The 277,056-nt window shown below is 46.9% G+C and overlaps 6 protein-coding genes and 1 long non-coding RNA gene across 23 annotated transcripts; 5 read left to right on the forward strand and 2 right to left on the reverse strand.

Annotated features, from left to right (window-relative positions):
• Positions 1–8,223: 8,223 nt before the first annotated feature.
• On the reverse strand, positions 8,224–22,400 carry NECAP2 (NECAP endocytosis associated 2). 3 transcript variants are annotated; one of them, XM_082416606.1, is made up of 8 exons: positions 22,245–22,400; positions 19,562–19,662; positions 17,185–17,289; positions 17,018–17,099; positions 15,955–16,063; positions 13,552–13,729; positions 10,303–10,387; positions 8,224–8,473 (listed from the first exon to the last, which is right to left on the reverse strand). In XM_082416606.1, the coding sequence occupies exons 1-8, from the start codon at positions 22,334–22,336 to the stop codon at positions 8,461–8,463; spliced, it is 765 nt and encodes a 254-aa protein (XP_082272732.1). In that variant the 5' UTR covers positions 22,337–22,400; the 3' UTR covers positions 8,224–8,460. The 3 variants fall into 3 exon arrangements, with proteins under 3 accessions (XP_082272732.1, XP_082272731.1, XP_082272733.1); XM_082416605.1 differs by having other exon boundaries at positions 8,224–9,488; XM_082416607.1 differs by lacking the exon at positions 10,303–10,387.
• Positions 22,401–26,197: 3,797 nt separating this feature from the next.
• SPATA21 (spermatogenesis associated 21) lies at positions 26,198–67,166 on the forward strand (the record flags this gene model as incomplete). Its single annotated transcript, XM_082457765.1, is given in 15 exon segments — positions 26,198–26,336; positions 26,339–26,382; positions 32,554–32,705; positions 32,783–32,826; positions 34,280–34,524; positions 38,522–38,817; positions 39,203–39,251; positions 41,426–41,892; positions 42,631–42,719; positions 45,748–45,885; positions 48,100–48,171; positions 48,290–48,407; positions 62,049–62,224; positions 63,041–63,218; positions 63,735–67,166. Coding segments are annotated over 15 exon segments (2,265 nt in total), but the record flags the coding sequence as incomplete, so codon positions are not given.
• Positions 64,498–91,483, reverse strand: SZRD1 (SUZ RNA binding domain containing 1). Of its 6 annotated transcripts, none has more exons than XM_082416635.1 (5): positions 91,349–91,426; positions 83,141–83,198; positions 71,340–71,389; positions 69,338–69,589; positions 64,498–67,701 (listed from the first exon to the last, which is right to left on the reverse strand). In XM_082416635.1, exons 2-5 carry the CDS (start codon positions 83,141–83,143, stop codon positions 67,599–67,601), a joined length of 408 nt encoding a protein of 135 aa, XP_082272761.1. In that variant the 5' UTR covers positions 83,144–83,198; positions 91,349–91,426; the 3' UTR covers positions 64,498–67,598. The 6 variants fall into 6 exon arrangements, with proteins under 6 accessions (XP_082272761.1, XP_082272760.1, XP_082272759.1 ...); XM_082416634.1 differs by having other exon boundaries at positions 69,338–69,592; positions 91,349–91,425; XM_082416633.1 differs by lacking the exon at positions 83,141–83,198 and having other exon boundaries at positions 91,349–91,483.
• Positions 91,484–93,229: 1,746 nt separating this feature from the next.
• On the forward strand, positions 93,230–99,528 carry LOC309639431. 2 transcript variants are annotated; one of them, XR_014251636.1, is made up of 2 exons: positions 93,230–94,737; positions 96,748–99,528. It is a non-coding gene; the product is annotated as an uncharacterized lncRNA (long non-coding RNA). The 2 variants fall into 2 exon arrangements; XR_014251637.1 differs by having other exon boundaries at positions 96,764–99,528.
• Positions 99,529–107,318: 7,790 nt separating this feature from the next.
• On the forward strand, positions 107,319–196,116 carry FBXO42 (F-box protein 42). Of its 5 annotated transcripts, none has more exons than XM_082416558.1 (11): positions 107,325–107,891; positions 108,848–108,958; positions 149,336–149,602; positions 153,359–153,475; positions 163,377–163,511; positions 186,231–186,384; positions 187,168–187,278; positions 188,626–188,722; positions 189,204–189,260; positions 189,921–190,037; positions 190,553–196,116. In XM_082416558.1, the coding sequence occupies exons 3-11, from the start codon at positions 149,353–149,355 to the stop codon at positions 191,666–191,668; spliced, it is 2,154 nt and encodes a 717-aa protein (XP_082272684.1). In that variant the 5' UTR covers positions 107,325–107,891; positions 108,848–108,958; positions 149,336–149,352; the 3' UTR covers positions 191,669–196,116. The 5 variants fall into 5 exon arrangements, with proteins under 5 accessions (XP_082272686.1, XP_082272684.1, XP_082272682.1 ...); XM_082416556.1 differs by lacking the exon at positions 108,848–108,958 and adding an exon at positions 118,034–118,113 and having other exon boundaries at positions 107,327–107,891; XM_082416560.1 differs by lacking the exons at positions 108,848–108,958; positions 189,921–190,037 and adding an exon at positions 118,034–118,113 and having other exon boundaries at positions 107,319–107,891.
• A 2,237-nt stretch (positions 196,117–198,353) lies between these two features.
• CPLANE2 (ciliogenesis and planar polarity effector complex subunit 2) lies at positions 198,354–223,498 on the forward strand. 2 transcript variants are annotated; one of them, XM_082423509.1, is made up of 11 exons: positions 198,354–203,773; positions 208,657–208,779; positions 210,112–210,264; positions 210,867–210,991; positions 211,293–211,429; positions 211,669–215,738; positions 216,543–216,659; positions 219,135–219,334; positions 219,458–222,389; positions 222,499–222,597; positions 223,217–223,498. In XM_082423509.1, the coding sequence occupies exons 1-6, from the start codon at positions 203,539–203,541 to the stop codon at positions 211,916–211,918; spliced, it is 1,023 nt and encodes a 340-aa protein (XP_082279635.1). In that variant the 5' UTR covers positions 198,354–203,538; the 3' UTR covers positions 211,919–215,738; positions 216,543–216,659; positions 219,135–219,334; positions 219,458–222,389; positions 222,499–222,597; positions 223,217–223,498. The 2 variants fall into 2 exon arrangements, with proteins under 2 accessions (XP_082279635.1, XP_082279636.1); XM_082423510.1 differs by lacking the exons at positions 198,354–203,773; positions 216,543–216,659; positions 219,135–219,334; ... (1 more) ...; positions 222,499–222,597; positions 223,217–223,498 and adding an exon at positions 207,341–208,276 and having other exon boundaries at positions 211,669–213,016.
• Positions 223,499–225,382: 1,884 nt separating this feature from the next.
• On the forward strand, positions 225,383–243,373 carry ARHGEF19 (Rho guanine nucleotide exchange factor 19). Of its 4 annotated transcripts, XM_082423469.1 has the most exons (19): positions 225,383–225,568; positions 225,800–225,956; positions 226,274–226,364; positions 226,866–226,997; positions 233,546–233,989; positions 234,411–234,692; positions 234,867–234,975; positions 235,051–235,127; positions 235,446–235,708; positions 236,533–236,693; positions 236,801–236,953; positions 237,199–237,328; positions 237,474–237,548; positions 237,723–237,812; positions 237,989–238,149; positions 240,091–240,249; positions 240,568–240,647; positions 242,243–242,347; positions 242,764–243,373. In XM_082423469.1, exons 5-19 carry the CDS (start codon positions 233,575–233,577, stop codon positions 242,919–242,921), a joined length of 2,418 nt encoding a protein of 805 aa, XP_082279595.1. In that variant the 5' UTR covers positions 225,383–225,568; positions 225,800–225,956; positions 226,274–226,364; positions 226,866–226,997; positions 233,546–233,574; the 3' UTR covers positions 242,922–243,373. The 4 variants fall into 4 exon arrangements, with proteins under 4 accessions (XP_082279595.1, XP_082279594.1, XP_082279596.1 ...); XM_082423468.1 differs by lacking the exons at positions 225,383–225,568; positions 225,800–225,956 and adding an exon at positions 232,418–232,490; XM_082423471.1 differs by lacking the exons at positions 225,383–225,568; positions 225,800–225,956; positions 226,274–226,364; positions 226,866–226,997 and adding exons at positions 229,768–229,804; positions 232,418–232,490.
• The last annotated feature ends 33,683 nt before the right edge of the window (positions 243,374–277,056 follow it).

The following is a 277,056-nucleotide window of genomic DNA, read 5'->3' on the forward strand; positions in this document are numbered from 1 at the left end:
AGATGATACAAACAGATGGAGAGATATACCATGTTCTTGGATTGGAAGAATCAACATTGTGAAAATGACTCTACTACCCAAAGCAATCTACAGATTCAAGGCAATCCCTATCAAACTACCACAGGCATTTTTCACAGAACTAGAACAAAAAATTTCACAATTTGTATGGAAACAAAAAAGACCCTGAATAGCCAAAGCAATGTTGAGAAAGAAAAATGGAGCTGGAGGAATCAGGCTCCTGGACTTCAGACTACACTACAAAGCTACAGTAATCAAGACAGTATGGTACTGGCACCAAAATAGAAATATAGATCAATGAAACAGGATAGAAAGCCCAGAGATAAACCCATGCATATATGGTCACCTCATCTTTGATGAAGGAGGTGAGAATATACAATACAATGGAGAAAAGACAGCCTCTTCAATAAGTGGTGCTGGGAAAACTGGACAGCTACATGTAAAAGAATGAAATCAGAGCACTTCCTAACACCATACACAAAAATAAACTCAAAATGGATTAAAGACCTAAATGTAAGGCCAGACACTATCAAACTCTTAGAGGAAAACATAGGCAGAACAGTCTATGACAGAAATCACAGCAAGATTCTTTTTGACCCACCTCCTAGAGAAATGGAAATAAAAACAAAAATAAACAAATGGGACCTAATGAAACTTAAAAGCTTTTGCACAGCAAAGGAAACCATAAACAAGGCGAAAAGACAACCCTCAGAATGGGAGAAAATATTTGCAAATGAAGCAACTGACAAAGGATTAATCTCTAAAACATACAAGCAACTCATGCAGCTCAATGTCAAAGAAACAAACAACCCAATCCAAAAATGGGTGGAAGACCTTAATAGACATTTCTCCAAAGAAGATATATGGATTGCCAACAAACACATGAAAGGATGCTCAACATCACTAATCATGAGAGAAATGCACATCAAAACCACAATGAGGTATCACCTCATATTGGTCAGAGTGGCCATCATCAAAAAATCTACAAACAATAAACACTGGAGAGGGTGTGGAGAAAAGGGAACCTTCTTGCACTGTTGGTGGGAATGTAAATTAATACAGCCACTATGGAGAACAGTATGGAGGTTCATTAAAAAACTAAAAATAGAATTACCATATGACCCAGAAATCCCACTACTGGGCATATACCCTGAGAAAACCATAATTCAAAAAGAGACATGTACCACAATGTTCATTGCAGCACTATTTACAATAGCCAGGACATGGAAGCAACCTAAGTGTCCATCGACAGATGAATGGATAAAGAAGATGTGGCACATACATACAATGGAATTTTACTCAGCCATAAAAAGAAACAAAATTGAGTTATCTGTAGTGAGGTGGATGGACCTAGAGTCTGTCATACAGAGTGAAGCAAGTCAGAAAGAGAAAAACAAATACTGTATGCTAACACATATATATAGACTCAAAAAAAAAATGGTTCTGATGAACCTAGGGGCAAGACAGGAATAAAGACATAGATGTAGAGAATGGACATGAGGACACGGGGAGGGGAAGGGTAACCTGGGATAAAGTGAGAGTAGCAATGACATATATACACTACCAAATGTAAAATAGATAGCTAGTGGGAAGCAGCCGCACAGCATAGGGAGATCAGCTGGGTGCTTTGTGACTACCTAGAGGGGTAGGATATGGAGGATGGGAGGGAGACGCAAGAGGGAGGGTGTAAGGGGATATATGTATACATACAGCTGATTCACTTTGTTGTACAGCAGAAACTAATACAACATTGTAAAGCAATTATACTCCAATAAAAATGTTAAAAAAAAAAAAAAGGCCTTAAACTCCTAAGCTCTGGCCTTGACCCGTCGCCCAACCAGACTGAGGGGGCATGCCTGCCCTGTTTCAGAGCCCAAGCCATGTGAGACCTCAATGACTTGACCTGTAGGAAGAATGTCTTTGTTTTCCTGATTGTCCTGCAACCTTGGTTGAGGCACTCTGGCCTCAGTTTGTTCATCGGTAAAATGGTGGAGCTGCCCATTCCTTCTCACAAGCTCAGGTGCCTTCTCCACATGGGATGGGGATGAGACCATAGAGAAAACCATGCTTTTGAAACTAAACAGATGTGTCCTGTCTATTCTAACAATAGGTTAGATGTCCATCCTCTCACCTGGCCTCAACTTCCCTGCATTCTTTTTTTTTAAAATAAATTTATTTATTTATTTATTGGCTGCATTGGGTCTTAGTTGCTGCGCGTGGGCTTTCTCTAGTTGCAGTGAGCGGGGGCCACTCTTTGTTGCAGTGCACGGGCTTCTCATTGCAGTGGCCTCTCTTGTTGTGGAGCACAGGCTCTAGGCGTGCGGGCGTCAGTAGTTGTGTCTTGCGGGCTCTAGAGCGCAGGCTCAGCAGTTGTGGCACACTGGCTTAGTTGCTCCGCGGCCTGTGGGATCTTCCTGGACCAGGGCTCGAACCTGTGTCCCCTGCATTGGCAGGCGATTCTTAACCACTGCGCCACCAGGGAAGTCCATTCCCTGCATTCTTGAAGGCATTAGATCCATCTCAAAAGGGGGATGCAGGTCTGAATCTCTAGGGCTTAGGGAGGGGGGTTTTGTCTATAAAAGCATATTTAATTTTATGATTTTACATTTGAAAAAAAGTAAATATCCAGAAAGAAAAGCAGCAGGCCTACAGCCAATGGTTTCCCCATCAGTCAGAGGGGATAAGTGGGAGTTTTATCTTTGTCAAAGAGGAGCCTGGGCTTTTGGGGGGTTTTTTAAAAAACTTTTTTTTTTTTAAATTTATTTATTTTATTTATTTATTTTTGGCTATTGTTGCTGCGCGCGGGCTTTCTCTAGTTGTGGCGAGCGGGGACTACTCTTCGTTGCGGTGCACGGGGTTCTCGTTGTGGTGGCTTCTCTTGTTGCAGAGCACGGGCTCTAGGCACACGGGCTTCAGTAGTTGTGGCTCATGGCCTAAGTAGTTGTGGCTCGCAAGCTCAGTAGTTGTGGCTCACGGGCTCTAGAGCACAGGCTCAGTAGTTGTGGCGCACGGCCTTAGCTGCTCCGTGGCATGTGGGATCTTCCCGGACCAGGGCTCGAAACCCGTGTCCCCTGCACTGGCAGGCAGATTCTTAACCACTGCACCACCAGGGAAGTCCCCAAACCCATGCTCTTTCCTCTACACCATGCTGCCTAATGTGAGATTTTGGGAGGGACAGCAAACACAGTTCCTCTCTCCTTGACCCTACCCCCGGGGGCCCCAGGATCCTGCTGCAGGGAGGCACATACTTACACCAACCCTCCTCCAGAGGCCTTGAGCTCCCCTGCTGTGCTGACTCAGTGACTCTGCTCAGCTCAGCCTGGCCTATAGGCATTTGAATCCCCAGGGCTGCTGCCCACTGGTCACTGCTCCATAACCAGGTGGTGCGCAGCCCAGGGCCCCAGGGTCCAGCCACCAGAAGGGAGTTGTGTTGGATGCTCACCTGCTCACTGTGGAGGGTCCTAAATCTGCGACTCAGGTAACTGGGAGACAAGTGACTGGGACTTAACAACCCCAGGTTGCTGGGGCCAAGTGCCTGCCGAACCCGGGTGCTAGGCTGGGTTGGACTCTGCCCACCATCGGCAAAACCACATTACCCGGGAGGCTTAGAGGACAGATGTTCTGGTTAACTGCATTTGCCAGATATCTTAAGGCTAATTTGCAATGCCTTTTAATGCCTGGCTTTAATAGCAAAAAATTAGAAAGACCAAAATGTCCCGCAACGTAAGTTGTTCATTTAATGGAATACTATGAAGTCATTCCAAATGTTACAAAAAACGTTCAGCAACTGGAGAAATTGTTATATATATATATATATATATTTAATTTTATGTATGTATGTATGTATTTATTTATTTGGCTGTGTTGGGTCTTCATGGCTGCTTGCTGGCTTTCTCTAGTTGCGGCGAGCGGGGGCTACTCTTTGTTGCGGTGCGCGGGCTTCTCACTGCAGTGGCTTCTCTTGTTGTGGAGCACGGGCTCTAGGTGCACGGGCTTCAGTAGTTGTGGCACACGGGCTCAGTAGTTGTGGCTCGTGGGCTCCAGAGCGCAGGCTCAGTATTTGTGGCGCACGGGCTTAGTTGCTCCCTGGCATGTGGGATCTTCCCGGACCAGGGCTTGAACCCGTGTCCCCTGCACTGGCAGGCAGATTCTCAACCACTGCGCCACCAGGAAGTCCAGAAATTGTTATATTAAGTGAAAAGTTTCAGAACAGTAGGACAGAATTAGCCCGTGTTTGTAAAATAATTGTTTTTTTTTTTTTTTGGCGGGATCTTAGTTCCCTGACCAGGGATTGATCCTGGGCCACAGCAGTGAAAGTGCCGAGTCCTAACCACTGGACCACCAGGGCATTCCCGAAAAATATTTCTTGTATATAGATATAATAGGAAAAACATGAGAAGACACTAAAACGTTAACCGTGCTATCTTTGGGTGTTAGGATGACAGACGACCTCTTCAACATAGATTTTCTTTTGTCGAAAAGATGGTACATTTACATGGTTCAAATTCAAATAGTACAGAACGTTATAAAGTAAAAGTAAGTATCCCTCCCATCCCTGTCTCCTAGTCACCCAGTCTCTCCCTGCAGGCAACCTGTGGGGTGCTGTTTCCTATATATCTTTCCAGATATTTTATGCACATAAAGTATATTTCCCCCTTCCCATTTTATGCAAAAGAGAGCACGTCTACACCTTACCCCCAATACTTAGCAGCTGAACACATTTATTGTCTCAGTTTCTGTGGGCGGGAAATCCAGGTGCAGCTTAGCTGGGTACTCTGTCTCCACACCCCTCACAGGCTGCAGTCCAGGTGTCAGACAAGAAATGTGTTCAGCTAAGTTTTGGGGTGATTGTTACCCAGCAATAGATAACTAATATAGACATGTAGGCTATTTCCAGTCTTTTGCTATGATAATATTACATTTGCTTCTTAATATTGTGTTTTTCTGTTTTCTTATTGCATTACACACCCATAATCAGGTCTACTCTGCCCACAGAGGATGGTATCTTCCTGTCATCCCTTGCTCAGAGAAATCAACAGATATTGAGCACCTACTGTGTGTCTATGATGCATTTCAGTGGTTTCCAATTACCTATGGAATAAAGCCCCACCGCTTGGCCTGTCATTGAATACCTGCCATATTAGGGCTTTCTTAATCCACATGAGGGAATGGGAACTTCCATGTATTAGGCAGCCCTGTCAGCAGCACTACTCAAGATCAACCTGATTAAAAGCATGGATGCTAGAGCCAGGCTGCCTGGGTTCCAACCCCAGCTCTGCCACTTAGCAGCTATGTGACTTTGGGCAAATTACATAATCTCACTGTGCTTCAGTCTCATCACTTGTAAAACAGGGATGAGTACCTATCTCATAGGGCTGTTGTGACAATGAAATGAATCTTTAAAAATTTATTTATTTATTTATTTTGGCCGCACGGCATGCAGGATCTTAGTTCTCTGACCAGGGATCGAACCCGTGCCACCTGTGGTGGGGACGAGGAGTCTTAACCACTGGACCGCCTGAAATGAATTTTATGTTAAGTGCATAGAACAGTGCCTTGCGCAGAGTAAGCAGTACATAAGCAATAGCTGCCGTCCACATACAGGGAAAGTGAGGCCCCCAAGGAGCAGGTTAAGTGACCTCCCAAGGCCATACAGCCATTAAATCTGTCCACTTTTTTTTTTTTTTTAATTTTTGGCTGCATTGTGTCTTCGTTGCTGTTCCCGGGCTTTCTCTAGTTGCAGCGAGTGGGGGCTACTCTTCGTTGCGGCGCGCGGGCTTCTCATTGCAGTGGCTTCTCTTGTTGTGGAGCACGGGCTCTAGGCGCTCGGGCTTCAGTAGTTGTGGTGCTCAGGCTCAGTAGCTGTGGTGCAGGGGCTTAGTTGCTCCATCGCATGTTGGATCTTCCCAGACCAGGGCTCGAACCCGTGTCCTCTGCATTGGCAGGAGGATTCTTTTTATTTTTTTTAATTTTTTGCTGCGTTGGGTCTTCGTTGCTGCGCGCGGGCTTTTCTCTGGTTGCAGTGAACAGGGGCTACTCTTTGTTGTGGTGCGCAGGCTTCTCATTGTGGTGGTTTCTCTTGTCGCAGAGCACGGGCTCTAGGCGCGCGGGCTTCAGTAGTTGTGGCACATGGGCTCAGTAGTCGTGGCTCACAGGCTCTAGAGTGCAGGCTCAGTAGTTGTGGTGCTCAGGCTTAGTTGCTCCACAGCACGTGGGATCTTCCCGGACCAGGGCTCGAACCCGAGTCCCCTGCACTGGCAGGCGGATTCTTAACCACTGCGCAACCAGGGAGGTCCCTGTCCAGACTCTTCTCTCACACTGACTCCCATCTCCAATGCCCTTCACTCACCTCTTGTATTAGTTATCTATTGCTGCCTAATGATATTACCACCATCTTGGCAGCTTGAAACACATTTACTTACTCAGTTTCCAGGGGTTAGGAGTCTGGGCCCAGCTTGGCTGGGTCCTCTGTAAGGCTGCACTCACAGTGTTGGCAGGCGGGGCTCACCTGAGGATCAACTGAGGAAGGCTCTGCTTCCCAGCTCAGGTGGTTTTGGCAGCATCCGGTTCCGTGCAGACCGCTGCCCTAAGAGCTTCAGCTTTTTGTTGGCTGTCGGCAGAGGCTACTTTTGCCACCTTGACACTGTGACCCTCGGATTAGGGCAACTCATACATGGCAGCTGGTTTCTTTAAAGCCAGAAAGACAGATGTTGCAGTTATGTCATTTAATCATGGAAACATCTTGTAGTCTGCCTGCCACCTCAATATGTCCAAGTCCTCCTCTCCTGCTATAGAGCAGCTCAGGTCTCAAAATCCCCAAACCCAACACCCATCTCTTACCCACACCCCACCAATTTGGAAGCTCCAGTCAAGGGTGTTAAGTGAAGAGATGCCTGGTTTGGTACTGGGAGTTTTCCTGGGGACCCAGGTCCCATAGCTGGGATTCCAGTTGGTGATGGAGAGCACCAGACTATTCCCTGCCCCCAGAGACCCCTCAAAGTGCTTTTCAGGTTAGTTTTTTTTTTTATTTTTTATTTATTTATTATTTTTATTTTTGGCTGTGTTGGGTCTTCGTTTCCGTGCGAGGGCTTTCTCTAGTTGCGGCAAGCGGGGGCCACTCTTCATCGCGATGCGCAGGCCTCTCACTATCGTGGCCTCTCTTGTTGCGGAGCACAGGCTCCAGATGCACAGGCTCAGTAGTTGTGGCTCACGGGCCTAGTTGCTCCGCGGCATGTGGGATCTTCCCAGACCAGGGCTCGAACCCGTGTCCCCTGCATTGGCAGGCAGATTCTCAACCACTGCGCCACCAGGGAAGCCCCAGGTTAGATTTTTTTGACTGCTGTTTCTTCATCAGCTGCCTTATCAGCACCATTATGAGTAATGGTTCTGGATGTGTTACCTGATTCTACATCAAGGTGATTAAGGTCAAATTACAGGATGGGCACCTGCTAGTGCTTTATATGCCTCATCTGAGTGACATTTGGCTTAAGGAGCCCGTGGTCACACATTTACCAGTAGACAACCTAGATCAAAGCCCAGGTCTGTCTGCAGGACCCAAGGGCTTACCTTCAATGGTATATGCTTCTGGTTAAGGGTCTCCTCTAACTCTAAGCTTCCTCTTTTCTAGCCTCTAAGCACTTATAAAGAAGATGGGGAGTAACGGGAAGCAGACACAAAGAAGTTTACTACTCCTGAGAATCCCCTGTTGCAATTTCCTTTTCCTTATTCAAAGGACATGAGGATCCTCAATTCCAATTTTCTTTGTCCTCCCTTACACAGTTTATTAGCCAGAGCGGCCATTTCTATAACCAACAGCAAAAATGCATCTTTCTTACAGAACCCACAGACATGACAAGCACCGAGGCCTTTATCTTATTTTTTGGCCTCTGTGTGCCCGGACACTCTTACTATTTAGGAAGATGCTTCTATGGGGAAGTCTTGGTGGGAGGCAGGACTCTCCTCCCACATTAGAAGGCAAGGAGCCCAGAATGTCCCAGAATGGCAGAAAGACTGTCTCTTCTATGCAGAAGGGAAATTGCTGGTTGCCTTAGGGCAACAGGGCCAAATTCCCCTACTGTGGCCAATCTGTCGCCGTGGCCCCAGACTTTTAAGTCTGGACAAACGCTCAGTGGCGAGAGGTGGCTGAGGCATCCTGGAGGGTTTGGCAGCCATGCCGCCAAAAACACTTCCATCTCTGACGTACACTGACAGAGTAGAAATATTTATTTTTTATCTTAGAAATCTGGTCCCACAAAGAGGCCAACACTTTTTTTCAGTTCATCATCTTGACTCTTCAAAAAGGAAATCTTTCAATTAAGAGGTAACGTATGTCGATAAAAGCAATTTTAGAGGTGTGCTCAGATAAAATTATTTCTTATAAAATTATTTCTTATAAACCAGGCAACCCTAGACTTCCAGTTGCTTCAGAACTCCTTCTGTCTGTCATGTACAGTCCCTGAAGGAGAAAAGAAAGTAAGAGGTTGTCTGCAGACAAGGCACTTCAGAAACCACCCAGGAGAAAACCCAAGTCCGCCAGGAACTGCACTGTGAGCCCAGAGAGCTGCCAGCGAACGGGAAGGCCAAAGCCCCACCTACGTGAGAACAGCTGCCACTTTCCAGCCCAAACACTGTCACACCTGGTTTCCAGCGCCTGCCCGGCCTGGCAAACACGGAAACCAGGCCCCATAGCCGAGATGAACACTGCTTCCTGGGGCTCGGAGCAGCTCCTGCGACTGACAGTGAGGAATGCTTTCAGAGGCCCCTGCGGGCGCAGACTACAGGAGCAAGCCTTTTGCAAAGACAATGAGTTAGTGCAGATCAGCATGTCAGCAAAGCAAGTATCAAAAAAATCTTAAAAGTCTGGTTAATACTCTTGATTTCCCTCCTGATTATCTGTTCAAGCTGCAGCCTATAACCTGCTAGAAATCAGGAAGGAATCCCTCCTCTTAAGGCACCTGACTGGAATGGCGACAGCCAATGGGAGTGAGGAAAGCCCCCCTCCAGACAGTGATCACGTGACACCTGTAACACCCCCCCCCCCCCCCCGAGAAGGGCTGATCTGAATCCAGGCAGCACACTCGACCCCTTCTTTTGCTTCAGGGGCTTGTGTTTAATACGAGTCTTCGTGATGGAAGAAGTCTCAGAGTCTCTCTCATGTCAAGAGGACAGACAGGGATAGGGATCCTGGAACTCATCTCCTGTGTTCTGGCTGCACACTCGAATCCCAGGAAACAGTGTGACATGGTGCCAATTTACTGCCTAACACGCCCAGTCTGTCAGGAGAGTCCAGGCAAGGAAGAGGAGAGGAGAGAGTCACGCTCCAAACAGAGGCTGGCCAGGGAGTGCTTCATCCTCCTTCCTTCCGCCCAGACGAGGCAGCTCCTTTCCAGAAGTTGTATGAGGAAAAAGAGTTGCGCTCAGGTCAGAACTGGACCCAGCCTGTGCCTGGCTGAGTCTGGCTGGAGGTCGACCTGGAAAGGTTAGATAGGGAGGGGTGGGAGATTTCAGATATCTGAAAATACAAAGCAGATAAAATGTGACTTCTTTCTGGGCAGAAGGAGCTCCAAAAGGCCAGTCCCCGAATATTCTAGAACAGGGGTCAGCAAACTACAGCCCAGGACTAGACCAAATCTAGTCCTCTGCCTGTTTTAGTAGGTAAAGTTTCATTGGTACAGAGCCATGCTCATTCATTTATATACTGTCGGTGGCTGCTTTTGAGCTACAAGAACAGTGCTGAGTAGCTGGAACAGAGACCACGTGGTCTGCACAGTCTGAACTATTTGCGTCCTGGTCCTTTATAGAAAATGCGTGCTGACTCCTGTCCTAGAGCTTGTCCACATAAACAACTGTGTGACTAGTATTTAGCATCTCTTCACCCTGACGCCAAGTAAAGGCTTGAAATTTTAAGGAAGCAGAAAAGGCAAGAGACCCTGCCTCAGAGGTCCCATGACAATGGGCCAAGGCCAGAACCCAGGTTAACTCTCAGCCCAGTATCCTAGAGTAGCTGCAGGGGAGGAGGGGAAGAGGGAGGTACTGGTGACAAGCCAAAGCACTTGGTGAGGTGGTTTAAAGACCAGAAAGAGTTGCAGAAGGTGGCTCCAGGCCACCCAGCAGTGGACACCAGCAAAAAGCCTTCCCGGAGAGAAATATGCCTCCCAAAGTGGGCACTCTGGGGCTCTGTCCTCTGGCTGGCCGGAAAATGTCTGAATCAGAGCTGTTGCTCCCAGGTTTTTGAGAGAAACAGCCTTGGCCCCAGTCCCCCACAGAGAACGTGACCCTCCTCACCCTGTGGATTTGGTAAAGTCTCCCCAGATGTCGGCGGTGGCAGTAGCGGCAGGCTTGGGCTGCGGCCAGGACACAGTGGCACCTCCTATTGATGTCCCCAAGTCCGAAGGGAAGGGAGAGAAGAGAAGGAGACAGAGGAGTCAGAGGCCTCCCCACCTGGTTGTCTCAGTGACCCCGAAATCAGACTCAAGATTCCAGGTGGCTGAGAAAGACACACACAGAGAGACGTGCTTTGGGGCAACAAAACACCTACAAGCAGCCACATTTCCACTGTCTTCTTACGAGCCCTTGAGGGGCTCCTGGAGACAGAGCAGAAGGCCACATACCCGGTGGAGGGGAGGGGTACCAGCAAGGGCGAGTCACACACCATCACCCGTACCTGAGGCTGACCTCGTTTCAACCGTTTACGTTGGAAATCTGTTTAAAATTTACTGTCTCCTGCCCTGACCTCTTGGATGGAGAATGCCCACCAAAACCACAAGGTCGTCTTCATATAAAATCCTCAGTCCAGAGTCTGCATCAACAAGCTGAGACAATTCTGTGCCAGACAAGTACCAAGTCCTGGGAGCCAAACTGGTTAGGGGCTGGGGAGAGCCTTCCAGAAGTAACAAAGAAGTGGGCATCTGTGTGTATCTCTTTTTTTTTTTTAAACAAGTGTGTGTGTGTGCAGTATTTTGGGGAGCTGAGGGCTGCACTGTAGGCTTTTGGCCTTTGGACCTCTCCCACTATTATACTTGATCCCTCAATTTCTCTTGTTATATTGCCAGTTTATACTTTTTACTGAATATGTGAACTAGTTTCTACCATTTTACTTTGTATTTTCTGTTTACCTCGCTTAATTTCTTTTCTAATTTACCTACTTTTCATAAGAATGATAAAGTTTAATTTATTCCTTTCAGCTTTTTTTTTTTTAATCCCTGGGCTGTTCTGGAAGCTATAGATAGCATTATCAGTCTTTCCATATCTACTGCTTAGAATGCCTAGAGTTCTACCATTTTTAGTTATATAGCTGTGTGTATCTCTTCACTGGGGTGGGTGGCATGATGGGGCAGCAGTGCCTGCTTTTCTGTCTTTCTGGCACCTCCCCCAGTGCCGCCAGCTGTCTTTTCTGAAGGCCCTGTGCCTGCCACCCTCTGCCTTCCCACCAATTTGCTATGTCTAGGGACTTCCCTGGCGGTCCAGTGGTTAAGACTCCACGCTTCCACTGCAGGGCGCGCAGGTTCGATCCTCGTCAGGGAACTAAGATCCTGCATGCCGCGTGGTGTGGCAAAAAAAAAAAAAAAAATTTTTTTTTTTTTTTTTTTGCTATGTCTAATGTGCTCTGGGCTGGGAAACCAGATAAAACTAGGGCCCCCTCCACAGTTTAGTTCTGCAGTTCACCAAGTGCTCAACGGACATTATCTCATTTGAACCTCATCACAGTCACTGGAGGGAGACAGGCCAGGACCAGCTGTTTGACTTTATGCAAGTTACTTAAGTCTCAGTTTCCTTATCTCTAAAATAAACAGTAACAGTGACTACTTCATAAGACTGACTGGTCTGAGGATTAAATAAGTTAATATACGTGGAAGGCTGAGAACAGGCCCAGCAAGCAGTGATGATAATGATGACAACCTCACTAAAATGAGAGCTGACATTCAGTGAGTGCTTACAACGTTCCAGGCGTTGTTCTGAGTGCTGTACGTGGATTGGCTCATCTGATCCGCACAAGAAACCTGTACCGTAGGGATCATTACTACCCCCATCCTACAGATAAGAAAACTGAGGAACAAAGTAGTAGGCAATTTTCTGAATTTGAACTCAGCCAGTCTGATTTTGGAACATAGAGTAAGTGCTCAAAAAATGTTAGCTATTCACAACTCTCATTACCTGACACCATTTTGTTTGTAAACATGCCAACTGCCTGTCTCACACATTAAAACATAAGGCCTTCAGAGCAGGGACTTGGGCTGTACCTGTAGTATCAAAAGGGCCTCAAACACTACCTGGCACATAGCAGGAACTCCATACTGGCCATTAAAAATGCACCAGCAACGGAGGGATGGCCTAAGACAGTGGCTCTCAGACCTCAGTGAGCACACAAATAACGTTACGTATGCAGAGTCCCGCCCCTGTCCCTGGTGATGCCAAGGCAAGTGGTCCTCTGCCCTCACTCTGAGAGCAACTCCTGGGGTGCTCCCTGACTGCTACCCCTGCCACTCTCCGAGATGAAGCTATCCCCCACAGGGCGCGGTCGGAAGCCTGACCTCCAGATAGGGGAGCCAGCGCCCAGGACCCTCAAGGGGGAGACAGCAGGCTTCTTGTCTGGATCCTGCCCCCCATGCCCCCAAGACGCCGGCAAGAGCTGTGTGGAGACAGTGGGCTGGTGACGGTCACCCAGCCTGGGGAAGGCCAGGAGCATCAAGCCGGGCTGGGCAGGCAGGGTGGGGACGTTGAAGGACTGGGCTGGCATCCCAGCACTGCCAGAGGCTGGCACTAGGCACTAACTTCTGGAATCCCAGTGTCTCCAAAAGGCATTGCCTACACCCTGGAACAAGCACCAGTGCAGCCTGCTGGGGGAGCTGCCTCTCAGCTTTCCAGCACCCAACAGCCTCACTGAGGAGCTTGCTCCAAACTAAATCTCCTATTTTAATTCCCAGCACTCACTTTGGAATACTTATGCTGCCTTCATCTCCCTAAACACACCCAGTGTTTAAAAATTAAAAGTCTAAGCCTTATTCATGCTCTTCTTCTGTCTGGAATGGCAAGTGTCCCCTGCCCCAATCTTCTTCCTTCAAGGTCCAGTTCAATGCCACCTCTTCCATGAAGCCTCCCCAGATCATGCTGGCTGGTAGTTAGTCTGGTCCCCACACGTCTGGTCTCTGTGCCCATGACTCCTCTCTCCTATTATACTGAGCTCCCTGTGAGCAGAGACCATGTCTCCGTCACTTACTCACTCACTCAATGAGCAGCCTCTGAGAACCAGGAACCCACATGCTGATGATTTCACAGCAACAAATGAGCTGTAGCCCCTGCCCATCAGGGGGGACAGACGCCCTGAAGGAGTAAGTGGTGGGAAGAGAGGAAGCCCTTACCCAGTGTGGACAGGACCAGCTTTGTGGCACCCACCTTCCAGTTTGTCACACACGGGTACTAAGTGTGACAACTGTGAGCGAAGGAGGGAAAGCCATGGGGCCCCAACTGCCAGAGAGGAAGAAGAACCCAAGGGTGCAGATTTAGCACCAAGAATAGTCACCCTCGAGCACTGACCTGAACTGGGAGCAACTGCTGGCTGGACGATGGACGCCCCCACAGACAACTGCTCCCCAGGGGGAGGGATCAGGGTGGAGGTTTTCCCCCCTGGGGGAGGGGGAAGCAGGCTCAGTCCTCCTGTGCTGGCGGGCCGGGCTCGGGGAGTCCCAGCTGCTCCTTCCTTCTTCTTCATGTTCTAAAGAGAGGGGAGGAATGCGAATCAGTCAGTTCTGCTGGAGTGCCTCTGCGATCAGAAAACTTCAAGAGGAGGCCCAAGGTGACCCCTGGGCCCCAAACGTCGGTATCACCAAAAGATGGTCAAGAGCCATCCATCCAGCACTTCCACTGTTATGGGGCGTATTCAATGCATCACAATTCTAAAGCTATCACAAATGCTTTTAGTTTAAAAACTCAGCACCCGACTTCATTAATCATCAGGGAAATGCAAATCAAACTGCAATGATATACCATCACACACCCACCAGGACGGCTAAGACGTAGCATATCAAGCACTGACAAGGGTATGGAGCAACCAGAACACGCATATTCTGCTGGTGGAAGTGGAAACAGAGAAAAGCACGTTGAAAAACTGAAAGGATCTTTAAAGCTGAACGTACGAACTGACGCCCCTGCCATTCCACTCCTACATGGACCCAACAGAAATGCATACATATGTGCACCAAGAGACACACATTTGAACATTCACAGCAGCACTACTTGCAATAGCCCCAAACTGGAAACTACCTAAATGTCCACCATCAGTTAAATGGGTAGATACTGGGATACATTCTCATAACGGAGCATGCCACAACGAGAATAAAGCAACTACACAAAACAATATGGATGCTCTCACAAATACTACACTGAGTAAAGGAAAGGAGTCATACACAAAAGGGTATGAAGTGTATGAGTCAATTAATAAAACACTGAAAACAAAACCTAGGGTGTTCAAAGTCAGCATAGTGGCCACTCCATCCTGTGGGAGAGAGCAGGAGAGGGGCTTCCAGAGTGCTGATAATCGTCCACTTCTTGGTCTGGGGGCTAGTTTGTAGGAGTAAACCTGGTTTTTAAAAATTCACTGAGTTCTACATTTATAATGTGTGCACTTTTCTGTACGCATATTATACTTCGACAAAACATTTAAAAAAGAAAAACAAAAACCTGAACACCCAGGTGAACCAGAAACCAGAGCAGCTCAAAGGTGAAGACGACGTGGTTCCCACCTGTCAGGAGAGCAGCAGCTTAATCATGTGCTGAGACTACAGCCTGAAGGCAAAAGCCCTCAAAGACCTGGGCCTGAGGCCAGCTGTGCCAGTTATTTCTAGCTCTACGACCCTGGGCAAGACCCTCAAGCTCTCTAAACCTCAATTTCCCCACCTATAAAAGGGGAGGATGTTTAATTCGCATGAGAAGTACCTAAAAAAAAAAAACACTACCTGGCACACAGCTGATGCTCATTAAATGTTAGTTTCCTCCCAGCAAGATAGAGATTCACATCCCCAACAGTTCACTTGACATGACCTGGATTTTCTCTTAAGGGCCAGCTGGCCAACTTCAAGGGTCCCAAACCATCACCAGCATGAAGCAGAAAAGAGGAGAAAGAGATAGTAAGTAAAGAGGAAGAGCGTTATTTTAGGGTTACAGACTTTCTTCAGAAAACAAATCCAGTGGGTCCTTGGTTCCCCCGAATCACTCATCTCCACCCCCATAGCCAGGTAAAGGCCAAGTCTTGGCTGTCCAGCCCAGCTCGACCTTTTCCTCTTCTCAACAGGAGCTAACGGGGGAAAGCCAGATGTAGGGAAGCTCAGGACAAGACACAGGGAGCCAGGACAACACCACCAGCAGAAGCTGCCCATGACTCCCAGTGCCCACTCTTGAGGCTTTCCTGCCCAGAGTGCTGCCAAATCTTCTATTCCTCAAGGCTCAGACCAAGACACAGCTTGGGATGAGCACACTGACCCCACACCCCACCCCGGCCCCCAAAAGCCAGGACAGAAACACCAGCTCTGGCAGCAAGTGACTGATGTTCCTCAAAGCAGAGGCGTGGCACATGCCGTTCCCTCTGCTTGAACCACCCTTTGACCCCTCTTCCCTTGCTTACAGGTCGCTTCTGCCAGGAAGCCTTCCTTGGTTCCCCCTAACTCTGGACTGCACGCTCCTCCTCTAGGAGCTCATGGCACTGAAGACATCCATCCCTAGGTCGTAGAACCATCCCGCCATGTTGTAATCACACCCAGACTACCCCCATCTCAGCTCAACTCTGAGCTCTATGACAGCAGAGCCCTTTCGTTTGCCCCCAGCACAGTACCTGGCACCGGGCAGCTGCTCAATAAACATGTGCTGAACTGTGAGAAAAGAGTGATGGGCTCTGTACTGGGCTTGGTGTGGTGGCCGTGACAGCCAAGTGAGGGTGGGACTCACTGCAATGTTGAGCTTGATGGTCTGGCCCTCCTTGAAGCTTAGGTCCAATTTGGGACCTTGATCTGGGTTCTCGGCTTGTTTTGCAAATTCACACTGCTGTTTCACCCACCTGGGGAGAGAACAGGAAGGAAAAGGTGAGGAAGAGGCGAGCTGCCCTGCATTCATGCACTCACTTCATTCATACCTGCCACCAGTCCAGGACGAGGCTTTTACTGCAGCAGCGGGGTAGAAACTGAGAGCAGCTTGGGAGTTAGGTGTGAATTTAAATCCTAGTTCTGACGCATAAGCAGCTGCATGCACGTCAGTTTCCTCATCAGCAAAATGGGATGACAACTCTCTATGCCTTAAAGACTGCTATGAAAATCATGAGGTCACTTACGTAGAGAGTCCTAACACTGGTCTTTAGTCCTCAGCATGTGGCATGAAGACTAAGACAAGTTCTCCACACACCTCCCAGGGGCTTAAAAAGTAGATGGCTGAGACAGGACAAGTGCCCAGAAAGTACTGAAAGCAACAAAAAAGGTCTCCTACCCTCCATACAGCACCCCTCTTAGCAGCCGCCCGGAGCAGAGGAGCTAGAGGGGCCACGAGAGCAGCTGCACACTCCCCGCAGCCAGAGGTGGAAGCCTGCAGATGGCAGGGGAGAAGTCTTTCCTGCCCACTTAGCTTCAGAAAGGACCACGAGGGTGTGTGCTGAGTGGCCTGGGAATCCGAGCATCGCTTATCACAGCATGGAGGGACAGGCCCAGAAAGGCCAAAGGAGCCTGACAAGGACTCTGGCCGCTCAGAGGCCTGATGAGGGAAGAGATGTGACACCTCAAAGGCTGGGCCAGCTGACTGGGGTGGCAGAGATGCGCCTCGGGTAAAGGAAATGACTTCAAAGCAGAGATGAGGACTGGCAGGGCGCAGAGAAGGTGACCTGCCTCGAAGGAGAAGTGAGTTTTCCTGAGGCTCTGCTGGCAGACATACCACACACAACCACTTGGGTATCCTAACCTGGGAGACCATTCTGTCCGGGGAAAGAGGGAGGAGGCATGAATATGTGTCTCCTGGAACCACTCACTTGAAATGGTCCTGCAAGGCAACATTGAAGTCAAAGGCATCACCTCGGTCCCCGAAGCCAATTCCAATAAACGCCCGTCGCCCTGGGGGACAACACACGATCAATCCCACTTCCCAGAGGCAGAGAAAACCCTTCTCAGAGGAGGAAGCTCCAAGTCCCATGCGTACCGTTTCCATCTTCGATGCGGATAACGAAGTACCTGCTGGAATCCATCACGCTCTCCACAGCTGTGCCTGGAAACTGATCCACCGGGGCCTGAGCAAAGAGCTCCCCTGAAAGCATAAGGGAGGGTGAGCCTTGAACACCCCCCAGACTATTTCTATCACATGACTGGGGCCTTTTCCTGAGAGGCAGATGGGCAAACCTGACTCTGGGTTTCAAGTCAAATCCACTTTGGCCGAAGGGAAAACAGAGGAATATAACCAAGGAGAGGTTTAAGTCAGAGGTGGCTTACAGGTCAGATCCAGCTCACAGTTTCAGCATTTTCAATTTAACTGCCAAACACTTCAAAATCAGATTACTTGTAAAATAATCCACATGTCTGGCTTCTCTTAAAATCAAAAGCTCTAGCAACGCTGGGCCTCCATTTCTACATGAGAACGATGGGCTGGAGCTGCTGGCCACTCATTCCCACTGCCTCAGCCATTCACATCCATGGCCCGCACCCCCAGGGCCCTGGCTCAGGTAGATCACACCTTCCAAAAAAACCTGGTGCCTGAGGCGGGCCTTTAGAGGAGCAGGTGAACCCAGTGGAAAGGGGGGAGGGTTTTTGCACTCACAGAAGAATCTGAAGCCAGTGGATTTAAACTAATCTCAGGCCAAAAGAGCAATTGCTTTTAAAAGGAGCTCTTGTGAAATGCATCCCCTTATTAACTACGGCTCTTCAGGGTGCAGTGCAGCACACACCTTCTGTGAACATTTACGACTGGCATCATTTTTTGCGTGTGCTGATCTCAGTTGATGTTTTAAGTATTTAACCAATAGTTTCTACTGAATCCTATGGTTCAGAGGTGACTGTGCAATTAAGGTTGAACTGAATCCAAATCGGTGGGCTGAGTTTGTAGCTTCTTGTTAGTTTCTCTGCCCTCTCTAGTTTGGTACCTGGGGACTGGGATTCACCTGGATGCCTTCAGCCTAGAGCAGTGGTTCTCCACCATGGCTGATTTGTCCCTCCCTTCCACCAAGGGACATCTGGCAATATGTGGTGACATTTTTGTTTGCCACAACTTAGGGGGTGCTACTGGCATCTAGTAGGTAGAGGCCAGGGATGGTGCTAAATATCTTAAATGTGACTTAGACCACAACACTCAGCTGGCCCCAAATGTCACTAGTGCTGAGGCTGAGACACTCCGGCCTGGAGTGATTGGAAAGTGAGAGACGAACACGACCCAGTGGGCATGACCTCGAGCTAAGAGCATCCTGGGGTGGGTCCTGCAGGTGAGGCTCAGCTTTGAGCAGTGGCTGGTACACCAGGTGTGTACCTTAAAGTCAGTTCCCAAGGCCCCTAGAGAACAGGTGTTGCCATTCCCTTGTGACACCACCTGGGACATCCCAGCAACTCTGACAGCCAGAGTTCTCTGGCCTAGCCACAGCAGCTGTCCCTTCAAACTCCTCTGCCACCAATGCTCAGTCATGCTCAAAACAAATCAATGCTTTGGGTCACCTTGCAGTTCACAAAGCATTCGGATAAATATGTGCTCACTTCGTATTTCCAACAACCTTGTGAAGTAGGAGCTAATGTGATCCCCATTTCACCAAAAAGGAGGCCAAGGTGCCAAAGGTCACGTGGCTTGCCCAAGGTCCCACAGTTCAGACAAAAGCGATGCAGATCTGAGAAGAGGCAGCCAGTTTTGCCTATGAATCTTTGCATTTTATTTGCCCCACAAGGAAAATCTCTACATGTTAGAAAAAATAAATGACCGAATGCCGGGGCATCTGACTGAGCCCGATTCCGGCTCTGGGTGCGTGGGCTGGCACTATTCCAGGCCACACTGCCCTCCACAGCTCACCCAGAGGCCCCGGTGGTGCAGGACTTCCAGAGAGATTTCACCAAAGGTGACAACTGCCAGCTGACCCCAGCACAGCCCAGCTTGGCTTGTACTCTCACCACAGAAAGAGCTGAAAAGGACAGTTTCCAGTTCTTTCAGTTAATGGGTGTGGTCAGTCTGGGAGGTTACCATTTGGTCGATAAGCAGAATTCCTGATTAAGAACCTGAGCTCAGCAGCAGAGGGCTATGCTTCTTCACTTGGCTTATCTTCCAGGCAAGCTCCGAAGCTTCCTACTTGGGACCAACCTGCAGGTCTTCTCTCCCTGGGCTCCAAAATTAGTATTTTCTTAAGGACGCCCAAAAGAACAGGTGCTTGACAGGAAATACTTCCTTTTAAAATAAAGGCTGGGGGAATGGAAGCGGCTTGTAAGTATACCCGGGCCTTTGATTTCCAGGACAGGGTCCCACGATCCCTGAGTGGCTTGGCCAGGCCCAGGCCGCCCGTCCCTTCACAAAGTGGGAGGTATGGTACCACGCAGACCTCCCTTGCCTTTACCTGAGGTCCTGTCCTCCAGCTTGATGTAGGCCACCTGCCCTTTTGCAGTGATCCGCAGCCGGCCACTCCATGATGGCTGGTCCAGCTGCCATTCCGCAGCCCTAAAGGGACAAAAACCATTGCGCCTCTGCCAGAGGTTCCTGCTCCACTACTCCAATGCTGGGGGTGGGAATGGGAAGGGCATGTGGGCTGCCTGCTCCAGACCAAGGGTTGGCAAACCTTTTGAGAGAAGAGCCATACGATCTCTGTCCCAACTACTCACTCTGCTGCTGCAGAGGGAAAGTAGTCATGGTGCATGAGCATGTGGGTGCTTTAATTATTTTAACCAAATATTTTCTACTGAGCATGGCTGTATTTCAATGAAACTTTATGGACAATCTGAATTTCATATAATTTTCACATTATGGAAATATTCTTTCAAATTTTCCCCAATCACTTAAAAATGTAAAAACCATTCTTAGCTTATGAGCCAAACAAAAACACAGTGGGTCGTAGTTGGCCAACCCCAGTTCCAGATTATAGAGACTGTCTCTGAAGTAGGATTCCAGTTTTCTTTCTGTAGAGAAAGCAGCTACCAGGGCCCATGGTTTGTTTATGACACTGCTAGGCTGCAGTGGTCAGAGCAATCATTTGGGACCGCTGAGACCACCTTGAAGGAAAAGGAGAGAGGGGAGCAATCATCAGTAGAAGAGAAAAGGAGAGCAACAGGACATGTGGGATAAGTGAATGAGCATTCAAGAAATATATTCTCAAAGGTATCCTAAGAAGAAATAAACCCAGGAAACCCCAGACCTATCACAATGGCCTCTTTTGGCTCTTTTAAAGTATTAACTTCATATTTTAGTTCTAAGAAGCAGCTCAGTAAAACCCCCCAAAAGCAAAAACCTTGGGTGTTTCCAAGAGGCTTTTCTTGGAAGTCCCTTTGCATATGCCAGGACTTGGAGAGACACCATTAACTGTGGACGCAGATTGTTTTGAAGGCCACACAAATGCAGACTCTCGATTCACAAGTCAGCTGACTCAGTTTCAGTTCCTCTTATCCTGGGAGGAGGCCTTAGACTCAAGATAAGCAGAGTTCTGAGGCTGAAGTGCAGGGGTTGGCAGTTTCCTCTATGCCAACCTAGCAAGCCCTAACACTTGGTAACCTCGATCTCTTGGGACCAAGAGGGACCAAACTCATCCTACTGAAGGGGATGGGGGCAGATGATCACCTCTGGTTTGATGGCCCATCTCCAGTTTGACGATAGAAAGTAGAATGTTTTTTTTGTTATTATTACTATTGTTGCTTTCATATTATTTTAAAATTATGTCATGGATGTAGTAGGTGTTCAATAAAATATTTTTTCACTAGAGAATCAGCTATAAGGGCTTCCCTGGTGGCACAGTGGTTGAGAACCCGCCTGCCAAGGCAAGGGACACGGGTTCGACCCCTGGTCCGGGAAGATCCCACATGCCGCAGAGCAACTAAGCCCGTGCGCCACAACTACTGAGCCTGTGCTCTAGAGCCTGCGAGCCACAACTACTGAGCCTGCAAGTGACAACTACCAAGCCCACGTGCCACAACTACTGAAGCCCGCATGCCTAGAGCCTGTGCTCCGCAACAAGAGAAGTCACTGCAATGAGAGGTCCGCTCGCCACAACTAGAGAAAGCCCGCGTGCAGCAACGAAGACCCAACGGAGCCAAAAATTAACTAATGAATTTAAAAAAAAGAAAAGAAAAGAAAAGAAAATCAGCTATAAGCCCACATTAACACAATTGGAAAGTAACAAGAGGCCCGGTATGTGGACACTCCACCATTCTTGTGGCGCAGGCCAATCCTGTATTTCCAACTAACTTGGACAAACATGGCTTTCAAGAGCCCCCCCACCCCCGGTGGCACAAATGGCCATAGGCCAGGTTGTCTGTGTCAGGTACATCTTATTTTCTTTTAATATTTTTCTTCTTTGATACATGATGACAAAATGCAAACAGTACAAGGAGATATCAAGTCAAAGGAAGTCTCCTTCCAACCCCCATTTTCCTCTGGTGGGGTAGTTTCCTGCGTTCCCTTCTACACACTCTACGTTTACAAACACGGGTATTTACTCCTCTCAGGTGAACATTTCACCAGCGAAGTACGGATGGATGCTTCCCAACTGCCACAGGCTGTGATAAGGACTGCAGTTCGTGCCAAGGAAGCTGGGCAGGGAGGGGTCCCTGGCCTTTCAACATCAGCTTAAAACTCCCCGGGGCGGGTTCTTTTGACCGATTCTGGGCTCCCTTTCTGCCCCTCGGGGATTTCTGCCAGTGACAGAGTGCCTTTCCCGAAGGCTTTTCAAGGATCCCTTCAAGGCCATCGGTTCGCTCTGAAAAATACAGGTCTGTGACACCACCACTCCTGACCACGTTTAGGCTCCCTGGCAGCCCACCTGGGTCCCCGGCAGCCCGCTCGGCGCTAGATTCGGCTTTCACGCCTTCCCCGCTGCCGGGAGCCCCATGCGTCAGACTGAGAAAGGCGAAAAGTCTGGGTCCCCCTCCCTGCTCTGGCCTCGAACTGGAAGAAACCGCAGCATTACCTCCCCCCGCTCCCTGCCCCTCGCCCGTCAACTGGCGGGGCCGTCCTCAGCTCCCACAGTGGGCGTGTCGGGGGCGACAGGGAAGGGGTTAGGTGGTGGCTAGCCTGGCCCGGCGGCGGGTGGTCACCTGTAACCACGGTTGGTGGCCCGCGGCGGGATGCGGTAGACGTGGACCTCTGGCTTGACACACAGAACAGACTCGTACTCGCCTTCCTCCATCTCGACGTCCGGAGCCCGCCGGACTTCCGGCTCCTTCCCCGACGCGGGGCGGAAGCCGCGCGACTCTATGACCCATGTCAGGCTAGAGCGGCATCTCGCGGGCTTCAGCCGCTCATCGCCCACGCGCCCTCTGCTGGAGGCTCTGGCTCAAGACATGCGGCGGACGGACCCAGGAGCCAATTCGATGCGGACTGGGGTTGTCTGGAGGCTTTCTCTTCCACAAGGTCTCGCGGGCCGCAAAGAAAACTTTATTTAATACAGATCCCACTGCAATCCATTGTCTGGTTGTGGGTCATCCGCATCGCCTCAACACTTACACCTGGTGTCCAGTTGGCTGAGATTCAAAGCTGTAGCTACTTAGCTCAGCCTGACGCCTCTCTCTCCTCCAGCCTCCGCTTCCCTCCGCTTTTCCTGAATGTCCTGCCATCTCCTGACTCGTAAGACGCGACTGAGGCTTTTCCTCCTAGAGAAATCCTTACCTGTCCCACTAGCTAAATGCGATGTCCTTACCCTGCCACCCTTATCCTTACCCATTGTGGGTCCAGGGCCCCTGTTGCCTAGACTCAGCAAAAGGTTGTATTCAAAGAAGCAAAGTTTAGTAATAACGTAAATAATTTTAAAAGTATCCCAGTCTTAACTTGGATTTCTCACAGACTCTTATAGGAGTTAAAAATGTCTAACCAGAGTCAAATTCTCAAAATCTCTTCTCCTCCTCTACCATTCTCTCATTCATTACACAAATATTTAATTAAGTGCTTACAATGTGCCAGGTCCTCTGTGGGGCACAGCTGATCCCAAATTCACTAATTCACTGAATGCTCCCAAACTTTCTCCACCTCCTTCTTCCCTCTTCTCTCTCTCTCTCCTTTCACTCACTCTTCATAAGCTCTTTATTATAGGATTGATCTACCCTCTTAAATTAAAAAAAAAATTATTGTGGTAAAATATACATAACATAAACTTTACCATTTTAACCATTTTAAGTGTACAATTCAGTGACATGAACTACATTCACCACTATCTATTTCTAGAACTTTTCATCATCCCAGACCCTATACCCATTAAGCAATAACACTCCATTTCCTGCTACCCACCCCCCACCCCTGGTAATCTCTATTCTACTTTCTGTATATGAATTTACCTATTCCAGATACCTCATATAAGTGGAATCATACAGAATTTGTCTCTGTGTCTGCTTATTTCACTTAGTATAATGTTTTCAAGGTTCATCCATGTCATAGCCTGTATCAGAATTTCATTCCTTTTAATGGCTAAATGATATTCCATTGTATGGTGTAAAAAAATTAATAAACAGAAACCGCAATTAAATAAGAGACCAGAATGGGGAGCTCTTACACCTTGGGATGATAGCAGAGCCCAACAGGAAGAAGAAAGACTCCTCTTCTTTCCTGGCAAGAATTCAGCCAATGAAAAGCCATGAACTCTTTGTTTACTGTATCCTTCTTTTTCCCAACTTCCTTTCCCCCTCTATAAAAGAGTTCTGCTTCCCTTGCCCTGAGAGAACTTGAATATGGCGGGCCATTGTTGCAGACTCTGAGTTGCAATTCTCTGCTGATCTCATGTAAACCCATCTTTGCTGGAGAAATTCTGGCGGTCTATTTATTTCAGGTCAACAATGGATACACCACATTTTGTTTATCCATTCATCTGCTGATGGACATTTGGGTTGTTTCCACCTTTTGGCTATTGTGAATAACGCTGCTGTGAATTATTGGTGAATAATACCTGTTCAAGTCCTTGTTTTCAATTCTCTTGAGTATATATCTAGAAGTGGACTTGCTGGCCCATATGGTAATTCTCTGTGTAGCTTTTTGAGGAACTACCAAACTGTTTTCCACAGCAGCTGCATTTTCCATTTCCACCATCAAGAGTCCCAGTTTTCCACATCCTTGCCAATACTTATATTCCATTTCCTTTGATAATAGCCATCCCAGTGGACATGAAGTTAACCTCTCTTTACGTGAATTGATTTAACTTCTAATTTCAACTTTGCTCATTACCCTGATTCTGCACAGCAAAGAAGAAATTGAGAAGTGAGCTTTCTTCCTCCTAGTTCTTTGTTCCTATCTCATTTTCCTAAAGTCCTGGAGTGGCAGAGACAGAAGTCCCCTTAGAAGCTGGAGGGCAGAGATGTTGAGATGGGAGGGGAGGGCACACTCTCACACTGACAATCTTGTCCCCTCACATTCTCATCATTCTGTTTACATGTCTGCTCTCCCACTAGACTGCAAGCTTCTTCTTTTTTTTTTAAAGGTTTTTTTAAAAATTTTATGTGGACCATTTTAAAAGTTTTTATTGAACTTGTTACAACATTGCTTCTGTTTTACGTCTTGGTCTTTTGGCCACGAGGCATGTGGGATCCTAGCTCCCCGACCAGGGATCGAACCTACACCCCCTGCATTGAAAGGCAAAGTCCCAACCACTGGACCGCCAGGGAAGTGCCTAGACTGCAAGCTTCTTGGATGCAGGACCCTGTCTCTGCCTTTGTGAACCCCTGTATTCAGCAGCACAGGGTCTGGTACAGAGTAAGTGCTCAGTGAATGAATGGGTAAATGAGTGTGTGTGTGTGTGTGTGTGTGTGTGTGTGTGTGTGTGTGTGTGTGTGTTCATTTGCTTACATCCCAAAGCCAAGGGGCAATTTGGGGATGAGGCACCGTGTTTCCTCTTTCACACTGTCTTTGCATCAGTATGTGCTGCACAACAGCAGGGGAAAATAGGGTATCCCAGGAGTAAAGCACCTGGACCCTTTGAGTTGGAGAAACTTTCAGCTGGGAGAGCATCTAGGACCAGCTCTTAAGAGCTAAACTTTGGGATAGCATCCACCATCAGCACCAAGTTCCATCACTTCCTCTCTGGAAGCCAAGCAGTGTGAAAGTGGCCCACGGTGACTGTTTTTTTTTAAAATTAATTAATTAATTAATTTATTTATTTATTTATTTACTTACTTATTTATGGCAGCATTGGGTCTTCGTTGCTGCGCACGGGCTTTCTCTAGTTGTGGCGAGCGGGGGCTGCTCTTCGTTGCAGAAGCCCGGTGTGCGGGCTTCTCATTGCCATGGCTTCTCTTGTTGCGGAGCACCGGCTCTAGGTGCGTGGGCTTCAGTAGTTGTGGCACGTGGGCTCAGTAGTTGTGGCTCGCAGGCTCCAGGGCGCAGGCTCAGTAGTTGTGATGCACGGGCTTAGTTGCTCCATGGCATGTGGGATCTTCCCGGACCAGGGCTCGAATCTGTGTCCCCTGTCTTGGCAGGCGGATTCTCAACCACTGTGTCACCAGGGAAGCCCACGGTGACTGTTTTGGGCCTCCCCATGAAGCTGCCCCTGGTAGGACACCTTCCTGTCATGAATCTGGAAGGGAATGCTCACTCTGTGCCAGGGGGCAGCCAGGTTTTACAATGTGTTCAGAGCACTTCCCGTTCAGTTCAGTCTAACAAAGATGGGCATTGAACATCGACTATAGGCCAGGTGCTGGGTGATGGGACCACAGAGATGAGGCCCACCCAGCTCCTGCCTTCATGGAGCTACAGAGAGGAGGAGACAGAGAGAAATGTGGAGTGAAAAGTGCTATGATAGAAGAAACTCATAGGGGGGTGTGGGAGCGAAGAGAAGAGAGACCCCACTCAGCCTGGGGGCAGTCAGGGAAGGCTCTCTGGAAGAGGTTACCTTGACACAATAATCCCTGTGAGGTAGGCGGAGCAAGGATTGTTATCCTCATTGTGTAGTGGAGCCACTGAAACAGTGACCAGCCCAGGGAGACCACACTGTCCTCTAGCTGCAGGAGGTCAGACGGTCCCTTGCCTTATCCTCAAATCCCAGCCATGTGGCTAAACATGCCTGAAATGCATTTCTAAGGCTCTGCTGCCAAGAATAATTGGGCCTACTGGCTACTCGCAGGTTAAAGACATTGTTTGCCGAACGAATTCAATTCAACCCAACAGGCAGAGTATAGGCTCAGACAGAGCCCATCTCATGTGGCAGGAGGCGACAGCGGTGCAAAATCTCGCTGTGATTCATCCCGGTGCTTTCTGGTAGGTCCAGGGCCAAGGTGGGGGTTTGAGATGAGCAGTTTCCTGGGTGGCTTCGTGAAATATATATGATAGGTCACTTATCATCTTTCCCTGCTGTATTTTCCTGCCATCATAGATATTTCTAAGCGAAATTCCCCCATTTCTCAGATGGGGAAACCACTTATAAAAGGGCACTCGATAACAAAACAATCTTGAAAAAGAAAAAAGTTGGGAGATTCACACGTCCCAATTTCAATACTTACTACAAAGGGACAGTAATCAAGACAGTATAGTACTGGTACAAGGATAGACCATAGATCAATAGACTAGAATTGAGAATAAACCCTTACATTTACAGCCACTTGACTTTCCATAAGTGTGCCAAGACAATTTGATTGAGAAAGAATTGTCTTTTCAACAAATGGTGCTGGAATGAGATATCCACATTCCACATGCAAAAGAATGAAGTTGGAACCCTATCTCACACCATGTACAAAAATTCATTCAAAATGGCTATAGACCTAAATGTATGAGCTAAAACTATACAACTCTTAGAAGAAAACATAGAGAAAAATCTTTATGACCTTGGATTTATGTTATAATAAAAAGAATCTAATAGATTCTTAGATATGACACTAAAAGCACAAGCAACAAAAGAGAAAAATAGATAAATGGGACTTTAACAAAATTAAAAGCTTTGTGCTTCAAAGGACAAAAAAGTGAAAGTACAATTCACATAATGTGAGAAAAATTTTGCAAATTACATATCTGAAAAGAGACTTGCATCTAGAATATACAAAGAGTTCTTACCATTCAATAAAAAAAGACAAATGACACAATTTATAAATGGACAATGAACCTGAATAGACATTTTTCCAAAGAATCTACACAAATAGCCAATAAGCACATGAAAAGATGCCCAGCATCATTAGCCATCAGGGAAATGCAAATGAAAACCACAATGAGATACCACTTTATACCCACACCCACTAGAATGACTAGAATAAAAAAAAAAAAAGACATAGTAAGTGTTGGTGAGGATGTGGAAAAATTGGAACCCTCATACATTGCTGGTGGGAATGTAAAATGATGCAGCCACTTCAGAAAACAGTATGGCAATTACTCAGGGGACTAAACACAGGGTTACCATATAACCCAGCAATTCCATTCCTACACCCAAGAGAAATGAATATATATCTTCACACAAAAATTTGTACACAAACGTTCATAACAGCATTATTCATAATCCAAAAAAGTGGAAACAACCCAAATGTTTATCAAACTGATGAATGGATGTACAAAACGGGGAATTCCCTGGTTGCCTAGTGGTTAGGATTCTGGGCTTTCACTGCCATGGCTCAGGTTTAATCCCTGGTTGGGGAACCGAGACCCCTCCAGGTGCATGGTGCGGCCAAAAAAAAAAAAAAGTAGTATATTGGCCATAAAAAGAATGAAGGGCTGATACAAGCTACAACACAGATGAACCTTGAAAACATCTGCTAAGTGAAAGCCAGTCACCAAGGACCACATATTGTATGATTCCATTTAAATGAAATGTCCAGAATAGGCAAGTCTATAGGGACAGAAAGATTAGTGGTTGCCTACAGCTAGGGGTGGGAGGACTGAGGTGATGGCTAAGGGGTATGGGGCTTCTTTTGGGGGTGATGAAAATATTCTAAAATTGGAGTGAGGATTGTCCAATTCTGTGAATATAATAAAAGCTATTGAATTGTACACTTTAAGTGGATGAGTGGTACAATACGTGAATTAAATCTCAATGAGGTTGTGAGGAAGAAAGTGCCCTGAAAGGGGGACAGAGTCTCTATTGGCCACCCACCCACCTCAGTTCTATCCTCAGATCCCATGCCTTTCTGCTAGGGTTGGGGCTTCCCCTTCTCATCTAGATTCTCACGGAGGTTGTAAGCTCCAGATGGGGATGGAGAGGGGGCTGGATCCCCTCTGGAGCCTCTGCCCCCTTAAAACTCCAGCTTGTGGAATACTGGGGTCTGAGAATTCTGAGGTTGAGACTGCGCTTTCTGAGGTGGAGACAATGGGGGGCATGTTTGAGGGGTCTGGGAGGGGGGCAGATTTCCCCCAGATGGGTCATCTACCCCTGGGGCAGGAAGGCTCAGAGGAAAGGAGAAGGTTTAGGGAGCCCTAATGGGAGAGAAGGGAGGAACTCCAAGGAAAGAGAGAGGGGCTCGGTCACAGCGCTGACCTCTCTGTGCCAGGTGAGAGCCTAGGTCCTTTGGGAGCCTGGAGCTGCACCTGGAGTGGGGGTCACCTGGGAGCGGAGGCTTGTTTGCATTGTGGGGATACAGGCCCAGAGGGTAGGACTGGAGGGTAGGCAAGGTTGGGAGGAAAGGAGAAGGGAGAGGGTATTTCGGGTCAGCAGCTGTTAAGGGCACCTCCCCTGTGCCCCTGGTAAACTGTGAGAGCCACCAGACCCCCAGTGTATCCCCAAGGCCTGATGTCACGTGTCTGTTAAACAATTGGTGATTGCATGGGTGAGTGAGGGAATGAATTAAGCTTCTTTGGAGGCAAGATAATATGGTGAGATAAGCAATCTTGGGAGTCACACAGGCCTGGGTTTGAAGCTGGTTCCTCTGCAGATTTGCTGTGTGGTATTGGACAAGACTCTGGGCTACCCTGAGCCTCAGTTTCCGTATCTTTAAAACAGGGCTGAACCCACTGACCTCAAGGACAGAGTGGTTAGAATACCGTTGGCAAACGTGCCCAGCAAATAGAAGGTTCCTCCGTGGATGGTGGCCGGCCTGTCATGATTTAAAGTGGAAGAAGCAACATCAAGATCCTCAAGGTCTCACTGAGGGGGTAGGATTTACCCTTAGAAACCAGTTAACAGTGAAGAGAGGTCCATGGCGTCTCCGTAGAAAGGGTGTTGATGTTGCCTCAAAGGAATTCAGAGGCCAGAGAGAGGGCTAAGGTGGTTGGAAGCTTGGAGAAGAGGTGGGAGCTTGAAGGATGGGGTGGGAGGTGCTGGAGAAAGAGAGAGAAGTGGGAAAGGAGCAGAGAGGCTGGGGAATCTGCAGGGTTAGGATCGCAGGAGTCTGCCCAGATTAAAACAGAATGTTTGTGTAGGGTATGGCAGTACAGCCAAATAGGAGGTTGGATAGGAGAAGCAAAAGCAGAGACTCTAGGGCTTCCCTGGTGGCTCAGTGGTTGAGAATCCGCCTGCCAATGCAGGGGACACGGGTTCGATCCCTGGTCCGGGAAGATCCCACATGCCGCAGAGCAACTAAGCCCGTGCACCACAACTACTGAGCCTGTGCTCTAGAGCCCGTGAGCCACAACTACTGAGCCCGCGTGCTGCAACTACTGAAGCCCGCGCGCCTAGAGCCCCTGCTCTGCAAAAAGAAAAGCAACCACAATGAGAAGCCCGCGCACCGCAACGAAGAGTAGCCCCCACTCACCGCAACTAGACAAAGCCTGCGCGCAGCAGCGAAGACCCAACACAGCCAAAAATAAATAAATAAAATAAATAAATTTATATATATGAAAAAAAAAGTAGAGACCCTAAGAAAGGCTTTAGAAAGGGATGTGTCCAGGGCGGGGGTTGGGGTGCTTTGGTGAACTACCTATTGCCATTGGCGACTTTAGGGCCCCCAAGACAGACGTTCCCCACTCCTACTCCTTAGCTCCAAGAAGAACGGGATTTTCCTCTATATCAGCAGCAGCCGTGACACTCTTGGGCTCTCTTTATTTTTGTTTTGTTTTGTTTTTGGCTGCGCCGTGCAGCATGCAGGATCTTACTTCCCCGACCAGGGATTGAACCCGTGCCCCCTGCAGTGGAATCGCAGAGTCCTAACCACTGGACCGCCAGGGAATTCCCTCTTGAGCTCTCTTTAAAATTCACCTTAGGATATTAAGGGCTCTGAGAAATCCTGCAGGAAAGAGCCTATTTCATTTTAACTCAGCACTTTCCAGACACATTTGGCCTCAGAACCCTTTTTTTTGTGGTGTACCTCATGGGACCAATATCCCCAAGAACACCTGTTAGGAAATGCTGCTGTAGGGAAAAGTGCGTGGGTTTTGGGACCCAGTAGGCCATGGTTTGATTCCTGCTCTGTGACCTATTTGGTGTTGGACCTCGGGCAAGTCACTTTGTCTCCCAGAGCCTCCTTTTCCCCAGAGTCATTGTGAGAATTGGGGAAAATATGTGGGTAAAGCATGTGGCTAGCTCTCTGGTCTTGCTGCATGCCTCTCCTGTGCCAGGCCTGGCCCTGCCTCTTCCCCTGAGCCAGGCTCTCTGCATGACAGACTCCACGTGGGCTGCTGAACAGGCAGTTAGGTAATGGGCTTGGTGGAACTTTGATTGGATTTCTTTTCTGGGAACACAGCATTTGATGCTCCTCACTTGGTACCCTCATTGGCCCTGGCACAATGGACAACAGAAACACCCAGATGTACGTGGAGTGTAGGATCAAGGCTCCAGAGGCCCAGCCAAGTCCTGGCCTGAGGACTGCCAGCAACAGGGCTGGTGTTGAGCCCACCATATCAGAAGTCAGACAGGTAGGGACGTGCATCTCTACTCCCAGCAGCCACCTTTCCTTTCCCCTGCCCAGGTTTCCTTCCCTCCCCAACTGCTTTAATTAAGCCTCTATTACAAGTGGCACAAAACTCAGTTCAAACTGGATTAGGCAGGAATGAGAACACATCAGCCTGCATAACTGACAAATCTACCTGTAGACTTCAGGTATGGCTGGATCAAGGTGCTAAATGAGTGTCTCTTGGCTCTGCCTTCCTCTGTGGCATTCCCAGGCAGGCTCTCTCTGCAAAATGGCAAGAATTGCCCTGGCCACTCCAGGCTTAAATCTTCCCATCTTACATCCTCTGGCTTAGCATTCCCAACAGGAGGAGAGCCGCTTTGCAATAGTTGAAGAAAGTCTCTGGTATCAGTGTCATTGGCCCAGGTTGTAGTCATATGTTTATCCCTGAACCAGTCACCATGGCAGGGCAGAGTGGCCTGGATCTCTTGGTATAATGGAACCAGAGGTGGTACTCAACTGGCTCCGCTGAGCCGCATGGGCTGAATGGAGACAGGAATTTTCCCATAAAAGAATGTTGGCTTTGTTACCAGAAGAGATGCTGGCTGGGTGAGCAAAACAAGAATTGCCTACTTACTTCCATGGCCTTTAGCCTCCCTGTCCCTTATATCCTTTATTCCCCTGACAGCTGCTCAAAGCTTCCATCCATGACCCTCCTCATCCCCTAGCCTGCAACCTAAGCTCTCATTGCTCTTCTTGGCCTATTTCCATCAAAAAAAAAAAAATTTTTTTTTAAGTGCCAAGTGGCATGAATTGAAGAGCACAGAGAAAATCTTCCTTTCTGTGTCCCCAGAGCCAAAAATGTCACCATAAAAAAAGTCAACATTCCCTTGGATTAAGTATCACCCTCTCAGTGTAGCCTCTGTTATAAATCATGGCTTCTCCTAGGCCCCCGGAGAGGGCCTGAAATGGGGGTCTTGGAAGGAGGCTGGGGTAAACATTCAGGGCTTCCTTTACCTGCCCATTTATTTTTTCAATGCACATAGTCATGGGGTCTCAGTGCCACCACTTAACCAGCTGTATGACCTTGGGCATGTCACTGCAGCCCTTTGAGCCTCATGGGCTCATGTGTGTCATGTCGAGGATTAACTGGGTTAAGTCCCTGGAGGCACCTGACACTGGCCCTGCCCCGTGGTAGATGCCCTTAGTGTTGGCTCACAGTGCAATCTTGTTTTATCAACCGATTGAGCCAGGTTGCCTGGAGTTTGCTGACTCAGGCGAGGCTTGGAGCTGCCTCTAAGTCACTGACTCAAGGTCACCCAACTAGGGAGTGATGGGCATCAAAACCCAGCTCCAGAGCCTGAGCTCTGAAGTAGCGGAAATTGTGGAAGCCTCTCTCGGAACTTGTGAGGGTCTTGAAGTCCCCCAGGGCACTCTGTCTAGTTGTCCTCAGTGGCATCTCCTTGGCCCAGGTACTGCTCTGGACTCCAGGTTCGCGCTGTTGCCATCGGTGCTGACCGAGCCTCTCTCCCCCTGCCCCTTGTCTCCTCCTTGCCTCTCGCCAATGTCTTCCCCAGTTAGGCACGGGATCTCCCCGCCCCTGAGGCCAGGATGATGCCAGAGAGTGGGAGAATCCCTCCAGAATGGGCCAACGCTTGAGCCAGTGCCATGGGCATCTTCGTTCTAGGTTGTGTTTCCAGATGCTGAAGAGATAGACAGTGGGAAGCAGCCCTCATCAGCACCAGGAGGGCCAGAGGACGGGCCCAGACACAGAGAGGCATCAGAGGAGGGGTCTCCGGAGCTCAGCACCCAGGAGCAGATGCCTCCGGCGGGGCCAAGGTGAGCCGGGGGCTTCCCAGAGAGCAGCTCCAGGAGAGAATCCCCTGTGACTCACCTGGTGGTGGGGGGGGGGGAAGGGGCAGCTTCCAGGCTAAGGTGGATCCACCCAGTCACAGCCCCTGTACTTCTCTTTCATAGCGCGAATCACACTAAATAATTACTCATGTTGACCTTTTGTCTGAGCTCCCCCACTAGACCACAAACTTCTGTGATGTGTCTTGTTCAAGAGGCATTTATGTCTTGTTTAACCTCACATCCCTCATGCCGGGGACTCTGCCTGTAGTAGATGCGCAATAAATACGTATTCACTGAATTCATAGAAGAATGAACAAAAGAGAGGCTGAGAGACACAGAAACACACATTTAGGTGGAATTATTGTTATTACTTCCTAAATATTGTATATATCTTTAAGCTTGTCTACAGTGAGAATGTTTTCTTCTTAAAAAGAGAAAATGGAGAGAGAGCCAGAGAGAGGCAAAGTGAAAGACTTGGGAGACTGGTCAGCTCATCATTTAAATTTGATTATAACCAAAAACCTCTAAATAATCTCTTCTACACGATAAGTTAGGGGAATCAATCAAAGCCAGGTGTCAGCACCCCTGAGACAGGCGCTGCGCACCGTGCTGGCGGAAATAGAAACTATTTCCACACATCTGCTTACACAACTTGGCAATTTGTTTAAACTGCTTTAAAACTGTCTTTACCCTCATCTATTTCTAGAAATATCTAGGAAATAAGGGCATATTCAGGCAAAGTTTTATGCACAAAGATTTCCACATTATTTTAAATGCTAAAAAATTGGAAATGCCAGTGTGCACTAAATGCTCACAATAGGGGGATGGTTAAGTAAATTACGATTATCTATAAAATAGAGAATTTTAGGGGACTTCCCTGGCGGTCCAGCGGTTAAGACTCCACGCTTCCACTGCAGGGGGTGCAGGTTCAATCCCTGGTCAGGGAACTAAGATCCCACATGCCACACAGTGCAGCCAAAAAGTGAAAAAAAAAGAGAGAGAGAGAATTTTATACTTTCATTAAAAAGCATGGTTATGAAAGATTTTTGGCATGGGAAAAATTTAGATTATACTGTTAATTGAAAAAAGATTGCAAAATTGTATTCACAATATAACTAGGTAAAATTATGTAATTATTGAAGATGGTATTTAAATTAATCCCCATTAAAAATATGTATGTATATCCTTAGGAAGAAGCCTGCAGGAAATACTCCAGAATATTAAAGTGAGATCAGATAGGTGCAGATTCAAATCCGGACCTGTCAACTTCAGCTTAATGACCCGAGGCTCAAGTCTTCCGACCTCTCTGAATCTCAGTTCTCCCTGATTTTTCTTTTTTTTTTTTCTAAAAAGCAATAAGTAATAATAAAAATATTAAATCCTAACTCTCTTAAACATTGACATCAAAGTGTCTGTGATTGGGGGAATTCACGTCAGTCCTTTATTCTTTCTCCTAGGCATTAAGTATGCACCTATGGTGTGCCGAGCCCTGTGCAGGTGCTCTGGGAACTATGAAGAAATATAAGAATGTAAAACTCTGCCCCAGTTTGGGAGCTGAGGTGTCCCTTTGTCTGTTCTCCCCAGGATGAAGCAGTCATCTTTGGCCCCCCAGGAAGGACCCGGGGAGCTGCAAGCAGGCCAGGATCAGGCCACGCCAGGAAGTGAGCTGGAGGTGCTGCCCTCCAGGGTCCCTGCAGCACAGGAACGGCTGCAGCAGCAGAGCTCATGGAAGGAGACCGAGGACCAGCAGCGGAGCCAGCAGAACCTAGGGACCATGGAGGGTCAGTTCCCCGAGAGCCTCCAGGTAATGTCCATGGAGACCTGGGCAGGAGGGTATGGAATGACTGACCCACAGGGGAGGTGAGGGAGCAGGGAATTGTTGGAGGAGATGGGGGGTTCTCTGTAAAATTAAAATCGGGACATGCTGGGTTTAACAAAGCTCAGACAGCTTTTCACGAAGATGGCGCCGAAGGCAAAGAAGGAAGCCCCTGCCCCTCCCGAAGCCAAAGCCAAAGCAAAGGCTTTGAAGGCCAAGAAAGCAGTGTGGAAAGGCGTCCATAGCCACACACACACAAAAAAGAAGATCCGGACGTCACTCACCTTCCGATGACCCAAAACACTGCGGCTCAGGAGGCAGCCCAAATATCCTCAGAAGAGCCCCCTAGGAGAAACAAGCTTGACCACTGTGCCACCATCAAGTTCCCCTCACCACCGAGTCAGACATGAAGAAAATAGAAGACGACAAGGGACTTGCCTTCCTTGTCGGAGTGGCGGAGTGGTTAAGAATCCGCCTGCCAGTGCAGGGGACACGGGTTCGAGCCCTGGTCCCACATGCCTTGGAGCTACTAAGCCTGTGCGCCACAACTACTGAAGCCCACGTGCCTAGAGCCCGAGCTCTGCTACAAGAGAAGCCACTGCAATGAAAAGCCCGCACACCGCAACGAAGAGTAGCCCCTGCTCACCACAAGTAGAGAAAGCCTGCACACAGCAACGAAGACCCAACGCAGCCAAAAATAAATAAATAAAAAGAAAACAAAAGAAAAGAATATCGAAGACGACAACACACTGGTGTTCATTGCAGATGTCAAGGCCAACAAGAACCGGTTTAAACAGGCTGTGAAAAAGCTCCATGACATTGACGTGGCTAAGGTCCACACCCTGATCAGGCCTGATGGAGAGAAGAAGGCATATGTTTGACTGGCTCCTGACTATGATGCTTTAGATGTTGCCAACAAAATTGGGATCATCTATACTGAGTCCAGCTGGCCAATTCTCAATATAAAAGTTTTCACTATAGAACAACAAAAACAACAAAAACAAAGCTCAATTTTTTTTTTTTTTTTTAATGCTAGGATATTCTAGCATCTGTTTCTTAGCTGCTGAGCACTATGGGACCCTGCAAGACGTCGTTAGAGTATGGTGCCTTTTCCAAACTTATTTGACTATAAAATATCTTTTGATTTATTTTTATTTTAAGATTTAAGTTTTTTTTTTTTAAAAAAAACAGCTTCAGTGAGGTATAATTGACATACACTTGCGCATACTTCAAGTGTACAATTTGATGTTTTGGACACATGTGTATACCCACGAAACCGTCACCACAATCAAGAAAACAAACACATCTGTCACCCCCCCAAATTTTCTGTGCCCCTTTGTCATCTCTCTTCCCATTCACCCCCAGCCTCAGGCAACCACTGATCTGCATTCTGTCGCTATAAATTTGTTTGTATTTCCCAAAATTTTCCATAAATAGAAGCATACAGTATCCACTCTTTTAGTCTGGCTCCTTTAAATTATCATGATTATTTTGAGAGCCAGCTATGCTATTGTGTGGATGAATGCTTTATTCTTTTTATTGCTGAGTAATATTCCATTGTATGGATATGTCACAATTTCTTGTCCTACTGTATAGCACAGGGAACTATATTCAGTATCTTGTGATAAACCATATAGGAAAAGAATATGAAAAGGAATGTTTATATATGTATAACTGAATCACTTTGCTGTACAGTGGAAATAAACAAAAACCAGTTTCTTCATTCTTTCATCTATTGATGGACGTTTGGTTTGTTTCAACTTTTTTTTTTTTAATAAATTTATTTATTTATTTTTATTTTTTGGCTGTGTTGGGTCTTCGTTGCTGCACGCGGGCTTTCTCTAGTTGCGGTGAACGGGGGCTACTCTTCGTTGTGGTACGCGGGCTTCTCATTGCGGTGGCTTCTCTTGTTGCGGAGCACGGGCTCTAGGCACGCAGGCTTCAGTAGTTGTGGCACGTGGGCTCAGTAGTTGTGACTCACAGGCTCTAGAGCGCAGGCTCCGTAGTTGTGGCGCACGGGCTTAGTTGCTCCGTGGCATGTGGGATCCTCCCAGACCAGGGCTCGAACCTGTGTGCCCTGCATTGGCAGGCGGATTCTTAACCACTGCGCCACCAGGGAAGCCCTGTTTCAACTTTTTGACTACTACAAATAAGACTTGTAGAAACATTCATGTCTATATGTACATGTACTTTCATTTCTCTTGGGCAAATAAATACCTAGGAGTAGAATGGACCGTATGGCATTTGTATGTTTAACTTATTAAGAAACTGCCAAACTTTTCTCTAAGATGGTTGTACCATTTTACATTCCCATCAGCAATGTATGAGAATTCCACTTGTTCCACATTCTCCCGGAAACTTGGTATGGTCAGTTTTTAATTCTAAGCATTCTAATAGGTGTATAGTTGAATCTCACTGTGGTCTTTATTTTCATTTTCCTAATGACTAATCATGTCAAGCATCTTTTCATGTGCTTATGGGCCATTTGTATATCTTTGGAGAAATGTCTATTCAAATACTTTGCCCATCATTTTAATTGAATTAGTCAATTTATTGTTGAGTTGTAAGAGCACTTTATATATTCTGGATACGAGACTGTTATCAGATCTACGATTTACAGATTTTTTCTTACATTCTATGGATTGTCGTTTCACTTTCTGACCTTTTTTTTACAAAACTGGGTTGTTTTTTTATTCTTGAGTTTTGAGAATTCTTATATATTCTGAATACAAGTCCTTTATAATATATGTTAATATGTAAATGTTTTCTCCCAGTCTGGGAGCTGTCTTTTCCATTCTCTTAACAGTGACTTTCTTTTTTTTTTTTTAATAAATTTATTTATTTATTTATTTATTTTTGGCTGCCTTGGGTCTTCGTTGCTGCACATGGGCTTTCTCTAGTTTCAGTGAGTGGGGGCTACTCTTCGTTGCAGTGCATGGGCTTCTTAGTGCAGTGGCTTCTCTTGTTGTGGAGCACAGGCTCTAGGTGCACGGGCTTCAGTAGTTGTGGCACACGGGCTTCAGTTGTTGTGGCTCGTGGGCTCTAGAGTGCAGGCTCAGTAGTTGTGGCGCACGGGCTTAGTTGCTCTGCGGCATGTGGGATCTTCCCAGGCCAGGGCTAGAACCCGTGTGCCCTGCATTGGCAGGCGGATTCTTAAACACTGCGCCACCAGGGAAGTCCTTAACAGTGACTTTCAAAGAACAGAAGTTCTTAATTTTGATGAAGTCTAATTGATCAGCTTTTTCTTTATGTCTGTGCTTTTGGTATTATTTCTTAGAAATCTTTACTCAACCTGAAGTCACATAGGATTTTCTCCTATGTTTTCTTTGAGAAGTTTTATTGTTTTAGGTTTAACATTTAGGTTTATGATCCACCTTGAGTTAATTTTTTGCATATGGTCTGAGTGGTGGGTTGAGGTTCATTTTTTTGCATATGGCTGTCCAACCATCCCGGCACCATTTGTTGAAGACTATCCTTTCTCTGCTGAGTGTGCACCTTTGTCGAAAATCACTTGACCACATATGTGTGAGTCTATCTCTCTACTTTTTTTCATTCATCTATTTGTCTATCCTTATTCCAACACCACACTGTCTTGATTATAGCAACTTACTAAAGTCTTGAAATCAGTTAGTGTAAAAGTCCCCTTTGTAGGGAGTGCCGTGAAGGACTCTTGTTCTTTGAAACATCCCTTGGGAAATCCCATTTAAAGAGGATCATCTCACTTTCTCCAGGCTCCCATTCTACCTGCACAGAGAAGCCTGGATTATGACTTTGGGCAGGCCCTGCCTCCTCTGGGCCTCAGTGTCCTCATCCCTCAAAATGAGGGAAAGTGGGCAACCTTCTAGGGGTGCTGGGAGAACTCAGTAAGATAATGCTTGCAGTGCTTGCTTGAGTAAGGGTTTGACAGCTGGTCTCTGGGTGAGTGTTGAGGGTCACCTGAGAGCCAGGATGGGGCTCCCCATCTTGATGTCCTTGTCCTTGGCAGGACCCAGAGTGTCAGCCCCTCCCAGGTTACCTGGCCGCCAATGAGTCAGACATAGTGCAGCCAACAGAGCCTTGTTGCACCTTGGACAGCCGTGGACAGCAACTGGGGGACAAGCCCCCCAAGGAAGTGGACACCCCACCCATCAGGCCACAGGGGGCTCTGCCAGAGCCTGGCTCAGGGGGACATGAGGACAGTTCCCAGGAAGCAATGTCCCTAATGCCCACGGCAACTCTGGAGGAAAAGACGGCCCACTCTTCCCCACCATCTATGCCAAGACCTAACACACCCAAAGAAAGGTAAGGCATCCTCTGATGGCCCCCCACCCCGCTCCCTGACCCCAACAAGACTGCTCTTCTGCTAAGCTACAGGGGAGGTGAATTCTAGTCCTGACAGCTCCTGATATGATGTAGAACTTGGTCAAGTCATGCCCTGCTGGGCCTCCATTTCCCCATCTGTATAGTAGCTCTAATACCAGAATTCTTTGTTCCATGGGCCTATTCTTCAAGAGCCACGTCCCCACAGGGGATGTGAGGGTATGAGGAGCCCGTCTGGGATTAGAAGGCCAGGGGAACTAAGCTGGGGTGGTGGACCTGAGTGTCCTGGGGGCTGAGAGAAGGAGTGTGCGAGGGGCAAGCCTTGAGCCGAGCCCCTCCCTCACCTGGGAGTTCCTCCCTTGTTTAGGGACAAGGCTGTGGAGATCCAGGCAGCACTGGGGCCTGTTCCTCCACCTGTAAGTAGACCCACAGCGGGGATGGGGACAGGGTGGGGTGGGGTCAGGAGGATGAAGGGGGCAGAGGCAGAAATGGGACAGTATTTGGGGTCAAACTGGGGAAGGTGTGAGCGTGTGCCTGTGTGTTTGCATGAGTGTGCACATGTATGTGCATGCATGTATGTGTGTGTTTGCACATGTGCATGTGTGTACCCATGTGTGTGCATCTTGGGTGGGTGTCAAGGATGCTCTTACACTCTGGAGTCCTTGGATTCACCCCAGGTCATGGCTTTTTCCACATCAGCACAGATTTCTTCCACCCATTTGCTCTCAGTCACAGCACACAACCCAAAGCTTCCCTGAACACCTGGGAGGCTCCCATCCCCCTCCCAGCCACTTCCTGGTTCTTTGATTTGACTGGGCAACCTGTGAATATACAGTCATCGTCTGCCTGGTGGAAAGGTAGGTTGGAAAAAGAGGAATCAAAAGAGCCTTTAGGGAGTATAATCTACAAAAATATTGAACCACTATGTTGTACACTTGAAACTAATATAATATTGTAAATCAACTATACTTCAATTTAAAAAAAGAGGCTTTAGGTTTGGGGCCTGAGCAACAAGTGGTGTCATTAACCAAGGTGGTGACACTGGGGAAGGAGCAGACAGGAAGAACCTAAGGTTCTGCTTTGGTCATGTTCTAGACACCCAAAAAGAAATGCCAGGAGGACGTCTGGAGTTAGGAAGGACAGAGAAGTCAGGATGGGAGATGTAAACGTGAAAAAAATGGGGATAACATCTAGGAGAGTGAATATAGAGCAGGAAGGCATCTGAGGACAAATCACTGGGTCTCTACCACATTTAGAAATGGAGGGACTTCCCTGGTGGCGCAGTGGTTAAGAATCTGCCTGCCAATGCAGGGGACACGGGTTCAAGCCCTGGTCCAGGAAGATCCCACATGCTGCAGAGCAACTAAGCCCACGAGCCACAACTACTGAAGCCCCTGTGCCACAACTACTGAAGCCTGTGCGCCTAGAGCCTGTGCTCCACAATAAGAGAAGCCACCGCAATGAGAAGGCTGTGCATGGCAACGAAGAGTAGCCCCCGCTCGCCGCAACTAGACAAAGCCCACGTGCAGCAACAAAGACCCAACGCGGCCAAAAATAAATAAATAAATAAATACATTAAAAAAAAAAAAAGAAATGGAGCAAGAGCAAGGAATAGCCAGCAAAGGAGGCTGATGAATACTCAGGGAGGGAGCCAGCCGGTGATTGAGTGGGAGTCTGGAGAAGAAGGCATTTCCAGAGGGATGGAGTGGTCATGTGGGTCTATCACCGCTCAGTGGTAGGCTCTGAGGAGGGCAGAGATCTGACCACCGCCTTGCAAGAGTCTGGTTGGGGCGTGGTGGCAGAAGCCGGACTGGAGATAGGAGGAAAGTGGAGACGGAGTACAGCCAAATCTTTCAAGGAATTTTGCTCTAAAGGAAGAGCAGAGACCTGGGATGGTAGTTGGAAGGCTTTGTACTGTCGGGAGAGTTTTTTCTTTTAAAGAAGGAAGATAATACAGCATGTTTTCATGCTGACGGGAGTAATCTGGCGGAGAGGGTAGTGCTGATACTTTAGGAAGAGCGGGTGTGTGGTGAGAGCTACATCTTTGAACGAGAGAAAGGGCTGGGCTGGAGCCTGCGTGGCGTGTGGCCTGGTTGGAGGTAGGCAGGGGACAGCTCATCCCTCTAAAGGGACGGATGCAGGAGGTGCTGCATTTGCTGAATGAACGAGTGGGAATTTATCGAGTGCCTACCACAAGCTGGCTGCTGGGTCAATATGGATAAAAGAGGCAGACGAGGTCCTGCCCTCCGGAAACTTACTTCTGGTCAGACAGGCAAACAACAGGCACGGACAGGGCCATTGCAAATTGTGTTGATTGCAGTGAAGCAAATAAACAAGTGGTGAGACGGGGAGTAACTCACTCAAGACCACAGCTCAGACAGCCAGGAGGGGGCAGAGCCCAGGTCAGGGGTGGGGGAGGACATGGGGTGGGAGCCTAGTAGGTTGCAGGAGAGAGGTGGGCCTCCCCAGGGGCCCAGAGAGGGAGGGGCAGGGTGAGGATCCGCTGCAGAGTGGGTGGCTGGGAGAAGTTTTGTGGGACAATCTGGCTGGCTGGAGGCCTCCCAAATCCCCTCCGCGGTCCTGTTCCCAGGAGGCGAGGGACATCGGAGAGAGGAGGGAGATGGACCATACTCAGAAGCAGCCTCAGGAGCCTGCGGGGGCCACGGGGGCCCAGAACCTTGGCAACCCCCGGCCGGGCTTCATGAAGTGCTTGCTGGAGGTGGAAGAGGAGGAGGCCACGTGTTGGAGGGTCACCAAGGCCCGCGCGCTGCCAAACAGGAAGTCCCCCAGGACCCTGGCCCCCGTGCCTGTCTCTGCCCCGGTTGGCAACTCAGCCACAACCCTGCCTCTGACCCTGCCTCAGACCCCTGCCTCGGCTCCTGCCATGGCCCCATGCTGGGCCCGACCGCCAGCCCCTGGGCCACTTCCTGCCCCCATGGGAGCCCCAGCTTCAGTGCCCGTCACGGTCCTGCCGGTCCCTGCATCAGACCTGGGCTGGAGAAGGACAGAACTTTTGCACCACAGCGGGGAGAGGAGCCTGAATTACCCCAAGGCACGGTAGGAGCCATCCCAGAAAGGGTGTCTGGGATCAGGGCCTGGTCCCAGGGCCCCTGGCTACTCTCTTCCAGATTCTTGTCCCTGTCACTGCACCTGTCTGTTCCCTCCCATGTGTCCCCCCTCCATTTCCCCTCACTTCTGTCTCCTCTCTGTCTTTCCCAGCTCTTGATCTTTCATATCTAGGCCCCTTTTTCTTTTTTTAAAAAAAAATTTATTTATTTATTTATTTATTTATGGCTGTGTTGGGTCTTCGTTTCTGTGCGCGGGCTCTCTCCAGTTGCGGCAAGCGGGGGCCACTCTTCATCGCGGTGCGCGGGCCTCTCACTATCGCGGCCTCTCTTGTTGCGGAGCACAGGCTCCAGACGCACAGGCTCAGTAGTTGTGACTCACGGGCCTAGTTGCTCCGCGGCATGTGGGATCTTCCCAGACCAGGGCTCGAACCCGTGTCCCCTGCGTTGGCAGGCAGATTCTCAACCACTGTGCCACCGGGGAAGCCCCTAGGCCCCTTTTTCATTGCCAACCCCCTTTTTCTTTCTAACCCCCTTTAGACTCCCCATACCTCTGCCTTGCTCCTCCTCTGGGTCACTCGTAGACTCTCCTGACCTCTTAAAGCCTCCCCCAGGGTTCCTCCCATGACCCCCTCTGCCCCGGCTCCCCCTCACCCGCCCCTAGCTTTTGGTGCAGGGCCGGGGTGGGTGGCCAGATGTGTGCCCTTTGCCCGGGCTCTGTCCTCTGCAGGCAGGAGCTGGAAGAACACTGCCTCCTGAAGGTGCGTCAGACCTGGGAGGAGAGGTCGGAAGAGCACCTCACACTGAAGCAAGAGGAAGGTGAGGGCGGGCCTGGCCAGGGGAGCCCCTTGCGGGGCAGGCAGAACGCTCAGTCCTTGGGTTTATAAGCCCGGGGTGGGAGATGGGGTTGCTGATCATGCTGCTGCCCTGGTACCCACCCCAGCCCTGCACTTGGCTAGTGGGGTAGGAGGCTGACCCAAACTCTCACACACCACTGGGTCGGGGAGCCAGAATCCTGCTGGGTCCTCTCACTTGGGGTCCAGTTCTCTTCCCTGTTCCAGAGCCACCTGTCTGAATGAATGGAGCAAGCCCTGCAAAGCTCTTTCGTTTTTGGAGACGTTTGTGCCTACCCCAACCCAAGCCCACGCTATTGGTCCTTTGCAGAGGCCACCTGGATGGGACGCAGGGCTCCAGAGCCTCCACCTGTCCTAGACCATCCCTCACCATTTAACAAGACCACCCGCCCTGGACATGTTACTGAACCAAACTGGGGTCTGCTTGCCCACGCGCAGTAAAGTCAGTCTACTGACACCGGGTTGTGGTGAAGGAAAGGGCAGCATTTATTGCAGGCTCCAAGCAAGGAGTCCAGGCAGCCAGCGCTTAAAAGGCCCAAACTCCCTGATGGCTTTCAGGGAAAGGTGTTTAAAGAGAGGGTGAGAGAGAGGGTTGTGGGGTGCGTGATCAGCTCACGGACATTCTTCTGATTGGTTGGTGGTGAGGTAATTGAGAGTTGACATTATCAACCTGGTTCCAACCAGCCTGGGGTCTACGTGCTTTTGGTCAGCATACAGTTAACTTCTTCCACTTGGTAGGGGTTTCAGTATCTGCAAAACAGCTCGAAGGACATGGCTCAGAATATTATCTATAGCCCTTGAGGAGGAACTAAATGTCCTTGACTTTGTTTAATGTCTGAACTATTATTATTTTGTTTAACTTTGTTTAATGTCTGAACTATTATTATTTTGTCTTGTTTGACTGTTTTCCTTTCTTTCTGCATTTTCTCACTTCCCTGATTAAATCCATTCTTTGGAACTCGGGGAAGGCCTAGGAGGCTAAAGTTTTTCTACAAACAAGAAGAGGCAGGCAGAGGACATGGGAGGTGGCGGGGGGTCTGTCCCAGGAAGACCCCATAGGGTCCTGCTCAGTTACACACAGGTCCCCATTTTCCACCACATCCCACCTCCACCAAAAAATTTAAAAGTTCTGAACATCCATCCTGGGCGAGGCACTGTGCCCTTTGCTCCCCATCGTCCTTGGGGTTGGGCCCTGTGATTCCACTTACCTGCGCTTTGAGGAGGAGTGATTGCCACTTCCTCTGGGCTCTGGAGGTGGCCTAATCAGCCATCCACATCCACTGCCAACCCAGCCACACCTGGCTCTGGCCCTGGATGAGGAGGTGTGTGCCCTCCTTCCACCCTCCGCTCTTCCCCAAAGTCTGGGCCCCAGGAAGGGCCAGAGCGGCCCCTTCTTCTGCCTTCCCTGAATGCGCTCTCTGGCTCCCTAGACCCCATCCTTGAAGTTCACTCCTTTTAGCATTAAAAGTCTCTAGTTATTTTTGGAGGGGCTTTTCTAGGTCCCGCGCCCACTGCCCCATCTTCTTGAGCTGAGTTCATGGACAATGTGCCACTTTGGCTTAGAGACTCAGCATTGTCCCCAAGACTCAGCCCTGTCTGGTGAGGAAAGAGCTGGCTACCTGCTCTGATGGTCCAAACCACCCTGCATTTGGGATGATCTTACCACCTTTGAGAGCTGTTCAGTTTTCCTTTTTCAGCGTGCCTGCCTGTGGCAGCTCACCACTTAGTCCAACCCTAATCCCAGCCCTACCTCTTCCCCGCATTTCAGTTCTGTTCATCAGAGACTTACTGAGTCTATGATGTGCCAAGCAATGAATTAATACAACCTCTCTGGGAGGGTGTACTGTTGTTCTGTCCATCTTACAGATAAGAAAATTGAGGCTCAGAGAAGTACAGTGACTTGCCCATGGCAACTATATTAGCTTGCTCAGGCTGCCATAATGAAGTACCGCAAAATGAGTGGCTTAAAATTTATTTTCTCATAGTTCTGGAGGCTAGAAGTCCAAGATCAGGGTGTTGGTATGTTTGGTTTCTTCTGAGGCCTCTCTCCTTGGCTTGCAGACGTCTGCCTTCTCCCTGTATCCTCACATGGTCTTTCCTCTGTGCACACACATCCCTGGTGTCTCTTGTGTGCCCAAGTTTCCTCTTCTCTTAAGGACACCAGTTAGGTTGGACTAGGGGCCACCCCAATGGCCTCATTTTAACTTAATCACCTCTTTAAAGGTCCTATCTCCAAACATCATCACATTCTAAGATATGGGGGTGGGGTGGTATTAGGGTTTCAACATATGAGTTTAGGCAGCGGGCACAATTTAGCTCGTAACAGCAACCTAGCTTCTTAGTAAATGGCAGAGCCCATCTTATCACTAGGTCTGTTGATTCTAACCTGGATTTTGCTGTGGGCTGTGAAACCAGACACCACACACGTTATGACCAGGACACGACTTTTCTATCAATTGGTGCTGTTCTGGGACTTTCTCAGCATTTTTCCTGGTCCTCTGCTCTGGTCCAGACAAATGAAGCTGTCTTAGAGGCTATGTGTATCCAGATAAGTAACTGCAGAGCCCCAAAGCCAAGGCACAGACTCAGAGTCAGAAAGATCTATCTGGTCCTCTAACCTCTGAGCCTCAGTTTCCCCATCTTTACAAGGGAATAAGCATTCTACTCGTACCAGGCTGTTGTAAGAATTAAATGAGAACATGGCTATAAAGAGCTTAGCACAGTGCCTGGCACACAGCAGGGGTGCCCTAAAGTGGGCATGTTCTGATGCAAGGTGAAGGCGGCTAACTAGCTTAGCTTTTGCCACACCAGCTGAGCCCTTGGTCTGACCTTGTACTAGAGAGTGAAGTGAGTCAATGGGTCCACACCCCTCCGCTTTCACTCTTAGTTAAGTTTGTCCCTCCACCCAGCCATGGTGATAGAGAAGGCTGGACAGGGGCTGGTTGGAGCGGATGGGATGGATGGTAGAAACATAACCCCACTGCCCACCCCAGCCTTCCGCAGCTACTTTGAGGTCTTCAGTGGTCATGGCGAGGTGGATGCACAGAGCCTGGAGAACATCCTGCTCCTCGTGGGCATCTCCCTGACGCCGGCCCAGGTGGAGGATGCCCTGAGCAGTGCTGACATCGATGGTGAGTTGGGGGGAGGCTTCATCCTGAACCCCAGGCAGGGTCAGGTTCATGGGCAGCATGAGACCTGTGCAGTCACACAGGGCTCTGCGCTTACAGGGTCCTGACTTTGGTTTAATGCTCTGCTGCTGTTACAGTCTAGAAATTCTTGATAATTTTTCAAAGAGGTGCCCTATTCTGCATTTTCATTTTGAACTGGGCCCCACAAATGATGTAGCTGGTCCTGGCCCCAAAGTTAGGGCTCCCTGAGTACCTAATCAGTGCCAGGTTCTGGGGACCCAGAGATGACCAAGACCTATTTCCTGACCTAAGATGTAGGTGATCTCTGAGATCACTCCCTCCGGAGCTTTACGTGTGCTTCATCTGACATTCCTCCATGGCTTGGTCACTCATTTTACCAGCTGTATGACCTTGGACAAATCACTGAAGTTCACCAAGTCTCAGTTTCCCCACCTGTAAAACGGGGCTTACAGCAATACACATCTCACTGGGCTGCTATAATAATTAAATGAGATAATCCAGGCAAAGCATGGAGCACAACACTTGGTGCACAGCATGCATCCGGGAGACATTAACTGCTGGTATTATTCATTCACTAAATATTTATTAACTGCCTACTGTGTGTCCATTCCTGTGCTGGGCACTGGGAATAAAGACATGTGTAAGACCTATGAGACCTGCCCTCGAGGTGCTCACACAGTCAATGACACAGAAGGAAGAGTTGCCAAAGGAAGCAGCGCTTAAGGTGGCTTGGAGGAAGGGATCAGGAAGGAAGGCTTCCTGGAGGAGGTGATGCCTGAGCCAAATTGTGAAAGATGAAGCAGGAGTTAGGCAGGGAGAGAGGAAGGAAGAAGGGCATTGCTGGTGACAGAAATAACCTGGACAAAGGGAATAGGGCACAGGGTGAGAAGCATCACATGTGGTTTGGTTGGCTAGATGCAGGGAACACAGCGGAGCTGTAGGAGGCCTGGGCTCCTGACCTCTGAGTGTCAGCTCTGCTTCCTCCATCACTGCCTGAGCTCGAATCCTCAGGCACAAGCTAAGAATTCACCTCAGCTCGGCCCCTACATGACCCCAGGCAACAGCCTACTTTTGTCTATGCCTCAGGCCTCATCTGTGACATGGGGATAAGAGTATTAGGTGCTCCCCCCACCGCAAGGGTGGCTTTAAGAATTAGAGACCACTCATTAATTTGTCAAGTAGTTCAGAGAACATTTGCCAAGCACCTCTCTGTCTTAAGCCCTGAAGACACAGTGCAGAACAAAACAGCCAGTTCCTGTCTCCCAGAGCTTCAGTTAAATCCCAGATCTTATGAGTGTGTGGTTCAAGTACTAGGGTTCTATGAGAGTGTCCAACAGGGGGTCTGACCTGCACTGGTCTGACTTCCCTAAGGAAGTGATGGTCAAGGGGGAGCATTAAGTGAATGAATTGGAGGGAATTCCTTGGCAGTCCAGTGGTTAGGACTCCGCGTTTTCGACTCTGCGTTTTCACTGCCGGGGCCCGGGTTCAATCCATGGTTGGGGAACTAAGATCCTGCACGGCCACAACAAACAAACAAAAAACAAACAAACAAACAAAAAGAGTTGGAGGGTGGTGGAGAGAATTCTAGGAAGAGGAAGCAGCACGCGCAAAGGCCCGCAACAGGGAAGAATGTGGCCCCTGGTGGGAGAGCAGGTTAGCGTTAAGGAGTTTGGTACCAGGTGAGGCTGGAGACAGGTAACAGGCAGGTCTAGCAGGGCTTTGAAGGCCGAAGTGGGAAAATTGTAGGTACAAATATGTTCTCATGCAGAGACTAGCACACTGTAATAAGAGTTGCTGACATTTAATGAGCGTATATTATATGCATGGCCCTATTCTGAGCACGTTGCCTCAATTTCTCTCCCATGAGAAAGGTGTTATGGTCATCCTCACCCTATAGATGAGAAAACTAGGGCTTAGTGGGGTTAAGAGACTTTGCCAAGGTCACAAAGATAGTAAGTGGTACACCTATGACATGAACCCAGTCTGCTGCTTCCAGGAACTTCTGGGAGCTTCTAACCCAGGAGATTTTAATTTTCACCTTCTACTTTCCTGTGTGCACCACGCTCTCTGCATTGAATATGCGTTACTTTTATAATCAAACCCAATGAGTAAATGCTAATAACCGTGCCTGGGTTGCAATGCCCGAGCCTGCTCTGAAAGGCCCCTGGCCACCCTGTATTCTTCTGGCCTCCACAGGAGACGGCCACGTGAACTTCAAAGACTTCTTGGCTGTGATGACAGACACCAAGCGCTTCTTCTGCTCTGTGGGTGAGCAGGGGTGAGCCCAGGGCACTCAGAGCTGGGGGGAGGGGCCAGGTGGCTGCTGGGGCCGTTAGGCATCCAGGGCTGTTAAGTGGTAACAGCAGCCACCATCCCACGTCCCCAGAAGAGAAGGCCCTGACGGACACGTCTCCCCCAAACCCCCGCACTCTGCTCTTTGAGATCCTGTCCCTGCTGGTGGAGATGCTGGCCTTACCTGAGGCAGCCTTAGAGGAGATCACCAGGTGAGTAGGACTGGCTGTTGGGAGTGGAGGGTTGCGGACACAGAAATGGCACCTAGCGTTTTGGCAGCTGAGGACTTTCGATAATTAGGACTCTCAGTTGCCAGTGAAACCCACATAAAACTGGCTTACACAACAGAGGAATGTACTGGCTCGCATCACTTCTCAGGGCCTCAGGAATGGCTGGATCTAGGAGACCAGATGATACCATTCAGGCTTTATCTCTCCCGCTCATCTCTGCATTAGCTTCAAGCTCAGCGAGGCTCCTCCCACAGTGGGAAGGATGGCAACCGGCAGCCTCTACTCTACTCATACCCTCCTTGTTTTGCAACCTCAGCAGCAAGAGGAATACCTTCTTGCAGTACTCATACAGCAGTCCCAGAAAGGGAATGTGATAGGGCCTGTCTAGGGCTAGAGAACACGAGGTGGAAGCCTCCCCGTGTTGCCAGAGTGGGCTAGTGGGTGGTTAGTGGTTCACCTAAGGAAGAGACGGCTGTGTACAAAAACAACATGAACATTCGAGGGCTAGAAGCAGAGGGTCAAGGCAGAATGGCCCACCTGGTCTCACTTGCAGCACACAGAAGCTTGTCCCTATCGCTCAGAAAGTTGGATCATTTTTTCCTGCAACAGACCAGGCTTTTTCGGCAGGGGCTGGAGGAGGGAGAATGACTGCAGGCTGTTCCACTAATACCAACTTAGCAAACCCCAAAGACAAGAGATCTTTCTTCCTCCCGGCATCTAAAAATCACTAAACATATATAACTCTGAAGACGACAAATGTATAATTTTAAAAGCAATAAAACAAATTCTCAGCTATCAATTTCTCCAGTTTAAAAATAGATAATTCCAGTAATCTTGAAGCCCTTGTGTGCCCTACCCCAATCACAAAGTACTTTCTCCCTAACAAGAACCAACCCTTATTCCTTTGCTTTTTGTTTTAAAATTTCACTGCTTATTTCTTCCCTTATCGTTTATTGAAAATTTCATACATATGGCAAAGTTAAAAGAACTTTACAGTGAACATTTATATACCCACCACCTAGATTCTACTGTTGCCATTTTACCATACTTCTTTTGCCATGCTTCTATCCCTCTATCTGTTCATTGATCTGTATTATTTTTTTATTCATTTCAAAGTAAATGATAGTTATTTCCCTCTAAATACTTCAGCATACATGGCATTAGCTAATGATCAATATTTGCATAGAGTTCCCACCCCCCCCCCCCCCCGCATATTGTGAGGTATAATGTACATTCAGTGAAATGCACAGATCTTAAGTGTATCATTGAATGGGTCTCAACACATGCCCACACCCCAGCAACCTGAACCCCTTTCAAGATATACAGAACTTTACCATCATTCCAGAAAGTGCCCTCATGACCCTTCCCAGTTGGTCCCTGAACCGCCCCCCCGCCCAGAGGCAATCACTCTTCTAATTTTTTTTTTCCATTACAGATTGGTTTTGCCTGTCTGACAACTTCATATAAATGGAAACAAACCGTATATGTCATTAGTGTCTAGCTTCTTTCACTCAGCATAATGCTTTTGAGATTCATCCATGTTGCTGTGGGCAGCAACGGTTCACTCCTTCTTATTATTGTATCCCATTGGATGAATATACCACAGTTCATTCATCCATCCTTTCATGGGTAGATTTCTGAGCTGTTTTCAGTTTTGGGTTATAATGAGTAAAGCTGCTATTAACATTTTTGTACAAGTCTTTGTGTGGACATATATTTTGTTACTTGGGTAAATACCCAGAAATGGAATTGCTGGGTCATAGGATAGGTGTATTTTACTTACAAGAAACAGCCAGACTTTTTTATCTAAGTGATTCTACCATTTTACACTCACATCAACAATGTACCAGAGTTCCAGTTGCTCCACATCTTGTGCAAATCCATACTGTCAGTCTTGCTAGTTTCAGTCAGTCTGGTGGATATGCAGTGGCACTTTTTTTTTTTTTAATAAATTTTATTTACATATTTATTTATTTATTTATTTATTTTGGCTGCGTTGGGTCTTTGTTGCTGCGCGCGGGCTTTCTCTAGTTGTGGTGAACGGGAGCTACTCTTCGTTGCGGTGTGCGGGCTACTCATTGCAGTGGCTTCTCTTGTTGCGGAGCACGGGCTCTAGGCACATGGGCTTCAGTAGCTGTGGCACGTGGCCTCAGTAGTTGTGGCACACGGGCCCTAGAGCACAGGCTCAGTAGTTGTGGCTCATGGGCTTAGTTGCTCCGCGGCATGTGGGATCTTCCCGGACCAGGGCTCGAACCCGTGTCCCCTGCATTGGCAGGCGGATTCTTAACCACTGTGCCACCAGGAAAGCCCTGCAGTGGCACTTTTAAATTTTGACTCACACTTGTTTGTATTCCTGAATACTTTATTGTTTAGCTTTCCATATTTTTTACCTCTATCGGAGTGGACTCATAAGTCCTCTGTTACTTGCTTTTTCTTCTCAGTGTTATGTATTTGTGACTCATCCATGTTCTTATGCATAGCTGTAGATCATTTATCATTTTCACTGCTACATACTATTATCTGGTATGACTACATCACAATATATGTATTTGTTCTGCAGATGGACATTAGGTCTATGTTCAGTTTCCAGCCATGGTAGAAACAGTGTTAATATTTTGTATATGTCTCCAGGATACCTGGGCAAGAGTTTCTCCAGAGCAGCAGTTTTAAAACTTTTTGGTCTAGGAAACAGTCAATATTTTCTATATATGAACTTAAAACTGAGAGATCTAAAAAATATCTATTAATTTATTTAACAAAGATAATCCCATTACATGTTAATGTTAATTTTAAATGAAAAAATAACAATATTTTCCAAAACAAACAAACAAGAAAGTTAATGAGAAGAATGGCATTGCTTTACAATATTGAGAATCTCTTCAGTGTCTGGAACAAAAGAAGTTGGCTGGATTTTCCTATATGCTTCTGCATTCAATCTGTTGCAATCTGTCGTTTTGGTTGAAGTATATGAAGAAATCCGGCCTCACACAAATATGTAATTGGAAAAAGTATTTTAATAGCCTTTTCACTTAATATCCCACATATCATGGAGGTATTTTTCTTTGATAGTACACCAAACTTGACGAGCAGTAGTGTCTTAAAAGTTGGTTGCAATATGGAATCTGAAGCCATATCTGTGAACTGTTCGTTGTACTCTTTTTTTAAAAAAAATATTTATTTATTTATTTGGTTGCGTGGGGTCTTAGTTGCGGCCAGCAGGCTCCTCAGTTGCAGCTCCAGGGCTCCTTAGTTGTGGCAGGAGAACTCTTAGTTGCAGCATGCATGTGGGATCTAGTTCCCTGACCAGGGATCGAACCCAGGTCCCCTACATTGGGAGCACAGAGTCCTATCCACTGCACTGCCAGGGAAGTACCCTCGTACTCTTTTAAATAAAAATCTATTGGTCTGTTTTGTAGTTTAAATGGATCTTTTCCCATGAATGGCTTTTGTAACATGCATTGTTCATTTAGAACATATTGCGTATCTTCTAAATGTTGACACATTTCATTGTAGTTATTCTATATATTATACGTATAATTATTAATATCACCCCTAATGTCAGAAAAGTCTTTATGGAATTCCCTGACGGTCCAGTGGTTAGGACTTGGCACTCTCACAGCTGGGGCCCAAGTTGGATCCTTGGTTGAGGAACTAAGATTCCACAAGCCACGTGGCACGGCCAAAAATAAATAAATAAATAAAATAAAGTCATCCTTGCTTTAAAAAAATTTTTTTTTAAATATTAGAAGTGTTGTGTGAGGCTACAGTTCACTCATTTGACTGTTATAAACTATTCTGTGTATGAACATGCATATGATGCATGCTTATTATAATGGATTTTTTTAAATTTTATTTTTATTTATTATTTATATTATTTTGGCTGCACTGGGTCTTCATTGTGGCACGTGGGCACTCAGGCTCTTCGTGGCGGTGCACGGGCTCTCTAGTTGCAGTGTGTGGGCTCTAGAGCACTTGGGCTTAGTTGCAGTATGTGGGGATCTGAGTTCCCTGACCAGGTATCAAACCCGGGACCCCTACATGGGGAGCTCGGAGTCTTAACCACTGGACCACCAGGGAAGTCCCATGATAATGGATTTGTTTTCCCAAATTCTAATTTTTTACTTGAAAGCTTTAATTTTGTCATAGGTAACAAATGCTGTCAGTTGTTTTCCTTGAAAGGATGGGCTAACTTCATCCATTTTCAAGAAAATATCCGCCAAAATACACAAGGCTGCATAACCATAGTTTGTCCTTTTTTCAAGTAAAAAATGACATTTAGTGTGTAAGGGAGGTAAAATTTTCCTTTACCCTCTTAGAGCTTCCAGCTGGGACTTATGTAAGACAGACTAACAGGAGAAAAGCATACAAGTTTAACTTACACGCACATGGGAGCCCTGACAAGAATAATGAAGACCCAAAGAACTGACAAGGCCAAGGGGCTTGCATACAAGGTTAAAAAAAGAGCAGCAACTGTAGAAAAGTAACTAAAATATATGGGCAGGGGCTTCCCTGGTGACGCAGTGGTTAAGATTCCGCCTGCCAATGCAGGGGACATGGGTTCGAGCCCTGGTCCAGGAAGATCCCACATGCCGCGTAGCAACTAAGCCCGTGTGGCACAACTACTGAACCTGTGCTCTAGAGCCCACGAGCCACAACTACTGAGCCTGTGTGCCACAACTACTGAAGCCCGCGCACCCAGGGCCTGTGCTGTGCAACAAGAGAAGCCACCGCAATAAGAAGCCCGCGCACCGCAACGAGGCGTAGCCCCCGCTCACTGCAACTAGAGAAAGCCCGCACGCAGCAACGAAGACCCAGCGCAGCCCAAAAAAAAAAAAACAATATATATATATATATATATATATATGCAGAATGAGGAAGATAAGAGTTATTTTAACCATGTCTGTTTGTAGAGTTCTCTTGGCCTGGACTCTTCTTTTTTTTGTTTTTTTCTTTGGCCACACCACACGTATACACTGGCCCGCAGCAGTGAAAGCGCGGAGTCCTAACCACTGGACCACCGCGAAATTCCCTCTTCCTCTCTTGTGATAAGAATGTTTCTTCCTCCTGGTTCAGGGAGGGCAGCTTTCACCTGGGAATTTTGTCTCCTGCTTTTAGAAAGAAAAAGTCAGTGGACCCTTCTTGCATCTACTGTTTTTCAAGTGCCTTTAACTCAAAATAACCAACATGCCGAAGTGGCACATATTGGGGTGGCATGTCCTAAACGCCTTCATTTCCTCCATCTGGCACTTCCCTAGAAGTTTCATCTATAAAAAGCTGAGTTGGTGGCCGTGGAGAAAAAGTTGGGTTAGAAGTTGCAAAGAGATCTGTGAAAGGGGGAGGAAAACATAGATCGGAACAAGCAGAAAAGAACAAATCTAAGCACATGATCCTGTATTTGCCTGGATCCATCGCTTAGTCCTGAGAACAGGTCAGTTCAGTGACAGTCAGAGCTCATTTTAGGAGGCGATGGTATAGGTGGGAGTAGGGCACCCACCTAACTTAGGCCTTTATATGGTGAGCTGCTAGCAAGCATTTAATGAGGGACATTTCTTTGGAAACAAAAGAGAAACAGAGGTTAATGGTTAGAATAAATTGTAAACTCAGTTTTTGAGGCCAGAGGGCAGTTAATTGTGAGATTCTTACATGTCAGGTTCAAAGCATCTTTAGATGGTGGATTGAGGGACTTCCCTGGCGGTCCAGTGGTTGAAACTCTGCGCTTCCACTGCAGGGGGCACGTGTTCGATCCCTGGTTGGGGAACTCGGATCCTGCATGCCGCACAGTGGCCAAAAAAAGATGGTGGAGTGAGGCTATCTGGTGGCTCTCTGATGAATTTTCTGGCTTGCTGTTTGAATGTCTTTGGTGACGGCATTGGGTGTTCCAGTGAACTAACAGCAGCAGCAGGCATACAGGGTTGTTATACATGATCTGCTGCAGTGATTTTTTCTTTTTGAAGTTTACATTAAGTCGCTTTAGCTTGCAGGGCATTGGGAAAAGGGCAGTTCTAGTTTTCAGTGATGCCAGGTCAGGAGGGTGGGGGGAAACTAGAAATGTTGATTACTAGAAATGTTGATTACTAGAAACGTTGATTCACTTTGTGAATACACAAAGTGGCAGGAGCCAGTTTATAAAGAGGACAAAAAGCTCAAAGTAAGTGAACTGTTCAACAGCCTACAAAGGTGTGTTATAGTTTTTATTGAAACATAGAATTTTTCTCTCCACAATCAGTTCCATTTTTATCGGATAATCAGAGTAAGACTAATTTGTTTGTAAAACTTTTTTTGTTATTGAAGTGTAGTTGATTTACAATGTTGTGTTAGTGTCAGGTGTACAGCAAAGTGATTCAGATCTATACACATACTAATATATATAATAATGTGTGTATATATATATATTAGTGTGTGTGTGTGTGTATATATATATATATATATATATATATATATATATATATATATATATATACATTAGTTTCTTTGTGGACAAATCAGTAAAGTATCAGAAATCACAAAGAGTTCCCTGGTGGCCTAGTGGTTAGGATTTGGCGCTTTCACTGTGGAGGCTTGGGTTCGATTCCTGGTCCAGGAACCATCCCACAAGCTGCACAGCGTGGACAAAATACAAAAAGAAATAAAAATTAAAAAAGAAAAAAAGAAATCACAGAGACAAAGAACCTAGAAAGTTAAACATATGGCTCTCTCCATTCTTTTTTACTTTTAATTTACTGTCATGGTTGACATACATCAAACAATGCACTTTAATTGTACATTTTGTTCTTAGGTTGAATTCATAGCATTATAATATTAAACATCTGGTAGAGATAACATATGCTTGTTTAACTAGTCTTAATTTATATAAGCTTTTTTTCCCTTTCTTTAAGCCAATTAAATACAGCTCTCTTACAAGTTAATTTTTATCAATACCATCTGGAGTAGAAAAACATTACATACATATTTTTATATATATATATATATATATGCATACGTAAACATGAAAGACCCAATGCAGCAAAAATAAATAAATAAATAAATAAAATAAATCTATTAAAAAAAGGAACTCGTTTCATTTCTGGTGGGAATGCAAAATGGTACAGCCACTTTGGAAGACAGTTTGGTGTTTTTGTTTTTTTTTAAATTAATTAATTAATTATTTTTTGTCTGCATTGGGTCTTCGTCGTTGGGACTTCGTTGCTGCACATGGGCTTTCTCTAGTTGCGGTGTGCGGGCTTCTCATTGTGGTGGCTTCTCTTGTTGTGGAGCTTGGGCTCTAGGTGCGTGGGTTTCAGTAGCTGTGGCATGCGGGCTCTAGAGCACAGGTTCAGTAGTTGTGGGGCACAGGCTTAGTTGCTCTGCGGCATGTGGGATCTTCCCGGACCAGGGATCGAACCCGTGTCCCCTGCACTGGCAGGCAGATTCTTAACCACTGTATCATCAGGGAAGTTCCAGTTTGGTGGTTTCTTACAAAACTAAACAAACTCTTACAATATGATCCAGCAATTGTGCTCCTTGGTATTTACCCAAATGAATTGAAAACTTAGTCCACACAAAATTAACTGTGCTACACCTATACAGTGGAATATTCAGCACTAATAAGGGCCATCAAACCATGAAAAGACAGAGGAAACTTAAATGCATATTGCTACATGAAAAAAACTGATCTCAAAAGGCTACATACTTTACAGTTCCAACTATGTGACATTCTGGAAAAGACAAAACAATGGAGACAGTAAAAAGATCAGTGCTTACTGGAGTGAGGGGAGAGGGAGGGAAGTGGAGCACAGATTTTTAGAGCAATGGAACTATTCTGTATTACCATAATGGTAGATACATGTCGTTTCACATTTGTCACAACTCATACAATGTACAACACTATGAGCGAACCCTAAGGTAAACTATGGCCTTATGGTAATAATGATATGTCAGTGTAAGTTCATCAGTTGTAACAAATGTACCACTCTGGTGGGAGATGTTGATCATGGGGGAGTCTGTGGGTGTGGGGGGGGGAAGGGCAGCGGGTATATGGGAACTCTCTGCACTTTCTACTCAATTTTCTGTGAATCTAAAAAAGTCTATCAAAAAAAACTTAGTTAAGAAAAAAAAATACACTATAAATAGAAGGTACCCCCCCCCAAATTAATTGACCATATACACTTGGGTTTACCTCTGGATTCTTTATTCTCGTCCTGTGTCTATATTTCTGCAAATACCACATAGGTCTTGATTACTGCAGCTTTATAGTAAGTATTCAAATCAGGTAGAGTAAGTCCTCCAAGTTGTTCTTTTTCAAAGAGTTCTAGATCCTGTTCTATTCTAGGTCCTTTGCATTTCTATATAAATTTTAGAATCAGTTTGTCAATCTCTATAAAAGAGCCTGCTGGTATTTTGTTGGGATTGCATTGAATCTATATGTTCATTTTGGGAGAAATGACATCTTAATAATAACAAGTCTTTCAGTCCATGAACATGGTATAACTCTTCACTTATTTAAGTCTCTAATTTCAGCAGGATTTTGTAGTTTTCAAGATGTAGATCTTTTACATGTTTTGTTGAATATATCCACGAGTAGTGATAAGGTGCTGAGAGTTAAGACCTCTGCAAAGCATGAGAGTTCATGGTTAAGAAGCTTTAAAATATATATATATATATATATATCCATAAGTATTTCATATTTTATACTGTTGTAGATGTTTCCATTTTCCAATTGCTCATTGCTGGTATTACAGAAGTATAGTTTATTGTTGTATATTGATCTTGTATCCTATGACCTTGCTAAACTCACTTACTAGTGCTGGTAGCTTTTTATAATAGATTTCTTAAGATTTTTACACACACAATGATGTCATCTGTGAAAAAAGCTCTACTTCTTCCTTTCCAATCCATTAGCATTTATTCCTTTTTCTTGTTTTTTATTTTTTTTACAGCCAAAGCTGCTGAAACCCCTTCTTTAACCAAATTCTCATTATAAAGGCTATTTTAAAAAAATTTTTATTTATTTATTTATTTATGGCTGTGTTGGGTCTTCGTTTCTGTGCGAGGGCTTTCTCTAGTTGCGGCAAGTGGGGGCCACTCTTCATCGTGGTACGCGGGCCTCTCACTATCTCGGCCTCTCTTGTTGTGGAGCACAGGCTCCAGACGCACAGGCTCAGTAATTGTGGCTCACAGGCCTAGTTGCTCCGCGGCATGTGGGATCTTCCCAGACCAGGGCTCGAACCCGTGTCCCCTGCATTGGCAGGCAGATTCTCAACCACTGCGCCACCAGGGAAGCCCCCTTTTTCTTGTTTTATTACACCGGCTAAGACCTTAAGTAAAACAAAAGTGATGACAGCAAACATTTTTGCCTTGTTCCTGATCATGGGGGAAGCAATCAATCTTTCACCATTAAGCTTGACTTTAGCTATAGGATTTTTGTAGATACTTTTATCATGTTGAGGAAGTTCCTTTCTATTTCTAGTTTGCTGTGAGTTTTTATTATGAATGGGAGTTGAATTTTGTCAAATGCTTTTTCTGCATCTTGAGATGATTACAAGGTTTTTCTCTTACATTCTGTTAATATAGTAGATAAAACTGATTTTTCAATGTAAAATGTATTCTTTGGAAAAACTCCACTTAGTTGTAATGTATTACCCTTTTAATATATTATTGGATTCAACCTGCTATTTTGTTAAGAATTTTGGCACCTATGTTCAAAGGAGATATTGGTCGTTAACTTACTTTTTGGGTGATATCTAGCGTTCCTGTTAGTATAATGCTGGCATCATAAAATGAGTTACGTGTTCTCATATCCTGAAAGAGTTCATGAAATCTTGGTATTCAGTCTCCTCTAAAGGTTTGATAGAACTTACAGTGAAGCCGCATGGACCTTGTTTTCTTTGTGGGGAGGTTTTTTTGTTTGTTTTGTTTTAATTGAAGTATAGTTGATTTACAATGTTTCAGGTGTATAGCAAAGTGATTCAGTTACATATATACATGTATTCTTTTTCAGATTCTTTTCCACTATAGGTTATTACAAGGTATTGAATATATTTCCCTGTGCTATACAGTAGGTCCTTGTTCTTTATCTGTTTTCTATATAGTAGTGTGTATATTTTAACCCAAACTCCTAATTTATCACCCCCCCTTACCCCTTTGGTACCAGTTAGTTTGTGTTCTATGTGAGTTTATTTCTGTTTTGTAAATAAGTTCATTTATATCATTTTTTAATATTCTACATATAGGTGGTATCATATGATATTTGTCTTTTCTCTGACTTACTTCACTTGGTATGATTATCTCTAGGTCCACCCATGTTGCTGCAAAAGGCATTATTTCATTCTTTTTTAATTCCATTTTATATTTTATCATCTTTATCCAGTCCTCTGTTGATGGACATTTGGGTTGCTTCCATGTCTTGGCTATTGTAAATAGTTCTGCTATGAACATTGGAGTGCATGTATCTTTTTAAATTAGAACTTTCATCTTTTCCAGATATATGCCCAGGATTGGGATTGCTAGTTCATATGGTAACTCTATTTTTAGTTTTTAAAAGAACCTCCATACTGTCTTTCATAGTGGCTGCACCAATTTACGTTCCCACCAATAACGTAGGAGGGTTCCCTTTTCTCCACACCCTCTCCAGGCTTTCTCTTTCTTCTTGGGTATTTTTGGCAGTTACTTCTACATAATATGGATGTACTACAATATTTTGGTTAATGATTTTTAGACTTGTATCTACTGACTTCTTGTTATGGTAAGAATTTAGCTGTCTGATACAACTATCCCCTCAGCTCCTCCTTCCCCATTCAAATATATTATCAATTTTACTAAATGTTTGGGGTTTCTAATATTATGGCTACACAATTATTCATAGCTGAGCATTTTTTATATAATGATTTCATTTCCTTTCTTGTTTTTTTTTATTTCCTAAAAGTTGACAATTGCCTTGATTTTTTTTTTTCTTTGTATTCATTGACAATTCTTATACCTTCCTAGAGCTTTGTTTTCCTTGGAGGCATTTTCTAAGTAATTCCATTCTTCTCATTTTTGGATTAATTTCTTCTTAGGCATGCTACAGAGCCGTCATCTTGGGAGTTTGTTGTCATCCTAGGAATTCTTTCTTCCTTTCCTCTGGAATTCTGTCTACTGGATCACATGTCTTACTTTTTCTTGGTTTGCTTACTCTTTCTTGGTTTGATTTGCTTTAAAAAAAAAAAAAAATAATGGGAGCATGTTTCACCAGTAGCTTTTTGGGGTTAGAAAGGCAGTAATTCAGCGACAGGTATGGGAATGCCAGCCCTTGAAATTTCTGTCTTTTAAGCTATAGTGATCCAATCTAAACTGGTTGTCCTCTATGGCAGTTGCACTGCCATTGTGGGATCTCCCTTCACCATCTTCCTTTAACTTTTGTCTTTCTCCTGTGTTAGATCTCTTATTTTCTGTATGTATATCTTCCTTTTCTTTTTTGGTTTATGCCCTCATTTTGGAAGAACATGCCCTCCAGTACCTTCTTGAGAAAGGATGCATGGAAGGCAAGAGTTCTGAGATTTTGTATGTCTACAAAAGTGTTTGATTCTACCATCACACTTACTGAATAGTTTAGCTAGGTATAGAATTCTAGATTAGTGTATTCATTAAGGAATAGACCCCAATGTACTATAGTTAAAACAATATAGTTTATTTCTCTCATATTGATGGCTTGGAGGAAGCAGGCAGGAAGGCAAGGTTGCTCAAGCACCCAGTTTCTTTCCCACTTATTCTTCCACCATTCCCTAGGTCAATCCTAAGCCAATTTACCAGCAACACATCTAAATTCAAGCCCACAAGAAGGGGAAGGAGAGGAAGTAGAGAGCAAGCAATTTCCTTTAAAATTGTGACCAAGAAAGTTACACACACTCTGCTCATGTCCTGTTGGCACCTGTGGGGTGAAGTTATTTTCTAGTCCATCTTTTTACTCAGGATGGTGCCTTTTCAGGTTCTAATTTTACACAGGGGTCTAGAGCCAATCTCCATTTGAGGGCTCTGGTATTCATTTTCTATTTTCTCTGTGTGAAGCTCATTAAAACCCAAAATTCCAGGCTTCAGGGATAGGCAGAGGCCCTAGCAGAGCCCCCCGCTTAAGCCCTAAGGGCTTCCTGACACTCTGAGTAGCATGCCTACCCTTCATCACTGCCTACAAAGTCCCAGGTAGTCTGGCCCTCCCATCTTGCTGCCCATTTCTACCCCCTTCTCCCTCACACACAAGCTCTAGCCCCTCTGTTCCTAGAGCTCACCAAGCTCTTTCGCACCTCCTGGCCTTTTCGCAAGCCATTCCCTCTGCCTGAAAGAGGCTTCTTCCCAATATCCACTTAGCTTGCTTCCTCCCCTCATTTTGCTCAAATGCCACCACCTCGAGACTTTCACCGACTACTGTGGACAAAATAGCTCATCACTACCTCCTACTCAGCTTTTACTTTCTCTCAGAACACCCATCACTCCTCACATGGTACCATAATTTATTTACTTGTTCATGGTCTGACTCTCCTACTAGATATGTGCCTAGGTAGTTGATTTAGAAAGTGATACCAGGGAGCAGAAGTGAGGGAAGGGACATGAACACAGAAGGAGGATAAGCCAGTACAATGATGTACTACTGAGTCAACCATCCCCAGGCTCTTCTGAGGAGACTATGAATGGTGGCTCAGAACCGTCAGGGGAAGAGAGAGGAGCCTGTATACCTCAGCTGCTGCTTCCTTTGTCAAGGGTGCCCCACACAGGTGTTTAACTCCCCTGCACTTCTGGGGCGCATATGTGTCAGAGAGGCTCTGGAGCAAGCAGCAGGAGGTAAGACCTGAGGTGAGACTGTGCCAGGTTGTCCCTGTGCAGAGCTGGTTGAGGCCCACGTAGAAGTGGTTGCTGTGACAGTGGCTGGAGTAAGAGGTGGGGCTGAGAGATGACACAAGGACCTTATATGAATATCTCCTGCACTGCTCTTTCCCAAGCATTTAGGTGAGTGGCCAGCATACAGTAAACACTCAATAAATATTTGAATGAATGAATGAATGGTGCTGCTGTCTAGTGGGGAAAAGGCAAGTAGTGATGAGTTAAGAATATTAAGTGGGCTGTGATAGGGTTAAGTACAAGTTGTCAGGGGGCCTATAGTGGGAGCCTAACTCGTCTATTGGAGGAGAGAGGACTTTCTGGAAGAGATGGCCCTTAAGCTGCAATCTGGAAGATGAGGAGGAGTTAACTGCACAGCTGGCTTACAAAGCACTTGCACATCTAAGTAAAAATACCAGTGACAGAAATCATGGGCAACATTTACCATGCTCTTTCCTTGAGTCAATCTGCTGAATGCTTAATGGGTCTTGTTATTTAAGCTTTGTTTTTAACCTTATAAAAACGTTGACTGATCTGTTTAGAGAAGTCAAGTGACTTCCAGTGACCGGTAGAGATAACCATTTCCCCCCACTTTACATAGGGGTGACTGAGGCCCAGAGCAGGGCAGTGACTCGCCCACAGTCACAGGAAGTTAATGGTTGAGCCAAGACTAAAACCCAGATCTCTTGTGGCCCTGCTCTTGAGCTGGCCAGACAGAACAGGGGCTCAGGAAGAGTAAGGGAGGAGGAGGGTGAATTAAACACGGCCGGGCTGAGCTGGGTGGCACTGCCTCCCCAGCTATTACCAGAAGAAGCTGAAGGAAGGCACCTGTAAGGCCCAAGAGATGGAACCGGCCATTGGCCGGCTGCGGTCCCGGAAGAAGCTTCCCTACAACCCGCAGCAGGCAGACACCTTGGAAGTCCCAGAACGAAGAGCCCTCAGGATCCTGAGCCAGCTGAAGCAGCAGAACTATGGTGAGGGCCCTGGGTGCCCACACAGCCAGGCCCAGGAGCTGAGACATGGTTTCCCACTTTGGGCTTAACTGTGTGCCATCAGCCAGCTGGCTGATAATCACCACCCATCTCCAGCCTTTCGCACGCTCTTTCCCCTGAGCCTTAGCCCTGAGCACAGGTTGGTCCCAAGAGCCTGGACTGAGAAGGAAGAGTGCTTAGCAATCCCACCTCATCATTTATTGAGCACCCTCTGGGGTCACTCACTGTGCTAAGCCCTTTGCAGACGTGCTAGAATTTAATCCTCATAATCACATATTTACCCCACGTATTCACGATGAGGAAGCTGAAGTTTAAGCAACTTGCCCAAGGCCCCACAGCTAGCATGTGTCAGAAAGGGGAGTTTATACCCAGGTCTGACTCCAAAACCTGTGCCCTTTTCTCTGGGCAAGGTTGCCTCCCCATAATAGTAGACTTCTACTGTGTGCCAAGTGATGGGCTAGAAGCTTTCCAGAGTCTTTAGAGTGTGCCTATCAGACTCTGCCAGGACTCATCCCAAAGACATGTGCTCCTTTTTAAGCAGGTATTAGCCCTTACACTGTTCTCAGCATTTAGCTGAGTGCTTTGCATATATTATCCCTTTAATCCTCATCATCAACTCTGAGGTGGATACCACCATCAGCTCTAGCTTATGCAGAAGCTCAGAGAGGTTAAGTGACTTGCCCAAACCCACCCAGGTCGTTATGTGGCAAAGCTGGGATTTCACATGGGTCTGCGTGCCTCCCAGGGCTGGACGTGCTCTGAAACATTCCCCTCTCCTGCCTCTTCCACCTTTGCCAGCTGCCAACCTGCAAAGCCCCTATGCCCAGGTGCCTTGCATCCCGCTCTGCCCGCGGCTGGACAAGAATACGGTCCGCCGGAAGCAAGGCAGCCACTATGTGCTGGAGCTGTGTACCCCCACCAGCCTGGGCCCTGACACCCGTAGCCTCTTCTTCCAGACTGGATCTCAAAGAAGCAGGTGGGTACCCAGAGGGCAGGGACCCCAGCCCAGGCCCATCCACCTCCTTCCTTATGAAGTCCCTGGCCTAACCCAAGGGGAATCCATCCTTCCAAGAGATGCCTCAGAGACTGTTGTTCCAGGGAGGAAAAAGGGGAAAGGATGGAAGGGGGAAGAAACTAACCTTTGAGAGTCTGTGTACCAGGTAGACTGTTCCTAAGTCAGGGTACTTACGCCTTTCTGTGCCCGGGACTCGGTAGCACTACCTGCCTTTCTCATGCAGGGGGTTTAAGTCCTTTGCCCGAGTCTGATTCCATGTTAGGAGTAGTAGGAAACAGGCTTAGCAGCTGGGTGGAGGGAAGCTTCCCCTGCAGCAGTCCTCTTCCAGGCATCCTGGGATAAAAGAACACTGGACTTGGAATCAGGCCTCTGAGCCCGACTGCTGGCCCCATCACCTCCCTGGGAAGGACTCCTCTCCCCTTGGGCACATGGGGTGGCTCACTTCCTCCCACCCTTCTCTTCCACCTCTCTCCCTAGGGAACCCAGCTCTGACAGCCGAAAGTGGCTCAGTTCTGTGCCGGCTCGAACCCACTGACCCTGCGGAATCCTGACTCTGGGCAGCTGTTCAGGGCCTGCAGACGGACGGGTCATCAGGCAGGGACTGCTGCTGGATTTTGCTTTTGTGGCCTGGTAAGCCAATAAACAACAAGAACCTCAGCCTCTGTGCCTGGTGCCAGGGAAGGCCCCAGGCTTTCTCCCTTCCACTCGGCTCTCAGAGCGGAGGGTCTCAGCCTCCCTCAGGCTTCAGCGCCTCTGAAGCAAGACTCGCCTCAAAACCCTGCCGAGGGTCAGGAGTCCTGCTAGAGGTGGCCCTGGGTTCAAAGTCTTGACCTCCTGTGCACTCTCAAAGCACAGAACTGGGACTGTCCTCAGATGGGTGTCTCCATGCCTTGGACTAGGAGCCCCATAAGGGCAGGAATTATCTTTCCCACTTGCTTGAAGGGAATGGTGAACATAAGGGAAGTACCTGGGAAAGACCCTGGCCCCTAAAACAGACAGACCCTGTGGAAGGGTGGGAGGGGCCTCAGCCATACTCTCACCAACAGAGTGCCAGGACCCAGGGGTGCCCTTCCCTTGGAGCCTAAGCATGTGGGTCTGTGGCCCCAATCCATACACCACCCCAGTCCTATTACTCAAAGAGAGAGCCCCTCCCTAGGACTGAGCAGAGATAGCTTCCCAGTGGTTAAACAAGCAGCCAGAGCAAGAGGTTAGGAGGCCAGAAACTGAAATGAGGACAAGGTTCTGACAAGTTTAAAACATGTATTTAAAATACAATTTATAAAATGCTTAATCTGCCGACTCAGGAGCCCGCGATGCGGGGTGGGGTAGGGTGGGCAGCTACCCGCTAGACCAGCAGAGCAGGACTGCAGGGGTGTGGCCCTCCCTCCCATGCCCTTCTGTTCAGATACCCAAGGGGCCCATATGCACCCCTGGGATCACATGGCCGAAAACAGGACCCCAGAGGTTTCCAGAGTCTCTGCCTACCAGGGAGGCTGGGGCAGCCCTGCCGGCCCATCCCTGAGCAGAGCATCCCCAGATGGGGCAGAGCAGGGTATGGCTGGGCTAGCCAGGGCGGGGTGGGGCAGTGGGCTCTGGAAGGGGCTGCTGGTAGCAGATAGGGTGTTGCCTCCTGCCTGCAGGTGGGGAGCACCCTGACTGAGCGGGCGGAGGAGGGTTGGGCACCAGGCCCAGACCCCCAGCTCCTTTGGTTATAGGCTGACATCAGAGTAGTGGCTCATGGGAAGCGGTTAGCTGGAAGGTCTGAGGCCTGGCTCACAGAGTCAGGGAGGAGCTGGGGGAAGGGGACAGTACCATGAAGGCAGATAAACGGGCAGCAGCCTCAGGTTTCTGCCCCCCACTCCCCTGGGGTTTTCCAAGCCAAAGCCTGCAGCTTACTTTTAAAAACTTTAAAAAAAAAAAAAAAAAAAAAAAAAGCACTTAAGGAAAGTTACAGACAACTACCCCCCCACAAAAAAAACCCAAAACACCCACAAACACACACACAAAATCCAAACCGTTCTCTCATCTCCCCTCCCACCTCCCCCCAACACAACAGTTTCCTGTTTTCATTTCTTTCTCTTTAAAATTTTGCCTGTCACATCTCCATCTGGGAAGCCAGGACATGACCGCTGATGGGTGGTGGCAGGCACACAGCGGGCAGAGCCCCATCTTTGGCCAGAGGGAGGTGGGGGCATCAGTCCCCACTACATCCTCGATCCACAGACACCCATCAGCCAGCCTCCCCTTGGATCCCACTAGAGGAGGGGAGCAAGAACAGGTGGTCCCGACGGCTGAGCAATCAGCACTCTGGCCTTCCCACCTGGCCCACCTCTGTACCTTCTCCAGCTGAAAAGGAGAGTCTCATCTTGGGCCAGAAACCACTATTACATGAGGGACGGACACTATCCGTTTAGAATGCGGAAACTTGGTCAGGGCAGTGGAACTGTAAAGACAGCAGCAACCTTCTCCCTTGCCCACTCCTGGAGGTCATTTCCCCTCAGAACAGCATGTGGGCACCATTCAACGTTCTGCGGGTTCTTACTGACTGAAGCTTTGTTCCAGCTCTGCTCACGGACAATATCCTGGCTTCACACAGTTATAAGCCTGTGCTATGGACTAATTACTGACTTAACCGACAGCTGACCTTTCCTCCTAATGGGAAGATGTAGTGGGCCAAGGCTTGCTGGGCCCGGCTGACATCCCCACAGGGCAAGGCTGAGAGCCAGCAAACCAAAGGCGGAGTGAGCCTGCAAGACCTAGCTTGCCACCTTGGCCACCGCGAGCTGCCCTAATCACAAATGTCACACCAACCACTCCAAAACTCATCTGCTGAGCAAGGAGGCCGTCTGGCTGGCTGAGGGACATAAGGCGAAGTGCAACGGAAGAGATCGGAAAGCCTGAGAGGGGCCAGATTGTACACACACAGCTGCTCTGGGCTGGGCCCCCTAAGCCTCTTCCACCTCAAAGAGCCAGCGCAAATCTCCAGGCTCCAAAGACAGAGGGGAAACTGCCTTCATTCCAGGCCCTTGCTCTGGAAAAAGGGGTCGAGGGTAACCTAGGCCTACGGGGAACCAGTCTGTCATTACCAATCTTTACAATGCACAGCTTGTCTTTCCCCAAATGTTATTCAGAATGGTCTGCTCCCAAGGCAGTGATTTCACAAGGGAAATGTACCGGGTAGAGTTACTGAGCTGATGCCATCAACAGAGATGGCGCTCCACAGACCCTTGAGAGTTCTAAGCCTTGCTGGAGTGGGAAGACCCACCTACCTTCTGACCACACTCGGCAGGAGGCTCAGAGTCCTGGAGTCAGACTCTCTCCTGGCTTTCCTTGTGCTGACAGCAAAATACTGAGCAAGGCTCGCAGCCTCACTCCTAAAGCCCGGGAGTGCAGCCTCACTCCCTGCCCTCTTCTAGAAGTAGTAAGCCCAGCTGGTAGGGAACCACCCTGAGGGGTTTTGGAAGGGAAAGTCTGTTCACTTTCCCTATCTCCCAAAATACTAAAGGTGAGGGGTTGGCACCCTCCCCAGGCTCTCTGAGCCTACAGAGCTAGCCCAGTCTCCAGGTAGGGCCCAGATGCTCTGGGACTTAGCTGGGGGGAGGGAGGTATAGGCATGGGGTGCTCATCTGTCCTGGGCTGCAGAGCCCTGCCCCTTTTCTCGGCGGCAGTAGGAATACAGAAGCTAAGCTCACCAAAATCCTATTGGTTAATGTTTCTAGTGGATTGCCCAGAAACATTTTTAAGTAGACTACCAAACTACCCTTTCTCAATTAAAAATTCATTAAACTGCTAAAACCCCTCACATGTACTTTTTTTTGCAAATCAAATATTTGTATAAACAAACAAAAATAGGAAGGAAAGAAAAAAAAAAAAAAGAAAGGATATTTTCAAAATGGAACTTGCTTTTAAGTGATGAAGACATGCACTTGAGGGTGGGTGGATGGGAGTTCTCATTTGTGGTTTGAAATACCAAATTAATGAGCATGATAAACTGTTATTGCTGGCACTGGCTTCACCCCAAGCGGCCAAGTGGCACTGTCTGACTCTACTCTGAGTACTTGGTGGGTCCCCCCAACCCTCCTCTAACCCCCACCCTTTCCCTTTCCCTTGACTTGGGACAGCCCTTGTAGACGTGCCAATCACAGTGGGAAGGGGGGGGAAGGGAGGTCACAGTGCATGGGGTTCAAGGTCACAGTGGGCGGAGCAAAGGGGATCACAGTGCAAGTAAGTCAGGTCGTTCCCTCTGCTCAAGTCCAGCTGTCTGCCACGGCAGTGCGACCCGCAGCGGACGACCCAGGAGGTGGTGACGGCGGTGGCGGCGGCATCCTTCCCTGCCCACGTTTATCTGCGCTGTTTGAAGCCTTGTGACCCATCAGGACCCAAAGGCTGTCTGATCACATTGTTAGGCTGCCTGCTGTCTTCGGGTTGGGAGATCCTGGTTGGCCTGAAGGGAAGAAGATCAGAGTGAGGCCTGAAAAAGGGTATAAAGGAGGCCCACAAATCTTAAAATCAACCAATTCTGCACCTGCGGCAGAAGTCACAGTGGCTATTAGCCAACTCTGGCTCTCTGAGCCTGCTTCTTTGGCAAGCAGACTCAGTGCAGCTCCAAGCTGGGAAGCCCCTGAGAGCAGGTGGGGTGGACGGTCCATGTTCACCTCTAGTGCCTGCAGCACTCTTCCCCACAGGCTGGTTCGCCATCATTCACCCGGAGGCAGAGGAAGTGCTCAAGGGCCCATCCTGTACAGAGGCAGTGACCGTGGATAGCATATCTTCCACAGAACTCCATGGCACAGACTCCCCAGAGGTCGGGCCAAGGTAAAGACCTCTAACCAAGAGCTCATCAGAGTGACCTGGCACCCGCCACTGCTGCTCTCCTGCTTCTCTCCAAATCATGGGATTAATGGTTGACTCATATTACTATGGAAAACTAAAAGAAAATGGACTTTTTCTACTTTGCCAAACGAAGGCTTACAAGAGAGATAACAGAAGTCCATCAAAATAATGAAGGCGTAGAAATAAGGTACAGATTAGCACTTCAAGTCCCAGAATATACCGAGGCTGAGAATCCTCCAAGGAGGATTCTCAAAGTTAGAAAGAGGCTGTTTCAACAAATACTACTTTACCAGGAGGTGACAAACTTACATAATACAACCTCTAGGACTGCAAAGATAAAAAAATGCCAGGAATAAAAAAGAATTTAGAAAATTCACAGAAACATCACAGTGGGCCACTGTAAGACCCAAAAGATAACATCCAGAACCCACTTATTTAATTGCACAACAAATGGACGAGGCAGGTACGATCATTATCCCATTTTTCAGACTAGGCTACAAGGGCACAGAGGGGTTAAGTAGGTCTAAGTTAAGCAGAAGTTAAGTGGCAGAGAGGGACTTTCCCTCTGTGGCGCAGTGGTTAAGAATCCACCTGTCAATGCAGGGGACACAGGTTCGAGCCCTGGTCTGGGAAGATCCCACATGCCGCGGAGCAACTAAGCCTGTGCACCACAACTACTGAGCCTGCGCTCTAGAGCCCTCGAGCCACAACTACTGAGCCCGCGTGCCACAACTACTGAAGCCCACATGCCTAGAGTCCGTGCTCCGCAACAAAGAGAAGCCGCTGAAATGAGAAGCCCGCACACTGCAATTAAGAGTGGCCCCCACTCACCACAACTAGAGAAAGCCCGCACGCGGCAACGAAGACCCAACGCAGCCAATAAATGAATAAATAAATAAATAAATTTATATTTAAAAAAAAAAAAAGAAGTTAAGTGGCAGAGATGGGCTCAAACTGGCTGATTTTGACTCAAAGTCCATGCCTTTACCCTGTATGCCACACTGCCCCCTGGTGCCTGTAGAGGCAGCATGCCAGCAAAGCTTTCAGAGCAGTCCCCGAGCCAGTGCAGACAACAAACCAGCCCTACCAGCCGGGGTGGGCAGCTGCAGCCACGATGGTTCCAGCCCTGATTCTGCCTGCTTCTCACTACTCTGCAGGCAGCCAGGCCACTCTCCTCCTCCTCCTCAAGGTGGCCTGATGGAGTGGTCAGGTCTGGCTGGCAGGTCACCCCTGCCAGCTACACTCACCGGTCGAGGATGGGTTTCTCTTGCTCCTCCTCGGGGCTGGCGCTGCCCAGGATCCGCTTCCGGGCCTCCGCGTACTCTGCCTCCCGCTGCGCTAGGGACTTGACGGGAAGGGCTGGCCTGCTGGTGGAGTTGGGGCTGCTGACCACACCGTTGCTGGTGGGCCTCTTGAGGATGCGAATCTGTGGAGGGGGCCCCGTGGGAAGGCTATCGTCCTGAATCACAATGGGCACTTTGGGAGGAGATTTGGATTTCCTGCTGACAAAGAGCAAACACAGCTTCACAAGTCCTACCCTTGACTACAGAGGCCCCATCCATGTCCCACACCCACCCCTCACCACTTTTCTCTCCCTCCCCCTCCGAATTCTATTCGTTATTCTCTGGCCTCTGACCAGACATCAAAATTCTCACTCTTCAAGAAGGGTTTCTCAAAAGAGCAACCTTGCCTATTAAGCTCACGCAGCCCACAGGTCTGCTCCTCAGACCGAACCCCAGGCAAGGGGGGCAGGAACACCACCTCATTCTGGGACTTCTATCCCCGTGTTCGTCAAAGTCACATCAACCACTGTCGGGCCCCTGTGGCAAAACACTTCTTGTCCAGAATCCAATGGCTTCAGTTAAAACCCCAGCTTCCCTACACAGACCCGCGTGTAACAGGCCGGTGCGGTGGGAGCCCCTTAGCTTGGGGATCAGCAAAGTGTTCACTCCCAGTCAAGGTCCCACAACATGCGCTCAGACCGAACACTCAAAGGAGCCAGCTCCGCCGTCCCTGCCTGGCATCAAGACAGGATTTACCAAACTGCCTCAGCCTCTGGTGAGTGTCCTGTGCCTCCCGGAGACAAGCTACTCCAGACGCTGGATGGTCTCTTCAGAAGAGCTTCTGAGCAGAGACCCCTCCCTCACCAGGGCTCTCCGGTCTGCTGGACGCGGCGGGGCTGGGGTCAAGGACGACCCTGGAAACAGTGCTTGGCAGTGCTCAAAGGAAAAGCACTGTCCAAGGCTGGTAGATGTGCACATCGGGCAATGTGTCCACAAGGGGAGGAGGAAAACGACACAGGAAGGGAAAGAAACAAAAGCCACAGGAGAACAAGGGATCCAGGCAGGAACGGCCACCCCTCAACAGCCACAAAGACCCTCCCCAGAGCAGTCAACTAGCTTCTCTTCAAAACCAAACAGCGCTCAGGGGCCTGTTTTCAGAGCCGTGGTTGTCAGGAGGAGTAGGTACTGGAGGGCTGCTGCCACAGGAGCTGGAACAGGTCTTGGGTGGGACAGGACAGCATGGCCAGGGGGCTGCAACCAGGCGCTAGTGTGGTTGCTGAGATAAGCAGACACATAAGGAGCCAGCACTCGGATCACAGAGGCAGGGAGCCAGGAAAGTCAGCGGACGGGCAGGGCACCCCCAGTTCCCTGGGGATGGCTGTGCAGCCCATCAGGCAAGTCCAGAGAGGCCCTCCCCTCCTCCTCCTCCCTGCCGCCTGTCCCTGCGGGAAGCTGACAGGTTACCAGGGCAAAGACAGACTGCTGAAGTCAACTTTCACCTGCTTCGGAAACCCACTTCCTCTGCTGCCTGGGTGGGGGAAAAAAGCTATCCTTAAAGGTCTTGAAGAATTCCCAAGAATCTTTTCTTCCAGGATACCCTCGTAATGCCCCAAGCCACCAAGTCACGGAGGGCCCAGGGAAATCTTCTGTCCAACCTCCTCGTGTCACAGAGAGAGAAAGTGATGTCCAAAAAGGGAAACAACTTGCTCCAAACCTCAGAGTCAGGCCTCAAGCCCAAGCCTTCTGACTTGTCACCCCCCACCTCACACAGGGTGCCCACTAAGGCAGGAGGCAGGTGCAACACTCCAGCCTCACTGCCAAAGCCGCAGCCACCGTGTCCCTAAGGGAAGGGTTCGCTGCCCAGGAGCCTGACCTGCCGGTATCTAACGGCCAGCTGGAGAACACCACTGACTGCCCAGCTCTCACGGCAGAGAGCATGAGCCCTCAGACCAGACAGCAGCCTTACCTCTCCTTTTGTGTGATCTTCAGTTTTTTTTCCAACCGTCTGTCTATTTCCTAGAGGAAAAAAATGTATATAAAAAGTGGAAAAAAATCTCTCTCAAATAAAAACTTACGTCTTTATTTTCAGAGCTAAGGGCAGTGTCCTTTCTGACCAGGGACATTACTGTGTCCTTTGAAGTAAGGGATGCAGCCCTCCCTTTATGAGACTCTGGGATTTGGGGCCCTGACTCCCTGCAGGTTCATCTCCCTCCATCCCCGTGGCTGCGGTGAGAGTTCTAGACCTCATCATACAGCTGGGTTCTTTGCATGGCCTCCAACTAGTCTCCTGGTCACCAATCAGTCCTTCACAGAGCCACCTGTATCAACTTTCCAAACATTAAGTCTGACTGTGTCACTTCCCCACTTAAAACACTTCAACTGTTTGCCGGATCCAGTCCAAGCTCCTAAGCATGCCTCGCTCACACATTCCCTGTTCCTGTGCTACAGCACAGCAAAACCGAACTGTGGCAACCCCCAGAACCCAGCGTGCTGATCCGCCTGCCTGCAATCTCCGCCCCCTTGCAAACTCCCATTTATCCTGCAAAACCCAGCTTGAATGTCCACCTCTTCTTTCTGAAGTCTTCTTTGATCCCATACAGTTAATCACCTGCTCCTCAGACATAAGCTCTCCCTTTTACATTCCTTCATGATCATATGTGTCACATATTTTATGATCTATTTTTCTTACTCGTATGGACTTGAACTCTGTGAGTAGCACCTAGCAAAAGGCCTAGAACAAAACAGAAGGCTAACATCTGTGGAAGTGAATGGAAGTCAGAGTCCTCAGGCCCTCAGCACCAGGAACTCCTCCACAGCCTCGTGTACGAGCCTCCATGCACAGGACAGGGAAGCTGTGCACAGAGCACAGCCCAAACCTCCAGGCTCCTTGGCTGTCCCACTGCTTTTTCTTAAAAAACGTTCCACCAACCAGCAAGGGCAAGACCACCCAGCTACTGGATTATGCAAAATTATGTATTTCTCTGGAGAGTAGATCTATAACAGTGGTTCTCAACCAGGGGTGACTTTGCCCATCAGTACGTGTGGCAACGTCTGGAGACATTTTTAGTTGTCATTACTGGAGGGGAGCTGCTACTGGCACCTAGTGGGTTGAGTCCAGGGATGCCACTAAAATCCTACAATGCACAGAATAGCCCCACAGCAAAGAATTATCTAGCCCCAAATGTCAACAGTGACAAGGCTGAGAAACCCTGACTTATAAGATGGATGGGATTTTCAAAGGAGTCTGTTACTTGCAAAATGTTAAGAATGACTACCTTAGTAAAAAGTTTTTGAAATTTGCTGAGTTCCATCTCAGAGCCCAGCGTGTAGCTAGTTTTCACAAATGCTCTGTATTTCCTGTGCAGTTCAAGCTGGTTAACCATATTATTCAAATCTTCTACATTCTTACTGATTGGTTTGACCTATGGACTACAGAAAGAATCAAGAATTATTCCTTCTAATACATTAAAGTTTATCATTGTGAAGTCATTTTCTTTGCCTTAAACTCTATTATTTCACATTAATAAAGCTATGCCAGTTTTTTTTTTTTTTTGGTTAGTATCCCCTGGAATATGTTTTCCTCTCTTACTTCTTGTCTCTCCATGTCCTTATTTTTGTTTCCTGTAAGCAAGATGAAGCTAGCCTAACCATATGAAGCTGAATTTAAATCGAGTCTGACACTGACACTCATTATGATTGATGGTGAGTTGTGTTTAAAATTTTTTGTTTTTATGAAAGACCCAAAGTATATTTAGGCAAGCACAACAAACTGTATTCTGAGGGCACCATCAACTCTAGGGAGGGGGTAGGAAGCCACAAGAACAAAAACCTCTCACTCAAGCATGGAACACAAGTTGGCACCCAATGGCTGTTTAATGACTGAATAGAAATGGTGCACGGAGGGTAAGAGAATGACCTAGATGTTTTCTGTGAACAGACAGACATGCACTCAAAGAGAATCTATGCCCACAGCACAGTCAGTAATGTAATTCTTCTAAATTTTTGTATTAATAACAGTGTTACTGCCTGAGGAAATACTATGTTTCACATTAGTCTAATGCCCACTACCTTTTACGGGCTTTTCACAAATAACTTGCAGTTTTAAAATTCCACACTATCATTTTGCTCCAATCTGAAGATGAGACTTCCTATTCAAGTTTCTCCATCATAAGTGCAAGGTTTCACATCTGTGGGATTTAGGTGTCTTCAAACAGGGTCAAAATCAAATGCTTCCACAGGCGGGCAAGGAACCAAACTCCATATGCAGGGAGCACAGTGAGGAGGTGAGGGGGCTATGAGGTACCAAAGAACACTCGTTCCCCCTACAGACAGGCAGCCAAGCCCTGGATGACAGGGCCAGAGCTGCTATTTTAGGAGATTTTTATAGGAAAACTCTAAATTTTTAAACGTCATTACATGAACTCTGGCTTTCATATCTCCCTGAGGGCCAAATAAGACATAAGAGGCAAATGGGCCTAATACGTTAGCTGATTTTTTAAAACACTGTGGAAAAATACACATTACAGTGGCTGAATTTGAGAGGTCCCATCCGGGTTTCCTCTCAGGAAGGCAAACCGCTTCCTTCTTTCTCTAGGGTCTTAGGGAAGACGGGGAATCTGCCCAAGCCTAGCAAATACAGCTTGGGTGGAAAGAAGCCCTTCAAGAGGGCATATGGGCTATAATGCTTAATGGCTGTCAATACACTCCCAAACACTCATTTTCTGGCATACCAACTGTGTTCGATAAACAAAGTAGCTTGTATCCCTCTCTGTCAGATGAGGGCAAGTTGCTCAGGGAGGTTAAGGAACTTAGCCAAGGTCACAAGGTAGTACATCATGGAGGCAGCCCTAGAACTATGGCCTCTGGAGGCCCTGTCCCGTGCTGCCACACCGCCACGAGTGCTCAAACCCTTGGAAATGCTGCTAAAGCCATTAGATATTGATCCCCTCTTCCATATAGCCCCTGAATCCTACACTGCTCCCTGGCACTCCAATAACTAATACTCCCATGAATCTCCATCGCGTCAGACAGGATGGTTTATCAGAGTTGAGGAATTCTTCCATCAGATGAGAGGACAAGATATAAGCCCAACAGCTCTCTGGCGGAGCGCGGATCCTGGCCATCTCCAGATGGCCAGCTGTACACCAGCACGCTCAGAGCCGTCCAAGCAGGAGAGGGGTGCACTGCCAGCAGCTGGAGAGGGCACTGCATCTCACTATGGAGTCTGTCCAGGTATCATGAGTCAGTCCATTCTCTCCTTGGACAACGCTTTGCAATCAATCTGCTCTCAGACTCATGCTCTGAAGAGCTGGACCAAGTGGAAACTTTCCTACAGGGTGCACTACAAGGAGAATGCTTGTCTCCTCCAGAGATGCAATAGCCCAAAGGAATTAAACAGGCCTCAGAATGTGTGAGGAAGCATCTAGGTGTGGGCCCCAACGAAGAGTCTAGTTATCTAAGGGCACCTTCTCTTTTTAAAAGGATGCACAGAGGCCCGGCCCAAGGTCAAGGCTCCTGTGTTAGAGGACCAAGGACTTCTGTGTTAGTGAAAGAAACCCATAAGCTCATCACTTCATAACTCAGCTCTGAGTGAGGAAGTGTCACCGGGGCACAAGGCAAGTTTTAGGGCATAAGCAATCAGAGGGGAGGTGCTAAGAAAGTTTGATTTCCTATGGCTTCTCCTTCCAGAAAAGCTCTTTATTTTTTGTCAAGTAGCAGTGAAGAGACTCCAGAAGATGATGTTCTCTGCTAAGTGGGGTGGCCTCCTCTCTTTGGGTCAAAATCCTAAACAAAAGATCTCTTGTTACCAAGCACAGGTATCACTTCTCCTGTGGAACTACCCCTCTACAAAAATAAGGTACATGCTTCTTGGTCTGAGAGAACAAGCGAAACCATAAAGAAAGCAAGCATGGGGGTAGGAGGTCATGAAGAGCCACAGTGGGGAGCAAGGTGGTTCTGGATGGGCTGGTCCTCATGGGAGGCAGAGGGGAGGCCACAGCCACAGCCACAGCCACCGGGTGAGCGACACAAGACATCAACATCTGCAAATTCAGCTCACCCAGGGAAGCAGCACAGCTTCACTGGCTGCCGAGGCCCTTAATCTTGTAATGGTTATGCTCACGTGAACCTCCAGCAGAGAGCTGGGAATGGAAGCATGGGAGGGGAGGAGACGCCTCACACAGCCTAAGCCGTGACCCAGCCACAACCTTCAAAAGGAGCAGAGGCAACAAAGAGGACCAGGATGTATGTGCAAGGGCAGGCAGACTACAGTGAGAGCCTCACTCCTGTAACACTAAGAGGCGGATGAGAAAGGAAAAAAGAAAAGTGAGAAGGTAAGAGGTGAGGAAAAAAAGGCAGAAGAGAGAAACAGGTTATTCTGGGCCTTGGTGCGAAGTACAGCAAGTACAGCACCATTACAGCTTACTGTCTCAAAAAACAGACTTTATCAGCTCACCTAGGGATGGTGAAGCTGATTCATACTAGCCACACTCGCAGGAGAGAGTGAACAAACCCAAATCCTGATCTGTTACACTGGGGGGCGGGGGGAGGTGTCTTGTCCTTTCCGGAGCCTGACCTCCTGCTACCAGCTCCCCAGGGCCCCCGCCGCACCGTGTCCTGCTCCACCACAGCACCCCTCTCTCTTATAACCCAGATCCTCTGGTCACCAATGCAGCCAACACAACTCCAAAGAATCCAAGTAATCTTGTATTGAATGGAGGTCTAAGACATCTTGGCTCTGAGTTAGGAAATAACATCTTTTTATCAGCAACAGTTACTATTTAAGTGACTTTTCCCGGACAGTTTGTCTCTCTTTGTCAGTTTCCATTTCAGAAGAGGATCTTTTCTGATTTTCCTCTCAGATTCAAGGAATAATGACTGGTCTTGGGCTCCCTGTGAACCACTATGCCCCACAGGCTCATCTGGTCTCGTCCAGCTGTCCCAAATTGGGGAGCACGTATCTACAAGCAGACTACTGGGGGGATCTGAAGAGACAGGAGTCCTGAAAGTACAAGTGTTTCTCTCAGAACCAGAGCCTGACAGGTCCTGATGAAAAGCAAAGAGAAGACGCTGTCAAGGAGTAGATGGTGAGACCACCTTCCAAGTACGTTCTGGCTCCCAAACTCCAACCATAGCAGGAAGTGCCCAAGCGGGGCCTAATCTCTTTTAAGTTTGGGGCAGGTTATCAGCGCCCATTCCCCTGGCTAAAAGACTGCCTGTGTCAGGGCCTCCTGGAGAGCAGTCTCCCCAGAAAGGCACCGGTGTCTCCATACCACATACAAGGATGGAATTCTGGCTCCTTCCATGAGGACCTCAATTTCATTCAGGAATAAAGCAAAAAGAATTCATGGGGACAACCAGCAAAATCTGGTCTAAAACCGGATAAAAAGGTCTCTGTAACTTTTAAAGTGCACCACTGGTCATTTCAAGTCCAGATGTGCAATCCATAGAGACTTTTCCAAACAACCTTCATATCGACTTGTGTAACTCTGTGCTTCATCCCTGCCTTGTTTCTCTACATCAGTGGCATGGCAGTGACACTGTCCTGCCCCAGTGGGGCTGGCCGTCTCCAATGCTTCTGCTTATTCTACCTCTCCCGACTAACAACAGGGAGGAAAGCACCCAAAGTCATACCACCCCAGGTTTGATTTTACAGTGATGCTTCAGGATCACTGTCAAGTTCAAAAAATCAACTCAACTCCTGAGCAAACATGATCGGGTAATTCAGAAAAAGCAAAAGGCAGAAATTAGAAGTTGAGAGACAAAGACCTGTGGGGGCACAGCTAGGCCATCAGCTGCCGTTTTAATACAGATGCAGGTTAGTCTGTTTGAAGGTTCCATTTCCCACAAAACATTCCTCCTTCCTCTGTTACTCCCAAAGCAAGGAAAACATTCCACTTTAATTACGTGGGCCACTGTAGGGCACAGGATATAGTTCTAAAGCTCCCTCCCTACCTAAGGAAGTCTACGCTTTGTTAATGTATCTCAAGGCCATTTTCCTTTTGCTTTACTGTGATAAAAAAAGCTGGAGACGAGCATTTATGGAAAACCTACTATAAAGTAGGAGATGTGCTAGAAGCTGGAAACCCAGAGATGAGTAAGGCAATCCCCGCTGATGAGGAGAGCCTAGCCAGGTGGGAGAAGACAGATAAACCACAGTTGCCATGTTGGTTGTATCAACAGTGTTTTGAAAAGAGAAATGAAGGGGGGACGAGCCTGCCATGAGAAGTCAGGGAAAGCTGCAGAAACTTAAAGGACTAGAGTTTTAAGGAGAAGAGAAGGGGCATAAAAAAGTTGGGGAGAAAGAATGAAAACATGAATAGAGGGAAAGAAAAAAGGAACCCCAAATAAGATACTACTTAAATGGAGATATTCAAATCTAGAAAGGTATTTGATAATGGATCCATCTCTCTTTTAAAAAATCTAGGTTTGGAAAACCATCTGAGATTACTTTAGCTGCAGTCAGCAATGGTTCTTATTATTTGGGGACTTCCCTGGTGGCACAGTGGTTAAGAACCCACCTGCCAACGTAGGGTACATGGGTTCAAGCCCTGGTCCAGGAAGATCCCACATGCTGCGGAGCAACTAAGTCCATGAGCCACAACTACTGAGCCTGTGCTGTAGAGCCCTCAAGCCACAACTATTGAGCCCACGTGCCACAACTACTGAAGCCCGTGTGCCTAGAGCCTGTGCTCCGCAACAAGAGAAGCCACTGCAATGAGAAGCCCGTGCACCACAACGAAGAATAGCCCCCGCTCGCCACAACTAGAGAAAGCCCACGTGCAGCAACGAAGACCCAAAGCAGCCAAAAAAAAAAAACCCCAGAAAAACAAAAAAACAAAACATATTTGGTATCAACACTACTCAAAAAGCTACTGCATAAAATTAGTTGTAACTCCTAGGGCCAGCAAGATATGAACTGGAAGAACTTAGGCACACCAGAAAACCACAAAGGGCTTTGGGGTGGTACACTGTAAAGACCAAACAATTCATATTTGCTCATAAGGAACAACCAGTTCCTGCTTTCTTTTCCAAGTTCGCTACAGCTTTCTGGACCTCTCTGCGCCTGCCCAGGAAGAGGGAATCCTTTGGGCACACTCTCTTCTGCACTAGATCCAGCTATACCACTCAGTGCAGTGGTGACCGCCACGTGTGGCTGGTAAGCACCTGACATGTGGCCAATCCAAACTGAGACGTGCTTTAAGTGCCAAATACACAGCAGACTTCCCAGACTTAGTACAAAAAAAGAGTGTAAAATAGCTCATTAATATATTTTCAATATTTATATGTTGACATGATACTACTTTGTATATTGGATTAAATTAAAAATATTAAAATTAACCTCACTTCTTTCTTTACTTTTCAAATGTGGCTTCTAGAAAATTTTACATTACCTATGTGGCTTGCATGATACTTCTGTTGGACAACACTGCTTTAGATCTAACCTTAGAATAAGATGTGCCTCTGTTGTACATTTCATCTGTCAGCAACTATTGACTGAGTGCCTTAAGGACCCAAGAGGCATGGTGTGTATTGATGTGCAAGACCTACTTTGGTGGATCCTATTTGTCATGTTGGCATAACAGCAACTAGCACTCATCCAGCGCCCAATGTTTGGCTCAGGCCCTGCTCTGGGTAACATTCACCACCTCACTTCAATCCAGCTCTCTAAGCCCCACTGTCCCACTGAAACTGTTCTTGTCGAAGTTGCCAAAGACATGCAGTCATTGGCCAAAATCACTGGTAAATTCCAAATCTTCACCCAACCTCTCAGCAGCATTCAGCACTGCTCAATGCTCCTTCCTTAAAGCATTTTTTTTAAAAATTGAAGTAAGCTTGCTTGCTTATTTATTTATTTATGGCTGCGTTGGGTCTTCGTTGCTGCACGCGGGTTTTCTCTGAATGCGGCGAGAGGGGGCTACTCTTCGTTGCAGTGCGCGGGCTTCTCATTGCAGTGGCTTCTCTTGTTGTGGAGCACGGGCTCTAGTCACACGGGCTTCAGTAGTTGCGGCACGTGGACTCACTAGTTGTGGCTCACAGGCTCTAGAGCCAATCGTTGTGGCACACGGGCTTAGTTGCTCTGCGGCATGTGGGATCTTCCCAGACCAGGGCTCAAACCCGTTTCCCCTGCATTGGCAGGCGGATTCTTAACCACTGTGCCACCAGGGAAGTCCATTAATTGAAGTAATCTTTTATATATAGAATGCATAAAGCATTTTCTTTATTCAGCCTCCAGACACTACTCTCCTGGTAGTTCCCTCTCACATTCCATATTTGATTTCTCCTATAACAAGATAGGTTCCTTTTCCTCTCCTGATCCCTTGAGGTTGGAGAGTTTGCCCTTCTGTATCCAAGCTGGCTTATTAACTGATCTCATCTAGTTCCACAGCTTTAAAACCATTGATACACAACTGTCAACTTGACATTCCCACTTGGATTTCAAAAGGTACCTCAACCTTTTGTGTCCAAAACCCAACTCTTGATTTTACCCAATCACCCAAACCTGCTCCTCCCACAGTCCCTTTACCCACCCCGTTTCAGCAATTCCAGTCTTCTAGGGATCAGGCCAAAGACTCTGCACTCATCTCGATGCCTCCTTCACACCCACATCAGCAAATCTCGTTGGTTCTACTTTCAAAATGTACCCTGAATTTTCTCAACACTTCTGCTTCTGTGACCACCCTGGTCCAAATTACCAACAGCCCCTGAATGGTCATTTGTAATAGTATCCTAATTAGTCTCTGTGCTTCCATTCTTGCCCCTGCAGTTTATTTTACACACAGCAGCCAAAACTACCTTTTTAAAAACCAAGTTAACTTCTGTTTAACACCCTCACATGGCTTCCTATTTCAAGGCGATCTCCACCATGGCCTCCTAGTCTCTACTGGATCTGGCTCCCTGCTACCTCTGACCTCATCTCTTGCCACTTTCTCTTTCACCCATTCCTACTAGATAAAACAGGCACAATTTAGCCTTAGAGCCTTTGCACTTGCGTTCCCTCTGCCTGCAATGTACTTCTGCAGCTTCTACATGGCTTGCTCTCTCAGCCTATCTTTATTTGAGAGGCCTTCTCTGACCGTTTTTAAGAAAAGGTACTCCTGGGGAATTCCCTGGTGGTCCCGTGGTTAGGACTCCACGCTTTCACTGCCGAGGGTCCGGTTTCAATCCCTGGTTTGGGAACTAAGATCCCGCAAGCCGCACAGCACAGCCAAATTAAAAAAAAATTTTTAAATAAATAAATAATAAAAAACAAAAAAGGTACTCCTGCCAGTCACTTTCTATGCTCCTTTATTTGTTTTATTTTTCTTCATTGTGTGTGAGTATAAAATATTATTTACTATTTATTGTCCATCTTTCTGCACTAGAAAGTAAGCTTTATGAGAGTAGAAACTTCATTCACTGCAGTTGTCCGGGGTGCCTAAAACAGTACCCAACACATAAATCAAGGAACAATCCTATGAAACAAGATTTTAGCGATATATCCCCATTTTACAAATGATTTACAAACCAATTCAGAGGCGGTTATGTAACCTGACCATGGTTCCACAGCTACTATGGGGTGGAGCCAGAATATGAACTGGGTCTATCTGGATCCAAAGGCAGTGACACTCTCCATGTTTCAAATAAAATCTAAGGCTGCCTTAAGCACTTCACAGTAGTGGTGGTGGGAGCGCACTCTCCAAACACTTGCCACAGGTATGTGTAAGGAAGGCACCAGGTCCTTCCTTCACCACCCTAATCCTCACCACAACTCAAGCGATGTACAGCACCCCTGCTGCATGCTCAGAGGTTAACTGACTTGCCTAAGGTTACTCAACTAGTAAGTGAGCGAACTGAACCCTAAACCTCAAGAGGAGGAAGCAAAAAGGTTCAGGAGTGTGGCTGGTGTGTGGCCGCAGGAACTAAGAAGCAGAATAAAGACTGACAGGGATCACCAACCCGCCTGCCTGTGCACCCCAAGCCAGGTGAGTGCAAGCCCACAGTGCCTGAGGAAGGACTACAGCAGAGCTCAATTCCAAAGTCCAGATCTTAAATCTAAGAAGTGCCCCAAAGGAACAAATTTCCAGAACAGGCCTAGCAATTTATACTTATTTATTTATTTATTTATTTATGGCTGTGCTGGGTCTTCGTTTCTGTGCGAGGGCTTTCTCCAGTTGCAGCAAGCGGGGGCCACTCTTCATCGCAGTGCGCGGGCCTCTCACTGTCGCGGCCTCTCTTGTTGCGGAGCACAGGCTCCAGACGCGCGGGCTCAGTAGTTGTGGCTCACGGGCCCAGTTGCTCCGTGGCATGTGGGATCTTCCCAGACCAGGGCTCAAACCCGTGTCCCCTGCATTGGCAGGCAGATTCTCAACCACTGCACCACCAGGGAAGCCCCAGGCCTAGCAATTTAGATGTATCCCTCAGAAACTCTGTAACTTGCCATCTTGAGACAATGTATTATTCTGCTTCCAGTGCCTCTTCAGAGGGTCTCCATGGGGGAGGGAATCCACACAGTCCCTTACCTTAAAGGAGTGGAACAGGCAGGGGTGGGAGTAGCAGTGGTGAGCCCAACCCCTGGAATAAAACAGGAAGCAGAGTCTAATGGGGGTCCCCTTTCTCTATGTTTATTATTGCTTTCTCCTTTCCCTTTTCATACAACACTAAGCAATACAACTCTTAGAGTAAACAATATACATATTAGTCCTCTGGGGCACCAAGAAAGGGACCCCTCAGCCAGTCCTGTTGCACCCTAATGGGACAGAGGCCACACTGTCAATGGCTGGAGAGCAGCCCTCACACTCAGAGCAACAACACGCTCTGCTCCAGCATTGTCTTTGAATGATGCTTTATTTACTCAATGCTTTATTTAACTCTCATCACCAGGCAAGGCAGATTTTATTAATCTAATTTTACAAATGAGAAAAATGAAGCTGAAAGGTAGTGATGAAATAAAAATTATTTTAAGACAAAACAGGAAAAATTTAAACACAAAAGATTCCTCTGCCCATTTGGGCCTCCTCCCTCCCCTTCTAGTGTGCATTGTGCACCTGTATTATGCATTAACCACACATTCCCAACTGCAGAAATACCTGCTCAACCGTAAAGATCCACTTTTCTTCTGCTACGCCCCTCCTTAGTAGATAACATTCCTTTCTCAATCCTGTAAGGAGTCAGAATGACCTACCACTTGCCTTGTACATGCAGACACCTTCGGTGAACTTTATGTACAATGCCAATATATCAGTTTCCTTAAACACAGTGATTGGTGCAGAACAGACTGGTCGGACAACCTGGGGAGATACTGGGCTGCACCTAATGCAAGTTCTCAGCTTAAATACTTACTTATGACCTTATTAACGTTACTAGCTCTATTACTTGTATTCTACCTGTTTTACAAGATTATAATTTTTTGCACTACCAAATGTATGACTGAGCCTCCAACAAAATTCATGATGACTAGGTCACCTGAAACAACTGACCAGATATACAGTTCTGTAAGATCAATGACCATAATAGTCTGACCCTAGATATAGGAAGAAGCAACAAGAGGGAAACATTTCCTGGACCATAACAGGCTAGTAAGTCAGGTGGTCCAGAAGCTTTTGGTTACTGTTAACAGGGCCTAGTCGAATAATAGCACATTAAGTGGCCTATCAACAAAATCCTCACCTGACCTGGGAATGAGCATTCCTAGCGCCATGGGGCAAATTGGTCAGGAAATGCCTCCCAAACCTTGGTTGAAATGAAGACCGAAAGGGAAGGGATTATACAATAAAGAATGTTACCTACCATCCAGTTCTGCAAGAATCAAGCCATTAGCCACTGCAGTCACTGACCTACAATACACCTGAAAAGAATTCAGGGTGAAGATCAGGATGAGGTATTTTGTGCTCTGGGAAAACTGGCAGAAATGGCCCTCAGATATTTTCAGGAGAAAATTTTATGGACCCAGTTTCTCACATCTCCCCATACTTAGAAAGCACTAAAACCATTAACTAAGATTACCTGTTTCTCGTGAACAGCAGTAACCTTCTACCAAGATGTGTGGTTGAAGTACATGCACCCCTTCGCCAAAATCACACATCTACTGGCCTCTCCCTTTACCTCTTCATAACTGTTCTCAGAGCTCTCTGAGAGACTGTCTCCGGGTTATAATCATCAGGTTGGCTAGAGTAAAATTTTCCATTTCTTTTTTAGACTGACTATTGATTAATTTTTTCGTTGACAGTAGGTAGTGACTTGCCCAAAACTCAGACATGGCACTTGAACCCTTAGCCTAGACTTCTGACTTCTCCTGCCATGGAGAGTGGAAGTGCATCATTGACTGGCAGAGGCAACCTATTCTTTCTTGCTGCCTTTTAGAATGAAGACAGCAAGTCTCCTCTCCCAAAGGAAACATTAGGCATACAGACTGGGGGACAGAGCAAAGTCACTATTACCACCCCCCAACACCGGGTTTTATTCAAACACCCAAGGGCGCCTTCACCAAAGGCTAGTTAGAATCACACACTCAGGAGGGGCAGCAAACAATGCCTCCAGGGCCAAGTCAATCAATAAAGCAGGCAGGACAAAACACAGCAGGTAACACAATATGTAGGTAGGTAATATGCGGTGGGGACTATGGAAGAGAGGAGACTGAGAGGAATCAAGACCCAGGTAAAGGCATTCAGATTCAATATTTAAAAAACAATGTGCACCCCAAAAAGTGTATAGGTCGAATACCCGAGGGCTGGCAGTGTGAAGTACAGATAAAGGGATCCTAAGATAGCAGAGCTGTTCAATCTTCTCAAGAGATCTGAGCAAAAATTAAGCAGAGATGTTCAATCTTCTCAAGAGATCTGAGCAAAAATTATTTACATTCTCTCTCTCCGCTTGGCTAGATGTTAAAAAGTTATTTCCCATTTATAATCAAGATTTCAGGGAATTCCCTGGCGGTCCAGTGGTTAGGACATCGCACTTTCACTGCCAAGGGCCCGGGTTCAATCCGTGGTTCAGGAACTAAGATCCTGCAAGCTGCGTAGTAGGCCAGAAAAAAAAAAAAAAAGATTAAATAAAGATTTCAACCAGCATATCACTTGCAGTCACTGTTCTTAGTATTAACAGCTAACAGCAGCACTGTCCTTCTGGCTCTTGAGCACCGAGTTCAAGTTTCTCAGATACACAAAATTTATTAGCTCGTCATCCAGGTTACAGAAGCAGGAGGTCAATCCCAGGCAAAACAAACACAATACTTCAAAGGAACTAGCAACTAAGCACCCTAAAGCACTTAACTAGTTAAATATCTGCCAAGAAGCAAAGGTAAACAAACTGTCCAAAAAGATCCCTAAGTGTAGGCTCAGGATGCCAAAAGCCTCGGCTGAGACCGACCATGTGATTTCCTCTCCTGGACACTAGGAATAATAGTACCTACACTTCACTAGGTCACTGAAACAGAATGGGATAATGAACGTAAAAAGGCACTCCACTTGCCCAGTAACAAGCCCTCAAGATGCTGTCTAAGAAGCCCTTTCAGAAAGGCCAGTGGGATCTGGGAGTTCACAGGTTTATAGGCAGTATTCATTCACCACCGAGATGTGCAACTAGGTAGCAGAAACAGAACTGACAGCTGAAGGGTCGCAAATGCTTTTAATAAGCCAAGAAGGCCAGAGCATGAGGGCTGGTAATTTGGCTCTCAACGTCTATGAAGAGTAACGACAGTCCTGATCTTTCCAGACACGAGTCATAACTGTCCTGTACAATCTCATCTAAGGATCACACCCCTGAAGAATGCAACTTTTTTTTTTAATCTTTTTTTTGGCCACGCCACACGGCACGCAGGATCATAGTTCCTCGACCAGGGATCAAACCCACATCCTCTGTGTTGGAAGCATGGAGTCAACCACTGGACCGCCAGGGAAGTTCCAAAGAATGCAATTTTATCTGTACATATTTATTATTCCTTTTAGAAAGGAATGACTATTTCCTGTGTTCATTTTATAAGGAAAAGAGTTTTGCGTGTGGGGAGTGGATAACTTACTGTGAGGGACATTTTAAAATCTCTTACCCTCAGGGATAAGACTCTTTATGTACACACAGACCTTTGTTAGGATTTGTTGCTAATTTCTGTGGTGGCTGGTTTTAACCTTTATCTTGCATAGAGCTGAGCTGGATGTTAAGGAGAAGGATGCTTGGCGGAGGCTAGCATAGTTTAAAAAACCCTTGGGAAGAGAAATCTCTATAACTACCACTTAAAAAAAAAACCCATTTCATTCTGCATTTTGGCCACAGATAAAAGTAGCTAAACTCAATCTTCTCCTAGGAAACCAACAAGTCAGTAGTTGTCATGACAGGAAAAAATTTCTATTTCCGTGGAAAGTGTGCAGGAAAGAACCCACTCCACCTTGTGAAGGCTAGCTAACTGATACAGCCAGAAACTGACATTAACTGTGGGAGGCCCACTACAGTGTAAAGGGGGAAACTGGAAAGAAAGGGCTGGCCCCAAGAATACTTTTGAGTCACCAGATCTAGACAACAGTGCCTTTTCTCTTGGAGGATTTTACCAAAAGCTTTAGAAAGACACACAATTCTGTCCTGTTGTAGAAGGAAAAGCAACTTTCCGAATTCCAACCCACAGCACCATGGCAGTTCTCTTGTATACCCAGAGCATGCTGGGAACAAGACCCCCATGCAGCCTCAAAGAAAAGAGCGGAGCAGTTACGAGTGAAAAGCTTTCTCCAGAGTCCCAGGGACAGACTGCTCAGCACAATCATGTCTAAACTAACTGCTTTATAGAAAGTCCCTTCTGAAGACATCAGTGCCTAGAACTCAATCTTTCCAAAAGGACCAGAAATAGCTTAGAAATGGTTCCTTTGGGCATGGTACACCTAGATTTGTGCTGATACCACAAATCTTAAATGCCTTCTTTACTGTAAGGACAGACATAAGGAAATCAGCACCAGGTAGCCCCAAAATAGCTAGTATTTGCCCACTATCCACAGCCACTGTACACCTTCTGTGATGACAGCAATTACAGGTAGCACTGAAGACCCCAAAGTGAGGTGGCAGCCACACTTCAGGGAGAATGGCCTCTTCTCTAAAGAAAGATAAGCAAATCAAAGCTCTTAATTCTTAAATTAAAAACTATGTCACTACTCTGCTAAAAAAAAAAAAAAAAAAAGCCTCCGAAGCTCTTTTCTGCTTTCAGGACAAAGTCCAAGCTCCCCAGAACCAAGTACAAGGAGGCTCTTCCTGATCTGGCCCCTGCATACCTCTCCGCATACCTCTCGGGCCTCATCTCTTTCCACTCAGTCCTGCCAACACCCTACCCTCTCCAGCCAGAAGGAAATACTTGTAGCTCTCCCAAAGCTACATTCTCTTCTCTCACTGCCTCCTTGCCTATGTGTGCATTTGTCCTACATTCTACCTGCCCCTCCCAAACCTACTACTGCTTAATTCAACTGGTCCTTCAAATCTTATCACCTTCTCTACAAGACTGTCTCTGATCCCAGCCACGGTACCCTGTCTGTGCCAAAGAAAGTGCTGCCTCACTTGTCTCCTCCACTGGACTGTGCTGTGCCTAGTACCTGGAATACAGCAGGTATTCCATGTTTACTGACACCTTACTAGAGACTTATATACCATGCAGTACTGCTGAAGGGCTAACGTTTAGATGACTAGCTCAATGAGGGTAGAAAGTAAACATAATTTAAATTCTTAATCCAGAAGACCAGTATCCTTTAACTTACACAAGATGCATTTCTTTCCAATTAGCTACATGACTTGCCCTTGCGAAAAAGAATAAAACGCAACTTTTGAGATGCAAGGGAATTAGAAAGGTTGCCAACGCTTTATAATAAATACCAGTCCAATTCCATTTATGTACCATCTGTCTTCCCCTAGGACTGGGTTAGCTCATTACCGACAAGATGGACTAGGTCATATCTTTTTTGTGTGTCTAAACAACAAGTGAATATAAAGCTTCAAACTATCAGAAATTTGAACCTGAGTCCATTAACCAGCTTTTAAGAAAGCTTTGATTTTAAACTTTTTCCCTTCTCCCTTTTCTTTTTCCTCCTCTAAATTCTACCCCATACTTGCACAGTAATAATTAACCAGTACCAGATATCTGAAGACTGTAACCTCTGATAACATCACTGATGCACAAGTCTAAGTTGTTTTCAGAACAAGATGACCTTTGCAGGCTCCACGTCCAGACCACCAGGTCACAGACCACCGGGCAGGAGGCACATAGACCACAGACAGCCTGGCTCCTGGAACTATGATTAAGAAATGTCACAAGGGCTTCCCTGGTGGCGCAGTGGTTGAGAGTCTGCCTGCCAATGCAGGGGACACGGGTTTGAGCCCTGGTCTGGGAAGATCCCACATGCCGCGGAGCAACTAGGCCCGTGAGCCACAACTACTGAGCCTGCGCGTCTGGAGCCTGTGCCCCGCAACGGGAGGGGCCGCGATAGTGAGAGGCCCGCGCAGCGCGATGAAGAGTGGCCCAAGCTTGCTGCAACTAGAGAAAGCCCTCGCACGAAACGAAGACCCAACACAGCTATAAATAAATAAATAAAGTAGCTATAAAGTAGTTCTTGTGTAACTGATTGGAAAATAATCTTTTAAAAAAAAAAAAAGTCACAAAAGCATGATTAACCACCAGCTTCCCCTCTCTTTTTTTCCCCTTTAAAAACTCCTAACTAGGGAATTCCCTGGCGGTCCAGTGGTTAGGGTGGTTAGGGCTCCATGCTCTCAAGCTGAGAGCCTGGGTTCAATCCCTGGTCAGGGAACTAAGATCCCACAAGCCGTGCGGCTCAGCTAAAAACCGCCCAAAAACAAAAAACCAACAAAAACAGAAACAAAACAAAACAGAAAACCAACTCTTAACTAAAAGACCAAGTTGGAGTGGATCTGAGACTTATCTCCCACTTCCTTGCTTGGCACCTTGCAATAAAATCCTTACTCTGCTGCAAACACCTTACTTTGCTGTGCCCTGGGCACCTGAGCCCTTTTCGCCTTTTCAACTTGAGCAAACTGCTGATCTGATTTCGGGGGGAGTGAGGATTACAAAATACTGTACGCTATTTGTCCCTTGAGATGTGCTTAAGACAAGGACACAATTTAGAGTTTGAATCAACATTAACTCAATTCTACATTTTCATTTCTCCCAAAGGCAGCATATTTTTAAAGAAGCATTTCCTCAATGGAATGTAAGTTACATTTTTTGAATTGTCCTTTTTTTGAGGATGTAACTCCTTGGGAGAACAGGTAAAGGGACAATTTTATATCAGATAAGTGTTCACCATATTAACTAAAAGCAAAAAGCAGTGTATTTACAGAATATCTGAGGTGTTTCTCAAAGTCAGTCTTCCCCTGAAGGACACAACAGAACTTGATATTGAGTGTTCTGAAAATACAAAGGAAACAATGACCTCACATGTACTGACAAATAAGAAAAAAATTCTAGCATGATGGCAAAATTCTTTTGTGGTGTTGGAGGACAGGGATCACCAAAAGCCTCTACTTTCAAGGATTAGAACTGCCTCAAAATTATATAAAGTTTAAATGCTCACTTTTAGAATTAGTCAACCCCATTTGCTAGTCTTGCCATCCCGGTGTTTCATTTTTTTGCAAGGGGTTGTGTATGTGTAATTTAACACTCATTACCATATATCAGCTGAGAGACAGGGTAACCTGAAGCTAAGACTTTTACATATGCAACCGGGTACGTCTGAAAGACGCTGTATAGTTAGTTGGTTTCCCAGTGATACAGACACTATGCTTCATCCCCTCCTTCTAAAGTGCACATTTACAAGACCCTTTGTGAAATTTGCAAAGGGAATCAAATTCAAGAGAACCTTCAAGTATAAGCCCAAAACAAACATGAAAAATGAAAGTTAATGCCCAACTCCCAGATTTTCCATAGGTTCCCAGGTGGGAGACAGCAAAATGCTAGAGAAAGAATCCAGCTTTGGAGTCAGGTCAAATCCCAGCTTCCCAATTACTATCTGTGTGCCCTTGAGCAAGAGAGGTTACTCCCTAAGCCTCAGTTTCCTTATTTACTAAAGGAAGGTAATACCTCTACGGGTTATTTCAATTAAATAAAAGCTATATAAGGGAACTTGCATTTTGGCAGTACTGCTCATGATGTCAATGAAACAAGGTTTGGGTTCTATTTCTGTACCTGGCACTTATAAAGGGTTTTAGTAAAAGTACAGTACAAAGAATACTGGACGAGCACCAGAATGATCTAAGTTAAATCTTACATCTCTGGTGTTTATTCAGCTATAAAATGCAGGAGTGGGCTAGCTGATCTCTAAGCAGCTTAACAGTTCTGAAAAACTAAAGCAATCCTCAATTTCTGAACCCTACCTTCATTTTTGTTTATTTTCTTATTCCTTAACATGAGAAACTCATGTCCCTTTGAAACATGTGAAGAAAAAAAAAAAAAAGGACAAGATTCTCAAGAAACTTATCATTTGAGTCATATTCAAACTGTAGGCCAAGCTTTTTTGCAGGAAGCAGCATGAGGGGTTCTGAATGATTCACTCACATTCGTGGTAGGCAATAAACGCCCCTACCGGAGATTGTAAATTCTCTGGCACAAAGTCACTGCTAAGCACGCTGTCTAGCATAGAGCAGACACTCCAAAATGTCTGTTGAATAAATAAATACCTAGCTGACACCTGTTGCTCCCTATAAAATCTTCCGATTGCTCTCCTTACTCAAGTCAAAATCCAAGAAAGATGGTCGGCACATAAGAGCTGTACCGAATACCTTCTGAACGAATTAATTCTTCAAATCCTCAATTATGCTAAGTGGGAAACAAAGACCTTGAGAGAGGCGCGGAACCACCACCGGGAAAAACTTCAACGCCAAAGTTTCAACATCAAGGAAATGTTAAGGGAGAGGATACGTTTCTCGGCCTCTTCAAGCGTTGACAAGCACCCTTAAAGGCGCTTGGGGGAAAAAACCCCAGGTCCTGTTGTTCTACCCCGGTACACTCGGCTCTCCACGCCCTACTTCCGACACAAACCTTCACGGTGGATGTCACTCGAGCCAGCAATGAACAGACACGAACACGGGGGAGGACAAAAAGACATCTCCCCACCTTCACAAGGGTCATCATAGAACCACATACTCTGAAAAGACCAAATTAAATACGAACCTAATGGAACTGGCTACTCGGCTTAGGAAAAACTAATTTTCTATAGCTTGTGGAGGTAAACAAAACTCCAAAAAGCAAAGTCGAACGGTCCATTTTCCCCCTCCTCTCCCAGGAATGCGGCTACTTTACATATCGCACCCCTCCCCCCTCGACCCCGGCGATCACACTTCAAGACCCTTCCCCGGTGCTCAGATTGTTGGGTGGGCCTCGGGGAGAAAGGCTGCCCGCTGGGCTTTCGGTCGTTACGGCGGGGTCCCCGGGAGACGAGCCTGCCGCGGGCTCTCAGAGTAAAATTGAAAGAGGAAAAAAACCCCAGACTCGCCCACCGTGGCGTATGGCGCAAAGCAGTGGGGGATTTTAGCAGAGTTGAGGGGTCCAGAAATGACTCAATTTCCTCCTCCTGCTCTTCTGCGGAGCCGGGCTTGCCGCCCCAGGTCCGCGCACCCCCTCCCCACATGGTGTGTCGCTCCTCTTCAAAGCACATGAACTTTAAAATGGTGCTTTGGGCGGAGAGAGGGCCGACTGGGAAAGGATCAAAGGAGCCTGGGGCGGGTTAGCGGGCGCCTGGAAAACAGGCCCTGGGGGGCGGGTGTGGCGCCCCGGGCGACGCGCACGTCGCTAAGGGGGTGGTGGGTGGAAGGAGGCGCACCAGGCAAAGCTTGAGGGAGAAATGGAACGCGGCCCCTTTAAGAGGCCTTCACGGCGCTCAGGGGCCGGGGGCCTCTCCTTCGCCCCCGGCCCGGCGTGCGGGGCCCTTCCTCGGGGAGAACCATCCCCAGACCCGCTCCCCGGAGGCTTCCCTCACGCCAGGTCCCGCCCGGCCCAGCCCCGGGGCGGCGGCTCCTCCTTACCCCGCTGTCTGCCGCCTCCTCCCAGCTCTCAGCGACCTCCTCATCTTCCATCTTACTCGCCGCTTTCCCTCCTCCCCCCACCCCCTCTCCGCGCCTGCGCCCTGAGGCGCGTCTCCGTCGCGGGCGCCAGCACGCAAAGCTTTGCTCAATGAACCCCGCCCCCTGCCAAGCCCGGAAGAGGCTCCAGTCCAAGGCCCAAGAGCATCCAGGAAGCCATCTTGGGAGAAGGCAGAGAAATCAGAAAGTTGCCATTTTTCTTAAGGGCAACGTGATTTTTCTCTCTCCCCCTCCCCCGCCCTCTTTCTCTCTCTCTCTCTCTCAGTAGGAGTCCCTGGAACCATCTTTTCTAAGGGCAAACAATTACTTTTTTTTAAGTCGTAGTTTTCATAAACTGCAGATTATGCTTTTTCAAAACTCTGAAAACATTTTTATACCTCAACAAAGTGGAACAGGAGATAAGACATTGACCAGCTTAAACTGGTTTTGACTCCTTAAATAGGTTATTGATTAATCAAATCTTGAGGGTTTTTATAGAGACATTACTGCGCATGTGCGAGGCCGGAACCCACGTTTCCAGGATGACCCCGGAACCAAGAATCTTCAGTCTGGGGAACTCAAACAATAGAAATGTTGCCGTCGGACCCCTTAACCAGCTGAAGCAATAAGTCCTTCAGTAAGGAAAATCCGGCTTCCATCTGCCATAGTACCTTGTTTACCATATATGGACTGCTTTGAAAACAAGCCAATCAGCTTGTGCCAAGTTTGAAATTTCCCTAACCCCTTAAATTTTGCCCCAAACCCTGGCTGGGGGAGACAGATTTGAGCCCTGCCTCCTGTCTCCTTGCCGGTCGACCTTGCAATAAATCTTTTCCTTTTCTCAAAAGCTGGTGCCATAGTATTGGCTTCTATGCGCGCCAGGCAGTGAGCCCTTGCTCGGTGAGAATTCCTGGCGATCGCAAACGAACTAAGGTCCTGTGATCGCCTGGCTGAGGCATTGTAGCCCCCGGCTGGGTGTAGGCCCTCGTCACCGACCCTGAGTGGCCACCTAGACCCGATTTGTCTAGAGGCTCGGCTGTTGGGTTCCTGCTTCCCGCCGCAGCTGCGCACCAGGCTCCTCCGCGCTACTTTCACTTTTGGGGAAAGAAACAGCTCCTGGATCTTTTGGGTGAGTAACCTCATTAAAACGCGCTTGTGCCTAAATTGTCTAATAACAATTATTAGACAATAATTGTCTAATCAGGATTGTGGGTTAGAGTCCCACTCTAAGGGAGACAGTATGAAAAGTTCAATCCGTGGTCGGGGAACTAAGATCCCACAAGCCGCACAGCGCGGCCAAAAAAAACGTTATAGCCACCGAGGTACTCAAAAGATCCTGTTAGAATCCCAGGCCTTTGGATTTCTTTGTCTATGTCTGACTGTTTTATTTGTTAGGAATTGGCTAATAGGGTTAACTATTGGATGACCACACAAAAACTTTATTGAATCTGTTTTATGTCATTTTGCTGTGGTCATCCTGAGGAAAAAACCCTTCCAAAATGGGGAATGATAACAGCGTACCAGATAGCACTCCCTTGAAAAGTGTTCTTTGAGGTTGGTCAATGTTTACCTCTAAGCCTATGAAAAAGAAGAAAATGATTTTCTTTTGTAACACTGCCTGGCCCAAATAGCTACTGGAGTCAGGGGAAAAATGGCCCCCAAATGGGTCTTTGAACTATAATGCTATTATACAATTAGACTCGTTTTGTAAGAGAGAGAAAAAAATGGGACGAAATCCCATATGTAGACTCATTTATGTCTTTATATAAGAGGAGGAATATGCATAAGGCATTTATTGATAAAATGATGGGTCAGAGGGAAGAACCTCACAAAAAGCCTGTTTACCTGAGTCAAAGTCTAATGATGATCTAGTCCCTCCGTCTGCACCTTTTGCAGTAGCCCGACAGTCGGCACTTCCTTCGGTAGCCCCTCCCTCAGCACCTCTTGTGGTTCCCGCGAATCCTGAAGGGGATCTTCCTGCAGGCAGTGCCAAGGCTTTTACCAATCCTCCTAGGGCTGCTGGTCCGGCTCTGTACTTGCCCTTAGCAGATGGTCACAAAGGAATGGTCTCCCCTGCCTGTACCCTCCAGGGTATTCAGTTTGGCCCAGGGAATACTCTACCGTAGGCGGGACAATTTCCATCAAGGCAGGTCCCAGCAGGCTTGGATGACCAAGGCCAATCCAGAGCACTTGGAATCATGCATCATCGTTTATCAGTCATAGATTTACTTAATTATAAAGCTAAAATGCCATCTTATCAAGATGATCCTAGGAATATGGAGACTCTCTTTACATATATTTTTGCTGTTTTTCATCCTAACTGGGCTGACATAGAGACCCTCATGAGTATCCTACTCAGTCCGGAGGAATGCAGCATGATATTAGAGAAGGTCTTCCAGGAAGCCAAAAGGCTTCTTGAATTAAAACCAAATAATCCAATCAGAACTCCAGCAAAGCAGGCCATCCCTGGAACTGAACCAGAATGGGATCCCAGTGACCCAGGGGATCAAGCAAAGCTGAATCATTATAAAGATTGTTTAATAACTGGACTGCAAAAAGGGGCAAACAGCTTCAAGAGGGTCCAGAATGTACAGCAAGGGCCCGAGGAGGGCCCATTCACCTTCCTTGAAAGGCTTTATGCGGCTTTCCGAAAATATACTGATACTGATCCAGAACACCCAGATAACATGGGACTGGTCAATTTAAACTGTATCAGTCAGAGTGCCCCAGATATAAGAAAAAAACTACAACGACTGGAAGGGGGATCATGAACACCAACGTCTCAGTTGGTCCAGATTGCTTTTGAAGTGTTCAAAGGCCGATACGAAACTTGGGGAAAGCAGGAACAATGCATTGTGAGGCAGGTTGCTCTGCTCAGCTGTAACCAGTCAAGACCCAGCAGGACGTCTGCAGGAGAGAACAAACGACCACGGGTAAGACCTCCAAAACCCAGCTGGAAAGGCCATCCATCTGTTGGGCCACAACAGTGTGCCTTTTGTAAACAGGAAGGGCACTGGAAAAGGGAGTGTCCCCAAAACAGACAGGGCCCCCTCTCCCCCAAGATAACATCCATTACTGGTGTATCTGGGGAAGTCTCTCAGAAACCTTTTCTACAACGGCTTAAATGTCATGTAGAGAAAACACATGTAAAGTACAGCTTTGTTTATGTGCCTGGATGTCATAGTCCCTCATCAGGGCAAGAGGTACTAACAAATTTAAATGACCAAGTGGGTTTCTCAGCAGAAAAAGTAGACACCAAAGTACTCCCAGGTCAAGACTGTGCCCTCCAAGCTGCGCCATTACAATTGGGAGACAAGCTTCAACCAGATGTCCCTGAAGAAATTCTTCAAAAGGTAAGAGCAGAAGTTTGGGCTGATGGGACACCAGGAAGAGCCAAGACGGCTGACCCAGTTGTAGTAAAACTCCATCCAGGTGCCCAGGCTCCAAAGTTAAAGCAATACCCTTTAAAGAGGCATGCAAAGGAAGGTATAAAGCCTTTGATAAACACTTTTCTTAAATGCCAATTAATCCGACCTTGTCAATCCCCATATAACACTCCCATCCTGCCAGTACAAAAACCTGGGACTATGGGCTTCCCTGGTGGTGCAGTGGTTGAGAATCTGCCTGCCAATGCAGGGGAAACGGGTTCGAGCCCTGGTCTGGGAAGATCCCACATGCCGCGGAGCAACTAGGCCCGTGAGCCACAATTACTGAGCCTGCGCGTCTGGAGCCTGTGCTCCGCAACAAGAGAGGCCGCGATAATGAAAGGCCCGCGCACCACGATGAAGAGTGGCCCCCGCTTGACGCAACTAGAGAAAGCCCTCGCACAGAAACGAAGACCCAACACAGCCATAAGTAAATAAATAAACCCAAAGTTAAAAAAAAAAAAAAAAAAAGCTAATGTTTAAAAAAAAAACAAAAAAAAAACCTGGGACTGGAGATTATCTTTTTTTTTTAAAGATTGATTGATTGATTGATTGCTATGTTGAGTCTTCGTTTCTGTGCTAGGGCTTTCTCTAGTTGCAGCAAGCGGGGGCCACTCTTCATCGCAGTGCGCGGGCCTCTCACCATTGTGGCCTCTCTTGTTGTGGAGCACAGGCTCCAGACGCGCAGGCTCAGTAGTTGTGGTGCACGGGCCTAGTTGCTCCGCGGCACATGGGATCTTCCCAGACCAGGGCTCGAACCCGTTTCCCCTGCATTGGCAGGCAGATTCTCAACCACTGCACCACCAGGGAAGACCCGAGATTATCGTTTTGTACAGGATTTGAGAGCTATCCACCAAATTGTAGAGGATGTACATTCAGTGATGCCAGATCCTTATACTTTGCTTACAACTTTATCTGGAGACTTTTGCTGGTTTACAGTTCTGAACTTAAAAGATGCCTTTTATTGCATACCCCTAAGTCCTGAGTCCCAGGAACTGTTTGCCTTTGAGTGGAATGATCCAGAGACTAATATAAAACAGCAGTATTGCTGGACTGTACTTCCACAAGGATTTAAAAATGCCCCCACCGTCTTTGTGGAGGCCTTAGCCAAGGACTTAAAGGATCTCCAATTAAATGAAGGAATCTTACTCCAGTATGTGGGTGATATACTAATCGCTAGTATAACTAAGGAAGCTTCAGACCAAAATACAATCCTCAGTTTAAACTTTTTGGCAGACCGGGGATATAAAATCTCCAAGGGAAAGGCACAAATTTCTCAACCAGCTGTAAAATATCTAGGAATTGAATTATCAAAAGGAGAAAGAAACTTGCTGCCAGATCGAAGGGAAGCATTAGCTGGAGTGGATGTACCCACCACCAGAAAGCAATTGAGAAGATTCTTAGGAATGGCTGGGTTTTGTCGTATTTGGATTCCTAACTTTGGACTTATAGTCAAACCTCTATATGAGGCTCTCAAAAGAAATGCCAATGAGCCATTAAGCTGGACTGCGAAATGCCATGAGTCATTCCGTACCATCAAGGAGAAAATTTCAACAGCCCCAGCACTTGGTCTCCCAGACATTAGAAAGTTATTTGATCTTTTTGTGCATGAAAGACAGAGCATGAGTCTTGGAGTGCTAACTCAAAATTTAAATACTGCCAGAAGGCCAGTGGCTTACTTTTCCAAACAATTGGATGTTGTAACTCAAGGATGGCCAGTTTGCCTCCGGGCTATGGCTGCAACCCGTGACCTTTTACAAGAAGCTGAAAAATTTACCCTGGGTTGGCCTACCACTGTGCACACCCCACATCGTGTGCAACTTTTACTTGAACAAAAGGGCCGATATTGGCTTACTTTGGGGAGGCTGGGCAAATACCAGGCCATACTATTTGACAACCCAAAGGTAACATTAAAAGAAGTATCTGCTTTAAACCCAGCCACTCTGCTCCCCAGAAGAACCTGTTCACGATTGTACACGAAAACAGAAGAACCTGTTCATGATTGTATACGAAAAATTGAAGAAGAGTGTTCTAGAAGACCTGACCTGACTGATCAGCCTTTAGAGAATCCAGATATGGAAATGTTTGCAGTTGGGAACAGCTTCATGGATTGTGGACTCCGAAAAGCTGGATATGCAATAGCAACTCATCAGGAGGTCCTAGAAGCAGAAGCCCTCCCTCCAGGTATGTCTGTCCAGAAGGCAGAGCTCGTAGCCCTCAGGAGAGCCCTGCATCTTGGAGCTAAGAAAAAGGTAACCATTTATACTGCTTCTAAGTATGCCTTCTCTGTCATGCATGCACATGGGGCCATGTGGAAAAAGAGAGGTCAACTAACATCAGGAAAGAAAAAAATTAAACATGCAGAGGAGATACTGGCCTTATTAAACTCTGTTTTAATGCTGGAAGAAGTAGCCATAGTACATTGCCCGCACCAAAAGACTGATAGCTGTATAGCTAAAGGAAATAATTTGGCTGAACACGCAGCAAAACAGGCGACCAGAGCCAAACACCCTAGCACTCATTCAAAGTGTGGACCTGTCCCTGTTTAAGCCTCAGTATTCAGAAATGGATCTAGCGAGAGATGATGAATGGGGATTTCACGCTGACTCTTGAGACGTAGATGGTGATCAGTACCAAACAAACAAGGAAGGCTGGATATATAATGAACAGGGATTAGTGCTTATGCCCCAACATTTAATGGAAAGAATTATTACTCATCTACATCAAGGGAGGGATGCAACCTATCATTGGCTACAAAAGTTTATTGTTAGTCCATAAATGCAAAGGACCATCCAAAAGGTAATACAAAATGCCTGATTTGCACCAGAAACAATCCTAAAGCCGGGCCACCTCCGATATTCAAAGAGGTGCAAACCCGAGGGACAGAACCAAGAGATGCCTGGCAAATAGACTTTACTGTTATGCCAAGAGCCATGGGACATTATAGATATTTGCTGGTATTTGTGGACACCTTCACAGGATGGGTCAAAGCTTTTCTGTGCTGGAGGGAGAAAGCTTCCTAGGTAAAAAGGCCTTGCTAAAAGAAATTAGCCCTCATTTTGGGTTGCCTCTTTCAATTCAAAGTGATAGTGGAGGAGCTTTCATAGCCAAGGTAACTCAAGGGGTATCTGGGGCCCTCGAACTACAATAGAAGTTACATGCTTCATGGAACCCTCATGACTGAAATGATGAATCATACCTTGAAAGAGACAATCACCTAAGTATGTCAAGAAACCAACTTCACTTGAGATGATGTCTTAACAGTTGTCGCTAGAAGCAAGTGCCACTTGAGCCCTTATGAAACGTTAATGGGAGACCCTTCCTTAAGACTAAGTATTATTGCTGTCTTGAAAGTGATCTCATTGTAAAAGAATTAAATACTATAAAATGTGTACAGTCTCTTGGTGCTATCTTATTTTCTGTATATAAATATGCCTCTAGCCAATTAACATTTCCTGCAGACATTCCTGTGCACTAAGCCCAGGGAATTGGGTCCTCCCCAAACTTGTAAACATTACTGCCCTGAGGATCAACTGCAACCAAGTGGATTGGAGCCTATGAAGTCCTTCTGGTTACACATTCTTCAGTAGAGCTAAAAGGAGTTAAACCTTGGATACACCCCTCTGGAGTAAAAATAGTACCCATTTCTAACCAGCACCCCCTTGTCCCCTTTACAATTCCCAAACAGGACATGCTCTCCATGGACAGGAGGAAGTAGGAGGACCCAACCTTCCTAACACCAGGGAGGCCTGGAAACCCACTGCTGATTTCTCGGCCCCTAATTACACTTGTGAACCCTTAACTGAACTTAAGTTACTTTTCAAATAGAAACAAGACAGCTAAGTATTTACCTGGTCAGGAAGAGAAGACGAGGACATCTCGAAAGTAGACAGCTCCGCCCAGAAGTCTGGACCAGGCCAATATAAATCCAAATTCAATCACTAAGAATGTTAAAAATAACATGTTTTCACTGGTTCCCAAAGAATAAGGTCTGTTTTTGGAGGACTGTTAAAATTAGGAATCATAGTTCTGTGTATCATGGGGTTAATCTTTTTACTCAGCAAATTTTTTACTTATTGTTTATCTCATATATTTAAAAAGGCCTCCCCCACTCACATGTTGATTGCCAAAGACTTAAGCGTTCAAAGTGGGACTCATGAATATTTACAATCAAGTGCAAAAACAATTTTATTCCTCTTATAAAAATCTATGCCCCTTCTCAGCAGGAAGCAGCTAGAGCGGTCGTCGCCCTATTTCCCTTAAGATTGAGGAATGTACAAAGTAAAAGGGGGGGACTAAAACAGCACATAAAACATTGACCTGCTTACCCTGGTTTTGTCTCCTTAAATAGGTTGTTGACTAATCAAACCTTGAGTTATTTTACAGAGACAGCACTCCCATGTGCAAGACAAGAACCCATGTCTCCAGGATGACCCCAGAATCAAGAATCTTCAGTCTACAGAACTCAAACAATAGACATGTTGCCACTGGAGCCCTTTACCAAGCAAGAAGTTCTTCAATAAGAAAAATCCAGCTTCCAGCTGCCCAAATAGCTTGATTCCAATCAGCTTCTGACCGTCAACACTAGCCAATAAGCTTGTGCCAAGTTTGAAATTCCCCTAACTTCTTACATTTTGCCCTGAACACTGGACAGGGAGACAGATTTGAGCCCTACCTCCTGTCGGTTAACTCATAATAAAATGCTTTCTTTTCTCAAAAGCTGGTGCCATAGTATTCGCTTCTATGTGTGTTAGACAGTGAGCCCTTGCTTGGTAACAAAAGGATGAAAAAATATCCGCTGGTGCATAAAACATTTTATTATTTCTATCTGGTAGAGTGAAAATGATTACAGTATTTCCTGCTCATAGAGCAGTATTCCAAGCATCTATTAACACTAGTTTATATCCTCTAGCTTGAGGTGAAAACATTAGTTGTTTTATCAACATTAGTTGATGAAATTGCACCTGAGCTGGATGACCAGAACTGCTGAAGTTCTCCTGAGTCTTTAATGACAGATACGTACATTAACATTACCTTCGAAACTTACTTTATGTGTCTTCCTAAACAGTGTTCTTTTTTTTTTTTTTCGTACAGTATAGAATTGGAGACCCTGGACTTTAAAGTTAGACTTTGGACACTTCCAAATTTAACATGCTGTGTGATCTTATGGAAGTTGCTTAGGATTTCTGTGCCTCAGTTTCAGTTTCCCCAAGTGTAAAAAAAGATAATAATAATAGCTCCTTCAAAGGTAGATTGTAAGGGGGCTTCCCTGGTGGCACAGTGGTTGAGAATCTGCCTGCCAGTGCAGGGGACACGGGTTCGAGCCCTGGTCTGGGAAGATCCCACGTGCCACGGAGCAGCTGGGCCCGTGAGCCACAATTACTGAGCCTGCGCTTCTGGAGCCTGTGCTCCACAGCAAGAGAGGCCGTGACAGTGAGAGGCCCGCGCACCGCGATGAAGAGTGGCCCCTGCTTGCCATAACTAGAGAAAGCTCTCGCACAGAAACGAAGACCCAGCACAGCCATAAATAAATAAATAAACAAATACTTTAAAAAAGGTAGATTGTAAGGATTAAATGAGTTACTATGCTAAAAAGCTTAGGAAAATGCTTAACCCATAGTAAGAGTTCTAAAGATGACCTATTATCATTATGGAGGTGTCTTGCCTGCCTTAAGAAGACATAATTCTCACTTCTCTAGTTATCCTTTTTTCCCCAAACACAAAAGCAGGAGGAAAAGCAAACACCTTGTGTTTTTATTCTCACTGACATGTTCCTGTAGGCCTCTCAGTATTAAAACCATATCATTCAGTAGTGTTGCATTTGGCTGCTATAATCAAGTTATCTGACTTAGAATGGGTTTTTTGAATGGGTTTCTTCTTGTGTTTTTAGCATGCCATTAATCTTTCTTTTTTTAAAATAAATTTATTTATTTATTTTTGGCTGCATTAGGTCTTCATTGCTGCACGTAGGCTCTCTCTGGTTGCGACGAGCAGGGGCTACTCTTCATTGTGGCGCGCGGGCTTCTCATTGCAGTGGCTTTTCATGTTGTGGAGCATGGGTTCTAGGCATGTGGGCTTCAATAGTTGTGGTGCATGTGCTCTAGAGTGCAGGCTCAGTTGTTGTGGTGCACGGGCTTAGTTGCTCCGCGGCATGTGGGATCTTCCTGGACCAGGGCTCGAACCTGTGTCCCCTGCATTGGTAGGCAGATTCTTAAGCACTGCACCACCAGGGAAGTCCACCATTAATCTTTCTAAAGTGACAATTTCCTGTTGAGAAATGTTGCCATTTGTATTCCTAATGATTATTATAAATTGCAGTCATGTATTAACTCTTACTAGTCTTTATTTAAAGTAACATGCTTACTAATTTTCTGGTTTCATGACTTCCTGTCTCTGGAATATCGGTCATCTCTGGGTCTGTCCTCAGTCCACTGGTTTTTACCTAGATGCTCATGGTGTAAGCCACCCACTGTTGGTAACTCTCAAAGTTGATTTACAGCCCTGAATTGACCTGGTATTTCCGATTCATTTAGCTAGGCTTCTTACTGGCACTTCACATGGCTATTCCACTAGCAGCTCAAATACTCTATTCTAAAATATCACTAATACCGTTAACAGCCTGACCAACTTCAAAGATGAAAGATTTTGTCTTGGGCTTCCCTGGTGGCGCAGTGGTTAAGAATCCACCTGCCAATGCAGGGGACACAGGTTCGAGCCCTGGTCTGGGAAGATCCCACATGCCACAGACCAACTAAGCCCATGCGCCACAACTATTGAGCCTGTGCTCTAGAGCCCGTGAGCCACAACTACTGAGGCTGCATGCTACAACTACTAAAGCCCGTGTGCCTAGAGCCCATGCTCTGCAACAAGAGAAGCCACTGCAATGAGAAGCCCGTTGCACTGCCCCCTCTCGCCACAACTAGAGAAAGCCCACACGCAGCAACAAAGACCCAATGCAGCCAAAAATAAATTAAATAAATTAATTTTAAAAAAAGATTATGTCTTGTTCACTCTCTGGAACTATATTTACTTTGAATACATACTCCTGTGAACTCATTCTTTTAAGTAAATTATCCTAACTGAGCCTTGGAAGCAGCAAGGTGGACGAGACCATCAATCAGCCATCACCTACGTCTAGTTTTTCCTAATTGCAAGTCATGAAGTCGTTTTAGGCTTTGTATTTGCTGTATGTTACCAGCAGAGGGAGACAGTTTCTTACAATTGTGTTACATTTGGCAATGAGCCTTACTTAACAAAGGAATTTGTTGGGCATTTTTTAAAATTGTTTCTAATATTCTCCAATTATCTTTTTTAAATTAATTAATTTATTTATTTTTGGCTGCGTTGGGTCTTCGTTGCTGCTTGCGGGCTTTCTCTAGCTATGGCAAGCGGGGTCTACTCTTCGTTGTGATGTGTGGGCTTCTCACCGTAGTGGCTTCTCTTGGTGAGGAGCACGGGTTCTAGGCACGTGGGCTTCAGTAGCTGTGGCACGCGGGCTCAGTAGTTGCAGCACGCGGGCTCAGTAGTTGTGGCTCCCGGGCTTTAGAGCGCAGGCTCAGTAGTTGTGGCGCACGGGCTTAGTTGCTCCGCGGCATGTGGGATCTTCCCAGACCAGAGCTTGAACCCGTGTTCCCTGCGTTGGCAGGCGGATTCGCAACCACTGCGCCACCAGGGAAGCCCTAGATTCAGTCTTAAGAATGCCCAACTTGGGACTTCCCTGGCGGTGAAGTGGTTAAGAATCCACCCGCCAATGCAGGGGACACAGTTTCAACCCCTGGTCCAGGAAGATCCCACATGCCGTGGAGCACCTAAGCCCGTGTGCCACGACTACTGAGCCTGCGCTCTAAAGCCCGGGAGCCACAACTACTGAGCCTGTGTGCCACAACTACTGAAGCCCACGCGCCTAGAGCCTGTGCTCCACAACAAGAGAAAGCCACCGCAGTGAGAAGCCCGCACACCGCAACGAAGAGTAGCCCCCGCTTGCCGCAACTAGAGAAAAGCCCACGCGCAGCAGCAAAGACCCAACACTACCTAAAATAAATAAATTTATTAAAAAAAAAAAAAAAAAAAGACTGAATCTACTAAGAGACCAGAAAGATAGAGATCTTGGAGCTCGTTTGAGGTTGCTACAAAGGAAATAGCTTTTCTTCCACCAAATGGATAATCAAGAGGCCAGCCCTAGTTAATCACATAGGCCTCCTGGGCAAGTCCCTTCCTCATCTGTAAAATGAGGGGATGGAACCAAGTAAGGTCTAAAATTGAGGAAGTGGTGGAAGTTTCTTCCTCCAGCGGGAGAGCCCCAAAAGTTGAGGCAGTGGCATAAACAGGCACTGACAGAGACCCTAAAGCATGAGCTTCTCTTTCTTGTGAAATATGTTTGTTATACCATTCATGTTTGGGGCTTAGTGATTTGCACTCAGAACTGCAGGTACCTTTGATCTATCACGTGAAACACTCTGGTATGTGATAGGAATATAAGAGCAAAGCCCATAGTGAGAAAACTTTCCATCTGATTTCCAAGCTGGGGCTATGTAGACAGTTAAGAAATAAATGGCAACCTACCAATATTTAAAATGTACATGCCTGTTGAGCCAGCAATTGCATTTCTAGGAAATTTCCCTGTAGATACATTGGCTCATATGCAAATAAAATTATGAGGATATTAATTGCTGCTTTGTTTATAATCACAAAAGACTGGAAACAAATGGCCATCACTAGAGGATTCATTTTAAAAATACATGGTCCAGGGCTTCCCTGGTGGCGCAGTGGTTGAGAATCTGCCTGCCAATGCAGGGGACACGGGTTCGAGCCCTGGTCTGGGAGGATCCCACATGCCGCTGAGCAGCTGGGCCCGTGGGCCACAATTACTGAGCCTGCGCGTCTGGAGCCTGTGCTCCGCAACAAGAGAGGCCGCGATAATGAGAGGCCTGCGCACCGTGATGAAGAGTGGACCCCACTTGCCGCAACTAGAGAAAGCCCTCGCACAGAAACGAAGACCCAACACAGCCATAAGTAAATAAATAAATAAATAAATAAATTGTAAAAAAAAAAAAAAAAAAAAAAAAAAAAAAAAAATACATGGTCCAGCCACGCAAAGGAATAGAATGAATTGTTAACTTAGATGGTTCTAAATAAACTGACATTAAATGATCTTGAAGAACTACAGTTAAGTTTTAAAAAAAGCAAGATACAGAGCAGTGTGTATAGTTTGCTGCTATTTGTAGGCTTATTTATATGTGTATGAGTGTATTTGTATACGCATCTCTGGAAAGATATAAGGGACTTGTAACAGTGGTCTCTTTGGTGGAGAGGCAAGGTTTACCAGGTAGCTGGGGGAGTGGTAGGATGGACTTAAAATTTATTATATATCCTTTTTTACCTTTTGAATTTTGTTTTATGTACATATATTATTTATTCTAAATAAGTACATAAGAAATGAATTTCAGTAATTGATTGTTGGGATGGACTCTGGATGATACTTATGAGAGAGATCATAGCCATTCCTCTCATCCTAGCCTCATATCTTGTCCCCTTACCTCCAGTCATGTCCCAATCTGTGTTCACACTGCAGAGAGATTGTTCGAAAACACCATTTCATCGCATATCCTCCTTGCCCCCAAATCTCCATGACCTAGGAGGTAATACCCAGTTTTCTTCCTGATATTCCAGGCCATATATAAACTGACCTCAATCTTATGTCCTCTTGTTTGTCAGAAGCAACATTGTGTAGAGGTCAATAGCAAAGGCTTTGAGGTGAGACCACCTGGGTTCAAACCCTACCCATGACCATGAGTTGAGTCACTTAATCCCTGGGTGCTTCAGGTTCATCTGTAAAATAAGCTCAACAATGGCACTTACTTAGCAGTATTTGGTACTTAATAAGAGTATACAATATACATCAACTGTGATTATTATTAAAGTCTTTGCTTTAATAATAATACTTTTGTGCTTATCACAATTGATAATTTTATATTGGCTTATTTACTTGTTTATTGTCTGTCTCTCCCAGTAAACTGTTGGGCTCTCCATGAGGGCAGGGACTTTGTTGTTTTATTTAAAAGTATATTGCTGTACATATCACATGCCTTGGCACATATTAGGTGCTCACTAAATATTTGACTGAATGCCCTCTTAGTTTTCAAATTCCCAGTTCATTCATTCTTTTATTCATTTAACAAATATTTAGCGAGTCCCTACAGGGTGCCAGTCTCTATAATTATGTGATAAAGCATTGAACAAAACGGACAAAAATCCCTGCTGTCTTTGAGCTAGGAGATTCAGGGTGGAGTGGTCTCTGTATTTGAACCTGTTCTAACATAATCTAGCAGTTCCAAACCTAACTGGACATCAGAATCCCTGGGGAGCTTTAGAAGAAGTCTGAGTCAGTGTCTAAAGTGAGCCCTGCAACCTGCATTTTTTTATACAAGTAAGATTTTTTTTTTTTGTCACTGTTAAGAGTCTGAATTTTAAACAGATTCTTGGACTCATGACTCATATCAGTTGGCTCATTCAACTTTAGTACCTATCTCACCCTCAGTAGCTTTTCCAGAACTACTACCTTCATCATGAAACTCCATGAGTTTTCCCAATTCAAACTTGAACTTCTTCAGCATTTTTACTTTATTGTTTATTTATTTTTATTAAAAATTTTTTAATTGAAATATAGTTGATTTACAATGTTGTGTTAGTTTCAGGTGTACAGCAAAGTGATTCTGTTATACATATATCTGCATTTTTACTTTTCTAACAAAGACATCATGGAGTGGATAATTAGACTGGCGAGCCTCATGTCTTTTCCAATGCTGTCTGGAATCAACTTATTGACCATTTCTATCTAGTCATTTGTCTGCACCATCTTCCGGATTTGTCAGACCCGTTGGTGCTGCGCGTAAGAGGTCTTCTGAATCTGATTGTTGCATTTTTTTAGTAAAGCCAAGAGAGAATAGACAAGCAAATAACCATTGGTAGTCTTGACATCAACATGAGTTTCAATCACGGTCTGCTGTTTTTTTGACCATGGAGCTCATTTCGTCACAGGTATGATCCATGCCATGGAAATTAAGCAGTTTTTGCCCTGAACATCTTCAGTAATCAGCTTGAATTTTTTAAATGCAACTTCATCATTCTGCAGATCAGGAAGGCTCACTTCAAAAACAACAACCCCTGAGGCCATCAGATGGGATTTGGTTCCCAGAGGTTTTTTTGTTTTTTGGGGTTTTTTTAAGATTTTTTTGATGCGGACTATTTTTAAATTCTTTATTGAATTTGTTACAATATTGCTTCTGTTTTATGTTTTGTTTTTTTGGCCATGAGGCATGTGGGATCTTAGCTGCCCAACCAGGGATCAAACCCACACCCCCTGCATTGGAAGGCAAAGTCTTAACCACTGGACCGCCAGGGAAGTCCCCCCAGAGTTCTTATGACTGGTGCTTTTCCAATATTTCTTATATTGAACATAGCTGGTGCTTTCACATCATACCAATCTTTCTTAGAAAATAGATCAACCACTTTCTTCTTGGTTCCCTTTTTGCTGCCTTTCATAAGGTGCTTGTTCTTGCTAACATCCATGGTACTGCTCAGAGAGCCAAAAGGTGGAACCTGCATTTTTAAAAGGAAGTGCTCAAAAGCTGGTCCAGTGTTTCTAACATTGAGTCTACAGGGTACTTGGGGGTCGGGGTGGGGGGGTTCACAAGTTCTATGACAATTTTTAAGCTTGGGATTTTTAATGATACAATTTTAATATTTATTTATATTTATAATTGCCAAGTTTCTCTTTTGCAGTGATATTTCCTAACTGAAAGACTTGAGTTTCTTAAATCAGTGTTTCTCATACTGGGATTCCATGAATGTTTACCCAGGGGTCTTTGCATTATTCAAGTTTGTGAAACACAGATCTAGTGCTTTCTAGTGTGAGGTTGACCCAAGTTTGTTCAATAGCATCTTGCCTTCCCAACTTGAGAGCAGACCTGGGTTCTGACCCAGCCCTATGTCCTAAGAGATGTCCCAGGTCCACTTTATCCCAGGGTGGTGGACTGGCAGCTCAAGGTTGCTTCATTTTTAGGTGCAAGGGATGAAGACTGAAGCCCTTGGGCTCCGTATCTCTGGCATTTCCTTAGACCACATGCTGTGCAGGTAATTCATGAAGGTTCTCACCTACACACCAGGTTGCTCCCTTGGAAGGGGGATTTTGCTGGAACCAGTGATAGTGATACTGGAAAGTACAAGAGCTTGGGAACCAGATGCGCCTGAGTTCAAATCCTACCTTCCCACCCCAACTCCCCAGATATGTGGCTTTGGGAAAATAACCGATATATCCCGTGACTCAGTTTCCTCATCTGAAACATGGAGCTAGTAACAAGTCACACAATGGTTGGTACACAATTATGGGAGGCTTCGGTTGCATAACCAAGGCACTGAGTTTCTCTCCTTCAGTTGACATCAAGAGCGCTTGTGCTCATCGGGCCCTCGGGGTACAAATGAATTAATTCCTGGTCTAACATCTATCATAGACTCAAGCCGTTGGGAAAACTGCTCAGTTGTCCCTAGCAGTGCAGAGGAGGGTGAGTGCAGTTCTAATGCCGTTTGTAGGCACCCGAAGAAAGCGGGCGCGGAAGCGCGATGTTTCCTCACTCCAGCTTGGCTCCCCCAGGCGGCGTTCCAACCTCGGAGAATCTCCCGGGGACCAGAGGGGTGGGGGTTGGGGTCGGCGGGCCACGGCTTGTACCTTCCCAACATGGCGCCCCCCATACGCCGCCTGCCGCGGGCCCGCCGCACTGACGTGTGCGCGCGCGCGTGTGTCCTGTGTGCCGGTCCCCGGCGCATGCGCGCTCCGTGCGGTCTTCTCCCGGCCAGAGCAGCAGGAGCGGCGGCGGCGGCGGTGGTGACGGCGGCGGAGGTGCCTGCAGCGTTAGAGTGGAGGAAGATGGCGGCTCGGAGCGGCTCGGTGTCCCGCCAGCTGTGAGGAATCCCGAGTGCGGCAAGCGCGGCCTGGGGCGGAGCGCCTCTGCTCAGGTCCTATCCCCGGCTCCCTCACCTTCTTCGCCAGCGGAGCGTACCCGAGAGCGTGGCGCTGGCTGGGCCAGGTGAGGCCTCTTCCTCTCCCGGGGCCGCGGCGGGGAGCTGGCGGCTTATGCCCTTTATGCCACGGGTCCGGCGCAGGCCCTGCACCCCGCGCGGGGGTCGGTGCCGGCTGGCCTGGGGGCCTTGCTGTAGTCATTCTCGGCCTCCCCGGGTTAGGCAGGGAGGAGGAGAATCCCTTTCCAGGCAGCCCTTGGGATGGGGGCGAACCCGGCCTCTCCCCTCTAGCACGGAGGTTTTCGTCCCCTCACCGGAGCCACGAAAGGGTATGTGACCAGGGTAAGGATGGCTCTGGGGTGTCAAATTATCTTCCACCCCACCCCCAAATCTTTAACGCCTTTTGAGAGGAGCCGGAGTTCGGTGCCCTCCAAAATTGGGGCTGCGGCGAGGGGCCAGCATCTCTGAAGCTGCAAAAGGAAGATTTTGGAATTGGCTTAAAAAATGAAACACAAGCAGCCTTTCCTACCCCTTAGTTTTTTGAGTGTTCCCCCAGAGAAGTAGGAACTGCGGATCTCCTTGATTGAGACAGCAGCCGACGTTGTGACCGTGGAAGGCTTCTGGTGAGAATTGGTGCAAAGGGAACCGTGGAGGGTGGGAACCAATCTGTAAACGAAGAAAAAAACAGTCGTAAGATCTTGATAGTGTCTGGAAAGTAACTTCGGGGCTAATGAAGTCCTCTCGATCCTTTGAAACCTTTGGATTGTTAAGATTCGGAATACCCAATTGCTTTTGTCTGTTCATCTCCCGAATTTTATTAGGAAAATAAAAGGTTCATTTCTAAATTGCCAAAGTCTTTGGACTTTTCTGTGGTGGGATTCCTATTTGCTCAGCGTGAAGATTCAGACACATTACCAGTTCTCGCTTGCTGGCAGGGACATTGTACTATACTTACCCTTTTTGAGAACAACTTTTGTTGTTGTTCAAATGCTAATTTGGAGACTTTGATTTTGTTTCTTTCAAGTGGGGAAGCCGGTTTGAAGCCTTGTGGTCGCTTCCTTGAGGAATGAAGGCTTCAGTTGCAGTTGTGCTACGGGGAATTGTTGAGGAGATAGCATTGGCTTGGACACACCAAGTACCTTTTATAACTTAAATTTGTTTCGCTTGTGCTTAAGAATGATGACGTCATGGATTTAAAGGGACAAGGAAAATTTGAGAGGAAATAGCATCATTTAGAATTGAACATTTAAGATTCAGTCTATAGCTTTTACAGTGAATAGTGGTGCTCTGTTTCAGATCCCTAATTTTGAGCGTATTCATGTGTATAATCTGACTGGTTTCCTTTCTGTTGTATGTTGTCATTTTATATCCTGTAACTGTTTGCTTTTGACAAGCCTAGTATGAATATATTACTTTATCTACATTGACCCATGGGTGTTTTGTCTACTTCAAAAATATTTTAATTGTTAAAATGACAACTGTTTAGTTTAATAGTAGCTAATTTTTTGACCATTTTTTTCTTTTCTTAAAGCCTTTTCCATGGAAATTTGTACATTTTCTTAGTGCCTTTGCTAAGACCATAAACCTAAACCAACAACTTCTCCATTTTAGACAGTTGGAGAGCCACTCTGCATTTCAATTTGCTAATAAAGAGTCATGAAATTAATGCAGTAAAACATCCTGGTGGTTTGACATTATACTTCTTGGCATAATGTGTTGCATTGTTGTGCTAAATCATCATCAGCTATTGATGCAACTTCATGACATCCATGACATCATTCACTCTCCAGTATTTTGCCTTTTGCAATTTCTTGCCTTCTCAGAGTCACAAAAAAAGAGGATCAGGAAAAATAGCTTAGGATGCTTCTTAAATGCCTCATTTCTAGAAGAGCCTTCTGTAACACTGCTTTATATAGTTAAAACCCTTCTGTAGGACTCAGAGCTGTGTAATTGCTACCCATTGTGAAAATGCTAGCAAAACCTCTAGGTTTTCAAGAATATTGAGGTCCCAAGGAGAAGTTATCTCAAAGATGAACAAATATGTGATTATCTTTGTGATTTCAGGGTTGCTTTAGTCAGTCTATATAAAACTAGAAGCCATTTGTTTAAATAATGCCCTTCCCACTTCACAAGACTGTTAATGTGAAGCAAAAGAGTAATGTTTGTGAAAGTGCTTTGTAAAATAGAAGGTGAATGTAAGATTGATTATTCAATAACCAGTTTTATGAAAATACCTATTGAGAGCCCTCTGTGTGCTGGACATTTTGGGAAGTGCGTACTGATGATTCTAAGATAAGACAGCTTTTGGTCTCAAGTTGCCTGCAGTCTGGTCGGGGAGCCAGACTGAGAAACTAGATAAATATATTGTAGTGTAAGAAATGCACTGAATCCAACCAAGGGAGTCAAGGAAGGCTTCTCAGAGCCAGGGTGGCTTTCCCCAACCTTTCCTATTATTCTGCAGAAAAATATGCCTTTTGTGAGCAACCTGCTTTTTATAAAAACTTAAAAATTTTCTGTCACGAGTTCTTTATCTCTTTTATTCATTCATTGTCATGACACTTCCCACACAGTATGCCCCAGTTATGGTTTCTGCATTCTCAAAAATCCACCAGAGTCTTGGGAGAACCTTTTTGAGAGTGAGTCATAGGCACAGGCAATAAACACAAACATTGCAGCTGCAATTTAAAATATCTCCGATTACTAAGTGGTGACAGCTCTAGAGTGGTGATGCTTTTATTTTTGTTTTGTAAACTGCCACAAAAAGTACTGTATGATTTGAATTTGATCACATTCAGTTAATAAATGTTTAGTTGTCAGTCCCTTAGAATGACAGCTGTAAGTGATTAGTACTGTCTCCTGTCTCCCAATAACTGTAAGTGATTAGTACTGTCTCCTGTCTCCCAGTAATAAGTAAAACAAGAAGGTCCTTCTCCTTTTGAGGTGAAGCTGACAGTTTAAGCCAGAAGTATACTAAACTATTTTATAGAATCTATTTATGTAGATTGAGGCTGCTTAGCATCTCTGATATTAAACTTCTGTTCAATGCAAGTTCCTCACCTTAGTGTTGTGGTATTTTATAATTAATTTAGCATGTTGTCACCTACATTGCAGAAATTTTGTGGATTTTTGGATTGAGTAGAATCTGTAAGTGGTGCAGTATTGAACACATACCATTTGTATCTTAACTGAACATGAGTGCTTTAAGGTAGTGGTTGACAAGAAAGTGAAGGTGATGTGTTTGTTCATTCTTCTATATTGTTGTCACATGTAGAAAGATATGACCTACAGACAAGTCATTTTAAAATTGCCCAGTATGAAGCTCATAACACTACTGCTTATTTTTAAAATTGTTTCTTGTGACATTCTTCTAAATGTCTTGTAAAATTAGTGGTACTCCTATATAGCTTAATTTTGTGCTTACTTACTCAGGCATGTATTGGAAAGCAAATTTGCTTTGAATTCTGATTCTTCCTGTATTAAGTTTCTACTTTTTAATTTCTAAAGTTTTCTCCTAGGCTTTTTATTTAATTTTTTCTAGTGTTGCTGTTCTGTTTTGCTTCAAAGGTGGAAGTATCCTGTGGTACTTTGATGCTTGTTTATATATATAAATCTGATAAATGTACAGATATTATATAAAGCAATAGTTACTTGTAAAATTTTACTACTCTGGACAGTAACTTAGCTTAGATAGTAACATATTTTCTCTTGTCTCCTAGTAATACATAGATTTCAGGTAGTTCATTTAATTTCTTTTTTTTTTTTCCTGGCTGCGTTGGGTCTTCGTTGCTGCACCCCGGCTTTCTCTAGTTGCGGTGAGCAGGGGCTACTCTTCGTTGTGGTGTGCGGGCTTCTCATTGCAGTGGCTTCTCTTTGTTGCGGAGCACGGGCTCTAGGCGCGCGGGCTTCAGTAGTTGTGGCACGGGGGCTCAGTAGTTGTGGCTCGTGGGCTCTAGAGGGCAGGCTCAGTAGTTGTGGCACTTGGGCTTAGTTGCTCCATGGCATGTGGGATCTTCCCGGACCAGGGCTCGAACCCGTGTCCCCTGCATTGTCAGACGGATTCTTAACCCCTGCACCACCAGGGAAGTCCCAGTTCATTTAATTTCTATAAAGGCAAACAAGTTCCAGTTTTAGCTACTAATACTCCCTTATAATATTTAACATTTAGGATACTTTTATTTCAGCTATTTTAAGGAATTCACTGGTATGTCATACTCTTCCAAATTTGTGTTTCCTTTATTATTCTCATCTTAAATGTTTGATTCATGTTACTATCTAGAGAACAAGAAATTTTTTTCCAGAATGAACCTCTTGGTGCATTGTTTGGAGAAAGATTGATGTTAATTATAAATTGATCAATACAGTTTTACTAAATGTTGCCTCTCCCATCTGCTGGTTTTTCAGATGCAAATCAAGGGAAAATGGAATTTATCCTTCTGTTTCAGTATTTATTTTTAAAACTTTTTTGCTAGTTGTCTTGCTGTGTTTTGCCAAAAAGCGACAGTGTCTTGTCTTTTCTTGGTTGATCCAGCAGTGTTATGTTTGCAGTCTGTTCTGCAGGACTGCTTTCTTAGCTTTTGTTTTGAGATACTTAGATAGATCCTTCAGTCTAGTCAAAATCAAGCAAGCTGCTGTCTTCCTTATTACTGAATCTGAAGTTTTACTTTCCTGTGGGTCCTTCAAATTTTGATTTGTCTGTCTTCCTTACCTCCCCCCACCTTTTTTTTTTTTTCCCAGTAAATGCAGTTCTCTCTTCCAAGTGTGTTTCATAAATCATAATGGAATTTTGGAATATAATTCCCCATAGAGCTGCATAATGATGTGTGTGTTAGAATTTCACATTTTATTTAACTTATAAGTAACTTAGTGGTAATGAATCTTGAACACATTATGGTAGGTGAAATAAGCCACAAAAGAACAAATATTGTATGATTACACTTGTATGAGGTACCTAGAATAGTCTAATTCATAGAGAAAGTAGAATGGTAGTTGCCAGGGGCTGAGGAGAGGAGGGAAAGGGGAGTTACCTTTTAATGGATATGGAGTTTTAGTTTGGGATCAAAGTTCTGAAGATGGATGGTGGTGATGGTTGCACAACGTTAATGTACTTGATGCCACTGAACTGCATATTTGAAAATGGTTAAAATGGCAATTTTTATGTCAAGGTATAAACACACACACAGAGGAAGCGTAATGGTTTACATATGCTCTGTGGGCTGGCTTGATAATTATTTATTTCAATATAGTAATTAAGATCATAGGCTTTGACCCCAGGTAGACCCAGGCCCCTACCCTAGTTCTGCTACTTTCCTTGGGTATGGACCTTAGGTTCTCTAAGCCTCAGTTTTTTCATCTATAAAATGAGGATGATGCCCACGTTTTGGGACAATTAAATGTGGGAATACGTGTGAACCTCTCAGCACATTGCCTAACATATAGTAAACACTTAAATCTTAAACATTATTATTACATTGTTTCATGGAACATTGAAACTGGGACAAGGGGAACTTGTCTCCTAGCTTCCGCATAGCGTAGTCCAGTGGCATACTTGTCCTGTATGCAGACATACCTGTAGCAGGAATACATGTTTTCTGGTTTCCCCTGTGCTTCCCTTTCTGTCTTTGATTGGAGAACTGGGCTTATTCATGTCTTCATTTGATACCACTGCCCTTATGTCTCTTAAATCCATCTAGATGTGATCTTTCTTTTATGCCTCTTGGTTTTCCAGGGACTTTATAGAGCATATCCTCTAACTCAGCTGTCCACGTGTTCACAACTGAGTCCATTGTTTCACCTCTTACCTCACTTAACATAAAAACCTTTACTAACCAAGTTCCCTTCTCAGTATTCCCATTTCTGTAGATAGAATACTTTTATTCTGGTCTGATAGACCATGAAACTGGGAGTCATTTGTTAATACTCTTTTTTTAAAAAAAAATCTTTTGTATCCTGCCATGTAGATCTGTATTATCTTCCTCAGTATCCCTTAGATTTCCCTGCTCCTTGTTACACTTGCTGACATGACTCTAGACCAGGCTTTTATGAGCTGAGGGCAGACTGAAGTACTGCTATAGTTCTTAACTAGTCTTGTTGCCAGGGCTCTGCTACTTACTAGTTGTATGATCTCAGCCTCCCTCATCTTCAAAATGGGAGTTACAATTCCTACTGCATGACATACGTGTGCAATATTTAGCTAAATGTCTAACACATGGTAAACACTGCATAGGAAGTATTTGCTGTTACTTGAGTTTTTCTTCTTGGTAATTTTTGGAAATGATTAAGATTGAAGTGACAGTATTATAACAGACCAATCTTAAGGGACTACGATCTGAATGTTTCCCCTCTGATCGGGAAACTATGGTAACTCATTATTGCCTACTGCCTTACTTATCTTTGAAGCTCTCCATTTGGCCCTCATTGTACCTTTCCAGCCTTATTTTACATGACACCCATCATGCAGTCTGTTCAAGCCAGACTAGTCTCACTGCCTCTCATGTATATCATGTTCATTTTTATAACTGGAATATTCATTTTCCTAGGTAGGAGACATTTTTTTTCATTAACTACTCTATCCAGCTCTGTAGAGTATCTCCTGTATGCTCCACCACTTAACCACTGTTGCCCTTGCACAATTAGGTTAAAGTTAATATCCAAAAAGAAAATTACTGTGCTAATTAATTCCTGCCAAATACTTAAAAGGGATATATCATGCAGTATAATTCATATGTAATATTTTTAGTGTCTTATATGCACATTTAGTACTTACATATTAGGCACTCAAATATTCATTCAGTGTATGCATTTCATTCTTATGGGCTGATGTTCTTCATGAGCTTTCTGAGGCATTGCATGATCCTAAGTGTCTGTTGAGTCTTTCTTGCCTTTTTGTTCATTGGTCCATTCATTCAAAAAACATTTATTGAATGCTGTGTGCTAGGCGTGGTTCAAGATATTAGGGTTACAGTGGACAGAATAGGCAAGGGCTCTGATTTCCAGGATCTTACATTCGAGAATGAAGAAAGCAGTTAATGAATGAACAAAACTTCAGACAGTAATAAATACTTCAAAGAAAATAAAAGAGAGTTAGCTAAAAGGGAAGACTAATTGAGATTGGTTTAGAGAAGGCCTCAGTGAGAAGGTGATATTCAGGCTGAAAGACACAAGGCAGAATGTTTAATGCTAAGTTTTGGGGACATAAGGAACAGCTAGCGCAAAGGTCTAAAGTACGAACCAGGATCCAGTTGGGATTCTCAAATTGCATTTGGCTGTTGTTTAGTTTTTGCTTCATAATCTAAAATAGCCTCCTCCCCTTCCCCCCATTTGTTTTTGTTTTTTTCTTTTTTCTTTCGCTCAGTGACACTGACTTTTTGAAGAGACCAGTCTGGTTCTCTGGTAGACTCTTCCACATTCATGATTTGTCTTACTATTTCCTTGTGTCAATTAATTCCTTCCTTTATCACCTTTTAAGACAGTTGACAATTTACAATCCTTTGTGATACTGTGTATTCAAATTGTATCACACTTGATGTCAGCTTTTGCCATTATAATGATGCTGAATTTGATCACTTGGTTAATGTGCAAGTCCTAGATCTTTCCATTGTAAAGGTTTCCCTTTACATGGATCAAGTAATCTGTGGGTAGCAATTTAATACAACACAATTACTCTATTCCATCTTTCACCTGTTGGTTTTAAAGTCCATCAGAGATCCTTGCCTGAATCAGTTGTTTCACTGGAGGTTGCAAAAGGATGATTGTTACTGTTGTATTCCTTCCACATTTATTAGCTGGCTAATAAATGAGAATCCACTGAGAATTAACTACTAAAAGTCTCTCCTAATAAGGCAGGGTGTTTTGTTTAATTCTTTGCTTTTCATTGTAAATTTTCTTGGTGAAGAATTGGTCACATCAGTGGGTGGTAGCAAATGAGTTTCTTTGCTATTTTCTGTATCATTGTAGGCACATGAATTTTTATTTATTCATTATTTTACAGTTAGTTACAGCCATTAGTCTCTTTACCGCAGAACTTTCACCAGTATGACTGTCTTCAGGCTAGTATTGTGTGTCCTTTTGACGTGCCCCGTGTGCCCTTTGGTGTTTGGGTTGTTTTCTCTCGCAAGATTTTCCAGGTGCACCTTGTACTCTCTCTGTTCTTGACCTGAAATCAGTCATTTTTCTAGGAAGACCTAGTTACTTTTACAGAGAATGCCATTAGAAACCAAGATCTGAGTGCTAGGAATGCTCATTGCTTACTGGGTCTTCATTATTTCTAGGTCCTTCCAATGGGCAGAGAGAGAAAATATGTTTTTTAGAAATCAAAACTTCATATTGATATTTCCAATTTAATTTGAATCTTTACAGGGTTCTTTTCTTTAGATTTTATATTTGTCTCTCTTTCCTTAAACTGAAAATCTTATTTTTTAGTGCTGTTCACGTTTATTTGTTCTATACTACAGTATACATAATTTTTATTTTTAAAAAATATTTATTTATTTATTTATTTGGCTGTGTCGGGTCTTTGTTGCAGCACGCGGGATCTTAGTTGCTGCGCACAGGATCTTAGTTGCAACATGCGGGATCTAGTTCCCTGACCAGGCACTGAACCTCGGCCCCCGTGCGTTGGGAGCGTGGAGTCTTAATCACTGGACTACCAGGGAAGTCCCATACGTAACTTTAAAAAATATAGTATTCATGTTGTTACTAACAAAATTACTGAGGTAAATTTAAATTTTATTTGTGATTCTTTTTACCCTTAGAACATTCTGTCAACATCCAGTCAAGAAAATGGAAAACATACTAGATATTTCAAATAGAGGAGACTTAATATAGGTTGCAAGACTGAGAGAGCAAAAAAGAGTAGGGCAGGGTGACTTAGAGATTAAGAACTAGGGTGAAACTGGGACTTCCCTGGTGGTCCAGTGGCTAAGATTCCGTGCTCCCAATGCAGGGGGCCCAGGTTCGATCCCTGGTCAGGGAACTAGATCCCACAAGCATGCCACAACTAAGAGTTTGCATGCTGCAACTAAAGATTCCACTCACTGCAACAAAGATCCTGCATGCCACAACTAAGACCTGACACAACCAAGTAAATAAATAAATATTAAAAAATAAATAAAGTAACTAGGGCGAAACTATTACCTCGAGAGTTGGGAACAAAAGGGATAGATGGTATTACCAAACCTTTTAAAGAAAATGGAGAGAGGGGTCACCCACGACCTCAAGCACTGCTGCCACTTTCAGATCTGGGACCAAGAGGGGGAATTGCCAAGATATGCCACATGGCTGGTGCTTGGATCATCCTCTTCCTAAGTTTTATTAGCTTCTGGTTTATCCTTACAGTGTTTCTTTTTGCAAAAATAAACAAATATCTACATATATTCTTTTTTATCCTTTCTTACACAAAAGATTGCCATATTATGTACACTGTTCAGCATTTCTTTTCACTTAATATATCCTAGAGATTATGCCTTATTGGAACAGAGGTAATCCCTAATCATATTCGCAGCTTCATTGTGTGGATGTGCCAGATTTGTTCAACTAGTCAACTTTTTGATGGTAATCAGTAAGTAATGCTTTACTGCTGATCTTTTAAAAATAGATTTTGGTGGAAATTCCCTTGCGGTGCAGTAGTTAGGACTCGGCACTTTCACTGCTGGGGGCCTGGGTTCAATCCCTGGTTTGGGAACTAAGATCTCACAAGCCATGTGGCGTGGCCAAAAAAAAAAAACAAACCCTACTTTAAAATAGATTTTGGTATGTGTGTTAGAAAGAGCATTGAGCTGATACAGGTTCTGTTTTGCCACTAAATACATGACCTTAAGGAAGTCACCTAAATTTTCGGACTTCAGTTTCCTCATTTGTAGAATAAGGGTTAAATTGCTCCATAATCTCTAAGGTCTCCTGCTATAATATTTTATATTTTTCTGAGAGTTTTATTAGCCATATTTTAAACCTATTGCTCAGTAAAGTATGTAAGGCATAGGAAAACTATAAACGAGAACATAAGGTTAAGTTTTAGAAGTACTACTGAGGGTTTTCTAAACTTGAATCTGCTCAGGTGCTTGTTAAAAAAATTAAGGTTCCTGGACCCATCCCTGTTTTCTGAAACAGTCTCTAGGAAGTGTACCTACTAGGTGATTTTTTTTTTTTTTTTTAAATGATCAAGCAAGCTTGTGAAACAAGATTTACTTCATGTGCATATACCATTGTCCTTTAGGTTTCCTGAGGACAGGGAGTAGTCAGGACATTATTTACCCTTCATGAATTCCTTTGCTCTGACCACCACCAGAAAAAAATATAAGTAGAAATGAAAATTTCCATTCTCTTACAGCATCTTGTCAAAATGTATTATGTTCTTTGCAGAATATTTTTGTGTCAGTGAGGATGCTGGTTCTATATGCAAGCTGAGAGATTTGATAGGAATACCGTGCAATTGTAGAGTGCTTTGAATTCTGCTTCATGAAACACTGTTTTCACCATGCTTCTCATTTGCTCACATTTAGTGAATTCCTTCCTAGAGACTTCAGAACATATTGGGTTCCAGTTCTGGTTCCTTTTCTTTTTACAAAGCTGGCTAATTGTGGGCAAATGAATTTATCTGGGCCTCATAATCTTCATCTGTAAAACATAACTGATAATATGTCCCTGATAGAATTGAGGTAGGGTTAAATGAGATAAGGCGGTTGGCACGAACTTTTAAAACCTGTTGATTCCCTTTGCTCTCAGCTAGTCTTGACACCAGCTGCACTTTAATGATTTCTTAAGAAGATGGTACTCAGAGTCCATGGACCGGCAACATTGGCATCACCAGGGCTAGAGTGCGGAATTTCAGGTCCCCCTCCAGGCCTACTGAATCTGAATCGGTAGTTTGAGATCCACATTAAAATTTGAGACGCATTGGCACCTTAAGAGATTTTCTTTTTGTCTGAGTTCCTAATGATTTCGTTGTTCTTTTTACCTTCGGCAGGTTGGTTTTGCTGTGCACTATTAGCTAAAGCTATTTTAGGTCAAATATGTGAGCACATGTTCAGAATAAAAGTTTACCTGCAGAAGTATTTACGTATTATTATTGAATACTATTAAAAGTTCGGTTTAGGCAGATTTTTTTATATTGTGAGAAATTCAGAAGAGTGCATAAAATATGTGCAGTGTAAAGAATAATTATAAGCAAACATCTGTGTAACCGCCATCCAGGTCAAGTGACAGAATATTGCCAGTGCCTCAGAGGTACTTCCAGTGTACCCCTCTTTGATTACAACCATTTCCTGTCTTAGAAGTAACTACTGTTTTGTCTCATGATAATTCCCTTGCTTTTCTTGATAGTTTTATCAACTATGTGTGTATCTAAACAGTAGTTCAGTTTTGCCTGTTTGTCAACTTCACATAAATGGAATCATACTTCGTGTATTCTTTTGTTGTCTTCTTCTGGTCAGTATTAGAGATGTATCCATTTATAGTATAGATTTTCTTTTTAAAGTAGTAGAGCGCAAAAAAATTCTGGCAAGTTTTGAATAATTTTAGCTGTAGTATTTTTTAATTTTTTTTTAATTTTTTTTTATTTTTTTTTATTTTTTATTTATTTATTTATTTATTTATTTTTTTAATTTTTTTTAATTTATTTTTTATTTTTTATTTTTTTTTAGCTGTAGTATTAAACCTTGATTTTTTTTTAAAGAAAACAGAAACATTAATTCAAAAAGATATATGCACCTCAATGTTCATAGCAGCATTATTTATGACAGCCAAGATATGAAAGCAACCTAAGTGTTCATCAGTGGATGAATGGGTAAGGAAGACGTGGTACACACACACACACACACACACACACACACACACACACACACACACACTGTAATACTGCTCAGCCATAAAAACGAATGAAATTTTGCCATTTGTGACAACATGGATGGACTTGGAGGGTATTATGCTTAGTGAAATAAGTCAGACAAAGACAAATACTGTATTATATCACTTATATGTGGAATCTAAAAAATACAGCAAACTAGTGAATATAACAAAAAAGAAACAGACTCAGATATAGAGAACAAACTGGTGGTTACCAGTGGGAGAGGGGAGGGGCGAGGGTCAAGATAGGGGTAGAGGATTAAGAAGTACATACTACTGTGTATAAAATATATAAGCTACAAAGGTATATTGTACAACACAGAGAATATAGCCAGTATTTTATAATAACCTTTAAAAATTGTGAATCACTATGTTGTATACCTGAAACATATAAAACTTGTATGCTATTGTACATCAACTATACCTCAGTTAAAAACAAAAAACCTTGATGCTTAGTTTTCTTTGGAAAACACCCATTTATACAGAGTTTGTTTTTTTCTCCTCTACTTAAAGATACATAGCTGTAATATCTAAACCACTGTGCACTTTGTTTCTAAATATTACAAAATTGCTAGTTTTGTTATATTTATTTTTGGCAGGAATATTATACACTCTCCTGGGTGTCTTTTGTTTTAAAATTAGACTGTAGAGGGGACTTCCCTGGTGGTCCAGTGGCTAAGACTCTGGGCTCCCAATGCAGGGAGCCCGGGTTTGATCCCTGGTCAGGGAACTAGATCCTGCATGCTGCAACTAAAGATCTGGCATGTGGCAATGAAGATCCCGCGTGCTGCAGCTAAGACCTGGCGCAGCCAAATAGATAGATAGATAGGTAAATAAATATTTTAATAAAATAAAATTACACTGTAGAATAGTCTACTTTTATTTATATTTATTTATTTATTTATTTTTTGCTGCTTTGGGTCTGAGTTGCGGCATGTGGGCTGTTTGTTGCAGCACGCGGGCTTCTCTCTAGTTGTGGTGCGTGGGCTCAGTAGTTGTGGCACGCAGGCTTAGTTGCCCTGCAGCATGTGGGATCTTAGTTCCCTGACCAGGGATCAAACTCGCGTCCCCTGCATTGGAAGGCGGATTCTTAACCACCGGACCACCAGGGAAGTCCCTATTCTACTTTTAAATATGTATTTTTACATTTAAAAATCAGAACCAAGTTGAATTTACTGAAAATTTGGGAGACATTTTTATAAATTACAGAATAGATGCTTGTTGTAATCAATTCACATAAGTGAATCCTTTTTTACAAACTACCACAGATAACTACTTTTGACAGTTTGAAATGAAATTTTCTCTGTGGATACAAAAAAAATTCACTTCTGCATTTTAAGGCAGAAATGGCTTTTTAAATTTGTAATATGTTGTAGAGTATTGTCCATCTCCTTTTAACAGCTACTTAAGATTATGGCTGTGTCATAATATGTTTGTCTACTCCCCTGTGAATGGACATTTGGCTTGTTTCTATTTATTTTTTAAATTTGCTGTTAAAACAGTGCTGCATAGAACACCTTCTTTGCAATTGTGCCAAGGTTTACTTCAGACATATTTCTAGAACTAGAATGTCTGAGTCATCTGGCCTGTGCATTTAAAATGTTGATAGATAACACTTTAAAAAAGATTTTAACAGGTATGATTTAGTTTTCCTTGACAGTCCTCAACTTGATCGGAAATTTTGAATTATTTTTATCTTAAAATTTATCTTTATTCCTTTGTCATTGATCCATTCTATTCATTTACCCATTGTCTACTACTTGCTAGTTGCTGAAGGCAGTATATACATGAATTAGACATACTTGCTGAGAAAGATGTGTACCTGATTATTATATATGGTAGAAAGTGAGAGGGAAATATAAAGGGAATTCAGAAAAAGAGATTCCTTCTAGTTGGAGAAATCAGGGAATGTTTTCCACAGTAGGTGGTGCTTGAGCTAGCCTCGAAGGATGGGTAGATTTGCACATAGGAAATTGTTTCCCAAACAGAGAGCAGCAAGGACAAAGGATTTTAGAGGTAGGAAGGAAGAGGCTCTGCTAAGATTCAGTTTGGCTGAATGATAGAGGACTAGACTGCAGTAGGGAGAGATACGCAGAAAGAGAGGTTAGACCCAGATTGTGTTGACTTTAAAATGATATACCAGCTGTGGAAGACAGTTCTTCAAAAAATTAAACAAGGGACTTCCCTGGTGGCGCAGTGGTTAAGAATCCACCTGCCAATGCAGGGGACACGGGTTCGAACGCTGGTCTGGGAAGATCCCACATGCCTCGGAGCAGCTGGGCCCGTGCGCCACAACTACTGAGCCTGCGCTCTAGAGCCCGCGAGCCAGAACTACTGAAGCCTGCGCGCCTAGAGCCCATGCTCCTCAACAAGAGAAGCCACTGGAATGAGAAGCCCACGCACTGCAACAAAGAGTAGCCCCCGCTCGCCACAACTAGAGAAAGCCTGCGCGCAGCAACGAAGACCCAACGCAGCCAAAAATTAAAAAAAAAAAAAAGAGTTACCGTATGATCTAGCAGTTCCATTTCTAGGTGTCTATCCAAAAGAATTGAGAGCAAGAACTGAAACATATTTGTATATCAGTGTTCATAGTAACATATTTACGGTAGCCAAAAGGTGAAAACAGCAAATGTCCATCAATTGATGAAGGGATGGAATGGAATAAAATGTGGTATATACATACAATGAAATATTATTCAGCCTTCAAAAGGAATGAAGTTCTGACACATACTACAATATGGGTGAAGTTAGAAGATGTTATGTTAATAAGTAAACCAGACACAGAAGGACAAATGTTTTGTGATTCCACTTAAATGAGATACCTAGAGAGTAGTCCAATTCATAGAGACAGAAAGTAGAATAGTAGTTACCGGGAGCTGAGGGGAATTAGTATTTTTTTTTTAATGTGACTTTATTTGGAAATAAGGTCTTTTTTTTTTTGATTTTACTTATTTTTGGCTGCATTGGGTCCTCATTGCTGCGCGTGGGCTTTCTCCAGTTGCCTCGAGCGGGGGCTACTCTTCCTTGCGGTGCGCGGGCTTCTCATTGTGGTGGCTTCTCTTGTGGAGCACAGGCTTTAGGCGCGTGGGCTTCAGTAGTTGTGGCATGGGGGCTCTAGAGCGCAGGCTCAGTAGTTGTGGCGCACGGGCTTAGTTGCTCCACAGCATGTGGAATCTTCCCGGACCAGGGCTCGAACCCGTGTCCCCTGCATTAGCAGGTGGATTCTTAACCACTGTGCCACCAGGGAAGCCTGGGAGTTAGTATTTAATGGGTATGGAGTTTCCATTTGGGATGATGAAAAAGTTCTGGAGATGGATAATGCCGTTGAACTGTATACTTTAAAATGATTAAAATGTTAAGTTTTATGTGTATTTTACTACAATAAAAAATAAACACAAAAAAATGCAACGTTAAAGACCTTGAATATTAAAGAATTGGCACTGAGGACTCAATGATCTAGATTTGCACCATGAAGATTAATCCTGAATCGAAATAAAGGATAGATTGGGGAAGGAAGGAGTAAGCAATGGGAAAACCAGCTAGTTCTCTTCATTGCAGTAGTTTAGTTAAGAGATGATTTTGGCCTTTAAAGAAGCAGTGAGGTAATTGGAAGGAAGGGATAATATGAGAGAAATCTGTCAGCTAATTAGATATGAGAGGAAAGAGAAAAGGAAAAATGAAAGGAGACTTCTAGGTTTTGAGTCAGGTAAATGGAAGGAAGGAAGATAAGCAGGTAGCTGGGAAAATGTTCAACAGGAGTTTGGTGTCAGCTGTCTAGAAGGCAATTGAAAATAAGAAGATGCAGATAGGTAGTTCAGGAATATCAGGCCTAGAATTTTGGAGTGATTAATTTGTCCATCTGTCTGTCCATCCATTCATCTTTCTGAACAAATGTTTCATTGAATTTGCCTTATACCAGGCATAGAACATGGACACATGAGTCTGTAACCTCAAGGATCTCACAGTCTAGCAAGTCGCTCTCTTAGTAGTCATATTTGAAACCATGTGATTCTCTAAGGAGAAAATGTAGCAAGGGCAAAGAAGGCAAAAATGGAATTTTGGGGTCCACCTCAACATTTGGGGTATCAAAGGAGAAATGAACCTCAAAATGAGGGGACAGAGAGATAGTAGACATCAGGGGGAACATATATAGTCATCAAGAAGTAAACTGAATTTGAGGAATCAAAATAGCGCTAAGATGAAGTTGGAAAATTTCAGAAATTTCTTTAAAATGAATTTGAAGTTTTGCTATTTTTATTTTGTCCATGGGAGTAATAACAATGTAATCTTGCTTCCTTTTTCTCTTTGCCATTTTTTATATTTTTTGATCCATAACTGATTGAGATAGAATTACATTAGTGTGCCAGTCAGCTGTGCTTTCAACTTGGGATTTCTGCTGTTATCAGCAGAAATTCCCACTTGGAACTTTGTCCTTAGTTTTTACCTATAAATAAAATATTGTCGGGACTTCCTGGTGGCGCAGTGGTTAAGAATCCACCTGCCATTGTAGGGGACACGGGTTCGATCCCTGGTCGGGGAAGATCCCACATGCCGCGAAGCAACAAAGCCTGTGCGCCACAACTACTGAGCCTGTGTTCTAGAGCCCGCGAGCCACAACTACTGAAGTGTGCACACCTAGAGCCTGTGCTCCGCAACAAGAGAAGCCACCGCAATGAGAAGCCCGCATGCTGCAACTAAGAGTAGCCCCTGCTCACCACAACTAGAGAAAGCCTGCGTGTAGCAACGAAGACCCAATGCAGCCAAAAATAAATAATTAATTTAAAAAAAATAAAAAAATAAAATAAAATATGGTCTTCCTTCAATCTAAATTGGCCTAGCTCATAATATACTTCTTTTTTATTGTGGTAAAATATACATAACATAAAATTAACCATTTTAACCGTTTTTAAGTGTACAGCAGCATTAAGTGTATTCACATTAAAAAAAATTTTTTTTTAAATTTATTTTATTTATTTATTTTTGGCTGCATTGGGTCTTTGTTGCTGCACGCAGGCTTTCTCTAGTTGCAGCGAGCGGGGGCTACTCTTCGTTGCGGTGCGCGGGCTTCTCATTGTGGTGGTTTCTCTTGTCACGGAGCACGGGTTCTATGCGCGCGGGCTTCAGTAGTCGTGGCTCGCGGGCTCCAGAGCGCAGGCTCAGTAGTTGTGGCGCACGGGCTTAGTTGCTCCGCAGCATGTGAGATCTTCCCAGATCAGGGCTCGAACCAGTGTCCCCTGCACTGGCAGACGGATTTTTAACCACTGCGCCACCAGGAAAGCGCCTATTTATCTCTTTAATTTTATACTTGTATCTCTTTTATGTTGGGTTTTTGTTTTTGTTTTGTTTTTGATTTTTAATGGAGTAAACATAATTATTTATTTGCTTTACACTGCACCTGTAGTAGTTTAAAAAAAAATGACTATTGTTACTACAAGTAAGACTACTGAATACAGCTTTTATTTTTTTTGTGATTTTTTTTTGGTACTTAAAATATAACGCACAAAAGATATGCAGTAAGAAACACTGCTTTTTTTTTGTTTGTTTGTTTTGTATACTCTTTTTTTTTTTTAACATCTTTATTGAAGTATAATTGCTTTACAATGGTGTGTTAGTTTCTGCTTTAAAACAAAGTGAATCAGTTATACATATACATATGTTCCCATATCTCTTCCCTCTTGCATCTCCCTCCCTCCCACCCTCCCTATCCCACCCCTCTAGGTGGTCACAAAGCACCGAGCTGATCTCCCTGTGCTATGCGGCTGCTTCCCACTAGCTATCTATTTTACATTTGGTAGGAAACACTGCTTTTTAAAGCTACTTGAACTAATTTCTCTCTCAGTGGTGTTATGCCACCAACTTGTTATACAATTAAGTAATTTTATTTTTTCAAATATTTTCTTCTTGTTAATTTCTCAAGATCACTGTTTTCCTTTCTGAAACTCCATTTCATGGGTGTTTACTTTCGTCCAGAGAATTTCATTGTACAAGAGTAAAAGAAGTTGAATGTTTCTGCATGCCTGTTTGTCTGGTTCATCTTCATGTACTCTCCATTTAACATTTCTCCTGTCTGAAGTTTTGATTATAGTTTGCAGCTTAAAAGAAGTAACAGGGAAGTACATAACTCCTCACAAACCAGGTGTTATCTTTCTTTTGTATGGTAATGTTATTGTGTGGGTGGGAATTCTATAAATGTGTGTCAGTTTGATTTTAGAATTTGTAAACTGATCTGGAATAGTAAATGTGAAGCAGTGAAATTAGGGGCATTTAGTTTTATAGTATGTTCTTATTTATGGGCTTCTTTTAAAGAATATTTAGAAACTAACAGAACATTGTAAATCAACTATATTTCTATGAAATTTTTTAAAGAAGAATATTTAAAGGCAGCTGTATAGGATAGACCATTCAGTTGACCTTTGGCTCCAAGGACAAAATCTCACCATCACATATTTCTTTCTACCTGGAATTTAATATTATAAGCTTTCTTTGAATACATTTGTATTTTGCACAGTCTTCACTTATTTTTATAAAAATGGTACAAAATACTGCATTTTGACATTTCTTGTTTTTTTTTAAACTAGACAATTGATACAGTATGCAGAATCAGCTTCCCTGAGATTATAGCAAATTTAAAGAAAGTCAGATAGAAATTAGCTTCCCTAACTCCACCCTTTTAAATGTGGACTCTTAAATTTGAATTAGGGTATTAAAGATTTTCAGCCATCACAGTATCCATCTGAATACAATATGATACAACACATATAAAAGGGCAGTTGGCATTGGCAATATTCACTTGTTCCTGGACGCTGTATCTTACATCTTACAGCATATTGTCTGCCTAAAAGTAAAATTCTGGCTGTGCATGTTGCATGTTGATTGCCTTTTGTGCTCTTGCCTTTGTCTGGACTTTATTGGAAACTGCAACAGCAATAGGTGAAATATGGGTTTTAATTAGGCAAGTTATTAATGAGCAGAGTTGTAACTTGTGAAGTGGTGAAAAGTAGAAACTATCTGTATTATTTATCTAATGTTGCTTAGGTCTTATAGGCCACCTAACTCAACAAATATTTATACAACTCTAAGATAATGAAGATACTGTACAAAATGAATAGAAGGCCAGAAGCATACTTAACTGGCTGGAGGGGACGGGAGAATCCCCTCCAAAAGAAAGAACTCATATAATGAATAGGAATTTGCCATACTGGCAAGTAGGAGAAGGGATTTGAGGAAGAGGGGTGGCCAGCAAGAGCAAAGACCAGAGATGGGAAAAGAGTTTAGGTTATTTCAGGAACAAGTAGCTCAAAATGACTGGTATATTTATTTTATATTACCTGGTAATTTCATTCATTTTATTAAAATGTTCATATTTCTGATAGGAAGAATTAAACCAAATAAGATATATTTTCCAGGGTTCAGGAGAGTAACTATTTACTTTCTGTCCAGGTGACATTATATCAGAGTTTCTTCCATGAAATCTTTTCATCTATTCCATAAATGTTCTTTTTTTGGAGAGAAATACATATATTTGATCTTCCTTCATTCAGTAGTAATAATAGTAATAATAGCAATCTGCTTTCCTGCTATGTTGGAGAAATTTTAAAGTTTTAACCTATAAATGCAATATCATTTTTAAGTATAAGCAGAGCTCTCGGTATGTGAGGGTAAATTTACTGAAGATGGCAGTGACATTTTGATATCATTTGTTTCCCTCCCCCTCCCTATATCTGCTTATTATCCCAGAATCAATCAATTTATCAGTAACTTTTGGGGGGAAGCAAAGGCATTCCCAAATCAGTGGATCTTTTCTAAGGAAAAAATATGCTGCATCAGAAGTGACTAAATATTAAAAATGAGGAGATATAACCAGTAACTGATACTATGTATTTCCTCTAAGTCCTTTATTTATTTATTTTTTTATGGGTTTGCCTGATTTCTTTTTTTTTTTTTTTTTGGCTGCGGGGAGGCGTGTGGGATCTTAGTTCCCCCACCAGGGATCGAACCCACACCCCCTGCAGTGGAAGCACATAGTCTTAATCACTGGACTGCCAGGGCAGTCCCCCCTCGAAGTCCTTGAAAATGTTAGTTTATTACTTCCTACATACTTCTGTTGACATTTTCATTGTGGGGTGTTTTAGAGGGAAGGTGTCTTAACTGAGGCTGCCATAACAAAATACCATAGGATAGTTGGCTTAAACAACAGAAATTTATTTCTCACAGTTCTGAAGACTGGCAAGTCGAAGATCAAGGTGCTGGCAAAGCAGTTGTCATTCTGAGGCTTCTTCTTTTCATTTGTAGGTAGCTGCCATCTTCTTGTACTCTCATGTGACCACTTTGGGGAAAGAGTAAGCAAGCTCTCTGGTGTCTCTTCTTATAAGGGCACTAATCCCATTATAATGGCCCTACCCTCATGACTTCACCTAACCATAATTATCTCCCAAATGCTCCATCTCCAAATAACCATTACATTGAGGGTTAGGACTTTAGCATATGAATTTGAGGGGGGACACAAACATTCAGTCCTAACAGACGGTAATAAGAGTTCCTCATCAGTATTTTATGTTTTTATCATTTCAGGACTATTCCCGAAGGAAATGAATAGAAGATCTTAAGAGTTTGCTTAATAATGTGATCAAAATTGAGCTTCGGAAAATCCTCTCAAAGGGGTCAATTGAGGCCTTGCCTCCTTAATATTGACATGCTTTTGTCATACAGCTCTTTTACTATCTATATTTTGAGTTTTTATTTGCACAGAAACTGAATATATATTAATAAATGTTGATAGCTCACTTCAGCAAAGGGAAGAATAGTTTGTAAGCAAGAGTTTTGTGATTTACTTATTTAATTCTTAAGTCAGCTACTTAAACTAGCAGTCTAGTTGTGGGTGTGCAAATGTAAAGGAACGCTTGGGGAGGTAAACAAATTGGCAATCATATGACGGTTGGAAGTGAGGTCTTGGGCGCTATCTTGATGCCTTGTAATGGAAAGTACTGGTTGGTTTTCATTTCTTTATTTTTAACCTTCATTTCCCCATTGTGAATTTCCTGGCATAGATATACATGAAAGTTTTATTTGCCCAAGGTATAAAGAATGAATTTATGCAGCACTCTTGTGGTTGAAATTATTTTCTAGCTCTCTCGGCCTTAGTGCCATCTTCTTAGAAACTTGGGTGCTCTGAGAGTCAAGTGGAGGAAGAAGTGAATAGGCACAAAAGAAGAAAGATGAGGCAGAGGTCCAGATAAACCGCTAGCTTGTGCAGCATGGAAGCCACAGGAGCAGAAACAAGGAAAACCAGAGGCCAGGGACACTGGTGCAAATTGTTGGATTTCATGCTTAACATCTAGAACTTGTCTCAGTGGATCTAGAGCATCCATTGCCACCTGATTGCTTCCACCACATTTGAGAGACCCTTCGTGCTCATACCAAATCAGTCCCCTTCGGTCCTTTGTCCTGGACCTGTGACATTCTGGACTAGTTCTGTTCTCAGTGTGGTTGACTATAACACATGTACAGTAAATCATCTCTTTTGTTGTCTTAGCCGAAGGAAAAAAAAAAGAAAAATTATTTTCTATCCACTGTAAAACTAGCTGAGTATCAAGCTACATCGTATGCTAATAAGAATTTTACCTAGGTGGAGACAAATTAGGAAGATGAGGGAAATTAAGCCACACCTACTGGAAGGGGGAGAATCTACATGAATCATTTGGAAATTTGCAAGGGAGATTTCTCTCCCCTCTTCTTTATTTTTTTCCGCCCCTTTTTCAATCATTTATGTTAGTATGAACTCATGGATATTTATTTTGTGCTCAAATTGTTTCAGCTTTGGCCATCAGGAGTTCTTTCATTTGTCTCTTATGTTCTTTTGATATAATCCCATAGATGTCTTGTTTTTGAATCACACCCTTGCTTTCTGGCGCTACAGAGTTATTCAGGCTCATCGTGTATAGTTCCTGTCCTAGTCCTAGTTCTGCCATTTCACCAAGAAGCCATTGTTCCTTTTACTGGAAAATGGTATTAGAAATCAAGATCAGGGGACTTCCCTGGTGGTGCAGTAGTTAAGAACCCGCCTGCCAATGCAGGGGACCCGGGTTCAAGCCCTGGTCCAGGAAGATCCCACACACCTTGGAGCAACTAAGCCCGTGTGCCACAACTACTGAGCCTGCGCTCTAGAGCCCGTGAGCCACAACTACTGAGCCCATGTGCCACAACTACTGAAGCCCACACGCCTAGAGCCCTTGCTCTGCAACAAGATAAGCAACCACAATAAGAAGCCCGCGCACCGCAATGAAGAGTAGCCCCTGCTCGCCGCAACTAGAGAAAACCCGCGCGCAGCAATGAAGACCCAGTGCAGCACCCCCCCCAAAAAAAAAAAAAATCAGGATCTGGGTGCTAGATATACTTATTGCTACTGGGGGTGTTGTTGCTTCTAGGCCCTCTCAGCTGACAGTGCAAGGATATATATGTATATATACTAACCCCTGTGTATATATAAATCTATAAATATTTCTATATGTAATCATCTATACTATATTGTATCTCTACTCTGATCTATTATCGCATGATCATTCTACACTCCTTCCCTCACTTGTCTGTAAATTCCCACTCCAACAGTGAGAAGCTTGGCTACTGCCATCCACCATTCATCTACTAATTGTTCAGCTTCCTTATACATATACAGCTGTATTAGAATTAACTGTGTTTCTGTGGGAAACAAGTTCAAGCAGAGTCTAGTGCTTACATGCAGTTCCTTTTGCATTTAGTGTTACAGATGCCACTCATGTAGTCAGCGAGTTTTCATCCACTCATGACTGTTTTATATATTTGTTATACAGTTAGATTCTTTAGTCATAGTCTCACTCCTTCCTAATAAGTCCTTTAAAAATTTGCATACATTAAGACTCTGTGCTGTAAAGTTCTGTGGGTTTTGACAAATGTGGATCGGGATAGTAAGTTTTACTTGAATTTTAAAATGCTTTTAAAAATGGTTTGGCCAAAATGACTTTAAGTCCCGCTTCTAAAGTGCTATGATTCTTTTTTTTTTTTTTTGGCTCCACTGTGCGGCATGCGGGATCTTAGTTCCCTGACCAGGGATCGAACCTGCGTCCCCTGCAGTAGAAGCGAGGAGTCTTAACTATTGGACCACCAGGGAAGTCCCAGTGCTATGATTCTAATGCTTATCATTCTTTGTGGCCTCCCGTTAATGTTTTTCTTCTGGGACTTAGCACTATTAAAAATTGGCAGTTTGGGGTAAGGGAGTGGGGGCTTGCTTATTTGTTTGTTTTTTGTTTTTTCAGCTAGGCCCTTGGCAACATGCAGATTTCCATAAGGATTAGTATGTCTTCAAAAATTCCAGGCATCTTAGAATCTATGATTGAATGATGGCAGTTATTTGTAATCTGTCATAGAATAATATCCTGGCATTTTCCCCCTGATCATTTTAAAGTGTCATCCCTATTGTTCATTTTACAGTTTTATACTTAGTTGACTCATTTGGTTAGCAAGGAGTTCAGGTGCAGCAAGTAGTTCAAGATTTATTTTTATTTCAGTAGCTTCATCAGTGAAGAAAAACCTATTTTATATCGTACTACCAACTAAGGCAAACTGTCTTAGTAGATGTGCTTTTGGTCACAAGGAGGGCCATGTGAAAGAATGGTCTGATATGAGTTCTTCAACACTAAACGCTTCAGGAGTACACTTGGCAACCCAGAAGTGAGTCACTAACATTAAGCTCTTCAGTAAGGGACCTTGTGATCTTCATTCATTAAAATGTATTTATATTGATAAGGTAACTACTAATGTGCTAGATGTACAAAGATGAATATGACTTAGTCTCTGATCTCAAGGAGTGTACAATGTAGTGGGGAAGAAAGGAATCTAGTGGAGAAGAAGCAGGTCATAGACGTGGGGGCTGTGTAAGTGAACAGACTTTTTGGTGACGTCTGTTGGAGATTAGAAGAGGTTAGTTGGCTCATCATAAATTGAAAGTTTTCAGAACAGATAAAACTTGTTCAAGGGCATTTACCCATTGCTTAGATGGCATCCGTGTAGCTCACATCTATGTTTTGTCACTAGTTTAAGTTTAAATTGTATGGTAGTAAAAGCTATAGTTGATTCTGGCTAGTGAGACTAACTCAAGTAGTCCTATTACAAAAGAAATGGAATCAGTGGATGGAAAAGTCTCACAAAGAAAACTCCAGGGACTTCCTTGGTGGCGCGGTGGTTAAGAATCCGCCTGCAGGGGCTTCCCTGGTGGCGCAGTGGTTAAGAATCCGCCTGCCAATGCAGGGGACATGGGTTCGAGCCCTGGTCCGGGAAGATCCCACATGCCACGGAGCAACTAAACCTGTGGGCCACAACTACTGAGCCTGCGCTCTAGAGCCCGTGAGCCACAACCACAACAGGAGAAGCCACCACAATGAGAAGCCCGCGCACAGCAACGAAGAGTAGCCCCTGCTCGCCACAACTAGAGAAAGCCCACGCACAGCAACAAAGACCCAATGCAGCCAAAAATTAAAAAAAGAAAAAACGAAAAAAAAAAAGAATCCACCTGCTAATGCAGGGAACACGGGTTTGAGCCCTGGTCCGAGAAGATCCCACATGCTGCGGAGCAACTAAGCCCCTGCGCCACAACTACTGAGCCTGCGCTCTAGAGCCCACAAGTCACAACTACTGAGCCCGCGTGCCACAACTACTGAAGCCCGCGCGCCTAGAGCCGGTGCTCCGCAATAAGAGAAGCCACCGCAATGAGAAACCTGCGCACTGCAACGAAGAGAAAGCCCCGCTTGCCGCAACTAGAGAAAGCCCGCGTGCAGCAACGAAGACCCAACGCAGCCAAAAAAATAAATAAATAAATAAATAAACCTTCATTAAAAGAAAGAAAACTCCAGGCCTATATAGATTTGCAAGCAATTTCTGCCAAATATTCTAGGAACAGATAATTCCAGTTTTATGTAAACTCTTCCAGAGAATGGGGGGCAAGGAACAGTCCCCAAATCAGTTTATGAAACTAGCATGATTTTGATTCCAAAACCAGGAATGGACAGTACAAGAAAGAAATTATATGTTGTGTCTCTCATGAGCATAGATGCAAAAATCCTAAACTAAACATTAGCAGAATGAATCTAGCATTGTAAAACATATAATAAACTGTGGCCTAATTCAGTTTATCTGAGGAATGCAAGCTTGTTTTAACATTAGAAAATCAATTAGTAGGGTGGTCCAGTGATGGTCCTATGGTTAAGACTGCGCTCCCAGTGCAGGGGGCCCGGGTTCCAATCCCTGATCAGGGAACTAGATCCTGCATGCTGCAGCTAATCCCACATGTTGCAACTAAGGCCCCGGGTGCCGCAACTAAGATCCAACACAGCCAAATAAATAAATAAATATTTTTAAAAAATCAATTAATATAACATTTCACCAATAGACTAACAGGAAACATGATACTTTAATAATTGAGCAAAAGCATTTGATAGACTTTTTTAAAGTATTTGTTTATTTATTTATTTATGGCTGTGTTGGGTCTTCGTTTCTGTGCGAGGGCTTTCTCTAGTTGTGGCAAGCGGGGGCCACTCTTCATCCCGGTGCGTGGGCCTCTCACTATCGCGGCCACTCTTGTTGCGGAGCACAGGCTCCAGACGCGCAGGCTCAGTAATTGTGGCTCACGGGCCCAGCTGCTCCGCGGCACGTGGGATCTTCCCAGACCAGGGCTCGAACCCGTGTCCCCTGTATTGGCAGGCAGGGAGGGTCTCAACCACTGCGCCACCAGGGAAGCCCCACATTTGCTAGACTTTTAAAGCCCCTTTATTATTTTAAAATCAAGTCAAATTAAAATCACTTGCTGACACTGCAGGTGGGAGTGTAAATTGGAACAGTCACTTTGAAAGACAGTTTGACATTATCTAGTAAAGATGTATAACCTACACCCAGCAATTTCACTCCTAAATATGTACTCTAGAGCGTTGTTTTTCAGCCTGTGGCTTGCAGCCCATTAGAATGAAGACAATTTAGTGGCATTTGACCAACTATTTTCTTAACTGGTAAATACAATAGAAAATATCAGTGTACTTTACTGTAAGGGTATTATTTTGTGAAACTTATTCCTAGCTATGTATCTGTGTATGTGTGGGTAGACTGATTTGTGAGGTGAAATGTATTTTCTTATTGTGGTTGCTGTCAAAATTTGAAAGCCACTATTCTAGAGAAGCTAAAAAATGCTCATTATTTCATAAGAGCAAAACATTGGAAACAACTGATTTCATTCAACAAGGATAAATTATGACTGATACAACAAGGTTTTGCACTGCAGTGAAAATGAACTGCAGCTACATTTAACAACTAAGCAGTGTATTGCTTAGGAATATATATGTATATTTGTTTGTTAAAAATTCTTTTTTTTAAATTTTTTAAAAATTTATTTTATTTATTTATTTTTGGCTACATTGGGTCTTCGTTGCTGTGTGCGGGCTTTCTCTAGTTGCGGTGAGTGGGGGCTACTCTTCGTGGCGGTGCGTGGGCTTCTCATTGCAGTGGCTTCTCTTGTTGCAGAGCGCGGGATCTAGGTGCGCGGGCTTCAGTAGTTGTGGCGTGTGGGCTCAGTAGTTGTGGCGCACAGGCTTAGTTGCTCCACCGCATGTGGAATCTTCCTTGACTAGGGCTCGAACCCGTGTCCCCTGCATTGGCAGGAGGATTCTTAACCACTGCACCACCAGGGTAGTCCTATGCAGTTTTTAAAAATTGTGGTAAATTTATATAACATGAAGTTTACCATTTTAATCATTTTTAACTGTACAGTTAAGTGGCATTGAGTACATTCACATTATTGTGCAACCATCACCGTTATTCATCCCAGAATGTTTTTATCTTCCCTGACTGAAACTCCATACACATTGAACAATAATTCCCTGTTCTCCCCACCCTCTAGCTCCCCTGGCAACCACCATTCTACTTTGCTGTATAACTTGAGTACTCTAGGTACCTCACATAATCGGAATCATGTAGTACTTATCCTTTCATGTCTGGCTTGTTTCACTTAGCATAATGTCTTCAGGCTTCTCCTTGTAGCATGTGTCAGAATTTCCTTCCTGTTTAAGGCTAAATAATATTCTGTTACGTGTGTATACTGCATTTTGTTTATCCGTTATCCACTGATAGACATTTGAGTTGTTTCTACCTTTTTGCTGTTGTGAGCAGCGCTGCTATGAACATGGGTATACATATACCTGTTTGAGTCCCAGCTTTCAGTTCTTTTGGGTATATATCCAGGAGTGAAGTTGCTGGATCATATGGTAATTCTGACTGATTTTTTTGAGAAATTGTCATACTGTTTCCCACTGTGGCTGTACCTCTCTATGGTTTTGTCTGTATGATATATCAATATTTGGCTGTTAAAAATTAATTTTAAAAAGGCAAAGCCTCCTTCTTTCCCTCTTCAGAGGTGCTGCTCCTAACTTTGACGTGTGTCTTTCTAGATCATTTTTCTATGCATATATATATAGATATAGATACCTATGTGGATATACAATTTTGATTTGTTCCTTTGTTGTTGTTGAACTGGCTGTGAAAGAGTTGTTCAGGTGCTCCCTTAAAAATAAAAATGCCTGGGATCCAGCCCCCCCAGAGATTTTGATTAGATTGGCTTGAATGGGCTTAAGAATCTGAGTTTTAATAGTTCTCAGACGATTCTGATGGGCAGCCATTGATTTATTATTTAACGTAAGTGGTATTAATTATATTATTTTGCAGTTTTTGGAGATCTCTTCATGCCAATATATGCTGGCATACCCACATTTTAAAAAACTAGTGCTTTAAATTCTGTAGCTTAGATATAGCATAATTTACATAGCCATTCTTCCATTAATGGACTTTCATTTTCCTCTTTGGCCGCACTGCGCAGCATGCAGAACTTCCCCGACCAGAGGCTGAACCCGTGCCGCCTGCAGTGGAAGAGCTACGTCTTAACCACTGGACCACCAGGGAAGTCCTATAAATGGACTTTTAGGTAGTTGCAAGTTTTTGTCATTACAGAGAAGATGCAGCAAACCTCTACTTGTGCACATGTATAGATGTTTGTGTTGGAAAGATACCTGAAAATTAACTTGCTGGGTCAAACGGCAAGTCAGTACCACCAAATCCAATACATTACTGAAATTTTCCTTCTTCTGTATGAACTTTTTCTTCTTCTGAAGAAGGAAATACTTATATAGTTGACCCTTGAGCAACAGGTGTGAACTGCACGGGACCACTTATACAGGGATTTTCTTTTTCCAGTAGTAAATGCTACAGTAATACACCATCTGGGGGTGGATATGGAGGAACCGCATATAAGGAGGGCTGTTACTGGGTTGGCCAAAAAGTTCGTTGGGCGTTTCCGTAAGATGGCTCTAGTAGCACTTAGTTGTCTTTAACTTGATTCAAAACAATTTTGTTAGATTGTATTGTGGCAGCTGTCATATCAGCGTGCACTTAAAAAAAAACCATCAAAATTGGTGAATTTTTGTGTAGCCATTTGAATATTGACGATGGAAGAAAAAAAGCAACATTTTTGGCACATATTATGCTTTATTATCTCAAGAAAGGTAAAAACGCAACTGAAACTCACAAAAAGATTTGTGCAGTGTATGGAGAAGGTGCTGTGACTGATAAAATGCGTCAAAAGTGGTTTGTGAGGTTTCATGCTGGAGATTTCTCGCTGGACGATGCTCCACGGTCGGGTAGACCAGTTGAAGTTGACAGCGATCAAATCGAGACATTAATTGAAAACAATCAACGTTATAGCACGCAGGAGATAACCGACATGCTCAAAATATCCAAATCAATCAAGTGTTGAAAATCATTTGCACTGGCTTGGTTATGTTGATCGCTTTGATGTTTGGGTTCCGTATAAGTTAGGTGAAGAAAACCTTCTTGACCATATTTCCGCATGCGATTCTCTACTTAAACGTAACGAAAATGTTCTGTTTTTAAAACAAATTGTGACGGGCGATGAAAAGTGGATACTGTACAATAATGTGGAACACAAGAGATCATGGGGCAAGTGAAATGAACTTCCATCAACCACACCAAAGGCTGGTCTTCATCCAAAGAAGGTGATGTTGGGACTTCCCTGGTGGCACAGTGGTTAAGAATCCACCTGCCAGTGCAGGGGACACAGTTCGAGCCCTGGTCTGGGAAGATCCCACATGCCGCGGAGCAACTAAGCCCGTGCACCACAACTACTGAGCCTGCGCTCTAGAGCCCACGAGCCACAACTACTGAAGCCCATGCACCTAGAGCCCATGCTCCACAACAAAGGGAAGCCCCCGCTTGCTGCAACTAGAGAAAGCCTGCGCGCAGCAACGAAGACCCAATGCAGCCAAAAATAAATAAATAAATTTATTTAAAAAAACCCAAAAAACAAAGAAGGTGATGCTGTGTATATGGTGGGATTGGAAGGAAGTCCTCTATTATGAGCTCTTTCCTGAAAACAAATGATTAATTCCAACAAGTACTGCTCCCAGTTAGACCAACCAAAAGCAGCAGTTGTCGAAAAGCGTCTGGAATTAGTCAACAGAAAATGCATTATCTTCCATCAGGATAACGCAAGACTGCATGTTTCTTTGATGAGCAGGCAAAAACTGTTACAGCTTGTCTGGGAAGTTCTGATTCATCCACTGTATTCACCAGACATTCCACCTTTAGATTTCCATTTATTTCAATCTTTACAAAATTCTCTTAATGGGAAAAATTTCAATTCCCTGGAAGACTGTAAAAGACACCTGGAACAGTTCTTTGCTCAAAAAGATAAAAAGTTTTGGGAAGATGGAATTATGAAGTTGCCTGAAAAATGGCAGAAGGTAGTGGAACAAAATGGTGAATACATTGTTCAGTAAAGTTCTTGGTGAAAATGAAAAATGTGTCTTTTATTTTTACTTGAAAACTGAAGGAACTTTTTGGCCAACCCAATAGTTATATGCAGATTTCAACTGAGTGGAGGAGGGTAGACGCCCCTAATTCCCGCCTTGTTCAAGGATCAGCTATACAAGAAGTTCTGTGCAATAGCAGAAATACTTGTATAAGATACGTTGATATATTTAAAAGAAACTTAAAATCAATTGCTGTTATTTTTTTTTAATTTTGGGGAAAATATTAATGATACAGAGCTGATTATGCAAAGTAAAATGAATTTGATTTTTAAAAAGCTATTCCTTCTGGGAATTCCCTGGCGGTCCAGTGGTTAGGACTCTGCACTTCCACTGCAGGGGCCACGGATTTGATCCCTGGTCAGGGAACAAAGATCCTTCAAGTTGCACGGCATGGCCAAAAATAATAATAATAATAAAATAAAAGTTAAAAAAAAATTTCTTCCTTCCATTGAAATAGATCTGCAGTGGATGACTGAACTAGAAAGTTGTTAGCCCTTCTTAAAACTGAAACCATGAAGTGATGATTGCTTTAAACATCCTTAACCCAGGGGAGACTTTTATTTTCCTTATTATTTCATAGACTTTCCTCTGGATTTTGAAGAGTTTTCTAACTTAGATCATTTTGGAATGAGGTTTGGACTTGTTCCTTTTTTTCCTTTCTCTTTTTTCTTTTTTTTTTTTAATGTGTCATAAAATAGCATCTTATGTTTTAAACTTTAGCTTCTATGGGAAGTTTTGAAGCTCTATGGTTTGACTGTAATATCCCTAATAACAGTAATAAAATTTGATATATTCCATTGCAGTTTAAAAGAAAAAAAGGTGCTACAGTTAAGTCTTGTTAAAAATACAGACCTTAAGAACTTAGTGGGGGAAACACATGAGTAAAAAAGCATTATAAATTCACCAGCCAATGAGACAAAAGAGCAGCTAAGCTATTTCTAAAAGAAATCAGGTTACATTCATCTTTCATGCATTCTTGCCAGTAGCCATCGTTGTCTCTCTTTTTCTAGCATTTGGAAATGGTTTCCCAGCATGCTGGGAGTTTTAATTTAAATTAGCCTTTAAAAAATTTCAGACTGTATAACTTGTTTAAATTATGGGATTTTTTTTTCACAAAGTAAATAACTAATAAAATGAAATAGCCTGACATAGTAGTGAAATAGTAGTCCCAAAAATATTGGTTCAGGTTCATATTGTCTTGAGGGTTTGTGCATGCGTGTGTTTATAAGGTTTCCGTTCTTGGAAGGAAAAGCCTTTATTCAGAGATTACGATCTTCCAACTTGTTCACGTTTTTAAACGTCCTTTTATGAAACTATGACGATATTAGATGGTAGGATTTGTGGGTGTGGGTAGGTAGTTGTTTTTTTTTTTTTTTCCTGCCTTATTTGGGAAAATAAAAAGTTGTCGGCCCTATCTCAGTTCAAAAACACTTGCTGGTCTGTGAAATTCAGAGTTCTGGGAACCATTGTGATAGAACCTTTCCCCAGAAGGCTAAGAGAATCCTGGTATGCAGTGGTTTTGCATACTCCTCCCTTGTTTTCAGAATGAGGGTACATAATGGCAGAAAAATCAGAACATCTTAAAAATAGTAATGACTTGGGACTTCCCTGGTGGCGCAGTGGTTAAGACTCTGCACTCCCAATGCAGGGGGCCCGGGTTCCATTCCTGGTCAGGGAACTAGATCCCACATGCATGCTACAACTAAGAGTTCGCATGCTGCAACTGAGAAGCCCATGTGCCGCAACTAAGACCCAGTGCAACCAAATAAATAAATATTTTTAAAAAATAGTGATGATTTGCTTAAGTACTATACATTTTATTTATTTTTAATTTTTAAAATTTAAAAAATTTTTTTGGTTGCACCACACAGCTTACAGGATCTTAGTTCCCTGACCAGGGATCAAACCCGTGCCCCCTGCAGTGGAAGCATGGAGTCTTAACCACTGGGCTGCCAGGGAAGTCCCTTATGCCCCATTGTTACCCTCTAGTTTTATTTGTCTTTAACCATCTGAAATCTGTGATTTTATTATTTTTCATTTAAATTTTTGATATGAAGTTTCTGGTTTTTTCAATCAGAATATCTAGAAATGAACATTTAGGTTTTGTTGTTGACTCTGAAATGAATTCATAAAGCTTTGTTTGCTTATTTATTCAGCAGCCTTTTGCTGAGTGTGTATATGGGTGCAAGAAATAGAATTATTTTCTTTTGTGCCCTAAGGGGAGAGGAGGAGACAGACAGACAACAGTATAGTAATTGCTAGTATGAAGGCAGGTACTTAGTATTGTGGAAGCACAGAGGGAGAGGTAAGTGTGCTTTGAGCGTTTCTGCAGCCTGGTGCAGTCAGTTTTGAGTTAACACAGTTTACTACTGTTACAGTATGGTTATTTGCCTCTTTTGCATTTTCTTACTTTCCTAATTATTTTCAAGAGGAAAATAATTTCCAAGCCTAGAAAATTGCACCTTTTAATGAACCTTTTCTCTAACTCTCCTCTGATTTGTACTACACTTCAAATGAAAGCCTTTTGTTTAAAATCACTGTTACAGTTAAATTATTATCATTATTATTTTTTCTGGGCTCTGTATTCTGTTTATCATTATTTTTTATAAATTTATTTATTTATTTTTGGCTGCGTTGGGTCTTCGTTGCTGTGCGCGGGCTTTCTCTAGTTGCAGCAAGCGGGGGCTACTCTTCGTTGTGGTGCGCGGGCTTCTCATTGAGGTGGCTTTCCTTGTTGCAGAGCATGGGCTCTAAGCGCTCTGGCTTCAGTAGTTGTGGCACGCCGGCTCAGTAGTTGTGGCTCTCGGACTCCAGAGCATAGGCTCAGTAGTTGTGGCACACGGGCTTGGTTGCTCCGTGGCATGCGGGATCTTCCCGGACCAGGGCTCGAACCCGTGTCCCCTGCATTAGCAGGCGGATTCTTAACCACTGCGCCACCAGGGAAGTCCTACAGTTAAATTATTACAATTAGAATTACTCTATACTTTGTATATTATTATTGTCTTCTCTTAAAATCTAAAAATTCAAGCTCTTACGAAATATAAATTTTAGTGTTAAAGTTTGTTATACTTTTTTCATTTTATACCACATGAAACATTTTGCTGAACCTAGAGTATATGGTTCTCCATATGGAATTTTCAGAACCTAGAATATCTTCATTGATGATTGAAACCAGTACATTTTTCTCAACCATTTATACTTAGTAAAATCCTTTGGCTGCTATATATGAATATGGGGAATGGCCCTGAGAACTGTACATTTCTGCTACTATTCTGTAACAGTCGTAAAATGCTTTCATTTAACATCAGCCATTGCAAAGAATAAGAAAGTATACTGATGGGTAGTTTGGGGAAATACTTTATTTTCTGTTTCATTAAAGAGACTCTTACTTGGATAACACAGAGATGAGTTAACCATTTAAAAAGAAGAAACCTCACTGCAGCTGATATCTGTTATTAAATTTGGAATGCTTTCTAGAAACAGCTCTCTGAATTTACTTGTCAAAATAGCTCACAGTTTGCTAATAGCAACAGTAGTTATGCCAAATTATTCTATTTCTAGACTTTTTTTTTATCAAAACATTGACTGTCAGGAGCTAAGGAGTCTCCAGATTATGAGCTTCTGTTAATGTAGATAAAATATTAAGTAGTTTGTACATGTGGTAAAATACCCATCGAGTAAAAAACAGTTTTTGCCCTTTTTAAAAAAATTTTCTTTTTTTATCATTCTTTTTAAATTTATTTTATTTTTGGCTGCATTGGATCTTCGTCGCTGCACGGGCTTTCTCTAGTTGCAGTGAGCAGAGGCTACTCTTTGTTGCAGTGCACAGGCTTCTCATTGCGGTGGCTTCTCTTGTTGCGGAGCACGGGCTCTAGGCGCACAGGCTTCAGTAGTTGTGGCTCGCGGGCTCTAGAGCGCAGGCTCAGTAGTTGTGGTGCACGGGCTTAGTTGCTCCGTGGCATATGGGATCTTCCCAGATCAGGACTCGAACCCGTGACCCTGAGTTGGCAGGCGGATTCTTAACCACTGCGCCACCAGGGAAGCCCAGTTTTTGCCCTTTTGTCCTAAAAGTAATTCTGTAAGTGGCAAAGAATATCGTACAGGAGACAGTAACTTGAAAATCTTTCATCTTTCCACCTTCCCCCATTTCATTCTCTGGGATGCTACCTATTCTTCAAAGCCAAAATGCTTGCTTCTGTGTTACTTCCTTCTCATACTAGTTGGAAGCCGTCTCTTCCTTCCCTGAACTGCTAGAGCTTCTTGTTTGGTACCACAGCCTGTCCTGTGCTGGCATTCTTTATGTGTCTTTGGCTCTTACTGGGTTAATCTCTTTGAGAGGAAATAGTGGCATATCTTGTTTTTATAACTCCCATGAGATCTAAGCACAGTATTTTCACATATAGCAAATGTTCCATTGGTGTTTACTGAGTACATGAAGTAAGGTAGAAATTTATATTTTACCATTTTTTCACTTGTTGTAACTTTTTCATTTGACCTAGTACAATGATGATAATAATGGTGGTATATTAATAAGAAGAAGACTTACTATCATATTCGATTGGATCATATTGTGGTCTGTAAATCTTCATTCAACAGTATTTTATATTTTCAAGGATAGTATTTAATACTTAGCTCACGGGACTTCCCTGGTGGCGCAGTGGATAAGACTCCACGCTCCTAATGCAGGGGGCCCGGGTTCGATCCCTGGTCAGAGAACTAGATCCCATGTGCATGCCATAACTAAGAGCTTGCATGCCACAGCTAAGGAGCTCATGTGCTCACGGGCCACAACTAAGGAGCCCGCAAGCCGCAACTAAGGAGCCCATGTGCTGCAACTAAGGAGCCCGCCTGCCACAACTAAGACCCAGTGCAACCAAATAAATAAATAAATATTTTTAAAAAAAATGCTTAGCTCCCATTAGTGTGGCTGGGGTGGGTAACTTCATGAGTTCATAATGATGTCTGTGCAGGGTTGCTACTTTGCCCCTGAAGCTTGAGAGGCCCTCATGCTGATGGATGACTGTGGGTGCTTTCCATTCAATCCAGCTACGCATTCTTTAGTTAAGTCTCAGTGCTTTATTTTACCATCATCATTAAGGTTCTTCCTTAATTGTATTTTTTAACCTTTTGAAATTGTGAAGAATAAGCTTGATTGTATTTTAAATGTTCAATTTCCTTTCAGGTAAGTGAAGTGTATTCTGATTTTCTTAAGAAAAGAAAATGTGTTTACTCCAAGAGGATTGTCAGATGTCTAGTTGTGTAGAAATCAAAGGTACAATTGGTCAGATATTGTACTAGGCAGTGATTGTTACATGGATAACAAAGTAGTTTCATTCCCATCTTGAATTTCTTTGAATCGATTTTAACCCTTCACAAGTTAATCTGTTTCCTCCAATAAGTTCAGAGGAGTTTGTTGCCATCTGCTGTCTTTACAGAATCTTTATGAAGTAGGTGGGGAACTTTCATTACTTAGGGATAGAGAGATTTTCCTGTCTTAACTGTGTGACTTAGCCTGGGTAACAGATCATTATTCCTAGAAACAGTAGCCAGATCTCCCAGTCTCAAAGTCTTAACCTTAATTTAAACTCCAGAAGGGCAAAATATTAGGGTTTTAAAAATTGGTTTGTATTTAGTTGGATATAGTGTAGTAGTTTTTCAAAGGAAAAGATACAGCTGGGCCAAATAAATGGTTTCTCTTCAGTACCATCTCTCTTGACCCAGCAACGGGTCATTGGGTATGGCTCAGGAGTCTGGCAGCAGACTCTCAGGCCAGTGTACACCTTTTGACATGAAAAAATGAAAAACTGTTTCAAAGTGTCTCTATATCCTCTGGGAGTATGAGTGATGATTTCATTACCTAATCATGGTCATGAAAATGAAGGGCTGTGCAAATTGGTTCAGGGCACGTAATTACAGAGGATTTGCATCTGAGCCCATACCTGTGTGTTCTCATTGGCATCTGTGCTCAAAGCCAAGTTAGCAAACATGCCCTCGGGGGCATGAGGTTTGCTGCTTTTATGGACAGTGAAATGGTTGAACAATGAGAATTGCTTAAAACTTGGAATTACAAAAGTATGAGTCCCTTTATTTAGGCTTGCTAATTGTACTTTGAGAAGGTTTGGAAAGAGAGTAAGAAGTTGTTTTATTGAGCCAAACCGATGTATTTTGCTTGGGAAAAAATAGTAATATAAATAACCTTTTGCAGCCTTCATTGATTCAGTTTGTTCAGAAGCAGACCCTCAGCTCACAGTCTGTCAAGATGTGTAAGGGAGCAGTTGTATTTCACATGCTATATTTAATTCAAATGTGAAAGATGCAGCCGAACTCAAGGAATCTGTCTCTTTGGACTCTTTTCCTTGGTGAATTTCAGAGCTGAGTGAGGGTTAAATATATGAGAAAGTCAATAAATAAAGGAATATAGTCAATGGGAGATGAAAAATGATAACTTGCAGGGGAAAGAGTAAGAAGGATTGTGGGAAGTGATATTTTTTCCAGTGGAAAAAGACACTTTTGTGGGAGAGGGGGCAAGAAAAATTCTAATTATTGTTTTCTGTTTTATGTAACTGTACTCTTTTTTAAAAGACTTTTAGAAATTTTATATTGGAGTATATTTGATTAACAATGTTGTGTTAATTTCAGGTGTACAGCATAGTGATTCAGTTATACATATAAATGTGTCTATTCTTTTTCAAATTCTTTTCCCGTTTAGGTTATTACAGAATATTGAGCAGAGTTCCCTGACAGTAGGTCCTTGTTGGTTATCTGTTTTAAATATAGCAGTGTGTACATGTCAATCCCAAACTCCCAATCTATCCCTCCTCCCCCCCTCCCCCCGATAACCATAAATTCATTCTCTAAGTCTGTGAGTCTGTTTCTGTTTTGTAAATAAGTTCATTTGTATCATTATTTTTAAGATTCCGCATACAAGCGATATCATATGATATTTGTCTTTCTCTCTCTGACTTCACTTAGTATGATAATCTTCAAGTCCATCCATGTTGCTGCAAATGGCATAATTTCATTCTTTTTAATGGCTGAGTAATATTCCATTGCATATGTCTACCACATCTTCTTTATGCATTCATCTGTCGATGGACATTTAGGTTGTTTTCATGTCTCGGCTATTGTAAACAGCGCTGCAGTGAACACTGGGGTGCATGTATCCTTTTGAACCATGTTTTTCTCTGGATATATGCCCAGGAGTGGGGTTGCTGGATCATATGGTAGCTCTATTTTTAGTTTTTTAAGGAACCTCCATACTGTTCTCCATAGGCTGTACCAATTTACATTCCCACCAGCAGTGTAGGAGGGTTCACTTTTCTCCACACCCTCTTCAGCATTTATTATTTGTAGATTTGTTTGTTTGGCTGTGCCGTGCAGCTTGCAGGAACTTAGTTCCCTGACCAGAGATTGAACCCGGGCCCTGGACAGCGAAAGCACGGAGTTTTAACCACTGGACCACCAGGGAATTCCCTATAGATTTTTTTCTTAATGATGGCCATTCTGACTGGTGTGAAGTGATATCTCATTGTAGTTTTGATTTGCATTTCTCTGATAATTAGAGATGTTGAGCATCTTTTCATGTGCCTCTTGGCCATCTGTATGTCTTCTTTGAAGAAATGTCTATTTAGGTCTTTTGCCCTTATTTTGATTGGGTTGTTTGTGTTTTTGATATTGAGCCTCATAAGCTGTTTGTAAATTTTAGAGAGAGACTAATCTCTTGTCAGTTGCATAGTTTGCGAATATTTTCTCCCATTCTGTGGGTTGTCTTTTCGTTTTGTTTATGGTTTCCTTTGCTGTGCAAAAGCTTTTGAGTTTAATTAGGTCCCATTTGTTTATTTTTGTTTTTATTTCCATTACTGTAGGAGATGGCTCAAAAAAGATATTGCTGTGATTTATGTCAAAGAGTGTTCTGCCTGTGTTTTCCTCTAAGAGTTTTATAGTATTCCCTCTTATATTTAGGTCTTTAATCCATTTTGAGTTTATTTTTGTGTATGGTGTTAAAGAATGTTCTAATTTCACTTTTTTACATATAGCTGTCCAGTTTTCCCAGCACCATTTATTGAAGAGACTGTCTTTCCTCCATTGTGTAGTCTTGCCTCTTTTGTTGTTGATTAATTGACCATAGGTGTGTGGGTTTATTTCTGGGCTTTCTATCCTGTTCCATTGATCTATATTTCTGTTTTTGTGCCAGCACCATACTGTTTTGATGACTGTAGCTTTGTGGTATAGTCTGAAGTCAGGGAGCCTGATTCCTCCAGCTCCATTTTTCTTTCTCAGGATTGCTTTGGTTATTCAGGGTCTTTTGTTTCTCTGATTTTTGTTTCTCTAATTTTTGTTTCAAAAAATTTAAGATTTTTTGTTCTAGTTCTGTGAAAAATGCCATTGGTAATTTGATAGGGACTGCATTGAATCTGTAGATTGCCTTGGGTAGTATAGTCATTTTGATATGTAACTGTTCTCTTTAGGGTAGGAGTTAGGGCTAGAAATGGAAAGGCCTTCCTCTAGCAAGTTAAGCATGCGGAAAAACAGTTCACTGAAAGTAGGGCAGATGTGGCTAACTATCTAGGATTTTTTATTTAACACAATTTATAGTGAACCTATCACAATACTTCTCTACTTTTGAGGAATGGAGGAAATTGCTGCTGCCCTCCCTCTGCCACCACCACTCTCCCCCAACTAGGAGGATTTAGGCTACTCCCCTACCTTTTTATTTTGGCTGCATTGGGTCTTCGTTGCTGCACGTGGGCTTTCTTTAGTTGCAGCGAGTGGAGGCTACTCTTCATTGTGGTGCACGGGCTTCTCATTGCGATGGCTTCTCTTGTTGCGGAGCATGGGCTCTAGGCACACAGGCTTCAGTAGTTGCAGCACGCAGGCTCAGTAGTTGCGGCACACAGGCCCTAGAGCGTGTGGGCTTCAGTAGTTGTGGCACGTGGGCTCAGTAGTTGTGGCTCACAGGCTCTAGAGCACAAGCTCAGTAGTTGTGGCACACGGGCTTAGTTGCTCCGTGGCATGTGGTATCTTCCCGGACCAGGGCTCGAACCTGTGTCCCCAGCATTGGCAGGTGGGTTCTTAACCACTGTGCCACCAGGGACGTCCCTCCCCTACTTCTAATTAGGCACCAGTTCATCATCATCAAGATTCTAGCAGCCACTTTGCTAGGACACATTGCAGTATCATGAGCTAATTTTGTAGATGAATTATGTTGGGAGCAATTTCATGAGTTTTGACTCATGTTTTTCTTAATGTGATCATTCTTCCAGTTTTTAAGATGTTGTACATAATTAGTATGTGAATTACAGGAGTGGTAGAGGTGAGGTTGGAGGTTTCTTTGCTCTCCTTGCACCACCACCCCCCTCACCTTTTGGAACATTTCAGATCTTTCTCAAGGCCCCAAAGTATATTTCGGAGTCACTCTTCTCTTCCTGTTATTTCTTATCCTTCTCGTTAGTGCTGGAGGGAATGCTGGAAATTTGTAAGGTGGATGGCATAGTGAATGATCAGGGTAGGTGTGTATGGTCAAGGGAATAGATGTATTAAAAAATTATAAAACGAACTCAGATGCCCCTTCAAGAAATGACTTGCTGCCCGTTTGTAAGGAGTGTAGCAAAAGAAAACTGTTAGTCCTTTCAGGGTCTGCCACAGCATTGGAAACAAGATCATGCTCTTCTCAGGGCAGGCAGTGGTGGTGAGCAGAGCAGTGATCTAAGAGCCTCACCTTCTTGCCCAACACTGGAGTCCTCTACCTGGCCGTCCTTGCTCCCGAGCTCTCTGTTGTACAGGTTTTGTCAGATCTGCCTCATGGTCTGATGGCTCCTCCTGCTAAATCCTATTCTTTTCTTCTCATAAGAGTTCTCCCCATTAAACCTTTTTCGTTCCTAATTTTATTTTAGCATCTGCTTCCTCTAGAATCTAACCTGCGACACACTTCTTACATAAATCACCCTATTTCCTTCATTTTACTGTTTTTACCTCAGGCTTTGCATGAGACATCAGTGGTGCGGTATAAATGAATTGCCTGCCTCTGTGTATGTTTTATTTATTTATTTTTAATTTATTTTAAATTAATTTATTTATTTTTGGCTGTGCTGGGTCTTTGTTGCTGCGTGCGGCTTTCTCTAGTTGTAGTGAGCGGGGGCTACTCTTCGTTGTGGTGCGCGGGCTTCTCATTGTGGTGGCTTCTCTTGTTGCAGAGCATGGGCTCTAGGCGCAGGCTCAGTAGTTGTGGCTCACGGGCTCTAGAGCGCAGGCTCAGTAGCTGTGGGGCATGGGCTTAGTTGCTCCACGGCATGTGGGATCTTCCCAGACCAGGGCTCGAACCCGTGTCCCCTGCATTGGCAGGCGGATTCCTAACCACTGCGCCACCAGGGAAGTCCCTCTGTGTGTGTTTTAACTTGTGCTCTTCCTAGAAAATTCAGGGAATACAGATAGCACAAAGACATTTAAAAATACCCATAATATTTTTTAAAAAATTAATTAACTTCCACTAGAGGTAACTGTTAATGGTGGCTTATTTTTTAAAAAATTTATTTATTTATTATTTTTGGCTGTGTGGGGTCTTTGTTTCTGTGCGAGGGCTTTCTCCAGTTGTGGCGAGCAGGGGCCACTCTTATCGCGGTGCGCGGGCCTCTCACTATCGCGGCCTCTCTTGTTGCGGAGCACAGGCTCCAGACGCGCAGGCTCAGTAGTTGTGGCTCATGGGCCCAGCTACTCCGCGGCATGTGGGATCCTCCCAGACCAGGGCCCGAACCCACGTCCCCGGCATTGGCAGGCAGATTCTCAACCACTACGCCACCAGGGAAGCCCTATGGTGGCTTATTTCGGTAAACTTTAGAGAAGTGCATTAAGTGTTCACCTGGGTGAATTTTTCACAAACTGAACACATCTGTGTAACCATCACCCAATCAGGAAGCTTTACCACTACCCCAGGAGCCTCCCAGTCATTACCTTTGGTAACCGCTATCCTCACTTGCAACATAAATTAATTTTGCCTAGTTTTGAACTTGATATAAGCATGGTCATGTAGTATGTACTATTTTGTCTTCTTTGCTCAGTATTATGTTTAAGAGATTTATCCATGTATGTATCTGTGGTTCCTTGCTGTATAGTATTCTGTTGTGTGAATGTACCACAATCTACCTGTTATTTTGGTGGTGGGCATTTGTATTATTTCCAGTTTTTCACTCCTTGGATCTGTTATGATGTTTTCTAGTATAAATATTGCCTTGTGTTTGGTATTATAGCTAGTTAAGCCTGTTATTGAAATATTTATTATCCTCTTAAGTGAATTATCTTGTATAAAAGCTAAAAAAACCTGTCATTTCTTATTCCAATATCCTCAGAATGTTCTTTTTACTCTTTTAGGACCCACAGTTAGTGTTTTCTTCTAAATCTGAGGTCTTGAATCATATTACTGGCCAAGGGAAGCTAGTTGCTGTTCCCTTTGCTGTCTGCCAATCAGATCCTTGAGTTAGAGGAGTTGTTGAGAACAAGTTTTTTGGTTTTATGGTTATACCAGAACTCGGCTGTCACTCTGGTTTTCAGTGGAGAGAAAAAATACCATCAGAAGCCTTTAGGGATTTATTAGATATTTGGGATGGCCTTGGTATTTGAGCTGTACTTGATAAATTAAGGTGGCTCACAACTGGTGTGGGAAAGTGCTAAAGGACAGATTTCAGATTGAGCATCTAAAAGAAATCATGAACAGCTTGGATGCCTTGCCTGAGTTATTTCAGAACTTCAGACAGTGTATACTGATGTTTGTTTCTTTCCCGCTGTAGCTGTCAAGTGGAATGTCATGGCCAGCTCCTCGGACAGTGAAGATGATAGTTTCATGGCTGTGGACCAAGAAGAAACTGTGCTGGAAGGGACAATGGAGCAAGATGAGGAGCCCCACCCAGTATTGGAGGTTGAGGAGACTAGACATAATAGGTCCATGTCTGAGCTGCCAGAAGAGGTTTTGGAGTATATCCTGTCCTTTCTTTCACCATACCAAGAACACAAAACTGCAGCCCTTGTCTGCAAACAGTGGTACCGACTTATTAAAGGTACTGTGTGGAAAGTGGAAAGTTTTATTTATTTATTTAAAATTTGTTTGCAATGATTTATTTTTACCTCCCAATTTCATTTTCTCTTTTCTTCCTTAAATGTATTGTGGTTCTAAAATTTAGTGTTAGATGATTAGCACTGTACATTTTTCTTTTCTCTTTATCCTACCTAATTTTATGAACAGCTTGAATACCATAGTATTTAATCCAATTTCCAGTTTTAAAATGAGGAGTCTTTTTCTGCATATTCTTGGAGTTGATGTGGTAAGTTGTGTTGTTCTTGAATAGGTAGAGTAGGGATGGATATGGATTGACAGTAATAGCTAACCTTCATATGACTCTTACCATTGTCAGGACTATTATAACTGCTTTACAATCCTCATAGCGAACTATGAATAGCTTAAAGTAGCTAATTGTGGTAGATGTGGGATTATGAAAGCATTTACTGCTTGATTTTATCTCTAAACAGCACAGGCCCTATGTATGTCTTTTACCTTTTTTTTTTTAAATTTTATTTATTTATTTATTTATTTATTTATTTATTTATTTAATCAATCTTCGGCTGTGTTGGGTCTTCGTTTCTGTGCAAGGGCTTTCTTTAGTTGCGGCGAGCGGGGGCCACTCTTCATCGCGGTGCGTGGGCCTCTCACTATCACGGCCTCTCTTGTTGCGGAGCACAGGCTCCAGACGCGCAGGCTCAGTATTTGTGGTTCACGGGCCCAGTTGCTCCGCGGCATGTGGGATCTTCCCAGACCAGGGCTCGAACCCATGTCCCCTGCATTGGCAGGCAGATTCTCAACCACTGCGCCACCAGGGAAGCCCCTCTTTTACTTTTTAAATGAGTTTCTCCTTTTTTTTCCCCCTCCATTTTCTAATCAAGATTTCAACTTTGGCTAAATGTTGAGGTTACTAGTTGTACTGTAGTTTTAATTAATAGCAGTTATTTGGTTTCATTCCATTTTAGGTGGAAAGGGCCCATTTTTTGAATGAAGATGACCGAGCCAGTTGAATAATCTTTGATCAAAGCAAGGGTCGTATCAATTTTTTTCTTTCCTGTTGGGAACAAGGCAGCCAGAGATACGAGAGAGAAAAACTTTTAGATCAGAATCAGTCTTAAAATCTTTTCCTCAAATCAGAGTGATTCTCTGAGGATTAGGTTCCCTGTCATTTGTCCAAAGTCCAACCTAGAAGGCTAATAAGGACCAGCTGTGTTGAAACTGCTTGCTGGGCCCTGTGCTCATCTGCTCACAACTGGTAATACTGGTATGCACAGCCTGCTTCTGTTTGCAGAGTTAATGGACTCTTCAGGAGAGATTGGCTCCCTACACTGTGGAAATAGATGGTTTCACCTCTAAAATAGAGGTGGAGAGGGCTTCCCTGGTGGCACAGTGGTTGAGAATCTGCCTGCCAATGCAGGGGACACGGGTTCGAGCCCTGGTCTGGGAAGATCCCACATGCCACGGAGCAACTAGGCCCGTGAGCCACAACTACTGAGCCTGTGCGTCTGGAGCCTGTGCCCCGCAACAAGAGAGGCCGCGACAGTGAAAGGCCCGCGCACCGCGATGAAGAGTGGCCCCCGCTTGCCGCAACTAGAGAAAGCCCTCGCACAGAAACGAAGACCCAACACAGCCATAAATAAATAAATAAATAATTAAAAAAAAAAAAATAGAGGTGGAGAATCACAGACGAGGGGTGGTGATCTAATCAAATATATGAATTTATTCTTAGGTTTTATTTGGCATTCTTACCATTTTGATCTTCCTTTAAGAGAGAAGAACCTTAACCTAGTACTTGCAGTCTTAGATCTTCTGGGGGAAGTCACTGCCAAGACAGCCTTTTTTCCCCTCGATCATTATGTATCTGTCGTTTATTCATTACTGCCTTACCTCATGTCAACATCTGCACATCTGCATTACCTCACCAGTGCGTAGTTGGCAGTGTGGTCACACATTAAAAATGGGCATGTCTTTTTTTTTTCTTTTTTTAAACATCTTTATTGGGGTATAATCGCTTTACAATGGTGTGTTAGTTTCTGCTTTATAAGAAAGTGAATCAGCTATACATATACATATATCCCCATATCTCCTCCCTCTTGTGTCTCCCTCCCACCCTCCCTATCCCACCCCTCTAGGTGGTCACAGAGCACTGAGCTGATCTCCGTTTGCTATGCGGCTGCTTCCCACTAGCTATCTATTTTACATTTGGTAGAGTATATATGTCCATGCCACTCTCTCCCTTCGTCCCAGCTTACCATTCCCATTCCCCGTGTCCTCAAGTCCATTCTCTACATATGCGTCTTTATTCCTCTCCTGCCCCCAGGTTCTTCAGAACGAAAAAATGGCCATGTCTTTTTAATATTCCATTTCTTAACTGTGAGTTCAACCAAGGGATAATGATCATCATTAGAAAACAAGTTCTGTGATCCTGCTTAAGGATCCACTAAGGTGGCATAAATTCAAGAATGATACAGTCTTTCAAAACAAATAATTGGGGCTTCCCTGGTGGTGCGGTGGTTGAGAATCCGCCTGCCAATGCAGGGGACACGGATTCGAGCCCTGGTCCGGGAAGATCCCACATGGCGCGGAGCAACTAAGTCCGTGCACCACAACTACTGAGCCTGCGCTCTAGAGCCCGCGAGCCCCAACTACTGAGCCCACGTACCACAACTACTGAAGCCCACGCGCCTAGAGCCCGTGCTCCGCAACAAGAGAAGCCACCACAATGAGAAGCCCTTGCACCGCAACGAAGAGTAGCCCCTGCTCACTGCAACTAGAGAAAGCCGGCACACAACAATGAAGACCTAACACAGCCAAAAATAAATAAATAAATTTATTTTAAAAATTATATATATATATCTATATATAAAATTGGTTGTACTCCTCATTCAAAATATTTCTCTTTGAAATAAGAAAGTAATTTCATGTGTTGGGAAAGCAGATTGTTCCAGAAGTATAAAGCTCTCACTTTTTTTAAAAATAGACTTTACTTTTTGAGAGTGGTTTTAAGTTCACAGCAAAATTGAGCAGGTTCGTAGATTTCCCGTATACCCCTGCCCCCAGACATGCACAGCCTCCCCTACTTTCAACATCCCTCACCAGAGGGGTACATTTCTTACAATTGATGATCATACATTGATACATCATTGTCACCCAAAGTCTGTAGTTTACATAGGGTGTACATTCTGTGAGTTTGGACATATATATAATGACATGTATCCAGCATTATAGTAAAAACTCTGATTTTTTTTTAAAAAAACAGCTTTCCATAGTTATAAATTCATCGTTTCATAATCCACTGTCAGCTAATTATTACTCCTTGTTTAAGATGGAGAATACTTGGTTGCCATGGTCTAACCATAGATATTTACTGAACAGCTATTATATTCCGGAGAGTGTTTTACCACACTTTTTCTCACAGAACTAAATTATCTCCCAGCCCCTTTGCTTTGGAGTAAATAGCACCAATTATTTTGATGTGTTGTCTCATGATATGATGTAAAGGGGAGCAGATTTTAGGTGTGAGCTGATTTTGTAACCTTGAGGGAGTCACTTAACCTTGGTAAAATGAAAGGATTTGATCTTCCAGTTTTGAAATTCTGATTGTTTTCTGTCTTTGAATGAAAAAATCAAAGAAATTTGGAGTTCCTCAAAGAAACGTATGTCTCATAAAAGTGATGACAATTAATAGATGCAGTTTTAATAATTTGATTTACAAGTGAAGAGTCCAGGCTGAAGCATTTGTTATTTTTGTCTTTAGGTGTAGCCCACCAGTGTTATCATGGTTTCATAAAGGCTGTCCAGGAAGGAAACATTCAGTGGGAGAGTCGGACTTACCCTTATCCTGGAACCCCAATCACTCAGCGGTTCTCACACAGTAAGTATTTACTGTGAAAGCAGATCCCATCCTGCCTGTGGTCGTGTTTCCAAAAGCTACTTTGGAGGCTTGTATTTTGTCTGACTTTTTAATGAAGAAAATGTTAAATAAGGGTTTATATTAATTTTACAATCAGACTTAGGGAAGAGCATGAGCCTAAGTATATTGTAGGCACTGTGATATAATTTTATATTCTGCTTTTTCATTGGATTTTTGTAGTATCTCTACTCCAAAGAGGTCAAGGTGTTATGCTTAGGTTTTTAAACATTTGACATCATGTAAGAGGAAAACAAAGGAAAGGCATACATGAGGGTTTTTCTGGGATCCTGCTTAGGGAGTAGCCAGAGCTTAGCACTAATTTTTGCAATAACTTTTTATCTTAACATAGTGTATGTTCAGCAAACACTGAATTTGACTAGGGTCACACAAAAATTTTGAACATGAAGGATATTGATTATAAAATACAAATTTAAGTAGTAAAATTATAAATAAAATGTTTTGGCAAATAGACAATTTAGAGTTTTTGACTTCTAGAATTTTTTTTTTTTTTTAGGATTTTTAAAAATTATTTTATTTATTTATTTTTGGCTGCATTGGGTCTTCGTTGCTGTGTGTGAGCTTTCTCTAGTTGTGGTGAGTGGGGGCTACTCTTCATTGTGGTGCGCGGGCTTCTCTTGTTGCGGAGCATGGGCTCTAGGCACAGAGGCTTCAGTAGTTGTGGCACGTCGACTCAGTAGTTGTGGCTCGAGGGCTCTAGAGTACAGGCTCAGTAGTTGTGGTGCACGGGCTTAGTTGCTCCGCGGCATGTGGGATCTTCTGGACCAGGGCTTGAACCCATGTCCCCAGCATTGGCAGGCGGATTCTTAACCACTGTGCCACCAGGGAAACACCGACTTTTTCTAGAATTAACTCTCCATTTTAATTGATTTTTGTAGGTGCCATTTTATTCTTTTTTTTTTTTTTTTTTCGGCTGCACCCCACGCCTTGCAGGATCTTAGCTCCCCCACCAGGGGTTCAACCCAGGCCCTGGCAGTGAGAGCACCGAGTCCTAACCACAGGGCCGCCAGGGAATTCCCGATACCATTTTATTCTATTAGTGATTTATATCCCTCCATCAAAGTGAGACTGAGATGTGATCTATCTTAGGCCACAAAAGCTGTATTTATTAATGGTTTTACATAAAGAAAGTTCATTGAGAGGAGAGGGAAGCCTCTTAGAAAGTTCTCAGAATCGCTGCTTTAGTTATATTACTTCTGTATTCAGAAACCTTCAGGACTTCCCTGGTGGCGCAGTGGTTAAGAATCCGCCTGGCAATGCAGGGAACACAGGTTTGATCCCTGGTCCGGGAACATCCCACATGCCGTGGAGCAACTAAGCCTGTGCGCCACAGATACTGAGCCTGTGCTGTAGAGCCTGCGAGCCACAGCTACTGAGCCCGTGTGCCACAACTACTGAAGCCCGCGCGCCCACAGCCCATGCTCCGCAACAGGAGGAGCCACTGCAATGAGAAGCCCACGCACTGTAATGAAGAGTAGCCCCCACTCACCGCAACTAGAGAAAGGCTGTGCACAGCAACGAAGACCCAACGCAGCTAAAAATAAATTAATTTAAAAAAAAGAAAAAAAGAAACCTTCAGTGTCTATCCAGTGCCTACAAGATAAAAACTTAGTCTTATATTTAAAACCCTCTTTAAGTTGACTTATTTCTAAATTACCACTTCATCTCCCAACTTTTCCCAAGAGCTCTCCTCTTTCAAGTTGTCACTTTGCTGTACTTGATTCTTCCTCTCTAGAGTATTCCCATCCACTTAGCTGAAGCCTGCTTCTCCTTGAAAACTCAGTTGAAGTTCTAGGTCCTTTGGGAAACCTTTTCTCAACTCTCTAGCCCACAGAAAAATTTTTCCTGTTCTTGAGCTTATGTCTGGAATACTAATTTGGCACTTAACTCACATTGTCTTTCATTGTTAACTTGTATGTTTGTGTCTTTTTTTTTTTTTTTTTAAGCCATATTTTGAACTCTTGAGGGGAAGGAGAGTTATTGGTTATCCATGTTGCGTAAAAATTACCTGCAAACTTAGCAGCTTAAAATAACATTTATTATCTCACAGTGTTCCTGAGGGTCAAGAATTTGGGAGTGGCTTAGCTGGGAGGTTGTGGCTCAGGGTCTCTTATGAGGTTGTCGTCAATCTGTCAGCTGGGGCTACAGTCACTTGAGGGCCTGACTGGGGCCCGGTGAATCTGCTTCCAAACTCACTCAGTAACTGTTGATAGGAGACTCAGTTCCTTACTACATGGACCTCTCCATAGAGCTGCTCACAACTTGCCAGCTGACTTCCCACAAAATGAGTGATCTGAGAGAGAAACAGAGACAGACACTAAGACAGCAGCCAAGGTATCTTTTACACCCTAAATCTCTGAAGTGAATACCACCATCTTTTCTGTTCTATAAGTCACACAGGGATTGACCAAGGGTGTAACACCAGGAAGTGAGGATCCTTCGAGGCCTCTTGGTGGTTGACTACCCCAGACCATATGCTGTACTCTCATATCCAGAGGAGAGTTCAGTAAATAATAACTCATCATTGTCTTTGAATTGGATCTAAATAGATCAAAGGAATGGGTCAAACTAGTTGCTGTGATTTCAGTTCTCTCAGGGAGCTATTTTTATGCTGTTGTAAATCCCCTGGAGCAGTAGATCTCAAAGTGTGATTCCTGGACTTTGGGGGAGGAAGGCATCTATGAGACTCTTTGGGGGATCTGTGAAGTCAGAACTGGCTTCATTTGTTTTAATCTGTGAGTGTGTGGTAGTGAAGAACACAGTGGTCACTAGAGTAGTTGAGTTCCCTTACCTTGAGTCATACACAGGCTGCAGCAGTTTTCCCCAGCATTGCTTTGGCACCGTTAGTGCACATGTCGACACAGTGAAAAAAACAATAAATTACTACTTCTACAACTACTACTACTACTACTAGTACTCATTATTATTATTATAAAAGTAGTTTTGAAAGAGTCTCAAATGTTTTCAGGAGTCCACAGACCACACTTTGATCTTCACTGCAATAAACTCTACATGAGTCCTTGCTGAGAACATTTAATGAAATTACAGGAGGATTCATATTAGGTCCAGTATTTACTGTTGAGGGAGGCGTAACTTCCGTTACCTACAGATGATTGGAATGAGAAGCAGAGACGAGGTTTCTAAAGACAGGACTTTTTTTACGATGGTGTTTGGAAACAAGTAGTTTTAGAACCCTAAGTGAGGGAAATCAAATGAAATCAGGGTAAAATTGAAACTAGAATAGGAAATAGGGGTGAATAATTATCATAGAAACAGTGTGGCTTTCTGATGAGAGGGAAAAAAATAGTTTTCAGTTAACTAGCTTTCGAAAAAGAGTATTACCACAAAATAGAGGCAGTTTTTTGAAGGGGAAATAGAAAGGAATAGTACTATGAGTAAGCTCACAGAAGCTCAGAGATTGGTGGGTTTTGATACTTGTTTTTGCTTAAAATTTTTTTTCATTTCCTTACTTGGTATTTTCATTTCCTTACTTGATGTCCAAGAAAAGGTGTCTCACTGTCTTTCGTTGTCTCTTTCGGTCTGTCTCTTTATTGTTTTCTTACATCAGTCTCTACATGCTATCTAACTGGCAAACTGAAGAGGATTATTACAGGGAATGGGCAGTTTTCAAAATAGGTTGAAAACAAGGCATTCCTTTAATTTTTTTCCTTAGCTCCTTCAACTTCCATCTCTATATTTCTCCCTTTAGCTCTATTTTATTCCATGTGCCTAACTCATGTTGAGCTTGAGATCCACATTTCCAGTTCTTTGCTCATACTGCCACAGATTCATAGATGTTTCATATTTAGTGAGCCAAAAGTAGAATTCAGTAGTTTCCCCCCAATTTTCTCCTCTCTCTAATTTAGTTAATGGCATTATCATTCTCTCAATTATACAAGCTTGAAATCTTGGATTAATCCTCAATTCTTCTCCCTCCCTCAACAACAAAAGTCAACTCTTGTTGTTTCTGTTCTATCTCTGCAATCTCTCTCATATCTTTCCTTTTACCACCCCCACCATTACTCACACTTATGACTTAATCATTCCATCTTCCCTAAATTTTTTTTTTTTTTTTTCTAAATCTTTTCTTTCCTTCTTTCTTTCTTTCTTTTTTTGGCCGTGGCATGCGGGATCTTAGTTCCCCAACCAGGGATCGAACCCGCGCCCCCTGCAGTGGAAGCGTGGAGTTTTAACCACTGGACCACCAGGGAAGTCCCCCTAAGTCTTTTCTAAACGATCTTCTTGCCTTTCTTCTCTCTTCATCTGAACCTGGTCTAGACACTTTGCAGCCATCTCCAAAACTGGGGACAGTGCCACCTCTTAGGGCATCTGGAAATGTGTAAGGCCATTGTTTATTGTCTTGACTGGAAAGTACTACAAGCAGTTAGTAGGCAAGGACCTACTTGGGTTGCTAAATATGCGGTGAATGGGATGATCCTGCACGCAAAGAATTGACTTTCTCAAAATGACAGGAGCTCCTGTCGGGAAACACTGCAAATCTGAACCATAAAACCAGCCTTGTCACTCCTCTGCCAAAAAGCCTGAGCCTTTTTGCACCGCATGTAGAAGTTTCCACCCCACCTGGCATTCACCAAGCCTACCTTTTCAGCCTGACTCACTGCTGCATCCTTACACAGCCAGGCTCTACCCACATGAGATTCCTTGTTTGTCTTAAACTTCCCTACCTCATGGCTTTGCTTGGATGCCCTGATTTCATTTTCCCTTCCCCTCCCATTCCTCTTTCGCCCCTAGACTTGTTCGCCTCATGTTAATTGATTGAAAATGTCCTGACCTCTAAAATCCATCTTGGAGACAAAGCCAAAAGCCACCTTCTTTCACACTACTCTCAAATTCCCCACCATGGAGATTAAGCTCTTCTCTTTTTCTGCTTATACTCCTTTAATACACTCTTCATACCTTCTTCTTAATGTTTATTACCATCTGTCTTTTACCATAATTATCTGTGTAAGAGAGGCTGCATGCAAAGGAAGAACATTAGACTAGGGAAGCAAATTCCTTGGCTCCTCTAATCCACAATTTCCTCATCTGTAAAATGCGTATGATAAATTCTCTTTATGCCACAGAGTTGCTAGGAAATTTAATTGAGGAAACACTTGTAAAAATACATTTTAACCTGCCAAATTATAGGACGATGATGATGTCTCCTCCACAAGATTGCTGTCTACTTGAGGACAGCCAGGCTCCATGTCTTAGACGTCTGTGCACCTTTCACAACACCAGGTTCATAGTTGACGTCTATTCTGTGGAATTGTGTAACAAAGATACGAGGGATAGAGCTTCTTTCTTATGTAAAAGTCTGGGACAAAAAAATGCAGGGAAAGTAAAATGAAGGCAGTTCTCCTGGTTATTTGATGAGTGTGTGCATGGCCAATCATGCAATCCTTGGTTAAGGTAGAACGTCCCTTTCAGGTCGATATAGGGGTCTGTTGAATCCCCAGCATTATGTTTTGAAAAACCTTTTAGTGTTTAGGCTCCAAATATGGTCAGGTCATTCCATACACTTGCTAATCTTGCTCCTGCAATAGCCAGCAGGCCCAGACTGGATAACCAACCTTTCTTATTCCATAGTTACGTAATTACAGGCCTTATCAAGTATGTCCTGGCTTGTAGATGTGAGACACATGACAGCATAGTCTCTAAGCATGGGATAAATGCCTCAGGACCTTTCCCTGGAGACAAGTGAGGGAACAAGAGAATTTAACCTCTGAAAGTGCAAAAATTAGAGTTCAGTGAACATTAACCTAGTGACTACCAGGCACCATGGAAAATATGAAACAACTGGAAGACCTTGAACTTCAGAGGATTATAATATAGTAGGAAAATATTCAGAACACTGAGGAACTCTTTGCTTGTTGTGGGTGTAATTGTCCATATTTGACTTGTCTTCGAGTAGGGATTATTAGATTTTTTTTTTTTAATTTATTTTATCTGTGGCTGTGTTGGGTCTTCGTTTCTGTGCGAGGGCTTTCTCTAGTTGCAGCAAGCGGGGGCCACTCTTCATCGCGGTGCGTGGGCCTCTGACTATCGTGGCCTCTGTTCTTGCGGAGCACAGGCTCCAGACGCGCAAGCTCAGTAGTGGCTCATGGGCCCAGTTGCTCCGCGGCATGTGGGATCTTCCCAGACCAGGGCTCGAACCCGTGTCCCCTGCACTGGCAGGCAGATTCTCAACCACTGCGCCACCAGGGAAGCCCGGGATTATTAGATTTTAACTTGAGGTATGTGACTTGCAATAGTTGTTCGTGGAGCAGTCAAGCACATTTCAGAGAGCTTGAAGAGATCTAGCAGTTGGAATAATCACATTCTCAATGTTATTTCTTAGCAGAGTAGTCATACCGTACTACGAACGGTAACTTGTATAGCACATTCCAGTGGTCTAGATGTTCTGAAAGGAGAATGTTCTGTTTGGGTGGAGAACTTTGGTAAAAGGAAGTATTTACTTGAGCAGTGGTGTTTGCTTAAATTCTTAATTTTTTCTGAAAGGCCCATTGAACTTGGGTCCCCAACCCCCACCCAGACCAACATGTACGCATCTTAAATAAAAATAGGCAAACAGAGTTCAGTAGGATGCTTAAAATATTTGAGTGTATTATTGATGGCTGTTTCTCATTCCCATTATATCTGAGTTCTAAACATAGCTGCCTAAATTGACTCCCTTCCTCTCCAAGCTTTGTTGATAATGACTGCTGGATATTGAAACTACAGTGTGTGAAACTTGTCGTTTCAGTCCCATTAGCTTTGCATAGGGTTTGGGCTGTACCTTCCTCTTCCAGAAACCTTTGTTTGCTCAAAGAGAAGCAGGAAAATGCCAATTGCCTTATTTTAGTATGGGATTAAAATACACGTGGTAAGGACCTCATGGGGCCCAGCTGCTGGCTAGGTTTTCAGTCCAAATAGAGAAGAAGAATGTTTGCTACCTCTTTGAAAAATAAAGGCGCTGTGCTTTTTTGCTACACGAAGGAAGCAGCTGCCAAGAGTTGATCTTTGAGGAATAGTGGGACATAAATGAGCTACTGACTCTTTTAGTTATGAAATCATGGATTTGTCTTATTAAACATTGTTATAATGAACATCAGTTAAGGTTTCAGAAGCCAGCGGACATTGCTAATTTCTGTTCTGGGGTTATGGATTATCAGGTGGAAGAGAATGTTCTTTTATGCCAGGCACCAGTCAGTTCAATTCAAAATTGCCCCAGTTTGTTGGAGTAGCTAGTTCAAAAAGGTATGTATGAGAAGACCAAGATTCCTGAAGCTCACCTCCTTTAGTGGAGATTAAAGTGTGGCTTCAGTAATTATCCTTTTTGTTTGTTTAATGTCATCTAACTTGATCCTTTGTTATTTGCAGTTCTCAACAAACCTGAAACATGAGCAGTGGACTTACATAGGGTTTTACTTCTGTTTTTTTTTCTTCTTCTTTTTCCTTTGGGCCACACTGCTTGCGTGATTGAACTTGGGCCATGGCAGTGAAAGCACAGAGTCCTAACCACTGGACTGCCAGGGAATTCCCAGGATTTTACTTCTTAAGAGACTTTCTTATTGGGATGTTAATTAAAAAACTGATTTAGATATGGATTAGAAGTTATTTTCAAAGGCAAAGAAAGTCAGTAGGAAAAAAAAGGGGGGTGGGGGAATTACCTGGCAGTCCAGTGGTGAGGACTTGGTGCTTTCACTGCGGGGGCCCGGGTTCAATCCCTGGTCAGGGAACTAAGATCCCACAAGCCTCAGGGCACAGCCAAAAAAAAAAAAAAAAGGAAGAAAGTCAGTGGAAAGTGTAAGATCATTTAAACCTTCATATACCATTGTAGCATGTTTGAGTTCTGGGAGTAATTAAGTATTTTGCAGATATGAGCCTGTTGATGATTAAATGGTATTTCATTTCTTCACATCTCTAGTTTCTTTAATTTCTTTGTTAATTTGAAAAGTCTGTACCTCTGTTATTGCACAGCGTCAGAGATCAGATTTTTTTTTTAAGTAAACTTTATTTATTTATTTATTTTTGGCTGCTTTGGGTCTTCGTTGCTGTGCGCCGGCTTTCTCTAGTTGCGGCGAGCAGTGACTACTCTTCATTGCGGTGTGCAGGCTTCTCATTACGGTGGCGGTGGCTTCTCTTGTTGCAGAGCACGGGCTCTAGGCGCGCGATTTAAGTAGTTGTGGCTCAGGGGTTCTAGAACGCAGGCTCAGTAGTTGTGGCGCACGGGCTTAGTTGCTCCGCCGCATGTGGGAACTTCCTGGACCAGGGATCAAACCCGTGTCCCCTGCATTGGCAGGCGGATTCTTAACCACTGTGCCCCCAGGGAAGTCCCAGATGTTTTGGATTTACTCCTTCCACTGGCTGAGATTACTGGGTGTAAGTGACTGAACACATTGCTTTTATTATCTCTTAACAAATCCAATTTTTGGACTTGGCTTTCCTAGTGTAGGGAGTCCTTAAAGGCCTATCAAGTGGGCTGAGTTAAGAAAAAATAAAAAAGGAGGGTTATTCCCAGAGCTAGTATATATCACAGAGGTAATTATAGCAGTGGTGTTTCCCTTTTTCTGAACTTGAATAAGTGGTGCCAGAGTTCAGAAGCGATCTTAGAAACAGTGGTGTGCTAAACTGAACAAGACCTACAGATAAACTGGATGATCACTGAAGCCATGCACTAGTGGGTTGAATCTCTGAATTTCTTTTCCCTTTCCCCTTTCTTTTATGTGACGCTTAACTGTTTTCGCCTAGTTTCACATTGAGAGGTCTGTTTTTCCCAGTGGTATGCATGAAATGAATGAAGTTTGGCTCAGCCCTTTTCCTGAAATACAAGATGGTAAATGCAGGACTGGAAGGAGCATGGTCATCTTTTGCAAAGGACAGAGGCTGAATGAACGTTCCAGTGAGAAGCAAGGTGGCAGAGCTTAGCTTCCATGTTTCTTGTCTAGACTCTGGCTCTGGTCTTTCTGGTTTTAGGGGAACAGCCCCTCTCACAGTCATTGACTCTTTTCTTCAGAATAGTGCCCATTGGTGAGGTGTATATAATCACCTAATTAAAAAGGCTTTTCTTAGAGACCTTGGTGCTTTTTAACTGTTACTTACTGCATTGGTTTTCTATTCAGCACCAACCAGTCGGCCTTGGTGGCTTTTGGATACACACCAGGAGCTTAATGACCTTCATGTTTTTTCTCTCAGTTGTTTGGGGACCATACTACTTCTGAGATCGCCGAGCTACATTGGTTCTGTATGTGTGGTTACTTTATGGCATTGATTAAAATTGTTTTCTTTTCTTTTGAAATTTTAAATTTTATTTATTTATACATACAGCAGGTTCTTAAAATTGTTTTCTGTCATTCTCTTTCATATAAAGTCTTGTTATTGTTTTGTGCCTCATGTTTCATTTGAAAGCAAAAGCAATAAGAGGAGGACGGGTGGAGAGAAATGGGAGGACAGAGTACTTCTGTTAGCGCTGACTATCTTCGCCTAGCCCTAGATGATAATGGTGCAGATTTAGATTAATTATGCAGCTGTGCTGAAATTTCACTCATTGAACACCCTTAATCTGAATTCTTGTGTTCTCTTGCTAGAATTATACTGTCTTATTTAATGATATCATTGTCAGTTTGCTTAGTGTGCTCAGAAATAACATAATGTTTCCGTAGCTTTTCTCTGGTCCTTATTTTAAAGGTTAATGTGATATTGATCAACCTGAAGACAGGAGGCTGGTTACAGAAAGGTTGATACCTGGGAACAACTGCGGAATGTGTGAAATAATTGATCTTTGAAAGATATGGGCTACAGTTAAGGTTTAGAGTGGCTTCAGAATTAGACATCAGTTATTCATTTATTGTTTTCTTTCTAGGTGCATGCTATTATGATGCTAATCAGTCTATGTATGTGTTTGGAGGCTGTACCCAGAGCAGCTGCAATGCTGCCTTCAATGACCTCTGGAGACTTGACCTAAATAGCAAAGAGTGGATCCGACCTTTGGCTTCAGGTAAGAGAGAAAATGCTGATCTTTGCTTCCTTATCAGGTAACTCCCTTTGTGTGGAAACTCTACCTGATCCTTTAGGTGTTGGTCTCAAGAACAGATTACTGGGGCCCCAGATCCTTTGTCAAATCTGCTTGTAAATGCTAAGAGTAATACGCTTGTGTAAGGTCTTTGAATTTTTTTTTAATTATACTTTATCATTAGTATTGGTACCCTGCCAAAATTGCTGTACTACTGTGTGAATTCATTTGTGTGGTTTTCTGAAGTAATTGTACAGGTGTGATATGTTCTTTGGTATGAAGTTGAAGTAAGAGCAGAAGCACAGTCGTGAGAACTGTAGTTGACTGACAGAAGCTATTGTCCCAGGGCTAAGATCTCTGAATATCTTGTTGTTGCCAGCTCAGGTATTTGGGGTGTGTATGGAACATGCCTCTGCTGGTTACTTTTAACAACTCAGGAGTGTGGGAAGATTCCACAGTAGGTACATTCCTGCACAGTCCCACTATGCCAAAATTCTGGCAGAAAGAAACTAGATTATTTTCTCTTTTGACCTAAACTTTCTTGGGGAAGAAACACACACACACACACACACATTGTTTTTGCACTCACGAGGTGGGACAGTTTGAAAAGGCACAGTTATAAGATTGGAGGGGCTGGTGTGATGGAGAAATAGAGTCCACTGAGTATAAAGTATTCTGCTAGATTTGTTGGCAAGCTCTTCCCAAACATTCTTCATTGGCTTTTCAAGGTTGGAATTCACTCTAGGACTAAGGAGGCTTGGGTATCCCTTGGGCAGATTCCATACTTATTTAGGTCTTGATTTACTTTGATTACTAAATGGAAGACAACATGGTGTATTAGAAAGGTCACTGGACTAAGAGTGAGGAGACATGAGTTTCATTTCCTGGCAAAATCACCAGTTCTCCATGTAACTATGAACAAGTTACCATATCTTTCTGGGAGAAATATGGAGGAGGAGCAGAAGATTCTGTTTTTAAATGGGTCGGGAAAGCTGGTTTATGTTTCATTTATTTCTGTAATGACTACTGTGAATGTCTAGGCCAGGGGCTTAAAATCATTTCATGAGAAGAAGCTACATTTTGCTTCCCCAAAGCTGTAAGTTCCTGTTTCTTTCCTCTGCAATAGGCAAATATAGGAGGGAGGAGCATACTGACAGTGGATAGTCACAAGTGGGGCTGGGTTTTGTACAGATGAAATTCTTTTAAGTTATTGGAAAGATAAAGAGATGTTAATCATTAAAATTTTTTGAAGATTAGTAGTATTTTAGAGCCTTCAGAATTTTGTACTTCAGAGCATTTCCTTTTCTAGCACTTTGTCCTTTATTGTACTTAATGCAATATTGGTTAAAATTTAGAATCACAGATTCTAAAATGCAGAGGGTCTTTTTGGCTTAAACATCCTACTGCCATTGCACTTGTTGTCCAGGCCCCATTTCAGAGTAGCTTTGATGTTCCAGTCACAAAATACAAATACTGCCTTCCTCTATTTTGTAACCAAGCTTTATGCCTTTGATAATTTGGCATGGGTGTTGCTCTTTCTTGTAGACGTGGAGCTCTGGACCTTCATAGCCTGTTGGCATCTACTTTGCTTATTTTTCCTTATTTCTCCCTATAAGATAGACATGGGATATTTTGTTGTTGTTAACTACTAACTTTAAAGGCAATGCTTTGAAATCCCCAAGGTAGAAGTATCAGAGAAGTAACTGACTTTTTGTAATTCAGATTCTACAACGGATCTGAATTCTTTTAATTATTATTATTATTATTATTTTTAGCTGGGTCTGGTCTTAGTTGCCGCACGTGGGGTCTTCTCATTGTGGTGCAGTATCTTCATTGTGGCGCACAGGCTTCTCTCTAGTTGTGGCGTGCAGGCTTCTCTCTAGTTGTGGTGCGCAGGCTCCAGAGTGCACGGTCTCTCTAGTTGTGGCACGGGCTTAGTAGGCCTGCGGCATGTGGGATCTTAGTTCCCCAACCAGGGATCGAAACAGCATCCCCTGCGCTGCAAGATGGATTCTTAACCACTGCACCACCAGGGAAGTCCCCGGGATCTGATTTTTAAAACATACAATGTTACCCAAGTCTTAAGTTTCTCAGTAAAGAAAAAAATCGCCATTAAAAAAAAAAAAAATGTTAGACTGTTCCCTTTTATAAAACATATTAGCTCCTGAATGTTTAAAAGTAATTTTCTAACAAAATGTCTCAAAGAATCTAGTTTCTGCTTCACTCTAATCTACAATTAGAGCCTAGTTTTAGAGGGGGGGAAACTGAGCTTCTTGAAAGTCTACTTTAAAAAAAAAAAAACAACACAGTAATTTAATAAAGAGTCCTATGAGATTCTCATTTAGGCAGAAATCCCATGGGAAGATTGCCTGGGGAAATGTTTCTATATGCTGTCGTGAGTCGCAACCAAAATTACTTCCTAACTGAAACACCAGTGAGTCTTTCTGAATAAAACACAGTTGTTGGTATGTCTTGGTATGCCTGACTCACCCATTTTAGTGCATGGTGGTGGGTAAGTTAGATGGTAGCTGAGGGGAGGGTGCTACCCCCACCCTTTGGTACCAGATGTGACGTCTTCTAGCATTTGAGTATTTGCAAGTGATGGGTATCTAGGGTGATAGTTTTAACAGTGGTCAGTCTTCAAAAGTGTAGCTCTTTGGAAAAGAGCATCAAAAAACAGTGGAACAGTTTGGGTTAGGAGCAGAATCTTGATAAAGAATGCTACTGTATCAGGTATCTTTTTACATGTGTATTTGGTTTTATTGCAGATGAGACTGGAGCATCTCATTTTGGTTGGTGTCTTAGCACAGGCTGCCATAACAAAATACCAAAGTCTGGGGGGCTTTAACAACAGAAACTTATTTCTCACAATTCTGGAGGCTAGGAGTCTGAGATCAGGGTGCTGGTGAAGGCTCTCTTCCTGGCTTTCAGAGAGCTAGTGAGCTTGCTGTGTCCTTACACGGCAGAGAGTGAGTTCTGGTATCTCTTCCTCTTTTTTTTTTTTTTTTTTTTAAATTTTAATTCTTTTCTTTTTCTTTTTATTTATTTATTTATTTATGGCTGTGTTGGGTCTTAGTTTCTGTGTGAGGGCTTTCTTCAGTTGTGGCAAGCGAGGGCCACTCTTCATCGCGGTGTGCGGGCCTGTCACCATCGCGGCCTCTCTTGTTGCGGAGCACAGGCTCCAGACGCGCAGGCTCAGTAATTGTGGCTCACGGGCCCAGCTGCTCCGCGGCATGTGGGATCTTCCCAGACCAGGGCTCAAACCCGTGTCCCCTGCATTGGCAGGCAGATTCTCAACCACTGCGCCACCAGGGAAGCCCTCTTCCTCTTTTTATAAGAGTATCTAAGCCTAATTATCTCCCAAAGCTCCCATCTCCATATGCCATCACACTGAGATTAGGACTTCAACATATGAATTTGGGGAGGACAGAATTCAGTCCATAGCAGTTGGAATTAATGTGATTTGCCAATGAAACCTTGTCTTGCATTCCTTTTGAAATGATAGAAGGAGGGAACATCTGGAGGGAGTATGGTGGTGATGAGTGCTGGAATGACAGCTCTTACAGTTGAGAGAGACCTACAGTACTTCTCCGACATTTTGGAGTTATGTGAGTTACCGCCTCCTCCCTTTTACATGAGGGTAGGTGACCCCTACCCTCATGGAGCTTATACTGTAATGGGGAAGAAAAAAAAACAGTTATGAAGGAAGTGAGGAATGAGATACAGAATAAGAGGGGGAGAGCTACTTTAAACAGAAGACGACCTTTTTTGCTGAGATATGAAAGATGCAGAGTGGAAGGAAGTGATAATGGCATATACAAAGAAGAGGACATATTGGAGGAACTGAAAACAGAGCTTTGTGGATGTAGCATAATGAGCAAGGGGTAGAGTGGCACAGATGGAGTTGAGGTATAGACGGGAGCCAAATCATTCACAGACCATAGTCTGAGATTTTGAGATTTTAAGCAAAGGAATATTATGATCCTATTTACATTTTAAGGAACACTTTTGCTGCTATTTAGGAAATGGATTAAAGAAGGCAAGAAAATAAAGCAGAGAGAACAGGTAGGAAGCTATCAGAATAGTACAGGTGAGAGACTGTGATGGCTTGGACTAGAGTCCTAACAGTGGAGATAAAGAGAAGTGAATGAATTTGAGCTGAATTTTTGTGTTGAAAATGATGGGACTTCTTGATGGATTGGATATGGGAGGGTGAGAGGGTCAGTCCAGGCTAACTTATGTTTCAGGTTTGTTCACTTAGGTAGGTAGTGGGGCCATTTGCTGAAATGGAGAAGAAACATTTGGAAGAGGTTTCTTTTTTTTTTTTTTTAAACCTCTTTAAACATTTAAGTGGTGGTATCAAGTAATTAGTTGTTATGGGGAGTTTGGCATTTAAAATAGAGGGCTTGACTTTCCTTAAATGACAGTACAGTCCTTTTGCTTAGTTAATTCTTCTCTCATCCTTCATTTGTTCATTCAGCAAATATTTATGGATTGCCTACTCTGTGCCTGGTATTGTTTTAGATGCTGGGGATACATGACTGAATAAAACAGACAAAAAATCCTACTGGAGATTAAATTCAAATGCGGGAAGACATATTTAAAATGACAAGTACAGGGCTTCCCTGGTGGCGCAGTGGTTAAGAATCCGCCTGCCAATGCAGGGGACACGGGTTCGTGCCCTGGTCCAGGAGGATCCCACATCCCGCAGAGCAACTAAGCCCGTGCGCCACAACTACTGAGCCCGTGTGCCACAACTACTGGAGCCCGTGTGCCCCAACTACTGAAGCCCGCACGCCTAGAGCCTGTGCTCCACAACAAGAGAAGCCACCGCAACGAGAAGCCCTTGCACCACAAAGAGGAGTAGCCCCCGCTTGCCGAAACTAGAGGAAGCCCGCGTGCAGCAACAAAGACCCAACGCAGCCAAAAGTAAATAAAAATAAAAATAAATAGATTTTAAAAATAAAATAAAGTGACAAGTACCTAATATAATATATTAGAATATGATTAATGCTGTTGAAGCAAAACTATAGCATAGTAAAGGGGATGAGGAATAGGGGAGATTATAACTAGGGGGATCACGGTAGACCTCATGGAGAAGGTGACATCAGAACAAGGACCTGATGGATACAAGAAGTGAACCATGTGGATATCTAAGGAAAGAACATTCCAAAGAATAATACATTCCAAAGAATAATAACATTCCAAAGAATAACCAGGGTTCAGAGGTGGGAGTGTGCTTGGGACAGTCAAGGGATAATGAGAATCTTGTGTGGCTGGAACAGAGTGAACAAAGGAGACTGTACTAGGAGAGGTTGGACAAATAATGGAGGAGAGGGTGTCCTACATATAAGGCTTTCTGGCTGTTATAAGGACTTCGTGGACTTTGTCATATTCTTTGAGTGAAATGGCTGATGATTTAGGTTGCTGAGAAGACTGTCAGATGGCAAGTGTAGAAGCGAGGAGATCAGTTAAGAAATGGTAGCAATAGTCTAGGCAAGAAATGATGGTGATTTGGACTAGGGTGTTAGCAGAAAGATAAAAATTGGATGCATTGGATAGAGCCCACGGTTTGGATATGGAGTGTGAAAGAGAAAGAGGAGTCAAGGATGGCTGTAAAGATTTTTAGCCTGGGCACTTGAAGGAATAGAGTTGCCATTCACTGAGATGAGTTAGACTGTGGGTAGCCAGGGTTGGCAAAGTGCAGGAGAGATGAGAGATTCAGTTTGAAGCATGTTAAGTTTGAAATGCACATTAGGACATCCAGGTAGAAAAAGGTATGTGTCTGGAGTTCAGGGGAGAAATGCAGGCTAGAGATTTTTGTCTAGATAGCCAAATGGGAGTCATGTAGATGGATTTAAAGCCGTGAGACTGGATGAGATTACCAAGGGAGTAAGTGAAGATAGGCTAAGTCTGGGAGACTCCACCATTTGGAAATCAGGGAGGAGGGGGAAATGGCAAAACACTAGAAAAAGAGCAAGGTTGGGGGGGGGGGCGGTGGTATGAGAAAACCAGGGGAATGTGGCATCTTGGAAGCTACCATACTTGCACGTGTTTCCAGAAGAGGAGGAAACAGTCAACCATGTCATATGCAGCTAAGAGGTCAAGTCATATAATGACTGAGAACTGACTTTGAATTTAATAAAGAGTATTTTCAATGAGAGGTAAGGATGAAGCCTACATGGAATGGTTTTAAGAGAATGGGAAGAGAGGAGCTGAAGATAGTAAGTATGAACAATACATTAATTTTTTTAAAAGAGTGTTACTATAAAGGAGAGCAGGGAAGTGAGGTGCTAAGTAGAGATGAATGTAGAATTGAGAGTTGTTTTTTTTTTTTAAGATGGCAGATACAGCATGTTTATTTGCTGATGGGAATGATCTTCTAGAGGGAGGAATTGATTTGGATCAAGAGGAAGAATTAATTGCTAGGACAGTGTCTTCAAATAGTGACAAAGGCAGGATCTACTATACAGGTGGAGGGCTTGACTGTGGATAGGAACATTGACCCTTTATCCAAAGGAACAAGAAGGAATATCAGGTTACGGATGCTGGTGGATGGGTAGATGTGGGAGCTGGTGGAAGTTCTCTACTGATTGCTTCATCACTCAGATAAAATAATTAAGAATGGAACAGAACAGAAGCCCTTGGGAATCCTGGCTGGTGATTATGAATGTACAGTTATATTCATTGTAGTCTTTGCCAGGCGGTTCTAGGAAGTTGAATGTTTCGACTTCTGGTATTGTACTAAGTAAGGTAACACCTTCACTCTTAGTCAGTTTTGTTTGACTCAGCCTGTGTTCACTTCCCAAAGCAAATGAGCAGTTCTTAGGACAGGTACTTCAAAAGACTAATGTTTGAACCACTCTTTCTAAAATACCCTTTATTCAAACCGAGGCTAATTTTGGCATCTGTTTAATATATGATGTCATAAGTCACAGCCTTTTTTGGTTACTTTAAATCAAGGTAGAAATTTTCAAGTAGAAATTTTTACATTTAATATTGGACTGTTGTTCTGATTTTTAAAACTTATTAAACATTAGCTCACACCCATTTACAAAAGGGGAACAAATTTCAGTTTTAAAACTCTCCAAAGTTATGAGAGTCTATAAATTTTGGGAGAGCCTATAAATGTTAGGTAAAGATTTAAAGCTTAGCCTGTCAACTCTAGTCCTGGAGCACAGTTGATTTTCCTACCACATTCTCCCCATAGAATCTTCTTTCCCAAGGATTTTTTTTTCCCCTTTCCAGTTTCTTCCCTTTTAGTCACGCGTGGAGTTCCAAGTGATGGGTTGTGGTTCAGGCCCTTTGTTTTAGAAAAACATATCAAGGTCCGAGATACACGTACTAGATGCCTGTTCTAATCTTGGCCTTGCTACTTCTGAGCTACTTGCTTTTGAAGTTAATCACATCTGCATTTTCTGGGCCTCGATTTCCTTCACTGTATAAAGAGGAAAAGATAAGACCAGTGTTCCTAAAACTACACAGCAAATCACCTGGGAAACTTACTAAAAATATAGATTCCTCAGCCTCATAACAGTCACTCACCTGTTCTCAAGGGATTGGGGATAGAGTGGTGGATCTGCATTTTAAAAAAGAAAATGTCCCAGTTGATTCTAAACCTAGCTAAATTTGGAAACCCTGGATCGCTGCGAAATCTTCTTGCTTTCTTACTGTGCAAACTGTGACCTCACTTTGTTGTCACAGTCTATTAGGTGGGTGTGTGCCAAACTGGACTCCCTAACTGTTGTTAAGAATGGCCGCTCTATGCTCTCTTAGCTGCTTCTTTATAGAACTAGCTGCCTGTTACCCTAGTTAGGAATAGCCTACTTTCTGAGGAAATGATTATGGAGAAAGGTTTTGGGTATTGGTTGCCCCAGACTCTTCATACATACTACCTAACTTTCAAACCAACCCAACTAGGTTGGCACTACTATTATCCCCATTTTGCAGGTGAGGAAACTGAAGCTCAGAGAATCACCTAATAATTTACCTAAGATCACACACCAATAAGTGACGGAGCAGTGATTGAAACGCAAGATTTTGTCTCTAAAGTCTGTGTTTTTTTCTACTATGACATGCTGTGAGTAGTTTTATTTTATTCTATAGTTTGCTAGTTTCACATGATCAATTTTACTTTTTAAATGGACTTTTAAATTTTAGAATAGAACAGAGTTCCCACAACCAGTTTTCCGTGTTGTTAACATCTAGTCATAATAGTACATTTATGACAATTAATGAACCAATATTGATACATTATTATTAACTAAAGTCCATACTTTATTCACGTTTCCTTATTTTTTTATTCTGATGTCCTTTTTCTGTTCCAAGATCTCATCCAGGACACATTACATTTAGTCTTCATGTCTCCTTAGGTTCTTCTTGGCTATGACAGTTTCCCAGACTTCCTTGCTTGTTGATCTTGACAGTTTTAGGGGTATTTTGTGGACTGTCATTCAGTTGTGGTTTGTCTGATGTTTTTCGTATGGTTAGACTAGAGTTATGGATTTGGGGGAAGAAGACCATAGTGGTATAGTGCCCTTTTCATCACATCCCATCAAGGGTACATACTGTCAACATGATTTATCACTGTTGATGTCAACCTTATCACCTGGCTGAGATAGTGTTTATTAGATTTCTCCACTATAATAATGATTCTTTTTTTTCCCCTCCTTTTAAAATTCTTTTTTAAAGTTTGTTTATTTTCCTGTGATTCTCTTTTCTTTATTTATAGTTGCCCCTTGGTCCTTGGCATTCAATTTGAGGGGGAATAACTAAGCTATCTGGCCATTACGTCTATCATCAGAGTCAGGAAAGAATGATGAGCAAAGGGTATGTCAGCAAAGAAACCTTTTCGCAGCTTAGAGAATTTTAAAATATCAACATGATTTGCCTTTTTAAATTTTTTGGTGGGAAGCAGGAGGATGCTGAAGACAGAATCTCTCTTTTATTATGACTTAACCCAATCAAGATCCTTCCAGCTATCCAGAGTCAGAAGCTCTGTTGGAAATAATTTTGTTTCCTTAGGACCATTCCCGAAGAGAAAAATCACATCTTACAAAATCACTGAGTAATCCTGCAGAAAGTCTACTTTTGGAGTCAGGGGCAGGAAAAAGAAAGAGTATTGGTCATATCAGATGTTTATAGGAAGGCCAGAATATCCTCAGAAGCTGAAAAGTGCTGGAACTATCCAGAAATAACTGCCCAGAGTGTCACTGTTTCTCTTCTGTGTAAATGATACCTTAAAAATGATACTCATAGGGTTCTTGGATCCATTGATGAAGCTTTCTGTTCTGTGTCTAGTGGAAAAGCTTACTCTTAGGTTTTCTACTGCCCTTTCCTGAGCCTGTGGTAATATCGCCCGGAAAGAAGGGAGTCTGGGACTGATACCTGGCACCAGGTATAACCAAAACAGCTGACAGAAAAATCTGTCCTGGAGAAGATCACCCAGTCCTTCCCTTGCCTTAGGTCCCAAATGTCAATGCTGACATTGAAATATCTGGATGTGGAATTTTTTTAGAATAAAATGTATTAGTGTACTTATAGGCATTAGATTCTGCTTTTTAACGTTGTTTTGCATCTAAACACTTCATACATTTTTTTAAAAAAATCACCACTATATGTAAATGTGTTCTGAGAATACCTGTCTATGGAGAAGGGGGAGAAATGGATGCTTATCAACTGGTAAATATTAGACTGTGTAGCAAGAGGACACTGTCGCATGCCTTTCAAATACACTTCAAGCTTCTCTTCTCTGTCTTAAAAACAAATCATTGATCTCAGTGTTTTAACATTTTCTTTGTGAAGGAGAAGTCCCAATTCGTTCTTACTTACAGATCTTTTCTTGATTACCAGATGTATTGATTACCAAAATGTGTTAAAATCTGTCCTTAGTTTATCTCTTCCATGTTGGAAATTCTGTATCCTTTAACTTTATTCATTTGGTCCAACTCATGAGCCTTTCCTGTCCTTTCTTAAAACCTTCTAATTTTTTTTTCTTACTTTAGATAGAAGTTCAGAGTGTCATTGAGAATAAGCAGTGACTTTCCTTAGAATTCTGAGCTTTCATATCTACACGTGTGTTCATGTCTGCCTACTATCTTGACAAGCAATTTTTGGTTGCTCTTGCATTCCTTGTGCAGTAAAACTCTCAGACCATCTAGTGTTTCTGTTTATTGTCAGGTATCCACATAATTCCCTACCCCACACCCCACCCCGGGCAAGAGCACGTCATGTTTTATGACCACAGTAAACTTCATTTTGTACGATTTATTAATGTTGTGTCCTGAATGAAATTTTAGAAAGCTAGTCCTGTATGGGGGAACACAAAAGGTATTGTCCTTGTGTTATTTCTAACTTCTCCTTCCCCATGAATGACCCTGTTGGTTTCTAGTACACTCAGCAGTACAGTGTACCAACTCGTGCCCAGTGCACATTGTTTGGCTGTTTACAGTCCAGGATCAGGCCAGTTTCTCAAGTTTTCCAACTCTCTTAACCTTGAGGAGATTTTGTAAAGAATCTACAGGGTGCTCTTCCCAGGTGGGTGAGAGTTGTGTTTGGTCATTTATTAACTTAAAAATGTCAGCCTGAATTCTGGAAAACTACTTTATCCTTTCAAAGCTCAGAAGCTACCTCTCATCTCTTCTTTGGGAGATGAACACTTGAACTATACTTTAATTGACTCTACTTATCAAACAAGTAGTACCCCTGATTATTTTCTCTTTTCCATAGTTCTCTTGAAAGTGATTATGGGCTATGGATTTTATATGTGGTTTGTTGGCTTTTACCCTCTGTTCCTTTCTTGCTTTCTCTTCCCATTTTAGTAAGCTTTCTGAAATCCCATTGCCCAGTCTTGAAATGTTTGTTGCTCTTTGATTTATATGTATATATGAGTTATAGAGTGGTTAGATATTAAATGAGGGATGTGTTCTTAAAGACCTCACATAATGAATTTTAATTCTGACGATGGATTGCTGGTATTTCTGTTCACTGGTGAGAGTAGTGGGTGATGCCATGTGACAACAGTGTAACATGCTTTAACATTAGCTTTGGCATTAGCCATTTTTTCTTTCTTAACAATAAATTTATTAAGACAGTTTACATATAGGAAAATGAACAAATCTTAAGTGTATAACTCAAAGACTTTTTACATATGTATACAGCCATGTGATGATCACCTAGATCAAGATACAAAATACTGCTATCACTTCAGAAAGATCCCTTGTGCCCCTTTCCTGTCAGTACCACTCCCCACAGAGGTAACCACTGTTCTGACTTCCAAGAGATTTTTTTGAGATTCATCTTGGTTTTTTTTTAAGATTCATCCATGTGGTTGCATCTATCAGTGGTTTATTCCTCTTCATTGCTGTGAGTATTCCATAACATGAATATACCACTTTTTTTTTAACCCATTCTCCTGTTGATGGATACTTGGGTTATTTCCACTTTGAATATAGCTGCAGTCAACATTCTTATATAAATTTGTTTGTGGACATATGCACTCATTTCTTACTTAAGACCTACTTGTCAACTTTAAAGAATATTCTAGGGGGCTTCCCTGGTGGCGCAGTGGTTAAGAACCCGCTTGCCAATGCAGGGGACACGGGTTCGAGCCCTGGTCCGGGAGGATCCCACATGCCACGGAGCAACTAAGCCTGAGTGCCACAACAACTGAACCTGAGCTCTAGAGCCCACGAGCCACAACTACTGAGCCCGTGCACCACAACTACTGAAGCTCATGCGCCTAGAGCCCGTGCTCCGCAACAAGAGAAGCCACCGCAATGAGAAGCCTGCGCACCACAACGAAGAGTAGCCCCCGCCCGCCTCAACTAGAGAAAGCCCGCGCGCAGCAACAAAGACCCAATGCAGCCAAAAATAAATAAATAAATAAAAGAATATTCTAGACACACTAAGCACCCAGAGAGTTCTCTCCTCACTTAGTCTTGCTCTAAGTAGGAGGATATGATAATATAACTAAGTATTTTAGAGGTTTGAAGAGAAAAGACCACTCAGCTAGTAATTAAAGGTATACTCATTATTAGGGCCTCATGACCTAAAGTGATGGGAGGAAGGCTAGTTGGTGGTAGTACCATTAAGAGCGTGGTTTTTGTGCCGAGCACACACAGGTTTGCATCTGATCTCTTCAGGCTAAGGTTGCTTAGTAACTGGATGACCTTAGACAGGTTGTTTAACATTTCATTTGCCTCACCTATAAGGTAGACACGGTAATACCTACATTTCATAGTTTTTGTTCAGATTATATACAATACATCTTTATACATATACTGAAGTCCTAGCTAAGGAGTTTAGAGAATAGTCATAAGTTATCCTCAAGTTCCCAAAGCTTGAAAAGTGCATTCATTCCTTTGTTTGTTCATTTTCATGCCTTTATTTATTGAGTATTTATGCCCAGTGCTGTTCTAAGTACTGCAGATATAGATGTGAACAAGCAGCAAGATCTATAAGACAATAAACAAATCAATACGAAGAAAATATAAAGAACTAAGAAGAAAATAACTGGTGGTGCAAGAAAGTAGATGGAGGTGTTTAAGTAAGTTATAAAATGTATATAGAGCCAGGACTTATATGGATGGATAGGTTTTTAAAGGAAATATGATTTATGAGGAGAAAAGTAGTAAACTAATGAAATAGGATTCTGTTCACAATTTACCTTTTTGGTCCCGCGGTGTGGCTTGCAGGATCCTAGTTCCCCAGCCAGGGATCTAACCCGGGCCCTGGCAGTGAAAGCGCCAAGTCCTAACCACTGGACTGCCACAGAATTCCTTGTTACAGTTTATTTTTAAGACTAGTTGTTTTTATTAAGATTATGTGATTTTGCTTAAAATAACTGACATATTTGAATCTCCATCTCCATTTTTTTGTTTTCATAGTAGGAAGGCACCCAGGGCCCAGATACCATAGCACTAATCGCTATGAGGAAGGCATAGGATGTTACTTAAGTGACTACTTTTAATTCTTTGTTGAGTTAGCTCCTTCCTGCTTCATGGACCCGTTCCTGGTTAATCTTCTTTATGAGTTGGTGATTTCTCCTTGTCTCCTCTAGCCCCTATGCAATCCTGGAACAGCCTGGATCTGTGGTGGTCTCGGGAGATGTGAATGAGAGCAGAGCCAGTGGGTTCCCCTAGGAAAGGAAGGAATCCTTTCTGTTTATTTATAAAGTTCAGATCCTGGGATTTTTCCAGAATACATGCTTATCTAAGGTGGGTACACATTCTCTCCTGGTGGAGAGAAGAGTGGGGAAATTTGCATAGCACAAATCTGGGTAAACTTTAGTCCTCTAAGGAAGAGAATAAATAAGGTTATACCATATTTCAGTTTAGTTCTCTCCTGCCTGACTAGGATTTTCCTGTTTTGTTACCAGGCCAGAAACTTTATGACTAGCAACATTGTTTTCACTTCTAAACAGAGCCACTTAAAAGGGCACCCCGGGGTGGGGGTGGGGGGCCCTCCCACCCTGAGAACTGCAATTAACAAATAACCAGATTAAACTCAGACTCTGGACCTCATCTCCTTCCCCAGAAATTGAATCAAAAGACTACTTAAAATGGTAACAAGGAACTGTTACTGGTTTTCATGTTGTTAGTTTTTAACTGATAAGTGCTGCCCTATTTATCAAGTGGTCTTTCATGTGGGTTTGTTTAGAAGTGAAAACAGTGCCAAAGGGGAATTTCTTTTTGTTCATGCCTATGGCCTATATAGTTATACAGGATCTAAAAGTTTCTCATGCCCATTACAAAAGTTCCTCTTGTTTTGGATGTTCTGTAAATGACCCAGGGAGTGATGTTTTTAAAGATATGGGTATAATTGTGATAATGAAAATGTGTGCCCTGAAGCCTGAGATCCAGACAAGCTTTGTCTAATATTAGTGAGTTGTTTTGATATCAATCAGTAACTTTCTGACCATGTTGCAACTGAGGAAAAAAATAGGAAAAGGAAAAAAAAAAAAAAAATTGGACTGGGAGGGGAACACCTAAAGAAGTGTTTGGCCTTTCCCCTGCTGAAAGGCACACTGATACCTCCAGGGTAGGTTGTGATTAACTGGAGCCAGGTCTCATCCCAGCCCACAAGGGATCCGTAACCATTCGGCTTCCTTGGATGGGTTCAGTTCTGCAAACATTTTCATGAGAAATAGTTCCTGTTCTCTAGGATAATATAATAATATAATCTTATTGGGAGATTCTAAATGGATAGTTTCAGCAGTGTACTAAATGCTCAGATTGAGGTTAGATAAAGGATGTCCCTCTCCATTCACCCTTCCCTCCCCTAGGAGGGTCTTTAGCCCAGCATGGGAAGGAATGTGCTGGTCCTGAAGAAAGCCATGTCTAGAAGAACTTAGTTCTTTTGCATCCAGTACCATGTCCTTGGTGACTAACTTAAGTCCCTATTTTAGAATTAAAGAGCACAGCTGGCTAGAATCAAGTCTTGGAAAGCAGGAGTTTAGGGGTTCTGTAGTGACTTTGCCAAAGAATAACTTTATATTTATCTCCTACCTTTGTTCTTTAAAATAGGCATTATAGTTTTATATCTTCCCTGGGCATGTAAATTATTGAGGAGACTCAACATAATTATTATTGGCCACATTGAAGTTAAATTGGAAACATTTTCATTAGCTGAAGAGAAAGTGATATCTGTTCCAGATAGAACCTCTGTGGTCCTGGCTGCATACTTTGGAGACCATTCTGGATAGTTATTAGTCTTCAAGGTGTTTACAGTGCCCAAGACAGACTTTATACTCATGAATTGTGTTTTTCTCAGTTTTCCTTTTGTCTCCCCCTTCCTCAAATCATAAAACCATGAAACATGCTTTTCTTGTTCTGAATACAAAGTATTACCTATAAAATCAAACCAGTTTAGAGATGTAAGCAGTTAAATTATAACTCCAGTAGCTTTTCTTTAAAGGGTCTCTTCCTTCCTAAGTTATAAGTGCCAGCCTATCTTCTTGTGCCCTGTAGGTTTTCTGATTTCAGATGCTAATGTGGTGTTCTGGGAAATACCTCTCCAAATTATTCTTTTTGACCTCCGACTCTTGCTATCAAGGTCAGTCACTTCACACACTACCATAATGACAGCTCTGTCACACCAAGGGCTTGGTCCACTTCCCAAGACCCGGCTTGGGTCCTATCAGCAAAATTCATCTCCCCCTACTCCCGCCCCCCCCCCCCCCACACCAACTCAGGCTCCTCACTACCACAGAAAAGTACCCACTTTTGTACAGTATTCTGAGAAACACAAATAAAGGACAGTGTGTTCCTATTTCAAAAAAAAAAAAAAAGGCCAGTTTTGTTGTGTGGGATGGACAAGTGTACCTCATTTGGAGCTGCGAGTGAATGCTTTTCATTGGACCTACCCTGAGAAAGTGAGTGCGTGTGAAGAGTTGTTCATATGAGATGGAGAGTATGACCTGAAACCTCAGTCCCATTATTCATTCTTTAATGTCCCCTTTGGCATCATTACTACAAAATAAAATTATTTGAAAGCATCCAGGGAAAAGTTTTTGACTTCCAGTTAAGAAGCAATTTAGACCCCCTTTTTAAAAAAGCAAATCACACACCAAAGCATTCTGTAATTCCATGAGCGAAGTGGAGATTTTTTTGTCCAGTGCTTTTCTTCTGGATTAATTGGCATGCTAGTGAGTCTCCCATGGTAAAATTTTTCATGCTCATAGTTTTCTTGTTTTCAAACTTTACCCCTTATAAGTACCTAATTCCTAGTATTAGATCTTTCTATTTTCAGAGTCATGGAGAACTATTAGCAAGTCACTTGTGTTGCTGTAAATAAGGTGTTTTTCTAAATTAATTAATTAATTTATTTATTTATTTTTGGCTGTGTTGGGTCTTCGTTTCTGTGCGAGGGCTTTCTCCAGTTGTGGCAAGCGGGGGCCACTCTTCATCGCGGTGCGCGGGCGTCTCACTATCGTGGCCTCTCTTGTTGCGGAGCACAGGCTCCAGACGCGCAGGCTCAGTAGTTGTGGCTCACGGGCCTAGTCGCTCCGCGGCATGTGGGATCTTCCCAGACCAGGGCTCGAACCCGTGTCCCCTGCGTCGGCAGGCAGATTCTCAACCACTGCGCCACCAGGGAAGCCCCCTGTAAATAAGTCTTAAAGTGACTTGTCTGAAAGCAGTAGCTGGAACAATTTTTTTCCATTTATTTATTTTGCAGAGTGTAGGTTCAGTAACATGTAGATGAGGATGACCAAGGAAATATTTGTGTGTTGAAAATGTTAAGGTAGTTCCTTTCAGCACCCCTTTAATCAAAGCACTTGGCAGGGAAAACCCACTTTGGACTCATGTTCATATAGTCATAAACAGAGTGTATGCACAGAAAAAGTCTGGATAGATTCAATGTTAAGGAAAATCATATAAACTGGGGAAAAAGTCAAAAGGCTGACCACATGCCCTTTTAATGTCATCTTCGAGCATTTTCTAACAGGTTCACCCAAGGATTATTTAACTCTCTGCAACATGGTTCTCAAAGTCTAGTCCCCAAACATCAGCATCACCTGGGAACTTGTTAGAAATGCAACTTCATGGACCCTACCCCATACCTACTAAATAGGAAACTCAGAAATGGGTCCCAGCAATCTGTGTTGTAACAAGTCCTTCAGCTACTTCTGATACAACTGAAGTTTGAGAACTACAGCTCTAGGGGAATGGTAACTATGACGTCTGAATAGTAAACCAATAATATTAATAAATAATGCTCACAGTATGGAGAAGTAAAAGTAACTTTTTAGTCATGCATAAAATACAGGCACCCCCAATTAGAATGGGTGCTTGTTTTATCTTGTATCAAACAATCACGCTTCTCTTCTAGTGCTAGGGTCTACGTGAGTAGACACTACAGTTGTGGGAAAGTGGCATAGAAACCAAACCAGAATTTGGCATCGCTTCACTGTTTTACCACCGTCTTTGCAAAAGTAAACGAGAATGCCTTGTAATTCTACCACTGTCTTTCATATGTGAAAATTTCTTCTGATTTCATAGGAATCTTGGGAAACATGTGAGCCAGTTAGCGATTTTAGGGAATGTTAGTTCTGTGTATAGGGTGCCTATCTGATTATCCAGTTTCCCACAGATGCCTTTTTGGCTTGTGTCTTGTTTTGAAACTTGCTCCATTGATCATATCTGCTGTGTGATTAGAGGCCTTTGGTGTTTGGGGAAAGAAGCCTGTGAGGATAACCATCAGCTCTGGGAGGAACGGGCTTAAGTAACATGTCTGTCCAAGTTTGACGTGGGCATATTTGGTCCTGTGGTGCTTGATGGGAACCGACTTGGGAGTGACACCCTTTCTAACTCCACTTCTGTGATACAATGATATTTAGACTGTCTAGAGCCCCAGTGACCTCATATTTTGAAGGCAGGCTGAGAAAGGTCCTAATGAGTAGAAAACCTTCATTTATAAGTTTTCTTGAGGGAAAGGTATTTATTTCATCATTTGTCACCATGATGATGATGGGCCTTTTAACTGTGGAAGGTCTTCTGTTGTCAGACTGCCCTATACTGTACAAGATTTCCAGTGACTCACTCCCTCTCTAATGTCATAGGTGGGTGTGTTAAACAACTATGTGATATCATTCTAGCTACTGTATGGAAGGAATTGCTTGCACATAGGTGCAGTTCTTCAAAGTTTAGGACCTGATATTTTATCTAGGGATAGTCCATATAAAAGTTACTTTCCTTGCCCAATAATGTATGGTCATTTTGTTTGTTTGTTTGTTTGTTTTTTAATAAAGTTTGTAAATACTACTCTTTAAATAGCTTGCTTTTCTTGGAACTTTAAAACAGCAAATAAAGGTATGTAATTTGAAAATGAGTTTTCTTGTTTTTCTAAGAATTCTGGTAAAGATATTGTTTGCTTTCCAGAACTTGGATAAATAGACTGTTTATTCTTTAAGATATAGAAATTGCCAAAATTCATTGACCTCTGCAGTCTCTGATCTCACCATAAATTTAATTCATTTCATTATTTCATTTGTGGACCTTGCATTAAGATAATTGGGAGGGGAATTGAAGACCCTTTGCTTTAAACAACTTCAAAATAGGAAATATGTAAATTTTAAAAATGATAAAATTAGGGGCTCTTGGCAAAGGCTTTACAATATTGATTTCTTCAAGTAACAAGAATTTTAAAGTATCCAATTTGCAACAAATAATGTAAGCATTACATGCACGATTGGGTCACAGAAAATTTGACACACCAGTATCTTTGACCTCTTGTCGCTGGACCAACTGTACAGAGGTTGTATGTTGAATTCTGTGCCCTCCCTCCCCCCTGCTTCATTTGTTCTTGTAGGGTAAATTTCCCCCCACTTTCCTTATAAATTGAGGTGGAGAAACACAATTTAACTTTTCACTATGACTCTATATAGCTGTCAAGATAGTATGATGCTGAAATTGAAGCTTCCATATGTGACATAAAACAGACCTTGGAAATTTTGGATGAGGGGATTCTCCTACTTCTTTGGATAAGAAGTAGAGGGAAATTTTTTGGCTTTCTTAAAGGTCAAGATATTTGAGAAGTCATTTCGGAAAGCCCTTATTTAAGATAATCCTTAAGGATTGATTTATCATTGTCACTGGTCCCAGTTTATCTTTCTTTGGAGAGCCTGGAGAACAAATAAAGGGTCCTGTCTATATTAGAGGTAGAGTGTGACCCAGAGCCTTGTGGAGAAAAAGAGATCCTAAGAATAGCCTTCTGTTCAATTTACTTATCTCTCTGTCTGTTCTAGGTCTGTGGCTTTAATTAATTAAGATTTAGGTTGTAAATCAACTATATTTCAATTTAAAAAAATTTTTTTAGTACAAAGGAACTTAAAAAAAAAAGATTTAGGAAAGAACTTTTTCAGCTTTGAAACACTCAGACCTTTTGAGGTGCCTGACTTGTTTGTGGTAACTACTCAGAAGGAATGTATCTGTGTGCATGAAGAACAATCTAGAGAATGAGTATAAGCTATGCCTCGGTATTCTCATCTGTAAAATGGAAATAAAGGAACTTCCCTGGTGGTCCAGTGGTTAAGACTCCACACTTCCACTGCAGGGGGCACGGGTTTGATCCCTGGTCTGGGAACTTAGATCCCACGTGTTGTGTGGTACGGCCAAAAAAAAAAAAAAGAAAAACCAAACATAAAATGGAGGTAAAACTAGAGTTTTGGAAGGATTAAATTACTTAATACATGCAGAGTACTTAGAAATGTGCTTAGCATATAATAAATGCTCAGTAAATATTAGTCATTATCATTAGTAGCAGTAGTAATAGGTTTTTTTTTTAAGTCCTTTAACTTTATTTTTTATTAATCAATTAATTTTTGTCTGCGTTGGGTCTTCGTTGCTGCACGCAGGCTTTCTCTAGTTGCAGCGAGTGGGGGCTACTCTTCATTGTGGTGCATGGGCTTCTCATTGCAGTGGCTTCTCTTGTTGCAGAGCACAGGCTCTAGGCACACGGGCTTCAGTAGTTGTGGCACGCGGGCTTCAGTAGTTGTGGCACATGGGCTTAGTTGCTCTGCAGCATGTGGCAGCTCCCGGACCAGGGCTCGAACCCATGTCCCCTGCATTGGCAGGCGAATTCTTAACCACTGTGCCACCAGGGAAGTCCCAGTAATAGTTTTAAGTAGCAGTAATTGTAATTTCTCTTAAAAGTCAATCAGGTCACCCATCCATCCCTACCACCTTCCCCATACCCTGTAAGCATAGGCATAGAATTTATAAAGTTAAAATCCTTTGTCTAAAGTAGTACTGTCTCTGTAATGATGGAAATGTTGTGTATCTGTACTTTGCAGTTCAGTAGTCACTAGCACGTGTGGCTAAATGGTGACTGTGTTGGGCATGCAGGTCTAAAGTATAGTCTTTACTTGGGTTTGATTTTACATATTGTTATGTTTTACAAACACTCTTTTTGATTCTATGACTAGTTTTTCCCCTTAAGAGGTATGTATTCTTATACTACATTTGTAATCTCTTTACACCCAGCAGTGGTAAACATTGGTTTGCCTTGCCTCATAAAGTATTGGTAATTTATTTCAAAAGATATTATAGGAAATATATAGTACACATGAAAGAGCAAACCCTAACTAGTCTTATCATGTTAACCATTGGTCTTTGTTTCCAAATCACAATTCAGTATATTTGAGTTACCTTTCTGGGACTTGGGATGAGCTCCCTTTCATATCATGTAGCATCAGTTACAGTTTCATTTCTGTTGTACTTTCTTGAGCTAAATAGTTGCTCTGCCAGGAATACTCTAATCATATTGTAGTAGTTAAATATGTCCACCAGTTCAGTTCTGTTCTCATAAACTTTGTGCCATGTAGAAAGCAGTACTTTCAGATGTCTGTGGCCAACTGACCTGGTATTAACGTCGTATTAATTTGCTTTAGCAATGATAATAACAATACCAGGCACTGTCCTAAATGCATTATGTGATTTAAGTCATTTAATTTTCACAACCACTCTTTTATATGGATATTCCTTGATCTATTTAAACACTGCAAATAAGCATCCTTGTATCTTTTCTTCTTTCATTTGCCCAGCTATCTTGTTAGATTAATCCCTAGAAATGCAATTTCTGATTGAAAGCATATGCACTTAAACTCTTTTGATACAAACTGCTCATTTTAAGTTCAAAATGCTATTTTTGTTTGTTTCCATGTTTTGCTTATTGGGGGAACCTTGATATCCTGCTTCACTTTTTTGTGGGGGGAGGGTGTGCCTTGCAGCTTGCGGGATCTTAGTTCTCCGACCAGGGATAGAACCTGGGCCCTCGGCAGTGAAAGCACGGAATCCTAACCACTGGACCACCAGGGAATTCTCTGCTTCTTCACTTTATACACTCAATTTAAAAGCCGGGATCTCCAGTATCTCAAATTCAAATCCAAATTTTAGTCTGGAAAGTTTTTAAGCTACTACCCTGCTGAAGTCTGTTACATATTTTATTAGCTTTTTCCAGCTTTTTCACAGTACTTAGGAGTTCCAGAGTAGGGGCAAGAACTTGAAGCTTTGTTTGGTATTTCACAAATTAAATCATTTTGGGGTAACACTAGCATTTTAACTAGACTGTTGTATTAGTTAGGCTTTCTAGTTGGGCTAGGAGGCTTCCTCCTAGGAGGGCAAAAGTTTTTAACCAGAAATCATGAGATTGTATGAAAGACAACATATCATGAGTAGCCCCCTTAGTCGTGATTCCTGTGAGATATGAGGATAGCAAGAACTGACTCATGGAATACTTCACCTAGTGTCTCAGCAAGAACCATTCCTAGAGAAGACTTGTTTCTGTGCTCAGATCCTGGTCTGGATTGATGTGTGTTCTATTAGAAAAGTATTCAAAATATCTGATGCTCACTGCATATTCTGAGTGCTGGTACCTTCCTAGTAAATCATGTTGTTACTCTTTTTTTTTTTTTTTTTTTTACCACACCACGCGGCTTGTGGGATCTTAGTTCCCTGACCAGGAGTTAAACCCAGGCCCTCAGCAATGAGAGCACAGAGTCCTAACCACTAGACTGCCAGGGAATTTCCTCATGTTGTTACTCTTAAGTTGCATCCCAGGGAAGACAGTCCTCTTCTCCACTTTCTCAACCTCAGGACTGTGTAATCGACACCATTAAAGCAGTCTGAGCAGGGCTTTTCAAACTGTGTTCCCATACCCCTTGCTGAAGGGGGAGGCCAAGTTACCCACTTAAATTGGAGCACCTCAACAGCTATCATGTTAATCTACTGCTGGGATTCTTTCTGCTTAAGATTTCCTTTGAAAAATAGATCCTATAGCTTTAACAACAACAAAAATTATTTTTAATATACCAGTATTAGTAAATACTGGATGAGACAAATTACTTTGGTCTTGAGCAAACTAAAGGTGGCAGGTAGAGTAAGGGATTGGGAGAAATAGCTATTGTTTCAAAGACAAGAAGCTCTGAAAAATGATGCTCCTGTGGGACATTTGTTAGCCGTAAAGTTTTCCAGCATAAGCCAGATTTCTATTGTTTTGAAATTTGGTCATCATAGCTCAGAGGTCCAGCCTGGAGGGCCTTAGTAGCCACTCTTGGCTGCAGTTTCATTGGAATGCTTTCATATCAAGCCTTGAAAGTCTGCTTCCATTGTGCTAGTGAGTCCCATAGCTAGGGTCCCAAAGGTCACTATGTTAACATTTGACTTATAGGACAAATGAGAACTGCATTCTGCCTCCTTTTTTTTTTTTTAACCTATGTTTGTTAGCAGTTATTTTTAAGTCGTATCTAGCCTCTATATATACTCCTCCCCGGATCCTTTACATGCTTTCCTTTGTGATCTCTGTTAAGCTTATTGAAGGGACGGACAGGAGAGTCAACATTTATTGAGTACCTGCTATGTGCCCGGCACTGTGCTAGGTGCTTTGAATATACTGTTTAATACTCAAAACAACCTTATGAGATATATACTCTCATCCCTAATTTCAGGTGAGCAAACTAAGCCTGAGAGAGACTAAGTAACTTTCCTCTAATTCAGGTTTCTTTACTTCAGTTATAAAAGACGTATAAATTGGTGATGGTTTTCTCTCAGACCTGCAAACCCAGTTTTGTCTCCTCCTCTCCTTTATGCTTTGTAGTATTGGTTCCTGTTTTGCCACTCTTCCAGGAAAAGGTGATCTATAGACAGCCTACTTATGGCTTTTTGTGAGGCCCTGAATCCTAACCATGCTGTTTTTGACTTCTCCCAGGGTCCTATCCTTCCCCCAAAGCTGGCGCGACTCTGGTTGTATACAAGGACCTGCTGGTGCTGTTTGGTGGTTGGACACGGCCAAGCCCTTACCCCCTACACCAACCAGAGAGGTTCTTTGATGAAATACATACTTACTCACCCTCTAAAAACTGGTAAGCCACAAAGATAAGATCCATCCTTTCAATCTGGAGTAGAAGATTTAAAATGTTTGGGTTCCTTATCTTTTTTTGTGTGTCCAGGAATCTCTTTGAGAATTTGATGAAAGCTTTGGACTCTTTTCCCAGAAATACAAAATTTTTACATATGCACAGATTAAAACTTGAAGTTAAGAACACTTATTCCAAAGAGAAGATGTAGAAGACATTTATTCCTCTTCCAAGAAAAATGAATGAGACAGTTGAAGAATAGAGAGCTCTTCAGCTTTGGCTACTGATTCCCCAGGAGTGCTGTGGGTCCAGATGATTCTTTACTCCCTGCTTTGTCCCCAAGACTGACTCCCAGTTGTTTTACAAACTTGTCTTTTTTAAATGACAGTAACCTCTGTTCCTTGTAATGGACTACTTAGTACAGGGCTCTTGGCAGCCGCTACTGATCAGATCAGGCCTCTAGGAAGAACTAGCAGGTGGTGTTCCTTCAGCAAACTAGGCCGAAGCAGCTAAGGAACCATAATGGAATCCCTTGTCACTGTTTTCTCATCACTCTACCTCCAAGCCATACACATTGAGAAGTTGAAAGTGTACATAACGTTAGCAGATTCGTAGAAAAGGCACAAATACCTTGTGCCATCCTCCGTTTATTACCCTGACGGTTTCTCTACTGCAGGTGATAGGATTGTCATTTTAAATGGATGCCTGCTTACTGTTTTCCACCTTAAACACATAAGACCAGAAGCAGAGGGGCTGACTTCTTGGCTTCCTCCTGTCTTTCTATATTAGGTGGAACTGCATTGTGACAACCCATGGCCCGCCTCCCATGGCTGGCCATTCTTCTTGTGTGATAGACGATAAAATGATTGTCTTTGGTGGCTCCCTAGGATCCCGGCAAATGTAAGTATATTTGGTTTGCTTGCTATCAACCTGAACGTAAATACTCCTGGAAAAGTAAACTAGGTCAGAAAAGTAAACTAGTCAGGGTCAGTGTTCCTGAACATGGTTCTAATTAATCCAAATAATTATCTCACGCCCTACTATTCCATTTTCTGATTCTAGTCATAGACCAATAAGTTGAAAAACTCGCTCCATAGAATCAGGGCTATGTAGAATCTCTGTTTTGTTTGGTATGTGGTTCAATTCAGTGGGATCCAGTTCTGATGGGGCCTCCACCTTGTCTGTTTCTACCTGTGCCTACAGAAGGCCACCCTCCAAGAAGCAGAGTACTTTTCCTTTTCTCCTTTATGGCCCAGCTCGTAACCCTTGGGGCTTTAGAGAAGGAGAGAGGTAGATTGACAGGACAGGTGGAAATGGTTCACTCTCCAAATAGGATGGATTGAGGGAATGGGTAGGAGCAAGAAAACTGTGTCAAGCCTGACATCCTCTGTGAGGTGGTTCTCCCTGCCCACTGTCCTCCACCTCTGGCCACAACTGGCCAGCTCAGGCCAGACCCAGAGCAGTCTGTCTGAATCACTAGGTATCTGCTTTGGCATTAGGAGCAGTAGTGGTCATTTCCCCTGTGCTTTGAAATGGAAGTTGATGAGCCGTCAGCAATAAAACCATTCCAGATCCAACCCTGTTCCCCCTTAGGGTACCTTCCATCTTCTTATTTTAAAACAGTGTGGAGTAGACAATGTGAACTCTGCCCTCCAGATGAGCGGGTTTAGGGCTTTAGGTATTGGAGCTCTTACTCCTGTGTTCCTATGTGTGAATAAATGACCATAGAGAGGGGACCGTAAAATAGAGACTGCCACTTAGGAGTCTGTCCTTGCCATACTGGTCCATTGAGGGTTGGAGATGCCAATTTGTCCTTGATAAAACTGCAGCTTTCATTAGCCATGGTGAAATTACCTTTTGTAGCCAAAGTCAATAAATCTTAATCTCCTGGACAATGATGGAACTGCCTTTTGAATAATTTTTTTCTCTTCCTTGTGGGTTTTGCTTTTGAAAGACTATATCATGACTAGTATCTATTTCCTGCTATCACCAATTAATTAACTCTTACTTTAGGTATTATTGTTTGGCTACAGACATGACTCAAATGAGGCCTTATGGGTCAATGGAAAGAGCAAAGGTTTGAAGGTCTCCTTTCCAGGGAGAAGAGGGGAAGAAAAATATAGTTGAGTGCTAACTATGAGCATGGCACTTTTGGGGGGCATCCTTATGAATGTAACTTCATTTATAGCAGTTCTTGTGGTCCCTGAGAGCTCCCAACTGCTTCATTCTTTTGTCCTTGTCTTATAGGAGCAACGATGTCTGGGTCCTTGACCTCGAGCAGTGGGCGTGGTCCAAGCCGAACATCTCCGGCCCTAGTCCTCATCCTCGAGGTGGCCAATCTCAGGTGCTCAGAAATTAAAATAACTATTCAGCAAACACTGTAGCATCTTTCAGTTAGGACAGGAGAGGGAGGAGGGAGTCAGGTAAGATGCCAACATACATAAGCCAAAGAGAATTTATCATTCTTTTTTGCTGGTATTTATTTTTCAACTTCTAATGGGTTATAATTATTTTTGTTGGCTTTATATTATGCCTCTCCTGAAAGCATTTACTTTGCTTTTATATTTTTCAAGAGAACCCTGCATTTTATGTGGTTGGCACTCTCGTGTTAATAATATTTGATCAACAAAGAATCCATTCAGGTGAATCATCAGTAATTTGTTTACAAGGATCAGAATTGACATGGTTTGGGTAATGGAGATCTTATGGTAAATAGAATACTCTCATTTGGGAGCTGAGTAGACTATTTTCATTTACCACTGAAGTATAGGAGGTCAGATGCCTGTGTCTTTGTAGGTTTATTTTAAATTTCTTCCTCTCCCCAGATTGTCATAGATGATGCAACTATTTTAATCCTTGGAGGGTGTGGCGGTCCCAATGCTGTGAGTATTGCTGGTATGGCGTTCCCATGCACATGCTGCTAAGTATTCAAAACTTGCTTCCCCTGTCTCGTCTTGTAAAAGTGTACAAGGCCATTTCTGTAGCATTTTTATTTAGAAAATACCTTTTCCACTTTGGGTATGTAGCCTTTGTATTTTCTGGCCTTTTTCTTCACTCTCTTTTTGCAGGGGGAAGCTTTTCATCAGAGACATTCGTCTATTGAATATTCATATCTAAAGTCTTCCTAACTCCCACTTAGTCTTTGGGCTATGAGGTTTGCTGCTGTCATTTTTTCAAGGAGGGGTGGGACAGAAAAGCAGGTGGATAATGGCCAGAGTTCACATGGCAGATTCAGACGTTCTGGATATGTATTATCTACCCTTTCCATCAGTGTACACACACACAGATACACACGCACACATAAAACCACAGGCAAAGTTCAAAACCACTTAAAATTGATTCATGGGGTCACAAGTACAATTTCGTGTGCCAGACCAGTGGTAATATATGAATGAAGGAATGGCTAGAGATTTTGCTATTCTTTCTGAAGAATTCACGCACTCTATGACAGACAGCACAACTTTGAGATTCCAGCTCTGTGTGTGTATGTGTTTTGTAACATGTACCACACCTGAGTCCTGTTGTTGGTGCTTCTCTTACAGCTGTTCAAGGATGCTTGGTTGTTGCACATGCACTCAGGTCCCTGGGCCTGGCAACCACTCAAGGTAGAAAATGAAGACCATGGGGCCCCAGAACTGTGGTGCCATCCAGCTTGCCGAGTAAGTAGGGAACTGACAGGCCAGCAGAAGGAGAGGTCCTAAATTCTATAGCCAGATTAACTCATCAGATTTCCAAGCAACTTTGTATGGAAATTGAAAACCCCTTGATGTCACAAAAGAGGTGGACATTGACCGTAGCTTTTTGGGTATTTCTCACATACATGAGCCACTAGATGGAAAAACTTAACATGGGCCCCACTTATCCTTTAAGCCCCAGCTTTAAGCATCTCTTTGTCTCTAAAACTTGCCCCAGGGTCCCCCAAACAAATACTTGATTCCTTCCTCCACTCTACCCCTATTCTGTAGAGATAATTCAAATGGTAGCACATGTCTCCCTGTAGCAACAAATTGTTCCCATGTCTATCCCCACATCTAGCCTAGAGGGCAGACTGCATTCTTTTCATCTCTACATCTCAGGTACCTACAAAACACGTGGCACATCCCAGATGCTCATGATAAAATGTTTGATGGTTAAATGAATGATCAGAACTGAGCACAGGTTTTTTGTCTTCCAGGTAGGGCAGTGCGTGGTGGTCTTCAGCCAGGCTCCTAGTGGGCGAGCCCCACTCAGCCCCAGTTTGAACTCTCGCCCATCACCTATCAGTGCCACTCCTCCAGCCCTAGTTCCCGAACCTCGAGAATACCGCTCTCAGTCTCCGGTAAGGAGTATGGATGAAGCTCCCTGTGTTAACGGCCGCTGGGGAACACTGAGGCCCAGAGCGCAAAGACAGACCCCCTCAAGTTCCCGAGAAGGAAGCCTTTCCCCAGCCAGAGGAGATGGCTCTCCCATCCTCAATGGTGGGAATTTATCTCCAGGACCAGCAGCTGTAGGCGGCTCTTCCTTGGACAGCCCTGTACAGGCTGTATCTCCTAGCACTCCATCTACCACTGAAGGATATGACCTAAAAATGGGACTTTCTTTGGCCCCCCGACGAGGGTCACTACCAGATCAGAAAGATCTAAGATTAGGATCAATGGATCTGAACTGGGATCCAAAACCTGCTTCCAGTAGCAGTCATATGGATGGTGTGGACAACAGAACAGTTGGGGGAAGTTTGAGACACCCTCCTGAACAGACAAATGGTGTGCATACCCCGCCGCACGTGGCCAGTGCCCTTGCGGGAGCCGTTTCCCCAGGTGCCCTGCGTCGGAGCCTAGAAGCCGTCAAAGCAATGTCGTCCAAAGGCCCCCCAGCCTCCGCAGCACTAAGTCCTCCTCTGGGGTCTTCTCCAGGCTCCCCTGGGAGCCAGAACCTGAGCAGTGGAGAAACAGTGCCCGTTCCCCGCCCAGGGCCTGCCCAAGGAGATGGACATTCCTTACCTCCCATTGCCCGGCGCCTGGGCCACCACCCTCCACAGTCCCTAAACGTTGGCAAACCCTTGTACCAGAGTATGAACTGCAAGCCCATGCAGATGTACGTGCTGGACATTAAAGACACCAAGGAGAAGGGGCGAGTCAAGTGGAAAGTATTTAACAGCAGTTCTGTGGTTGGGCCTCCCGAAACCAGCCTGCATACAGTGGTGCAAGGCCGGGGTGAGCTCATCATCTTTGGGGGACTCATGGACAAGAAGCAGAATGTGAAGTACTATCCAAAAACAAACGCCTTGTACTTCGTGCGGGCGAAGAGATAATCTGTTCTGGAGCCCTTTCCCTGCCGGTGGCTTTTAATGTGGAATTTTCCAGCGTGCAAGCCTTTGGACTGAGAATTGAGAAAACAAAGGACAAAATTACTCTCATAAACCAAACCCCAATTCCCAACCTCACTCACTCCGGGCTGGGATCAAATCTCCATTAAGAAAAGAATTATATAAATATATATTATATAGCCAACTCTGTTTACAAAGAGGGAGAGATCTCCGTCCTGGTTCCGATAAAATTGTTGCTGTGTTTTAGCAGAGGCTGTGCTGCCTTTTTCTACTTTGCTGATAACTAGACCAAGAATTTAGGGAATAGATTAATACCAGAACCTTCCTAAAGAAACTGAAGAGCCACCTGTAAATCTTATTTGGCCTTCTTAGAGTTAGGAAAAGAAAGGGCATGTGTAAGACGCACGACTAGAGGTTTCAGATTCCCATGCCTCAGGGGCTGGCAGGGTAAAAGTAACCTGTAGAAAACTGTTCTTCTCCCCGCCCTGCCCCGCCCGCAGAGGACCTGTGAAAACTCCTCTTTGCAGTAATGCCCTATGCCTGGCCCTATTCTGCTCTTTGTGACTGAGGAAAGTTACCCAACAAGGGATTTTTTTCCACATTTGTGTGCCGGGATCATCGTGAAACAAAGTTTATGCAGAAACACCTAGTGTCCATTGGTCTTTGCTCTCTCCATGTTTCAGAAAACATTCTGGTGTCTGATTGTGGAATTTTCTGACAATCATATTTCGTTGCAGTTGCCAAAAACCACATTTGTTCTCTTTTTCTTTCCCTTAAAACCTGATCCTCAGAGGCTGCCTTTTCTATTTATAGGCTGCTTTTCTTCCCTCCTTCCTCCCTTCCTCCTTCCCTCCCCACCCCTCCCTCCCTCTTTTTCTTTAATATGTGGGTTTTTTTAAGCCCTAAAACCTTTCGCACTTTCCTTTATTAAGCTTGGGTGCCCAGAGAAATCTCTTAGAAATATTTCTGGAATCCTTTTTCTGGTGTCACTAGGGGACCAGTAGGGAATTCTGAGATGCCAGTATCATGAGAAATCATTGAAGCATCAAAAGATACTGTTTTACCTTACGGGCTTCTTTTCATTTCCAAAGCACATTGGACACACCCATCCATGTTTATAGAATGTGGAAATTGATCTTGGGAGAGAATCCCAATAGCAGTTCCTTCTAGAAATGATTTTTGCCCTTGTTCGTGACATGCATTTTTCTGCCTGGCTATTGACTGGTGATTGGGTTGAATATCATGTGCTTGGCCTCTTTGATGCGTGGCTGACCTGGGGAGCAGCTCCTTCTTTGTCATTGTCTTGTTTACCTGTCACCCAAACAAGGCTTGGGTTTTTACTTTCATGTCATTTCTGAGATAAGGTATAACCAACCAGAGCATTTTTTTTGGTTGACACAGGGAATTACAAGTTACCAGTCTCTAAACCATGGCCTGGACATAGGAGACATTGGCACCACTTAAGTGTGGATTTTTTTGGTGATTTCTCATCAGTAGAAAGAGGATTTTTATTTTGCCTTTAGGGTTTAAATTTCAAAGCACTGCATTTCTCATCCCCACACTCCCCTTTTTCTTGTTAGCATTTCCCAAGCGCAAGCCTGCTACAGCTGGCCCTGGGTCCTGGCTCTCAGCCAGCTCTTAGCAGTCTGTCTGATAAGTCTGTTTTCTCCTGTTAACGTCATGTTAAATCCTTTCCCCTAGCCATTAGCTCTACAATGTGGTCTTGGTGGGAAAGCGCCCCTGGTGCCAAGCCCAGGAAAGGGCCAGCTCATGGGGAGGGGTATGTGTTCCAGAAACTGCTCTATGTGCTCCCTTAGATGAGGAAACTACCATGTGCCTACTTACTGTGGTGTCCAACTGCTCGGAGCTCAGCACTTAGCTTTCCAGACTCTCTGCTCTGGGCCTGTTGCCAGTCCTTCTTTGGCAAAGACTGTTTGATCATGTGGGGGTCCTTATTCACAAGAGAAAGCTAGCCTAGAAGATCAGCAATTTTGGCATTACTGCTATTGCTGAACCTTGTTTATGACATTGCATTTGTGCATGGACAGTGCCTCCAAACTCAGTTCCTACTTAAGTATAAAGTATTTGGAAGCCTGAAAGTTCAGAATCTCAACTTTGTAATCTTTCCTTTTGTCCTGTGGCCTTCCTAAGCCAGCTGTTAACTTGTTGATTCCTTCTACTTTCCCCAAGTAGGCAGGCAACAGAGATGATGATTCTCTTAGAAAGTAACCTGGCTCCTCGGGACTCCGTGGCATCCCAGTATTACCCACGCCACTTGGAACCAGACGGTCTGTTTACAGCTCTTTAAGAAAAATCTGCCTCTTCCGCACCTGGTGGTGTTGGTCCTGGTGGCTCCTGGGCATTGTGGTCGTGTGTCTTGGGAGAGTGACTCAACATAGTCAAGGTGATTGTCTCCTCGGGCCCTTGTGAAGCCGCCCCATGCAGTGGAACTTCAGGCGTCTCAGCTGAGGTGACCATTTCCACAGCGCCATGGATGCTTCAGTCAGATCAGATTTAACCACAACTCTGGTTTTGACATGATGCCAATTTTGTCTTAAAATTCACTGAGGAAAATGAGACAAAATATTTTTTTAAACCCTCAGGAGCACCTAAAGTAAATATTTATCAATATTTAAGTATTTAAAATACATTTTGTTTCTACTTGAAGCTTTAACCCCCTTCCATTCCTGCAAGTGTGCCTTTGAGAGCCCCCATGTCACATTGACTCCACTGGCCACCTCATTGACGTTGTGAGAATTTTAGTCTCTTCCCGTCCTCTTGAACAGAGCTTCCTGTTTTCTCATTTTGCAGGCTCTGCAGCAGAGAGGGTTCTGTATTTTTGCTCATATTTCTGCCCTGCTGCTACACTTCGGTGGTGGGTTCCACAAACCACCACCCACCCACTGCACCCACCGTACATTTGGAAGCACACATTTGGTATCAAAACAAGCTTAAATTTTAGTTGTAAGGCAATACTGGGCTTACTCTCTTCCCAGCCCTCTAGAGATTGATTTCATTTTAACGTTTGAGTTTTCTATCAAGAGCTGAAACCACGAACTATCCTAGGAACTGTGTCCAAACTCTTTAAAACAGAAGAAGAGGAAGAAGAAAGAAAAGCAACTGAAGTCTTGACTTTGGAGGACAGAAAGCCACCAGCTGATGGAGAACAAAGGGATGCTTCCTTTTCCTTTCACTTTATTTTTCTGGATTTCCTTCTGCTTTGCTTCTTCAGAGTGACATTCCTGGTTGGTTTGTCTGTCTGTCCTTGTCCTTGTAGTGATCCTGGTATGGTGATGTGCTCTGCTTTGCATTATCTGTGGTCTCTTACCAGCACACAAGTCAGTGGGGAGGATCTGAACACACGCAGGGGCAAGGAAGCCGAACTTCAAAGCCTGTACCCCATGCAGCCTCCCCATGAACTGCAGAAGGCATGTTCTGCATGGTCACCAGTAAGTGGCTCCCTCCACCATGTTCACTGTCAAATGAAAGCAACCCTTAGGCATTGGCTCCACTGTACTCTCTCTCCTCGCTCTGCTCCCTTCCCACCAACCAGGGTTCATGTCAGTGCACACCTGTTGTGCCCTGACGAAGCTGGTGCTGTGAGTGATGTTTCCCATACAGCTCGGGGGTCCTGGGTGGCTTACCCTGAGATGATCATTTTAGGCACATAACAGTGTAGGAATGAAAAGTGGATTTGATTTCATTGATATTTAAATCTGTCGATTTTATTTTTTGTTTATGTTTTCCCCAATGACTTTTTAGCAGTTTAACAAATAAAACAAAATGGATAGAATTGTCTTAACTGTTCTATTAGTATGAAGGAAAGAAAGCAAGCTGTGACAAAAAGCAATTGGAGATTGAAGTTGGAAGCAAGGTAGTTGGAAAGATACTCCTCCTCTAGGAGGGTTGACCATCCCTGAGGACGTCATTTAATAAAGCAGCTCTCTCCATCATGCTTGAAGGACTCAGTGTTTCAGAGCCTCAGTACCACCCTGCATTGGAGACCCAAGAGAGGTGATGAGCTTGGAGCAGCGGCCCAGGGACCAGGATGACATCTACGCCATCACTGGCCTCCTAAGCAAAGATGAGGACACAGGGCCTCCGGGTCTTGAAACAGCATAGCAAATGGGGGTTCAGAACACAGGCCTGAGCCCTATAGGCCTGTGGCTAATTCTGCCTTCTGCTATTTACTACTTAATCTTGGATACAAGTTTCCTATCTATAAATATAGTTTCTATTTTATAGGATCATGAGGATTAATTAAAGTTGTATATGAAGAGCACCAGCACAGTGCCTGGCACATAATAAATGCTTAATAAATAGTGGCTGTTATTTATAATTAGCCCTTGAAGAATATACGTGATCTTGAATGAAGTGCTGGGCAATGTGTGTAAATTGTTAGGAGCATGGCCATACTAAAGATTATGCATGTCTACAGTTGTCTGAGTTGTCTTTTACATGTCACCATGAGAACCTCTGAGGCTTTTGCCTCGAGAGCAGTACGTAGCAGCTGCTGCCATCAATCAGGTCAGAATGGTCTCAGTAGTTTCGTCTCCCTTTGGACTTTCTTCTTTGGTTTGCCAGTTGAATTCAGCCTCTAGCTCATGAAGGATTCTGCCTGGATTCAAGGGCACACTTAGGAGTCCCTCTCATCAAGCCTCTTAGATAGCCTCATCCACCAGTGGGCAGAGAGCAGAAGCAAGAAGAACTACAATCCTGCAGCCTGTGGAACAAAAACCACATTCACAGAAAGATAGACAAGATGAAAAGGCAGAGGGCTATGTACCAGATGAAGGAACAAGAGAAAACCCCAGAAAAACAACCAAATGAAGTGGAGATAGGCAACCTTCCAGAAAAAGAATTCAGAATAATGATAAGATGATCCAGGACCTTGGAAAAGCAATGGAAGCAAAGATCGAGAAGATGCAAGAAATGTTTAACAAAGACCTAGAAGAATTAAAGAACAAACAAACAGAGATGAACAATACAATAACTGAAATGAAAACTACACTAGAAGGAATCAATAGCAGAATAACTGAGGCAGAAGAACGGATAAGTGACCTGGAAGACAGAATGGTGGAATTCACTGCTGTGGAACAGAATAAAGAATGAAAAAAAATTAAGACAGCCTAAGAGACCTCTGGGACAACATTAAACGCAACGATGGCTTCCCTGGTGGTGCAGTGGTTAAGAATCCGCCTGCCAAAGCAGGAGACACGGGTTCAATCCCTGGTCCGGGAAGATCCCACATGCCGTGGAGCAACTAAGCCTGTGCGCCAAAACTACTGAGCCTGTGCCCTAGAGCCTTCGGGCCACAGCTACTGAAGCCCGCGCGCCTAGAGCCCATGCTCCGCAACAACAGAAGCCACCACAATGAGAACCCGCTCACAGCAATGAAGACCCAACGCAGCCATAAATAAATAAATAAACAAACAAACGCAATGACATTCACATTATAGGGGTCCCAGAAGGAGAAGAGAGAGAAAATATTTGAAGAGATTATATATAGTCGAAAACTTCCCTAACATGGGAAAGGAAATAGCCACACAAGTCCAGGAAACGCAGCAAGTCCCATACAGGATAAACCCAAGGAGAAACATGCCGAGACACATAGTAATCAAATTGACAAAAATTAAAGACAAAGAAAAAGTATTGAAAGCAGCAAGGGAAAAACAAAAAATAACATACAAAGGAACTCCCATAAGGTTAACAGCTGATTTCTCAGCAGAAACTCTACAAGCCAGAAGGGAGTGGCATGATATACTTAAAGTGGTGAAAGGGAAGAACCTACAACCAAGATTACTCTACCCAGCAAGGATCTCATTCAGATTTGATGGAGAAATCAAAAGCTTTACAGACAAGCAAAGGCTAAGAGAATTCAGCACCACCAAACCAGCTCTACAACAAATGCTAAAGGAACTTCTCTAAGTGGGAAACACAAGAGAAGAAAAGGACCTACAAAAACAAACCCAAAACAATTAAGAAAATGGTAATAGGAACATACATATCGATAATTACCTTAAACGTGAATGGATTAAATGCTCCAACCAAAAGACACAGGCTTGCTGAATGGATACAAAAACAAGACCCATATATATGCTGTCTACAAGAGACCCACTTCAGACTTATTTCTAAGTGGTAGAATTATAGCTAATTTTAGTATTTGTTTTGCTTATGTATATTCTGTAGTAGCCACAGGTGTTTCTTGTGCAATAGATATCTAAATTAATTAATATTTTTTAAAAAACATTCAAAAGAAGTCAGATTCCATCAGATTTAGGTCAATTTCCTGTGTCTCCTACATTTAAAGGATAAAGGGGGCTTCCCTGGTGGCGCAGTGGTTAAGAATCCGCCTGCCAATGCAGGGGACACGGGTTCAAGTCCTGGTCTGGGAAGATCCCACATGCCACGGAGCAACTAAGCCCGTGAGCCACAACTACTGAGCCTGCGCGTCTGGAGCCTGTGCTCCGCAACTGGAGAGGCCGCAACAGTGAGAGGCCTGCGCACCGCGATGAAGAGTGGCCCCCGCTCGCCGCAACTAGAGAAAGCCCTCGCACAGAAACGAAGACCCAACACAGCCATAAATAAATAAATAAATAAATAAATAAATAAATAAATAAAAAAGGGCAGCCACTACTCAGCTCCAGTTTAAAAAAAAAAAAAAAAAGGATAAAGGAAGAGAAGGACACAAGTTTTCATGTAGGTAAAAAAAAAAAAAAGGCACACTTAGTATCATTTGGGGGCTGATGACATGAGTCTGCCCACCCGTGTGGGAGCCTAGGAGGAGTGGGGGGGGGCTACAGCCCTGAAGCCACTTACTGAGTATGTGCCAGTTTCTTACACCCCTGGGTGTTTGCGCCAAGCACTGTCATGTTCTTTTCATTCAGTGCATACTGAATGTTAACCTTATCCCAGGCTCAGGTGCTGTAAGCCTGCAGGTCTCATCCTGTCTGCACAGTTGTGTTTCCCAAGCTGCAAGATGAAACTTTTCCATTTCTAACAACATGTGGTCTGATGCTTTCTGTTCTGTTTACTGTACTTTGAGGCATATAGCAAACTAGACCATGGTGTGAGGAAGGGTCTTGGGTACAGAGGGCCCATGTGCTGGCAGCTACTGATTTGGTGGTGGTAGGGATAGAAGGATTGTTTTGGATGCTTCCACAGTTGCCCTTGCAGAAGGGTTGGGCTTGCTCCTTATGGCTCTATTGGGCTAAACGAGGTCCAGTAGGTAGAAGCTCTAGAGAAGGCTCATTGGGAAGAACTTTGTACCATCAGAGCTCTATGTAAATGAGTGGAACCAGTGTGGCATCACTGGAGGAATTCAAGCATTGCCTGGATAGTCAAACTATGGGATGTTGTAGAGGAGGTGATGTTCGGTGGGTAGGGTGCCAGTGGTGATCGGTGGTCTGGGAAGACCCCACATGCCCAGCCTTCGGGATGGGTCAGTCCCGTAAGGCTCCCTGACAGCTTCCTAACTCAGTCCGTCTGTGCCAGGGGCCATGCTCCTAACTACTGATGAGCAGCCTCCCGCTCTGGAAGGGTCAGAGCATGAAGACAGCAGTGTGATTGACCCCACGTCAGAGGATGTGTGGAGCAGAGAGGAGGGAACTTGCCAATCTGAGGAGAAACCTTAATGTCAAGGAGAACACAGCGCAGAGAAGAGCCGTGACTCAACCCCAGGCCTTGCAGGAGTTGGCAGCCACTGCCTTCCCGTGCAGTCCCAGCACAGTACTCCCTGGCCACTTGCCTGGGTACTAAAGGGCCAGAGGCCTGTGTACATTTGGGTCTGAATCACAGCACCCAGCCAGCGAAAGGGCAATGCCACACTGTCCTGTCTGCTTCCCACATCTCTACAGCTCTTCTCCAGCTGGCCCTGTGGGGAAGCAGTGCAGGAATCACTGACTCCAACAAGGAGACAAAGGCCTTGCCCGTGCTATTACTACCCTGAGCTAGCTCCTCAGCCCAAGACTTTGCCTCACATCACCCTCATCCGGGGAACCTGGGAAAGACCAGGCTGTGAGCATCCTCAGGTCCGGGTAGTACAGGAGGCATCAGCTCGAAACCCTGCAGGCTGGTCTGCTTGTAGTGTCACCACAGGTGACTGGGGTTTACCCTTCTCACCTCTTCCAGAAAGAGCCAAGAGAGACTGAGGGAGACTTCCAAGAGAGACTGAGTGTTTAAGCTCTTCCTCTTCTCACCTCTCCAGCTAAAGTCTGCCTTTTGCTCTCAATGGCCGTAACTATCCCCTTCTCCCTACAATATATCATTGACAAAAGCAGTTCAGCATTCTTGTGGATTCTTTATGAGGTAATGATTTCACTATTGATGGAAGTATTCAAGCAGAGACGGGTAAATTGCATGGGAGGAGATGACAGAGATGATTTATGCATCAGATCAAGAATGAGACCAAGGGACCTCTATATGCCCTTTTAATTCTTGAGTCGTGGTTCTGTGGACTTAGAACTTCCCAGAGAGGCTGCAGGACAGGGACATAGGCACAGACTTTGGACCAGGAAAGACCTTGGTTCAAAAGCTGTTGCTGTCTCATTGAGCTGGGGCAAGTCATCCCACTTTGAGCCTCAGCTAAAACGGTTATGATGCTGCTGGCTTCACAGGTTAGCAGTTTAGCTGGAACCAGCAATAATTGCTCGTCTATGGCATGGGTGTGATGCCTCAAAAGGCCACCTGGGGGCACCCTGTGAAAGGCTTCAAGTCCTCCTTGACACTATCAGAAGCAGTCTTGAGAAGGAAACTAAATGGGCTAGAGGAGAAAATTGCCCATTTCTCCTCCACCTCTCTTGGTAAAACCTGGGGAGGACCCCTTCTCTGGCCTCTGCCACGCTTCTGAGCACCATCCCGAAGCTGGCCGGCCTGCCCTCTCTGCTCCAGCCCCCAGCTGTGGGAAAGCCAGCGTTTTCCCCATGGGGTTGGGCTCTGGGCCCGGACCCTGTCAGTATGCACAAAGCTGAGCTGAAGTTTTAAATGCCTAAGAGGCCTGGCGGAGTGTGCCATGCCCCCACCAGGGAGCCTGTCTGCCTACCCACTGCAGGGAAGAGAAGGAGGGCTGAGGGCCAGGCCTTGTCAGACAGAAGCCTGGGAGGAAGAAGAAAGCTCCTGCTCTGGGGCCCTGGGACCTGGGCTGCTGCGCACTCATCGGCAAGGCCGGGAGGGCCCAGGACTGCCCTGGGGATCACTCATTCTCAGCACACGTTCCCTGAACGTCGACTGACCCCTGAGGCACTGGGCACAGATAAATCAAAAAGAGGCCTGCCCCCGGAGGAGTTCACAACCTCATCACACGCCAGGGAGTGTCACCTTGGCTGAACAAAGACTACAAATCCTGAGCTTCTGAGGCCAAAAGACAGTCCAGTTATGTCATACTAAAAGATGAGAAGAAGGTGAAGTCAGTAGAACAACCAACACAGCCAGCAGGGGGCAGGACAGTTGAGAAGAAGCCAGAGAACTAGGAAATTGTTCTCCTTGTCCTGGCCTCACCCTGCTAAACTGAGGCAGAGGGCAGATGAGGACCGAGCCTTTCTGGGAGATCCCAGGTCGGTGGGTGCCCAGGCCTGGCCTCTGGCAGTCAGTAATGCAGAATATGCAGGCCTACAGGCCTCAGACTGGGAAGACAGACTCCCTGTGCTCCAGGAAGGGTGGAAGAAGCTGTGGGGAGTCTGGCATGTCCAGAGGAGCCGGTATTCAGGGCTGAGGACAATGCAGAGTGACCAGAGGTCATCCCCTCAGATGTAGCAGGGACAGAAGCTCATGACCAGGAAGGATCCACAGTGGGAGGAGAGAACACCTCTGACAGACGCCAGCATGGATGAGGCCATGGCAAAGGTACAGAGGGGAGAGCTCTCTGGAGGAGGAGGCCCACAAAGGCCCAGGAGGGATGACGTCTGAGGGCTGTGTACCCCACCCGCACTCCACCATGCTTCCCTGGCACTTGGATAAGTGCCTCCCCGCCACCCCACTGAACACGAGCCCCAGGGCCAGAGGAGGGGGGCATTCAAAGGAACAGCCTTGTGAAGACTGAGTGTTTAAGCTGTATGAGGAATGAGGAATCACTGAACTTAAGTTTGCCAGGAGATTGCTGGATTAAAATGTCTGCATAGCAGAGACAGATTAAATTGAGTCCGAGGAAACAAAGCTCTATTTCTCAAATGTCTGAATCAGTGGAGGTAAAAACTTGTACTTGCCCCAAATAGAAGGAGAGGAGTCAGATGAAGTGCTTGGGATCCACAAGAGCCAAGGATGAGAGGGATTCTGGCAAGTGCTGGAGGAAGGAAAGAAAAGGGTCTTCCAGTAGAGGGAACAGCCTGTGCGAAGGCACAGAGACCTGGGTGTGACTGGCCCCTCCAGACCCTCGAGGTCAGTGTGACTGGAGTGGAGAGAACCGGAGAATGAATTGGAGATGGGGGACGAGAGGCAGAGCCCAGGAATGGGTGCCCGAACCCAGACAGTGGCAGCGACGAGAGATTAGAAACAGAGAGGGAGAAACATCAGCCTCTGGTGGCCAGCAGGATCTGGAGGTGGAGGAGGAGGTGTCTGGCCAGCGTGGATTCCTGCATTAAGCAGATATATGGTACCCACTGTAAGGGGCACTTCCAGGCCCTGCCCCTGCCCTGTGGAATTTACATTTCAGTGGCGGGTCAGGAGAAGGGACAGACAAATGTGTAAACAACTAAACAAGATTATTCCAGATGAATACTATGAAGAAAATAAAAATGGGATGTGACAGAATGTGATGGGGTTGGGCTCATTAGAGCGTCCTTTCTGAGGTGACATTTCAGCTGAGACGGGAATGTAAGAAACAGCAGCCATGTGAAGATGAGGGGAAGAGAATTCCATGCAGAGAGAACAACGGGAAGAAAGGCCCTGAGGTTGGTGTGAACTTGACAAGTTCAAGGAGGAGAAGCAAGGCCAGTGTGGCTGGAGTGTCGAGTAGGGGCAGAGTGCACAGGTGGGCCTTGGAGGCCATGGTGAGGGAGGGGTGTGGACGGCAGGTGCAGTGGGAGGCTGTTAGAGGGTTTTAAGCAGGCGATTGACCCGAGGCTGTCCAGGTCAAGGACACCAGCCTTGCCACCAAGCACAAGCCTGTCACATCCCAGCCTAAAAAGAACTCCCTGGGGATGATTTGGCAGCTCCAGCCCCAAATCCTGTATTTAAAGGTAATCTGGACATTTTCAATCTGCCGACTCTAATCCTCTCTACCCTACTGCCCTGCTTACCAGTCTCCGCCAGAATGTGGAATACTCAAGGGCAAGGCTTGTATCTCTTTCACTGTTGTCTTCCCAGTGTCTGGCCTGGCACCCGGAGTGCTCATAAATATTTGACAAATACATGTCCTCCTCCACTCGCGCCTGGAATGTTTGCCCTGCTTCCTAACTGGTCCTTCAAGCCATTCTTCATGTTGTAGCCATAGCCAGGCAATCAGTCAACACATTTTTATTAAGTTTTTACTATATTTCAGACATATTCTAAGTAATAGGGATTATTATGGGCTGAATTATGTCTCCCCCACCCTAGAAAAAGTTCATATGTTGAAGTTCTAACCGCCAGTACCGCAGAATGTGATATTTAGAAATAAGTTCTTTTTCTTTTGGCCACACGGCATGCAGGATCTTAGTCCCCCAACCAGGGATCAGACCCCCACCCCCTGCAGTAAAACGGCAGAGTCTTAACCACTGGGCTGCCAGGGAAGTCCTGGAGATAAGGTCTTTACTGGGGTGATGAAAGTAAAATGAGATCATTAAGGGTGGGCCCTAAACCAGTAGGACTGGTGTCATTATAAGAAGAGGAAATTGGACAGGGACTTAACACGAGGGAAGGCGATGTGAAGACACTGGGAGAAGATGGTCACCGACAAGCCAAAGAGAGAGGCCTGGAATGGATCCTTCCCTCTCAGCCCTCCAAGGCAGGGGTCCCCAACCCCCAGGGCACGGACCGGTACCGGTCCATGGCCCGTTAGGAACCGGGCTGCACAGCAGGAGGTGAGCGGCGGGCGAGCGAGCGAAGCTTCATCTGTATTTACAGCTGCTCCCCATCGCTCGCATTTCCGCCTGAGCCCCGCCTCCTGTCAGCATTATGGTGAGTTGTATAATTACTTCATTATATATTACAACATAATAGAAATAAAGTGCACAATAAATGTAATGCGCTTGAATCATCCTGAAACCATCCCCTCCTCCCACCGTCCGTGGAAAAATTGTCTTCCATGAAACTGGTCCCTGGTGCCAGAATGGTTAGGGACCACTGCACCAAGGAACTGACCCTGCCAACACCTTGATCACAGATATTTAACCTCCAGAACTGAGAAAATACATTTCTGTTATTTAAGCCACCCAGTCTGTTGTACTTTGTTACTGCAGCTCTAGGAAATTAATACAGGGATATAACAGAACAAAAAGACAAGGCCCCTATCCTAGCTTATGTCCTAGGTGAGGGAGACAGACAATACGTTTTTTTTTTTTTTTTTTTAAACATCTTTATTGAAGTATAATTGCCTTACAATGGTGTGTTAGCTTCTGCTTTATAACAAAGTGAATCAGTTATACACATACAATATGTTCCCAACAATACGTTTTAAAATTTCAGGATCAAGAAAGGACGATGTGAAAGTGAGTCAGGGGTCTGGGGGTATATCCCTGAGTGTAGAGGAGGAAGGCTTCTGTGCAGGAGACCTGAGCGAGGGAGCAGTCATCCCTGTGAGGCACTGGGGTGGTGCAGAGGGCTCCCGGGGGTGGGATGCAATGCAGAGGCCCTAAGTGGGAACAGGAAAAGGTCAGAGTCGCTGGAGTGCAGTAGGCCAGGGGAAGAGCGTGGCAGTTGAAATGAAAGCGAGAGGTGGTCAGGGGCCAGTCACGGAAGGCCTGGAAGGCATGGAGTCTGGATTTTATTCTGAGCGCAGTGAAAACTACTGGAAGACTTACTCATGGGTGTGATAGTAGTGGATTTATGTTGCAAAAAGATCACTCTGGTGCCTGTGTGGTGTCCCCGAGGGCAATCAAGGAAGCCCTGAAGGAAGCAGCTATAGCATCCGAGCAAGAGATGGAAACATGAAGCCGATGGTGTCCCTTCTCCACTTACACTCCCTGGGCGGCCCATCCGCCCCCACCCCTGCCCGCCAGGTCCTCAGGTTTCTGTGTGTGTCTGCCCGCCTGGGCCACCTGCATCCCTGCCTTGACAGATCTTCCTCTCGAGGCCTTGTGGAGCCTTGTCCAGGAGGTGCTCAATCTGGGGAGAAGGCCAGACCATGAAAAAACGAGTGGATTAATCAGAAGGTTCTACACTAGAAGGGCCTTTAGATAGATGGCCCACCCATTTCACTTGAGACCCAAAGAGGAGATCCTTATGGGGACACACAACTTAGTGGTCAAAGAGGCACAGGAGAGAGGAACTCACTAGACCATGTTCACAGCATCCTTCTGAAACACAATTCCAACCACCCCACTCCCAGGCTGCAACCCCCGACTGGCTTCCTGTCCCGAGCAGTGGTGACCGTGATCAGTGAGGTCTTTGGGCCTTGTTTCAGACTGAACTGCATCACCCCCACCGCGTGTTAAAGCCTTAACCCCCAATGCAACTTATTTGGAAGTGGGGCCTTTAAGGAGGTAATTAAGGTTAAATGAGGTTATAAGTGTGGGGCCTTAACCCAATATTACTGGTGTCCTTATGAAAAGAGGAGGAGACACCAAGGGTGTGTATGAACAGAGAAAAGGCCTTGTGAGGCCGGAGCTGCCTGCAAACCAGGAAGAAATTCTTCACCAGAAACCAGCCCTGCTGGCACCTTGATTTTGGACTTCCAGCTGCCAGAACTGTGAGAAGACACTTTCTGTTGTTTACACCACCCCGTCTGTGGTGCCCAAGCCGACTGTTGCAGAGCCCAGCTTCTGAACTGCCCAGTGCTCTTGTTAAATGTTCAGGCTCACAGACCCATCCGACCCCCTGAAGCAGAGCCTCTGGGGGTCGGGGCACGAGAATCCATGTTTTGAACAGGCTCCTGATGTTCACTGAAGTGTCTTCTCCATGAGCTCCTGAGGGCAGTGAAGACTGATTCCCCCAACCCTCTGGCCACTAGCTCCTCTGACCACCAGCCTCCTTCTCTGTGCCCAAGAGGACTTCACACCTTACCTGGCCTCCAGGTTAACTAGTAAGCTCACTCTGTCGAGTTGCTCCCTTTCCTCACACTCTCCCTAAGCCCTCCACAAGCCAAGCCCGGACAGGGCTGGATGTGAAGTCTGGAAACCCAGAGATAAATCAGATCTGAGGCCTGTGACTGAGGCACTCGGGGTCCACGGTGAGAACTCCACACAGCTGTGATTAACCCCAACTCTGGCAGATGCGCTAGGAACTGCAGGAAGGGGAACTGAGTGACCTGGGAGTACAGGCAATGGTTTCAAGCTGCAGAATCCTGTAGGAATGGTTATTAATTTGTTGTATTTCTGCCTAGCTGCAGTGCAAGCAAGTTGCGGGCAAGTGCCCTGTCCCCTCTACCCCCCTGGGGACTCATAATGGACCTCAATGATTTGTGGGTTCATGGCCCTCTGGCTGCTTTCAGCTTTACTAGGAATGGCCCTCCTGGTGGCTGGGGTCAAAGTTTTAAAAACACAAGACCCAATCTGGCAGAACAGAGACATCCTTCAGAGTCCAGGAACCCTAGGTTCTGAGCCTAGTTTTCCCACTGACCACCTGTATGGCGTGACTTCAGACAATCCTGTTGTCTCTGAGTTTCTTCATCTGTAAAAGAAAAGAAGGATGATAATATTTACTCCACAAGTTTGTTTATAGAAGTAAACAAGCTAACCTCGGTAAAGCCCCCACTGTCTGGCACTTAGTTGGCCTTCAATAAAAAACTTATAGAGGGCTTCCCTGGTGGCGCAGTGGTTGAGAATCCGCCTGCTAATGCAGGGGACACGGGTTCGAGCCCTGGTCTGGGAGGATCCCACATGCCGCGGAGCAACTAGGCCTGTGAGCCACAACTACGGAGCCTGCGCGTCTGGAGCCTATGCTCCGCAACGGGAGAGGCCGCGACAGTGGGAGGCCCGTGCACCGCGATGAAGAGTGGCCTCCGCTCGCCACAACTAGAGAAAGCCCTCACACAGAAACGAAAACCCAACACAGCCAAAAATAAATAAATAAATAAATAAATTAATTAAAACAAAACAAAACAAAACTTACAGAGGACTTCCCTGGTGGCAGAGTGGTTAACAATCCGCCTGCCAATGCAGGGGACACGGGTTCGAGCCCTGGTCCGGGAAGATCCCACATGCCTCAGAGCAACTGACACCATGCGCCACAACTACGGAGCCTCCGCTCTAGAGCCCACGAGCCACAACTACTGAGCGCGCGTGCCTAGAGCTGCAACAAGAGAAGCCACCGCACTGAGAAGCCTGCACACTGCAACGAAGAGTAGCTCTTGCTTGCCGCAACTAGAGAAACCCTGCGTGCAGCAACGAAGACCCAACGCAGCCAAAAAAAAAAAGACAGTGTAATAGACAACCTGTCAGTAATGACCCACTTTGCGTCCTATCCAACTAGTGGGCATTTACTGAACACCCATCTTCTGGGTAACAGGCCTGGTGCCCAGTGTTGGAAATCTTCAGGGTAACAGGCCTGGTGCCCAGTGTTGGAAATCTTCAGGGTAACAGGCCTGGTGCCCAGTGTTGGAAATCTTCAGGGTAACAGGCCTGGTGCCCAGTGTTGGAAATCTTCAGGGTAACAGGCCTGGTGCCCAGTGTTGGAACGGTGGAGACGGGCTCATGGCCTCAGTGCTGAAAGGTCAGCTCCAGGAGGGCAGGGACTTCTTGTTGCCATTGTATTCCCAGCAGCTGGAACAGTCCAGGCATACAGTAGGCGCTCAGTTATTATTTGTTGAATGAGTGACATCAATCAATCAATCAATCAATGAGTGACTGGAGAGCCTCTGACTCATTTTTAAGACCTTGAGCAAGTCCGTTGACATCTCTCAGCAGCTTTTTCCCCATCTGTGAAGCCAGTGGTGTTTAATTCATATCGAGTTCCTGCCGAGCAGGAATAAGTAACAACAATAATAAGTAAACTTACTGAGCACTGCTATGGACCAGGCAGTGTTGTAAAGAACCCTAGGAGGTAATAGTATTTTACCTCCACTTTATGGAAGAGGAAACTGAGGAGCAAAGAGGCACGGAAGGCTCCTGGAGAAGGGGGATTTGATCAAGTTTTGGAGGAAAGACTGGGTCTGGGACTGAGCAATGTGAAGAGGATCCATGGCCCAGAGGGCAAGTCCCTGTCCAGGGTGTCTCTGAGCCGGAGTGGCTGCACACATAGGAGAGACCAAACCTACGTGGAACCCGGCAGCCCAACCCCGCCCCCCGCGTCTCCATGACAACAGCCTCCGCACATGCGCCTCAAGCACCGGCGCCTGGGCTGGCGGCTTGAGCCGAAGCCGGACGCAAGCAGGGCGGAAGCTGACCCCGCGTGCTGGGCGGCGGGAGCTCTGGGCGGGCTTTTAAAGGGGCGGTCTCCACCCGGGCCCATTCGCCCGCGGGGACTGCTGATGGTGAGGGCTGGGTGGGCCTGGGAGTCAGGATCCAGGAGGCAGAGGAGAAGCAGGTCTGTGTGACTCCCCGCCCCCCGGAGGAGACAAGGGAGCTAGGGACTGTGTAAATGCCCTCTGGGGCAATAATGGGATGGCTGTCCCCCAGGGGGCAATACGGAGGAGAAAGGACTATGGAATTGCACCTTCTGGGTGATAAGACGGGGACGGGGGTGTGTAACCCCTCAGGATGTTGAAAGGGAGCTTGGATTCCAAAAATGTTAGTCGTAATAATGAGAAGGGTGGGGCTCCATAATTGCTCCATCCTCCAAGGAGGGAGCTGGGGCTCCAGGGTAGAGTCCGAGGGCAGGTTAAGAGGCCTCACAGGTACAGCTTGGAACAGTTACCCTCTCCCATCCCCTACTCTCAGCATTCTACCATCTCCCCTCCCCGTCAGGTGGCCCAGCCATGGCCAGACTACCCGCCCCAGGCTCAGTGATTGTCCCAGACTGGCACGAGAGCGCCGAGGGCAAGGAGTACCTGGCCTGCATCCTGCGCAAGAACCGACGGCGGGTGTTTGGTAAGTGCCCCCCTCCCCCAGCCTGTCACCTGCCACTCCCTGGGGAGAATAGTGTCCCCTGTGTTGGGGGGCCTGGAGCAGAGAAGCAGGGCAGTGAGGGCCTGCTCCACTGCACTCCTCAACCTTGGGGACCCCAGAAGCCCTATCCTGGGGTTCCCACCCCCAAACCTCCTTAGAGTTAATTCTGTCATCAGAGCCATGGAAACAGCCAAAACCCTGCCAGGAACCACTATCACCAGAGAGGCTGTTGATTGAGGCCTCACCTGGTGGCAGGCCCTCTGCTGGGCACTTTATACAATGGACTCCAATTTAACCTTCTCAACAGCATGTTGCAGACTTGTCCAAGATCCCCTAGTGAGTAGAGACAAGCCTTTTCCATATCCTGCTGTCTCCAGGATAAGGCACTCATGTTCCCCAGGGTGAAGTTAACTCACCCAGGCAAGGTCAGCTGACAGGCCAGCAGAGGGGCCTGGCATCGGCTGCAGGAGTCCAGCTCTGGCCAGGAGAGACAAAACACCAGAAGGCTTAAGACCAGAGAGTGACAGGCAACCCACAATTTAGGACTTTGAGGTCCTACGCCTATAGATGGATCATAGTTTAGACTTTATTTTTTGCAAGTTTTAAATTAAAAACATTCAGGGCGGTCCAGTGGTTAGGACACGGCGCTTTCACTTCTGTGGGCCTGAGTTTAGTCTCTGGTCAGGGAACTAAGATCCCACACGCTGCACGGTGGGACCAAAAAAAAAAAAAAAAAGAATAAATAAATAAATAAGTAAACATTCATAAATATCTCACTGTATTGATTCTAAGGAGTTTATGTTAATTAAGGATACTTTGGTGATATTTCTCCACTGAGGAGAGAATTAGGAAAAACCTTTCTTTTACCTGTGGGAAATCTAGGATATGTGATAGTATTAATAAAAACCATATCAGGGAATTCCCTGGTGGTCCAGTGGTTAGGACTCAGTGCTTTCACCGCCGGGTCCTGGGTTCGATCCCTGGTCGGGGGGGCGGGGATCTAAGATCCCGCAAGCCGCGTGGTGCGGCAAAAAATAAAATAAAATAATAAAAATCATCTCATGCATCAAACTTTTTTTGAAAAATGGTGTTATTTGGAGTAGGCACTGGCCCAGTTCACAAAGCACGGGTGTTCCCAGCAGAGCTTCTCCTCCGGGGATGCTGCTTGTATCCCAGGCCTCTGTCATGAGTGCTGTATAGGGAATGGTTGGTTGGCACTGAAAAAGCCCTGAGAGATGAGGTTGTACACCCAAGGTATGATGGGGCAAGTGCACGTTGACTCTCTGACCCCACCTGGATCCCTCCTTGCCCCAGGGCTGCTCGAGCGACCAGTGCTGCCCCCGCCTGTGGCCATTGACACCGCCAGCTACAAGATCTTTGTGTCTGGGAAGAGTGGTGTGGGCAAGACAGCGCTGGTGGCCAAGCTGGCTGGCCTGGAGGTGCCCGTGGTGCACCACGAAACCACTGGTGAGTCCCTCCTAGGAGGCCTTCCCTGGGGTGGAGAAAAGACTTGCCCTGGACCACATAAGCTAGGATTTGTAACCAGCCTTACCATTTACTCTGCAACCTTGGAAAGTCACTTCACCTCTCTGAACCTACATTGGCTCCTTTGTCCAAAAGGGATAATAGTACCAACCCCTTGGGGTTGTGGTGGGGTTGGTACTAGCGATAGTGGTGGTAACATGCCTAGCATTGAGCTGGCACAAGATAGGTGCTCAGAAAACCCTGATCTTCCTTTCTTGTTTCCTTCCACTGGATGCTGATTGACCATCATGTTGCAATATCTGAGAGTATTCCGGGACCTTTGGCTTCCCCAGTGCACAAGAAGGAAACTACTTTGTCATGGCTAGGGCTAGGGCTGCCTCTCCCTGGTAGACTGGAGGCTCCTCTGGGGCAGGGCAGTTTCCCCCATAGGACTGAGAGTTCTCCCATGTCAGGGACTATGCCTCCCCCATCAGACTGAGGACCCATTAAGGTAGGGACATATCTTCTTCCTGTTTCTTCTGGGCCCCCTACTCCTCTCCACCTCCACCTCTCCCATGCCGAGTGACTGACCCCTGCCTCCCCAGGCATCCAGACCACCGTGGTATTTTGGCCGGCCAAGCTGCAGGCCAGCGACCGTGTTGTCATGTTCCGCTTTGAGTTCTGGGACTGCGGGGAGTCTGCGCTCAAAAAGTTCGATCACATGCTGCCGGTGAGCAGGAAGGTGGGCCTGGGTGGGTCCAGGAGGGGCTGGTTGCCTGAGGTGGGCTTCTGAGCACAGGCGTCTGAGCCTGGCCTGCCTGGTCTGCATGAGCCAGAAGTGGGCATGAATGGACTGAGGATGCTGCCCGGGCTGGGAGAGCTCTGCCCTGGGACCAGCCACTCCCTGCTCTGGGCCGCAGTTTCCCAGTCTGTGAAAGGAGGGATGGTGCTGAGACTTCTCAGGGTCCTGCAGCCGACAGGTTCTGGTTACAAGCCTCGCATCAGCCTCTCATCAGCCTCTCTATCCCCAGGCTTGCCAGGAGAAAACAGATGCTTTCCTCTTCCTCTTCTCCTTCACTGACCGTGCCTCCTTTGAAGACCTCCCTGGACAGCTGGCCCGAGTAGCAGGCGAGGCCCCTGGTGTGGTCAGGCTGGTCATCGGCTCCAAGTATCCTTTGGGTGGCCCCTAGGACTGTCAGAGGCCACACTTGGCAAGGCACGGAGCAAGGGTGTCAGGCAGCCTGCCTCTGCCCAGCTATGGGGTCCAGCCCCATGGGCTTTATCTTAAAGGCTGCAACAGGGCCTCCCCCAGACCCTGGGTGTGGGGGGCAAGGGAGGAGGGAGAAGGCTGGGTTTGATGGGGTGGTAAGCAGAGGCACCCAGACAGGCTCCTTGACCCTCCTCCAGATTTGACCAGTATATGCACACGGACGTGCCTGAGCGTGACCTCACAGCCTTCCGGCAGGCCTGGGAGCTGCCCCTCCTGCGGGTGAAGAGTGTGCCAGGGCGACGGCTGGCAGATGGACGCACGCTGGATGGGCGGGCTGGGCTGGCCGACATTGCCCACGTGCTCAACGGCCTGGCAGAGCAGTTGTGGCACCAGGACCAGGTGGCAGCTGGCCTGCTCCCCAACCCCCCAGAGGACCCCCCCAGCTGAGGGGTGGTGGCATGATGAGTGGGCACTCCCGACCCTCAGGTGACCCAGAGCAGGACCCAGGGCCCAAGGCTGGGACAGGAATATTGATCTCATCCCGAGGACTGGCCAGAGGGTCCTAGTCAGGGAGAATGGTGGCCTGAGGAGGCTCCCGCCCCCAGAGCACTTTCCTTGTGGAATTCTTGGCAGTGAGGTGGGGCACAAGGCTCGGTAGGGCAGCCGTCTGAGGGCGTCTGGCTGTCCTCTGGCCTCCTCCCTCTGCCCTAGGAGTCTGGGTTTCTGGAAACTGAGGAACTGTATACACAAGGCCTGAGGGCTCAAGCATCTCCCCAGTCTCCCCCTGCCCTTCCCCCTTCCGCAGCAACCGTGGAGTGTGATTGGGGAGAGGGGGTGCCTCAGCTGGGCCCTGGACCTCAAGTGACTTCAGTCAGAGCCTGTACGTGTTAGCTGAGGTAACACCATCTGCTGTACCAGGTAAACCCTGAACTCTCAGTGGCTTAACTTAAGAGAAGTTTTTTTCTTTCTATGTCTCACCTCAGGTGGAGGTGAAGGTGGGTGTGGAGGCTTTGCTCTATACACTGATTCAGAGACCCAGGCTCTGACATCTTCAATGAGTTTCTTCCCAGTTTGTCCTGGGGCATCAACATCCAGTCAGCAGACGGGATGAGTGCGAGTGGAAGGTCCCCCAGCAGGTTTCTACGGACCTGGCCTAGGACGGTGTGCCTCATTTCTGCCCACATTCCATTGGCCAGCACTTAGTCACATGGTCACACAGAGCAGCGGGGGAAGTTGGGAAATGTAGTCCACCTGTGTGTCCAGGAGGCAAGCACCTCACTCTGGAATTCCTTTTTTTGACCATGAAACTGTCAAGCTATGCTTAGGACAGGGGCCCTGCCAGCCTGGGGGAACCAGAAAGTATCACTGGGCAGGGACTGGGCCAGGTGGGGGGTCAGGGCATGAGCTGGCAGGAGGCCAGCAAGGACAGGAGCAGGAAGGTGAGTGACCTTGTGCCCTTGCCCCATCAGCCAGACACTAGTGAATGCGGGCCACATTTATACTTTGTATAATAAATGTATAATAAATTATACATTTATTTATAAAGCCGGCCTTTATACTTTCTTTCCCTCCCTGGTGACACCCTCTCCAGCCCCATAGATGGACCCCTGGGCAGAGAGCCGGCCTGAGTCTGACCCAGCTGGAAGGGCCCTGGATGCCCAGGTCAGCCAGCTGACCCTCAGAGCCTCCTCTCGAGAAAGCAGCTCTGAACACTTCACACTCACGCGCATGATCATGTGCCCACACACAGCAGTACTTGCCCTAAAATGCTGCCCCGCTTCTCCGTCCTGGCACACACAGGAGACTCCTGCGTGCTCTCCCTGGCTTACGCTCCTACTCTTACTGATGGCCTGCATGGCACTGCTTGTCAGTCTGTCCACCATGTGCACTCACTGCCTGTAGGTTTGTCAACCTTTCCAGGGCCTAAAGCATTGATTTTAGCACCTTCTTACCCCCAACTCAGGTTCAGAGCTGAGACCTGAGCTTAGCCCATGTCCCAGAGGAGGAATGTTGCTGGGCAGGACCCAAGCCTCTCAGCCTGCACAGCCCACTGGCCGACTCCTGCTCCCGGGCCACAGAGTGTCCCACTGCTGCCTTCAGCTCTGCTTTGGCCCATTTCCCTCTGTTCTTAGCTCCAGTAGACCTTACCCACCAGGCAGAGCAAGGCAGGACCCAGCAAAGGTGGCCTCTGGGCTGGAATGTGACCTTCCAGCTATGGATACCTGTGTGTGTTGTGGGCACCAGCTACCCCACATCCCAGCCAGTTATCTCAGGCCTGAAAGCTTCAGCATCCTTCTTGGGCACCAGCTCAGCCAAGAGCCAGAGGTTGCTCTGGAGAAATAACCTAGATCTTCCCCACAGCAGAGCAGGACACTGGTTGGCACTGGTTAGCACTGCTCCAGTCAGAGAATCGACCCCTCACCCACTTTCACCCCAAACCAAGAGGTAAACAATTCCCTTCTCCCTGAGTAAGAACAAAGTGGGGACCACAACGGTGCTAAGACTTGGAGCCGGCCACCTGCCATCCCAGCGCTGCTTTCTCAGCCCCTCAGAGCCCAGGCCCAGTGCCACTTTAGTATTTTGTAGGCTACCCCCTTAGAGGCCTCCACTGAAGTGCAGAGAACTGGAAGCCCGAGGGAGGAGGGAGCTGCAGAGCCATAATTCTCCTAATAGCTGGTGGCTGTCCCCTCAGAGTGGACTCTGGGCAGGGTCGCGGAGCGTGAATGAGAAGAGAATGTGTGTGCGCGCGCGCACACACACACACACACACACACACACACACACACACACACACACACACACACACACACACACACACACACACACACGGACTCAGGCCGGCTTTGTCGGCCTGGCACCTGAGCAGTCCACAGGGCTCTGCACTGGGGGGCCCACACCTGGCTTAATGCTCTGCTGTTGCCATCTTGAAATCCTTAATAATTTTTCAATAGTTTTCCACTGGACACCACCAATCACGTGGTAGGTCCTGCACAGGAGAGGGTCCAGACTCCAGATAAAGTTCCTCTCTCAGGGCCTGGGAGACAGAGGCCATTCTGTGGCGTGTCCGGAGGCCACTGGAAGTCGGGGAGTTGGCTTCTCCCCATTTTGGTGCCAGAAATTCCACCATTAGGTAAAGCCTCACAACAGCTCAAAGGCAAATACCCTGCTGCTCCCTCTGTGGGCCCTGGGGCTACCTGGAGGGAAGGGGTAGTGACTATGCCCCCAGGCTGGTTCAGGGGTGAGCCCTGACTTAGAGGGGATCCTTGGGAAGAGGGTAGCCATGTTTGCTCCTCCGGGCCCTGGAGCCCACAGACTTCAGGGCTGTAGAGGGAAGCTGGTGGGAGGAGGGACTAGCTTCTCCAGGGGTGGGGTTGTGTATGTGCTGCAGCCCAGCCCTGGTGCTGTTTGTCAGGACATCCCAGACCCCTCTTCTTCCCTCCCCAAGCCCCTTTCCTACAGAGGGAGAGTGCTATGGACCGAATGGTTGTGTCCCCCCCAGATGGGTACACTGAAATCCTAGTCTGCAGTGTGATGGTATTAGGGGCCTTTGGGAGCGGATTCGGTCATGGGGACAGAGCCCTCATGAATGGGATTAGTGCTCTAATAAGAGAGACCCCACAGAGCTCCCTAGCCGCTTCCACCATCTGAGGATACAGAGAAAAAGTGCTGGCTGTGACCAAGGAAGAGGGCCCTCTCCAGAACTGGACAGTGGTGACGACTTGATCTTGGACTCCCAGCCTCCAGAGCCATGCGAAATAAATTTCTGTTGTTCATAAGCTACCCAGTTTGTGGTTTTTTGTTGTAGCAGTCCAATGGACTAAGATAGGGAGGCTGAGGCCAGAGAGGGTCAGGCATTTCTCCAAGGTTGCAGAGCCATGGAGCAGCCCTGATGCTCTTAGCCTTCCGTGCCCCTCTCCCCTGCACTGTCCCTTCCCCTCATCCCCCAGTGGTGTCTTCTGGGTCCAGCCCCTCACACGATCCCACCTGGTCTTGCTTTTCCAACCAGAAGCCTGGGGCTGCCTGTAGGAGGGGAAATACGGTACTGGTGCCTCGCTCCCTCCTCCCTCTCCTCTTCCTCTCCTTCCCCCATCCTTCCCAGGCCACAGTGAGCTGGTAAGTGAAGCTCCTGCCTGCTGCCAGCCACCAGCCAAGCCTGGCCTCGTGGACAACAAGGAGAACCCCAGGCAAGTTGCCTGCTCCCAGGATGAGGAAGGGGATGCAGGAGCCAGATCTGCAAAGGCTGCTGGGCAGGCCTCCAGAGCCCTGGGTGAGTCCAGAATGGGGGTGGGACTCCCTGGTGCTGCCCTGGATCTCCTTACTCCCCGGGCAGCCTGGTGCCAGACATGACACCACCCCCAGCCTCCACCCCGTGCCATGAAACAGACTTGGGGGAGCAGTGCCCAGAGGGTGGCATGGGGCTCAGGGCCCAAGACAAGTCAGAGCTGTGTGGAGGCAAATCCCCAGAGGCCCAAGCTGGGAGTAAGGTGGGGGGGGGGGGCCCTCCCTCCCTGTGACCTCAGACCTAGAGGCTGGGCCAGTGGGGGCGAGGTGAAGTGGGGAGAGTTGGTATTCAATTCTATTCTAGAAAGAAGGGGTGTTTCCTGGGAGCAAAGGGGACCGACTGAGGCTTGGGACCGTGGCCCAGAAGGAAGGTGAAGAACTGTGACTTTGGATTGTTCACTTTAATTCCTTTGTGTCATCTGTAAAATGGAGATAACAAGAGCACCCACTCATTTCTTTTGAGTTGTAACAAGTAAATGCGTGTAAAATATTTAGTACTGGGCCAGGCACTGAATTAAGGGCCCAGCAAATGTTGGCTACTGTCTTTGTCGCTGTTGTTACTTATGGTAGTGGTGGTGTTTCTGGGGCTGAGAGCGAGTGGAGAAGAGGGAGAAGGGTCGCAGATCGCGCCGACAGCGCCTCCATTGTTGCACTTTATATTTAGCCAGAGGTGGGCGGGCGGGCGAGTGGGCGGAAGGAGGGGCGGCCCAGATGGGCGGGTGGAGAAGTTCCTGGCACCTGTATCTTCGCCGGGGTCCTCTCACCGGCACTCCGGTCCTGTTGCGCCCAGGACGGCGATGGCGCCGAGGACAAGGACCAGAGGACGACCGTCTCTGCGCGTCCCGCGGCAGCATTTGTGTCCCAGATTCCGGAGGCAACTTTTTCCGCGACTGGAAAACCGAAATCGGTGAGACTGGGGCCAGACAGGACTCTTTAACTCCACTTCACCGCTTCACTCAGGCAGCCAGAGTAGCCAACCCACAGTCCCTCTCTTACAGGGAGGAAAGAGAGGTCTTACCTCCGCGAGGAATCCCGTGGCATCTCTGGTCCTTTTTTTGCAATGGGCAGTTCCTCCTTTGAGCTAAGCCCAGTCGCTCTTGCTGTGGCGCGAACTATTTCCTTTATTTTTTATTTTTTATTTTTATTTATTTGGCTGTGCCGGGTCTTAGTTGTGACACGCGGACCTTCGTTGCCTCCTGCGGGATCTTTAGTTACGGCATGAGGTATCGAGCCCGGGCCCCCTGCTTTGGGAGCGCGGAGTCTTAACCACTGACCGCTAGGGAAGTCCCACGAACTATTTCCTTTAATTTGGGCTTTAGTGGGACTGATAAACCCAGCCCCCAACTCCCCACCCAGGGTGGAAGTGGGGTAGGGTGGGGCAGACCGTTCCCAACTGCCCTTCTGCCCCCGCGATGGGACAGACTTCCTGCTCGTGAGGGAGGAGAAGCTGCGACCCCCGCGGCGGGCGTGGTGGCAGCGACTCCTGCAGCGGAGCTGGCGCGATAAGTTCCAGAGGAACCTGCGCGCGGCCGGGGTGCTCCTGGAGGAGGTGAGCGCGGCGGGGACGGGCTGCGCGGGCTCAATCCCCGAGGCCGAGCGCGGGCTCCCCTAACGAGCCCTGTGACCTGCGCAAGCGACTTCAGCAACTCATCTGTAAAATGGGCTTTACCGTAGCGTCAGCCCCATAGAGGGGCTGTGATGATTAAACTGGCCAGTGTGCAAAGCGCTCAGCCCAGGGCCTGCACACTGGAGGTGCTCAATAAATGGGAACCAGCAGCCACTACTGTATGACGCCGGCCTACTCAGCGTCTATCTCCACGTTTGTAAAATGAGGGTGCTAGTTCCCCCCTCGTTTGAATTTCAAACGAGGAAACGCAAATCAAAGAGCTTTTGAAGGCGGCCAAGGGCCCGCGCGCGCGGAACGGGATCTTTCACTCCCAGGTGGGATCATGAGAGGAGGGGCTCTGGGGTCTGGTCCATCCGGAGACCCCGGCCCCCCAAGGAGTGCAGTCTCGCCAAGCGCCGCGCCCTCGCCGTGTACTTCGCCAAGCTGTGCGCCCTGGGAGCTGCTGGCGGAGGAACTGAGCCTGCGCGTGCCGCTGTAGGTGGGAGGGATGGGCAGGGGCGAGGTCAGCCCGGGGGCGGAGTCTTCCCAGGTACCGGTGACCCTGCCCTGGTCCCGCAGGCCCGACGTAACCCGGACTCGGACGGAGGGGGGAGCTACTGCGGCGCCTTCGCCTGCTGCAATCTCTGCAGCAACACGTGCCCAGTAAGCAGCTGGACTTTCCGCCGCTCCAAGCTGGACTTGTGAGCGGGCGAGTGGTCTCGGGTGGGCGGGGCCTCCCGCAGAGGGGAGGGGCGCCAGCCGCAGGCTTAGCCAAATCGAGGCTCCGTTGCTCCTCCTTGGTTTGCCAAGGAGACAACTCCTGCTTAACTCACTTTAGGTCTCAGGCTTGTCCTTTCCGCAGCCTGGGGTTCAGGCCGTGCCCGAGCGGCTCCCCGTCCCTGGCTCCTCTCCCCGGCTTCCCACCCGTTCAATGCCCCTCAGATGCTCACCTGGCTGCAAAACACCCAGCCCAGGCTGAGCTTTGTGGGGAGAAGGGCCTTCCGGTTTTAGCAGCTGGCACTTTTTTTAAAAAAAATAAATTTATTTATTTTACTTATTTATTTTTGACTACGTTGGGTCTTCGTTGCTGCAGGCGGGCTTTCTCTAGCTGCCGCCAGCGGGGTCTACTCTTCGTTGCGGTGCGCGGGCTTCTCATTGCGGTGGCTTCTCTTGTTGCCGAGCAGGGGCTCTAGGCACGCGGGCTTCAGTAGTTGTGGCTCGCGGGCTCAGTAGATGTGGCTTGTGGGCTCTAGAGCGCAGGCTCAGTAGTTGTGGCGCACGGGCTTAGTTGCTCCGTGGCGTGTGGGATCTTCCCCGGCCAGGGATCCAACCTGTGTCCCGTGCATTTGGCAGGTGGATTCTTAAGCACTGTGCCACTGGGAAGTCCAGCAGGCACGTTTTATCATTGTGTCCCCAGCCTAGAGACTGCGCTCTTATCGTGTTAGGTCTCGCATTCGGCGGAGGGTTCAGCTTCTGACCCCTGCTCTGCTCACAGATTCCTGGGCAGGGCTTCCCATGACTCCTACTTCTCCAGCACCCAGAGGCACCAAGTGATGAGACAACTGCCTGGGGAGGGTCCAGCTGGGACCTTACAGGGGCGGAGTTGATGCCAGAATTCTTTCTGGCAGGTGGCAGAGATCCTGGCCCGAACAATCTGTGGGAAACAGAAACGTGCAGAGATGGGCATGGCCCGTCTGCTGACCGAGGGAGTCTGCACTGCAGCCTTCCCACTGCGTGAGGTAGAGATGACACAAACCCAGCTTTCTTCCACTGCAGGGGCATTAGGAGAAAATTCTGGGACTTCCCTGCAGCCCTCCCGCCTTTCCTCTCCCTGGGGCCCCTGTGATCTGCCCGGGTACCAGGTGCCTGGTGCAGACCTCAACCCTCGACAATTGCTCTATTCATATTGGGCCTGCTGAGGGTGCTGGCACAAGTACCAGCCCCTGCACCACATACAGGAGGACTTTGGGGACAAGGTAGCTATCTACTTTGCCTGGTTGGTGCATCTGGTGTTGGGGGTGAGGGCGGGGAGCTGGGGTTGAGTACGGAGATGGGGGCTCATGAGCATTCTGTCCCCCCGCATTCTGTCACCTACACAGCCTGGCTGCTGACTGCTGCTCTTGTGGGTACCCTGGTCTTTACCTCTGGCCTAGTTACCATGGGCACAAATGTACCAGCGTGAGTGACTGGGAGTGCTGGGGGGATGAGCTGCATGGGCTGGGTCAGCTGGCTGGTTGAGGATAGACCCTCCCAGGATGGGGTACTCTTTGCTCATAGGGAGGAGATCTGTGCGAGCAGGAGTTCCTTCCTCATGTGCTCACTCTGTGCCACATGGAATATTTGTGCCACATGGAATGGATACTTGTGCCACATGGAATATTTCCGAGATCTGCCCCATGGCCAAGGTGAGCCAGGGAAGAGAGCAAGGGAATGGGTAGGTGTTTGGGACCCAGCACCTTGGGCCTAGCTGCTGGGAAGGCAGTGTGCCCTCTGCAGTGTGTCCTCTCTCCCTCCTTTGCAGCTGGGCTATCTCTTTGACCATCTGGGAACTGTGTTCTTTAGCATCTTCTTGTCCTTCTGGGCCATGGCCTTCCTGGAGCACTGGGAGCACAAGAGTACCACCTTGGCCCACCACTGGGACTGCAGTGACTTCCAGGAAGAGGAGTTGACGCCCAGCTCAGCCCTCCAGGCCCAGAACTCTGCTTCCCGCAGTTCTCAGAGGCCATAAGGCATGCTGGGAACAGCTCAGACTCTGGAGTCCAGCATCCCAGGATCCATATCTGGCTCTTCCCTACAATTTTCCTGGGTCACTTTTCCACCCTCCCCTGACATCAGGATGATATAAGGTTTGGTGAGGTTAAATACTAGAGGCATTTAGAGGCTCAAAGAGAAACTCTTCCTGAAACAGGGAAGAAGGAGAGAAGCGTTCCACTCATCTACCCATCTAGCCATCCACCTGTCCATCCAAACATCTAATCATTGATCCTGAATCTGTTTGCTTTTCTCCATCTCCACTGCCACCCTCACTTTCCCCACCCCCTAGCCCCAGTCCAAACCACAATTCTCTCTTACCTGAACCCCCGCAGTAGCCTCCCAATATATCTCTCTGCTCTTATGTTTGCCCCCATTCAATCCATTCCCAGCTGCCAGGGCAATCTTTTGAAGATACAAATCACATCCTGAATTATCCTACTCAAAGCGTTCTAGTGGGTTCTCATATGCACTTGGAAAACTATCCAAGCCCCTCACAGCAGCCCACAACTCTGTGTGATCTGGCTTCTGCCTAGTTCTCCTCCACTAGCTCCACTGGTTCCTTGCTGTTCCTTGAATAGGACAGGGTTATTTCCACCCCAGAGCCTTGGCACTGGCTGTTCTCTGCTAGAATCTTCTTCTTCCAGACTTTATATGGCCTACTTTTTGTCATTCATATCTTGACTTAAATGTCACCCTTTTAAAGAGGACTTTCTTGGGAATTCCCTGATGGCCAGTGGTTAGGACTCCGCTCTCTCACTGCCAAGGGCCTGGGTTCAATCCCTGGTCGGGGAACTAAAATCCTGCAAGCTGAGAGGGGGGTGGCCAAAATAAATAAATAAATAAAAATAAAGAGGCCTTCCTTGATCACCCAATCTAAAGAAGCTCCCTATCACTGTTTTAATCTCATCACAGCATTTATCACTACATTTTCTTGTTTATTGTTTTTTGTCTGTCCTCTGCCGCTAGAACGTGAGCTCCAGAGACCTTGTGTGTGATGTTGCTGTCTCCCTAAGGCCCAGAACAGCCCCTAGCATATAGAAAGTGCTCATTAAACATTTGATGGGTGAATCTATGAATCACAAATCTATCTCTCCACCTATCCATCTGTCCAAATATCCATAATGTAATCCATCCAACAGTTAGGGTTGACAAGAAGATAGAAACCAGACTAGTTATTTCAACAGAGAGGATTTATTATAAGGTATTGATTGGTTAAACAGGTTCTGGAGGACTGAAAAAGCAGGAAGGAAAAACTGAAGTAACAACGTCATTGTGAATGGAATCTCTTAGAGCAGTGAATTATACAACTCATGTGACTCAAAGAGTGGCCCTGCCTCTGCACACAGTCTCCTCCCCAACCCCTGCAATGCTTCCCCTTCATTTTCCCCTTACTTAGCACCTGTTTATCTTTTAAGTCCCAGCTAAAATGTCATTTCCTCTGAGTGACCATCCCTGAAGACCAGTTTTCCTTCATAGGAGTTATTCACAAGTACATATTTGTGTTCATTTATCTAATGTCCATCTCCCCAACTAGACTGTAAACTCTGTTAGGACTTAGATTTTGTCCAGTTTGTTCATCATGTCATATCCAGTATCTACTGCAGAGTGTATGTGGTCAGTTAGTAGTTATTGAATAACTAATACATTATCTACTCATCCACCCATCCATCCATCTACCCATCCATCCTCATGTCCATCATCCATCCAACCACACCCTCATGTCCTCCTCCACCTAGCCATCCATACATACATACATCCATCTGCCCATCTACCCACACATCTGTGCACTCACTTACAGAGATTTGCCTGTCTAGTTTGCCCACCCACCTGTCCACCTACTGCCACCTGTCCTTCAGACTATCTAGCCCTCTCCCACATGTGCATCCATTTGTTGTTAACTTCTCTGTCTACTCACCCGCCAATCCATCCATCCATCTATCCATCCATCCATCCACAGGCTCTTAGCCAGGCCCTAGGGAAAAAAGGCCCTGCAGAAACAAAAATGAATCAGACCTCATTCCTGCATTTCCAGAGCTCCCTGTGCAAACAGGAAAAGGCAGGAGGCTTCCCCCACCCCAGGGTCATGACACCCAGACCCTTGGGCCCTGGGATGCACATTTCTGTTGCCCCCTCTGATAGGAGTGCCCACATCCAGAGTTTGCTGCCCTGGCCCCACAGATGGCCCAGAACCCAGTGACAGGCCTGAAGGAGCCCTACTTCCCACCCCGCACCCGTCTTCCCTGCCTACTCACCAGCTCTGCAGCCATCCTCATCATGGTGAGGGGGCGTTGGGCCCTTGCTCTGGAAGGACTGTGCCCTGCAGGGTGGGCTGGTGCCCTGGTGGACCTGCCTTCCAGCTCTGACAGCTCTCCCTGCTGGCCCCCAGCTCTGTGTGGTGATGATTTTCCTGGTGTCTGTCATCAGTTACTGCGGCATCATCAGCATTGCAATGTTCCACACGGCCAACTCTGTGCTCATGACCCAAGTGGGTGCCCCTTGGAGCAATGGAGGGTAGGACCACTGTTCCAGACTCCGGGCACAACGGGGGCATCCTCAAGTTCCTTCTGCCTCTCCACGTGGCTGGGCTCAAGGTGATGGCCATCACTCTGCCTAGGCTGGTAACATTGCCAACATCAGCAGCACTGTGCTCTACCTGGTACTGATCCTCCTCCTGGGCCAGGTCTATACCTCACTGGCTGAGCAGCTCACCAGGTGGGATGAGTAAGAGCAGGGGATCGCAGGGGTGTCCTGGCATCACTTGGGAACTGTGAGCCCTGAGGCAGGGCAACCTGCATCTCAGAGCCTGCAGCTCCCACCTTGGTGTCCCCAGCCTGCTCAGCCATCCTCAGATGAAGGTGGCCAGGGGGGCATGGTCGGCCTTAGGGGAAGGTGGATTGGGGACAGAAGCATATGAGCTGACCCAATGGGCTCGGCCTGCCCCCTTACACTCAATAAAACTCTGACCAGCTCTGCCTTTTGCCCAGAGATGCACAGAGCCCAGACCCTCCATGAAGATGCCTTCACTTTTAAAGTCTTCATCCTCCAGTTTGTCAATTTCTACTCCTCTCCTTTCTTTTTTTGTTGTTTTTGGCCATGCCTCACAGCATGCGGGATCTTCCCCAACCAGGGATAGAACCCATGCCCCCTGCACTGGGAGTGCAGAGTCTTAACCACTGGACCGCCAGGGAAGTCCATCTACTCCTCTCCCTTCTTTGTGGCATTCTTCAAAGGCAGGTGAGGACTCCCCCCCCCAACCCCCACCAAGGCTGTCGACTCTCAAATGATTTGCCAGCAGAGTGGCAGCATCCTTGAGCCTCTAGATTTGTCTCTACCAAGGTCTTGACCTTGAAGTTGGTCCTTGATTTCCCTGGACTTCAATTTTTTTTTTAATACTTATTTATTTATTTATTTATTTATTTATTTAGGTTGTGCTGGGTCTTAGTTGTGGCAAGCAGGCTCCTTAGTTGTGGCTCGCGGGCTCCTTAGCTGTAGCATGTGAACTCTTAGTTGCGGCATGCATGTGGGATCTAGTTCCCTGACCAGGGATCGAACCTGGGCCCTCTGCATTGGGAGCATGGAGTCTTAACCGCTGCCCCACCAAGGAAATCCCTGGGCTTCAATTTTCTCAACTGTAATATACCAATGCATCATTGGGTAAATGTGAAACTCTAACACCTGCATTCATTCATTCACTCAACATCCCATTGCTGACATTTGACTTCAACACCATCTTTGTGGTAGCCTTTCCACTGAGCAGTCTGGACTGGATGCTAGGGACACAGAAAAGAACCAGAGCTGGGCCTTCCCTCTAGGAGCTTCCAGTTTTTAACAAGGATGGGTCAGGAGTCCTCAAGGGCTAGACTCCCAGGAGGTGGTGTTAATGTGTAATTGCCATTGTCATTTGGCAGGAATGGGAGGGAGAATCACCAAAAGAACCACCCCTCCCCCCACCAGCAGCATGACTCTCTCTTCCTGGGCCAGAAATACCCAGTTGACTTCTCATGGGTTGAGCAGTAGATATGGGCCATGGTCCCAACAGGCCTTGGGAACATAGCTTAGTTGGGGGCCGTGGGACAAGGCCTCCCAGCAGCCCGGTCACCAGAGTTATCTCTCAGTGGGTGGGCGGGGAGAGAGGTCAGCCTCAGCATGGAGTTTAGCTGTGGCCTGGCTCCAGAAGGGGAGGGCACATTGCCAACAGATGCGGTGGGCCTGCAGGTTTGTGGGATACCCTGGTGAGCATGGCAGGCTGCTTGGCATGTGGAACGAGGACGTGAGTATCCTTAGAGGGCCAGCTCTTGAGGGACGGTGGGGGGCATCACACCCTCAGGTCTGGCAGGGCAGGATCTGCCTCTGGGGCCTCCAAGGAGTAGGGGGCCAGCCCCTAAGCCCTGAGTAAGGTGCTGTGTGTCTGCCAGTCACAGCGAGCCTGGGGGCTGCCTTCTCGAGCTTGCTCAACAGCTCTTCATCATCACAGTGAGCAAACAGCTGGTCAGCAACGTGCAGGAGTTCATTGTGCTGTGCATGCAGGGGATGATCTGGGGGTTGGGCCTAGTCAGGCTGGGGCAGGGGGCCTATATGAGAGCAAAGCAGAAACCGCCCCCCCATGGGGGTCAGGACCCCAGAACATAAGTCCTAGTTCTGCCTCCTGTAAGCTCTGGCTTTGCTTCTCTCTAAGCCTCAGTTTGCTCACCTGTACAATGGGGACAATAATACCTCTCCAAGAGAGTTGAGTGGATTAAATGATATGCTGAACAGGAAAGAGGAGGGCTTTCTATTAGCATTTTAGATCGGGGAAGGGCTTTCAGAGACCGAGAATGGCCATGTAGGAAGCCCAGAGTTTAAGAGCCCTAGACTCTGGAGTCTAACAAACAGGACTTGAGCTCTGGTTGCACCATTTACAACTTGGGGAGCCTTGGGCCAGGTCTCTGAGTCTCCATTTCCTCATCTGTAAAGTGTGAATAATCATGGTGCCTATCTTTAAGGGAGTGGGAGGATAGAAATGGCGTTGTCTGGTCCCAGGAAGCTGAAGACCTGGCGGCAGAAGAGACACCTGGCCGGGCTGCAGGACACCCAGATCAGGCAGGAGCAGCGGCGCTGGGAGCAGGACTATGAGTTCATTGAGTTCAAGGGCCAGTTTGATGAATTCCTGGAGATGGGTGAGCAGTGGCCCAGCAGGGTTCCTGGGGGCCTGGCCCAGCAGGGGAGGTGACCCCAGGCCCGACACTCCCCAACTCCAGTGCTGCGGTCTAGGTTCATCACCATCTTCGTGGCAGCTTTCCCACCGGCACCCCTGTTTGCTCTGCTCAGCAACTGGGTGGAGATCCGACCGGACACCCAGAAGTTCTGTGCGAATACTGGCGGCTGGTGGCTGAGCGGACCCAGGCCATTGGGATCTGGCTGGTCCTGCTTGAAGCCATTGCCTACCTTTCTGTCATCGTGAATGTGAGGAGAGGGGGGTAAGGAGGGAGATACAGGGTCAGAGGGGGAAATGAAGATCAGAGACTGGGAGGAGGCTCGGGAATAGGGAAATGGGGGCTGAGGCTGGAAATCAGGGTGAGAGATTGGGAAATAGGGGCAGAAGGCTAGAATCCTCGGGCACAGGCTCCTGCCTGCGGGAGTGGGACTGGACCTGGGCGGCATGAGTTAGGAGACTGGGCCCTGAAAGGCGGGACGGCCTTCCTGTGAAGCCCCCTTGCAGGCTTTCCTCATCGCCTTCACCTCGGACTTCCTGCCACGTCTCCTGTACCAGTAAGAACACCACAGCCAGCTGCGCGGCTACGTCAACTTCATGCTGGCGCCCGCACCCCCTGCTTACCTTGCCTAGGGCCACCACACGCCCTGCAGGTGGGAGAACCACCAGCCCGGGCTGAGTGCGGTAGGGCGAGGCCTGCTTGGGAGGGGCGGGGCCTTGAGCCTGCGGACCCGCTGGACCTGGCTGGGGGCGGGGTGCTGAATCTGGAGGCGGGGCAGTGAGCTTGTGGGAGGGGTGGGGCGGGGCCTAACTGGGAGGGCAGGAAGCTGAGTCTAGGGGGCGGGCTAGAGGGCAGGGCTGGCTGAGGGTACTGCTAACCTGTCAGGGCCAGGCTCTAGGGTGGGGAGGGGTGGGAGTGCCGGTCGCGGAGTCGAGAACCTCGCGGGACCCCGCGCCCTCCTCAACCCAGGGACAAGGGCTTTCGCGACGCTCAGAGGAATCTCACCCTCTTCTACTGGAAGCTGCTGGCTGTGCGTCTGGGCTTCATCATCGCCTTCGAGGTAGGCTCAGCCATCTGTGCGTCGGACAGACCCGGGTCCAAGTACAGGCTGTGCGGCTGACTGGCTGTAAATGGGGTATATTACAGAATAGGATCTACTTCATAGGGTCGCTATGAAGATTCAGTGGCAAGTACTTGCACAGCATAGTGGGTGCTCAGTGAATTAATGTCACGACTACTACTATTATTATCTCTTGGCAACAGCCCTGGAGCTCCTTCCAGCTTTGCTCAAGATCCTTTTTCTCTAGCTCTGATTCTAACAGGGTCCCTAGTGTTAAGGGGTTCGAATTATACCTCTGTGTCTTTGGGCAAATGACAACCTCTTTATGCTTCGGTTTCTTTACAGGTAAAACAGGAGAAGTAATTTACCTCCTAGAGTTGTTGTGAGGATTAACTGAATGAATACCCAGAAACCCTCAGAAGAGTGCCTTGCACTTAGTAAACTCTCGGCAGATTAAGATTGCTAAAGCAGTCCTTCTCTTTGGCCCCTCCTTCTCCCCAGCACGTGGTGTTCTTCCTGGGCCTCATCGCCTGGCTCGTGCCCGACGTGCCAGCCGCCCTGGCTACCAAGATAAAGCGCGAGCACTACCTGGCCAAGCAGGCGCTGGAGGACAACAGGGAGGCGCTACTTTCGGTTAGCGCTGCCCACGGACCCTGGCCCCACCCCCTGACCACGCCCCTCTGCCTGCCCCCAGGCCTATGCTCAGCTTTCTTGCCCCGCCCTCTTGTTTGGCCTCGCCCAGGGGGAGGATTGTCCGCTTGCCCTCAAATTTTCGCCTGGCTCCCTCTTTATCCAGCTCCGCGCACGCCACGCCCCTTCTTTTACACTGTTTCCACCACTGTCGCTTCTGCTCTGGAGGGCCCTCCTGCTCAGCCTGACCTAGCCTTGCTTTCCGTCCACTGCAGCAAGGGCGCTGTCCCCAGAGCCCAGGACGCAGGGTCGAGTGAGGAGAGACTGCCCTTCCAAGACCCTAGTTCCCCCAGGATCCTCCCTCCTTTGGGGTCCTCTGCTTCCAGCTAGGGGTCTGGGCAGTACCTTGGCCAGCGGCCTCAAGGTCGGCCCTGGAGTTGGGATGAGAGGGCTAGGGTTCTCTGAAGACCCCTAGTCCTGCATTGGCTCCCTCTTCATGTTTCCAGTGTCCCGCTCTATGTGCAACGCTGACAATAAACCTCTCTGCGCCCCAGCGTGCCACCTCTCCATGGACACCTGGTCCCCAACCACTCTGTGCAGTGTCTCCTCATTATGTGACTGTGCTCTGGGGGGCGAAGTGGATATGAAGGAGTGAAGGGACCTAACCTCCCTGAACTGAATGGTCAGCGGTTGGTAAGGGAGAGCTCATTAGGGTCTGGGTGTGGACCTCCTGCCCTGTATGCTCATCAAGGCCTGTAGTGTGTCAATAATAATAAAAGTGTTTACAGTTAGGTCAGCTGAGACACCTCCCAATGGACTTTCACACACTTTTCACCAGATCCTCCCCAAAGCCTGGGGAGGCAGTACTGGGCAGTAGTTAAGGGCACAGATTGGTGGTGGAGTCACAGACCTGGGTCTGAATATTAGTTCTGACTTTTATTTGCTGTGTGACCTTGGGCAAGTTCAATTTCATCATTTGTAAGATAGGGACTTCATAGAGCTGATGAGAGATTTAAATGGGATAATGTACTTAACATGTACAAGTCTCGTGTCCTCATCTGGTAAGTAGGAGCAGTAAGAGTATCTATCTTGTAGGCTTGTGGTGGATATTAAATGATTTTATGTGAAGTGCTCAGAACAGTGCCTGGCACACAGTGAGTGTACAATAAGAGTTATTAGCAACGTGAGTATTAGTATTTGTATACATCTTCATATTAAGTATCTGACAATTACCAATTGCTCAAATAAATGGCATGCGAAGGGGATTCCCTGTGGTCCATTAGGACTCGGGTGCTTTCACTGCCATGGCCGGGGTTCAATCGCTGGTCGGGGAACTAAGATTCCACAAGCCTCACTGCGTGGCCAAAAAAAAAAAAAAAAAGGCATGCGAAGATTGCATACCACTGGGCTATCTGAATTTTTTTTTTTTTAACATCTTTATTGGAGTATAATTGCTTTACAATGGTGTGTTAGTTTCTGCTGTATCACAAAGTGAATCATCTATATGTATACATCTATACATATAGATACATATACATATATACATATATATACGTATATACATATACATCTATATGTATATATTCCCCTATCCCCTCCCTCTTGCGTCTCTCTCCCACCCTCCCTATCCCACCCCTCTAGGTGGTCACAAAGCACTGAGCTGATCTCCCTGGGCTATGTGGCTGCTTTCCACTAGCTGTTTTACATTTGGTAGTGTATATATGTCCATGCCACTCTCTCATTTCGTCCCAGCTTACCCTTCACCCTCCCCGTGTCCCCAAGTCCCTTCTCTACATTTGCGTCTTTATTCCTGACCTGCCCCTAGGTTTTTCAGAACCTCTTTTTTTTTTTTTTTTTTTTTAGATTCCATATATGTGTGTTAGCATACAGTATTTATTTTTCTCTTTCTGACTTACTTCACTCTGTATGACAGACTCTAGGTCCATCCACCTCACTACAAATAACTCAATTTCGTTTCTTTTTATGGCTGAGTAATATTCCATTGTATATATGTGCCACATATTCTTTATCCATTCGGAACATTGAATTGGTTTTTTGAGGGCTCATTCAGTGTGGACTAGAGTCCGGGAAGCCTGGTGGAGGAGGCTGTTGGAGATGGTGAGGGTGGGTCATTACAGGTAGCAGGGGAGGATAGATCATTCGTGAGGAGCTGTGATGCTGGGAGGATGGCCAGGATGGTTCCAGGTGTGTCACATCCCTGGCTTTCACGATTTCCGTCTCCCAACCATAGAGATGAGTGATCCCTTTATAGATGCTGCAGCAGGCTCAGAGAGGATCAGCACACTGCAGAGTTCTCAGGATCCCTGAGGAGACCAAGGCTTGGGAGTTTCTCTGCAAAACTCCCAGGATGCTCCCCAGCCCCAAGAAGGCCCCCGAGCACATCTCACATTTGGGAAGCTCCAGAAGAGGGGTGACCTGTCTGTCCCCTGGGAGGAAAAGCAGTGCCTCCCCCATCTTTAGGATGTCAGTCTGGGGTCCTTCAGAGCCTCTCCTGGGCATAGGACTCCCATTGTTCCAGCCCCCCTCTTGTACCTCAGACTGGCCAAACCGGTTCTGGGAAAGGGGGGCGGGGAGCAGGCACGTTGAGACAGCCGCCTGCCCGCCCGCGAGGTTCCCTCCGCCCTTGCCTCCCCTTCTCCCTGCCCCACACAATACCCAGGAGCTTGCATTGCCTGGCTCAGGGGCCATGCTGACATCGCCCCCTGAGGACCCGGCTGCAACCCCAGAGCTCCCAGGGTGTCCTGGAGCCCTGGACCGTGCTGGAGGCTGGACGGAGCTCCCTGGCTGAGGTAGGGCCCCACCTGGCTGCCAGCAACCCCATCCTCCTCCCGCCAGTCTTCCCAAGTGAGTCCTTTGTGCAGCCTGCCTGGCCTCTGATCCTGGCTCCCACACACTTATGGCCTCTTGGGGCTCCACAGCCTGCTTGGCCTGGATTCCCTTTCCAGTCATGACCTCCCACTTGGCCTTGTCCCTTAAGGAGAAGAAGGGCCCTGGCAGGGCCCTACTCCTCGGGCAGCAGGGCAGGGGGCACCAGGGAGGGGGAAGGGAAAAGCTGGGCACAGGAGGTCAGAGGTGCTTTCTCCGGACCATAGTAGTGTCCAGGGGCCTTCCCTGCCAGCCTTGCCAAGTGGGCCCATTGTCCATGTGATTAGCAGTGCCCACTGGATGGGACCCTTTCCGGCCCTGCCCATCCTTCTCAGCCTGCAGAGATACTCATGATGACCAAAGTTTCCTAGATGGGGTGGCTGAGAGGGGCCCTGGGGGCTACTCTACAGATGGGCACACTCAGGCCCAGGCACAGGCTATGATTTGCCTAAGGCCAGTGTCAACGCAGGGCCTTGAATGTTGGCAGGGGTTTTCCCTTGTGGGTTCCAGAATGACCCTTGCTTAGTGGGCACTAGAGTATCCTGTGACAATGTCTTGGGCAGGTAGTGTCCCTCTGTTACCTGGGGCCAGTCTCTTCCTGAGGTTTTTTTTTTTTTCCTTTTTTTTCTAGCAGAGATAAGCTATAAACACTATGAACATAGTTCTGCCCCTCCTTGGTCCCCAGCATTGAGGCTGAGTGGACCACATCCATGGAAGGCCACAGGGCTGGCATCCTGGCTAGATGGGTCATTCTCATTGTCCCTTGGCCCGGACGGAGGTGGAGGCTGACCCACTCCTGACTTCCTCCCTAGGGACCTGCCTCCAGCCTTGTGTCCCCTGAGGAAGCCTTACACGCCCCCTCCATTTACCCAGCCTTCTCCTCGGACGCTTTAATAGGGGGTGCTCCTTGGAATTCCCTGGTGGTCCAGTGGTTAGGACTCTGCGCTTCCATGGCAGAGGGCACAGGTTCGATCCCTGGTCAGGGAACTAAGATCTCGCATGTCGCGTGGCATGGCCAAAAAAAAAAAAATTTTTTTTTAAATTGGGGGTGCTCCTGCCCCAAGGGTTCCACGTTTTGCTCATTTATCCCTGCAACTGACAAGGGCAGGGGGTTCCTCCCTGCCCTCTAGGGGCTTCCAGAACCCAGGTGGAGAGAATCTCCCAGATTACAAAGGAGCAGAGGCATGTGTGTATTCTTGCACATGTGTACCCACAAAAGCAAGTGGGACTTCTGTGTTAAGGACTTCTGATTCCAGCAGAGAAAGAGACCTGTCTGGTGGGCCGTGGTCCCCTGTGTCTCCTGCCACATGCTCCTACAAAATAGGGTGTGTCTCACCCTCACTGCCTCAGTTTCCCTAACTCTGTGATGGCCAAAGCCATCCCTCTGACTGGAGAAAGACTAATAACACTCAGAAGAATGACTATCAACTGCAAAGCTCCCACTATGTGATAGGCGCTTGATATGCATTATTCTTTTTTTTTGGCTGCGCCGTGAGGCATGCAGGATCTTAGTTCCCCGACCAGGGATTGAACCTGTGCCCCCCTGCATTGGGAGCAAGGAGTCTTAACCACTGGACTGCCAGGGAAGTCCCCCTGCATTATTCTTAATTCTCCTTTTAGCGTTTTGAAGCATGACCGTCCCATTTACCAGATAAGGAGAGACTTGCTCCCTGTGGGGAGGGTCTGGAGGAGTAACTGTTCCGCAGGAGCGGCCACCCTACCTGTACTCCAGGCAGGGGATGGGAAAGCAGGGGGAAGCAGGTTGAGGGACTGCGGAGAGTGGGAGCCAGTCACAGATCCAGCTGTCCTCCACCGGGTCCTCCCCTCTTTCCCTCGCTCCCAGGGTCACTGACACTGTCACTGCTTCTCTCATGCCGAGGCTTTCTCCCTATCTCTGTGGACTGGGTCCTTGGGTATTTCAGCCAGAACAGTTCACTCTTACTTCCTCCAGGATGCCTTCCTGGAATGCCCGGGTTGAGCGGAGCCCAGCACCCTAATCTGACGGTTCCTCTGGGTTGGCTCTTGCCAACCTGGATTGTAACTGTTTTCATTTTTGGCTTCCCCATGAGACTGGCAATCCTGCGGGGCATGAAACATTTGCCCATCTGTCTCCCCGAGTTTTTCCGGGCTTCACATCTGTCTCTGAATATCTGGTCTGTCTGAAATTTTCAGTGTCTCTGTCTCTGTGTCTCCATCTCTGGGTCCCTGAATGTCTCAGCGTCTGTGGTTTTCTGGTTTTGAGTGCTTTGGGGTCTTGGTTTCTGGGTTGCTGTCTAAAGGGTCTCAGTTTTCCAGGTCTCAGTCCCTCGGTCTCCCAGTCTCTGTCTCCTGGGTCTCCTGGCCCTGCGAGGCTGGGCACTGCCCCTTTGGCCTGAAGGGGACTCTGGGGGGGTCCTCGCTGCCCAGCCTGCCCACAGCGAGGCCAGGCTAGGGTAGGCCCCCGCCCAGCCCGCTGCCTGTTCCCTCCCTCCCTACCCGCTTGCCTTACCACAGGGTTTGATGAATCAAACTCTTTGTCTGGGTGGGATCTCCCCCAGCCAGCTGGGCAGAGAGAGGGCTTCCCCTGCCGGAGCAGCCGAACAACATCAGCAGTGGGCCTTGGCTGGAGAGGTGAGGGGCTGCAGGAGGGCAGCCAGCAAAGGGCCACGGGGCAAGGGCTGGGGGGCTCAGACCCCTTGATCAGAAGACCTGTCCTGAGGCTCCGGCAGCCTCCCTCGGGATGACGTCCTGCCCAGAGAGGACCCATTCAGCCTGGCCCGATCCTGGGGCTGGGAGCTGGGGTAGGGAAGAGCCCCTCCCTCACCCCAAGCTGAGGGGCTGGGGCACTTCCCTGCCCGTCTCTTGGGAGGGCCCAGTCTGATCTGTGTGGTGGGCCGCCTGCCAGTGTGTGACCCTCCCAGCCAGCTTGGCATGGGTGTGGGCACCACTCAGCGCTAAAGGCTACAATCTGGACACGGGAGGGGAGGTTGGGTAACACCAAAGCAAGGATTTCTGGGCCTGTGTGTTTGTATCTGCATCATGGTGTGTGACTGTGAATGGAACAGGACTGTGAGAAAACCTGAGTGGATATGTAAATATCTGATGGGTCATCATGTGTTTGTGAAAGTCTGAGTGAATATATGTACTTGTATAAAAAAGTGTGTGTGAATGTGTGAGCCTGCGAATTAGAAATGTCTGAGTATATCTGTGAAAGTATGTATGTCAATGTGTATACTTGGAAGAAAATGTGTGTGGATATGCATGGAGCAGACATGGGTTTGTGTGACAATGTGTATCTGTATGTCTGATTGCATGTCAGTGAGAGTTAGGAAATGTGCAAGGTGCTTAAAAGCACAGACTCAGAAGCTAGACTGCCTGGGTTTGAATCCTGGCTCCATTATTTACCAAATAACAACTTCTGTGCCTCACTTTCGTCACCTATAAAAAGGGGCTAATAATAGCATCAACTCGGGGTTGTTGTGAGGATTAAATGAAATAAGATGTGTAAAGTACTTGGCCTGTCATTCAGTAAGTGCCAAGTAAGCATTAGCTATTTCTGTATAATAAGGTGTGTGTGTGCTTGTACAGATGCGTGTACACAAGGCTTTGTCCAGGTCTCCAGGACATGGTGCTTACTGGCCAGCCCTGCTGTCCTGTGTCTCGCTCTGATGCCTTCTCCCCTGCAGGCCCAGGTGGGTGGCAGAGCAAAGGAGGAATGGACTGTGGGCCACCTCCCACCCTCCAGTCCCATCTGGCTGGGCCACCTGGCACTGCCCACCGCCCAGTAGCTGTGTGCCAGCAGGAGAGTCTGTCCTTTGTGGAGTTGCCCACCCTGCAGCCCCCAAGCCCTGTGTGTCTGGATCTCTTCCCCGTCGCTCCAGAGGAGCTGCAGGCACCTGGCAGCCGCTGGTCTCTGGGGACCCCTGCTCCTCTCCAAGGGCTGCTATGGCCACCATCCCCAGGAGGCCCAGACACCGAGATCTCTACCAGTGGGGGAATGCGGCCCAGCAGGGCTGGCAGCTGGCCACACTGTCCTAGTGCCCAGTCCCCAGCTCTGGAGGGACCCTGGAGTCCCCAGCACCTACAGCCACAGCGCCGGGCCAGCCACGGCTCGGAGAAGAAGTCAGCCTGTGAGTCACTCAGGGTGAGGGGGGTGGTGGCCTGGTGGGGAGGACGGGGAAGAGGTTGGGTGGCTCTTTTAGGACCCGTAAGCCCCCAAATTCCCCAAATAGGTGGGACAAGTGATAGATTTTAGTGATAAGGGAACTGGGGCTCAGGGGAGGCAAGTGACTTGTCTGAGGTTACACAGTGAGTGGCTGGCCTGGGCTCCCTGGTCCTTTGCCCACCCTTTGCCGACTGCAGTCAGGCACTTTGCTTTCTCTCTGCCCCTCTTGTTGATCCCATTACTCTGGGGAAAGATCCTGGCAAAAACATTGGCCTTTCTCATAGGCACGTCCCCCTGATGCTCAGGGCCACAGAGCAGTGGCAGGGAGGACAGGAGAGACCCCAGTGGATGCCAGCCTATGCTCTCTCACCCCACCACCCCTGCAGGGCGCAAGATGCGGGTGTACCAGCAAGAAGAGGCCCTTGGCAGTCCTGAGGCCCATGCTGTCTTCCTGGAACCAAGCCAGGCGACAGAACAGGCCCTGAGCACAGGGGAGCCTAGGCCGCTGGAGCTGCCTGGGCCCACCCGAGTGGGCCTCGAGGGGCCTGAGCGGAGGCGCTTCTCAGCCTCTGAGCTGATGACCCGGTTGCACTCTTCCCTGCGCCTGGGACGGAATTCAGCAGCCAGGGCACTGACCCCAGGGTCAGGCCCTGGAGCTGCCCGGGAAGGTACAGCCTCCTCCCCTGGGCCCTAAGAACAGCCCAAGAGCCAGACGCGGGGTGGGGCACAGCTCATGCTCACTGGATACCTGAGACTGGGGCCTGGTCAGCTGGAGTGTGGTGGTGCCCCGGTGCCCAGCGCCACTCTTGGGGCCACCCTCCCTCAGCTCTTGCCCCCTCCAGGGAAAGCGTCTGGAAGAGAGTCGCGCAGTGTAGAGATGCGGGTGGACGCCATGGCGATGCCGGCTCTTGTTGACCTGAGCGGGGGCCATGGCAGCTGGCCCGAGCCCAGGTACCACTTCCCACCGCGGCCTTGGGTCCGAGGCGGGGTACAGGTGAAGAAGGGCCCTGACACTCCCTTTCCTAGGCTAGATGCGCAGGAAGAGCCGGCTCCGGGTTCCAGGAGCGCCAGCGAGCGTCGCCGGTCACGGTTCCTCCTTAACTGTACGTGGGAGGGGGTCACCGAGGAAGGGTCTGGGGGCTTTGGTGTACTGGGAAACTGGGGTTTGGAGAGTTGAGAGGTAGGGCTCTTGTGAGAGGGAGAGAATTGAACTCTCAGTATCCAGCACAGGGGCTAGCACGGAGTTGGTGCTCAAGTAGTGTCTGCAGAATGAGTGAGTGAATTAATGAATTCACTGAGTCCCGCTATCCGAACCATCGGAAAGGCTGGTTAAGTGAGGCGGGCCCTCGGGGGAGCCTGGGAAGAGCCGGGCAGGGCTGGCGGGCGCCCCACGGCCCTCCCCCGCCCCTCTCCCCGCCCAGCGGTCCTCTACCAGGAATATAGCGACGTGGCCAGCGCCCGCGAACTGCGGCGGCAGCAGCGCGAGGAGGAGGGCCCGGGGGACGAGGCCGAGGGCGCGGAGGAGGGGCCCGGGCCGCCGCGCGCCAACCTCTCCCCGAGCAGCTCCTTCCGGGCGCAGCGCTCGGCGCGAGGCTCCACCTTCTCGCTGTGGCAAGACATCCCCGACGTGCGCGGCAGCGGCGTCCTGGCTACGCTGAGCCTGCGCGACTGTAAACTGCAGGAGGTGGGCGCCGGGACCTGGCGGGCGGGGCCGGCGGGACTGCCAGCCGTGGGAGGCGGTCCTGGGGCCCAAAGAGGCCGGGGCAACATAAGGGGCGGGGTCAGGAGTAGGTGGTCCGCGGACTCTGCGGCGACCCGGGCCGCAGGGGTACCCGGCCAGCGGGACTATAAACTGCAGTAGGTGGGCATGGGATCCAGCGGGGAAAGAGGGGCCACAAAAGAGGGGCTGTCAATGGGGAAGATGAGTCTAGAACACGACAAGGTGAGGCTGAATGCAAGCGAGGACGCAGGACTCCTGGAGCCAAAGGCGAGTGTGGAAGCTCGATGGAGGGGCGGTGTCAACGGGGCGAGGCCTAGGATAGGGCAGGGCCAGAGGAAGGGCGGAATCAGGCTGGGCCTTATGACAGACATCACTGAAAGCGGGGACTGGGAGGGGGGGAGCCATGCAGAGAGCAAAACGCAAGGTGCGCGCAGGACCAGGCGAGAAGAAGAGCAGGGGCGGGGTCGGAGGGAGGGCGGGGCTAATGGGAGGGCGCACCAGGGAGGGGCAGGGCCACCAGAAGACTAGGGCCCGGCTGGATGGGCGGAGCTAGGGGCGCAAACCAGGGCTGCAGTAGGGTTTGGACAATCGCACGAAGCAGGAGGCGTGTCTCCGAACCCCATCTGGCGCCAGATCCGGGGTGAGGCTAGAGAAGGGGAGGAGACAGGGGAGTGCAGCTACGTCTAAGGAGGTGGTGTCCAGGGCTTGGGGTGTGCGTGGTGGGCGAAGCGAGCGCATTCAGCGTGGGCTGGTTCCGCCTTTTCAACCCTGCGTCTGCCCTCACTCAGGCCAAATTTGAGCTGATTACGTCCGAGGCCTCATACATCCACAGCCTGTCGGTGGCCGTAGGCCACTTCTTAGGCTCGGCCGAGCTGAGTGAGTGTCTCGGGGTGCAGGACAAGCAGTGGCTGTTCTCCAAACTGCCTGAGGTCAAGAGCACCAGCGAGAGGTGAGGGAGTGGTGGTCTGGCCTCGCCGGGAGTCAGGGACCGAGCCTGGGCTCCCATATCTGGGGTCTCATCCTGGTGCTGGCCCTGACCCCTCTCTGACCTTTCAGGTTCCTACAGGACCTGGAGCAGCGGTTGGAGGCCGATGTCCTGCGCTTCAGCGTGTGCGATGTTGTGTTGCACCACTGTCCGGCCTTCCGCCGCGTCTACCTGCCCTATGTCACCAACCAGGCCTATCAGGAGCGCACCTACCAGCGCCTGCTGTAGGGCTGGGGGCTCTGAAAGGGGAGGTGGGGGAGGATAGGGGAGTCTCAGGCAGCAGTAGGTTCAGAGGACTGGGTGAGGAAGGGTGACCTGGGAGGGGAGGGGTACCTGAAAAGGGCTCTGTGGCCAGGAGAAGGCTAGACCTGAGAAGGCACCTCAAGGACAAATGGGGTGGCTGGAGTCGTGGATCCAGAAGTTCAGGGTCACCTGTGATCGCAGACCCTCCCCTCTCCCCATTTTCCAGCCTGGAGAACCCCAAGTTCCCCAGCATCCTGGCTCGCCTGGAGGAGTCTCCCGTGTGCCAGCGTCTGCCCCTCACCTCCTTCCTCATCCTGCCGTTTCAGAGGATTACCCGCCTCAAGATGCTGGTGGAGGTACCTAGAGGGCACCGGGCTGTGGGGAGGGCTGGGTGGGGGAGATGCTGCTGTGCCCTCCACAGCCCCTTCCGGGCACCCACGGCTGGGCAGGGTCACTGGGAGAGGTCACAGCCTGCCTCATGGCGCTGACTCCACCCTCCAGAACATCCTGAAGCGGACAGCACAGGGTTCAGAAGACGAAGACATGGCCACCAAGGCCTTCAATGCACTCAAGGAGGTGAGCTCGGCAGGGCAGGGGATGTCTGGCTTCCAGGGGCCTCCCCGGAATCCCTGTGTGCCTCTAAAGGAGCCCCAGCCTTCAGAGTCTCTGGTCCCCAGGTGGCAGCCTGAGGCTGAGCTCTGGGAGCCGGGGTAAGGGGCGCTGCAGGTGACCCACCTCTGGTCTCCCCAGCTGGTGCAAGAGTGCAATGCCAGTGTGCAGTCCATGAAGAGGACAGAGGAGCTCATCCACCTGAGCAAGAAGATCCACTTTGAGGGCAAGGTGCATGACCTCAGCTGATAGGATGGGGCACGCGAAGGGGCAGCCCTGTCTCCTCCTTCCCTGGGGGCTGCAAGCCAGTTCATCACTGTCCAGCCCTCCCATCCCCTGCCCTGTGCTCTCTGCCCTGCTGCCCCTGGCCTGACCTGTGCTCCCCCTTGCCTCCTCTATCCTGCCAGATCTTCCCGCTGATCTCTCAGGCCCGCTGGCTGGTTCGGCACGGGGAGCTGGTGGAGCTGGCACCACTGCCCGCAGCACCCCCTGCCAAGCTGAAGCTGTCCAGCAAGGCGGTCTACCTGCACCTCTTCAATGACTGCCTGCTGCTCTCCCGAAGGAAGGAGTGAGTCGGGGCGGGGGTGGGTGTAGATGAGAGTGGAGCTCTCTTCTTCCCCACCAATGGGCTCACAATCAGTCCATCTGACAGGCTGTGCTGCCAGGGCACCCTGAGCCTTGGAGGTTCCCCTCGGAAAGGCAGAGCTAGGGCAAGTCCATCTTCTGGACCTGAGAATCAAGGGCTGAACTGTGTGCCAAGAACTTTGAAGCTGCTCTGAGCTTAAGCTAATTGGAGCAGAGATTAAAAGCACAACCCTAGAGTCCCAATCTCCCCTAAGTCATAATGATAATAATCAACATTTACTGACAGCGTATTCTGTTCCAGGCATGCTATGTGGATTGTTCCCTTTAATCCTCTAATCATCTTCCTGAGAAGTAGTCTCCCTTGTTTTTCTCAAGATCATGGAGCTAGTAAGTGCAGGAGCCAGGAGGAGGCCAGGTCTGTCTGATGCCAGATCCCAGGCTCTTAACTATTGTACTATCCTGTCTTCCATATGTAAAATAGAAGGGAGATTCAATGTGATAATAATATGTGAAGAGTTTAGCAGAGTGCCTGGTACACAATGAACATTCACTCAGTATTAGCCTTGATTATTATAAGTTTGGGATGAGGGAGAGACTTCTGGAATGAAGTAAGCCTTAAGGCTGGATGGGACATCTTATGCCATGAAAAGGATGGACATCTTATGCCGTGAAAAGAGTTCATTGCTGATTTACTTATTCACTCAATGAAGCGTCACTGAATCCCTGTTCTGTACTGGGCCCTCCAAAGTGTGTAGGAGCTCTCAGACCAGTGAAAATACATCCTGATAACCACCTGTTCAGGGTTTTGATGGAAGGGGGTAGTATACTGTAGTATCCCCTGGTGTGGGGTGAGAATCAGTAAAGTTTCACAGAGGAAGGAACATCTGAGTTGGGTTTTGAAGGATAAGTAGGAGTTTTTCAGGTCGAGGAATTTGGGGGGATATAGCCAAGTCACAGAAGGGTATAAGAGCAGAGTATGTTTGGGAGACAATGAAGCCTAGTATGGCTGGATTTGTAGAGGGGAAGGGCAGGAGAAGGAAGTTGGGATGTTGAAAGTCATGGCAGAGAGGCTAGACTTTCTGAAGGCAATAGGGAACATGGGGAGTTAAGCAGAGGAGTGATATTTACTCCTGGCCAATTTGGAGAATGGGCTGGAAGGGCAGAGACCAGAAGCTCTTGTAACTGCCCAGATGAGAGTAGATGCTCCAGAAGTGGTAATGGGCTTGGGGATAACTGGATTCTGGGGACAATAAGGAGATAGACAGATAGGACACAGCTGCTGGTTGGGTGTCGGGGGAGAGGGAGGAAAGAGGTGAGAATGAGGACTGAGTTTCTCAAGTTTTGGGCAACTTGGTGGCGTCTTTCACTGGAATGGGGAACAGTGAAGGGACCTGATTTGGGGTAGGAGATACTGGTTTTGTTTAGGTGGGTTGAGATGAAGGAATTTATGGAACATCCTTGACCCACCCACCCACCCATCCTTCCCACAAGGGTTTATCAGACCCAAACAGTGGGCCTGGCAGTGTTGGGCGCTGGGATACAGTGGCAAATGAGACAAAGTTCAGCTTCTCTACCGGTTAGAGAGTCAGACACGAAACAGTCCATAGATCTCATCAGGGGAGCTGCCCAGTTGGTTCTTTGGAACAGAGCCTCCAGGAAGAGGTTCAGAGAGAAGTGGAAAGTGTGCCTGGCGGCCGGGGACTGGTCTCCATCACCTTCCACCTCTGTCAGTGAGCCAGCACGAATGGAGCCCCCGTTCCTTTTAGGGACTTTGCTGGCTGCCAGGGAAGCGGTGCCCTGTGCAGCCAAGTTTCCTTGAGGAGGTCCTAGAGGGACAGGTGACCCCTTCTCCTCTCTTCCAATCAGAACTCACCTCGTCCTGAGGGTGGGGGCCAGGCTGACCTCGCCTCCTCTGGTCCTGCAGGCTGGGGAAGTTCGCCGTCTTTGTCCACGCCAAGATGGCTGAGCTGCAGGTGAAGGACCTGAGCCTGAAGCTCCAGGGCATCCCTGGCCATGTGTTCCTCCTTCAACTCCTCCATGGGCAGCACACGAAGCACCAGTTCCTACTGAGGGCCCGGACAGAGTGAGTGGGCTTGGGTATGGCGAGAGGACCCCCGGCAGGCACAAGGCCTTTATCTCTGGCTTCAGGATGGTGGCATAAGGCTGGGCATGGGCAGAGCTGGCATCCAGGGTGTCCTGCAGCTGTTCTGTTCTTACGCTCAGAGCTGGGTGGGGCACCGGCTTGGGAACAGGGCCGTGGGTGGGCTCTGGGGTAGAGAAGACCTGATCCTGGGTCCCAGGTCTGGACATCGTACCCAGTTCTCCCAGCTCCGGTTTCACCACCCTGGCCCTGGGAGACTGCATTTTGCATGTTGTGACAACTCAGCCCCCCTCTCCCTAGAAGTGAGAAGCAGCGATGGATCTCAGCCATGTGCCCCTCTAGCCCCCAGGAGGACAAGGAGGTCATCAGCGAGGGGGAAGGTAACAGCCTGCCCCCTACCCCCACTAGAGCCACATTCCCTGGGCTGGGTACCTCACTGCTCTCCCCTTTCCTCCAATCCTGGGTGTCCTGTTGCCAGCGGGGCTAGTGCGAAGAGAGATCAACTGGCCTGGGGCAGGCAGGGGCAGCTCTGTGAAAGCTTGAAGGATGGGTAGGCTTGACATAGGACAGACCAACCTCCACGTGCACAGGTAGCACCCTGGAGATGACATAGCCTTTTACATCCTCCCATTTCGTCCCCATTTTACAAGTTAGAAAACAGATTCAGAAAGGTAAAGTGACTTGTCCAAGTTCAGCTATTAAGTGGCAGAGCTGAGACTGGAACCCAGGTCTGTCTCTAGCTTTGCATCAGTTGCAAAGAGGACGGAAACCAGAGTGGCTGGGGCACGGGGGTGGGGGTGGTAGGATGAGGGACCTGCTCTGTTGATCCAGAGGCTTCTCTGGGTATGAAATGAGGCTGGTAAGCTAGGGTGCAGCCCAATCAGAGAGCATCTTGGTATAGTGGGTACCAGGTAGCTTTGGAAGGTTTCTGAGAGAGGGTGTTAAGGCTAAGCTAATGAAGGGGAAGGTAGGGAACTCATTTCCACCCAGTACCTTCCATGTGCCAGGGTGCTAGGGGCTTTGTGTATGCCTTTATTTTATTTAATCCTCATGACGATCCTATTAGGTAGATTCATTTTTCCTATGTGAGAAAACTGAGGCCCAGTAATGTTAGGTAACCTGCAAGGTCATACAGCCAATAAGCTGGTCTGGCCCCAAGGCCTGTGGTTTTCCCGATACTCCCAGCCCACCTAGTGTGGTAGAAGGGGCTGAGGGCCTGGACTGGAGCTGATTCTCTGACTTGAGCTAGAGGTCCTGTTTGGGTTGGAAGGTAAACTTCCCACTCCAAAAAGGTGGTCAGGGAAGGCCCCTGAAGGATGGGGAGGGGCAGCCATGAAAAGATCTGGGGAAAATCATTCCTGGAAGGGGGAACAGCCAGTGCAAAGGCCCTGAGGCAGGAGGGAGCCTAGAGTGTTTGAGGGACAGCAGGGTGACAAATATGGCTGAGCTTCATGAGCGAAGGAGAGAGGGGAAGATGAGGGAGGTGAGGAGGTTAGCAAGGGGGGCAACACCAGACTGTGTAGAGCTTTGTAGGCTGTGGGGAGGACTTTGGATTTTATTCCAAGAGGAGCGGGAAGCCCTGGAGGATTATAAATGGGGGAGTGATGTGGGTTGAATCTCAGTTGAGAAGGAGAGACCGGAGAGGGCACCAGAGTAGCATGAGGGGGCATACAAAGGGACCATTACTGTTTTGTGGGGGCTTTCTGGGGGCAATTAGACCAGGAAGTCAGGAACAAAGTATGGAATTGAGCTGGGGAGATAAGAGCCCAGGCACAGAAGCAGTATTGAAGCCGGGAGAGACTGGATTCACCTAGAACTTGTGTTTAGGGTCAGAGAAAAGAGTGGCCAGGGTGGACAGAGGGAAAGCAGCAGCAGAGGCTACCCTCCCACCCCTTATTTGCTCCTGCTGCCTCTCCCTGCCTCCCCCTGCCCCATCCTACCCTGGGGACTCCCTCACTCTCCCTTGGGCTCTCAGACCGCCCCCAGGTTCAGTGTGTGAGGACATACAAGGCACTGCAGCCAGATGAGCTGACCTTGGAGAAGACTGACATCCTGGCAGTGAGGACCCGGACCAGTGATGGTGAGAGGGGCCTCCTGGGAAGGTTGCCCTGATGGGACTTCGGTGGGCAGGAAGTAGCTAGATAGCTAAGACTGCACAAGAAAAAGGTTATGCAAGTGTTGATCAACCACAGCATGCAAGAATCAAGTTAGACAAGAGGAGGAACTTCCTGCTTGCAAAGATTAGGATTGAGAGTAACTGGTGAGGGAGAGTGGGAAATCCCTTCTCAGAGGATGTCAGGAAAAACAGGTCAGAAGTTCATCTACAAGTCTACTAGAGGCATGCTCCTTCCTGGATCTGGGGGATGCTGAGATCATGTCACCTCGGCCCCAGGGCTGCAGACGAGGCTTGTATCAGGGCCTAGGTGTTTCCTCGAAGACCTAGCCCAGGTGTTCCTTTGATGCCACTGATGCAACTCCTGGCCTATGTGCCCTTAGGCTGGCTGGAGGGAGTCCGCCTGGCAGATGGTGAGAAAGGGTGGGTGCCCCAGGCCTACGTGGAAGAGATCAGCAGCCTCAGTGCCCGCCTCCGAAACCTCCGGGAAAATAAGCGGATCACAAGTGCCACCAGCAAACTGGGGGAGCCCCCCGTGTGATGGGCAGCCATGGCCTGGGACACCTGCTCCACGCCCGGCTCCTGGACAGGTCTGGAGGGGGCCTGCAGTGTCTCCACGCCCCAAGCTGCTGTCGCTGGGACTTCTGTTCCGAGGCCTGGCATTGAGAGTACAGGCTGGACACAGGAGGGGGTCTCCCCTGTCCTCATGTTCCTCAGTGTCCACAATTCAGGGACGAGGGTAGTTTCTTCCTCTGGCTTGGGGGCCACAACTTGTGACCTCTGATATCTGGCAAGGACTGGGGCCCTCTCCCTTTCCTGCCCTTGACACTGCCTGACTCTTGGTCCCTCTGGCAGGGACCTGGCTGGCAATGGCTCTGGTGCTGATGGGTGCTGGGACCTGTACATGTATATGTATCTGGAATCTTCTGGCCTGAGCCTGTGTGGGCCCTGGTTGCTGTGACCTGTCTGTAAATAAAGTCCCGTAATGCCTTTGCTTGGAGTCTGTGAGCCTTTTGGTGCTGCCTCCACCCCAGCCCTATTTCCCCAGCTAAAGATCAGGAGGGTCTCTGGCTACCTCCCACTGGGGATTGGCCCTTCTGTAGAGTTCACCTCTTAACCAGAGGAGGGTGAGAGAAGGGCTGTATATCAGTTAGACTGCTTTTGGCCGCAATTAACAAAATATCAGATTCAAATAGTCTTAAATATTAAAGAGAATATATTAGTTCTTGGATTTTTTTCTTACAGCTTCTTTAACAAATTATCACAAACTAGATGACTTAAAACAACAGAAATTTATTCTATCGCAATTCTGACCAGAAGTCTGAAATCAGTATCATTGAGCCAAAATCCAGGTGTTGGCGGGGCTGTGCTCTGTCTTGTAGAGGAGATGTGCTCTAGGGGAGAATTGTTCCTGGCCTCTTCCAGCTTCTGGTGGCTGCCAGCATTCTGTGGCTTGTGGCCGCATCACTCTAATCTCTGCCTCCGTGGTCACATTGCCTTCTTTGTGTGTCTGTCTAATCTCCCTCTGCCTCCCGCCTATAAGAATACATGTGGGGGCTTCCCTGGTGGCGCAGTGGTTGAGAATCTGCCTGCCAATGCAGGGGACACGGGTTCGAGCCCTGGTCTGGGAGGATCCCACATGCCGCGGAGCAGCTAGGCCCGTGAGCCACAACTACTGAGCCTGCGCGTCTGGAGCCTGTGCTCCACAACAAGAGAGGCCGCGATAGTGAGGCCCGCGCACCGTGATGAAGAGTGGCCCCCGCTCACCGCAACTGGAGAGAGCCCTCACACAGAGACGAAGACCCAACACAGCCAAAAATAAACATAATAAATAAATAATAAATAAAAATTAAAAAAAAAAAAAAAGAATACATGTGGTTGGGGCTTCCCTGGTGGTGCAGTGGTTAAGAATCCGCCTGCCAATTCAGGGGACATGGGTTTGAGCCCTGGTCCGGGAAGATCCCACGTGCCGTGGAGCAGCTAAGCCCGTGCGCCACAACTACTGAGCCTGCACTCTAGAGCCCGCGAGCCACAACTACTGAAGCCCGTGAGCCTAGAGCCCATGCTCCGCAACAAGAGAAGCCACTGCAATGAGAAGCCTGGTCACTGCAACGAAGAGTAGCCCCCGCTCTCTGCAACTGGAGAAAACCCGTGTGCAGCGGCAAAGACCCAATGCAGCCAAAAATAAAATAAATAAATTTAAAAAAAAAGAATATATGTGGTTGCATTTGGGGCCCACCCAGATAATCTCCCCATCCTATAATCCTTAATTTAAATCCCATCTGCAAAGAAACCCCCTCCTCTGCCTTTGTACTATAAGATAACATTCACAGGTTCCAGGGATTAGAATGTGGATATCTTTTAGGGGGGACATTTCTCAGCCAACTGAGAAGTGTAGTGGCAGGATGGGCTTCAGGCAAGGCTTGATCCAGTGGCTCATTGATGTCACTGACAACCCAGCTTTTTCCATTTCTCTACTCTGTTGTCCCTATAATTGTCTTCATCCTAAGGCTTCCAGGGGCTTCTTCATTTACATCCAACATGGAAGAAGAGAATCGTCTTTGTCCTAGCATTCCCTGTCAAAGTCCTGGGATGTTTTAGACCTGCTTGGGTCACATTGCTACCTCTGGGCTGATCACAGTGGCCAAGGGATGGTGTGTGCTAATAGACCTAGCCTAAGTCATGTGCTTTATCTCTGGAACCAGGTTATATTCTCTGGAACCCCATGGATCCCGAGTGGAATCTGATGGCTGCTGCAAAGGAGGAGTAGGTGCTAGGGAGGCCAATATTCACTGAAACCCAAGTCACCCAAGAGAGTGGAAGGACCTGGGAATAATGAGCTTGGAGATGTGTACACACCTGAGGGGATAGGAGCATCCTTCATGTCTCAAGAGGAGGTCATGGGGCAAAGGAAACAAATGAGATAGGGTGGTCCGAGAGGGCAAACGTGGGCAGAGGGGAAGAAGCTCAGACCCATGAAGAAGGCTTTGGGAATGACCTTCTAACATGAGATGGTGCGGGGAAGGTGGAGTGTATGGGCTAAGGGGACAGACATATTTGAATTTGAATGCTGGTTCATACATTTATATCCTGTATGATTTTTTGGGGGCCACATTGGGAGTGCAGAGTCTTAACCACTGGACTGCCAGGGAAGTCCCCCGTATGATTTTTTTAAATTAATTAATTAATTTATTTTTGGCTGCGTTGGGTCTTCGTTGCTGCACGTGGGCTTTCTCTAGTTGTGGTGAGCAGGGGCTACTCTTTGTTGCGGTGCGCGGGCTTCTCATTGTGGTGGCTTCTCTTGTTGCAGGGCACAGGCTCTAGGCACAGGGGCTTCAGTAGTTGTGGCACGTGGGCTCAGTAGTTGTGGCGCACGGACTTAGTTGCTCCGCGGCATGTGGGATCTTCCTGGACCAGGGCCTGAACCCACCTCCCCTGCATTGGCAGGCGGATTCTTAACCACTGCGCCGCCGGGGAAGCCCCCCCGTATGTGTTTTAAAAATATAGCTTTTACTTTGGAATAATTTTAGGTTTACAGAAAAGTTGCAGGATTATACAGAGAGTTCTGTATACCCCTTACGCAGTTTCCCCTAATGGTAACATCTTACATGACCATGGAACAGTTGTCAAAACTAAGAAACCAACGCTGGTACATGAGTATTAACTGAACTCTAGATTTTCTTCCGATTTCACCAGTTTTTCCACTAATGTCCTTTTTTTGTTCCACGAGCCAGTCCATGTTGCCACATTGCATGCAGTTGTCATGTCTCCTTAGACACCTCTAGTCTGTGACGGTTTCTTAGTCTTTCCTTGTTTTTCATGACCTTGACAATTTTGAGGAGTTCTGGTCAGTATTTTGTTAGACTGTCCCTCTGTTTGGGTTTGTATGATGCTCATGACTGAGCAGGAGTTGTGGGTTTGGGGGAAGAAGACCACGGAGGTGAAGTGCCCTTCTTGTCACATCATCCCGGGAGGCACATGGTGTCCCCGTGACTTATTACTGGTTGTGTTAACCTTGATTACATGGTTAAGTTGGTGTCTGCCAGCCTTTTCCACTGTAAAGTTACTATTTTCTCCTTTTCACAGTCTGTTATTTGAAGCAAGTGGAGCCCACACTCAAGTTGGGGGGAAGCCATACTCCACCTCCTGGAAGCTATATCTACATATATTATTTTGAATTCTTCTGTTAGGAAGATTTTTCCTCCTCCCACCTCCCCCCCACCACCACATTTATTTCTATCAGCATGGACCCATGCCTTTATCTATCTTATTCTTTGGGTTATAATTCAATACTAAGTTATTTATTTTATTGTTCAGATTGTTCCAGCTTTGGCCATTGGGAACTCTGTCAGATTAGCTCCTGTGTCTGTGATATCCCCCATCCTTTTTTTTTTCTTTTTGAGTATTTCCTTACTTTCTGGCACAAGATGCTCCAGGTTCATGTTGTATTTTCCCTTTCTCAGCACCAGAATCACCCATTTCTCTAAGGAGCATGGTTCCTTTTACTGAAGAGTGGTGTTTAGAAACTAAGATCTGGGCACTGGATGTGCTCATTGCTACTGAGGTGTCACTGTTTCTAGGCCCTTTCATCAGACAGAGGTAGGGAAAAAAAAATACATATATATATACACACACACACACACAATGTGATTTTAGGCAAGATGCATAATGGCTGTAAACCTCAGTTTCCACCTCTGCAAAATGGGGATGGTGATAATAGTACCTACTTCACGGAGCCACTGTGAAATACAGTATGTAAGGTTGACACAGTGCCTGGTCCATAAGAAACTGCAAAAGATGGTGGCTTTTATTGTCAGAGCTGCATAAAGACATGGGAGCCCTTGTGAGGTGGTGTGGCCTCTGTTTCTTTTTTATTTTTTTTTTAAAGATTGATTGATTGATTGATTGCTATGTTGGGTCTTCATTTCTGTGCTAGGGCTTTCTCTAGTTGCGGCAAGCGGGGGTCACTCTTCATCGCGGTGCGCAGGCCTCTCACTATCGTGGCCTCTCTTGTTGCGGAGCACAGGCTCCAGACGCGCAGGCTCAGCAGTTGTGGCTCATGGGCCTAGTTGCTCCGCGGCATGTGGGATCTTCCCAGACCAGGGCTCGAACCCGTGTCCCCTGCATTAGCAGGCAGATTCTCAACCACTGCGCCACCAGGGAAGCCCGAGGCCTCTGTTTCTTGAGGATTTAAGGAACTCGGAGAGTCCAGGAAGGGGACTTCCCTGCACTGAGTAAAGACCAAACGGCCTCTCTGCTTCTTCCAGTGCTGAATCTGCAGGGCGATAGCCAAGGTTGGCACCAGGTTGGCAAAGCAGAGGAAACAAGCTCTTCTCATTCAACCTGCCCTGGCACATCTGGCTGACACCGGAGTCTGGGCTAGGCTGCTGGGGGCTGGCGGGGGCGGGGGGTGGCTCTCTTTGGGGCCGTGCTGCCGGGCAGAGAGGCAGGCTGCACAGGGTCCCATGGGGTCTACTTCAGGAGGTATATCCAGGCAAGTCATCTTGGGGGAGCCCCTCTCTCAGTGGAACCTCTGCCCAGTAGGCTCTGCCCTGGTATCTGGCCTTGGCCAAGGACCCAGGGCCCTGCCCCTGCTTGCTGCAGGAGACGGAGGGAGGTGGGGGTGGTATTGGGCAGGACAGGAGATGGGTGGGCATGTCTGGGGCAGGGGTTTTGGCCCCTGAGGCTGTCTGCTCAGCCAGTGTCCAAGCCATGGGCTTCCAGGAGCTCATCTCACAGGCTTCCCGCCCAGTGCCAAGCCCCTTCTGCAGTGACTGAGGGGATCCTGCTGTTCTCCGCCCCTCCCAATAGTTCCCAAACTCTAAACCTATTGTTTAGAAGACTTTATCCTGAAATGAATTGAGAAAGAAACTTATTCAATTGTTCATTTTTAGGGCACAATGAGGTTTCAGGGTGAACCAGGAGCCAAAGCTTCAGCCCCAGCAGGCACTTACCTCCGGGGCAGCCAGCATAGAGCCCACAGCACAGAGATATTCACCTTTCTTTGTTCATTCTCTCCCTCCTCCTCTCTCTCCCTCTCTCATTCTTTGTGCTTTTTTTTTTTTTTTAAATGTAGTTTAACTTATTGCAGTCTGTTTATTTTTAAAAATTTTATTTATTTATTTTTGGCTGCATTGGGTCTTCGTTGCTGTGCGCGGGCTTTCTCCAGTTGTGACGAGCGGGGGCTAGTCTTCGTTGAGGTGTGCGGGCTTCTCATTGCGGTGGCTTCTCTTGTTGCGGGGCAGGGGCTCTAGGCACTCGGGCTTCAGTAGTTGTGGCTCGCGGGCTCTAGAGTGCAGGCTCAGTAGTTGTGGCGCACGGGCTTAGTTGCTCCGCGGCATGTGGGATTTTCCCGGTCCAGGGTTTGAACCCGTGTCCCCTGCATTGGCAGGCAGATTCTTAACCACTGCGCCACCAGGGAAGCCCTATTGCAGTCTGTTTAGAGTTAATTTTGTTACAGTTTATTTTTTGGCCACACCATGTGGCTTGCGGGATCTTAGTTCCCCAACCAGGGATCGAACCCGGGCCCCCAGTAGTGGAAGTGCAGACTCCTAACCACTGGACTGCCAGGGAAGTCCCCTTCTGTGCTTCTTTCTAATCCCCTTCATTCTCCTCTCTCTCATTTGTGTCTCCTGTGGGCCAGGTGGGCTCGGACAGCCTCCTCTTACCCTAATCGGTGAGACAGACAAGTGAACAGATGCAGTGCGGGGGCTACCAGACAGTTTTGAGAGTAGGCCAGGATGTAGGGCAGCAGGGACTCTCTTACTCTGCTGGCAGGGTGTAAACTGGCACAACTACTTTGGAAAACAGTTTGGCTGCATCTGCTAAAGCCGAGTACATGCCCACCCTATGACCCAGTAATTTCACTTCTTTCTTTGTTGTTGTTGGTTTTATATATATATATATATATATATGTTCGTTTGTTTATTTATTTATTTTGGCTGCACCAGGTCTTAGTTGCGGCATGTGGGATCTTCGTTACGGCGTGCGGGATCTTTTTTCTTTAAGTTGCAGCATGCGGGATCTTTTTTAGTTGTGGCATGCGGTATCTAGTTCCCTGACCAGGGATCAAACCTGGGCCTCCTGCATTGGGAACACAGAATCTTACCCACTGGACCACCAGGGAGGTCCCTTGCTTCTTTCTTTGCATATACACCCAACAGAAATCTGTACACATGTGCCCCCCAAAACACGAACTATTTAAAATGTTCTTAGCAGTACTATTCATTAACTGACAAAAATACTGGAAATTACCTAAATGCTCATCAATGGTAAAATGGATAAATTCTGGTCTAGTCACACACGGGAATGCTATGAGTATTACCGTTCACATTGGAACGGTAATGAGAATAAACCATCTGCAACTATGCGTAAAGAGAGAGAGAAGCCAGACACAAAAGGGGACTTCTTAGATAATTGTTTCTGTATAAAGTACAGAAACAGGCAAAACTAATTGAGGGGTAGAGGTCAGGGTGGGGATGCCCTGGGGCAGGACTAGTAACTTGTGGGGGAGGAGTCTGATGATGCTGTTTATACAGGCTGTTCATCTGGGGACAATCCACTCAGCTAACTGCTCAAGATCTGTGTACTTTATACCAGTGAGTTAAACTTCAACAGAAACTTTACCCTGGTAGGAGGAACCCTGGGGCTGTGGGTGGGCAAATAAGGGAGCAGCCAGCTCTTACAAGGGATCAGGGCAGGCTTCCTGGAGGTGGTGTCACCCAAGCTACAACTTGAAAAGCTGAAATGGAGGTGGCAGGACAAGGACACAGCAGAGCAGAGAGACCCAGGATTTGCCCTCCTCTGGGAACCAGCGGCTTGAGGAGAAGCTGTTTCCTGTCAGGAAGAGAGAAGGAGTCAGTGGCTCGAGGCCTTGACCTGACCTTGACTTTGGCCTGCTCCTGATTTGCTTCCATGTGAGAGGGTCCAAGGATCATTCTTGCTCCAGTATTTTTTCTGGGTTTACGTGGAGGCTCAGCTTCTGATTCCAACAGAGCTTAGCTGTGATTCAGAACCTCCCAGGATTAGGAATCTATGTGGCTGGAAAATGATCCTTTCTGCAGATGAAGGAAGTTTGGTAAGAAAGGCCTTTGGAATTTGAAAGTTCATCATGGAGGCAGGAGTGGCAGGACCTGGACCTGAAATCCTTTGAGCACCTGCTGTGGGCCAGGGACAGACAGACACTCTGCCATCCAGTGACTCCAAAGATTTCCACAGCCACCTAACTCTGCAGGGCAATGGAAGGATGGGAGGAAATGCTTTATAAACTGTGAAGTGCAGTACACTTGGACAAGACCAAAAACACTTCAACACCTCACTGAATGGTTGAGCAGCCCGTGTGCATGGTGTGGATAGTTTTGGGCTGGGGCATGGTGTTGAAATTAAACCCTGAAGGATGCCACCCATGAACCTGTTATTAGAGCAATGATGAAATACCAGGTACCGGGCTTCCCTGGTGGCACAGTGGTTAAGAATCCGCCTGCCAATGCAGGGGACACGGGTTCAAGCCCTGGTCTGGGAAGATCCCACATGCCACGGAGCAACTAAGCCTGTGCACCACAACTACTGAGCCTGCGCTCTAGAGCCCACGAGCCACAGCTACTGAGCCTGTGTGCCACAACTACTGAAGCCCACGTGCCTAGAGCCCGAGCTCCGCAACGAGAGAGGCCATGCAATGGGAAGCCTGCGCACCACAACGGAACAGTAGCCCCTGCTTGCCGCAACTGGAGAAAGCCCTCGCACAGCAACGAAGATCCAACGCAGCCAAAAAAAAAAAAAAAAAAAATATATATATATATATATATATATATATATATATATATATACCAGGTACCATTTACTGACCACTTACCAAGCCCTGGGATGAGGCCTGTATGTCCATCTTCATGTTAAGTGGGTATTGTTGATCCCATTTTACAGAGAAGACTGACACTCAAAGAGAAAGGCACGTGGGACTCCCCAGTGGCTAAGATTCCGCACTTCCACTGCAGGGGGCGTGGGTTTGATCCCTGGTCAGGGAACTAAAATCCCACATGCTGCGAGGTGCGGCCAAAAAAAAAAAAAAGTTCTTTAAAAAAAAAAGAGAGAGAAAGGCACCATGTGAGTCCAGAGACGAGAACCCCATGCAGGCTCGCTGCCCTGTCCATCTTTCTAGTTGGTCTTTACACTACAAGCTCATTCTAACCTCGGGGCTTTTGCCCTGGCTGCTCACTCCTTCTGGCATGTTCTCCCTTCAGATATTCAGGTCTGGCCCTTTCTTGTTATTCAGGACTTGGCTCAAATGCCACCTCCTCAGGAGACCTTCCGTGATCACCGTGGCATACGTGGTCTCCCTACCTCCCCTCTTGCCACTCTGGGATTCCTTGTTTATTTATCTATTGACTTGTTGACTGTCACTCCCCCATTGGACTGTGAGCTCCACGAGGGCAGGGACCCTGGCTGTGGCCTCAGTGCCGCATGCAGCGCCTGGCACAGAGGAGACACTCAGCAAGTGTTTGTTGAGGGGCTTGAGGGGATTCAAACCCAGCTCCACGTGACTCCTGAGCCTGAGCTCTTTGTGTCCCCTCGCACCCGCTCTGCCCCTCGGTTCCCACACCACCCCCCTGCTAGGAGCCACATGGTGGCAGTGGGGCAGGAGGTGAGCACAGGTGTCCTCAGGCTGTGGGTGAGGCTGCCCTGGGCACCAGGAGACCAGCTCAGCCACTGTTGCTGCCCTGACCTGGATTTGAACCTGGGCGCAGCTCTCACTTCCTGTCCCTGAGTGATCCTTCCCCATTCCAGGGTCCTTCTCTCTGGGTCTCAAGTGTCCTCCCAAGATTATATTTCTGACACTCCTCAGAGGAAGAAGAAAAGGAAATGGGCTGAAACTGCAGCAGGAAGGACTCTGGTTAGACATAAAGTAGAACTTCCCAGCTGTGGGAACTGTAACAAACACCTGGGCGGGTGGAGGAAGTGGAGTTATGGACTCTCCTCCCCTGAGTGGCGTGAAGAACAGGATGAACAGTCATCTGCTTGGGTGGGGTGCAGGAGTATGGACACGATGAATTTTGGAAGCCACTCTCAAGCTCTTGGCTCATGAGCTGCCTTGAGGGCCAGGGACCTGGTCAGGAAGGAGAGAAAGGGTCAGCTGTTAGGCCCACCTGGCACTGGTGTGGGTGTGGGAGAAGGTGGAGAAAGAGGCTGAAGGGGGCAGAGGCTGTGCCTGTTTATTTAAATCAGGCAATAAGGACTCGGGAAACTTTAAGGTGCTTTACAGTTTCCAAAGCAGGGTGTGGGGAAGTGACCACAGGAGCTGGAGTCAGGCAGACCTGGCTTTGAGTCCTGTTTTACCACTTATAAGCCATGATGCTCTAGGCAGGTTACTTCCTGTTTTTGATCAATTCCCTACCCTGTTAAATTGGAATGATAATGCAGATTAAAGGAGGTGACAGTTTGAAAAAGGACTTTACAAAAAGCATTATGATATATGCAGAATATATGGCAGACTGGGCAAGTGTTATTATGATAACAATTATGGTGGTTTTGTTTTCAGTTCAAATTATGCGCCAGGCATAAGGTCACTTCATCCTAACAACAACCCTAATTTTTTTTTTTTTTTTTTTTGGTCATGTCCCGTGAACCCGGCTCCTTGGCAGTGAGAGCGCGGAGTCCTAACCCCTGGACTGCCAGGGAATTCCCACAATAACCCTATTTTTGTCACCCATTCTACAGAGTGAATGAGGCTCAGAGTGGTGACATGACTTGTCCAAGGTCACATAACCAGTTGGAACCTGACTCAGGACTTAAATCCCATATGATTTCAGTCCAGTATCCTGAACCCTCCCCCTGCTGCCTATGATTGACCGAGAAGGTACTTTCCAAATTGTAAAGTGATGAATATCATCATCATCATTTTTTTAAAAAAGTGATTGCTGTTCATTAACTAGTTTCCTCTAGAGCAGGAGTCCCCAACCCCTGGGCCATGGACCAGTACCGGTCTGTGGCCTATTAGAAACTGGGCCACACAGCAGGAGGTGAGTGGTAGGCCAGTGAGCGAAGCTTCATCTGTATTTACAGCCCTCCGCATCACCTGAGCTCCACCTCCTGTCAGATCAGCGGTGGCATTAGATTCTCATAGGAGTGTGAACCCTACTATGAACTGCGCAGGCAAGGGATCTAGGTTGTGCGCTTCTTATGAGAATCTAATGCCTGATGATCTGAGGTGGAGCTGAGGTGGTGATGGTAGAGCTGGAGAGTGGCTGCAAATACAGATTATCATTAGCAGAGAGGTTTGACTGCACAGAGACCATAATAAATCAATTGCTTGCAGACTCATATCAAAACCCTATCATTGAGTGGCAAGTGACGATTAAGCTGCATCTTACCTAGTAGACTGGACATAAGCAACACACTTCGGATGTCCCAGATGGGACCATCTAGTTGCAGGAAAATAAGCTCAGGGGTCCCACTGATCTTGCATTATGGTGAGTTGTATAATTATTTCATTATATATTACAATGTAATAATAATAGAAATAAAGTGAACAATAAATATAATGCACTTGAATCATCCAGAAACCATCTCCCGCCACCCGCCATCCCCACCATCCGTGGAAAAATTGTCTTCCACATAACCGGTCCCTGGTACCAAAAAGGTTAGGACCGCTGCTCTAGAGGGAGCAGATTACTTCTCAGTCCTGCCACTAGAGGGCAGAAGAGCCCTGGACTGGGACCCAGAGGTCCTGAGGGTGGTGCCCTGCCCACTTCTCACATCCCTGGGTCTTGGGCCCTCCTGATGCTTAGCTGTGTGCTGGAAGGTAGGCGCACAGAGCAGCGGGCTGGGCAGGGGGCAAGAGATGGCACAGCCTTTGGGAAATAGGAGCACATGCCCAGTCCTGACCTCAGCTCTGAGAGGAAAACGTCTGACAAGCAAGATGGTGGTTGGTCGTGACACCCTCCTCCAGGAAGCTCCCCACTGACTCCAGGGCTGGGTCAGGAGCCCTCTTCTTGCCCCCATAGCCTTGGAATCCACGGCATCAGCATCACAGGGTACGTCACCTTCTCCATGCTCCCTTTGGACGGTCGGCACCTTGAGGGCCGTGCACTCTGACTCCTTCAGCGGTCCCAGCATGGGCCAAGCACTCAGGGGTGCTTAAGGCTTATTGAATACATGTATGTGAGCAGCGGGTGTCTGAGCTGGGTTCAGAGCCCGTTCCTTCTGAGACTGCCCTGAAGGTGGAGTAAAGGGGAAGGGAGAATTCCTAAGACTGAAAGATGCTTATCTCCAGAGGCTCTGGAGACCACCCACTTGGCCCTGGGATGTCTGAATCTTTATGCCAAGTTCTTGGCTGCATAATGCGACAATAAAATCACCACCACCAGGCACTAAATGTTGTTTGTCATTTCATCTACGTTGTTTACCTCCTTAACCCCTGTAACAACCTTCCAAACAGGTTCTATGTATACCTTCCAGATTTTTCAAAGGAGGAAACAGAGGCTCAGAGAGAGGAAGTGAGGTCACACAGCAAATAAGAAAGCAGAGCCTCTTTGAACCCAGACCCACCTGACCCAGGGCCTACTCCCTGAAGCCCTTTGCTATAACAACCACCTTCTCCCAGCTCTGCAGCAATTCCCAACTCGGGAAGCCCATGCATGTCCACCAGTCACCAGGGTTCTCACAGCAGCTCTGCAAGGTGGGCAGATGGGGATGGGGAGCGTGAGGCAGTGTCGTACCACGGTTCACTCAGACGGGCACTCAGGAGCAGCTCTTCCCAGCTCTGCGTTCAGTGATGTCAAGCTGGTGCTGGAAATTAGCCATGCTGGGCGTATTTACACTACTGAAACCAGCTGCCCCCCATCCCTGTCACCACCCTACGTCAGAGCTGGTTGTTAATCCTTCACCAGCACACCCCTGTATGAATAGGAGCCCACCGAGCCTCAGAGAGAAGTGGAGATACTGAGATGCCCACAGGACCTCTCTGCTTCCCAGCCAGGCTTCAGCCCCTCTGCCTGGCTCTCCCGGAGCCTCTGCCCTCCCTCTCTTTGCTCACATCCTGCCTCGGTGTGGGAATGATGCAGTTTCAGCAGCTGGGCCCCTGATCCTATTATCCCCTCCAGGGCGTGACAAGTGCCTGTGACTGGCCCTGCTGGGCCCCCTGCCCCTCCCTCCTCCTGCTTGTGGACTGGGGGTGCTCCTGACCCCCCAGGTAAAGTCTTGTGCCCAGCGGGCAGTGGGATGCCTCGAACCCGACTTTGATGCCCCTCAAGCTGTGACCCACGGCAGAGTGGCACTGATATCCGCCAAAGAAGAGTGGCACCAAATGGTGTCACATCCACCTTGCCTCAATGCCTGTCTACACCTGCCCCCCGCAGGGTGGGGTGAAGCAAGGCTTTGCGAAGGCAGGGGTGGACATGTGCTGGAAGGCTGTATTGCTCGGCTGAGGTAGTGGCCGGTGGCACTGGTCACTCAGGGCCCCAGTGGCACCCTGGGTTCAGCCCTGCAGCCACTCGGGCTGGTGGGGGTGGGTTTGGGGTCCAAGCGTGCAGTTAGAGCACCTGGAGGTGAGGATATGTGGACGGGCTCGGGGAGGAGCACAGGGAAGGACGGGGGGCCCACACCGCCCCTTTCCCAAACAGGTGCCTCCCTCCTGGACACCCCCGCCGAGTCTGCTGGTTTCCAGGAAAAGGCCGATGCAATCGCTGAGTCAGCGGATTGAGGCTGGTATCACCCTGGCAGCTCTACGGGATGAACCTGTTGCTTCCAGGGCCCAGCAGGGCCTGCCCAGGAGCCCCGGACCTGGCCAGGTTCCCGCTACCCACCCTGTGCCATTGTTCCTACCTGGCAACCAGCCCTGCCTCTCTCACTCTCCTTCTCTCCTGCCCCAGCCTCTAGCCCAAACATCACCTCGTGCCCCAAACCAGCCTCTCTCCAACTTTCCAGATGCCAGACTTGCTCGCTCTGGAGTAGGAAGGGGTGTCAGGGGACCTGGGTTTGAATTCCGGGACCACACCTACCGGCTCTGTAACCTTGGGCAAGTCCCTTTACCTCTCTGAGCCTCAGTTTCCTCACTGATGAAATGCAGGTTGTCACCCCACTGGGCCTTACTGTTCAAAGGATAGAAGGGGCCCAGAGGGTGCCGGCAGGCAAGAGGTGTTCAGGGAATGAATGGTTTTCACAGACTCTCCTCCAGCATGACCTGTTCTCCCAGGGCCTGTGGGGGAGAAGGAAGCTGTGGAATCTTCTGCTCCCCCACCTCACTCCATCAGCATCAATCATCATGCTCATCATACAGCTCCATGGTTCACTGGTGAAATGGGTTCGAGCTTCCGTCTCCCACCTGAGCCAGCTCTGGGTTCCTGGCATTAGCAGAGCCTGAGGTGTGGGCAGGGAATGGGCACGGCCAGAGGCCACCATCTGGGAGAGGTCAGGACTTGGAAGAATCCAGCCTGTCCAAGAGGAGAGCGGACAAGACTGCCTTGTGTGGGGAATTGGGGGGGAGGCCTGGTCCTCTCCGGGGCAGCTCCAGGTGATGGCCCCCGGCCAAGGAACCCATGCTGTAGGCTTAGTGCCCACACCCTGGTTCTGGTTGTAGCACGGCACCCCTGCTCCAGACAGCGTCTTCTTGTTTGTTTCGGGTTTGGGAGGAATTAGTGAAGTTGTTATGTAATTAGCAGTGTGGTGGGCACCATCCAGGACTGGCAAGGGGGGCTGGGAAGGAAGGGGAGAGAGCCTGGGAACCGGGATTGCTCAACAAATGACCAGTGAAGAGGGAGGAGTGGGAAGGGAGTGGTGGATTGAATAGAGTGAATCAGTGAATGAATAAGTGAGTGAGTGAATTAATGAATAAGCTAATGCCTAAATAATATTAGCAAACACTTACGTAGCTCTCGCTACATGCCTGGCGTTGTTCTAACCCTTTCCTTGTCTGTACTCACTCAGTCTTCACAAAAGTAAGCTGTCTTACTACCTCCATCTCATGGAGGCACAGAGAAGTTAAGTAACTTACCCCAAGTCATACAGCTGGTAAGTGACCGAGTTGGGATTGAACCCATACAGGCTGGCTCCAGAGTCTCCGGATACCAAATGGGAGCACAGCCCCAGGACTAGGAGGAGAGTTCACAGCTGAGTGGTGGGAAGCTGGATTTTGCAGTCCGGACCTTGAGACTTCAGACTTCACATTATTTGGTGGGTTGTCCATTCATTCATTCATTCATTCATTCCACATATCTGCTGGCCACTCACTCATCCATTCACTGAGTGCTAGCTCTGGGAAAGGGAGGGGTGAGAATAATGATTCTGTTCTGCCCCGGCAAAATGTGTCCTTCAGGGTTCAGCTCAGGTGCCACCTCCTCCAGGAAGCCTTCTCTGATTTGCTCTGTAGAGGGCCCACAGGCTCCTGGGCTTCCCTCAGTATTATCTTCCCCCTGTGCCCGCTTCCCTCTCTAGTAGGGCAGTGCTTTAGTCTCTGAATTCTTGGTATACCATGGGTGCTCAATAAAAGCTTGATGAGGCAACTTGTTGCTGCTGGGCCTCCTCCTGGGTACTGCCAGCACCCTGCTCTCTGCTGCTTCCTCTCCTCACTCCAGCCAGAATGCTCTGGTGTCTGGGCACACCCCCCAAAAGACCTTCCCATCCTGCTGGTGAGTGGAAACTCCCCAGGCACTGGTTCCAGCCAGGGGCCATGGTCAGCAGGGATGGGATTCACCCCTGCCTCGGGAGGGAGGGAACTGGGCCCGCCCTAGCTCAGCAACCAACAGCAGCCTCTTCCTTTGCTGGCTAAATGTTTGTTTTCAAATTCCTGAGGCCCGCATCACCTCCCACCCCTGTCCCCACTGGCCCCTGGCCTGGCTTTGCTTCCTTCCTCCCCTTACTTGACCAGGCTGGTTTGCCCTGGGGAGCTGGGCCAAGCCTGTCTCTCCTGCTGCCCACCAGCTAGGGCCCGAGCCTTGAGCTGGCTGACTGGGGAACCCAGAGATTGGGGCATGAGATAGGGAGCTCAGGAGCCCTCCCCAGCTCCTCCGCAGAGAGTATGGAAAGGCCAAATCTTTTCGCTCTTCAGGGAATCACAGGCTGGTAGCCAGAACAAGTTACTGGGTTAGCCGGGTTGGGCAGGCCCAGGCCTGGCTGAGGAGGCCCAGCACAGGTCAGACCTAATTCAAACCCTCCCCGGCTGGGAGTCTTGAACAAGTAGTGTGGTGGGTCTCAAACTTAAACTCTTGTGCCTCAGAATCACCCAGGAACCTCGAAAAAAATACAGACTCCTGGGCCCCATCCTCTGACTTTCTGATTCAGTGGATCTGAGGGAGAACCCGGGGATCTGAATTCGGGGCATGCTTCCCTGGTGATTCGGATGCAGGAGGCCCACACTGCTGACACACAGTGGTGAAAAGCTTGAAGAAGACAAAGCCAGGCTAGACAAACATGGGTTCTAACCCCAGCTCTACCGTTTACCTGTCCTATGACTGACCTTTGAGAACTGTACCTTCCAGTTCAGTGGCACTAGCTGCAGGTGGCTATTTACATTTAAATTAATTGAGATGAAATAAAATTAAAGCCAGTTCCTCAGGGGCATTGGCCACAATTCCAGTGCTCAGTAGCCCCATGTGGCTTAGTGGCCACCACATGGCACAGAGCAGATATAGAACACTGCCATCCAACCATCACTCCATCCACAGAAAGTTCTCTTGGACGGCACTGTTATAGAATGTCAGCTCCACGAAGGCAGAGGTAATCATTTGCTTTGTTCCCTGGTGTCCAAGATATACAGCATAGTGCCTGGAACATAGTTGGAGATCCATAAATACTTTTTTAGTTGAGTTTTTATTGTGGTAAAATATACCACATATAATGAAAAATTGACCATCTTACCCATCTTTAAGTATTCAGCTCTGTGGCATTAAGTGTATTCACATCGTTGTGCAACCATCACCACTATTCATCTGCAGAACTTCGTCATCATCCCAAACTGAAAACTCTGTCCCTATGAAACAATAAATCGCCATCAATAAATATTTTTTTAATAAATGGGTGATCTTGGTCACCTCCCCGCTCTGGGCTTTAGCTTCCTTACCTGCAGAATGGGTGTCGTACGAGTTCCCACCTTGCGAGTCTGTAAAGGTTAAATGAGATCTAGAGCGCGTGTTTAGCACAGACCCTGATGCAGACTAAGTGCTCATCGAATGTTCGCTGTTACTGTGTTATTGCCCCATCGGGCAGTATTGCCTGAGTATCCCACAACTCCTTGCTCTCTGAACTCTCCATTCAAGTAGACAGAAACAGGGACCACTGTTGGTGTAAATGACATGGGTGTGTTGTCTCCAGGGCTTGAGTCGCTGTTGCCTTTATGTCCTCAGCCAGGCTAGCTACCCTGATGACCATCGCTTCCAGCTGCTTCACCAACAGCCTATCCTGGGACCCTGCAACACCCCCTGAAATGGTGGGGGGGAGTTGGAAGAAACCCTTACAGACGATGTCAAAGTACAGATGGGAAGGCTGAGGCCCAAGGTCACACAGGACGGCAGAGGCAGAGCCACGGCTCAGAGCAGGAATGCTGATCCCAATCTTTTCAAGACACCACCTGACTGGCACTAACTGAATGAATGGATGGATGAATGAATGAATGCTGTCAGGTGGATGAGCCTCATTCTGCAGCTGAAGAAACAGGCTCAGGGAGGTTAAGTGAGGTGCTTGGTAAATGTTTATGGAATTGATCGCATGGTGTCAGAGGGCAGGGCATACTGGCCAAGCACCTTGAACCCTGCAGTACCTTTAATCGCTGCCCCCAAGGGACAGCCAGGACAGTCTCTTGCTCATGGTGGAGTAGAAAGAGAAGCTATCTCTTGGCATCATGAAGGAAGGAAGGAAGGAATTTCTTTGGTTTTGGAGTCAGACAAGCTCAGATCTGTCACAGATCTTTTTTTTTTTTATTATTTATGGCTGTGTTGGGTCTTTGTTTCTGTGCGAGGGCTTTCTCTAGTTGTGGCAAGCGGGGGCCACTCTTCATCGCGGTGCGCGGGCCTCTCACTATCACGACCTCTCTTGTTGCGGAGCACAGGCTCCAGATGCGCAGGCTCAGTAATTGTGGCTCACGGGCCCAGCCGCTCCGCGGCACGCGGGATCCTCCCAGACCAGGGCCCGAACCCGCGTCCCCTGCATTGTCAGGCAGACTCTCAACCACTGCGCCACCAGGGAAGCCCTGTCACAGATCTTGAGACAAGGGAGCAGTCTTGCTGAGCTCTCAAACTTTCTAAGCTTGGGACCCTCCTGAGACATTATAAAAGCTGTGGCCTCCAGCCAGTGGTGAGCTGGTAAATGTTTACCAACTGGCTCTCTCAAAGGAGGAAAAAAATGCTCTGGTTTGCATCATTTGCTGATTGCTGTGGTGTAGATACTTCCACTCACAGTTATTTCAAGGTACCCATGAAACCTGGCTCACAAAATTCATGAAATTTTAACAACCCACTCTCCCTGAGCCAGAAGGAGCCAGCTCTAGCACGTCAGGCCAGCCTCTTCCCCTTCCTGTGCCTCATCTTCCTCGTCTGTAAAGTGGAGGTGCTGATGGTTCCTACCTGCAGGGCTGTTGTGAGGATGAAATGGGTTGTTTCTACGCTCCAACCCAGAGGCCAGGAGATCAACAAGACTAGGGGGGACTGTGGAAGGTCCCACCTTCCAGCCCTGGCTGGGGCATGTTGAGGGGGCCCAGAGGGCAGCCAGGAACCTCAGCTGTGGGAGACTGGCACCTCATCCCCTTCCCACCCCTGGCCTCCTGGGCAGCCTATCCTTCCTTTCTGATTCCCGGCCCAAGGATTCCTGGGTTGCCCAGTGGAGGTGACCATGAAGCCCCCCACCCTTCTGTTTGGGCCACTTCCAGAAGCGGGTGGCGCAAGGGGGTGGGCAGAGCAGCTCAGTGGCGACAAAAGAGTTTGCCCAAAGCTGGAAAGACAGGCTCACCTGCCCGAGTCTGGCTAATCCCCTCCTTTTACCCTGGCTTAATTCCTGTACCATGGGAGGGGGGAGGAATTCCCCTCCGCCACCCATGCAGCCCCTCCTATCCCTACCTGAGTGCTGGCAGGACCCTGGGCACCCAAGGGAGCCCTCCTTTGACAATGGGGTACCAGACCACAGTGCCATGCCCCACTCTGCATCTCTCCTCTTGGTTTCGGCATCTAAGGTGCCTGCATCCAGGGGCAGTGAGCCTGGCAGTTAAGGGGAGCTGATCATGTTGAGAAGGGTCCTTCTCACTTTGGGAGGGAAGACTGCATTCCTGGCCAGGTGTTCTAAAAGATTCTTTGTAAAGAACAGGAGAACACAACAAAATATTAGGGCAGAAAGGGACCTATGGCAAAGACAAGCCTTCTGCTGCAAAGATGGGGAAACTGAGGCCAGGGAGGGGAAAGGTCATATTCATAGTCGCACAAGGACTCAGAGGCTGAGCTAGGACCTGGACCCAGTCCCTGGATGGCCAGTCTCTTTTTTGCTACCTGGTGAGTGGCGGAAGCGGCTGGAAGGTAGTGGCCCAAGAACATGGCTGTCCTGGGGGGAAAGGGTGACCAGCCAAGGCCTGCAATTTCCCTCTTGCTGGTGACCACCCTCCTGCAAGCCCCAGGCCCTGAGAAGTGGAGTGAAGGTGAGTCTGGGGGTGGAACACTCCCCTTCCTGAGGTGTAGGTGATGCTGCCTGCGGGCGGGGACCTGGGTCTGCTCAGCTTTGCCCTTAATTCCCTGTGTGGCCTTGGGCAATTCATGGTCCCTCCCACCCCCGCCCCCGCCCCTTGACACCATTCTCTCTGGCAGCAAAATGGGTGGTTTGGACCAGACCAGTGGCTGAAAACTTGTTTTAAGCTGCAGAATGATTGTCTAGATGCCTGGTATAGAAAACAGACACAAGAGGGACAGAGCTGGGGGAAGCTGGGGTTTGAGGAGGGGCCGACAGCAGGAGAGTGGAGGATTTGGGTCCTGGAGCCTCAGCTACTCAGACACCAGGGGAGGGGACTCAGCCCTCCATGGCACCCCCTGGGGATTGCACCTGTAGGGAGGGGGGGGATGCTGGGTCTTGGGCCACACCCCAAGGGAGGGAGTCTGGTACCGCCCCCGACCCCTGAAAGAGATGGAGAAAGACAGAGAAGTCAAGAGATAGAAAGACAGAGATAGACAGAGACAGAGACAGAGGCAGGGAGGCAGAGTGAAATAGAGCAAGAGACAGAAAAACAGAGAAAGGGAGGCCCCCAAAAGAGAAATATTCGAGAACGAAATGGAGAGAGAAGGAGAGGGAGAGAGGGGGAGGGGGAGAAGAGGAGACACATGTTTCCACTCAAAGTTCTTTTTTGTTTAAAATAAAACCGACCCAACAATCTCTGCTGCTGACGGTTGGCCGGAGCCCAGGCCCCAGGCAGAGTGTGCCCACGGGCCTCCTGGCCCCCTGCCTGGGAAACTCAAGTCATAGCTGCCTGGGGCTCTGCTCTCAGCCACCTCTGACACAGAGCCTCGTCCCCTGGCACGGCTCAGGCCTGAGGGGCCCAGGAGGGACCCCCGAGCAGGCAGGGCCCCTGAGGCTTCTCCCGGATATCCCCCCAAGGGGGCTGCCCTTGCCAGAGCTTCGCGGTCCTTCCGGGCTGGGAGCAACCAACCACCATGAGGCCCGAGTCCGAGGGCCAGGCGGGGCACTGCGGCCAGGAGGAAGGCCGGAGAAGGGACAGGTTCAGGCTCAGCATTAACTTGGGGCCTGGTCAGCAGGGGTGCCGCATCCCCAGATGTTCAGAGGCCCTCCCCCACTCCTCTCTAGGGACACGTCGCAGGTCCCTGCAGCCCTGGGTCGAGGGCACCTGGCTGGGAGTGAGCCGTGTGCCATGGGGACCATGGAGGTTATTATGCGAGGAAGAGCAGGCGGGGTGGGTCGGGGGCCTTGTCTCCCAGCACACCTGGCCAGGCTTGCTCAGAGCCCCTCCATCTCACACGCACATATTTTGCACTCAGACCCCAAATTTTGATCTGGCCTAAGCCCCAGGGACTCAGGCAGGAGTGAAGCTAGTCTGATAGCAGCTAGCGTTTGTAGGGTACCTAAAGGGCCCCAGAAACTGCCAAGCGCTGAATGCAGCATCTCATTTAATCCTCACATCCCATGAGGTTGGAGCCATTATAACATCCGTCCACCTTACAGATCACGAAACCGAGGCTCAGAGGAGTTAACACGCTTACCCAAATCTCTTAATGAGTAAAATGTGGGATTTGAACCCGGATTTGCTCACCCACCACAGCCCCACACCCTGGGACAGTGGGGAGCTTCTGGGGTGTGCAGCCACCCCCTGGCATCCCAGGGCCCGTGGAGGGGGCACCCTCCACCCTCAGGCCCAGGCTCCTGTCCCTTCCGGAGCTGAGAGAGGCAGGTCTGAGAACAACTGATCCCTGGGGTTTTGTTCTTGGCACAAAGGCATCCGGATCCAGGCTTAGTGGTGAATGGCGAGGGGCCCGCAGCCCCTCCCGTGGGCAGGCCTGGCAGGCTCTGCTCCTGCCTGCTTCCCCGCAGCCTGGGAGCCCTCAGCTTCCTATTCAGAACCCTGGCTCAGCCACCGACAGGAGTATCAAAGGCAGGCAGATCTGGGGGGATTAAAGGAGGCAGTGAGAGGCTGGGGGCGCTGGGGAGGAGCTGGGGGCACTCACATGGGACTCCGTACTATGTGCTGGGCACCCCCTGATCTCACGTAGTCCTCATGGCCACCGGCAGTGTAGGTAACGATGGGAATTGGAAGGCCAGAGAGGGAAGGGACTTGCCCAAGTTCACACAGCAAGTCGGAGGCAGAACCAGGCTTCAAATCCAGGTGACCCAGCTCCCACTCAGGGCTTTTTTCATGAAACAAGTTTCCTCTGTGCTTAAGACACCCCTGTCCTGTGGCCTCTTCCAGAGACAGAGAAAAGGACAAAGGCAGGCAGAGAGAGGAGGACACACCAGCTGGCAGAAGGGAGGAGAGAGGGGGTCTCCTAGGGGAAGCTTCCCCCCCGGAGCGCCTGAGGGGGGCGCTGGGGAACGGGGGCTGCAGTGCCGCCTGGACTTTGCCCAGCCTGGTAGAAGAGCCGAGGAGGGACAGGGGACCACACGAGGATGGAGTGCCAGGACGAGGGGAGATGAAAGCCCAGGGCTTCCCCACCCAGAGCCTCCTGTACCAGGTCTGCCCCCGGCCAGTGTGAGGAGTGGGGCCTGGGGGTCCTCGCTGACCTGGGACTCAGACTCACCTGGGAGAGAATGGAGTGTGGGTCTCAATAGTGAGGGCTCTGGGTGGGTGTAGAGGATTAGGGGAGCATCACGATGGGCAGCTGGGCCCTGAGGTTCTGCCCTGCTGTGTGACCTCAGGGAGGTAAAAATCCCTCTCTGGGCCTCATTCTCCTCTAGGGCCCCAGAGCCAGAAGACCTCCTCATTCTGCCATGGCGATGTGGGCTTGATGACTGAGGGCCGCCTTCACTGAATCCTTCGGTGAGGCAGGATTGTGCTAGGGCCTGGACCTGCATTCTTTCATCCAATCCTCACAGCAATTGCACCAGAATCATTTTCCCCCCACTTGACAGATGAGGAAACTGAGGCTCAGAGAGGCCTTGTTCAAGGTCACACAGTTCGTAAAGATTTCAAAGCCTCATGACCTCACTTTGGTCCCCGGTCTCAGATGCCAAGCTGTGGGCTGGGATCCCAGCAGGCTGGCCCCAGGGCCTGGGCGGTTATAAGGCCCTGCGCCTCTGTCTGAGGCCCCCTCCTCCCTCCCGGTGCCAAGGTGGCAGAGCAAGGTGCCGACCTGACCTGCCCCCCAGTTGCAGGCACCCCCAGGAATGCCACTGCATTCCTGTGGTGCGGGTGTGGCGGCCCGCGGCTCTGTTTGCCCGAGGCCTGTGCTGGTTGTTAAGCAAGTCCCAGCTCCAGGCGCTGAGTCAGCAGGCCGCGCAGCCCTGTCACTCCCAGCAAACCCCCCGTCACCAGGAAGGTGGTGGCAGGAGGGGAGGAGGAAGCGCTGCTTCCCTTGCAGGGGGAGGGGGGTGGGGGGAGATGCCTTAGTCGGGGAAGTCGGGCTAAGTCCTGCGTGGGGAGCTAAAAGGCTCCCTGCAAAGGAGTTGGATCAGTGGAGCTCAGGGCCCAGAGTGAGGACTTCAGACCCGAGCGGGGGCATCTGTGCTTTCTGTATCGCCTTCCATATGCCGGGCGCCGTGCTGGCTGCTTTGCCAGGTCTCGTATCTCCTCTGATAAAATTGACTCACTATCCTTATCCTCCATTTTTCACATGGGGAAACTGAGGGGCAGCCAGGTCCTTAGTGAGCAAAGGGCAGGGCCAGGCCTGTGACTCAGAGCCTTGCTTACTGTTCAGGGCAGTCGGGAGGGATCCCCTGTTCCCCCAGGCCTGGCCTCGTGCGCCTGGACCAGCCCCTCCCGCTCTGGGGCCTCAGTTTCCCGTTCCCCCAGGCCTGGCCTCGTGCGCCTGGACCAGCCCCTCCTGCTCTGGGGCCTCAGTTTCCCGTCTCTGCTGGGATCAGCGAGGGTCTCTCCAAGCCCTGAGGGGGAAGGGAAAGGGGGGGGCCCGCCACGTCCTCCTCAGTGCTATTTGCTCTTGATTAGGGACAAGTCACTTCCCCTGGCTGGCCTCACCCTCCAGGCCAGCCTTTGATCTCCTGGCGGTGCCTGCCTTCAGATTCCCTTTATCTTTATGGGCAATGCCCCTGGGCACCACCCTCACCCCCACCCCCACCCCACACTGGCACCCGGAGGGCAGAGGGGGGTGCACCCAGGAGAAACAAGAGTGGTGGTGGGAAGAGCCTGGGCCAAGAAGGGCCGGGACTTAGCGGTGTCTCGGACGTTGGCCTCACGGTGCCAGCTCTGCTCCCTGCGGGGTCTCCCTTGGAACGGAATTGGCGGGTTGTGGGCAATGGGAGACAGGATGGGACAGATGGGTGGGGCACGTGGGGGACGGTGTCAGGAGGCCAGGAGTTTCAATGGCTGGTTTTGGTGGTGTTTGATAAGAGAAGGAAGGGGTGGTCAAAGTCCGTGGGAGCCGGGGCGGGGGCAGGAGACAGGGTGGGGTGGGAGAGGGGCAGTGGGTCTGATTCCCAGCTGGCCTGCCAGTTTATGCCCCACTGCCCAAGGCCTCAGCCCGGGTCTGAGGACCTGCTGCCCCCTGCCCTGCCTCCCCTCTCAGGCTTGGGGGGAGGGGACTCGAACAGATGACAATGGTTTGGGGGGCCAGGGCTGAAAGAGGCCGTGTCTGTGGGGCGTCCTCTGAGATGTGCACCCTGAGCTGATGGGCTGGGCTCGGGGGTCCCTGTCTGATGGGGGAAGGCTTGGCCCCTGCCCTGGGAATATCACTCCTCCGATGAAAGAGACACAGCGCCTGCCCTCAGGGAGCTCCTCGTCTCAGGAGAGGGCACACAGGCCATTCCTGGAAAAGCACCCCGCCAACTGCTGGAGGACCTACTGTGCCCTTCCCCTGGGGGATTCACAGTCTGAGGGCAGAGGAAGGCAGGCGGGCACGGCTGCGAACTAGCAGGCCTGCTTGGAGTCCAACCCCTTCACCTGCTGGGCCTGGTCAGGCCAATTTGGAGGCGAGGAAGGCAGGGCAGGGCCCAGAGACACCCCTACCCTCACCAGGGATCAGCATGAGATCAGGCCCAGGCTGGGGAGGGGGGGTCTCTGCCAGACTGGCCCCGAGGCACAGGTTCGGGCTGTGACATGAGGTGGATCCGCTGTGCAAAATAGTTACTACCGCTGCTCCTCTAGGCCCCGGTGAGACAGGCTCTATTACAGGGTTGGAGCTGCAGGCAGCCCTCCCTCCTCATCCCACCCCACCCTGCCCACCGCGCGCACACACGCACACACACACACCCGGGCACAGACACGCACATCTGTGCGCACACGCAGACAGACATGCTAGTTGTATGATTCTGAGCAAGTCCCTTCACCTCCCTGAGCCTCAGTTTCTTCAATTGTGAAATGAGGATCGTAACAGCTCGCATGCCTGGCACCTCCCTCCCCCACCCGCTCCCTTACTCTGGGACACGCAGACGTGGGCACCTACGCATCCTTACACACTCACGTGGGCACCCACATGAGCCCACACGGCCCTGCTTAGAACCCCCCCAACTCACATGCAATGTGCCCACACACTCTTGCTTGTGAACCTTCACACAAGTGCACGCACAAGTACATGCAGTTGGGGGACTGCAGCAGGGTCTCCAGGACCGCAGAGGGAACCCTCACCCCCCACCAGCAGCATTCTGTCTCTGGGGTGGACCCCTAAGTCAACCATGCCCCAGGCAGGGTGCCCAGGCTCAGTGCCCCCTGCCCTCTCTCCTGGGTTAATGCCCATTTGGCCAGGGGGAGGTTGTGTGTGAGAGACACGTAGATCTGGCTTCAAATGTCAACTGCCCCGAACCTTGGCTTCCTCATCTGTAAAGTGGGGAAGTGCAAATAGTCATTGAGAGGCCACGGGGCAGGGGGTGGATGCCATGAGATGATCTATACCAAGTGTGACATGTGTAAAGTGCCCAGGATACAGCAGATGCTCAATAAGCGCTGGTTGGGTTGACTTGGGGCAGCAGCACCTACGTGGCATGTGGAAGAGAACAGATACGATCAGCTGTGATCCACAAACCTGCTTTGTTCCAGGCTTTGAGCTGGGCACTGGGGCCTCAGATTTAAAACAAAGCAAAACCAAACCAAACCTTGTTCCCTCCCTTCCCTCAAGGTGCTCACCCAATACTGCGGATGACGGATGACGGATGACGTGTCAACGGTCAGTTGAAGTCAGTATGAGGTGTGCTGGGAGACAAACAGAGAGGCAGCAGGGTGTGAGGGGAAAGAGTAGGGGTGCCACTTTTTAGGGGGGGATCTTAGTCAAGTGATTGTCCCTCTTTGAACTCAGTTTCCCCACTCATAAAATGGGCGTGAAAATAACCAGCTCACTGTTGGTTATGTGCTGGGCACGGAGCTCACTAAGCAGAAGGGATGATAATTCTGGTGTGATTACTACCTGGGAGGTGGCCCCTGGGCCCCTTTCTCCCCTTCCAAGCCTGTGCTGGGGAAGGGTCTGGGGGTCTCGGACGAGGCTGTCTGTTTCCATGGTGGAGCCTGCAGTTTCCTCACCAGGAACACAGTCCTGTGGAGCCCAGATCTCAGGGGCAGGGGGAGGCGCTGGGGCAGACCCCTGGGATGTGCTCGGCCATGGACAGACATAGTCAACCACCTCAACCACTGGGGTCTGCACATTTCTGGTGACCACAGACCTGGGGAAGTGGCAGAGGTGTACTGGCCCTTAGGAGCACTTGGTCTAATGGGAGATGCAGGAACCCCCCTCTACCCTCCCTCCCCCCAACACGCAGTCAGAGGGGGGAGGCAGTATACCAAGTCACCCTCGTGATAACCTAAGTCTCTTCGGAATGTCGAAGCTGGGGGGGTCCCTTCGAACCTCTCTCGAGTCTCCAGGGGCTTGGCCAGGAGAGACCCACTCGGGATCACAGGGGCGGGACTCACGTGGGGCACGTGGGGAGAGTGGGTGTGCCTCGCAGGCACTGGGACAAACCGGAGCCTGCATGCCCTCTAAAGACCTTCGAAGTCAGGATTTTACGGGCAGCCCTCCAGACCCACCACCCCCAGACAAGTCTGTGATCTAGTTCCTGCCCTTGGCTGGTCAGCTGGTGAATCCCGTCCCACCTTCCCTTTTTACAGATGGGGAAACTGAGACCAGGACCAGGAGGTAGTTTTCCAGCTGTGAGACCTGGAGCAGACCTCTGCCAGCCTTAGCTTTCTCCTTTGCCTCCGGCACAGGGCTGGTGTGAGGACAAAAGGAAATGGATGTGCCGCACTAACCTAGTGCCTGGCACACAGATAAAACTCAGCGAATCTCGCTGTGACTTATTACTAATTATTATCGCTGTGAAGCACCAGTGAGGCCCCAGGCCACTTTTAAAGGCGGGGGTGATGAGGCTTGGGGAGGAGGAGCGGCTGGGACTCGAAGGCAAGAACGAGCAAAGCTCGCACCGCACCGGAGCGCCTGGGCCCGGATGCCCCGTCCCCTGTCGCCGTCCCCAGGGCCGCCCTTGTTTCCATGGCGACGGGGGCCGCCCCTCCCGGGCCCCCGACCCCTTTACGAGGCGCAGAGGCGGTTCCTCGCAGCGGGGAATGGGCTCGGGCCGGCCGTAAACCGCACGCGGCAACCCTCAAAGGCTGCACCTGCGGGGCTGGCAGCCCGGGCGGGCGGGGTGCGAGACGGGCGCGGGGGCGGGGGATGCTGGGCCGCGCCGCCCCCCACCTCACCCCAACTCCCCGCCCCGGGCCCCTTAATTCACTGCCCAGCTCCCGGGCAGGTGGGCGCCGGCCCCTCAGGGAACCGGAGTCCGACACCCGCCCCCCTCGGCCCCCGGCTATTGTCTCGCTCCGCCCTCCCCTCTCTCCGGCCTCCTCTCCGGCTCTCTCCTCTCCACGTGGCCCGGGCTCCTTCCGGGCTTTTCCGGGCTCTCCCGCAGCTTCCACCTCTGTCTCAGGGCGTCTCTGTCTCTCGGAAGCTGGAGAGGAGGGGGAGTGCCCTTGGATGGAGATGGATGGGTGGCCCCAGTCTGGGACTCCAGGGATGGCGGGTGCCTGGGCCCCCAATCTTGGGGGCACTGGTCAAGTACCTCTTAAGGAATCAGGAGATAAGAATAGAGGTTGGATTTTTTTTCATATTATGTACTTATTTTTGAATAGGTCACTGATGCATATGGTGAAATTGTCAACTGCAACAGGAAGAATACACAGTAAAATAGCCCACCACCCCCCAGGTCCCCACCAAGGTTCCCAGTTTCCACACACAATCACACACACTCAACATACACACACACACACACACACATGCTTCTCAAGGCAGGGCTGTGTCCAAGTCTCTGGTCCCCTCATGCTCCACACAGGATTCAACACAATACGTGTCAGAGGTCACAGAGCTATCTACCGATGTGAGCATGTGTGTGTCCGTACACACATACACACACACACACACACCCTACCTAGGGCTTGCTGGGGGCACCTCAGGGGGTCCAACCAGGGAATATGTGAATGGTGGCAAGTTTGGACAAGTGGCTGGGGCATGATGGATGGGATGGCAGACAGATGGATGGATGGATGGGCTGGTGGAAAGATAGACAGACAGGAGCTGCCAGGAGGTGACTACCTGGCTGGGAAGGGCTGTCTGGGAAGTGATGGATGGGACACAGAGAGGGCTGTGAGGGGCTGGGCCCATTGGGGAAGGAAGGAAGGAAGTAAGGATGGATAGAGGGACAGACAGACTGACAGATGAGGGAGACAGATGAGGAGTGGGGGAGGGGTGGGTGGGGGGTGGACGAGTGATGAGAGACCCTGCTGGGAGAGGGGACAGGGTCTTGCTGGGGAGGTTGTGGCACAGATGATGCATAGGACTGGGTGAGGATGGATGCTCATTGCTGGGCTGGCTACAGACAGGTGGACAGACAGATGGACTCGTGGATGGATGGGTAGATGGATGGGGAGGATAGCTGAGGAGTGACCAAGGCCCTGCTGGGACTGGTTGATGGAGACGGCTAGACAGATGGAGGGAGACAGGACAGGAAGCAGGGGCAAGGGTGGGGTGGGTTAGGAGCTCCTGTCTTGCCCCAAGGTTGTCCCTACCGAGTCCCCTAGACCTGCGTGCCTGGACACGTGTGTGTGTGTGTGTGTGTGTGTGTGTGTTCAGACATATGCAGTATTGGGGCCATGGCTGTGTTCACAGTACTTCTCAGTGTGTGTGTAGACATGTGAGCGCACAGGCCTGGTGATGGGCATGAGAATAGAGGCCTGGAGTGTGGGGTCCCTGCCCTTCCCTCAGGGGCTAGTAGGGTCCTGCTGGGTTTATCCAGGGCATGGTGGGAAGGGGACCTAGGGCAGGGTTCCCGGTAAATGAAGCCTTGTGTGCTTGTCAGTGGTGTCAGGGCAGAAAGGGGCTTGGGGTCAGACTTGGAGGTTTTCAGAAAGCAAACAAAGCAGCTTTCCTACCCTTCCTCCCTTCCTCCTCTGAGCCTCCACCAGGCCTGAGGCCAAACAGACAGGACTCAGGCAGGGGGGTGGTGCCTGGCAGGTACTGTGCACCTGGGCCCCCAAATACGGTGTCAGCAGTAAAAATGATCACTGCTGACATTTGCGGAGGACTTGCCATGTGCCGGGCACTGTGCCGAGAGAGTTGTTTACACTTTCACGGCTCCCCCACAAGGTGGGTATTGTATTATTTTTATCCCCAGTTGACCAAGGAGAAAACAGAAGCTCGAGAGGTGATGCTCCTCACAGGAGATGGTGGCCGTGGGAAGCCAGAAGTGTACCCTCAGCCCCTTGCCAGCCACGGCCGGATCCTCATCGGCACAGGGGACTCCGGCTGGCAGGGGGACCCTCAGAACACAGAGCAGGGAGCAGACCAGGGTGGAGAAAGGACAGGAGTGACCTCCAGACCCTTGGTTAGCACTGGGGGCCAAGGAGCCCGACGGGCTTGGATTCGGATCCTGCCTTTGTGACTTGAGCAGGTCACTTCATCTGTCTAAGCCTCAATTTCCTTGTCTGTGAAATGGGGAACATGCCGCTCACAGGAGCTGTTGTGAGGATGAAATAAGATAATGTAGGAACAGCACCTGGCAGGTCTGAGCACCCCAGCGCCACAGCAGAGGATCCTGGAACTCAGGTAAATCCACTGGGGCCCCTGGTCATCCACCCCACCTTCTGCAGCAGCAGGAACCCCCCCATTAGTCCCATTAGTCCTCGTCTCTGGAATGCGTCCTGGGCCTCTGGGTGTGTCTGAGCACCAGATGGTAGCCTGGGCCATCTTCATACCTCTCTAAGTGGGGGAGCCACTGTTTCCCCCCAAGGTACCCACGAGGAAAGTGAGGGAAAGAGAACAGAAATAGCTAGCCCAGATCACACTGTGCTGTGAAGCTACCACACTGTGGGCTCCTTCATTCCACAAAGCTCCAGGCCAGACTGCTGGGGCAGGTACACCATGAAGGAGGCAGGCAGCAGCCCGGCCCTCTGGGAGCTGACACACTAATGGAGGTGGGGTGGGGGAGGGAGACAGACAATAGTCAAATAAACAATAATATGTAGAGCATGGCAGCGGGTGGTAAGTGAGATGGAGAAAAACAGCAAGGAAGGGAAGTAAGTAGGGAGTCCAGGGGTGGGGCCGGTGTTGCTCTTTTATTTTAAATAGAGTGGTCAGCTAAAGGAGGTGAGGGAGCCAGCCCTGAAAACTGAGTGGGGGGAGAGAGTGATCCAGGCAGAGGGAGAAGTAGGTGCAAAAGCCCTGAGGCAGGGCTGCCCTATTCCTGTATCCAAATTCACTTATGCCAAAGGTCTTGATGAGGCACCTTCCCTGCAGCTGATAGCCTTTGAAGGTCAAGAGAAGTGATTAGTGGGACTTCCCTGGTGGTCCAGTGGTTAGGACTCCGCGCTTCCACTGCAGGGGACACAGGTTCCATCCCTGGTTGGGGAACTAAGATCCCACATGCCTCATGCCCCGTTCCCCCACCCCCAAAAAAGAGAGAGAAGTGATTAGTGAGAAGGTGTTTACACTGAGCTATGAGTCAGAAGACCAGGGCTGTAGTCTTCACGCAGTCTCTGTGACCTCCAGCAAGTTCTTTCCCCTCTGTGGCCTCAGTTTCCTCCTTTGTAAAATACAGAGATTGGACTTGATCTCCTAAGACTCCATTTCAGTGGCCATGCTATGACTCGGTCAGGGGAGGGGGGGTGGTCCCAGCAAGGGCTTTGGAGATACTTTTGCCCCCTCAGGCTCCTGACCTTGAGCAAGTGACTCTGACTTCTCTGAAACTCAGTGTTCTCTGTAGAATGAATGGGGGTAGAATCCCTGCTTCTCAGAGTGCTTGTGTGTATATATGAGGTGGTGCTGCAAAGCTCTTAGATCAGGGCCTGGCACATAATCGGGGCTCAACAAATGGGCTCTGCTTTTACTTAGATTTTTTAATAGTTTATTTTTCTTAATATTTATTTATTTATTTGGCTGCACCGGGTCTTAGTTGCAGCACGCGGGATCTAGTTCCCTGACCAGGGATCGAACCCGGGCCCCCGGGCCCCCTGCATTGGGAGCGTGGAGTCTTAACCCAAGTCCCTACTTTGATTTTTTAAAACACCTGGTTAAGGACTGGCACTCAGAGAAGGGAGAAAGGCCAGTGGTCCGGGGATCAGAGAAGGCTTCTGGGGTCGGGGGGGGGATGCCTAAGCTGAGTTTGGAAGGGGAAGAGGATGTGGCCAGATGTGGAAGAGGAGGCCAAGAGGAATGAGGGTTGTCGTCCGGGAGCCAAGAGCAGGAGGAAGGGGGCTCTGAATCCAGGTGCGAAGCAGGCAGAAGATGGGCGCCCAAGCGACACTGATCAGGGACACACCTCACTCCCGCCACTCCTCCCAACTGAGGCCCCACCCCACCCGGAGGCTCTGCCCCTTATCCAGGCCCCACAGGCAGGATTTGCAGGGAACCCACTTCAAAGGATCCCAGGAAGCTTGAGCAAGTCCCAAAGGAAGCGGCACAGCCTCTGACCCAACTCTGGGGATGGGGGAAGCCCCACAATTATGGGAGGGCTTCCTCCCACACTGCCCCCGTCCAAATGAGGGAGCCCACATTTAAGTTCCCCTTCCCTGACCATCTCACTGGCGAAGGGGAGCTCAGTAACACTTCTGTTCAGGCAAGTTCACCCCAAAAACCTCGCCTGAAAAGCTGAACTTCAAGTCCCGCTTTGCGGTTGCAACTGGGGAGTGGGTTCCTTTGAAAAAGATGGAGTCCTAGTACCTGCGTGGTACTAGGTACATTTACTGAGCACCTACTGTATGCCAGTCTCCATGGGGCATGGCAGGATGGAATAAAACTGGGCTTCTATCCCTCAAGGAGCCCCCTGCTTAAAGGGGAGGGAAGGTGAGGAAGTAATTATAACCCAGTGTGAGAGCTGAGGTCTGTTCCAGGGTGAGACGATTTATTTGCCTGGGAGTGCCCAGCTGGCTTTTCCAAGTGACTTTTGATTATAAAGGTAACAGTAGCTAAAATGTAACGCTCACTCACCCTGTGCCAGACACTGCGCTAAGGGTTTAACGTATAATCTCGTTTAATCCCAGCAGCAGTCCTGGAGGGTGGAAACCATTATTATCATGCCCATTTTACAGATGTGGCAGTTGAGATTATAAGGCTTGCCCAAAGCCACACAGTTGGTTAAATGGCAGAGTCCAGGTCTGCTGGACCCATCACTCATTCATTCATTCATTCACCCACCGGATCTGTCACGGCACACGCTGTAGGCCAGGCGCTCGCCTCCATTTGGGGGCTCCAGTGTCTCTTCTGTGTTGCTCCAAGGTAAGCCTTGAAGAAGGAATAGGAGTTGCCAAGGTGGAAAGGGCATCCAGGGAGAGGGTATAGCTTGGACAAGGGGATGCAGGCATGAAAACACATGGTGTGTTCAAAGAAACACAGCTAGACCGGGCTCTGGACTGGAACACACTTAACTTTTTAGTTTTACCTCTGCCATGTCCTGGCTGTATGACTCTAGGCAAGCAAGTTCTCTCTGAGTCTCACTTTCTTCACCTGCAAAAATGGGGACAATATTAATCCTTCTGGGGCTTCTGGGAGGATTAGATGAGTTTGCATAGGTAAAAGTGGCTTGGCACATAGTAGGCCTTCGAGAAAATGAATTGAAAGAATGGAGAGAACTGATTTAGAGGGTCACCATCAAATGTGAGCACCTCTTGAGTGACTCCTTGTACGGGGCACTGTTCTAGCTGATGCCAGGATTGCAAAGGGGTGTTGGATTCGTTCCTTGCCTCGGGGAGCTTACAGTCTAGTTGAGAGACAGTTCAGAGGCTCCGAAGACAAGAAAGAGTTGAGCTGGCTGAGGCCAGGGTCCTGGAGGGCATGTGGTACAGGGGTTCCAGAGGCTCAAGGGAGGGCCTGATCCCTGGGGCCTTCACCGCAGAGGTACTCATTGGACTGGCCTTGAAGACTCCAGCATTATGATTCCAGGCATCTGGGCTGGGGCGGCTCTTTGGGTTCTGTGGAATTCAGTGTTTTGAGAGGCAGTGGAAAGAGGTACCTGGGAGGGGGTGTGCCGCATTCAGGCTGCCTGGGCTAGAACGCTAGTTGTTCTCCAGCTTTTACAAGCAAGTCTGATCCTCTGCAAAAGGGCACAGTAACAGTGCTCACCTCATGGGTGAAACTATTGTTTCAATGTTTATCTTTGTCGTCTGGTTGCCACCAGCCCCTAGCCAAGTCCTAGCAAAGGGTGGGCACCTGAGCAGGCTGGTGGGCTGGAGGTGGGGATTAGGAGGTGAGGCCCGTGCAACCACACACACACACACACACACACACACACACACACTCAGGCTCCACCTGCCTGTATGGGAAGGCTTACTTGCTGCAGTGGCTCTCAGGCCCCGAGGGCTCTTTGGGGCCTTTATGGGGTAATTCCATCTCCATCAGGGTTTATTATGTCACTATAAATACCACTTTTCCATGCGCTTTATAAGACTCACCGACTCACCGAAGAACTTTCCTCCTCAGCATCCAGTCACCCAGGGTGGGAAGGACTCAGGGTGAGACAGGAAGAGAGGGAAGGGCGTTGTCACCAGGTGAGTGACTAAAGACCAAGGAGCTGCCCCCACTCCACGCCCTGCTGCCATCTCACATACCACCCTTCCCACACGCCTCTGCTCATGTCCCGTGTCATAGATGAGCCACACTTAGCTCTGGGCTCTCAGCCCCCAGCTAGGCACATCCTCCAGGCACTCAGCCCACAGCCAACAGGGCCTGCCTGCACCCCAGCATGTGGGTTCGACCTTGTGGGACCACACATGGAAACCCACACATGCAAACCCACACATGCCACACAACGACTTTCACACGACATCGAACTTGCCAACACCTTCATTCACTCATCAGTTCATACATTCAGCAAAGGTTTGCTGAATACCCACTATGTTATCAGACGCTGTCTCTTTTCCACAAACATCCCTGCCCTCTTGGACCGCATCTTCTAGTGACGCGTCCAACATTCAGAGCCTGCAATGGTATGTAACACACATGTACAGAGTCTTACATACAACATACAGGAAATATTACGCTCACCACACAATGTCCATAGCCCAGAGGGTCCAATACAAAATGCAAAACACTTATCCATACCATGTTACACACACACACACACACACACAAACACACCCACACACCCACACCCCTCACCGGCCATGCGCAGCGCCCTGTGCACACCGCCCGCCCCACCCGCTACAGATGCTGCTTCCTCTGGCTGCACCACGTGTGACCATAATAACAGCTGAGATTTAACAAGCACGTTCTGTCATCCTGGCTTCTGCAGTTAACATGCATGATCGTATTTGATCTTCACAGTAACCCTCTGAAGTAGGTTTATACATCTTCCAGATGAGCAAACCGAGCCTCCAAGAAGTGAAATGTCCAAAAACTCATAGGCTGACTCCACAGCCTACAGTCTTGACCACTGCCAAGTATGGCACACTCACAGTCACACGCAAATCCTCTCATGTCCACACATGCTCACACACACACATGTCCACGCACTCAATCTCATGGACACTCGCACGCTCACACACTCTCAGAAGACCAAGGCTCTCCTCCCATCATCTTGGTCAAGTCTTTAATTATACTACCCCAACACCTGTAATTAACCTCCCACCCCCTTCC

This window comes from Balaenoptera physalus (assembly GCF_965194825.1).
Source record: "Balaenoptera physalus genome assembly, chromosome: 1".
In the NCBI taxonomy this organism is placed as follows: Eukaryota; Metazoa; Chordata; class Mammalia; order Artiodactyla; family Balaenopteridae; genus Balaenoptera; species Balaenoptera physalus.

Excerpts from the sequence above, each read along its gene's own strand:
- NECAP2 (XM_082416605.1), bottom strand. The coding sequence starts at position 22,336 with ATGGAGGAAGGCGAGTACGAGTCTGTTCTGTGTGTCAAGCCAGAGGTC. Across the intron at positions 17,290-19,561 it reads GCTGGAGGACAGGACCTCAG|GGGAGCTCTTTGCTCAGGCC; the intron begins GTAAAGGCAAGG and ends TTATGCTTTCAG. Across the intron at positions 17,100-17,184 it reads CCGCATCGAAGATGGAAACG|GGCGACGGGCGTTTATTGGA; the intron begins GTACGCATGGGA and ends GTTGTCCCCCAG.
- SZRD1 (XM_082416632.1), bottom strand. The coding sequence starts at position 91,399 with ATGGAAGATGAGGAGGTCGCTGAGAGCTGGGAGGAGGCGGCAGACAGC. Across the intron at positions 71,390-91,348 it reads AGGAGGCGGCAGACAGCGGG|GAAATAGACAGACGGTTGGA; the intron begins GTAAGGAGGAGC and ends TTTTTCCTCTAG. Across the intron at positions 67,702-69,337 it reads GAGAAACCCATCCTCGACCG|GCCAACCAGGATCTCCCAAC; the intron begins GTGAGTGTAGCT and ends TCTTCCCTTCAG.
- FBXO42 (XM_082416556.1), top strand. The coding sequence starts at position 118,077 with ATGAATTCCTTTGCTCTGACCACCACCAGAAAAAAAT. Across the intron at positions 188,723-189,203 it reads CTCGAGGTGGCCAATCTCAG|ATTGTCATAGATGATGCAAC; the intron begins GTGCTCAGAAAT and ends TCCTCTCCCCAG. Across the intron at positions 190,038-190,552 it reads GGTGCCATCCAGCTTGCCGA|GTAGGGCAGTGCGTGGTGGT; the intron begins GTAAGTAGGGAA and ends TTTGTCTTCCAG.
- CPLANE2 (XM_082423509.1), top strand. The coding sequence starts at position 203,539 with ATGGTCACCGACAAGCCAAAGAGAGAGGCCTGGAATGGATCCTTCCCT. Across the intron at positions 203,774-208,656 it reads CGCCTCCTGTCAGCATTATG|GTGGCCCAGCCATGGCCAGA; the intron begins GTGAGTTGTATA and ends CCTCCCCGTCAG. Across the intron at positions 210,992-211,292 it reads AGTTCGATCACATGCTGCCG|GCTTGCCAGGAGAAAACAGA; the intron begins GTGAGCAGGAAG and ends CTCTATCCCCAG.
- ARHGEF19 (XM_082423469.1), top strand. The coding sequence starts at position 233,575 with ATGGACTGTGGGCCACCTCCCACCCTCCAGTCCCATCTGGCTGGGCCA. Across the intron at positions 234,693-234,866 it reads CCCTGGAGCTGCCCGGGAAG|GGAAAGCGTCTGGAAGAGAG; the intron begins GTACAGCCTCCT and ends TGCCCCCTCCAG. Across the intron at positions 235,128-235,445 it reads GTCACGGTTCCTCCTTAACT|CGGTCCTCTACCAGGAATAT; the intron begins GTACGTGGGAGG and ends CTCCCCGCCCAG.